General features: G+C 43.5%; 5 protein-coding genes and 1 pseudogene across 23 annotated transcripts; 2 read left to right on the top strand and 4 right to left on the bottom strand.

The window, feature by feature from the left end:
* Positions 1 to 56,994: 56,994 nt before the first annotated feature.
* On the bottom strand, positions 56,995 to 58,385 carry LOC101275105 (ras GTPase-activating protein-binding protein 1-like; annotated as a pseudogene).
* A 6,528-nt stretch (positions 58,386 to 64,913) lies between these two features.
* Positions 64,914 to 107,158, top strand: OPTN (optineurin). 11 transcript variants are annotated; one of them, XM_049705602.1, is made up of 17 exons: positions 64,914 to 65,112; positions 65,415 to 65,608; positions 69,710 to 69,838; positions 70,689 to 70,732; positions 71,934 to 72,110; positions 72,718 to 72,920; positions 77,374 to 77,535; positions 79,802 to 79,875; positions 82,030 to 82,164; positions 90,530 to 90,632; positions 92,157 to 92,272; positions 93,641 to 93,790; positions 94,166 to 94,259; positions 95,611 to 95,769; positions 100,554 to 100,684; positions 102,206 to 102,288; positions 106,593 to 107,158. In XM_049705602.1, exons 5-17 carry the CDS (start codon positions 71,945 to 71,947, stop codon positions 106,718 to 106,720), a joined length of 1,704 nt encoding a protein of 567 aa, XP_049561559.1. In that variant the 5' UTR covers positions 64,914 to 65,112; positions 65,415 to 65,608; positions 69,710 to 69,838; positions 70,689 to 70,732; positions 71,934 to 71,944; the 3' UTR covers positions 106,721 to 107,158. The 11 variants fall into 11 exon arrangements, with proteins under 11 accessions (XP_049561559.1, XP_049561557.1, XP_049561556.1 ...); XM_049705600.1 differs by having other exon boundaries at positions 65,352 to 65,608; XM_049705599.1 differs by lacking the exon at positions 65,415 to 65,608.
* An 11,447-nt stretch (positions 107,159 to 118,605) lies between these two features.
* On the top strand, positions 118,606 to 237,071 carry MCM10 (minichromosome maintenance 10 replication initiation factor). Of its 3 annotated transcripts, none has more exons than XM_049705594.1 (21): positions 118,606 to 118,657; positions 120,557 to 120,644; positions 125,554 to 125,895; positions 126,701 to 126,805; positions 126,950 to 127,087; positions 128,723 to 128,894; positions 130,910 to 131,075; positions 132,764 to 132,931; positions 134,168 to 134,284; positions 136,929 to 137,128; positions 138,562 to 138,662; positions 139,632 to 139,742; positions 139,830 to 139,947; positions 141,897 to 142,125; positions 143,269 to 143,410; positions 144,039 to 144,157; positions 145,990 to 146,103; positions 147,997 to 148,142; positions 151,781 to 151,823; positions 151,910 to 152,009; positions 236,780 to 237,071. In XM_049705594.1, the coding sequence occupies exons 2-20, from the start codon at positions 120,638 to 120,640 to the stop codon at positions 151,991 to 151,993; spliced, it is 2,622 nt and encodes an 873-aa protein (XP_049561551.1). In that variant the 5' UTR covers positions 118,606 to 118,657; positions 120,557 to 120,637; the 3' UTR covers positions 151,994 to 152,009; positions 236,780 to 237,071. The 3 variants fall into 3 exon arrangements, with proteins under 3 accessions (XP_049561551.1, XP_049561550.1, XP_033259301.1); XM_049705593.1 differs by lacking the exon at positions 236,780 to 237,071 and adding an exon at positions 158,020 to 159,390; XM_033403410.2 differs by lacking the exon at positions 236,780 to 237,071 and having other exon boundaries at positions 151,910 to 152,575.
* On the bottom strand, positions 162,560 to 174,752 carry UCMA (upper zone of growth plate and cartilage matrix associated). Its single transcript, XM_004278577.3, has 5 exons — positions 173,763 to 174,752; positions 173,382 to 173,447; positions 173,202 to 173,297; positions 169,774 to 169,872; positions 162,560 to 164,604 (listed from the first exon to the last, which is right to left on the bottom strand). Exons 1-5 carry the CDS (start codon positions 173,818 to 173,820, stop codon positions 164,507 to 164,509), a joined length of 417 nt encoding a protein of 138 aa, XP_004278625.1. The 5' UTR covers positions 173,821 to 174,752; the 3' UTR covers positions 162,560 to 164,506.
* Positions 194,282 to 211,683, bottom strand: PHYH (phytanoyl-CoA 2-hydroxylase). 2 transcript variants are annotated; one of them, XM_049705615.1, is made up of 10 exons: positions 211,525 to 211,683; positions 208,026 to 208,084; positions 206,929 to 207,039; positions 206,122 to 206,290; positions 202,783 to 202,864; positions 201,206 to 201,387; positions 198,481 to 198,630; positions 196,462 to 196,593; positions 195,142 to 195,210; positions 194,282 to 194,598 (listed from the first exon to the last, which is right to left on the bottom strand). In XM_049705615.1, the coding sequence occupies exons 1-9, from the start codon at positions 211,597 to 211,599 to the stop codon at positions 195,169 to 195,171; spliced, it is 1,002 nt and encodes a 333-aa protein (XP_049561572.1). In that variant the 5' UTR covers positions 211,600 to 211,683; the 3' UTR covers positions 194,282 to 194,598; positions 195,142 to 195,168. The 2 variants fall into 2 exon arrangements, with proteins under 2 accessions (XP_049561572.1, XP_004278626.1); XM_004278578.4 differs by lacking the exon at positions 195,142 to 195,210 and having other exon boundaries at positions 211,525 to 211,682.
* On the bottom strand, positions 223,939 to 253,907 carry SEPHS1 (selenophosphate synthetase 1). 6 transcript variants are annotated; one of them, XM_004278579.3, is made up of 9 exons: positions 253,639 to 253,907; positions 250,578 to 250,847; positions 245,979 to 246,082; positions 243,848 to 243,955; positions 242,828 to 242,982; positions 239,354 to 239,444; positions 237,338 to 237,437; positions 227,409 to 227,621; positions 223,939 to 225,830 (listed from the first exon to the last, which is right to left on the bottom strand). In XM_004278579.3, exons 2-9 carry the CDS (start codon positions 250,768 to 250,770, stop codon positions 225,616 to 225,618), a joined length of 1,179 nt encoding a protein of 392 aa, XP_004278627.1. In that variant the 5' UTR covers positions 250,771 to 250,847; positions 253,639 to 253,907; the 3' UTR covers positions 223,939 to 225,615. The 6 variants fall into 6 exon arrangements, with proteins under 6 accessions (XP_004278627.1, XP_049561571.1, XP_049561570.1 ...); XM_049705614.1 differs by lacking the exon at positions 253,639 to 253,907 and adding an exon at positions 252,805 to 253,321 and having other exon boundaries at positions 242,828 to 242,949; XM_049705613.1 differs by lacking the exon at positions 253,639 to 253,907 and adding an exon at positions 252,805 to 253,317.
* Positions 253,908 to 258,073: the final 4,166 nt, after the last annotated feature.

Raw genomic sequence — 258,073 nt, 5'->3', positions numbered from 1 at the left:
TCCCCCACTTCTTCATTTCATTACTAGAACCCCTCAAGTTTTAGCCCCCCAGGTAAAGACTACAATTCCCAGCCTTCCTTGCAACTAGGTGTGACCACATGACTAAGTTCTGTCCAATCGGATGAGCACAAGTGATGTATGCAGTTATGGTTGGGCACTTACATGGGAGCTATATGCCCATCACTCATTTTTCCCCCCTTCTCATTGGCTGAGGGTGGTGGTGTTGAGCTCTTCCTGGCCATGCAGGTAGACAGGGCACTAATGGGATGGTGAAGCAACAGAGTAAGCTTAGTGCTCTGATAAAAGAGACCCCAGAGAGCTCTCTTGCCCCTTGTGCCATGTGAAGACATAGTGAGAAAACATCTGTCTATGAAGTGGGCCCTCACCAGACACTGAACCTGCCAGCACCTTCATCTTGGACTTCCCAGTCTCCAGAACTGTGAGAAATAAATGTCTGTTGTTTAAGCCACCAGGTCCATGAGAGTTTGCTATGGCAGTTTCAAGTGGACTAAGACATATGTCTTTTTATTATATAATAATATTTTGCTTCCTTCTTTCCCTTTACCATTAGCCTTCAGTGGGACCTAGCAGATGCCTAGAAGGGCATTCAAGACTTGCCATCTTCCAGTGCACTGTGCTGGGTTACAGGAAGTTTCCAGCACCCAAGAGAAGGCAATACACTGGCTACAAAGAGTGGGCCCAGGACATTTACAAGTATCTGAGGCTGGAGGGGATAGTACAGGACCCCATATACAACCCGTGCAAAATTTCCCCTCTTCTTCCTGCCTCTTTAAGCCTCAGAGAAATGGAAAGAATCTCTACACTCCGTCTTTAAATTATAGCTCAGAATGAAGAGGAATAAAGTGATTCCAGAGAGGTTTAAAGGATGTCAACCAAATTCATGAGACGATCACAGTAAACATAAAGTCTATACTAAGGCACCCATATTAACCATAAACAAGACTTTTTGTTAATGGCAAAGCAACTATGCTAATAAACTTCAAGGAAGAGATAAAAAAGAAATACAGGGAAGTTTATAGCCTTAGAGGCTTATATTAAAATATCAGTATAAAGAAATTTGAAAATCAACAAAAGACAGTAAAAAAAAAATCGGCAAAGGACTTAAGTATTAATACTTTACAAAGAAAACATTCAAATGGGCCAAATAACCTAAGGAAAGGTGCTCAAGCTCACTAGTTATCAGGAAACTGCAACCTAAAACTATAATGGTACATAAGTATCACATATGTACAATGATATATAAGTATACGAACACTATTTTGGTAAAAATTTAAAAGTCTGGCAGTTCCAAGGACGGCAATAATATTGAGTAACAGGAAGTCTCAAAGCTGCTGGGGTTCCATGTAAATGGAAATAATTGGAAAATTTGACATTATTGACTACGATTGAACATGGGCATACCCTATGACCTAACAACAACTTCCCTCCTGAGGGATGGTCTAGCCTTCAGAAATGTGAGTACCTATGTACCAGGACACAGGTAAGAATATTCATTGGCAAAAACTGGAAACAAACCAAACGTCCATTTACTGTAGAACGGATAAATGCATTACAGTAGATTCAGGGGCATGCTGGAAGATGTTTAACAACAGTGGGGAAAACCCTGGTTTGTAGCATTTGCCAATTTCTGTGATGTAAATACTCCCATTCATGGCCAATTTCAAGCTCCCAACATGGTATCAACCAGCTTGCAAATGTCCTGAACATTCAACAGTCAGCTCCTCTGAGCCAGTACAAGCCGGTTCCAGCACATCATCCAGTAGATTCAGACTTTGGAACACTAGACAGCCGTAAAAATGAACGAACTCTAGCTCCGTGCACCAACATGGGTAAATCTCACAAATGTAACATTGAGCAAAGTAAACAAAGGACAAAAGAAGATATAGGGTATGATTCCATTTACATAAAGTTCAAAATAGGCCAAAATAAGTCAGAATGATTAGGGGTGTATACCTAGGTGGTAAAAGTATAAAGAATATCATGGAAGAGATCACCATAAAAGGGAGGGTACGGTTAACTCTCACGGGGAAGAAGAGGTTATAAATGGGAAAGGGCATGTGGTAGACGTCTGGGGCACTGACAATGTTCTATTTCCTGACCTTGGTGGAGTTATATGGGTATTCTCTCTAAAAGAATTTGTTAAATTATATGTACAGGTTGTGTGCATCTTTCCATATAGGTTAAGATCACTGCTGTGCTAGAGTCTGCTGGTCCTGCCTCCTCACACCAACTTGTGCTATTTTATCCCAACTTCCTATTCAGTGATGCGTGTTGACAGCTAGAAATCGGCCATGGTGGGACTACTTACACCACTGTAATTGGCAAACAACATATCGGGGCTTTTTTAAAAATAGTGCACCACTGGTTAAACATAGTAATAAATTTTTTTAAATATCTCAAAATTGGTTTATTTAGGCAGATATTTTTCCAAGGCCTGACACTCTCAACAATCTCAAGGCAAAATTACATTAAAAAAGTAAACCTAAACATGACAAGATCCCTGCAATGAAAAAAGGCTTGAGAGTTAAAGAGAATGAATTGAGAGAACTATAATGTGTTCGGGACTCTTAATTATTTGATGTGTAATAAAAATCATCACACTGATGGTAAAATTAAGGACACTATCTAAGGACCCACCATCTTTCCTCACAGAAAATGTTGATGAATACTTCGCAAGATGGTGAAGATATAGTGGATTGGGAACTTTTTCAGTGTACCATTCAACCCCACTGTCTCAGTAAATTTATACCAAAAGTGGCCCCAAGTGTTATACTATACCAAGTCTTTGACACTATTCTGGGCAGCTCTCCTTAGTAATTACCAATCATGACTTGTATAGCAGTGAGAAAACACTGTTATTTTCTACATATTTATGTGAGTCTATGTTCTTAAATTTTTATAACCCTAATATATGATATCACTTATGTTCATTTCAGCTTTCCTGATAGTTAATGGTTTAAAATCTTATTTTATATTAAAATAAGCCCAGATCTATTATGATGTAGAATAAGAAAAACTTCAGTGGTTTTCAAGGTAAATCATAGGTCTGTGGGGAAATTTGGGGCTTGTGCATGACTTCTTTAGACAATGACTTCAAATCCCTTGGGAGGGTGGAGCACAGAAGCCCTATAGCTGTATTTCGGTGGAAAAGTTTCCACCATTAGGGAAGTAATCTAGTGGTTAAAAAAATTAATTATAAAGTATTATTATCATTTCAGTTCAAGTATGAATCTGAAAATAATGGATTTGGTTAGATGTTAATATCCTCATGTATAGGACTTCCCTGGTGGTGCAGTAGTTAAGAATCTGCCTGCCAATGCAGGAGACACGGGTTCAAGCCCTGGTCCGGGAAGATCCCACATGCCACGGAGCAACTAAGCCCATGTGCCACAACTACTGAGCCTGCGCTCTAGAGCCCGCGAGCCACAGCTACTGAGCCTGCGCTCTAGAGCCCGCGAGCCACAGCTACTGAGCCTGCGCTCTAGAGCCCGCGAGCCACAGCTACTGAGCCTGCGCTCTAGAGCCCGCGAGCCACAGCTACTGAGCCTGCGCTCTAGAGCCCGCGAGCCACAGCTACTGAGCCTGTGCTCTAGAGCCCGCAAGCCACAACTACTGAAGCCCGTGCGCCACAACTACTGAAGTCCGCGTGCCTAGAGCCCATGCTCCACAACAAGAGAAGCCACCAACATGAGAAGCCCGCACACCACAATGAAGAGTAGCCCCCGCTCGCCGCAACTAGAGAAACCCTGCGTGCGGCAACCAAGACCCAACGCGGCCAAAAATAAATAAATTTATTTAAAAAAATACTCATGTATAAACCTGCAATGTGGAAACTTATGTTGACTGGAAAATACTGCTTTTATTTGGGGGAAGGGGTGTCAGGAGCAGGGGTGGGAGAGGCCCCTGACTTCTTGAGTGATTCTGATTCATTTGTTGTCATTTAAAACCTAAGTGTTGGGACCAGATAACCATTGAGTTTAGTTATGTTCCCACTGGTTCTAGAGAGGCGTGGTTTACCTTGAGCTGAGTGGGACAGAGATGGAGGAGACCTGGGTGTGGGAAAGCTCTTCTGTGGTTGCCGATAGCTGGGACACTGGAATGAGTTCAGACTCGCCAGGTGGAATCTACATCACAGGCGAGTCAGAGTCCTGGGTTTTAGGTGTCTCTCATCCACAAGCTGTTACTCACCACTTTCCTTTGCTATTCTGCCAGCCTGGCAACCCCACACTGAGCCCCTCCCACTGCTATTGTTCGACTTCATGCTTCCCAGCTCCCAGTTCTTTTTGACATTATTGCGCAGGATTTGATTCTTATTCATTATAACTTGAAGTAAAGCAAACAGAGCATTCCTTCCTCCCCATATTTAATATCCATGTTGCCAATAGTAGTTCCATCCCCAGACATCACGGGGATCACTGTCACAACACGTTTTTCAGGAGCCAGAGGAAAAAGAACTTTAAGTCCCACCCTCAAGCTCTGTCAGAACTAAACCTAAGTCATCGGAAGAAGGGAAACCACCTCCCCCAATTAATGAACCTCTTTTTCTAGAAATCTCCTTTTGTGCTTGCATGAAAGTACTTCTAAATATAAGACTAGAATTGGTTAGCGACATGCAACTTTATTTGGCTGACGTTTCTACTAAATTATTTCCAACATAATCGTGGCATACCACGTAGTGTGAAGATGTGTTGAAATCGAACCACAGGCATTGCTGCTCCAGACTTAGTTTTGATATTCTAAGCCATAGGAGAGAATTGTTTCAGAACTATTTTCTGTTGAAGGTGGTTTGTGGGAAGAAGAGAGCAGCTTATCAGAATTATTGGTGGAGCTCTTCAAAAACCAAAAACACATTCCTGTCCAACCCAACATCCCCACCTTCTCCATCACGATTTCCTAAAGCATGAGATAGGCCATTTCGTTTGAACACATTGATTCTGATAGACACTCCCTGATGGAGAGGTGTGTTAAATAGAAATGTTGGTTTATGAGAACTGGGGACAGGAGGATAACAGAGCCTTCTTCCCCACCTTTCTAGTAATTTAATACATCCAACAAAGCCCCACGCTGGGCCCAAGGAAAGAAGAGAAGGAAGAATCTCTGCCTTTAAGAAGCCTATGCTCTAGCGGGACAGCCGAGAACTCAAACATGAGCCCCACGAACAGAAAGGTCATGACATAAAGCAGAATGGGGCAACTCCTGCAGCCCTCCCCCTCCCTCTGGAGTGTAAACAGCCAGCCACCCACCCGGCCAGAGAATTTTCAGGTGCCACCTTGGTGAGGTGACCAGGGCACAGTGCAGTCAGAATGTTGTGGATGAGCCATTCAGACATCAGAAGTGGGGGTCTTCAACCATAGCAGATTGAGAGGTTTCCCCCTTTCTGTATAGCCAGAGGGGTACACAGAGCTGGAGGAAGGATGCCCCCAGCAAGGCAGTACTGGCCCTCTAGCCCCACCCCACATGACACACTAAAGACCTTGGTCTCTTCTTCATGCACGAGCTCCCGCTGGACGGCAGAGAGGTAAGGTGTGTGTGCTCTCCTGCTAGAACAGCTGAGCAGCTGTGAAGTTCATTTAGAGACCCGCAGGGGGTCGCCCACTCTTTCTGACCTCACAGCCATCCTAGCTAATTCAGATCCTCCCTTCCTTAGGCAGTGCATGCTCACGTTTGGGATGATCAAGGAGTGCATTCCGGGCTTCCCTGGTGGCGCAGTGGTTGAGAGTCCGCCTGCAGGGGACGCGGGTTCGTGCCCCGGTCTGGGAAGATCCCACATGCCGCGGAGCGGCTGGGCCCGTGAGCCATGGTCGCTGAGCCTGCGCATCCGGAGCCTGTGCTCCGCAACGGCAGAGGCCACAACCGTGAGAAGCCCGTGTACCGCAAAGAAAAAAAAAAAAAAAAAAAAGAAGTGCATTCCCTCTTTGCATGTAGTAGACATACGCGTGCTCAGAATCCTTTCGCTTGGAAAACCGCCCATATTCCCATCTATTGTAATGCTGATCAGTCCATGTGATTTAGGGGAGGGGGGTGGGGCAGGGAGTAACCACCCCTCCAGCCATAGGGACCGGCATGGGATAAACACACGAGCAAACCCACTACTCAACTTCCTTGGCCACAGTGGTTCAGGGGTAGATGTGTGGCCTCAAGCCAGAAAAATCAGCCTTGCCTGTTTCTGCAGCACTCAGGAGAGACTTTCTCTTCCCCTGGGATCACAAGCTGTTAGGACTAGGCAAGGCCAGAGCCCCCAAAGGCCTTCTTTCCCTCTATTTAGAAAGACCTGGATGGAGAAAAGAGGAGCTAAGAAATATGGAGACAGCTCCCTGGACACATCTAAATACAGCCCCAATAAGCAGGCTTTTCAGTTACAGAAACCCATTAATTAATTTATTTTTTTTTGCTTGAATTAGTTTCAGTTGGGTTTTTGTCATCTGTAACAGAAGAATTCTGAGTACTTTATCTATTACAATCTCCCAATTTTTCAGACAAAAATACAGGATTCCAAGTTGAATTTGAATAATTTCTTAGTATAAGTATATCCCAAATATTACATAGGCTATGCTTATACTAAATAAATTCACTGGTTTCTGAAATTCAAGTTTAACTGGGCATTCTGTATCTTATCTGATATATAACATGTATCAAAAGTGTTTTCAAATCCTTTACTCAAAAGATAAGATATTGGTCACCTGGTGGATTTAGCCTTAAAGAACATTTAGCCTTAAAGATAGGAGGGTTTCCAGAGAAGCATCCTAATCCAATCTTTCTTCTCCAAGTCATCTCTTCTTTGTACGAACCAGATGAGGGCAGTAAGGAGTTCCAGCGTCAGGCTATTTAATCCTCATCAGATCTAGAAATGCTTCAGCTGGGCCACTGAATCCCCGCCTTTTCCCAACACTAGAATCGTCAGAGGGAGCTTTAAACATTCCCACTGCAGAGGTCACACCCCAGACCAATTACATCAGAACCAGCGAGACTCATATGGGTGATTTCAATGTGCAGCCACATCCTACAACCACTGAGCCAGGTCCTTAAGCAATTCAGCCAAGACATGGAAACAACCTAAATGTCCATCAACAGGGGAATGGATAACGAAGTTGTGGTATATATATATATATATACACATACAATGGAATATTACTCAGCCATAAAAAAGAATGAAATACTGCCATTTGCAGCAACATGGATGCAACTAGAGATTTTCATACTAAGTGAAGAAAGTCAGAAAGAGAAAGACAAATACCATATGATATCAGTTATATGTGAAATCTAAAATATGACGCAAATGAACTTTTCTATGAAACAGAAACAGACTCACAGACATAGAGAACAGACTGGTGGTTGCCAAGGGGGAGAGGGGGTGGGGAACGGATGGATTGGGAGTTTGGGTTTAGCAGATGCAAACTGGTATATATAGAATGGATAAACAACAAGGTCCTACTATAGAGCACAGGGAACTATATTCAGTAACCTGTAATAAACCATAATGGAAAAGAATATGAAAAAATGTGTATATATATATATATGTATAACAGAATCACTTTGCTGTACAGTAGAAATTAACACATTGTAAATCAACCATACTTCAATAAAATAAATTTTTTTAAAAAAAGAAATTCAGCCAAACTGTAAGAGTTCAAACAAGACGTGAGAAAGGTCATCCCGAAGGGTCCCCACCCCCCTCCCCAGACCCCAGCGACCAGGAGTGAGCAAATCACCCCAGGTGAGAATTAGCCAACCGGGGCAGCCTGAAGTCTTGGACACCATGGGGGGGGCCCTACCACAGGGTCTTCATTCCAGGCTGGCCCATGCCTGGCCATGTGGCCAGCCAGTGTTTGGGCCACAGGAAAGCAGACAAGGAGGTCCAAGTCTGCTCACAATCGGCTCCCAAATAAACTAAGCATCTGACGCAGAATGTGAGTTTCCAGCCTGCACACAGCTCAGCGTCTGTTCCCCAAGAGGGAGGGAGGGAGGGAGGGGCCGGGCAAGGCAGGGTGGGGGAAGGAACCCTAGATGAGTTTCTGTCATAACCAACAGCAGTCTCTTTCCTGCCCCCGTCGTGTGCAGACAACCCACCCGTCACGTCCAGATGGGCCAAAGCGTGTCCCCGCACCTCCAGGTCTTAATCCATGACTTTCTCTCCCTGTACCTCATTCTCAGAGGAGCAGAGCCACATACCGGCAACGTCCCCCCCCCCCACCAAAGTGAGGCATCCGCTACAACTGATGGACCTACACTGACACGCCATCATCCTCCAAAGTCCGCAGTCTACATTAGGGGTCACTCTTGGTGTTTGAACACATATAATGACGTGTATCTACCATTATAGTATCATGCGGAGTATTTCCACTGCCCTGAAAATCCTCTGTGCCCCAGCTGTTCCTCCTTTCCACCTGGCCAAGCCCTGGCCACCACTGCCTAAGCGTGTCTACTGTTGATTAGGTCCTCAGAGCCCCTGGCGTTCTCCTAGGCATCCTGAAGGCGTCACATACACACAGTTGGCCAACTGAAAGGAAACATCTGGAACTGTCTGATTAAATTGACTCGGAACACTGTCCCTTCCAGCTGTTATGAATACTGCTAGAGGGCCAGGCTTGGTTAAAACTGAATACTGGGTGAACATCCATCCTAGTGGTGGGAGGACACTAAGCTGACCCTAAGACGACACAGAGATGACACCAGGCAAGGTCCAGGGCAGGTTGGTGACTCGTGTCCCCATTGGCTCCAGGTAGGTTCTGGCCATTTCCCAGAAGCCATCGCGGCCCTGACATGCTAGGCTGGGTTGCTCAGCTCTGAACCAATACCTTTTCCAGTTTAAAAGTCCCTCTGCCTGGGCACAGAGGGAAGACGAACAAAGGGGTTAAAAGGACATAGAGGAGGGTTTTGACCTCTACTCCAACTGGGCTTCAAGGCAATGCGGCAAAGCCCTACTTTCTCAAACCCTCCCCTTCTGATGGCCCCCGCGAGCAAGTTAGACAGTGGTGCTGGTGACAGCACACCTGGTGAGGGCTCTCAAGGCTCCACCTGCCTGTCCTCTGTAAGCAGGAAAGCAGAGCTAGCGTCCGGGTAGTTTCTAAGAGGGCCCTGAATCTAGCAGGCTAATGAATGGCCAGAGGGAGAGCAGAGCGTAGACAAAGGGAAAACGAAGCAGCACAGCTGAGACAGCCAGCACCCAAACAAGCAGGCTGCAGGTGGGAGAAACCAAGGGGAGCTGCGTGGCGGGACCACGTGCATTCGCCCGCGACATGTAATTGGCAGAGAGGCTGACCTGCCAGTTCCATTTACTAACCCAGTAATTTGGAGATTCATAAATTCGTGCAACAAATAGTGCTGACTGGTGTTCTGGGGGTGAGAAGGTGAGCAAAATATTCCTGGCATTTGCCCTCAGTCTTTCAGATCCACCCTCCACTACCGCCATTTGTAACGAATAACCAGGGGTCGGTAAGGGAAAGCAAGAGGTTCCTGCAGCTCTTCCTGAGTGGGGAAATCAGCCACGTAGCCTCCCAAAACGATTCACTGGCAAGTCTGCTCAAAGTGTGACTCTGCGGGCAGATGCCTTTAAGAGTATCACAAGCTAATTCACAGTCGCTTTAAGAAACGTTTCAAAAACTGCCTCATTTCCTCTGGGAAAAACAGGGTTGCACACGTTTACCTGGGGGGTTGGGGCACCTTGCTCTGCTTCAACCAAGTCTAACAGCTTTTCTCGCTACTGAGAAAATCTTTTTCCTTTACGTCTTCTCCAGTGAAAGACAACAGCAGTTTCTAGCCACTTCACGGGAGCGCGGGGGCCAGAGTATCGCCTTGAAATCCCAGCGGGCAGCTTCCTTCAGATAAAGGAGAGGAAGAACCACAGGGGTCCCGACCGGAAGAAATGGCTGCCCCTGGGGCTCCTGGTCTTACCTTTGAGGTGTGGGTGCTGGAACCAGTCCTGCCCAGCACGTGAGAGCTGGCTTATTCCCACTGGAGTTGCCTCTCTGCCGGCTCAGGTCACAGGGGGACTTTCCACAAAGAGCTACCCTGGGAGAGCTTTGTGCTAACAGCCCAAGCAGAGATGCAGCCCCACTTCATCTGCCCTCAGAGCTATTTTCAGCTGCTCAGCTGCTGCCTCTTCCCCTAAAGAGCGTCTTGTCTCCCACTGGAGTGCCCACCCCTCAGAAAGGATGGGAAGTGGATTTAAAGAAGTTTAACGGGAAGGTGCCATCTGATTGGCTGGAGGTGATACTGAAGGGTAGTTGGCTGGGCTACCTTAGTAACTACCTTAGTTAGTTACTACCTTTAGCTTCTCTGCTTTAGGTAGAGCTCACCAGTGCCAGCCTCTATTGGAGTCCACACCTGTTGGACTGCTGCCAGCTAGTTGTGACAGGCTCGGGAAAGACTGGACTCCCCTGTCGAAGACACACCGATGGGAGGGTCTCGTTACTCAAGGTGTGGTCTTGAACCTGCAACACCTGCGTCTCTTGGGAGCTTGTTAGAAATTTAGAATCTCAGGCCTCATCCCAGGCCTGTTGAATCTTAATCTGCGGTTTAACAAGATGCCCAGGTGTTTCTCATGACCGTTTCATTTTTGAGAACCACTGCCCGAGGGGACGTCCTAGCATCTCAGTTAGACCACAGATGGTCCCCTTTCAGTGCAAGCGTTGTAGCTGTACTCCTCTCCGTTTTCTCACTTCATTGTACTTTTTGGCGAGGTCACAAGTGTCACTCACCACACCGACTGGCACTAGGAAAGGACTTATAATTTCACAATGCCTGCTTTACCACAAGGTCCTTTGGTTAGTATAGGGAATGTCACATGTAATAGGCTTGGGTTTTTAAGACAGTCACTAAGAGGTCTGGATATTTATTCCCAAGTGCTTTCCCTCCCTCTAGGGGAGTGTTTTCGTGGGGGCTTGGCTGTGGTCGAGGACTGCAGTTGCAATGTTGCCTAATTCCTTGCCTGTGGACTGATGAGATACGTCTCCTACGTGTATTCACTATTGCTCAATAGACGTAGATGCCACTCGGAGTAATTAAATACAAATCAGTTTTTACAGCTTTGGTGAGGTACACCTGGTTTACAAAGAACTGCACATACTTAATGTGTACAGTTTGATGAGTTTGGACATATGCAAACACCCATGATACCATAACCACAAGCAAGGTAATAAAAATATCCAATACCTCTCAGAGTCTCCTTGTGTCCTTTCGGTTTTGTTTGTTTGGGTTTTGGTAGGAACACTTAACATGAGATCTACCCTCTTAACAAACTGTGTCCTGCACAAGATTGTGTTGTTAACTATAGCCATGATATTGTACATCAGATCTCTAGATTCATCCAGCATAACTGAAACTTTATACCCACTGAATAACAGCTCTCCATTTCCTGACTCCCAAGCCCCTGGCAGCCACTGCTGTATTCTCTGCTTCTATGAGTTTGACTATTCCCCATATAAGTGGAATCATACAGTATTTGTCTTTCTGTGACTGGCTAATTTCACTTAATGTCCTTCTGGTTCAGCCATGTTGTCACCAATGGCAGGATCTCCTTCCTTTTCAAGGCTGAATAATATTCCGTTGAATGTAAACACCACATTTTCTTTACAAATTCATTTTTTAAAAAGCTATTTGCACTGTGTCTTCTTTTCTTAGTGCATTCTACTTGCTAGTATGCTGAGTGCCACAAACAGGGGCCACATCCTCTAAGAGTTTGGGGGCCATTACTCTAGTGGTCTGAAGCCCCAAGCTCCCTGGATTGTCTTAATCAAGAGAAAGACATTAATACATATTTCCATTCAGCTGTGAGTTTTCAAAAAATGTCAGTGTTTAGTAAGAGTTAAATACAAACATTGACCTACTGTTTTACAAGAAATATAGGGTCTTTGGGAAATTGTTTGTACCTGGATTGTAGTTCTATATTTGTGTAGCGTGATTTAGTGGGGTACAGGGTCTTTGGCAGGAAGGGTAGAAGAAGGAGATTAGAAGGAAGGGACGTCCTGTAACGACACCACCTTCAGTCTTGTACGTTTCCAATTTGGATTCGGTCAAGTCCCCAATTACAAGCCCTCCAACAATGGATTTCTTCCATTTCGATCTACATATTTTTGCATGGCAACGTTTTCAGCTACAACAGTGCTTAGAGACCAAGAATTTAGACAAACTAGACTTGGAATCGGACTTGCAAATCACTGTATTACAAAAATAAACAACCTACGAAATCACATTAATGTAACAAAGATAAACAATTTGTTCTGCTGCCAAGAGTTTCTTTGTTTTGATCTTGTCCTTTTAATGTTCTTCCTTTGTGTACGCTTTATATGTTCATTTGTAGGCATAATACTACATGCCTGTAATTTCCAAATACATAAATATTCACATATCAGGAATGCTTGCATGTTCAAAAACACTATGTCAGAAGGGTGCACCATCAAAACTGTTTGGAGATCACTGAACTAGACGAATGATCTCTTGCTGCCTTTTGTCAACAAACGGATCAGAAAAGTGCTTTTATTGCCATTATTTAAAGCCAGCGTCATGCTACGCCCTTCTCTAGGCCTGAATCACCCTTGTTAACATTCATATTTGAACTTGTTCATTTAACACCAGACTTGGAAAGAACTGACGGGAAGTGTGGGTTTCATAACCACTATAACAATTCTAACTCATGTTCTCCCTTGCCTCTGGGCCGGGATCCAGAGCTGGCAAAGCCCGAAATTCACAGGTTCAACTGAGACGCTTTCCCATGTTTCTCAGGAAGAAAACAGGGTACACGGGACATGGCAACAGTCTTTTCCAGGCAAAGAGCAAAACCCAAAGCGAGGCACTGGCACCCAGCGCAACTGTAACACGGGGATTCGGCGATGTCTGGGTGTCCGAGGGTTCTAGAGCTGGAAGCTACCTTGGGGATCCATCATGGCATAAATGAAGATACAGAAGACAAAGATTAGAATGATTCACCCAAGATTATCCAGCTCGTTAGTGGCACATCCGGGACCATGATCAAGTCTTTGGATTCCACTTGGGCTCTGGGACTCTCCAATATCCCCTCAGGGCTGATCTGGGGGGATGGGGGGAAACACCATGAGGAACACGCAGAGTTGTTGGCCTCTGATGAGACACGGCCAGGGGATGTCTGGTGTTCAGTGATCCCAGCCAGTGTTTTACCAGCACTTTCCTAGGCACACGTCACAGTGTGCCTACGCGGGGTCCATCATGAGAGGGCCTCCCACTGGGAAAGGTCACTCTGCACAGCCCTGACCCTGGAGAGGAGAAAGCTTACCTGCTGCTTCTTCAGCAGATGATGAAGAAACGGATGATGGACTCACAGCCCCCACTCTTCTGACCATGCCTCCAGCTCCAGCACACACGGAGGGGCTGAGGAGAGATGAAGGGGGGCGTGGAACCTCGACGAGGGCCAGAGGTGTGTCGTGCGGTGTGTCGCTCACGGCTGTATCCTCAGTGCTAGGACATGCCTGGCACACAGGAGGTGCTCAGGAAATTGTTGGTGAGTGAGAAAACCCTCACCTGAGAGGGTAGAACAGGACAAGGGAGAGGACCGAGTTTTCAGCCCAGATCATGCTGGGCTTGTGGGTGGCCACAGAGGTGAGAGCTGGGAGTCCAGCCTGGAGAGTAGGTCAGGAAGGACCCAAGAGACATCCCCGTCGGCCTCCTTCTCTTATGCCTTCACCTGCTCGTGGGCTCTATTATATTTCCTGCTGGCCCAGGAGGCCTCCGTGAAAACACATCTTTCTTCCAAAGCTGTGAAATGAGCCCACTTATTACCCTGCACTCGGCCGGGTTTCCGCTGCCCCTTCCTCATTTGCTCAGCTGTGAGGGTGAGTTGCCCTGGGCTCTGAGGAGGGCAGGTCTGCATCCCAGACCCGCTCAGACCCAACTCTGCCCCTTACACAACTCAATTCCTCCCTCTGAGTCTCCGTTTCCTCGTGTACGAGGCAGACATCAGGACCATTCCCACTCACCTCACAGGCTGTTGTGAGGACTGAATGGTAATTCAGTGAATGGTGAATAGTGAATGGTAATTCACCATCAAGTGCTTCAGGCACTGTGAACCCCTCTGCACATGAGCGTTGGCCTTAGAGAGAAGGGGCCACATCAACTGGGTCCACTGGTATATTTTGCCCCTGAGGGTGTTCCCCCTCATCTTCAGGTAGAGGGGAGCCACTTGACCTGGTCCAGAGGAAGAGCCCTTTCCAGCCAGTGTCTGTGCCTGGGTTTAACCTCAGTCATGAGGACCAGCTGTGGGCATGGCTTCATTTTCCACCTCCATGTGGAGCATCGGAACTCGTGAGTTCTTTAAGAAGGACCACGTTGACACCCTTTGGTAGACGGGGTGCACCCGTGGATTTGAGGCATTTCACCAAAGCTTGTTTCCCCCCGCCCCCCGAGGAGTTAAAAGCTTCTCAAGACACGTAGGAAATGTTGTGTCTTGAAGCTTGCAGCTTCTCCAGGGCAGTTTGCTAATGCTTTGGTGTTTTGTGCTACATTCTTACAGCAAATAAAAGATTTTAAAGACATGAGTTGAGTGCGTATCGTTTTGAGAACACCTTGGGTCTTTCCAGAATCCAGCAGCTCTGTTCCCATGCTGCCTCTCCCTCAGCACGTGGACTTGGACCACAAATCACGGTCCAGCTTCACCCCCTCTGTCCGGTCGGCAAGGGTGGCTGAGCGGTCGTGAGAGCGCCAACAGAGGGACAACGCTGTGGGGTGCCGCCTACGGTCCCTACTTCCTGGTAGTCAAGCCCTTGGGTAATCCTCGCCTCTAATGAATGGAATATGGAAGAAGCAGCGGGGTACCATCTCCAAGATTAGGTTATAAAAAGACTGTGGTTTCCATTCTGGTACTTTCATGTTCTCTAACTGCCTGTCTGTCTGTCTGTCTCTCCCTCTAGCATCACTCGCGTCGTCAGCAGGCCTAGAAGAGGCCCACGTGGTACAGCCAGGAACGAAGCCCTCAGTCCACGAGGGCACCTTCTCACCAGTGATCCTGGTGAGGTTGGCCTGGGCATTAGTATTTCCGAAATGTTCTCAAGGTGATTTGAATGTGCAGGGAGGCGTGAGAACCAGCGGAAGAGGCTGCTTGAGTCCCTGTCCAGGGATCCATGGCAGCAGTGTCACCTGGGAGCTTGTTAGAAACACAGCAGCTCTGACCCCACCACGGACCTGCTGACTCAGAATCTGCATTTTAGCAAGATCCCCGGGAGAAGGAGTGAGAAGCCTTGGGATGCAGCTATTGGAGCAGCGGCAGCCTGGGGACTGTTTGCAGGGAGCACAGCTGAGGGGCGGGCTCCCCTTTAGGTCAGTCTGACTCACCTGAGCCAGAGGTGATGCAAAGTCCTCCCCACTTGCGGTGCCCTTGAGACTTTCCTTCACTATAGGGATTACCGTCCAGAAACAAGATGATTCGTTTGAAAGATTTACCCCTGAGTAAGCTTTCTCTCCTCCCCCAGGGGTGCCCTGTGACAAGCACCTTGGGCTAGGTGGGCACAAACGTCAACTGTTTACCCTGTCTGTGCTGGGGAACAGCCAGCCCTCATTAGAAGGTTGGTTGGCGTGACTACAGTCAGGTTGGCTGGCAGCTCGTCATCCCGTGTGAGCTTTCCTCCATGAGCTGATATAAACAGCCTGACTCAGCAAGCCCCACAGAGATGAAACCTGATGTCCTCAAGAAAAATACAATGTTGAAGCTAAAGAAATGTTATAGGGAGGGGAAGAGGTGGACAGAGAGGTAGGCAAGAGGAAAAGCATTCATAAGTTGACCAGGAACTGCATTTTCCTGGGTACTAAGTTTTCTGGACAGAGTCCAGGATTCATTAGGAAGATGAGCTCATTACAAACACAGTTCTTCCCGGGGAGGCTGGAAGAGAGCCAGAGATCTGAGAAAGTGTCTTGAAAATAAATCAGCAGCTTTGAAGGCGATCTGGAGGAGAATAGAAGATGAGAGGGAAGTCTGCATGTCAGGGATGAAACTCCGTGTGTACGAACAGAACTTTCCAGAGATATTAATCAGAGGAAGAGAAGAGACTAACTTAAAACAAAACAAAAACCCGGCAGTGTTACGATTATTGTCTGTATCTCTGACTCTAGATCACATCCAGCTTCTGTGACATTTCTCCTGAGGCGTGGAACAATGAAATCGCAGAAAACACATGGGCTGGTAACGCAGTAATGCCTGTGTTCTCTCTGCCGTTCCTCATTTATTGAATTTTGTGTAAAACACAGCTGCATCCCGGTCGATAGTAAAATATAACTACATCCCAGTGGCTAGGACAAACCGATACATAACCACGAGCAACATAACAACCATCTCCTGGCCGGCCAGGATGAAGTGACATACAATCCTCTCTCTACCTGTTAGAATGCAGCCGCATAAAGGAACCTCCCCGCCCCCCGGATGGAGCAACACACAGCCCTCTCCTGGCTCGTTTGATTTTATATTTTTAACATCTTTATTGGAGTACAATTGCTTTACAATTGTGTGTCAGTTTCTGCTTTATAACAAAGTGAATCAGTTAAACATATACATATGTTCCCATATCTCTTCCCTCTTCCCTCATGCGTCCCCCATGCCACTCTCTCACTTTGTCACAGCTTACCCTTCCCCCTCCCCATATCCTCAAGTCCATTCTCTAGTAGGTCTGTGTCTTTATTCCTGTCTTGCCCCGAGGTTCTTCATGACCTTTTTTTTTTCTTTCTTAGATTCCATACATATGTGTTAGCATACCGTATTTGTTTTTCTCTTTCTGACTTACTTCACTCTGTATGACAGTCTCTAGGCCCATCCACCTCACTACAAATAACTCAGTTTCATTCCTTTTTATGGCTGAGTAATATTCCATTGTATGTATATTTGCCACATCTTCTTTATCCATTCATCTGTTGATGGATACTTAGGTTGCTTCCATGTCCTGGCTATTGTAAATAGAGCTGCAACGAACATTGTGGTACATGACTCTTTTTGAATTATGGTTTTCTCAGGGTATATGCCCAGTAGTGGGATTGCTGGGTCATATGGTAGTTTTATTTTTAGTTTCTCAGAGAATCTCCATACTGTTCTCCACAGTGGCTGTATCAATTTACATTCCCACCAACAGTGCAAGAGTGTTCCCTTTTCTCCACACCCTCTCCAACACTTATTGTTCGTAAGTATTTTGCCGGCCAGTTTTTTATTGGATTAATATTTTTATTTATTTCATAACTGCTTAGGATTTATTTATTTAACATCTTTATTGGAGTATAATTACTTTACAATGTGTGTTAGTTTCTGCTTTATAACAAAGTGAATCAGTTATACGTATACATATGTTCCCATATCTCTTCCCTCTTGTGTCTCCCTCCCTCCCACCCTCTCTATCCCACCCCTCTAGGTGGTCACAAAGCACAGAGCTGATCTCCCTGTGCTATGCGGCCGCTTCCCACTAGCTATCGATTTTACATTTGGTAGTGTATATATGTCCATGCCACTCTCTCACTTTGTCACAGCTTACCCTTCCCCCTCCCCATATCCCCAAGTCCATTCTCTAGTAGGTCTGTGTCTTTATTCCTGTCTTACCCCTAAGTTCTTCATGACCATTTTTTTTCTTAGATTCCATATATATGTGTTAGCATACGGTATTTGTTTTTCTCTTTCTGACTTACTTCACTCTGTATGACAGACTCTAGGTCCATCCACCTCACTACAAATATCTCAATTTCTTTCTTTTTATGTCTGAGTAATATTCCATTGTATATATGTGCCACATCTTCTTTATCTATTCATCTGACGATGGACACTTAGGTTGCTTCCATGTCCTGGCTATTGTAAATAGAGCTGCAATGAACATTTTGGTGCATGACTCTTTTTTAATTATGGTTTTCTCAGGGTATATGCCCAGTAGTGGGATTGCTGGGTCGTATGGTAGTTCTATTTTGAGTTTTTTAAGGAACCTCCATACTGTTCTCCATAGTGGCTGTATCAATTTACATTCCCACCAACAGTGCAAGAGGGTTACCTTTTCTCCACACCCTCTCCAGAATTTATTGTTTGTAGATGTTTTGATGATGGCCATTCTGACCGGTGTGAGGTGATACCTCAATGTAGTTTTGATTTGCATTTCTCTAATGATTAGTGATGTTGAGCATTCTTTCATGTGTGTGTTGACAATCTGTATATCTTCTTTGGAGAAATGTCTATTTAGGTATTCTGCTCATTTTTGGATTGGGTTGTTTGTTTTTTTGTCATTGAGCTGCATGAGCTGCTTGTAAATCTTGGAGATTAATCCTTTGTCAGTTGCTTCATTTGCAAATATTTTCTCCCATTCTGAGGGTTGTCTTTTGGTCTTGTTTATGGTTTCCATTAAAAGGATCATAAACCATGATCAAGTGGGGTTTATTCCAGGAATGCAGGTATTCTTCAATATACACAAATCAATCAACGTGATACACCATATTAACAAATTGAAGGAGAAAAACCATACGATCATCTCAATAGATGCAGAGAAAGCTTTCAACAAAATTCAACACCCATTTATGATAAAAACCCTCTAGAAAGTAGGCATAGAGGGAACTTTCCTCAACACAATAAAGGCCATATATGACAAACCCACAGCCAACATCGTCCTCAATGGTGAAAAACTGAAAACATTTCCACTAAGATCAGGAACAAGACAAGGTTGCCCACTCTCATCACTATTATTCAACATAGTTTTGGAAGTTTTAGCCACAGCAATCAGAGAAGAAAAAGAAATAAAAGGAATCCAAATCAGAAAAGAAGAAGTAAAGCTGTCACTGTTTGCAGATAACATGATACTCTACATAGAGAATCCTAAAGATGCTACCAGAAAACTACTAGAGATAATCAATGAATTTGGTAAAGTAGCAGGGTACAAAATTAATGCACAGAAATCTCTGGCATTCCTATACACTAAGGATGAAAAATCTGAAAGTGAAATCAAGAAAACACTCCCATTTACCATTGCAACAAAAAGAATAAAATATCTAGGAATAAACCTACCTAAGGAGACAAAAGACCTGTATGCAGAAAATTATAAGACACAGATGAAAGAAATTAAAGATGATACAAATAGATGGAGAGATATACCATGTTCTTGGATTGGAAGAATCAATATTGTGAAAATGACTCTACTACCCAAAGCAATCTACAGATTCAATGCAATCCCTATCAAACTACCTCTGGCATTTTTCACAGAACTAGAACAAAAAATTTCACAATTTGTACAGAAACACAAAAGACCCTGAATAGCCAAAGCAATCTTGAGAATGAAAAATAGAGCTGGAGGAATCACCCTCCCTGACTTCAGACTATACTACAAAGCTACAGTAATCAAGACAGTATGGTACTGGCACAAAAACAGAAATATAGATCAATGGAACAGGATAGAAAGCCCAGAGATAAACCCACACACATATGGTCACCTTATCTTTGATAAAGGAGGCAAAAATATACAGTGGAGAAAAGACAGCCTCTTCAATAAGTGGTGCTGGGAAAACTGGACAGGTACATGTAAAAGTATGATTAGAACACTCCCTAACACCATACACAAAAATAAGCTCAAAATGGATTAAAGACCTAAATGTAAGGCCAGACACTATCAAACTCTTGGAGGAAAACATAGGCAGAACATTCTATGACATAAATCACAGCAAGATCCTTTTTGACCCACCTCCTAGAGAAATGGAAATAAAAACAAAAATAAACAAATGGGACCTAATGAAACTTAAAAGCTTTTGCCAGCCAGTTTTGATGGAGTGACGTACAGCCCTCTCCCAGCACAATCTAAAGGAGCAACACACAGCTCTCTCTGGGCCAGCCAGAATGGAGTGACACACCGCCCTCTGTAGGCGGACTTTGATGGAGCAATACACAGCTCTACATGAATTTTAAACTTCAGGTAAACCATACCAAATTTGCAAATAGAAACCTCTTTTTCAAAGAGCTTTAATTGGAAAAGTTCTAAGAAACCAGGCTCTCTCTAAACTAGACAAAAAGCAAAAACTTTAAATATGTTCTTTATCCCATAACTAATTCCCATATTTTTATATAAAACATTAAATTTTCCCCTTGTTAAATTGTTTTGACAAAAAATTCCAAATATACCCCAAAATAGTGTATAACAACCCCCCAGGTACCAATTACCCAGCTTCAATAACCATTCAACATTTTGCCATGTTTGTTTCATCAGTTGTCCTTTTTTTTAAGCTAGGATATATTAAAGCAAATCCAAGTTCTCAAGTCATTTTGCCACTAAATACTTCATTAGGCATCTAAAGAGAAGAAAATATAATATTATATCACAAAACCATAATTCCATTAACATAATGCCCAACAAAGTTATGAAACCCAACTTCATAAAAGTTCCTCAAATACCTGAAACAGTTTTTCTTACCATAGGTTTATTTGAAACAGTGTATAACGTTATGATGTAACTTAGGTCCCTTTCATATTTCTTTCACACAAGAGCATTCCCCTCTCTCTTCCATTTTTTCTTCGCATGCCATTAGCTAATTGAAAAAAAAACTGGTCCGGAGTCCTGAAGAGCTTGCCACACTCTGAATTTGGTTGCAAAGTCATTTTTTAAAGTGTGAACTCCCGGGCCAGCCAGGATTTCCAGATGAGCATCCTTTGATATTGTGGACATTCTATATTGCCTCATTTGGTGAAACTGGCGGACGCATAACCTGTGTCCATACTACCCTACTCCTCCCCTGGATCCAGGTGGAGGAATGTAACAAACCACTTAGAACCCCAAGAAACAGCTTTTCTCCAGGGAAGGTCCCTAATGGATTTCCAAGGAGAGCTGGAAAGGAGAGTAGCGTTCCCACAATCCAGTTAGGAGAAGGAGTAGCCTGGGGCCATGTGGAAGTTCTGCTGGGAAAGAACAAAAGTTGATTGTTTAAGGGGAAAAAACACAATACTATGTGTGTTCCAGAAGAGGAAGCTCCTATGACAGACAAGGTTACAGGACTTGCTGAGGCTCAGCAGTAGAGGCTCCACGTCTTTTGCTGGAAGGCATGTAGCAAGAAGCAGCCTGGGGTGCTCACACGTATTTGCTCCTTTCTTTGTACTTACAGACACAGAGCCTGTATCTGCAGATTAGAAACAAGAATACGGATGATGTTCCCGGCAGCTCAGAGCACTTGGCAGCCAGCCTCTTGCTCAGGATGCTAGAGCTCCTTCAGGAAGGGGTTTATGGGCTGCTCAGGGGGCTGCTTCTATACGCCTGCCCAGCAGCACTGGTGGCTTGTTTTGACCACATCTTGCATACCTGCTTCAGGGTGATTCCTTCTGAGTGCCCACTCAACCTGGGCTACTTTGAGGGTCCAGTTTCCTCACCATAATCCAGGGAAACCAGGTCAGGAACCCCTGGAGTAATGAGAAATGAAACTCCAAGATACACCTTTTGACAAACTAAGAGAGCAGCTCAAATGCAAATATGCACGTGCTTCAGTTTGGATGAACACACCACGGCTGACTGTCAGCTTCGTGCCAGCCTTCGTGCTCAGCACTGGGGCATATAGAGAATATTCCAGACTATCCCAGACTGGAATATTCCAGCTCCTCCCAGAGCTATCAGTCTGAGCACAGTTGTATTCTACCCACCCCGATCTGTCTTTTTTTAAAATGTACTTCCAGAATGGATTCCAATTTAAATTTTTTATTCTGTAATTTATACTCCTGTTGCTACTGCCTTACACTATAAATAGATAATAAATAATCTGGGGCACTTACTTAGTACCTTTTGCGTAGGACTTTAAAGCACTTCACACACACTGGCCATGAATAGTAAATTAATTCCTACTTTACAGATGGATAGTAGCAGAGGATGTTTAAAGTCAAGAGATATCAGAATAAACTTCTGACGTCATATAATTTGCATTATGTTCCACATCCCTGGAGCCCTGTGTCCTCCCTGTACGCAACATTGGCAGCTGAAAATAATACGACCCTCTCCTCCTCTCCCACCTCCGCCCAGTATTTGGAAACGTGGGAGAGGTGATTTTAGTTGTCATAATAATGGTGGCAGATGCATTATTGCTATGTAGAGGCCAAAGGCCTGCACGCTGTTTCTCCTGCACAGCCAAGTTTCACAGAAAAAGATTTTCCTGCCCCAAATGTCAGTAGCCCCCTGGGTGGTCATTTACACTGGTAAGTGATCACTAACACCCTTCAGTTGGACAGTCTATGCACGTCGGTCTGATGATCCAGTCACAGAGGGATGAAGCGCTATACTCAGGTGGTCCAGCCCCTGCTGAGTGAGCAAAACCAGAGGGGAACAGAGAACTGGCATTGGGGGCTATCAAGTTTTTCTGGTTACCCAGATTTTTCTTGGGAAAGTCCCCACTGGTTCACCCAGATTTGATTCTAAGTTCCACGCAAGAACTCAGTCGTGGTAACCCTCTCAACTTGTATTAAAAATATTGAAGCCAGCGGGTCCTGGCTGCCAGTGGAGCCTGACTATCCAGCAAGTTGAGCTGTGCTCAGAATTAAACAGCTGGAATCAACCAACGAGGACAGGCAGAATAAGTTCCCGGGTGCTGAACTCCTGGCCATCTGCACACCTGAACTTCCAGGTGGTCTTGGAAGGTGACCTTGTCCTGTTTACAATGCTGCAGTCCTTTTCTTTAGTAAATTATTTCCTGTGTACGCTAAGTGGACTAAAAGGATTACTGTGTATCTTACCTACAAAATGACTTAAGTCCTAGAGAACCAATCACTTTTAGAAATCCCAATTAACTTTATAATGTTCTTAAGGACTCAGCCTCAACTGAAATACCTCACACTGAAGAATAAAAAAATCAAGCCCGAAAGACAGAATAATTTTTTTCTAAACTGTATGTCTAGCAGTCTGAATACACTTAAAAAAAAAGAAAAAGAAAAAAGGTATCCTCAAAAGTTTAAAAAAAAAATAACCACAAAAGCATAAACTTAACCACAACTTAACCACAAATACCTATAAATTGGGGCCTTTTGAGGTAAGTTGAAACAGATATAGTATTTCTCTTGGTTTCTAAAAGTCGTTGTCTTTAATTAAAAATAAAAACTAAAGCTAGATGACTGGTATTTTGACATCCAACCAAGTCTTATTTCTGGTACAGCTACATAGACTAAAACACCAGTCACGGCAAATCTTGCACATTTTTACGTGAATGTTTGTTTATACTCAGCTTGTCTTGGCTCCACACCATAATATCTCGTTCCGAGTTAAGTAATCTTGTTCCATGGTAAATATGCATATGTGTTGATTTTCCCTTGCTGTCTGTAAGTCCTGTCCGACTGTCCAGCAGAAAATCTCGATGAAGTGTGATGGCCCCAGACAATGGCCATCAGACAAGGACAATGTACTAACACCCATCACCATTTCCAGGAGTTGTACTCATTAAGGTCGCTAAGTGAGCCAGACTCAAGATCCCAACTTGTTTGCTTTGACCTTGGACTTGGAACAGTGAGATTTTGTGGATAAAGAAAAGAGTCTAAAGACAGATGGCCTGGATCCAAATATTAACTCCACCATTTCTTGCTGTGTCATCACAGGCAAATCACTTAAATCCGCTGAGCCCCAATTTCTCCTATGTATGTATCTATCTATCCATCTGTCTATCCACCCATCCATCTTCTTTCTATCTTCTATCTATCACAGCAGGCTGTGGTAAAGAGTAAATGAGGAAATACAAGGAGGGAGGCACTTTGAAAACTGTAAACCTACGAATTAACGCTAATTGTGGAGACAGCGGTGTATGGACTAGGGCTTGGGGATTGGGACCAACATTGGGCTTTCTACCATTTGAAGGTTTCTGGGATTTGGGGCAAGAACAAGGCAGGGAGCGTGGGGCAGGGGATCACGACTCCCAGGATAGGTGCATGAGGTGGTCCTAGGGCCAAGTCAACGTGATTGCTTATTAAGTCTGAAAGAAATGAGTGCCACACCTGGGAGGAGGAGGTTAGTGGTAACGTGGAATATTAAGTTGGGAGCTGAGGGCACCAAGCACCTGATAGACCTGGATGCTACAGTAGAGGGATGGCAGAGGGCGGAAGGGTGAAGTGAGCCTGATTCAGAGCAAATGTGGCCCATCTCCGGACCCCTACCTTTTCATTCTCTTATGTGCTGTTGGATGCAGAGACCTTCAACTTCCTGCTTGGTTACCCCTTAAAATGATTTTTTAAAACTACATGTCTTTTCACCCCTGTTTAAGTTAACATCTTAAGCATTTCTTCATCAGTTTAAATAGTTACAAAGGATATAACTTCTGGTGAATTGGAAATACTGAACAATTAAAAATAAAACTCTACGATTGGGATTGATATATACACACTACTATGTATAAAATAGATAACTAAGAAGGACCTACTGTATAGCACAGGGAACTCTACACAGTACTCAGTGATGACCTAAATGGGAAAAGAATCTAAAAAAGAGTGGATATATGTATATATATAACTGATTCACTTTGCTGTATACCTGAAACTAACACAACATTGTGAATCAACTATACTCCAGGGACTTCCCTGGTGGCGCAGTGGTTAAGAATCTGCCTGCCAATACAGGGGACACGGGTTCAATCCCTGGTCCGAGAAGATCCCACATGCCACGGAGCAACTAGCCCATGGACCACAACTACTGAGCCTACACTCTAGAGCCCACGAGCCACAACTACTGAGCCTGCGCACCACAACTACTGAAGCCCCTGCGCCCTAGAGCCTGTGCACCACGACTACTGAGTCCACACGCCACAACTACTGAAGCCCGTGCACTCTAGGGCCTGCACACCTAGAGCCCATGCTCCACAACAAGAGAAGCCACCGCAATGGGAAGCCCGAGCACTGCAACGAAGAGTAGCCCCCGCTCACCGCAACCAGAGAAGAGCCCGCGCACAGCAACGAAGACCCCACGCAGCCAAAAATATAAATAAATAAATAAATAATGTTTTTTTAAAAACTTACTCCAATAAAAATTATTTTTAAAAACCTCTAATATGACTTTTTTCAGTATTTCCAATACAATCTAATACCATAGCAATTTATGTACCGCAATTCATTTTAATATATACCAACAAGCTCATCTTTAATAGGTCAAAATTATTTCATTTACTCCTGAAAGTTGTATTTCCACTCCACTTTCTTCACATGATTTTATGTTAATGTGATACATTTTATGCCTAAAATTCTTTTATTGATCACCCATAATAATTATCTGCAGTAAATATATATATAAAACTTGAAATTAGTCTTGCACATTTCAATTAATTTGAAATTAATTTTTAAGTCCTGTAGCTAAATAGCTCTAGATATCAAAGAAATAATTCTGGGACTAAATTATCATTATAGACACTATTAATATATGATTTATCAAAATATACTTTTTATAAATAATTATTAAACATAAAAAGAACAATTTTATCAGAAAAACTACTTTTCATCAGACTCCTTACCAAAATAGATAGGGTTCCTCATCATTATTTCCATTTTATAATTATTGTTACAGTTATTGTTAGCACCATGAAACCTTTTTCATGAAAATAGATGGGAATGAAAGGAATTTTATCATAGCAATGTCAGTTACCAAGCTCCTTCTGATAGGGTGATCTATCATGAAAATTATTTTAAATGATCTAATCTCTGACAGCTCAGTTAGGTCTTCCCACAATTTTCATGAGCGCAAAGAATTAGAAATCATCTGAGTTGCCAAAAGATTTATTACTAAGTCAACAGAGTCATACACTTCCTCAAAAAACAGCATTTTGTCTGGCACCCCAGAGATTTGTGGGCCCCTCATCATAGTAAGAAGAGGGGGAGAGAGAGGCATGTCTCACCTTTATGAAGTGGCCCTTGTAGAAGGGGAGACCCTCTGCCACTGGAATGGCTCACAGCCGTTCGGTCTCTGCAGAGCAATTTTAGGAAAGTGTGCACATGCAGGTTGTGGATCTAGAGCGTGTTTTAATCCATGTACAGATGTACCCTGAGCAAGTCTTCACATACTCCCAAGGATGTTGGTGTCCAAACGTGAAGGCCACCCCCTTGGACTGTCCCCACTGACTTGGGAGCAGAGTCTCAGTGGAGCTGAGACAGCTGAGGCTTCCCTGACTTCTCCAAATGGCCTTCTCCAAATTGGGTTTGGTGGGACATTAGTGCCCTTTGAAAATGTTAGAGATTCCCAGTGAAGAGGAACTCCCAGGTCAAAAACATTTGGGAAAAATTCCCTTTTACTTTCCCCTCTTAGAGATTTGTGATAAAACCTGACTATTAAAGGTTAAAGAAAACTGTTTAACTTTGTTTAGTGCAGAATTTCCCAAACGAACTTGACCCCCCGCCCCAATCTTTTCCCCCAAAGAACACATAGCTGTATATAAAGAAACATTAAGTCATCCGCTCTGGTCCCAAGAGCTCCAAGCTGAGTCTCCTGTGTCTTTTCTATGTGGCCTGACCTATTCAGGACAGCTATGGATCTCTCGAAACTCTCCAGAGTGAGATTGGTTGACCTGAGATTGGTTTGTTTCCGTGGGCCATTACCTGCTAGGGAAATGTTACCTTCTGCCCCAGCTTTCCTACTGGTGTTATCCATTTTTAGATGGAGGTTTCAGTACAACAGGAAGCCTTCTGTGCTATTAGATGCAGAGTAAAATTAAAATCCAAACATATATGAGTGGTGTGTGCATGTGTGTGTGAGAGAGAGATTGTATCTCATTATGTGACTGTTTTTCATTACATCCAGAGCCACGTGGATTTTAATCATTTGGTTTGAATTGTCCATCTTCTCATTGCAAAACACAAAGTGTAGGCTCTACTATCATGATGAAGATAAGAATACACAGTTCAAGTATCATGGTTGGGAAGAGAAGCCCCCAAAGTTGTTTATAGCATGGGAAAGAAGGTTGGGTCACCTGACTTGGGTCGCATTTGGCAACGTCTTAGGTATTTGATCTAAGACACCACCACCGAAGATACACAAGAACAAGCCCCTGCTACCCTTTCTCTTTACTCACCAGGAAGAGTACAGGACTTCAAGTTAGAAATTAGTCAATATTCTATGCACAAGTCCTGAACATTTTGTTTAGCGTGAAGATCCAATTAGACCCTCCATTCTTGACTGCAGCTCAAAATTCAAACAAATCAGTTACTACCTGCTGGAAAAGAAGGTTGGAGAGTGAGCCTGTAGAGCACCTCTGTTCTTGGGACACAGGAATCATGAAGCCTGTCTGCCTGTACCTTCACTCTGCACACCTACTCAGAACAAGAGATCTGCTTAGAGCCAATGGCCAGCTACATGGATTACTGGTTCGGCCTCAGCGCAGACTAGCTTTGCTCTTTGGAAACGTCTGCTCTCACCTGTGAAGCTGGAAAATGACAAATGCACTTTTATAAACCTCTGCAAACCAAGAAGAACAAAACTCAAAACAGATGGAGGAAACGAGATAAGCAATCAAAGCCAGCTTTTGGTCTTAAAACCATTTGAGATTTCTTGGAAATCAAACCCCCAAAAACTTCCTTTTATGGAAACACAAAGGCAGCAGAAATCAAATGGTTTGCCTACAGTTGAAGGGGAGGGTGTATCTGAAATGTGGTGGAAATAAGAGCTCTCAGCCCTTCAGGTCACAGGTTCTGGGGTTAAAGTTCAGAGAAAACCACCCATGAGGTACCGGGGAATAAACAACACACAGCAAGACCATCGGCTGGACACTCATTGGAGGGAAAAAAGAGTTCAAAGCCCAAAGAGTTCAATCACCAATCGTCCCACAGATGGGGGTGGGGTTGGAGATAATGTGCACGCAGGTGGGGCTGTTACCACTTCCTTGGCAAGGAAGGGACTCCGCCCTGTTTTTGTGGGCTTGATGCATTATATTCTGATTAAACGTATCCCAGGTGTGGAGAACAGCTGTAGTGGATGTTCACCGTGCCTCTGCCTATTTCCCAAGAAAAAGAAACAAGTTTTGTTTTGTTTTGTTTTCTCTCTCTATGGGCTCTTCCAGGTAGCAGCTAAGCCTGGGAAGAAGCATAGAACAAACATTTACTCACAAGCACTTTCTGATCCAACCCCCAGAGCTGTGTAAATCTGTCATTTTGATTCCACAGGACAGGCAACGGCCAACCTGAAAGGTGGTGAAATTGGCCCAGGTTCTAACCTGGGTGCACGTGGGGTGGAGAGAGACACATTTAAATACTTAAATAAACCATATCTGTAGGACAGCAGAACCCATGGGTCATTTCTGGGCCCTGGGCTTTGAGAAAAGTGACAATAGTACTATGTGGATAAGACAAATCTCTAGATGTTGGAATTCCTTTGAATTATTATTCTGACTCTGCCCCCAAATGAACCTCAGGTATCTCCAACCAATTTATTTTATCTATCTTTCTGTGCAATGTCTACAAAAATAATCAATAAACAATCAATAAGAAGAAGAGACAAGAGTTTTATTTGCTCCAAACTAAGGACTAGCCCAGAAGCCCGCTTCCCAGGTTACTGAGAAACTGCTCCACAGAAGCAGGGTTTTCCACACAATTTTATATCTTGTCAGAACAAAGAACATTAAGCAAGTCAGGGTTACACTTCTTCAAGGAACACTAGGTTTCCACCAGTTAATTTTGTTCAGTGAAGGTAGGCTAACCACTGCCATGAACCCCGCAGTCTCAGAGGCTTAACACCTGAGAGCTTAGTTCTTACTCATGGAGCAGCCCAATGTGGGCCCAAGTCAGAGGGGTACTTTGCTCCATGCAGTCATTCAGGGACCCAAGATGGAGGCGACCCCACCACCTTCAACCCATGATTTCCGAGGTCATTCTGGGCACTGAAATCCAGCGAGTGGAGGGGAAAGGCATGTGAGATTTTTATAGGCCAGGCATATAACCTGGGAAGCCTGGGAAGAGGAGGGCGACCATGCCTATAAAATTAAGCAGTGTTACCAAAGGTAAAATAGACAGCTAGTGGGAAGCAGCCGCACAGCACAGGGAGATCAGCTCGGTGCTTTGTGACCACCTAGAGGCGTGGGATAGGGAGGGTGGGAGGGAGACACAAGAGGGAGGAGATATGGGTATATATGTATATGTATAACTGATTCACTTTGTTATAAAGCAGAAACTAACACACCATTGTAAAGCAATTATACTCCAAAAAAAATGTTAAAAAAAATTAAGCAGTGTTTAGCAAAAAATTTGAGCACATCTTCCCTCAACTTTGCCTGAGTATAAAAAACATCTTTCCAGGCTTGTGTACAATGCTATCTGCTGCTCAGAATAAAAAACAGGAAGGGAGACAGCACTGGGCTTGGGGATCCCAGTAACCAGGCAGAAGAGTCAGAATTTAGTACACACTCTGGAATTGTAATTGGTTTGGTAACATAGGAGATTAGAGGAAATTCGTGCAGTGGACATTTTCACTTAATAGACACTAACTAAAAATTGTGAGGATGTGGAAGAGGAGTTGTTGGCTTGGCTTTGGCTTAGTTTATTTTTCTGTGAAATTAAACTAGCAGGTCAACACAGGAATGAGAATCAAGAGGAGTATATGAACATGCTTCTGCAGGAAGGCAGCTGAGTCCAATGAAGTGCTTGATTGGAGTTAAAAGACCAGCTTTGAGTCCCGGCTCTGCCTTTACCCGGGCTGGTTTCCTCGGTTTTAAAATGAGGGAAAAAGAAGACTTTTCTAGATCTTTTCCAGCTGGGAGTTCTAATCCAGTCATTGGGTCATATATGACCCATTTTTAAAGATGGCGGTTGAAGCCATGTGAATACATTGGATCCCTCAAGGAGAGTGGCTTTTGGTTTTGTTTTTTTTAATCCAGATCCATATGTTTTAATTTCTAGGTCAGAAGCATTATTCCCTGCATTTAAGGAAACATAAATATGTACGTATTTTTTAAATAAGTAAGTAGGACTCACCAACTGACTGGAAGTTGGTGATGGGATAGGAGAGTTTGTAGCCTGGTGCACCTGAGTTGCTGATGAAATCTTGCAACTGATTGATAACAATAGTAGTTAATCAACTTAGGAGCATCAGCTGTGAGTCAGGCAATTCTAATTGTCTTACATATGTTATTTCACATTTCACAACAACTCCTGTGAGGAGTACAATTTTGGGCCTGTTTTACAGAAGAGGAAACTGAGACACAGAAAATACTTGTGGAAGAAAAAATGAGAAATGGGGAGGAAGCGAGAGTGTGACAGACTCTCCACTAAACCTGGGTGCTCTGCTCTCCTCCCATGCATCTAGGTGGCCCAACGGAGTGGGACAGCAGTGATGTGACACTAAAATTCAGACGTGTCTTTACCATACTCCCTTCTGCTCCCTCCTCCTCACACAAAGGCAACCTCGGAAGCCACATATTGAAGATGGCAGAGATTCCTTGAGTCTGGATCCCTGAATGACCTTGTGGAGTGGACCTCCTGTGCCCCATTTCACCCTCCACCTCCTGACCCGGAACTCCTACCTTGGACTGTTACACAGATGAGAAATACATTTTTATTGGTTAAGCCACTAAGAATTCGGAGTATCTTTGTTACAGCAATAATATAGAGTGGATATCTTGCTATATCTAATTAAAACTGAGTGGGAAGTAAAGACAATAGATTAAATATTGGGCAGGATGAGATTGAAATCTTGTGGGACAACTGAATGAAAATGTCTAATAGGAAGACAGTTTGTAGAGACACAGGGAGTCATCATTACATATGCAAATTCACCTGTGCATGCTCAGTCTTCAATAAATAAATAATGGAGAGTGGGGAAGAATTATTTAAATTGTTTTCTTTTTGCCATTTTACACCATGGCTCCAAGCTCTAAGCAGACCATGAAATGGGAGGTATGAACCTGTTCTTCCTCCAAATGGACTCATTTCCCTTGTAGGTCCTCACAATATGAACATCTCACCACTCTGAGTATAATTCCAGTCTTCAAAGAAGCATTGTCCTTCATAACAACTCCAAATTTGAGCCAACTATTTCATCTCTTTTTCAATTAAAAAAAAATGAGTAAGTCTCATGTTGACAAATGCTATTCTTACCTCTGACCCTGATCTTAGAAGTCAACCCAATTCAACATGTGACTCTACTGTGTAAGTTTGGGAATTACTGTCTTCAAGATGGCAGTTGAATTCATGGGAGAGGATTGGCTTTCTTGGGGGAAATGTGTAGAGGAAGATGAAGAAAGAACCAAAGATGGAAACCCAGAGAACTCCAACCTATAGGAGATGGGTGGAGAGAAGGTCCTAAAGGCTAATGACAGAATAGGGAAGTGGGGAGGAATACCAGGAGTATTTAGTGCCCTCAAAGCCAAAGGAGAAGAGAATGCCAAAGAGTGAGTAACTGATTATTTCGAAACTTAAAAAAAAATAGCTGAGAAAGGGGTCATTGGATTTGACAATAAAAATATCATTCATGAATGCAAATCAAAACTACAATGAGGTACCACCTCACACCCATCAGACTGTCCATCATTAAAAAGTCTGCGGGCTTCCCTGGTGGCACAGTGGTTGAGAGTCCGCCTGTCGATGCAGGGGACACGGGTTCGTGCCCTGGTCCGGGAGGATCCCACATGCCGTGGAGTGGTTGGGCCCATGAGCCATGGCCGCTGAGCCTGCGCGTCCGGAGCCTGTGCTCCGCAACGGGAGAGGCCGCAGCAGTGAGAGGCCCGCGTCTCACAAAAAAAAAAAAAAAAAAAAAATGTGTTTCTCCTGAACAACTGGCCTGTTTTTGATCTTGTAACTGATCAGGTTTCCCTTTTTACAATGGTTACTAGAAAGCTCAGAGACAAATACCATGAATGCATTTTATACTAGCTCTTCTCCAGTTCTCTTTTATGCCCCTACTCTTGTTCCTCTCCTATTTAAGGTCTGTGTCATATGATTTTATGTTGAGTATTCTTATAAACAGTCTTAAATGTTTTCTCTTACAAGGAAGGATATAAATAATGTTTTCGGGGGTGTTGAATAATTTTTAGCCCCATATTATAGTTGATTTTCAAATACATATTAAGGCCTCTCCAATCTGCCTATATATATCCCAAGAAACTTGCTCGTGTGTACTCTCCTCAACACCAGAGCTCATGACAACAGCTAACACTGAGTAAGCACTTACTATGTGGGCTGTTCTAAGCGCGTTCCATGTATGGCTTCATTTAACCATCACAAGACCCTCTTTGTGTCTACTTTATAGATTAGGAAACCGAGGCACATAAAGGTTAAGTAACCTCACCAAAGCCACATGGATAGTAAGTGATGGATCTAAGATTAAAAACCCAACTGTCTGGCTCCAGAAGGGTCCCCTTTCCCACCAAGTGTGGTGGTGGTATAGTAATACCCCTTCTCTACATGGTCAGTGAAAACTCCTGGACAAAATTGGCTTAAATATATTGTTTTTGATGCTTTGTGGATGTTGGGGAGAAGATCTGGGGAAGGAAAACAAAGTAGCTAGATTAAAATGTCTTTCCTGTAATGAGATAGGCAAAAGATAGCTAAAAATAATATGTCTAAGCACAAGTCTTAAGGAATGCAGATCTCTTTATTAAATAAGAAGTCTTTTTCTTTTGCGGTACGCGGGCCTCTCACCGTTGCGGCCCCTCCCGTTGAGGAGCACAGGCTCCGGACGCACAGGCTCAGCGGCCATGGCTCACGGGCCCAGCCGCTCCGCGGCATGTGGGATCCTCCCAGACCGGGGCACGTACCCACATCCAGTGCATCGGCAGGCAGACTCTCAACCACTGCGCCACCAGGGAAGCCCAAGAAGTCATTTTTAATTGGATTAATCTTCCTTCCTTGGTTTCTAACAGTCTGATCCTCTTCTCACGGTGCTAATTGTCTATGCCCTTCATGTGTCTTATGACCATAATTTTAACTTTTAAATCAGCTTGATGAAATAGATATGGATCTAAGAGAAAAGCAGGATATATATGCTAAACATGTCATGTCAAGAATTGCTACTATTTATCAATTTATTGAAGTAAAAAATGGTCCACTTGGCACGAGAATACTGAAAACACAAGGAGAGGATGTTTCTGAGTCAGGAACTTTTGGTTTCTCATCCTTTATGGCTCCTCTGAAGGTAGTTAACAAGATTATCTATTTAAGCCCTGGCCATGCTTTGCCACTCTGCTATCTTTAGTGTAGGCTTATGATAATAATAATGTCCTTGCTTAACAAGTATGATAGGAAGCTAATGTTGTTCCTTCATCTCAAATATCCTGCTCACTCCCCATCATTCAGGACCCAGGCCATGTCCCACCCGCTCCACGGAGTTGCTCTCCTTTCCCGACCACACTAGCTCACATTGGCACAACTTCTAAATTCCTGCAACACTCTTTTTGGTACCATGTCTGTAAATTTAATATGTACCACTTTATATTGTCATTCATATATATGTTATATTTATATAAATATACATTTCTATGGATAAAATGATAAATGATTAAAATGTATATTTATATACATATATTTATGTAAATATATTTGTATTTATATAAATACATACAAATTTATTTATCTCTATAGCTATAGCTATATGTGTAATGGCTGATAGACTTATAGCTATAGCTATATACCTATCTATAGCTATAGCTATAGCTATAAGCCTATCAGTCATTAAGTATAAATTCCTTCTAGGCAGGAACTGAGTCTCTTTATATTTACTATGTCCCACATCATCAAGTACAATGCAAGGGCACCAGAAACGTTTGTTGAATTAATGAGCTCAGGAGAGAGGGACGGAATGAATGAATGAATGAAAGGGAAGTGAATTTGAAGCCCTCCCTGAATGCCCAATCCTACCCTTTCTTAGGGCAATATTTCTCTGAGACAGGTCTTTGGATCTTCTGCATCTGAATCACCTGAAATGATTGTTTAAAATGCAAATTCCTAGGCTCCAAACCCAACCTCTTTGATCAGAGTCTGGAGCTGGGCCTGGGAATTTGCATCTTAACAAGCACCCCAGGTGATTCATCAACACACAAATTTGAGAACCACTGGCTTATCAGAGTAGGTATAGAAGATATTTTTTGAATGATTAATTGGATTAATCTGGATTCAACACCTCTCCCCTTCCATAGATTTTCTAATTAAGCTCAAACTTGTAACAACCTGGGTGTCATGCTCTTTTTGTAAGAAATCAACTGTTCTGGAAGAAAGGGGCTTTTAGTTTTTAGGCAAGTTTAGTTTTTGATAAGATCACTGGAATTGAGGTAAATTGCAAACTTCATAATATTTGTATACTGTGATGCTTTAAAGACACTTCTGCCCACGACATCACTTCACTCAGGAGTTTTATAAGTTGCAGGATTCCTGAGAGAGGCAGTATTCTCCTGAGGCAAAAGATGATAGTCTTGGTCTTGTCTTCAGTGGTTGCCCATGGACGCTCCTTGGAACATCCCACGACTGCTCTTCTTTGGTCTTCCTTTTAGAAATGTCTCCTGACAGGTGACTAGGACACAGACAGGGAACCATTTTCCAAATTAGGTGTGGGTGGTCCTGCTCTGGAAGCAGCTTCTAAACTGAGCGATAAGTCCTTCAATGCAGCAGGAATAAACCCCCTTTCACAGACTTCATCTTATCTGAGGCAGACTTTCTCTTTCAATGGGGGAGATCTTTTAAAAAAACAAAGAAGGGGGTCACTGATGTAAAACCAGGGCCTCAGACGTGAACCCGGGGTGCAGACGCCTGTCAAGCTCAGGCAGAGTCCCTGGAGCACTGGGCAGCGTGGGCAGTGCAGACGACCTGGCTCTGATCCAGAGGACACCAGGCTGCCCCATGCACCTCAGGCCACTGCACTGCCCCTCCGGCAGCCCCAGGTCCCCATTACCATGCACAAGCCAGGTAGTTCCGGGATTTGGATGTCCTTGTCTTTGGGGGACCATTATTTCACCTGCCACGTGCTTGTGGGATCTTGGTTCCCAGGCGAGAGATTGGGCCCATGCTCTGGTGGTGGGAGCTCTGAGTCCAAACTGCTGGACTAACAGAGAACCTCAGACCCCAGGGAATATCAATCAGAGTAATGTCTCCCAGAGATCCTCAACTCAGCACCAAGACCTGGCTCTATCCAACTGCTTGCAAACTCCAGTGCTGGACGTCTCAGACCAAACAACCAGTAAGACAGGAATACAGCACCACCCATCAAAAAAAAAAAAAAGAAAGAAAAAAGAAACAACAAAAAAATATGTTGCAGATGAAGGAGCAAGATAAAAACCTACAAGACCAAATAAATGAAGACAAAATAGGCAACCTACCTGAAAAAGAATTCAGAGTAATGATAGTAAAGATGATCAAAAATCTCGGAAACAGAATGGAGAAAATACAATAAACATTTAACAAAGATCTAGAAGAACTAAAGAGCAAACAAACAGTGATGCACAACACAATTACTGAAATTAAAAATACTCTAGAAGGACCAATAACAGAATAACTGAGGCAGAAAAACGGATAAGTGAGCTGGAAGGTAAAATGGTGGAAATAACTGCCGGGGAGCAGAATAAAGAAAAAAGAATGAAAAGAATTGAGGACAGTCTCACAGACCTCTGGGACAACATTAAACATTAAACAAACATTTGAATTATAGGGGTCCCAGAAGATGAAGAGAAAAGAAAGGTTCTGAGAAAATATTTGAAGAGGTAAGAGTTGAAAACTTCCCTAACATGGGAAAGGAAATAATCAGTCAAGTCCAGGAAGCACAGAGAGTCCCATACAGGATACACCTAAAGAGAAACACACCAAGACACATATTAATCAAACTATCAAAAATTAAATACAAAGAAAAAATATTAAAAGCAGCAAGGGAAAAGCAGCAAATAACACACAGGGGAATCCCATAAGGTTAACAGCTGATTTTTCAACAGAAACTTGGCAAGCCAGATGGGAGTGGCATACATATTGAAAGTGATGAAAGGAAAAAACCTACAACCAAGATTACTCTACCCAACAAGGTTCTCATTCAAACTTGATGGGAAAATTAAAACCTTTACAGATAAGCAAAAGTTAAGAGAATTCGGCACCACCAAACTAGCTTTACAACAAATGCTAAAGGAACTTCTCTAGGCAGGAAACACGAGAGAAGGAAAAGACCTACAAAAACAAACCCAAAACAATGAAGAAAATGGTAATAGGAACATACATATCAATAATTACCTTAAATGTAAATGGATTAAATGCTCCAACCAAAAGACATAGACAGACAGAATGGATACAAAAACAAGACCCATATGTATGCTGTCTACAAGAAGTCCACTTCAGACCTAGGGACACATACAGACAGAAAGTGAGGGGATGGAAAAAGATATTCCATGCAAATGGAAATCAAAAGAAAGCTGTCTCATATCAGACAAAATAAACTTTAAAATAAAGACTATTACAAGAGACAAAGAAGGACACTACATAATGATCAAGGAGAAGATATAACAATTGTAAATATTTATGCACCCAACATAGGAGCACCTCAATACATAAGGCAAATGCTAACAGCCAAAAAAGGGGAAATTGATAGTAACACAGTAATAATAGGGGACATTAACACCCCACTATCACCAATGGACAGATCATCCAAAATGAAAATAAATAAAGAAACACTAGCTTTAAATGACACATTAAACAAGATGGACTTAATATCTATAGGACATTCCATCCAAAAACAACAGAATACACTTTCTTCTCAAGTGCTCATGGAACATTCTCCAGGACAGACCATATCTTGGGTCACAAATCAAGCCTTGGTAAATTTAAGAAAATTGAAATCATATCAAGTATCTTTTCTGACCACAATGCTATGAGACTAGATATCAATTACAGGAAAAAAAAACTGTAAAAAATACAAACACATGGAGGCTAAACAATACACTACTAAATAACCAAGAGATCACTGAAGAAATCAAAGAGGAAATCAAAAAATATAAAGAAAAAATGACAATGAAAACAAGACGACCCAAAACCTATGGGATGCAGCACAAGCTGTTCTAAGCAGGAAGTTTATAGCAATACAATCTTACCTCAAGAAACAAGAAAAATCTCAGATAAACAACCTAACCTTACACCTAAAGCAATTAGAGAAAGAAGAACAAAAAAACCCCAAAGTTAGCAGAAGGAAAGAAATCATAAAGATCAGATCAGAAATAAAAGAAAAAGAAATGAAGCAAACAATAGCAAAGATCAATAAAACTAAAAGCTGGTTCTGTGAGAAGATAAACAAAATTGATAAACCATTAGCCAGACTCATCAAGAAAAAAAGGGAGAAGACTCAAATCAACAGAATTAGAAATGAAAAAGGAGAAGTAGCAACTGACACTGCAGAAATATAAAGGATCATGAGAGATTACTACAAGCAACTATATGCCAATATTATGGACAACCTAGAAGAAATGGACAAATTCTTAGAAAAGCACAACCTTCTGAGACTGAACCAGGAAGAAATAGAAAATATAAACAGACCAATCACAAGCACTGAAATTGAAACTGTGATTAAAAACCTTCCAACAAACAAAAGCCCAGGACCAGATGGCTCCACAGGTGAATTCTATCAATCATTTAGAGAAGAGCTAACACCTATCCTTCTCAAACTCTTCCAAAATATAGCAGAGGGAGGAACACTCCCAAACTCATTCTATGAGGCCACCACCACCCTGAAACCAAAACCAGACAAAGATGTCACAAAAAAAGAAAACTACAGGCCAATATCTCTGATGAATATAGATGCAAAAATTCTCAACAAAATACTAACAAACAGAATCCAACAGCACATTAAGAGGATCATACAGGGCTTACCTGGTGGCACAGTGGTTGAGAGTCTGCCTGCCGATGCAGGGGACACGGGTTAGTGCCCCGGTCTGGGAAGATCCCACATGCCGCGGAGCGGCTGGGCCCATGAGTCATGGCCGCTGAGCCTGCGCATACGGAGCCTGTGCTCCGCATGAGGAGAGGCCACAACAGTGAGAGACCTGCATACTGAAAAAAAAAAAGGATCATACAACATGATCAGGTGGGGTTTATCCCAGGAATGCAAGGATTCTTCAGTATATGCAAATCAATCAATGTGATACACCATATTAACAAATTGAAGGAGAAAAACCATATGAAAATCTCAATACATGCAGAAAAAGCTTTTGACAAAATTCAACACCCATTTATGATAAAAATTCTCCAGAGAGTAGGCATAGAGGGAACCTACCTCAACATAATAAAGGCCATATATGACAAACCCACAGCCAACATCGTTCTCGATGGTGAAAAACTGAAGCCATTTCCACTAAGATCAGGAACAAGACAAGGTTGCCCACTCTCACCACTATTATTCAACATAGTTTTGGAAGTTTTAGCCACAGCAATCAGAGAAGAAAAAGAAATAAAAGGAATCCAAATCGGAAAAGAAGAATTAAAACCGTCACTGTTTGCAGATGACATGATACTATACACAGAGAATCCTAAAGATGCTACCAGAAAACTACTAGAGCTAATCAATGAAGTTGGTAGAGTAGCAGGATACAAAATTAATGCACAGAAATCTCTTGCATCCTATACACTAATGATGAAAAATCTGAAGGAGAAATTAAGGAAACACTCCCATTTACCATTGCAACAAAAAGAGTAAAATACCTAGGAATAAACTACCTAAGGAGATAAAAGACCTGTATGCAGAAAACTTAAGACACTGATGAAAGAAATTAAAGATGATACAAACAGATGGAGAGATATACCCTGTTCTTGGATTGGAAGAATCAACATTGTGAAAATGACTATACTACCCAAAGCAATCTACAGATTCAATGCAATCCTTATCAAACTACCAATGGCATTTTTCACAGAACTAGAACAAAAAATTTCACAATTTGTATGGAAATGCAAAAGACCCCGAATAGCCAAAGCAACCTTGAGAAAGAAAAACAGAACTGGAGGGATCAGGCTCCCAGACTTCAGATTATACTACAAAGCTACAGTAATCAAGACAGTATGGTACTGGCACAAAAGAGAAATATAGATCAATGGAACAGGATAGAAAGCCCAGAGATAAACCCACGCACCTATGGTCACCTTATTTTTGATAAAGGAGGCAAGAATATACAATGGAGAAATGACAGCCTCTTCAATAAGTGGTGCTGGAAAAACTGGACAGCTACATGTAAAAGAATGAAATTAGAACACTCCCTAACACCATACACAAAAATAAACTCAAAATGGGGCTTCCCTTGTTGCACAGTGGTTGAGAATCTGCCTGCCAATGCAGGGGACACGGGTTCGAGCCCTGGTCTGGGAGGATCCCACGTGCCGTGGAGCAACTAGGCCCATGCGCCATGGCTGCTGAGCCTGCGTGTCTGGAGCCTGTGCTCCGCAGCAAGAGAAGTCTGTGGCAGTGAGGGGCCCACACACCGCGATGAAGGGTGGCCCCTGCTCGCCACAACGAAAGACAGCCTTCACACAGAAATGAAGACCCAACACAGCCAAAAATAAATAAATAATTGCAAAATGGATTAAAGACCTCAATGTAAGGCCAGACACTATCAAACTCTTAGAGGAAAACATAGGCAGAACACTCTATGACATAAATCACAGCAAGATCCTTTTTGACCCATCTCCTAGAGAAATGGAAATAAAAACAAAAATAAACAAATGGGACCTAACGAAACTTAAAAGCTTTTGCACAGCAAAAGAAACCATAAACAAGACGAAAAGAGAACCCTCAGAATGGGAGAAAATATTTGCAAATGAAGCAACTGACAAAGGGTTAATCTCCAAAATTGACAAGCAGCTCATGCAACTCAATATCAAAAAACAAACAACCCAATCTAAAAATGGGCAGAAGACTTAAATAGATATTTCTCCAAAGAAGATATACAGATTGCCAACAAACACATGAAAGAATGCTCAACATCATTAATCATTAGAGAAATGCAATTCAAAACTACAATGAGATATCATCTCACACCAGTCAGAGAGGGTGTGGAGAAAAGGGAACCCTCTTGCACTGTTGGTGGGGATGTAAATTGATACAGCCACTATGGAGGTTCCTTAAAAATAGAACTACCATGCAACCCAGCAATCCCACTACTGGGCATATACCCTGAGAAAACCATAAGTCAAAAAGAGTCATGACCACAATGTTCATTGCAGCACTATTTACAATAGCCAGAACATGGAAGCAACCTAAGTGTCCATGGACAGATGAATGGATAAAGAAGATGTGGCACATATATACAATGGAATATTACTCAGCCATAAAAAGAAACGAAATTGAGTTATTTGTAGTGAGGTGGATGGACCTAGAGTCTGTCATACAGAGTGAAGTAAGTCAGAAAGAGAAAAACAAATACTGTATGCTAACACATATATACGGAACCAAAAAAAAATGGTTATTATGAACCTAAAGGCAGGGCAGGAATAAAGATGCAGATGTAGAGAATGGACTTGAGGACACAGGGAGGGGGAAGGGTAAGCTGTGACAAAGTGAGAGAGTGGCATGGACATATATACACTACCAAATGTAAAATAGATAGCTAGTGGGAAGCAGCCGCATAGCACAGGGAGATCAGCTCGGTGCTTTGTGACCACCTAGAAGGGTGGGATAGGGAGGGTGGGAGGGAGACGCAGGAGGGAGGGGATATGGGGATATACGTATGCATATAGCTGATTCACTTTGTTATACAGTAGAAACTAACACACCACTGTAAAGAAATTATACTCCAATAAAGATGTTAAAAAAAGTAGATATATATATATGTTTTTAAAAAACAAAGAAAAAAACAAAAGAAGAAGTGAACCCAATAGGTCTACTATTTCAACTCAATGCTGCGTTTTTCTTTTCTCCTTTTCCTTGGTAGGGAATTTCCTCTTTCAGTACCTGAAGCTTTGACTTCACCTTCTGTAATGGGTGTTGTTTGTCGTATGGAATGTTCCTAGTCTTTGTGAGACGAAGTCAGAATCCCTTGAAATGAAGAATTAGAATTCCACTGAATTGGTTCCAGATGATTTGGTGTCTTTTTTTCTAATCCTCCGCTTACATGATATTCATTTGAAATTCAAGTCGCCTAATACTAGGGCTCAGGAAATAGAGGAATAGGAGCCTTTCTTCTGGAGTTCCCATAACAATACTTTTAACCAAGTTCCCTGGTCTTATGCTCCCTTGAGCTCACTCTTCTCTCTCTCTCTTTCATCTTCTCCAACTTTGTAATTCTCTTTATAGGTTTTTCTACAGTATTTTATCTTTACCTTTTTTTGAAGTATGTTTCATCACCTCCATCCTTTACTGTTTAATCTTTCTCAAAAGCATAAGTTCACACACACACACACACACACACACACACACATGCACACACACACAAGTTCCCCACACCAGCTCTGTGTTTAGGTTCTGTTTTACCGGGCTGTCTCTGTGTTTGACTTAGGTTTTCATTATTCCACGGTATTACCACATGCCAGGAGAGACAACCATTTTCCTGTCCACTCCCCATTTTGATCCACGTCACACTAAAATGCAGCAAAAGAAAGGGTCGCCGGCAGACAATATGAGTGCTTTAAGATGCTGGCCTTACATGAATACATTTCATGTTTTCCAAAGACGAGGCCGGTGCATCCGAGCTACAACCAGTCATTTGGCGCCATCTTCTGGACGCAACGAGTCACAGGCTGGGAATATTCGATCTGACTTAATTCAGTATCAGGTGCCCACAGCGCACCTGGAACTGTCCTGAGCAAATTATTTCCTGCTGGAACGAAGCTTTATATCCCTTTAGAACAAATCTCTCCAACTCCTAGTAAATATCTCAGAAGCTAAGGTGTCTTTCCTGCTACTTCCTTCCCATTTCCTTTGCAGTTTCATAAACTGCTTTTGTTTTATTTTGCCCAGTGTGTCATGAGAATTAAGGGGCTCATTGACAACCAGCAACAAACTACTAGAGAGAAGAAACCACATTTTGACGGTCGTTGCATCTCTAGCATCCAGCACAGAGACTAGAGCTCCGGAATTTGTTCTGATTTGGGGTTTGTAGCTTTTTGGGGGGGGGGGGCGGTTGTAGCTTTTTGAATGACATAATAAGCAATTAATATCTGAGGTGGGGGAATATGACACACAAATGTTTTTATTTTAAGGAGAGAGACTTTTCTAGACTTCCCAGCCTAGGTGGGTTATGATTTTAAAGCTCCTAACTAGGAACCCTCTCCCCTCCTTTGAAGTATTGCCTCTGTTAAGAATAAGGGGGGAAACACTAAAAAGAAAAACTAATGGAAATGGAGCAGGACCCTGTGAGGACCTCCCCATGTCCCTCTTGTTTGTAGAAGAGCTTTAGCCTCCTAGGCCTTCCCCAAGTTCCAAAGAGTAAACTTAATCAGAGAAGTGAGAAAATGCAGAAACAAAGGAAAACAGTCAAGCAAGACAAAATAATGAGAGTTTAGCCATAAAACAAAGTCAAGGACTTTTAGTTCCTCCTCAAGGGCTATAGATGATATCCTGAGCCACATCCTTGAGCTGTTTTGCAGATACTGAAACCCTCACCAGGTGGAGGAAGTTAACTGCATGCTGACCACAAGCCCATAGACCCCAGACCAGTTGGAACCAGAAGGCTGATGATGTTGCCTCCCAAAACACCCCACTGTTACCTCACCACCAACCAATCACACAAGCTGATCAGGTATCTTACATCCTCACCCCTAATGTTGCCTTTTAAAGCCCTTCCCTGAAAGCCATTGGAGAGTTTGGGTCTATCGAGCCTGAGCCGTCTGTTCTCCTTGCTTGGCCCCATGTTGGGCACCTTGGAATAAACACCACACTTTCCTTCACCACAACCTGGTGTCAGTAGATGGGCTTTGCTGCATACTGGGCAAGTGGACCCAAGTTTGGTTTGGTAACAAAATCAATACAAACTCCTGCAGGGGGCAGGAAGGAATATATAGGTTGCATTATAGGGTCTTCATAAAACCTAGCCTAGAATTGGAGAAATATTAGACTATTTCAATATTCTTCTTAAAATTGATAATTAAAATATCTGCCCAGTGTGATGGTTAATTTATGTGTCAACTTGGCTAGATTATGATCCCAGCTGTTTGGTCAAACACCAGTTTAGATGTTTCCGTGAAGGTATATTTTAGATGTGATTAATATTTAAATCAGTAACTGTGAATAAAGCTGATTACCCTCCATAACATCGACGGGCCTCATCCCATCAGTTGAAGGCCTTAAGAGCAAAGACTGAGGTCCCCAAAATGGAAGGAATTCTTTTCAAGACGGAAGCATAGAAACCCTACCTGAGTTTCCAGACTATTGTCCTGTGGAATTCAGACTCAAGACTGCATCAACTCTTCCCTGAATTTCCAGCCTATGGGCCCATCCTGCAGATTTCAGAACTCTCAGATAGCTAGATAGATAGATAGAGAGGTAGATAGATAGATAGATGATAGATAGATAGGTAGATAGATAGATAGGTAGATAGATAGAGATAGATAGGTAGATAGATAGATAGATAGATAGATGATAGACAGATAGATAGATAGATAATCTCTTATTGTTTTTATTTCCCCTAGGGAGAACCCTGACTAATACACTAATATAGAACTGCACTTTAATGTATGTATGTTTTACACAGCAGGATCTCAAACTTTGATATGCACCAGGATACACACCATTAGAATCATTGTCTCTGGGAGGCACCAGCCAGGGCATCTATATATATAATAAGTTGTACAGTTGGTACACTAGGACAGTTTAGAACTAGATTTGATAAAGAGCCTCGATGCACATTAAGACTTATTATGTATAGCTCAGAAAGGGAAAAGGGAACCCATATTTATTAACCACCTGCTATGTGCCAGGTACCGGGCTAGGCTCTTCCAAGTATATTATCTCATATCTCACCCAATTCTCTCAGTGCTGGTCACCTCAGCAAGGTTAGTAACCTCCTCAGGACCTACCCATTCATTTGTTCATCAGATGTTTGCTGAGCAGCTGTGATGGGTCAGGCACTCTGCATGGCCCTGGGTATACAAAGGTGAATGAGAGACATGGTCCCCTCATTGAGAGAAAATTCTAGGAAGAAATACCAATAATAGTCAAGTGAACTAGAAATGAATAATTCTGCAAGGCATGTGAAAAGTACCTTGAAGGAAGTGGGTAGGATGGAGTGACAGAGAATAGCTATGGGATGGACCCACTGTCAGTTAAGTTAGACAGTGAAGGTGAAATGAAGAAAGCCAATGAAAAACAAGGATGTGTGATGGGGGTGGGGGAAGGAATCCCAGGCATCACTGGGCAGGGACACATCAGGACTGCTTTGTGCACTTCCACTGAGGCTGCCTGTACAGCATCCTGGAGAAGACATCCCAAGGAGGTAGATGGAAATACCAGTATGAAACTCAAAGAAGGGGTCTGACGTGGAGACATAAAGTTGGGAGTCATTAGTGGGTAGGTGGGATTTATAGATGGGATAGATGGGAATGAGATGTACAGTGTGGGGAATGTAGTCAATAATTATGTAATATCTTTGTATGGTGGCAGATCGTAACTAGACTTAGCATGCTGACCATTTTCAGGTGTATAAGAAGATCCAATCACTATGTTGTATGACCGGAACTAAAAACCAAACAACAACAAAAACTACCAATACAATTTCTACTAGCACCTGGAGCAGATGCTGTGCAGGTTTCCGTAGAAGTAGCCCCTAGGAAACAATTTTGTTTCTTGAGACCAAAAATGTCTTATTACTCAGAGAGCTAGGTCTTTCTTTTGACTTTACTTTATTGAGTTCTGTTTTGAACATATGTACGTGTGCATGAGAAAGAGGTGAATGGATGGATGATGGATGGATGGATGGATGGATGGATGGATATAAAGTGTATATATGGATGGATTTTGCCCTTATGTGATCATTACAATGAAAGTAACTGAGGGCTTCCCTGGTGGTGCAGTGGTTGAGGATCTGCCTGTCAGTGAAGGGAACGCGGGTTCGGGCCCTGGTCTGGGAAGATCCCACTTGCCGCGGAGCAACTAGGCCCGTGAGCCACAACTACTGAGCCTGCGCGTCTGGAGCCTGTGCCCCGCAACAAGAGAGGCCGCCATAGTGAGAGGCCCGCGCACCGCGATGAAGAGTGGCCCCCGTTCGCCGCAACTGGAGAAAGTCCTCACACAGCAACGAAGACCCAACACAGCAAAAATAAATTAATTAATTTTTTAAAAAAAGAAAGTAACTGAGCAGATTTTATTAGAAGAATAAAATGAGCTCCTAGAAAAAAATAAATAAAGACATGGGAGTGACGGAATCACCTCGAGAGACTCGTAGACAGAAGGTAGAGCCCAGGACCAAGACGTAAGGACTCCAGCCATTGGAGGCCAACAGGGGGAGCACCTGCAAGGGAAGGTGAGTGGGTGGGTGACGGGGGGCTGGTGGAGGGGCAGGAGCCCAGCCAGCACGTGGCGGGGCTAGAGTTCAAATCTGCTGTCTGCATCCGTCGCCCTTGCTCTGCTCACTGCTTTCGCCTGGTGCATTTGGAGAGCTAACAGCCTCACGCTGGATTCGTATCACACTCTAGCAATCCCGTTGGAATGTATTAGCACACCGATTCTTATGGTTGTAGAAGGAGAACAAGGCAGGTGCTACCTGTCTGGCAGATGACGACGCTGATGCTCAGAGAAGTGAAGAAACTGTTGGATGGTGAATCACGAGTCCAGGCTGCTGCCTGGGTATCTTTCCTGCTTAGTCCTAACCCTCAAAGCTGCCTAACCCTTAAAGACCATTTTTATGGCTTCTTTATCATCATCAAATCTTGTCTTTAGTAAAAAGCACCTGTTGCACGGGATAGTGTGCAAAAAGAATTATTCAATTCGTGCAAATTCCTGATGAAGAGCTTCGGTGACAAATGGAGGGAGAGGCAGAGTACGGGTGTCAGAGATCTGGTCTGAGAGGAACTGGGAAAGAAATTAGTTACACGGTTTTCCCCAAACAAACTCATGCTTTTTAAATTTTTTTTTGACCTAAAATCTGCCAATCAGAGCTCCCTAAACTTTTTCTCAATCTTGGCTTCCAATGCACCATTTTAGCGACTTTAGAGGACGAAGGGGGCAGCTGCCGAAAAACCTGCGGAAGAGTTTTCAGCCTCAAGAACGGAGGAAAACTGACGGCAGGGACCGACCTGAAACTTAGTCAAAAGGACACTGCAATCAAAACCACCTTGTAGTTTTAGAGGGCTGTACCCTCCAAAAACAAGGATAGATGACAGTCATGGTGGGGAATGGGTGGGAGGGGGCGGACAAAGTCTATTTTTTAAATTTTATTGAAGTATAGTTGATTTACAATGTTGTGTTCATTTCTGCTGTATAGCAAAGTGACTCAGTTATACATATATATATATTCTTTTTCATATTCTTTTCCATTATGGTTTAGCACAGGATACTGACTATAGTTCTCTGTGCTATACAGTAGGGCCTTGTTGTCTATCCATTCTCTATGTAATAGTTTGCATCTGCTAATCCCAAACTCCCAATCCATCCTTCCACCACACCCCCTCCCCCTTGGCAACCACAAGTCTGTTCTCTATGCCTGTGAGTCTGTTTCTGTTTCGTAGGTAAGTTCATTTGTGTCATATTTTAGATTCCACATATAAGTCATATCATATGGTATTTGTTGGAGAAAGTCTACTTTAGACTGTATGGAAGATGCTACCCTGAGGCAGCCACGTGTGGGAGACAGAGAGAGGGAGAGAGTCCCAAGGCACCCCAGCTGTTTGAGTCTTCCCAGACCTGGGGGTGCAGAAGTCTTTGAGAGGAACCCAGCTTCAGTTACCATCTGACCACACCTGCCGAAAACTCAGGCAAGAACTGACTAGCAGAGCCCCAATAAACCTAGATTCGTGAGCAGATATGAATTGTTATTGTTTTAAGCCACAACTGGGGACGGGGGCTGCTACACAGCAATAAATAAATAGACAGCTGTTAAACCACCACCCTGTCCCCAACACACACACACTCACAACTCTGGTAATCACACTTTGGTAACTGAGAAGCATTTGTTGATTAATTTCAATGACAAAAACCACTGTTCCAGGTTCTGCAGATGTAAAGCTGGGGATAAAAAACAAAACAAAACAAAACATGCTCTTTCCCTCAAGAAGCTTGCAGACTTGTAAGAAAAGAAAAAGATCAAAAACAAGCAAACAAAGCAAAAACCCATAAATACTAGATTATAAGTGCAGTGATAAAAGCCCACTGAGGTTATTAGTATAGACACACAGAGATGGGGCAGCTAACTCAATCTAAAGAATGGTTGGAGGCGATAAGAAGAAAAGGATGGGCGCCAGGAGAAGAGGCAGAGGCACAGAGATGGGCAGACAGCATGAGAAAGGCACTGAGGGACGAGGCGCACACGGTGGGGACAGAGACAACCCCGTAGGATGGCTGGAAATGACACTGGAGAGGTGGACAGGGCTGTGTCACCAAGAGCTTAGTAAGCCGCTAAGAGGCGTGGACTGGATCACCCAGGAAGCCATCGATGTCATCTGGGCAGAGAAGTGACGTGATCGGATCTGCGTTTGGAACAGACCTCTTTATTTTTATTTTTTTAACTTTATTGAAGTATAGGGTTTTTTTTTACAATGTTGTGTCAATTTCTGCTGTACAGCAAAGCGATTCAGTTACACATATATATATTCTTCTTCATATTATTTTCCATGATGGTTTAGCACAATATTGACTATAGATATTGACTATAGTTCCCTGTGCCGTACAGCAGGACCTTGTTGTTTAGCCATCCCATATATACTAGTTTGCATCTGCTCATTCCAAACTCCCACTCCTTCCCTCCCCCACCTGCCTCCCCCTTGGCAACCACAAGTTAGAACAGACCTCTTTAGTGGCTGGCTACAGAATGGCTTAAGGGAAGGGAGGGTGGAGCGAGAGGGATGGGCTGAGAAAGCATCTGTGAGGCGGGGCCAGCGCGTGCCGGAGCTGCCTGGTACCATCTTGTAAAAGCCAATTACGTTTTTAGGAATTGGGGCGAGACTGTTAAACCTTTAATAGCTTGAAATCAACCATGGTAGGAGAATTTACGCCACCGAAGTCAACAAATGCTGCAGATCAAGGCTTTCCAGCCAGGGCCAGTTGTTAACCGCTTACCAGCACACCACTGATGGAAGCAGAGATGCTGGAAGCAGGAAAGTTTAAGTAGAAGGGGCAGGTCTCGATGATTACCTCGATATGGAGGGAAGGGTCAGAGTGCCTCCAAACATCTAACATCTGCAACTGGGTGAAGGTGGATGATATGCGTTGACATGCAGGACGAAGAGGAAAAATCCACTTGTCCAAGACAGTGAATTCAGGGGTTATAACATGTTGATTCTGAGTTGCTTTAAAGGACTGCCAGCGAGCAGCTGATGACCCAGGCCTGAAGCCTGGGGAGGGTGTGAGCAGGACGCTGAGAGCAAGTAAGATGGTCCAGGGTCAGGAAGGAGAGCATGACAGCGTGCTGAGGAGAAATGTCGGGAACACAAAGACTTCAGCGGAGACAGAGGCCAGAAGGAGCGCTCAGAGCAGCCTGAGAAGCACATAAAGCCAAGCGCGTGATCACAGGTGTCAGACGCAGCCGGGGGGTCCATACGATAACTGGAAGTATTTACAAGTGATACACCCCACTTCACCGCCTTGGGGTGCAAAAATGGCATTTCTTTAGTGTTCAAACCACAGTGACAGTGAGTACCCAGCTCTCTAATTGCTGGCAGCCCATCCTAACGTGCTTAGGGCTCCTGTGTCATGTGAGTCTGAGGGCCCCAGTGTGAATACACTGTGCAGATGTCTGTCCCAGGAAATGTCATCTTACAGAGAAGGGGCAGGAAGGTGGTGAGTCCTCCATGTGTCTCTGCTGAAAGCCCCCAGTTCTGTGCCGGGAGACACTCGAAAGCAAGCATTGCTGAGGCTGCAGCCCCACCATATGGGATGCAGGAGGCAAGGATGCCTGTGTCCTTGGTGATTCCATGAGCCACGGTGCTACACGCCAAAGCAGGCCACAGCTCCAAGGTGCCACTCTGCACCCGCACACACACACACACACAGACACACAGGCACAGACACAAAGACACACACAGACACACAACACAGACATGCACACACAGACACACACAGACATGCAGAGACACACACACAGACACACACAGACACACACAGACATGCACACAGGCACAGACACAGACACACACAGACGTGCACACAGGCACAGACACACAGAGACACACACAGACATGCACACACACACAGACATGCACACACACAGAGACAGGCACAGACACACACACACAGACACACACAGACAGGCACAGACACACACACAGACACACACAGACGTACACACAGGCACAGACACACACAGACATGCACACACACACAGACATGCGCACACACACAGACATGCACACAGGCACATACATACACACACACACACAGACACACAGAGACATGCACACACACAGAGACATGCACAGACATGCACACACAGACATGCACAAACACACATAAATATACACACAAACACACACAGGCACACACACAGATATGCATACGCACAGACACACAGGCACTCACAAATATATACAGACATGCACACACATGCAGACACATACATACACACAGACACATACAGACATATACATACAGATACACACAAACACACATACAGACACACAGACATGCATGTACGCAGACAAGCAGACACACACACACACACACACACACACACACACACACACACACAGCCATTCCCTCAAGGACCCCCACAGTGCTGAGTCGTCTGGAACGAGAGCAGTCACAGCATCAGTTACCTGCTCTGCGTGGAAAGCTCTCCCGCCCTGGGATCCCCAGGATCCCCTCCCAGCAGCTGACCTTAGTCCAGGTCTACCTGCTTCATTAGTGGTGCTAATACATTGCAAGGAGACTCATCTTCCCCTTTACGGGTGTTTCCTCCAGGGAGGGGAGGCAGGGCTCACTGGGGCTACCCTCCTACCTCTCTCTGCCCCTTCACTTACATTTGGGGGGACTTATGTGACTGGTACATTTGGGAAGGATCAACTGGGCACATGTATTCCCCCCTCACTTTCCTATTGGGAATGACCTGTCCCAAAGAGCATGAGGTCCTCTTGGCCAGGGCCCTGCCTGAGTGGACAGTCGGTAAAATACTCGAGCTGGACTTTAGCTCCCCAGTGGGTAAGCCACACCCCTCCAGGCAAGCCTTCATCAATCTTAAAGGAAAATGATCATCTTCCATCTGCCTTTCTCTTTTGTCTTTTTTCTCAATTTGTTCAGAAGCCATGCAGAAAAGGAAGAGGGCTATTTTCTGAGCCCCCTCTAAGACCCTGACAGAACGACAAAGAGAAAGTTTGAAGTGTCAGTTTCCTCCACCGCCACAGAGCTCTCTGACCGCCAGGCAAAGTGCCATGACCATGTCACAACCACAAGACATGGATCAAAGCAGAGGCCTGCCTCGAGCCAGCGTCCCAGCCCTCGCCAAGGAAAACTCCATGAAGGTGTGCTTGTGCACACCCACCCCAAAACACTACAGTGAGGGGCCCCGAAGTGGCTCTTCCCAGAACAAAGAAGGTCTGCTCCAAGATGACTTGGGGCCCCCATGCTACAAAGAGAAATGGCTAGCAACTTTGACTTGTCAGCATCTTGTGCTAAAAACAATTCTACACCATGTGACACATCCACTGAATTTAGCAACGGGAGGTCTTTAGTGATCTTGGACAGAGCAAAGCGTTCTCAGCCAAAAGCATTCAGGAAGCGCCGACCTCCGTGTGAATCACGCAGATTCTAAAGGCCTCGGAAAGCAGAGATTCTCCTAAATGTTGCTGCATGGAGACTTTTTGACCCACAACCCCCATTTTCAGTCTAAAAATCTATGGACAGTCCGTAAAATATTGGAAATTCAAGGAGTCAAATATCACCTAAGACATCTGGGGGCAAAGGAAATGAACTAGAACAGATGATTGTAAAGAGAACAGAAGAACGAAGGAAAGGTTTATGTATCTAGTGATGGAGTTATTTTTAGAATGGTAGGGACTTCCTTATGTTTCTAAGTCAAAGGAAGGTGGCCCAAGAAACGGAAAGTAACCAACAGGAGAAGCGGAGAGTAATTTTTGGAGCAAATCCCTCAAGGAGTTTATAATCAAGTAGCTTTTACTTGGTAAATACATCCTATATCAATGATAAATGAAAGAAAGTGAAACCCAAAACTTGTAAGCTTTTTTTTTCTTTTTCTTTTTTGATTTGAAGTATAGTTGATGTACAACATTATATGTTCTAGGTATACGACAGTGATTCACAGTTTTTAAAGGTTACACTCCATTTATAGTTATTATAAATGGTGGCCATACTCCCCGTGTTGTACAATATATACTTGTAGTTTATTTATTTTATACATAGTAGTTTGTACAACTTAGTCCCCACCCCTATCTTGCCCCTCCCCCTTTTCCCTCTCCCACTAGTAACCACTAGTTCGTTCTCTATGTCTGTGAATCTGTTTCTTTTTTGTTATATTCACTAGTCTGTTGTATTTTTTAGATTCCACATATAAGTGATATCATACACTATCTATCTTTCTCTGTCTGACTTTAAGCAAAACTTGTAAGTTTTAAATATAGCATAGATGGGTAATCATGCTTTTAAGATATTTCCAAAGAAGTTGGCATAACAATTCCAAGTCACTCTTATTGTCAATATTAAAACTTACCCAAAAAAAGGGGGTGGGGACTTCCCTGGCGGTCCAGTGGTTAGGACTCCATGCTTCCACAGCAGGGGACCTGTGTTCGATCCTTGGTTGGAGAACTCAGACTCTACAAGCCACACAGCACGGCCCAAAAAACCCCAATAAACAAAAGCAAACAAACAAAACTTACAGCATTTGTTCTTAATATTTGGGGAATTATGGATAAAACTCTGAATCTCTACAAAAGGCTCTACAACGAGCACATGGAGGTTCACCACTAGCTCTCAGGTTTCTCTCTAGAGCTGTGGTCCAAGATATCAGAAGCTGCAGCTTCCACCCAGAGGTCAGTAAAATGCAGAAAACCACTGCCGATGGTCACAGATGCCCACAGTCCTGGGCTGAGAATGGTCCAAGGAACGCGAGAGGGGCTGCAAATCCATCTGCTGAAGCCCTTGCTGCAGCCATGGCACAGATGCCCCTTCTCAGCCCTGTCCTGGGGCCTCAGAAATCTAGTCCCCAGGCTGCTTGCCTCTGTGACATCAGGGAGTAGGGGCTGTGCTGACAGTCTCTGACACTGCCTCTTTGGTCCTCTGCCTTCTCCATGCCCACCCCTGCTCCTCTACCCATCAGGAATCAACAACAGGGCAACCAGCAACAGAAGACCAGATGGAAAGCCTGAGAACCAGCACAAGACGAGTCAAGACCCTGGAAGTGGGGTGGGTGAGAGAAAGGCACAGAAGGTTCATGTGCAGTGGGAGGGGAAAACAGGAGGTCCAAAGGCGAGAACCTTTCCTCCTTCTTATAAGATAGTGGCCATGTTGGAGACAGAAGTATGGTTTGGTGCCAGTGGAGAATCTGGAGCAGGGAACTAGTCCTGTACAGCAGAGGATCTGTGGCTGCAAGTCCCTTATGAATGAACTCTGTGATGGGCTGGGATGTACAGCTGGGACCTGAAGATAAGACTTATATGTTTTCCAGACTTTCTAGGTGTGCTCCCATTAAGACCATTTGGGCAAGGTCTGGACTGCTCCCTCCCTTTCGTGATAGCATTGTAGGCTGAGGAGCTGTGTAAAATGATAAGATTCAGGACTCTGCTGGTCGATAAAGGGCCTTTGTGTGAACTAGAATAAGGAGTTGTGTCCCTGGAAAGATCCAGCCCCACACCAAAGCATGTGGCTTAATGAGTGTACTGCCAGCTGCACCTCAGCCCGTATTCATCCCCATTGTGCAGTGAGTAGCCTGCACAACCGTACATAGCCTCAATCAAATCCTAGCAAGATGAAACCATAGTAAATTCATGTTAGCAAATATATATACAGGAAGTCTGGGCAGTCTTATTCACCATTTAGTCATCTTAATTGGCTTTTTTTTAATTGGTTCTTAGTTATCATAAAAAGACTCAACAGTTTAGAAATAGTTCTGCGGAGGATAGAAAGGATCTACATGCATCTCCAAAGACAGAAAGATTCCAATTCCATAGGAGAGAGACAAATCTTAGAATAAATGGAGGAGAGATATGAATTGACTAAACCAGTGTTTACAAACAAGAAAGAGACAACATAAGATGACATCCCCTAAAAGCCAGCAATGTCCGTATCAACTATAATTAGCACAAGCCTCCAGGTAGAATGAATAACATTGAGAAATAGATTGTTGATCTTGAAAGATCTCAGAAAGGAATCAGGGATGAAAACTAAGCTGCAGATCTCCCAGAGATGACATATTACCAATAATCGGGGACTTCTCTGGTGGTCCAGTGGGTAAGACTCTGCGCTCCCAATGCAGGGGTCCGGGTTCGATCCCTGGTCGGGGAACTAGATCCCACATGCATGCCACAACTAAGAGTCCGCATGCTGCAACTAAAGATCCCACATGCCGCAACAAAGATCCCGTGTGCTGCAACTAAGACCAGGCACAGCCAAAATAAATAAATATTTTTAAAAATAATAATGATAATAATCGAAGCCACCGAGTGAATGATTCAGACAGGCTGCCTGTCACCTGCTTGCCCTCATCTCCAAAAAATTAGGCAAAAGAAGGAAATGATGTATTAAACAGCATCAGGGAGACAAGATGGGAAGGAGGGAAGAAATGTTTTAGCAACTGTAAAAATTGTAGAATTAGGTTTAGAACAAATTTGCCCCTCAAATTCTCCAGGGTCTGGTTCAGGTCCAAGAAATACATAGCTGACCATATAAAACTCTGTCTTGCAGCTTACATACAATGGCCAACTCTTTGGAAAGTCATTTTTCACATAATGAGTATATTATTTAACACTTGGTTATGGACATAGTCACATAAAGAACACAAGTAAACAACTTTGTGTTATTGTTTTGTTCTTTTGAAGTCGATGGGAACTGATTGACTGGAGTCTTCAAATCTCAAATCTACTCTTCTGCTCCTGCCTTTATGATGGCTCTGTGGCCTTTGAAAATTTCAATGGCTCCTTCTTCCCTACACTTTTCCTCCCCCGACTTCTGGGACATGGCCCAGTTTCCCTTTTTCCCCTCTGTCCGCTCCCTTTGCCTCCTCTTCAACTTTCTATTTCCTTGGAGCACCTCTTAAATGGAGAACTTTCTAGAATTCAACCTTTGCAGATGAGATCTCTGAGGATGACTCCTAAGGCCATATTTCCAAGCCTAATCTCTCTCCTGAGGTTCAGACCCATTTTCCCAAATGGTTGTGGACATCACACACCTGTCCCACATGTACTTCATTCAACTGTCCAACAGGTACTTCAAATTCCTCAGACAGGACGAATGATCTTCCCACCAGCACTGCTGCCCATCCTGTGTCTCTCATCTCAGCTAATGGTCCTACCATCTGTCCAGTCACCCAGGCAGAAATTCTTAATACTCTTCAATAACTTCTTTTTCTCACCTGTCATATCTAGTCATCCTGAAATTCTGTCCACTCCACCTGTATAAAACCTCCCAAATGTATCTCTTTTTTTTCTGACAGAGTCCAATATATGGCTTCTTTTGAAGCTGAGATGGAGGTTCCCTATATGTCTGATTTCAAGATTACTGGGAAGGGCCCAACCCTAAAAAAAATTCCTCCCTGAAATGGTGGATCCCTGAAATTCCTCTAACAGACAAGGTTTTTATTACAGAATTAGAAATCATCTTAAATGCAAAAGGCTCTGGAAAGGTGACATCTTATATTGAAAACACACGAAAGTGTCACTGCTGTATCATACAGCCTTCCAGTGGGAAAGTTGATGCGACACACAGAGAGTAAGGGTGTAAATTGGAGGGTGAGGGATAAGAGCAGGGAAGAAAATGTGCAGGGGGCAGAGAGCAGTCACTGGGGTGACATTTCATGAACATACAGACAAAGAAACTACACTTGAGCCAACCAAGCCAGAATCAACTAAAATATACTTTTGCACTGAAAGGTAAATTTAAAAACTCACAAGGATGGGAGCCAAGGTAGATAGGAAATTGTTTTATAAAAAGATTCACAGACACTCTTCTCCTGTTTCTACAATAAACAGAATGGAGCAGTTTCCCATTATTGGGTCTTGTTACAATAAGACCCAATGAATGTGAAAGTTCTAAATTTATGTGAGATCTCTGAAATTACTGCAGTGGGAAATACTGCCGAAGCACTTCTAAGTTCACAAATAGATCTTCCTCTTGGAGTTTTCACAGCCAGCTCTTCGAAACTTGGCCACCTTTGCTGTAATATTCCATGAAAATCCAGTCGTCAAGAAATGTATTTTGGCTGGGACTTTTCCCAGCTCCCTGGGGTCGGATCAAATTAATTTAGGTGAGAATTTCTTTATGTGAATTCCACACTGGAATAACTACTATATATTCCATTCCTAACTCATTTTCCTTCCTTAGTTCCCAGTGGAACCAGAAAGAGAAATTAATGAGGTCAGGAATAACAATGGGGTAACAGGCTGTAAATTGTTTTTTCTAGGTTTCTCTTTTATTATTTTTCTTTAAACAATTGCCAAGACTGGAATCAAAGATAAAGAGAAGGCACAACAGTTTTGCTCTGGTTTTGTGTCATTCAGATTTTAAAATTTTTTTTGTTTTTTTTTCTTTTTTACAAATACAAATTAAACATGAAAAAACTCTACTTCAGAAAGAATCTAACAGGGCTTCCCTGGTGGCGCAGTGGTTGAGAGTCCGTCTGCTGATGCAGGGGACACGGGTTCGTGCCCCAGTCCAGGAGGATTCCACATGACACGGAGCGGCTGGGCCCGTGAGCCATGGCCGCTGAGCCTGTGCATCTGGAGCCTGTGCTCCGCAACGGGATAGGCCACAACAGTGAGAGGCCCGCGTACCGCAAAAAAAAAAAAAAAAAAAAAAAAGAATCTAACAGTTCAGGAAAAGCTTATCAGTTACATTCTAGACATGTAAAACCTATCTCACAACTTAAATTTCAGTGGTACAAACAGTAGGTTTTGGAACTGTTTTGTGATCACGTATCCAAAGAAAAGCTCCACTAACACTCCTTTTATTCAGTTTTTAAACATACCAGAGAGAATCTAAACTGTCAATTTTTCCAACAGCTAATTTTCCACACCAGAAGGTAGTCATGACTCTCAAAGAAGAGACAATTTGGGGTTTTCCTGCCTTCAAAATATTTATCAAATCCTGTTAATTCTCACAGCCTTTTGAAACATGTAGAAAATAAGTAAGAAATATTCCAGCCTTCCCTGGTGGTGCAGCGGTTAAGAATCCACCTGCCGATGCAGGGGACACGGGTTCGAGCCCTGGTCCGGGAAGATCCCACATGCTGCAGAGCAGCTAGGTCTGGGGGCTACAACTACCGAGCCTGCACTCTAGGGCCCGCAAGCCACAGCTACTGAGCCCATGCACCACAACTAGTGAAGCCTGCACGCCTACAGCCCATGCTCCACAACAAGAGAAGCCACCGCAATGAGAAGCCCGTCAACACAACTAGAGAAAGCCCACACGCAGCAATGAAGACCCAATACAGCCAAAAATAAATAAATTAAATAAATAAAATTTTAAAAAAAGAAATATTCCAATGAATGAAACATACCAAATGTCAGTAATAAGCAAGACACATTCCTTTGGGGAAACTGTTAAAAAAAAAAATCCAGTCTGTATATGCAAATAAAGCAAGGAAATGCAGTCTTTATTTTTTCCTTCTTCTTTAAAAATCCATTTCTCCTAAAATATCATTTCACAAAATTGGAAGTGAAGGACTAAAATGGGGTGAGGCGGGAGGAAGGAGCACACACCGTTAACACAAAAAGTAAAATTGTACAAACTTAAGCAGTTTATGATAGACTAGGATCAGATTCCAAGATACCAAAAGTTGGCTGAAGAAATTCACCATTCTGTGGGAGCTAGGGTTTGTACTGCTGCCTGAAGATCTGTGAAGAGCAATTCACTGCCTCGGAGCACTGCCCCTTCCCACTCCAAATCCTGGGTTTTGCACCATTCCTCCGTGGGGGGCCGCCTCTCATCCCACCACCCAACCCGCCTTGAGGGCCTCCAGGTCCCTGCAGGCGGTTATCTCGGCGGTCCCCTTCCCGGGCAGCTCCAGTCTTCTTTTCTTCCACATTCAGGCAGACCTCACCTCTGAACATGATGGGCCTGTTGCAAAGCACCTTCTGAACAGGCTCAGAATCATCAAACAAAACGAACCCAAAATTGGGTAATTTCCCACCACTGTTAATATGCAGCTCCACCACATTCCCATAATTTTGAAAAAAATCTTTAAGTTCTACTCTACCTCATGAGGCAGGTTGCCAATAAAGAGCTGGTGGCCGTCAGGGTGTCTCACGATTCTTCGGGGTTCAACATCACCTGCTCACCAGCCTCACGGACTGCTCTAGGTTCCCTCTGGGGAGGAACATTTATTCGCTGTTCTCGCACCCTTTGATCCCTCTGAGGCCTCTGCGGTGGAATCTGAGATTCAGGCTTAGACTCTGGACGAGGCTGTGAAGCTGGTAGTTTAACAACATGAGGTGGTATCCCAGTAACTGGAACAGCTCCACTGGGTGGAAGGTTCTTGCTGGTCACAGATGCCCAAGAAAAGGTTCTCAAGTCCTCCTGCACTGTCTGGGCTATGTCTGCAGGCGCTGCAGAAGAACTCTTCTGAGCAGCCTTAGGAGTAGTTTCTTCCAATACACTCAGGCATTTCCTCTTGGACCACAGACGCAGGTTCTTGCTCCGGTTCTGGTTCAGGATCAGGCTCTGGTTCAGCAACAGGTTCTTCTAAATGTCCTTCTAAGTCATTGCTGACAGTTGGATCATAGAAAGTTCCAGAATCATCAGGTACCACCTCAGTGGTCTGCTGTCTTTCTTCAGGTTCCTCTGCTTCTTCTTCAGATCCTTCCTGAGGCTCAGTGACCAAGCCACCAAAGACCTCATCTTGGTATCTGAAGATATCATTGTGAACATAAAAATTATTTGCAGCAGAGCCCTCAGGAGCAAGGACAAAGGTCTCATGAATGTCCTCAAAGCCTGGTTGTTATTAGAGAGCAAGCCCATCACCTGGACCACCACACCGTCATTCAGAGTGGCATGAGTGTCGACATGACGGATCTTAGTGCGGCAATTCGTGAAGTTTTGTGACATCACTTTCCTATGGATTTCTTTCTGTCCATAGACCACATCTGCTGGCTTTCCATTTGAATCCAATCCCCCATGGACATAAGAAGAGTTCTTTCCATAAAATTTGTGTAGCATGTCTGCGGCCTGGTTCAGCAGTGTGTAATACTGTCTCACAAATTCTCACCTGACCAGCAGGGGACTAGGCTTCTCCATAACCATAGCTTTGGTCAATTCAACCTGCATGGCTGAGCGGGAGAGGAACGAGCTCTGCTCCACACATGGAAAAAAGCAAAAAACCCCTCACTCAACTGCATCAGCAGCAGTTGCAAAACTTAAAGCTATATCAGCTGGAGAATTGAACCATGGACCTTAGAAAAGAAAGAGGTATGCTCCTGGCGTCCAGTTGTGAAGATTGGAGGGGACCAGCCCCAGAGAAACCTGTATTACTGCTCATCAGGGCATTATGTCTATAAATCTAATAACTGTCTATTGGTCTGTGACAAGAGAAATGGGAACTCTGTCCACAAAATCAGAAAAGGGGTAACGTAGTCTGGTGAGAGGAACACTGAGGTTTTGTGGGACAAAAGATCATGGGCAATCCAGCTAAGGTTTTGTATCCAGTTTTATAATAGTCTATTTGAAAGCCATATATGAATACATTTTCTCATGAAAACAGGGGACTTGTAACTTTTCAAATTGCAAAATCACTTCTGATAATATAACTAGCCACGCCTTAAGTCAGGGTCTATAGAAGTACTATGGTTAATTTTATGTGTCAACTTGAATGGGCCATGGGGGACCCAGACATTTGGAAAAACATTATTCTGGGTATTTCCATAAAGGAGTTTTTAGATCAGTTTAAAATTTAATTTGATAAGGCTGAATAAAGCAGATTGTTCTCCCTAATGTGGGTGGGCCTCATCCAATCAGTTGAAGGCCTGAATAGAACTGGAGGCTGACTCTCCCCCAAATAAGAGGAAATTCTTCCTGTTTGGCTGCCTTGAGCTGGGACATCAGATTTTTCCTGCCTTCAGGTTCAAACTGAAACATTGACTTCATGGGTCTCAAGCCTGCCAGCTTTTGGCCTGGGACCACAGCTTCAGCTCTCCATCACACCCAATCCTGTCTCTCAAGCTGGCCAGTGGCAGCCTCCATGATTATATGAGCCAATTTTTCATAATAAATAAATCATTCTCTCTCTTCCTCTCTCTCTCTCTCAATATATATATATGTATTTCAAACTGCAAAATCAAAATAAAATTATATATAATACATAATTATATCATATAAATATAATCTATAATATAAATATATAATATAATTATATATTAATACAGCATAATATATAATATCGATATACAAAGCATATAAAGTATAATATAATTATATAGTATAAATATAATATGATATATAACATATATAATAATATACAAAAATATATAAGATATATAAAATATATAGTCTGACATCCAGGCCTGTGCCGCCCCATTCCCCCATGCCCTTCTGAGAAGTGAGACATCTCATTTTGGAAGAATAAGGGAGATGAGAAAAGGAGAAATCATGTCCTTCAACACTGACAGATGAATTATTTAATCAGAAGCAAGAAACTGTGTAGAAAGTGAGACACCGAGGCAATTTCTCACTCCTCAGGCACACAAAGAAGAGGATGGCAATGCTTTTCAGACCATGACGAAGAATTGTGGTGTCTCATTGTGATTATTTTCCCAAATCAATGGACGCTGGCTAATTAATACTTCAACAGAAAATTTTGCTCCAGGAACTGTTAACACTTTTAAAGTAAAACGAAGAAACAAGAATTTTTTTTAACATCTTTATTGGAGTATAATTGCTTTACAATGGTGTGTTAGTTTTTGCTGTATAACAAAGTGAGTCAGCTATACACATACATATATCCCCATATCTCCTCCCTCTTGCATCTCCCTCCCACCCTCCTTATCCCACCCCTCTAGGTGATCACAAAGCACCGAGCTGATCTCCCTATGCTATGCGGCTGCTTCCCACCAGCTATCTATTTTACATTTGCTAGTATATATAAGTCCATGCCACTCTCTCACTTCGTCCCAGCTCACCTTTCCCCGTCCCCGTGTCCTCAAGTCCATTCTCTATGTCTGTGTCTTTATTCCTGTCCTGCCCCTAGGTTCTTTAAAAGCATTTTTTTTTTTTAGATTCCATATATATGTGTTAGCATATGGTATTTGTTTTTCTCTTTCTGACTTACTTCACTCTGTATGACAGAGTCTAGGTCCATCCACCTCACTACAAATAACTCAATTTCGTTTCTTTTTATGGCTGAGTAATAGTCCATTGTATATACGTGCCACATCAAGAAACAAGAATTCAGTGTTCCTCCATGCTCTACTTTGACTTGATGGAAAAGGTGGCAGGGAGTATGACAGCGTCTGTGTTCACACAATGGGAAGAAGCAGGAAGTAGCAGTATTATTGTGGTCTTCTTATTCAATGTTCACAGAGGACTGAAGATCACCTAAAAGATAAACACCCAGCTTCTCCCCAATGAGTTTACTGTTTCAAGGTCTAGAGCTGGGGGGCAAAGGAGAGGAAGGAAGTAGAGACCGCATACACACGCACACACAAACACACACACACTTGCTCTGGCTTTTCTCAAAGCGGAGGCATTGTTCCTGGGACTCCAGATACTTGTCTGAGGCTGCTGCTAAATGGGCGACAGATTAGCCCCTAATGCCAGAGCCTGGCTCTGACGGAAGCCTCACTCCTCATCCAGGGAGTTGCTGCAACACCAGGTATCAGTAAGAGGGAAGCGACCTATGAGAGGCATTTACACGCACTCGCCTGAGTCCCTGTTTCCAGTTCTTCGGGGTGTATACCTAGGAGTAGAATTGCTGGGTTATATGGTAATTCTGTTGAACGTTTTTTGAGGAAGCCATCCTCAGAATATTTGGAGCCAGTCGTGAACTGAATCTAACTAAAGCTCAAATGAAGCCCAGACCCAGCTCAGCTACAGAGTAGATGACTGACACAGCCACTTCACCACTGACCCAACAGAATAAGGGGCATATGCTTTACTGGATAGCACGATGATTTACTTCTGGTATTATTTTTGGTGGTATTTTGTGTTGTTGTTATTTTGTTTTTTTTTTTGGGGGTGGGGGCGGGCTGCGCCACGCAGCCTGTGGGATCTTAGTTCCCTGACCAGGGATCGAACCCATGCCCTCAGCAGTGAAAGCGTGGAGTCCTAACCACTGGACCGCCAGGGAATTCCCTCGGTGTTGTTTTTGCAGCTGTACTGAGATATGATTTACATACCTTAAAATTCACCCATTGTAAGTGTACAATTCAATAATCTTTATGCTGAGAGAGTTGTGCAATCCTCACTACAAACCAGTTTTAGAATATTTTCCTCAATCCCCCAAAATTCCCGCGAGCTTGTTTGCAGTCCAAGCCACTCCCAGCCCCAGGCAACCACAAGTGTGCTTTCCGTCTATGCTTTCCTTTTCTAGGCATTTCATATATATGGAGTCATAGTATAGGTAGATCACAGTTTAGGTAGTCTTTGGATCTGGTATCCCAAGTGTGTATCTTTTTCTACCAGCAGCTCAGATATGCATAAATATGTTACATATCTTTACTTTCTGTGCACCCAGCCCTTGCCCTGTAGCAGTGTAGGGAAATCCACTCTTGAGCATCACTGAGGCCTTGAGTAGAGGCTCTCCTTCCCTGGGGTCATGGAAAAATCCAGGAGGGCTTTTGGCATCCACTGGAGTTAGGGCCATTTATTCCTCAGCCTGTTAAGTTGATCAGTCCATTGATGCTGGTATCCTCACCATCTACCATAAAGCTTCTTCTAAGGAGAGGGCAGGTTGCTCTGTTATTTCCAGTGACAAGCCAGCATTCCAGAATCTGCAGAAGCTGTGAGAACAAGTCCCCAAGGTACAATAGATGTCTCACATAGCTGTGTCACTCCGAGAGCTGGCCATGTGTCCTTGTGCTGCAGGGGCTGAGGCTTGAGTCCTTGATGCTCAGGAGACCGCCAACCTCCACCCCCTTCCCACTCGCCCAAATGCTGTGAAAGCCCCCCACCCCACCTGGGTTCTCAGCTCTCTCCCTCCAGGACACCTGGGCTAGATGATGATTGGGCTTTCTCAAGAGACAAGAAGAAAGGTTGGTCTTCCAAGAATCTTGCAAATACCCTTGTGATAGGAAACACAAAGGGATTAGCTGTATTCTCCAAACAAAGCGGGTGGGTAGGGAGGGGCACAGAAAGCATGACACAAATGAGTATCTCACTAAATAGCCTACCACGCTGCTTTGCATTAACCTACCGCAAAACCACATCAGTGGACAGCAGAGAGCATGTCGTAATTTCAGTTTCCTTCGCTGCACTTAGATTCTATCTACTCATGGAAGTGTGAGAGAGGAAGGAGGCACCCCGCTGGACTATTCAGGCTAAGAAACAGAGTTGGTTCTTTTTATTATTATTATTTTATTTTTTTATTTATTTTGGGCTGCGTTGGGTCTTCGTTGTGGTGCGCAGGCTTCTCCCCGTGGTGGCTTCTCTTGTTGCGGAGCACAGGCTGGCCTGTGGGCTTCAGTAGTTGTGGCTCGCGGGCTCTAGAGCACGGGCTCAGTAGTCGTGGTGCACTGGCTTATGGGATCTTCCTGGACCAGGGCTTGAACCTGTGTCCCCTGCATTGGCAGGAGGACTCTTAACCACTGTGCCACCAGGGAAGTCCCCAGAGTTGGTTCTAACACTAGCAGTAAGAAGAGCAACTAACATTGTGCATCAGGCATTGTTTTGAGTGTTTTACATGTATTATCCCTTAATCATCACAGTGACCTTAGGCAGTAAGCTCTGTATTTCCAAATCCTTTATTTAAAGCCTTTGGCGTGAACTCTATTTCAGAACTCAGAATTTTTTGGATTTCTGGAAGGTAATAAGGTGCGTGTAATTTACATAATATAACTCCCCAAGAGGGTCTGAAACAGATCTCATACAATCTAATTAAGGTGGCTTCAGTGAAACAAACAATCATATTAAGTGATGTAAATAAAGAATGTAAATAACTTTGCATCGGTTTGGGTCTGGTTCTGCCACCAAATGAACTGAGAAAGGCTTTGGATTCTCAGACCTTTGGAATTTTGGACCTGTATTAGAGGCCCCATTGTACAGATAAGAGAATGAGGCTCATCGAGATTAGGTAACTCGTCCAAGGTCACACAGCTAAGAAGTGGTGGGAGTGCTCAACGTTTCAGGAGCAAGTGGGTCTGGAGAAAACGACCCTGACCACTTTCTCTACCAGAAGCTCACCCACCCTCAACCTTCTCACTCTACAGCTGGTGGCAGCCTTGTGTATGACGCCTCCCCCCACCCCTAACTCTCCCACCCCATCCCATCCCATCCCTGCTCCGAGCTTCTCTAATACTCATTTAAGCTCTCCTTTAACATGGTTTAAAATACCGGAAGTGAGCGCGTAGAGTTGACTCGCCCCAGGCACCCCTAACAAGCCCAGGAGGGGCCCTCCAGAACTGGGTCTGGGGCAGGTACTGACTTGCTAGCCCTCTTTGCCTTGAGCAGGGGGTGAGTCTCTGGGTGGTGTTAAGAGTCGGCCAGGAAGAGCTGGCCTGGAGCAGGCGGTCTAAATAGAGGAGTTGAATCCTTCAGGATACCAGGAGAGGGCGCGTCCCCCCTTTCCTATTTCGATTAGGGTTTTTTTTTTCCGTTTCCGTCTAACCAGCAAGCAGTTTGGGTGAGCTGCAACGTGCTTGGTATCCCGCTGATTTGAGCAGCGTCAGCCTCTTCATTCGTAAATCGAGTTTCTTCCCACGTGCGACGCGTCCTTCTTACTCTTCAGCACAAACCTGCTCCCAGACTCTCTCTCCCTCACCTCCTGGGACGCCGCCCAAATTTGTTTTCTCTTACACGAGTGGCCTGTTACCCGGAGAACCGGCCGCACCGGCTTCGCCGAGACCTGGACCTCGCGATCAGACGCCTTGTGTGTCCTGTGTCTGCGTCCTTGCTTATCCCTCTTCGCGGTGCTTAGGATGCAAACTAGGGCGGCTCTCCCTCCTTCCTCGTCTTGTTTCCTCACTTTTCACTCTGTCTAGTCTGGAGGCAACCACCCTCCTCCGGTCCAGTAGATCAATACTTCTGCCTTCCAGGTACAGTCCAGGTCGATGTAGTAATCCCACCTGCCTGGAGCACCTGAAACCTCCGAGTGTCAACGGCTGGCCTGTTCCCCGGGAACAAGAGCCCCAGAAGCATCCGGCAGGCTTTGTGTTTTTAATTAAAGGTCCATTTCAAGGGCAAAATCGGGTGGAAAGCCGTGCGTGCTCAATTAACTCTATCTAAATGTAAGGCCTTTAACAGAGGTTGAGGCCTCGTCCCAAGGATGCCTGGGACCGTCGCCCTCTTTCGGTGGGGCGCAGCGGCCCCCGTGGCTCTGGACTTCTACAGGCACCCCCTGCGGCGAAGACCGACACCTCACACTCCATTTAATTAACAGTGTTTTAATTAACGCCGTCCGTCAGGGCAGTCATACTGGCTTAATGCGCAACCCGCAATAATCCGCGTCCGGGTCTGGACCCTGGGAGAACTGCGGGGCTAGCAGGCAGGCTGTGGGCTGCCCCACGAGACAGGCAGGGAAGAGAGTTGGGGCGGGGCCTGCGGGGGGAGCGGCCTGCCGAGGGGCGGGCGTTGGGGTGGGGCCTGCGGCGGGCGGGGCCCGGGAAATTCCCGGGCGGAGGTGAGGAGGCTGGCGCCACTGTCAGCTGAGCAGCGCTGGGTGGGGTCGCGAGGCCGCGCGTCCGCCAGAGGCTCCCCAGTCCCGCCGCCGCCGCCCCCGGCCGGTCCCCTGGTCGGCGTCTGCATCCGGGTCCAGAGCCCTCTCCCAGTGGTAACGATGCCGAGGAGGCAGTGACCCCGAGGGAGGCCAGAACCCGGGCGGCGGGTGAGCCGGGGCAGGGGACGGGTAGGGGCTCCCTCTCCGCCCTGGAAGCGGTTCCCGTAGCCGCCTTCCCTGCGACCCGGAGCCAGTAGGGACGTGGGTGGAGAGGGTGGGGCGTCCCCTCGGGTGGGACGGCTGAGCTCGCTGGGAGGGTTTCCGGGCCCTGGCGATCCTGACCTGGTGCGGAAGGGCAGCGGGGGCGTCCAGCCCAAAACGCCCCTTCCCCCTTTTTTACCCTCCAGGCTGGCCGCAGGTGCCTTCCCTGTAGGTCATGAAGGTGGTCTGAGGCTGACATCCTTCCGCAGGTTGGGAATGATTGTACAGCCAGTTCCTCATTATAAGGGAAGGGGTTAAGGACACACCTTTGGAAGACGTGCAAACTACTCTAGCTTTACGAGATGGCCCAGGACACTGAAGAACCGGTGACCGCTCTCTAAGGTGGCGGTATTACTGAACAGCTGAAAAGAATCTTCATAAACGGTTGTGTCTAGGAGGGCATGTATGTATGTATGTGTTTGTGTGTGTTTATAGATACATAGAGAATATGAATATGTGATGAGGCCGAGAACCCCAAAGGGATTGTTTCTATCGTGTAAGCTGCAAGCAATGAGCATCGCTAAGAGAAAATGTAACCCAGGTTCCGTCTAGCCTCCTTCCTCCACCAGGAAGACTGCTGTATGGAAATTATATGCCACAGCACTGCTTAAGGATGAAACGGAAAACCAAAACTTAAAACATCAAAAGCCTGGGATCTGGTTAAGCAAACGCACTGTTAACAGAAGAACCCCTCACCCTTGCTCTTTGCCGGAAGGAGAGAAGAGCTAGGGGGCCCTGGCCACCCCGCCCAGGATATGCCCAGTTTGGAGTGGGCTGGGGAGGTCCAGTAGCAGAGGCCAGTCCAGGGACTGCCCCGTAATGCCCTGGGCAAGACAAGTCGAAATGTAGCCTGTAGAGAGGACAGTAATTAGAGTCTTCCGGGTGATTGGCCAGTTCTTCTACTGGGCCAATTTTAGTTTTTCATTATAAAAGTAGTATTTTTTTTTTTTTTTTGGTAACTGACCTCAAGTTGCATATTAATGTTATGGGTTCCAACTAAACTCTCCGAAAAAACAAAAACAAACATTCTTGAAAGGAATTGGTCACTGTTTTACCCTCCCATGGAATCCCCACCCTTAGGTAGGGGCACATGGGTATTCTCTTCTCCAAGCCTCACTTTTTCTGAATTTTATAGAGACTTGGACTGTGTGATATGTTCTTTGGAATCTATGGAATAGTAAATCCAAAGGAAAAGGAAGAAATTAAACTCTGTGTTTTGAAAATAAAATCTGTTTCACTGAGAAAGAAAAAAATTATATTGAAAGTTCTTGTTTTCACTTTGACCTATTATGTGGGTTGAGTAATAGAATATGTGTTATGAAATGACATCCAGATACCTTTGTAGTGATATTTTAAAAGTGGTACTAATTTTCAAAATAAGTTGAGTTCAAGAATCCGGAAATGAGTGCCACTGAACTGTAGAAAAACTCATAATACTAGTATGTCGGGTTTGTGTTTTACAAGTGTATGACTTTACCTCTTACACTATAGCTTCATTTCATTTCAGCAGACATTTCCTGAGAGCCTGCTCTCAGTGTGCCAGTCTGCAGGAAGAATAAAATAGAGACCTTGACTTAGGATTGATGGGAACATTGACTGGCATGGTGTGATCATAGTACTTTACATAAAAGGACCAAGGGGGTGGAACACACAAAGCGCTGTTGGGTGCTCAGAGGAAAGAACAGGTCATTTTACATGGGACATCTGTTCGAGCTGGCATTGAACTGTCCAGTGGGAGTTTGCCAGGGTAAAAGCAGATCCAGGCATCTCGGGGAAGGGTAGAAAAGCAAAAGAAGGCCAAGAACTGTGAGCTCTTTAATGTGCCTCCAGCATGAGTGGCATTGGTGACAGGAGATGATACAGCTGGGTAAGTGGGGGCCAGTCTCTGAAAGGCCATGTTTGTCTTGCTCGGGAGCTGGAGCTCTGTCTGTGTGGGAGGGGTTTAAGCAGGGGGATGCCCTGGTATTAGGAAAGAAACCATGGAGGTAGTGGGGCTGCAATGGAAGGAGATGAGTCCAGCCATGGAGGAAGCTATGCAAATTCATTCAGCAAGTATTTGTTGAACCCCCATATATGTCGGGTAATGTTCTAGGTGCTAGGGACACGGCAGTGGACAAAACAGACGAAAGTCCCGTACTCTGTGGGCCAGACAAGACAAGAAGGGCCTGACCTAAACTGGTGGGGATTGAGAGGAGGTGGGAGTGACAGGACTCGGTGACCCATTAGACTTGGGGGAAGAGCAAATAGGAAGAATCAAGCATAACTCTCAGGTTCCTGCCTTGGGTGATGAGGCCGTCTATTTCCGTTTTCTGTATGTTTGCACTTACGAAAGTCAGAGTACCATTTCTGGCATAAAAGCTAAGTCTTCTTTGACCCCCTTAATAGGATATGTACTTTGAGTTCTTTTTCCGGGATGGTGATGAGTTTAGTTGATGCAATCTTGGAATGTTACTCAATCCCCTTGAAAACCCAAACCAGGATTTGCCAATAGCCAGCAATTGTCTCTGATCAGGAAATAGGTTTTCACTGTTTAAAACTAATGTATCCATGTGGGGATTGAACCTGTGAATACTTAATCAGCAGGTTCGGAGAATCAGCCACACCAGGGTAAGGACCTGGGTTTATTCTGTATTATTCTTGATGGTCCAACGACCAATGGAGAGAAGTCAGTGTAAGGCAGATTTCTGTTGGATACAAAACAGCTTTCTGGCAGTCAGAGCCATCCTGGAATAGAATGGGCAGTTGCCTGCTAAGGTCATGTGCTCATTTTTTCTGTCATTGAAGTCATTCGAGCCTGGTCTATATGACCATCTGCCATGGAAACCGGACAGGACATTCCTGCATTGAATAAGTTCGGCTGGGTCATTTTTAAGGCCAACTCAGAAACAAGATTTAAGCTCCTGCCTACGAAGTCAAGTCACTGCTGTAATTACTTGACCTCTGGAATTAAGAACAATAATTATAATCAGGAATTTGAATAGCAGATCCAGGAATAAAATCTGGGAGATTTTGCTTTTGATCTTCCACCTTCCAGGTGGTTCCTATTTTTCCTCATTGGTGAAATCTTGACAAATCCTGTGCTAAATTAATTCACCCTTCTGTAGTTAAAAATAAAACACCTTTGTTTAGAAATGATGCATTTCTGATCATTGGTTGGATTTTTATGAGAAATTCTGTTATTAGACAGAATCTTGGAGTAAATGGCTTAGTTCCTTAGTTCATAACCTTTGAGGATGTGTGCAAGGATTTATAATACATCCCTGCATTTTCTCAATTGAAAATATTTCAAGGTGATGCTAAACATTTAGAGAATTCAGCTTTCTCTAACTGGCATTCTACCAGTAGACATCTCATATACGCACTGTACTGTGATAGGTTGTAATGACGCCCCCCAAATGTTCTAAAATCATAAAATGCACTTTGAGTCACCAAAAATCAATTAAATTGCTTTTAGTAAAATTTTGTTTATAAGTATTTATGTGCTTATGTTTGGCATTTATGTTAACTTCTTATATACTATGACATTTGAATTACCAAATAGTTTTCCTAACAATGCTGCGTAGCAAAGAGCTCACTATAATCGGGACGGGCGTATGTATTAGTGAGAGAGGGCAGCATGGCTATGAGGGTGCTGGAGTGTACGTGCTGGACAGTGCGGGTTGGACTGTGATCTTGCTAGAAGCTTAATACTTTTCATAGGGCTTTTGAGCTGAAAGCAGCTGTAGTGATCATCATTTGCTAGGCAAGTCAGTAAATCATCACAGAGGTCAGATGAGTTCTCAAGGTCACGTGTCTGGTTAGTGGCACCCGGTTTATTTTTCTACTGTCTCCCTCAGCATAACCCTGTTTTTTTTTTTTTCCTCTCATGTCCTTATAAAATCTGGGCAACCAGAAAAAGTTGATAAGTAGAATCGGTTTTAACTGTTACAGTTGTGCCTCAAGTCTTGGTGGAGATATAACGGAAAGTCAAGGAGGAAAAATATCAGAAGGAACAGTCTCTCTTTTCTCCCCCTTCCCTCCCCTCCCCCTTCCCCTACTCTTCCCTCCCTCTGCCTTAGATACTTTAAAAACAAATCTGTTAAATGTCTCCAAAGTATAGTCTAATCCTTGAATACCTGAGGAAATTTAATATTGACAAGTGAATGACACACGTTACAAGGATTTTATCTTTGTCGATTACTTAGAATTTTAGTATTCTTTGCAAAATAGATAGGAGCACTGTTATTTAGTAAAAACCCATTTTTATGAAATTTTAGCGCCAACATAGTACTATGCAAAAATGAGTTTTATGGAAAGTCAGAAACTGGCTTTATCCAAATTATTTTATGCAAAATAATCCAAATTATTTTATTGGGGAAAACATTTTGTCTATTTTGAACAGCAGTCTATTCTGGTCACCTAATGCTAAGAGATAGCACACTTTAGCAGTGTACCTCTTTCTAAATGAATCAGGATATGATTTCAAAAGGCTCAAAATGCTTTATCCATGTTTTTCACTTCATAGAATTGCCATCCTCATTAAAGAATTCCATGAGGATGCCTTTCCTGTGCCAGCTGCTCTAGAGGAATCACACAGGCCACAGTGCTGGGGGCCGGCTGTCCCCTCAGCAGCACTGTCTCTGATTTCCTACAGGTCCTTTATTTAATTTATTTTTTAACACCTTTATTGGAGTATAATTGCTTTACAGTGGTGTGTTAGTTTCTGCTGTATAACAAAGTGAATCAGCTATACGTATACATATATCCCCATATCTCCTCCCTCTTGCATCTCCCACCCTCCCAATCCCACCCTTCTAGGTGGTCACAAAGCACTGAGCTGATCTCCCTGTGCTATGCGGCTGCTTCCCACTAGCTATTTTACATTTGCTAGTATTTGTAAGTCCATGCCGCTCTCTCACTTCATCCCAGCTCAGCTTACAGGTCCTTTAGACCAAAAGCAGGTCACCAGGCTCTCAGTTCCAGGAGACCTCCAGAGAGCCTAGGGATTGCCTCCTGCCAGTGGGAAAGAAGCACCGCTCTGCACCCCAAGGGTTTGGTGCATTAATATACGGGCATTAATACATGGTGTTTCCCAGCTTCTGCCCTAACATGCGCAGGGACTTAACAACAAAAACCATAACTGAAGCTTCCCTTGCAGCCTCTTAGAGAGATAGTCATTCGTACTCTGCCTTCCTGTCGGCAGTGGCAGGTTCTATCGGCACACGTGGGAACTTCTTACAGGGACGAGGTTCTTTGGACGCAGTGAAAATTTGTTAGTAACTTGTTTGTAAGCAGTTCATTGACTGTTATTGCTAAGAAGTAAGAAGAAAAAATCCTTCCGGCAGCCTTGGTTATTTCTTTAAGATTTCTGGCAGTGTGCGATGGATGGGTGAAGTGGAATCTGAACTCTGGGTGAGGTGAATGGGCCCGCCTTCCATGTTTATCTATAGAGCACACCCAAAGGTTATACAGCAATAGATCAGAGAGCACTTCTCTCTCCTCAGCTTCCAGTGACTGAGGCCGTAACTCTGCAATTCCTCATGAAAAGGTATATCGTCATCTCTGTGAAATGTGTAAAGGAAAATGTTTGCCCACAGCATTTGATTTCTGTGTTTGCCCAGGTGGTAGGCCATACAGAAGTACAGTTGGGATACACCCATCTATCTTATTTATGGTCACACTGACCCCTCGACAAATAAAGTGGTATGCTTAAAATATTCTCAGAATATGCAACAACTAAGCAAGATTTTCTTAGTCTTTTAGAACGCTTTGCAAAAGTATCGACTATGGAAGCCTAAGTATTCAATGCTGCCTTCACTGTATGACAGGGCTGGGTTTTGGAATCATCCTTAATGCTCGGTTGTGCCCTTCATTGAGTGACCTTGGATGAGCTATAAAACCTCTGTGAACTCAGCTCTGTCACCAGGAAAATGGCTGTCTAGTTGAGTTTTAGTGAGGATTAGAAACTGACAGTCTGGTGCAGTGATCAAGAGCATAGTAAGCATTCGAAATATGTTAGTTCTCCCTTTCCTCTCAGCCAAATATACAAGAAATAAAGAGATTTTGTAACAATTAATTATTGAGATATAATTCACATACCATACAATTTCACCCAAAATAGGAAGATTTGAGCTTAAAGATTTTTCTGGGGAAAAATCCATTTAATAATACTTTGCCAACATCTACAAATGTATACATGGAAAGCCTCTTGAACTCCCCACGTTAGGATCCTGATCGTCATGGTATCATGTCCGTCTCTCCCTCCTCTATCCCCCATCTCCTCACTGTACCCCTTTATACACACTTACACACAGACATACACATACAAACTAAAGCTAGGATGTACCTTTTTTGTTTAAAAAGGAAGAATCAAGATTGTTCAAAATATAATGGGAGAGGGCTTCCCCGGTGGCGCAGTGGTTGAGAGTCCGCCTGCCGATGCAGGGGACGCGGGTTCGTGCCCCGGTCCGGGAGGATCCCACGTGCCGCGGAGCGGCTGCGCCTGTGAGCCATGGCCGCTGAGCCTGCGCGTCCGGAGCCTGTGCTCCACAACGGGAGAGGCCACAACAGTGAGAGGCCCGCGTACCGCAAAAAAAAAAAAAATATATATATATATATATATATATATATAATGGGAGAGAAAGCACCTTGTAGAATACTTATTAGCACTTGCACATGGGCTTGTGGGACTCGTGAGGACGCCATGCAGAGGGGAACAGTTATATTTTTGGTTTGTGACTTTTCCATAGGAACTGCTGCCATGTCCCACCAACCAGTTAGCTGCCTGACTGAAAAGGGGGACAGCCCCAACGAAACCACAGGAAATGGACCCCCCAGTCTGGCTCACCCGAACCTGGACACGTTCACCCCGCATGAGCTGCTGCAGCAGATGAGAGAGCTTCTAATTGAGAACCATCAGCTGAAAGGTGAGCAGCACCGGCCCCATGTTTCTTCACTCACGCTGGGCCTTCGGGAATGCCATCCTTTGGTAATAGCTTATAGGTGAATCCCTTTCTCTGCTCCTGGTTCCTTGGGGGAAGAAAGAGCATAGAATTAGCTCTGAGTAAGGCTAAAGCTGTTTCCATTGTTTACTTTTGGATACAGGTAAAAATAAAGAGTATGCATCTCTGGGAAATGGTATAATGACATTTAGCCCATTTAAAAGGAAAAAGAAAACAAGGCTGCTATTATTACAGAGTTAGTCCTAAATATTACCTTAAAAGAAAGCATTCTAATATCTCCAGCCATGGTTTTTGGGAGAACCAGTGTTCGAATCCAGGAGTGATGGACCTCAGTCTATGTAGTTATTAATAGACATTTTGTTATAATAAGTCAATAAAATCAATTTTATTTTCTTGAGACTCTTCAGGACTAGAGACGACATTAGACTCTGCTAGTCCTGTCTGGAAGCGGAAACCACTCACTCATCTTGCTTCGCAGTCTTTCTGGCTGACCCTGGGGCCCAGGCGGGTTCCATTCATGTCCCCAAGTCCAGTCCCCTGGTGTGACACTCTCCCTCTGCACCCCATGCAGAAGCCATGAAGCTGAACAATCAAGCTATGAAAGGGCGATTTGAGGAGCTTTCAGCCTGGACAGAAAAGCAGAAGGAAGAACGCCTTTTTTTTGAGACCCAGAGCAAAGAAGCCAAAGAGCGCCTAACGGCACTGAGTCTTGAAAATGAAAAACTGAAGCAGGACCTCGGAAAACTAAAAGGGAAAACTGAAAGGTCATTCGAGGTGAGCAGACTGACCACTTGTGATTTTATTCTGTTCATATTTGTAGTGCAGTCTTACTTGACCAGACTTCTAGATCAAAGCCTTTCATGGTGCAGGCTAGATGGGTGCTTTGCATTATCTTGAAAGAAGCGTGCTTGATGAGAACATTGGTTACAATTTTAAGGGTCATGTATAATCTCTGGTGAAGGAAAGAAATGGGTAAAGCTTTGACCATATTGATTATAGTCAAAAGAGTGTTACGGTTATAAGTCAGTATTTTGTATTCGTTATAGATGGTACGGAAGGACCTCTGCCTAGAACCATCCAAGTGTTAGTCGTCAGTTTATGTCTTTGATGTAGAATTACACTTTAGAAATCTGTCACTCAGAATTTTCACTCATTGACCTTGTCCTTTCTCTCCGTCTAAAATAGATTCCTCGCTTTATGTTTTACATTTACTTCTGAAAACTGGTTTGACAGATGTCATGTGATATGAGGCTGTAGGGTTGCCACATTTCCACTGACCCAAAGAACCCAAGAAGTGTGCTCACACCTGAGAACGAGTATCAAAGATGTGAGTGAAAAAGAAAATCAGAGCACATTTGTAGCCTCTGCCCATATTCTAAGGCTCACTGGGTATTATTTGTTTAGATGGACATCTGCAGTTCATTTTCTTCCAAACCTAGAACTTAACAGCTTTAGGGAGGATGGAACACTGGGTTAATTCTTGGATATCAGTGATTTTCTTTCCTTTTTTTTTTTTTTCAGTTCATTTACAATATTGTGTTAGTTCAGGTATGCAGCAAAGTGATTCAGTTATATAAATTTTTTTCAGTTTATTTTCCATTATAGGTTATTACAAGATACATAGTATAGTTCCATGTGCTAAACAGTAAATCCTTGTTGCTTATCTATTTTATGTACAGTAGTTTGTATCTGTTCCCTTATTTTTTTTCTTTTCCATCATGGTTTATTACAGGAAGTAGTTTGTATCTGTCAATTCCATACTCCTCATTTATCCCTCCCCTCATCAGTGATTTTTCTTGAGACTTTACCTTGAACTTTGTTGATGTCTAATTTCTTAAATAGGTAAAGAATACAAACAAAGAAATAAAATAAGGAAAAGAGAAATATGGAATAATCTAAAGAATGAAAAGTTGTTTAGAAAAATATCATAGTTTATATCAATGATCTTACTCATCAACTCCTGCTCATGGGACAATGAAAACATTCAGCTTTAATAAATTTGTATTTGCATTGCAAATGTTTCATTGTTGATAAGAGTTATCATGTCTGATGCTTCAGTTTGTCTTACAGTTCAAAGGGCATTAAGTCACTTCTTTGGGCGAAACCTCTCATTGTCTAAATATTTTTGAGGTAGAATACTCTGAAGAAATGATCACTGGGATATATGGGTAGTTTTCTACTTGCTGGAAGAAAATATCTCACTTTGTTTTCCTCCCTTGGCTTTTGGGATGTGGGCTGACAGTTGGCTTCAGCCTGCGGGGGCCCAGCACTTTGAAGCCAAAAAGGAAGCTTCCAGAAGCAGTTTGTCTGCCTGAGATAGTCTGCCTGTAGGTTTTCCAAAAAGGTCCCAGTATTGGAAGAAGTTGAGATCAGAAGCTGGAGCTCTGGACAGCTTCTTTCAGTGCAGACGATCAGCTGAAGCAAACTACAAGCAGGACTCAGAAATGAGTCCTTAGGACAAAGTGACGTTTAGGACTCTTAAAAACCCTTGGTCATCAGCTGTATCCCCCCAAACTGTACCTCCCAGGCCCACCCCTTGCCCCCCCTGCCTCTTCTGTAATGTTTGTCCCCTGGACCACTTGTGTTGTTGTTGTTGTTTTTTGGTTTAAAACAAATTTTTTTTTAATTTATTTAATTTATTTATTTTTGGCTGCACTGGGTCTTCGTTGCTGCGTGCGGGCTTTCTCTAATTGCGGCGAGCAGGGGCAGTGCAATGGGCTTCTCATTGCAGTGGCTTCTCTTGTTGCAGAGCACGGGCTCTAGGCACGCGGGCTCAGTAGTTGTGGCTCGCGGGCTCTGGAGCGCAGGCTCAGTAGTTGTGGCTCGCAGGCTCTAGAGCGCAGGCTCAGTAATTGTGGCACACGGGCTCAGTAGTTGTGACGCACAGGCTTAGTTGCTCCGCGGCATGTCGGATCTTCCCGGACTAGGGCTCAAACTCATGTTCCCTGCATTGGCAGGCGGATCCTTAACCACTGCGCCACCAGGGAAGCCCAGTTGTTTTTAATTTAGGCCCTCATCTTCCTGATTTACTAAAGCGCTCAAGGCCTCAGATTTTCCTCACTCATGCTGGCCCATCTTTGCTGCTGCTTCTGCAGGATACGCCCCTCCTCCCCACTCACCCACCCCCACAAGCCATCAGGGCCTCTCCTGTGGTCTGTGTCACGCAAGGGAAGGGAGCAGGGAATTTCCTTTGGAAATCTGCCTCTGATCTTTAGGGTGAGGCCGAGGCATTACTGGTTCTGTCCAGTTTCACTGAATTATACATCATAATGATCTCTAAAGAGTACTTTTTAACTTTTAACTACAAATGGCCAGGCAAAGGTCATTAGATAGACTCTTGTTTTTGGATTATAAAATGGCATATCATCCTGGGCACATTTCCAGGACAATATAAGCACAGAAAAAGACAGAGAAATTGTTGTGTCACGAAGGCTAATCAGTGCTAAGTGCTCAAAACTGATGAAACACATAACAAATAATGGAGCTGGGCTTGAGAGCCAGAGAATACGCCCTGGAAGTTTAGTCCGGGAAGACGATGCACAGAGGCTTAACAAGTGAAATGAAGAGAAATTTAAGGTGTCACCTCACGAGGTGTTTTATAGCCAAATCAGCGGATCCATAATTTCCCCAGGATAGTTAAGAGATCCGCACAGTTGCAGAAAAGAAAACTAACCTGACATCTGAGATTCTAGAGTCATGGCCTATATCCCTGGTCGTCAGACCCTTGTTTAAAACTCTTATTTCCTTCCTTAAAAGTCCATTCTTCACAGTGTACTCACGGAGGGCAAGAGGGTGGATGTGAAAATCCCTCACAGAGCATAGTCTTGCCCTTCCCCACCTGCTTCCTAGTACCAGGCTAGGCAGTACATTTTCTTTTATGTTCTCGTGCCTTTAAATATACATTTCTTTGGTCTGAGTCATTACCAGGAGAGACTGCACAGGCTTCTAACCTTTCCTTACAGACCTAACCCTTCAGTTTTACAACGCGTTGCTTTTTGTAACGCTTGTGGGAGTTTCCTAGCAAGACGATGGTCCAAATGAAGGCAGAGCATGATTCCACTGGTGTGAGGGGCATTTCCATGCTGCCAATTACTACCAAGCCTTCTCTTCTTAATACTTCATGGACTAGCTGGTTTATGGTCCGTGCACAAGCCTTTCTGATAATTTTTTGGTTTTACTATAAGCCTTTGGGCCTGTTTACCATTCCTTAGGAGATCTGTCATAGGGGGTGTGTGTGTGTGTGTGTGTGTGAATTTTCTGTGTGTTGCAATCCTCTGATAATCTCAAGTGTATGTGTTTCTGGTGGCACCATGTCCATAAGAGCAGTGAGGGAAGAAATCAGAGAAGCTAAGAAGGTCACGACTGGAAGAGACCACAGAGACCACGTGGTACCACGTCTTTCTTTCTGAGCCGAGAAAACTGAAGCCAAGACATTGAGTGAATCTGCTCAAGGTGACACGTGCTCTGATTAGCAGAGTGTGGACTAGAATCTGCTCTCCCTTCTCCCAAGTAAAAACACCACATGTCAACAGGCTCTTTCTCTTATGACTTTGTCATATGTAGTAACTGCAACAGGATGAACACAGCAGGTACTCAGGGAAATATTAATGTTTATTATTAATTTTTATAGAGGCAGAAATTTAATTTTTCCACCCTTGGTACCAGCCTCTGAATTTTCAGTTTTCTTATTTCTCACCAGACTTATTTTTAGCAACCTTAAAACATGAGCATAGAGTACTGTAGCAATCAGACTACATACCTGGGAGAATTGCGTTGTGTTTTGTCATTACTATAACATTATGCCCTTGGTGCTTGGCTTCTGAGTAGACATGACAAGGATGGGGAGAGTAGGGGTGGGTATGCATTTGTAGGGGGGAAAAAAAGGCAAGAGGTTGAGTTGTGGCAGTTCTTTGTGGAACCTGGGACTAGAATTTCCAAGTCTACCATTGCCAAAGTCTGGCTGGTTACTTTCATGGCATCAGATTATTTCAGCATGCTGAGGAAGCCTTTCTTGTCATGAGGTTATTTTAACTTCCACTTATTTGCATATGATAAAATAATGTAAGCCTTTCCATTTTAATTGGCACGTCAAAATAAATTGCCAAGGATAAGCTAGAATATCCTACTGTAAAGCATAGCTGTCTTGCCAGTGGGTATGGAGACACTCGAGTCTGATGGCCAAGTCCCTAGCGTGATTCATTAATTCACTTTGCTCCTCGTCCCCAAGGTCCCCAAGGCAGAAGCAGAACAGGAAGTGGAACAGCTGAAGACCCAGGTGGCACGCCTTCAAGCTGAAAAGGTCGATCTGCTGGGAATCGTGTCTGAATTACAACTCAAGCTGAACTCAGGTGGCCCCTCCGAAGACTCCTTTGTTGAAATCAGGATGGCTGTAAGTGTGTTGGTTTGGGTTTTGTTTTAAGCAAGTTACAGAAACCTCACCTGGACAGCTGCTACAAATACCACCATTTCCTTTCAACATGAGGTAGCCAGATAGTGGGGAAACTTCAGCGTAGTCAACGTAAGTGTATAACATGATGCTTGTGGCTATCATAGCTGAAATGGAAAATACTGATTACCTTTTATGACCAAAGAGATAGTCCTTTTTCTTCCAGTATGTCCTGACAAGAGATAGTCCTTTTTCTTCCAGTATGTCCTGACAAATTTATGTGACTGACCTAAAAAGAAAAAAAAGGCATAAACTTTTTCAGCCCAGGTCTCAAAGCTGTGTTCAGCATTTCACTTAGGTAAGCGGAGTTGTGATCAGATGCGGTAAAATCAAAAGGCTTTAAAACACTTACTAATAACAGAACCCTCTTTTCAAGCAAAGTCTTACGAGGAACGTTGGTATATTAAAACTAAGAAGTGGAGAAAAGAAAGAGCAGAGCGGTTCTGGTTGTACCCTCAGGGAATACCCTGGCTTGTCCCTGCCCTCTAACGGCAGCTGCTAGGGAACCCCCGAGAACAGGGTTTGAAGGTAGGGTGGTCTAACTGGCATTTACGTGCAACCCCAAATGACGCGAGCTGGGCGAGGCAGCATGTGCCGGCCCATCCCTGGTGGGAAGCATGTGTCGGGGTAGCTGGCGTGCAGGCAGTCCTGCTAAAGAGCACAGAAGGTAAGTGAAGCCCAGAGGGACCTCTCCTCTGCTACTAGAAAAAAACTGCATACAGGGTGAGGGAGACAAGCCCAGGAGGAGAAAATCCTCCCTCACACACACAGTCACTCCGGCTTTGTCGGAGTACACGTCTGATACAGGCAGAGAGGTTACCTGTGTCTCTGAAAGAGAAAACTCGACTTTGTAGGTAAGTGGGAGTGGGGCGGGGTGAGGGGCACCTTACGAAAGCTTAATAACTAATGGATGTGTCTGAAATGGTCGAGTGCGACTTTACCTTCTCATTTATTTGCTGTGCACAAGGTGAACAGAGTTGCAAAATGGCTCTTAATAGCCCTACCACCCACGCCCCTCACAAATTTTCGATGAATAGGGGCTGAAGTCAAGCGAAGTAAAATACTAATCAGGAAGTACACTAATGTCAGAGGACTCTTTCTGCAAGTGAGCAAAGATTATGAAAACACAGCGTTGATCAAAGAGCGTTAACCTTCTGCAGATAGCTGATAAAATTCAGGAAGCCCAAGGAGCGTATCAGAAGTTTCCAAATGAGGCTTCTTTCTTTGGGATGAATGGTTAGCATAATATTCTCCCTCACTGATGAGTGACAGTTATTTCTAGTGTCGACATGTTTTTCTTGCCTTGCTTCTGTGAACAGAAAAACACTGCCCAAGATTTAGGAATGGTGTGCACACACAGAATTGTCTAGAACCATCTCTGTATTTTTGGAAGATCTTTCTGCTAGCTCACTGGAATAGAAATGTCTTTCAAGGGACTTCCCTGGTGGTCCAGTGGTTAAGAATCTGCCTTCTGATGCCGGGGATGCCGGTTTGTTTCCTGGTCAGGGACCTAAGATCCCACATGCTGCAGGGCAATGAAGCCCACGTGCCACAACTAGAGAGAAGCCCGTACGCTGCAATGAAAGATCCCGCATGCCTCAACTAAGACCCGACGCAGCCAAATAAATATTAAAAAAAAGAAAAAGAAAAAGAAACGTCTTTCAAATCATTTAAGTGTCTTAGTCTTCCTGTTCCCTAAGTGGCCCGACATGCATACAGATTTCTAATAGGAGCTAACCTATGCTTGTGAGCCTTGCCACAGAAAACAGCCTTCTTTTCAACGTGGCTTCAGCAAGTTCTAACATTTTGCATGTTAAAGGACTGTGTGGGAAAGGTATGTGGAACTGTCACTAGCTCTGTGTGACCTTAATCTGGTCGGGGAGAAGGGAACTGCCAAGGAGAAAGAGAAGAAGATAAGCTTTCCTGTAATGGCGGTCAGGTTGACTGCTGAATGAGAGGAGCCCGACCTTCTCGACCTTCTCGTCTTCGCCTGGATGTTTATAGTCCTGACGGGGAGTGCAGGTTGAGGGAAGGGTAAATTTCCATTACATTTGAGTGACCGAATTTAAACATCTCACATTTCCACGTTCGATAGGTTCCTTGGGTTGTGTGTCATCCAAATTCCTGCTCTTTTGCCTTTTTCTCTTTTGATAAGGAATTTGTCTTGCAGACATACTATGTTAAATCCCTTTCATTTCTGCTTTTACAGGAGGGAGAAGCAGATGTGGCAACGAAAGAAATCAAGCCAAGTCCTGGGCCCACAAGAACTGATTCCATTGACACGTATGTGAAGACAGACTAGGGCTTTCAGACAGACACGCTGGGCAGTCTTGTCACTTTCAGCTCTCCCCTGGGAGGCCAAACATGGTGGGCTGAAAAAGCCACTTATTAATTTATACCGGGACCTTTCAAGAATGTTCCATTTGAATTGCTATTTAATGTTGCAGCCCAAACTGGTGGAGAAGAAAAACTATGTTCGGTGCCTTTGTCGGTGAACTGACCCCTCACCACTCTGTGTAGAGGTGTTTCATCTCCATCAGATGGGCAGTGAAAACAAGCTTCTTCTCCATTAAGAGACCCATGTTTCCTGATTCGTTTACCAGTGCAGTCTGATCCGGACCAGGCTGCCCAGCTGATAAGGGGGAAGTTTCCATTTTGTCTTCCCTGTTCATTCCCGAGTACAAGCCAAGGTGACTAACTCAGGATAATCTTCCATAGCAATGACTGTTGTTGCTCTGAGTGACGGTGGCTGTTTTTTGAAAGTGCCCAGATATCTTACCTGGTGAACTGCAAGTAGACTTGTGACAAGTAGATATTAGGAAGCCGACATCTTAAGAGGTGGAGGGACCTTGAGGAGGAGACGGCAGGGGAACTGGGCACCTGAGTCTCTTGCAAGCATCTCTGACCCAGAATGCGCTGTCAGCTCATCCTCTGTAAGCAGGTTCCTACTGCATGACTCTGCTTAAGAAGAGTTATCTGAAAATTTCCCTAAGGATCTCTTCCCTCATAGGCTTTTAGTATCTTTTTTCTATAACTTGATGAATGTACTTATAAAACATAAAAGTGGGTTATATTTTTTTCAGTTATGCTCCCAAGCCTTTGTATAAGGGAGAAAATCAGGATTAGATAATATTTTTTCATCAAACAGGGCAGTTGGCAGAAATGAAAGTTACTCCCTTTTTTAGTTAGAAATTCCTCAGCTTCCCCCTTTCCCCTATTGCTTTTTTAAAAAAATTTATTTATTTATATTTATTTATCTTTGTCTGCATTGGGTCTTTGTTGCTGCGCGCAGGCTTTCTCTAGTTGCAGCGAGCGGGGGCTACTCTTTGTTGTGGTGCAAGGGCTTCTCTCTAGTTGTGGCGTGTGGGTTTTCTCTTCTCTAGCTGTGGCGTGCAGGCTCTAGGGCGTGTGAGTTCTGTAGTTGTGGCGCAGGTCCAGAGCACTTGGGCTCTGTAGTTTGCGGCAGGCGGGCTCTGGTTGAGGTGCGCCAGCTCAGCAGTTGTGGTGCACAGGCTTAGTTGCCCCGCGCCATGTGGGATCTTAGTTCCCCGACCAGGGATGGAACCCGCGTCCCCTGCATTGTAAGGCTGATTCTTTACCACTGGACCACCAGGGAAGTCCCCACACAGCTATTTTTTAATAACAGCTTCCTTACCCTGTTTGAAAGTATTTTAAGGAGTCAGAGATGGATTTCTAGGTTCAGAGTTTGAGCTTTGGCGACGGGAACTGGGATTGAATCCTGGCTTTTTGTTAGATGTGTGACCTTGAGTAGGTTACTGAAAGAGCAGCTGCCGTTGGCATCAGCATAGCCGTCCAGAATGTTTAGTTGCTGCAGTGCTCGTTGTGGTTTTCTTCATCATTGAACTGCCTCTTGATTTAATCTGAGTTGGAAATCAAGAAAAATATTTGACATGCCAACAGTGCCTACATTTCTCTTCTCTAATTGTTTGAAACCAGAAACAAAAATGATTTTCTTCTCCTGACTAGAGAACGTGGTGGTTTCAGTCGAGTTGGAGAAAGGCCGGTGGTCTGCATGTCACCATGGGCAGCACACATGCTTGTGCCCTTTGTATGACTGTGGTCTTCCTGGAGATTAGTCCTCTAGGAAAGCCGGACACCAAAAACCAGGGCTACCTCTGCCCCACTGTTTCGGTGGGTCCTGTGGTCTGGTGCCATGGACATGGTGACCATTCGGAGGAAGCGAGCACGTGCAGCGTAAATTGAGCCTACCCATCAGTCCCCACTCCTTCCCTGGAAAGCATGGAGGAGTGAGGCACTGGTGGTCACTGGGCCAGCTGTGCTTGGTCTGTAAATGAGAATTAACTAGAGAATATTCTGGAAAGCAGTTCCTTTAAACCGGTTCCAGTAATATTCGTAGACTCTGACATTTTTGTTTTCTCATGAAAACCTTTTAACCTTTATGCTGTCCTGATGTAGGAGCAAATCTGCAGAAGGTGCCAGGAATTATTTGGAATTTGAGGAATTAACTGTGAGCCAGCTCCTGCTTTGTCTAAGGGAAGGAAACCAGAAGGTGGAGAGACTCGAACTTGCCCTCAAGGAAGCCAAAGAAAGGTATGAAATAGGCAATGCAAAATATGCATACATTGTTTTTTTTTTTTTTTTAAGAAGATGTTGGGGGTAGGAGTTTATTAATTAATTTATTTATTTTTGCCATGTTGTGTCTTCGTTTCTGTGCGAGGACTTTCTCTAGTTGTGGCGAGCAGGGGCCACTCTTCATCGCGGTGCTCAGGCCTCTCACTATCGCGGCCTCTCTTGTTGCAGAGCACAGGCTCCAGACACGCAGCCTCAGTAGTTGTGGCTCACGGGCCTAGTTGCTCCGTGGCATGTGGGATCCTCCCAAACCAGGGCTCGAACCCATGTCCCCTGCATTAGCAGGCAGATTCTCAACCACTGCGCCACCAGGGAAGCCCCATACGTTGCTTTTTTAACAGTTTTATTGAGATATAATTAAGATACCATACAATTCATCCATTTGAAGTGTACGTTTCAATTTGGTTTTTTTAGAATATTCACAGAGTTACGTAGCCTTTATCACATTATAATTTTAGAACATTTTTCCTTCCAAATAAGCAACCCAATACCGGTTAGCACTCACTCCCCATTCCTCCTAGTAATTCTACTTTCTGTCTCCATAGACTTACCTTTTCTGGACACTTCATACAAATGGAATCATACAACATGTAGTCTTTTGTGATTGGCTTATTTTATTTAGCATAATGTTTTCAAAGTTTATCCATGATGTAGCATGTGTCAGTTCTTTTCTCCTTTTTGTTGCCAAATAATATTCCGTGACGTAACTAGACAACGTTTTGTTTATCTCTTCATCATTTGATGAACATTGGGGTTGTTCCCACTTTTTTCCCATTATGAATAATATTTGCTCTCAACATTCATGCACAATATTTTGTGTGGACATATCTTTTTAATTCTCTGGGTATATACCTAGGAGTTGAATTGCTGGGTCACATGGTTACCGTTGAATATTTTGAGGAACTACCGAACTGTTTTCCACAGTGGCTGCACCATTTTACATTCTCACCAGCAATGTATGAGGGTTCCACTTATTCCACATCCACATGAACACCACTGTTGTGTATCTTCTTGGTTATGACCATCCTCGTGGATGTGAAGTGGTATCTCATTGTGATTTTGATTCTGTTTCCCCAATGGCTAATAATGTTGGGCATCTTTTCATGTTGGCCATTTGTATATCTTCTTCTTTGCCCATTTAAAAAAATTGGATTGTCTTTTAATTATTGAATGGTAAGAGTTCATTAATATTCTGGATACAAGTCCTTTATGAGGTATATGGTTTGCACATATTTTCTCCCAGTCTGTGACTTATCTTTTCACTTCCTTGTTGCCATCATTTGCCAAAAAAATAAAATTTTTTTATTTTGATCTAGTCCTGTTTATCTGTTTGGTTTTTTGTCCCTTCTGCTTTTGGTGTTGTATCTAAGAAACCATTGCCTAACCCAAGGTTACAAAGATTCACCCCCTGTGTTTTTTCCTAAGAGTTTTATACTTTTAGCTCTTACATTTAAGTCTGTGATCCATATTGAGTACATTTTTGTGCATGGTGTGAGGTAAGGGTCCAACTACATTCTTGCATATGTAGATATATTGCTGTCCCACACCATTTGTTGAAAAGATAATTCTTTTCCTCACTGAATTGTCTTGACACCCCTGGTGTAGATCAGTTGACCATAAATGTAAAGATTAATTCCTAAAGACTCAGTTTTATTCAGTTGATCTATATGTCTATCCTTATGTCAGTACTACACAGTCTTGATTACTTTAGTTCTGTAGTAAATTTTGAAATTGGGAAATGCAAGTCCTCCAATTTTGTTCTTCTTTTAAAAGATTGTTTTGACTATTCTGGGTCCCTTGTTTTTTTTTAATGTAATTCTTAGGATAAGTTTGTTAATTTGGGGGGAAAAGCCAGCTGGGATTTTGTTAGGGATTGCATTGAATCTGGAGATCGATTTGGGAAGCATTGCCATCTTAACAATATTAAGCCTTCTGATCCATAAACATGGGTGTCTTTCCATTTACTTAGGTCATCCTTAATTTCTTTCAATGATGTGTTGTAGTTTTCAGCAAACAGGTCTTGTACTTCTTTTTCAAAATTTATTCCTTTGTATTCTAGTCTTTTTGGTGCTATTATACATGAAATTGTTTTCTTAATTTCATTTTTGGATTATTCATTGCTAGTGTAGAGAAATACAACTGATTTTTTTTTTTTTTTTTTTGCGGTACGCGGGCCTCTCACTGTTGTGGCCTCTCCCGTTGCGGAGCACAGGCTCCGGACGCGCAGGCTCAGCAGCCATGGCTCACAGGCCTAGCCACGCTGCGGCATGTGGGATCTTCCCGGACCGGGGCACGAACCCGTGTCCCTTGCATCGGCAGGCGGACTCTCAACCACTGCACCACCAGGGAAGCCCCTACGACTGATTTTTGTATATTGATCTTGTAGCCTGCAACCTTGTTGAATTCATTTATTAGTGCTAATCATTTTTTTAGTGGATTCCTTAGGATTTTCTGTAAACAAGATCATGTCATTTGCAAAGAAATAGTGCTACTTCTTCCTTACCAACCAGGATTCCTTTTATTTCTTTTTTTTGCATAATTGCCCTGGCTAGACTTCCCGTACAGTGTTAAATAAAAGAGGAGAAAGTAGACATCCTTGTCTTGTTCTTGATCTTAGAAGAGAACGCTTTCAGTTTTTCACCATTAAGCTGGTATTACCTTTGTTTTTCATAGATGCTTTTATCAAGTTGAGAAGCTCCCTTCTATTTCTAGTTGCAATTTTTATCATGAAAGGGTTTTGGATTTTGTTAAATGCTTTTTCTGAGTCTATGAAGATGATTGTATGGGTTTTTTTTTAATATTTACCTTTATTTATTTGGCTGTGCCAGGTCTTCACTGCAGCATGGGGGATCTTTTTAGTTGCGGCATGCGGGCTCTTAGTTGTGGCATGCAGACTCTTAGCTGTGGCATGCATATGGGCTCTAGTTCCCTGACCATGGATCGAACCCGAGCCCCCTGCATTGGATCACAGAGTCTTAACCACTGGCCCACCAGGGAAGTCCCTGTATGGGTTTTTTTTAACCTCTATTAATATAATGTATTACATCGATTGATTTTCCAATGTCAAACTAACTTTTCACCCCTGGATAAATCCCACTTGGTCATGACGTATGATCTTTTTTATATGTTGCTAGTTTGGATTGCTAGTCTTTTGTTAAGGATCTTTGCATCTGTATACCTAAGGGGTACTGGTCTGTAGTTTTCTTTTCTTATGTTGTCTTTGTCTGGCTTTGGTATAAGGGAAATACTGGCCTCATAGAATGTGATATACACACGCACTTTAGGATAAAATTTATTTACCTCATAGAGTTGTGAAGTCAATGAATTTCTACGTGTGACTGAACTTTTTATGAAGGCAAAGTGCGAAATCACATAAGACGGGGGAGATAATGCAACAGTTTTAGGGTTCCATTGATTGCAACATTTAATAATAAATATACTGTAAATAGGATATACTATAATATACATAAATATATTATGTCTGAGACATAATTAATTCTCTCAGACATTATAAATGGCTCATTAATCTTAAAATTATAGCACTATAAGAAGCACTTTCTAACTGAAGCAGTTGAAATTTTTACTATAAGATCTGTTTTTAAAATATGAAGCGTAAGTTATTTATTCAGGATGAGGGTAACCTAGAATATTCAGTGTTTGTCCAATGACTTATTTGATCGTCAGCTCTTTTCAGAGGTGAAAAAGGTATGATAGCTATGAATCGTAGGTTTTTACCCCATATCCTACCGCTGTCCCTTAGAAAAGTTCAGAGGTTAACTTCCAGGAAACTAGTACCATGTATTCTAATGGAGTAAAATATTCATCCTGCCTTTTTGACAAGTCCCAAAATCTAGAAATAATGCACAGAAAAATAATTAAGTAAAAGCATTCTTTTTACACCTTAATTATTCCAGCCAATTTTTAAAGGGAAGATGTTTTGCTTTGAAAAAGACCCTTAATAGTCATAAGTAATCAGTGTGTTTCTGTTTCATTGGCACGTTTACCCTCCTGAGTTCTGCACACCATTCTAAGAAGTCAAGTTTAGCCAGTAATTCATCCTTCCTCAGATAACATGATTAGCTTTAATAATAAAAGTATAAACTTAGGAATTTTCTGATTATACATCCGGATCTTTCATATAATCTAGTATATATTTCCTGCTTTCAAAATAATGATAGCTCTCTGTCTGGAGGTATAGCTTTTCAGATTGCAGCTAGGAAGTCAGGCCTGCCTTTGAGATGGGTGTTTCCCTCTCTCACCCTGAGCTCCCTGTAGAGGATCCCTTTCTCAATAGCATTAAATTTCCATTTTGTGCGTCAGCCTTCTCGCAGTATTTAACACCTGGCAAGTCAGTGATTGGTTGCCAAGAGTAATGTTCCCCATGTGGGTATTAGGATGACCTCCTGGCTAAGGTCGGACTGAAACCAAGAAATAAAATCACTGATTCCTGGACAACCTGGCTTGATTTACTATGTGGGATATGATGGAAAGACGTTCCAAGACCTAACATGTCTTCTTCTCAAATACATAAGTCAGTCTTCAACCATTTTCATGAGAAATAGGGGTAACAGACAGTTTAAAATTTACTCTGAAAAGTTTTAGGGATTTGTGGGGACAGCGGACAACAGACTTGCCTTTCTTCTATTGTTTGCCAGGATTCATATTTCGTGCAATTTGTGTCTTCTAAACAAACTTAAACTGATAGCCAGGAAGGAGAGGGAAAGTATACATGAAGTGTGACCCGGGATAATCAAGAGGTAGTAGGGAAAAGTCAGCCGAGATGAAAATTTGCCCTACAAAATTAAGTTGAAATTCAAATGTAGGTCAGAAGCCTGCGTCATATGTGAGTGGCGTGATAACGGCCCATCCTTCAACCCTGCACCAACCAGCTCTTGGCCCATTGATTTGCTTAGCTAGAAACAGTGCCTGTCCACCAGTTAGGTTGGGCAGTTTGCAACAGATACTAATGCTGTTTGTTTATTTGTTATTATCACTAAGTTTTTAATTTTTTTTTAATGTTTTAATTGTTTTTTTTCGGTACGCGGGCCTCTCACTGTTGTGGCCTCTCCTGCTGTGGAGCAGAGGCTACGGACGCGCAGGCTTAGCAGCCATGGCTCACGGGCCCAGCCGTTCCACGGCATGTGGGATCCTCCCAGACTGGGGCACGAACCCGTGTCCCCTGCATCGGCAGGCGGACTCTCAGCCATTGCACCACCAGGGAAGCCCCTATCACTAAGTTTTTTAAAAATCAGGTTTGAATTCACATAGTTTAAAGAATTGGTTCCACAAGCTTTTTATGGAAAAACAGTAATTCTTTGACCAACCCCCCTCCACCCCCCACCTCCTTTTCCTGCTTCTCAGACAACCACTTGCAACATATTTAGCTGGTTCTTTTGATACATACTCCCATATATCAAGATTAAATTGCTACTTAAATTTTGTTTCCTATTTTAGACATAATCTATTGACCTCCCGCTATGAAGGATGAGGATTTAACTGCCTTTCACCCTCACCATTGTCACTCCACACACTTCTGGACCCTTCTTCCCACCCCACTCCAAAACTGATTATATTGACATTCAGTTAGGTCACTACTCAGTGTTTATTATTATTATGTGTACATACCCACGCACACATACAGTTCTCTGTTGAGCTGTGCTCTATGCTTTGACCACTTTTCCTTTTTTATACTTAAAAAAAATCTCTATGCAGAATTACCTTTATAAAAATTTGCTTAGTTTCACCATACTTTTCTCCAGTGAGGAAATCTCAATTACATTCAAACATGTTAGTAGTCTAATAGTTTTCTCTTGAAGACTTTTCTCCTGGAGTCAGCCTGGTTGTTATCTAGGTCCTGCTGATTTGCAGTCATCTTGGAATCTCCCTTTGTCATTGTCCTGTGGAATTCCTTCATCTCTACTATGTTGGATCACCTGTTTCCTGAATCCAATGCCTTTCTCATTCCCTAAATATCTTTAAATATCTCCACTAACTTACTAAGAAAGAATATATGGGAAGGATATTTTCTGAGAACTGCATATCTGAAAATGTCTGTTTCTACCTTTTTATACTTAATGGATAATTTGGCTAGATATAGAAATCTGTATTGGATATAATTTTCCCTCCAAATTTTGAAAGCATTACTTCATCGTATTCTAGCTTTTGGTGTTAATGTTGAAAAACTCATTGCCATTCTGATTCTTAATCTTTTGGTTTAAAACTTCTTTTGTTTTTCCTCTCCCCCAAAGATTCTTTGCTCTGTCCCAAGTTTTCTGACATTTCACATGTGCTTTGGTGTGACCTTGTTTTCATCCATTTGTTCTGGAGATTCTTGGCCTCTTTCATTCTGCAAACTCATGTCCTTCAGTTCTCAAAAAATGATCTTGAAATAATTCAGGGATAATCTCTTATCCTCAGTTTTCTCTGTTCTCTCATTCTAGCACTACTGTTATTTTTAATTGGACCTCCTGGACCAGTCCTCTGACTTTCTCAACTGGGTGTTCCTCTTTTCCATTTTTCTCTCTCTCCTTATCTCTCTCTTTCTCTCCATCCCCCCTTCACTCTTGCTCTTTCTCTTTTTCTGCTTTCTGATATATTTGATCAACTTTCATCTTCTTTGTGGGGCGGGGGACAGTTCCTTTGAATGTTCCTCTTCCATTTTATTATGGTGGTAATACGTTTCCTTCTGTCCCTAAGGATATTGATGATAGGTTTTTTTGTGTTTTATTTGAAGTTTTTCCCCTTGGCATATTCTAATTTCAGTAAGTTGTTTTATTTTCTGGTTTACTTTGTCTGTTTCATTTTAAGGTTTTCCTGAAATGTCTGGTAATCTTTACTGTTTGATCGGATTTAAGACTGGGGGGTTAGATGCTGATCAGAGTGCTGTGTGGGGCTTCCCTGGTGGTGCAGTGGTTGAGAATCCGCCTGCCAATGCAGGGGACACGGGTTTGAGCCCTGGTCCAGGAAGATCCCACATGCCGCAGAGCAACTAAGCCCATGGGCCACAACTACTGAGTCTGTGCTCTAGAACCTGTGAGCCACGACTGCTGAAGCCCACACACCTAGAGCCGATGCTCTGCAACAAGAGAAGCCACCGCCATGAGAAGCCCGCACACCCAACAAAGAGTAGCCCCCGCTCGCCGCAACTAGAGAAAAACCCGCACGCAGCAACGAAGACCCAACACAGCCTAAAATAAATAAATTTATTTAAAAACAAACAAAGTGCTGTGTGCATGTGTAGGGAGATCTGGCCGGGAGGTTTTCTTGGGGAAGTCTTACGTCAGAAACTTTAAATCTTTTCCTTTTCCTGATCAAATTCTCCAGAGGAGACTTTTCCAGTCTCCTGTCTGAAGGGTACTTTTCTAGTTGCCAGCATTCTGGAGATGAGTAGGAACAGAAGGCTGAGGGTCTTAGTATTCTGTAAGTTCCCCTCTTTTCAGTAGGGAACCCAACCCCTCAACTCTGATTAATGACTCTGAGTCAAGAGACCCTTTATTTTATGACCTTCTAGTCATTCTTAAACAGGTCCCAACTTTATCCCCACGTCCAGAGGTACCTGGTGTCACTGATTCCTGAGCCTTTGGGGGTCCCACAGTATGAAGTGGGTTCCATCTTGGCTCTCCCTACTGTTGGCTCAGATCCAGTCCTCTTGGGCTATCTAGTCAGTTCCCACTCATACCTAATGCTTCCTAAATCTTCTTGCTATTATTTCCTCTCCCTTTCTCTTTGTTCTTGTAGGTATGTGGTTTTAAAAAGTCATTTTAGTGGCATTCAAAGTGGGAGAAAAATTACATGCGTATATTTAAATCTACCGTCTTTAACCACAAGTCTCTTTATTTCATTTGTATCGGGATGGCTTTCATATGATTATGATTCAGTGTAAGAATGTTGCTATATTTGTTTGTTTTCAGGACCTCATAAACTTATATGGGTCCCAAAAAACAAGTCTTTCCCTCTCTGCCGAATCCTTATAAAGGGACACCCACTCTCATGTAGCACGTGTGCATGCACATGTGTACAAACATAAAAACACAAATTTAAAAAATATTTCTGTGCATGACAATGATGTGAAAAGAGGCAGTATTTTTCAGTGTTCAAGATAAATTATACATATCTTATACCTCCATGTGCATTCATCCCTTAAATCAATTCTAGCCAATATCAGATTGAAAGCAAAACCAGAGCTAATATAGAGAATGCGAAGAGATTTTGAAAACATTGATCTTTTATCCAGATTTTGAACGGTGTTCTTTTCAGTGCTTCCACAATTGTTTTTCCTCTGGAAGCCAAAGAGAAAGTAACTTTTCTATATTCTTTAATTTTTCAGAATTTCTGATCTTGAAAAGAAAGCGAAGGATCATTGTGAGATTGAGACCCAGACAGAGGGGCACACAGAACAAGAGAAAGAAGAGGAGAAAGGCACGGAAACTGTGGGTACTAAGAGTCTAAGACTGTTACCACACCCCCGGTGGACAGAGAGTAGTGCAGGCGCTGGAGCCGCATCTTGTGATGTGTTATTGGCTTTAGCAGTAGAGAAATAATTTCCATGTTGAGTATTTTCTATTTCTCTCATATTTCCTTGTCCTGATCTGAATTTCATTCATTGTAAATTGTACTGAGATGTATTCCTGTCCTAGTGATTCTAGGAAATCACGTCTCTCTCTCTTCTTGGCTGATTTTCTCTCCAGAATTCCTAAGTGGACAGGCCCACTAATTGAGAAAGGAATTTTGTCCAATTTATAATAAGATCATTTGAGGATGTGACCCAGAAACGTAAGGGAGCATTGAAAGATCTTGGTTCTATCCCACTACTGGTTTGAACAAAAGAGTATGAACAAAAAAGGCTCATTTTTATATACATGCTCATATACCTTTCTGTTCTGTGGCAACTCAGAGACGTGCCTCGTAGCCTGCAAACAGTCCGAAGCTTGGGGAAAGGTGATGAAGGCAGGAAGTTGTAAGACCCATAGTAGCCCATGAGAAAGGCATTTACATAAAATACTTTAGCTAATTTATTTATTCAGCAAATATATATCAAATGCCTACTGTATGCCATGCTCTGGGCTGAGTCTCCTACTTTCAAGAGAATGGAGAATATTTTAAAAACTGAGATGAAGAGAACACCTGTGAGTAGTAGTACCCTATTGACTACAACTAATCGATAACTAATAATAGAGAAGTACTGAGACTTCCATGGCACCATAAAACTCACTGACAAAAATTCTAGAGCTGCCAGGGAAAAGGCAGTACAGTGAAAATAGTTGAGTAAACTAGAAAAATAAATCAGCCAGGGAATATGGGCATGAGTTGCTAGCTGGATAAATTAGATTGTGCTTTGACATCACTGTGATCTAGGATCCCTTGAACTATGATCAGGATTCTTTTTTTTGTTTTAATTTATTTATTTTTGGCTGCTTTGGGTCTTTGTTACTGCGTGCGGGCTTTCTCCAGTTGCGTCGAGCAGGGGCTACTCTTCATTGCAGTGCTCGGGCTTCTCATTGTGGTGGCTTCTCTTTGTTGTGGAGCATGGGCTCTAGGCACGTGGGCTTCAGTAGTTGTGGCTCACGGCTCTAGAGCACAGGCTCAGTAGTTGTGGTGCACGGGCTTAATTGCTCCATGGCATGTGGGATCTTCCTGGACCAGGGCTCTAACCTGTGTCCCCTGAGTTGGCAGGCAGATTCTTAACCACTGCACCACCAGGGAAGTCCAGGATTCATTTTAATTAAGATAAAGACATTATCACAAGTGCATCCAAACTGATCAGTTAATGATCTATAATGAAACAGAGTTGTACCCAAAGCTTTTTTTTCCATACAAGATATTTGGGGCGTTAATTGCCAAAAGTTTAATCAATTCAGCAGTCTTATTTAGACACCAGTGGTTCACACTGTTTTCTCACAAAGAGGTTCATTTAGCCTCTGACAAATGCGTGTTTGTGATTGCCTGGATGACAGGTTGGAAGTGAAGTGGAAACGTTGAACCTTCAGGTGACAACCCTGTTTAAGGAGCTTCAGGAGGCTCACACGAAACTCAGTGAGGCTGACCTGATGAAGAAGAGACTTCAGGAAAAGTAAGGATGAGAGACGAATTTTATCCTCCTTCGAAAAGTGTACAGTTTTACAAAATATGTTAATATACAAAAATATAGTTTTATTACTGTTTTACTGAGTAAAAGAAAAACAGACCTAATTAAAATATGAATTCAGAAAACCCTAATGTTCAGGTTAATATAGAAACATATTAAGAAGTCCTTGTAGTAATATGGGGGAATGGGCCCAAGGGACTCTGATTCTGCTGTTTGGGGACATTTGTTAGGCGTATATGAAGACCTGGAAAAAGCAGTGAGCCAGACTTGCTGTGACTTACGTGAGCTGACAACATTGATGTGAACAAACATAAAAGCTACAAAGGGCAAGAAGAACTTGAGTGAGATTTACTTAGGAAAAAAAAATTGATTTTCAAGCAGTCATGAAGTCTAATTTATAAACTGGGAGAATTTTGCATTTGCTTGTTTCTCTTGATGTAAGAAGTTATCCCAAATTTAGGAAAGCTAAGATGATGTTGTTCTTTTGGATTAGTTAGCAAACATATTTCCAGCCCAATATACAAGTGTATGTTTCCACGGAGTTCCACTGACCAAGGTTGTACAGTATCAATGGTTATCTAGTACAGCATAGCAGCTGATGCGAAGGACTTTGGAGAAACAGACCTCAGGGTGAAATATGGATCTACGCCTTATTTGTGGTATTACCCTGGACAAGTTATTTATTTAACCTCTCTGAGTCTCAGTTTTATCGTTTGTAAACTGTGTGTCATAATTCTGACTTTGTATTAAGTAAGCTAATGTTTAACATGCTTTGCGTTAATGCCTTGCACGTAGCTATCAATGGTTTGTATTTGCTGTTATATTGAAATTTTCTCTCTGATCTTTAAGAGGACTGAAAGCATTTCCTTCTCGCCTATTGAATCTTTGTCAGAAGTCATATTTTTTATGCTTAACAGAGCCCATAGTTTTAAAAATACTAAAGATATCCATGGATCACTATATGAGAAGCACCTCTAGCCAATTACTAGTCTGGTCTGTATCTAAATCACAGAAATATATTTGCATGACTAGTTGAAACAATTACTCCAGGTAGACAGTAGCTTGTGTGATCTTAGATCTGTACTTGTTTATGCTAGGCATAAGGGTTCAGAAATATGTAAATTCCTTTTACAAAAATCTGTATTTTTTTATATTCAGGCATAACGGTTCAGAAATATTACTTACTTCTAGTAAAGAAGCAGGGAGGATAAAATATTTAATTTTGTACTGTTAAATTTTTGAAAAATGTAATCCTAAAATTCTTTGCATTTGCTACATAATCTGGGGATTCGTTTAAAAGCCACTGAGAAATGAAGTATTGTTTTGTCCTCATGAAATTTTGCTCTTTCTTAGATGTCAGGCCCTTGAAAGGAAAAATTCTCCAACCCCATCAGAGCTGAGTGAAAAGCAAGAGCTTGTTTATAATAACAGAAAGTTAGAGCTCCAAGTAGAAAGCATGCGATCAGAAATCAAAATGGAGCAAGCAAAAACAGAAGATGAAAAGTGAGTATGCTGTGACTGAATGGCTACTTGCTAAAAGAAGATAGAATAGCTCTTTTATGCAGATTGGAATCAGGATTTAAGAATAAATTAAAAATTTTTTCTCTTTTATTTATTTGAAGGCGTACTAGTAGACTTTTCTGAGGAGATAAATGTTAAGTTTTATAATAACAATTATGAAAATTATTTGTAATCTATCTTGATTGGGGAGGGGGGAATTGTTTTCTTTGCAAGTAAGAACATGCTAGTAGGTGGTGGGATGATAAGGGTGGGAGGGAAGATTTTGTCACCTGAGTGTTCAGAAGAGGGTCGGGAGGTAAGACTAAGCTTCTATGATATTCTTCCCAAGATTCCATTTTAAAATTTCTTTCTAAATAGGTCCAAATTAGCCACTCTACAGTTGACACACAACAGGCTTCTTCAAGAATACAATAATGCACTGAAAACAACTGAGGAACTAAAAAGAAGAGAGGTACTCATAGAAAAAAAATTACTTTCATAGCCATTTAACATTTTATGTAAATATCTAAAGTGGTTGTGTTAATCCTTAACTAGGTCTGGTTTCAAGGGTTGTTTTTCCATTTATAATTGATTTCTTGTGTCTAAGTGTTTATAACATTTTATAACTCCTGATATTCCACACATGTATAATGTGCCTTGTGTACAGAGGTGATGTGCATGTCCTATGGTCGGAGTACAGTTTTAGCATTTTTTTAATAAATTTATTTACTTATTTATTATTTATTTTTGGCTGCATTGGGTCTTTGTTGCTGTGCGCGGGCTTTCTCTAGTTGCAGTGAGTGGGGGCTACTCTTCGTTGCTGTGCGTGAGCTTCTCATTGCGGTGGCTTCTCTTGTTGCAGAGCGTGGGCTCTAAGCACGCAGGCTTCAGTAATTGTGGCACACAGGCTCAGTAGTTGTGGCTCACGGGCTCTAGAGCACGAGCTCTAGAGTACAGGCTCAGTAGTTGTGGCGCATGGGCTTACTTGCTCCGTGGCTAAGCTTTTAGCATTTCTAACAGTGGATGGGTTTGTAGGAGAGCTGAGCCTGGGCTCCTACATGAGTAATGACTGTATAGTAAGACTGCTGCCTGGAGCTATCACAGGGCTAGCTTGCCTGCTGTCAGTGAACTTGAGGCCCTGGACTTATCCGGCTGCATCTTAAATTATTGTAATAGTAATAGTAATAATGCCCCCAGAATGGTGTGATAATTTAAACACCATGGATAGAGATGTCAGGTGATAGATGTATTAATTAACCCGATGGTGGGAATCCTTTCACGATGTATATGTATATCAAATCATCACGTTGTACACTTTAAATATTTTACAATTTTATTTGGCAGTTTTACCTCAATAAAACTGGAATAAATAAAGACCACAGGAGCCTTGAATTAGAAGGGGTCTTTGAGTTTATATTCTTAGAAATATATTTTCTGTTTTTCATTTACTTTTACTAGAATATTGTTCCTCCCTAGGACCTAGTAAATTTTTAATTCAAACATTCCACTGATTTCATAAAGTTAAGAGTAATGTGAGTGAAAGAATAGGAGTATCAGCAGCTTACACCCGCCCTGAGATAGGGTTTACTATTATCTCTCTTATTTTAGTGTTTTCTTTTTATAAATCATTATTTTAAATTAGGAAATTATTATCTTCAAGGTGTAAATTAAGTGCATGAAAGTTGCCGAATAAGTTATCACTGCTGACTACCAGAATAGTTTAAAGCCAGTCATTTTTTAAAAAATAAACCTTCATCTAATATTTTACTAAAATAGGTTGAATTATTTCAAAACCATGTCTAGAATAAGTTTGTCTTTTTCAGTCGGAAAAAGTGGATAAGGTGGTGCTGCAGGAACTGAGTGGAAAGCTGGAACTGGCAGAGAAAGCCCTGGCTTCCAAGCAGCTCCAAATGGATGAGATGAAGCAGACCATCGCCAAGCAGGAGAAGGACCTGGAAACCATGGCTGTTCTCAGGGCTCAGGTAGGCTTCGTTCCCAAATGTGAGCCGAGGCAGGCCAACCCCGATTGTATTCTCTAACAGGAAAGTGATAGTGCTTAAAATATCTGTTTTGATTTTATACTATTTCCACCAGTATATTTTTAAAAACCTTTTTACCGAACTATATCACAGGTGGAAAGTGCACCACACTTTTAAGGGTATTACTCACTGAACTTACCCATTCTACAGTTTATAGACAGCTGGATTACTTCCAGTTTGGGGCTTTGTGTTTCATGTTGCTCTGTCATTCTTACGCGTGTCTCTTTGTTCACCTGTGCATTCGTTTCTGTTGGGTACACACCTAGGAGTGGAATTGCTTGTTCATAGAGTATGCATGTTACCCAGCTTTAATAGATAATGCCAAAGAGGTTTCCAAAGTGGACCAGTTTTCACTCCCACCAACAGAGAGTTCCTGTTGCTCTATATCCTTACCCATACTTGTATTAGAATTTTTAACAATTCTAGTGGGTTTATGATGGTGTCTCATTAAATCTGCATTTCCCTGATGGTATGAGAGTGAGTACTTTTTCAGATGTTTACGGCCTTCTAAGCATCCCCTTTTGTGAAGAGCCTGATCAGGTCTTTGCCCAGTTTTCTTCTGGTTTTCTGGCTTTTTCTTCAATTTATAGGAGTTCTTTATATATTCCACATACAAGCCCTTGCCAGTTATACTTTTTGCAGATTTCTTCACTCTATGATTTGCCTTTCCACTCTCATGAAGGTGTCTGTTGAACGAAAATTCTTAATTTTAATGCAATCCAGTTTATGAGTCTTTTTATTTATGATTATAGTACTTTTTGTGTCCTGTTTAAAAACTTTCACTATCTCAGGGCCATGAACATATTCTCCTACGTTGTCTTCTAAAAGTTTTATGGTTTTGCCTTTTACATTAAGATCTAGAAACCATCTGGAATTAGCTTTTCTATATGGAGTGAGGTAAGGGTAAAGATTCATATTTTTTTCTGCATGAATATCCTGTTCATTTGGCACCATTTATTTAAAAGGTCATCTTAAGGACTCTGATGCCCTCTTTGTCACATATTGTGTCCAGGTACCCACGGGTCTATTTCTGGATTCTATACTGTTCCATTGGGCTATTTGTACATCCTTGCTCTGGTACCATACTGTCTTATTATAAAGAATCAAATGCTTTGATATCTGGTAGAAAGTCTTCCTACCTCATTGAGATTCTTCAAGAGGACCTTAGGTTTTCCTTTTCTTATATATTTCAGAATTCGCTTGATATTTTCTACACAGAAAAAAAAACCCTGGGATTTTGATTAGAATTTTATTAAATATATATAAATCAATTTGGAGATGATTGGCAACTTTACATCATTGACTCTTCCAGTCCACAAACATGACATATCTTCTTTAATTATTTTCAGTCATATTTTTAATCTTCTTAGTAAAGATTTTGCTCATCTTTTATTAGATTATTCCTAGATATTTTCTATTTTTTTGATATTTTCTATTTTTATGATAGTTTTATAAATAGCATTTTTTAAAACTTCATTTTCTAACGGTTGCTGCTACATAGAAATACAATTGATTCCTAATATTGACTTTCCATGCAGTAAACTTAACTCAACTCACATTTTAATTCTAATAATATTTCTAAATATTCCTTTGGACTTGGTACACTAAGATCAGTTAAATAATGACAGGTTTTTTTTTTTTTCCTTTCCAGTTCAGTATATTTTTTTTCTTTCTTTTTCTTGCCTTATTGCACTGGCTGGGACCCCAGTGCAATGCTGTGTAACAGTGGAGAGAGCAGGCAGCCTTGCCTTGCTCTCAGTCTCAGTGGCAGTGTTTCCAACATTTCACTGTTGAGTGTGTGGTGTTTGGTATAGGCTTTTCATGGGTATCACTTACTAGATTAAGAAAATTCCCTTCTCTTCCTTGTTTGCCAAAAATGTTTATTTTGAGTGGATGTTGAATTTTATTTAGGAAATGTTTTTCTTCGTATAATGATATAATTAGATAATTATATGCCTTTTTCCTTTCATTTGTTAATGTGGTAAATCACACTGATTTTTAAAATATTAAACTTTGCCTTTCTTGAATTATCCTCTGTATATATTGTTGGATTTGGTTTGCTTATATTTTGCTTAGGATTTTTGTATCTATATTCTTGAGTAAGATTGGCCTAGAATTTTCTTTCTGCTCATGTCCTTGTTGGGTTTGGATTTCAGGGTTTTACTGGCCTCCTAAAAACAAGTTGGGGCACATTTCTTCTCTCACTGTTCTCTGGAAGAATTTGTGTACAATTGGCTGGTTGTGACTGTTTGGGCCCACTTTTCATACTGGTGGGTGGAGTCCTTAGAGAAGAGTTTTATTAGTGAACATGCATCCTGCCTGAGATGTAAAATCACCAAAAAAGTGGGGGGAAACCTTTTTTTGTTTGTTTCTATTTTGTTTGCTTAATTAAAAGTGGGATCATGCCATACATTTTGCACTACTTTTTCATTCATGATATATCTTGGATATCTCTCCATGTTATTACTCACAGCCATATGTAGTTTTTTTTAACAGTTGTATGGTGTCCAAAGTGTACATTGCCATGACAGGTTTAACCAGTCCTCTATTAATGGACCTGTAGGTTGTACCAATATTTTTGCTATTATCAACAATGCTGAACTGAACATTCTTGTATCTGTGTCTTTGTGCACTTGTGGAACCTCTAGTAAGATACAGAAATGGAATGGTTGGGTCATTGGATATGCCTGTTTTTAAGTTAAATAAGTATTACCAAGTTGTCTTCCAAAAATGCATAATGAAAATTATTCTCTTACCAGAAGTAGATGAGAGCTCCTATTTCCCCACATCCTTGCATCACTCTTTTAAATGTTTGCCAATCTGAAGAAGATAAACAGATTATTTGTAGTGTAACAATGCCAGAAGTTTATTATTTCCTATATACATACTCAGTACCAGCTGCCCAGAGTGGCTGGCCCAGTGAAATATGGAAGTGGTTGACTGAACTTATGGTTTTAGTTTTATTTCGACAGGAATAGAATTTCAACCTGAGCTCTTTAAGGCATTTCCTTTGTTTGTGCATGATACTGTAGTCATGTACTTTTGCCATGTTCTGTACAGAGACATTTGTTTTGATGGATACTCTTGTTCATTCATTCAACAACTCTTTTTTGAGCACTTTATGTCAGACACTGTTCTCACTGCCGGGGATATAGGAATGCACAAAACAAAGGCCCAGTTCTTACTGGCTCAAAGCTCATAACTGATGGAGGTGAGACTCTAACTCAGATTTAGGTCTGACTCAAAAAAAAGCCCATAATCTATCAATGATAACCATAAAATGTTGGATTACTCACAAATGGCAGAAGTCCCTTAAAATGATCTATTTCATACTTTTTTGGTAACTACAGTGTGATTAGAATATTTAAATTTTTATTAATTTTACTTTTTAAAGTAATGGATAAAAATTTGTATCCGAAAAAATAAATAAATAAATTTGTATCCGAGAACCACTAAATTTGAAATGAAAAACCCAATTTTAAATATAGGAAGTTAAAAACTGGTATTGAAATAATACTCAATTCACTATTAAGGCATTCATTTTCACTTTATAATTTTTGTAACAGTGAAGAAACTACATATTATGGCATATTTACTTTTTTATAGGTAACAAATTATTCTCCAAACGTAGCAGCTAAAACAACAAGCATTTGTTATCTCACACAGTTGCTATGGATCAGGAATCCAAGAGCAGCTTAGCAGGGTGATTCTGACTCAGGGTCTCTCATGAGGCTGCACTCAGGATGGACTGAAAGATCTATTTCCAAGATGGCTCATTTTCATGGCTATGGGCGGGAGGCCTCAGTTCCTGACCATGTGTGCCTCTCCATAGGGCTGCTTGAATACCCTCATGACATGGCAACTAGCTTCCCCCAGAGCAAGTGATCCATGAGAGAACAAGGCAGAAGCCATGGTGTCCTTTATGACCTAGTTTCAGAAGCCACACACCATTACTTCTGTAATATCCTAGTGGTTACACAGGTTGGCCCATTCATTGTGGGAGGGGACCACATGAGGGTATGATTACCAAGAGGTAAGGATCACTGGCGCCATCTTGGAGGCTGGCTACCACTGTGGAAAGCAGTATGGTAAATGGAAGCGTCCATGGTACATGGGCTTCAATCTGGGTTCAAATGCTGGTTTGAGCACTTAACTAATTTCCCCAAGATTAAGAGCTATTAAATTTATAAATGTAAGATGAGCATAGCAATTCTGCCTTCCCAGGATTTTGGATAAGGAGGAAATAAAATGGTCAATAAGGGCACCAAACATAGGACCCTGCAGATGTTTGGAATTCAATAAATAGCATCTATTTATTGTTGTTATTTTAAATTTAGCTTAAGGCCAGCCTTCATAAATATACCTGCCAGGGTAAATAAACCATTTACCATATTAAGCTAGTGCTGAATATTATTTTTAAAAAAGAGACCAGAGAATTTTACTGAACTAATGGTACACACAGTATTTAAACTACCTATATCTATGTAATTGCTGGGCTCTGATAGTTTAAAGCGCGCGCACACACACACACGTAACTTGTGTCTTCTATTTGAAGGTAGTTGGAAAGTCATGGTGATTACACTGGTTTCTAGCAGGGACAAGTACCTGTTATTTGCAAGACAATGTCACAGGATGCAGCACTACCTCTTCACCTTATCAGCAGGTGAGCTGTAGAGAATCCACATTTGTCTGGGGGGTAACTTCTGTCTCTTTTTTTCCTCTAACAGATGGAGGTTTATTGTTCTGACTTTCATGCAGAAAGAGCAGCAAGAGAGAAGATTCATGAAGAAAAGGAGCAAATGGCATTGCAGCTGGCAATTCTGCTGAAAGAGAATAATGCTTTTGAAGATGAAGGCAGGTGAATGAGGGGAAGACTTAGAGCACATATCACCCGGTCTGTGGGAGAGGTGACCCACAGTGTTTCCTAATTTGAGCTATAAGAATCGCTCTGGGGCTTCCCTGGTGGCGCAGTGGTTGAGAGTCCACCTGCCGACGCAGGGGACACGCGTTCGTGCCCCGGTCTGGGAAGATCCCACATGCCGTGGAGCGGCTGGCCCCGTGAGCCATGGCCACGGAGTGGCTGGGCCTGCGCGTCAGGAGCCTGTGCTCCACAATGGGAGATGCCACAACAGTGAGAGAGAGGCCCGCGTACCGCAAAAAAAAAAAAAAAAAAAGACTCGCTCTGAGCACACTTTGCCTGACGGTGTCCCTAACACTTAGTTTGCCCTGCAAGGCCTGGCAGCATCTTGTGGGAACCTGATCGAGTTCTTTTAGATAAATTGTAAAAACGTGACATTATGTGTTCCGAAGTCATATCCTGCCATTGTCATGGATGAAATATTCCTAACACTTAAAATAATTCTGTAATGTTTTCAAAGAAAATACTGCTAAAATTACTTCTATCTTTAAAATTTTCATTTTGATAAAAAACTGAAATATTGAGGAATAGAAAATAGAAAAATACAGAGAATAAAATAATACACACCAATATGTATCCATCCAGAATCGACAGTTACTAATATTTGTTTTATTTTCTTCAAGTATATATATATATATATATATATATTTTTCCCTTTGCCGTACGCGGGCCTCTCACTGCCGTGACCTCTCCTGTTGCGGAGCACAGGCTCCGGACGCACAGGCTCAGTGGCCATGGCTCACGGGCCCAGCCGCTCCGCGGCACATGGGATCTTCCTGGACCGGGGCACAAACCCGTGTCCCCTGCATCGGCAGGCGGACTCTCAACCACTGTGCCACCAGGGAAGCCCCAAGTATATTTTTATTAAAAGAAAAAGGAGTTGTAGATGAAGTTGCAGTCTTCTCCCCACACCCCCTGCCATTATAGTCCTCTCTCCCTTCCCCACACTGCCTGCAACAGCATCCCCAGCTGTTTTGTACTTTTGCATATATACACATCTATATAATATCTTAAAACAAGGTAATATTAATTTCTTAAAACAAGGTGCCTAGGTTATAAAATGGTCACTATAGGTATTATTCTGCAACTTGCTTTACATAACTAATTTTGAACTCTGTGTGTGTGTGTATATATATATATATATATATATATATATATGTAGATTTACTTCACTGTTTAATTGCTCTGTTGTGTCTTGTTTTAGAAATATGCCACTTTTTTCTAATCTTTTCCCCTGTCAATTGACATTTTGTTTGTTTCCTGATTTTTAAAAATCTTATTTACTTTTACTACATTGTGTCCTAGTGCCAGTAATATTTAAAGCTCAAATTACTCTTAAGTTCTGGTTTCTATGAACCTTGGCTTTGTAGTTTAGGTCTTTTTTTCTCGTACTTCTGTTGAATGCCTGCTCAACGTTGTCGTATTTCAGGGTTTCACATGTAGTGCTGCTTTTCATCCCAGCAGGCAGTCCCTGATGGAAATGCAGAGCCGTCATGGGGCGAGAGCAAGTGACGCTGACCAGCAGGTTTATCTCGTTCAAAGAGGTGAGTCACGTGTGATTCTAGGTTGTCAGGGCTCCCGGGGTTAGCTATCCTATGAAGAAGATGCTTGAAGAAAAATTCCACTATACATCTATACAATGGATTCCAAATCAAGCTACCAAAAATGTAGCACCTATCAGTCTTATTTCCACAGTACCTCAAACTCCATCTACTCTCTACTGAATCCAGACCAGACTCTTCACACTAGCAGTTAAGGCCTGGCATAGCCAAACTTTTGAGCCTTCTCTCACTCTGTTCCCCTATAGATATTAGCCAATGGAATCACTTCCTGTTCCTTGAACTTATCCTAAGCTTATATAGCCACATATACTTGCTTATGCGGTATCCTTCACGTAGATGCCCTTCCCTCATTCATATCTCTCTTCCTACAGTCTCTTTCCAGTGAACTCTTACCCCATTATTTATGTGTTCTAAATATGCATTTAAGTACTCTAATAAATAAGCTCCCTTGGAGCTTATATGCTCACCTGCTTCCTGTTTTGTACATAGTAAGGTTACCATTTATTGAGAGTTTACTATGCATGGATGCTGTGCTGATCCCTTCATACATATTATTTCACGTGATCCTCAAAAATTCCACGAGGTATATAGTATCACCATCTTCCAGAAGACAAGGTTAAATAACCCAGGATCACGAGGATTTTTAGGGACAGAACTGGACATGGGACCCAAGGTTATCTGACTGTTCACCACTACATGGTACTGCATGTAATAGACTGGCACTAATTATGTACTGCATCCAGATTTTAATTCCCTGAGTGAAATTGATCATGACACTTATTCAAAGTATGGTGCTTTGTTTATTACGTGGTTTTAATACTCTAGTAATAATGTTCTGTCACTTACAGTAAATTACATCACTGAAAGGGAAGTAATTTCCTTGAGTCTAGATATGAAAAAACATAAAATTCACAGGATCAAAGACTGACATAGCTAGATGAAAAGTTAATAGCAATGCCACTAAGAAGAATCAGGGTGTTAGATGTTATCCAAAAAAAAAAAGAGAGAGCGAGAGAGAGATGTTATCCACATTTCACATAACTGGTTCTTTAACTTTTTTTAAATGCTGGCTGAGTCTAAGTCCCTTCCACATACCAACAGACTATTGAAATGGAACTATCACAGTGTTATCAACAGCAAGGAAGCAATATTAGTATGTATAGTTAACTATTAAATCCTAGGGAAATTTCTGAGTATCCCTTTTACCTCCTAACTCCACCGATGCCCCTGCCAGAGTTCTTTTACAGGAAAAATTAGGTTAAAGTAAATATTAGAGGTAGTAATTCAGGTTAAAAATACACATAGAAAAAAAATTCCAAAAAAAATAATACACATGGTATTCATGGGGCATATGCAGAAGCAGCACAGGGACTGACATAAATATTAGCCTCAGGCATTTTTTAGCATCAGCAGGTAAAGCTGTGTTCTCTGAAGGCTGCATCTACCCACGTGAGCACCACCAGGCCTTTTCTCTAACGTGAATTTAAATATCCTATAGCAACATCCATATACCCCATACCCAGAAGTGCCTCCAAGATTGTTTTGGTTCAAAAAATGGACAATCTCTTGCACCTGGATTTCTTAGGGGAAGATATAAGGCAAATATCTATTTACACTTAAAAAAAAAAAAAAAAAAACTGGTCAAACACTCTTTGACTTATAATCTAAAAATTGCCACAGAGGGGCTTCCTTGGTGGCGCAGTGGTTGAGAGTCTGCCTGCCGATGCAGGGGACACGGGTTCGTGCCCCAGTCTGGGAAGATCCCACATGCCGCGGAGTGGCTGGGCCCGTGAGCCATGGCCGCGGGGCCTGTGCTCCGCAACGGGAGAGGCAACAGCAGTGAGAGGCCTGCGTACCACAAAAAAAACAAACAAAAAAATTGCCACAGAGTGCAAATGTATTCTTAATTATCCTAATAAGCTTTTTTGTCTTATAAAAAACAATATTCCAAACAGATTGTCTTAAGATTTTTTGTTTGTTTCCTAACAAAGCTGCCTTAAACAATAGCTCCCCTCAGTATATTTCATCATGGTTGTCCTCTGCCGTCTGCAGCCGTCTAAGTGTCTACTCTGGTCTGGGCGCTTGACTGAACACGAGGGAACAAAGGGGCATAAGGCATGGTCAGATCCGTGAAGGCCTATGGTTTAGTTGGAGAGACAGGATGTGCACATAAAAAGATGAATTCATAATACAAGATAACAAGTAAGGAATAGAAATAACAGTGCTGGAGATAAGAGGAAAGGATAACCCCTAAGGGCCAGGGGGGTTGAGAAAGGCCTTGGAAAGATGTGACTTTAAGCTTGACCTGGAAGCCAGGATTTAGATAACTTCTGTATGAGAATAAAAGGGCAAAGGCAGAAATGAGTGTGATGTGTTAATAATGAAAACTGACTAAGCTTATTTTATAGTGAAGAGCCAGGAGGCAGAGGGAACCCATTAGCTGACTGATAAAACAGCCCCAGTCTGCATCTTGAAACCTAGACCAGGACAAAAATAAAGGCACAGACAGATGCAATAAAGTTTAAAGGGATGAATTAACAGTCCCTGATAAGTGGCAGATTGTCATCTAGAGCAGGGTTTGGTAAACTGCAGCCCACAAATCTGGCCTGTCACATGTTTGCATAAGTAAAGTTTTATTGCAGCATAGTCATGCCCTCTTATTGACATATTGTCTGGCTACTTTCATGCTACAGTGGCAGACTTGAGTAGTTATGACCAAAATTTATGACCTGTAAAGCCTAAAATATTTACTGTCTGGCCCTTTACAGAAAGTTACTGACCCCTGATCTAAAACAATGAGACTGTTAGAAAGCTCCCTGCTTCAGAAATCATGCTTTGCGATCAGTATTTCTATTCAAGGGTGCTTCTAAAGTTTGCTTAACACAAACTATCCGTAACAGTCTCCCATGTTAGTGTATTCAAATAATATGCTCAGAAGCAAAAAACCATACTAAAAGTTACCTCAGGCTTCCCTGGTGGCGTAGTGGTTAAGGGGACATGGGTTCAAGCCCTGGTCCAGGAAGATCCCACATGCCGCGGAGCAACTAAGCCCGTGCACCACAACTACTGAGCCTGCACTCTAGGGCCCGTGAGTCACAACTCCTGAGCCCACGTGCCACAACTACTGAAGCCCGCGCGCCTAGAGCTCGTGCTCCGCAACAAGAGAAGCCACCGCAATGAGAAGCCCGCGCACCGCAACAAAGAGCAGCCCCCGCTCGCCACAACTAGAGAAAGCCCACGCGCAGCTACGAAGACCCAACATAGCCAAAAATAAATTAATTAATCAAAAAAAAAAGTTACCTCCACTATCATCTGCAAAAACAAACATTTTGGGGGCTGAATAAAAATCTAGAGACCTGGGTGGAGACGCTGAAAAACTAAAATGCTTTGCATCGGTGCAGAAAGATCAGATCAATGAGGTGCTCTGGGAACTAGAAACCATTTCCTGTACTGAGCACGGTCTGCACACAGGGGACCTGCTGAGAGCCATGACTTCTTCAGAGCATTCTTTGATTTAAGACTTGAACCTCAGTCCAACTCCAGAATTGGGGGAAACAATAGGACTGATTCTTCAATTCCTTCTCCTCACTTCCTTTATCTGGATAACTCTTGTTCATTCCTAAGACTCCTCTCAAGTGGAGCTGGTCTCATCAGGGGGCCTGTCTGCACCGAGCAGTCTGAGCCAGGCGCCCTTTTCTGCCCTCCCCAACAAAACCACCTTGTGTCTGACACAGTCTCAGTGCTTCCCTCACGTCGTGCCACTGTGTCTTTTTCTTGCCTGATGTCCCCACCATGTCTGTATCCCTCTCTCCCATCTCCCAAGTGCTCAAAAGCATCTACTGAATGGCCGTAATTGTTGTCTCTGCTTCTGAGAAGGTCCCTGCTGTGCCAGGGTCCCTCTCCATGCTCTGCGCACTGTCCAAATTCTCTCCTTCTCCTTAGCTTACATCCTCATCTATCCTTTTCTTCTCTCAAATATTCTAGTTTTTACTAGAATGTGTATCATCCTGTACCTAAAACCAAAACCACATATTTTCACATACCTAGAACCTGGAACAGAGCCTAAATCCTAACATGATAGGGAAGCAGGTATTACTTTTGGAGATTTTTTTCTGTGTGTGTCGATTACTTCAGTTAAAGACCAAAATAAAACCTGTATTCATTTCCCACGAGGTATTGATTACCAAGTTTAACTGATGTTAAAATTAAAATTTACCATCTGTTTTTAAAAACTGCTTGCAACATGGAAGGAATGGATTAACATTTCATTTAATGCTTATTCCCAGGAGCTGAGGATAGAAACTGGATGCAGCAGGAACAACAGAATATTCCAATTCATTCTTGCCCCAAATGTGGAGAAGTTCTGCCCGACATAGATACACTACTGATTCATGTTACAGACTGCATCATTTAAGTGTTGACCTTTCACCTCCCCCAAACTGTTGGTAAATGTCAGATTTTTTCCTCCAAGAGTTGTACTTTTGTGTCATTTGTTTCACTTAAATGTTTTGGCTCATTATTTTAGGAGAAAGAAAACCATTATGTTCTAAAAAGGACAATTTTTGGTGCATTCCCACAAACTCGCAAAATAGAATCCTTAACGTACCACTCTTCTGATAAGAGGTTTGTTTTTTTTTTAATATTGTTGATGTGAGCACTGAACTGTCCATGCGGGTTATGAGTGTGTGACATCGTGGATAGAGTAAATGTGGTAATAAGATGGAAGAAGCCTCACTGATTAAGAACTTTCTAAGGAGGCAGGAAAAATGAAGTGGTCACAGATTTAATCAAGAAAAGTGTCTTTGAAGTATTTTTAAATAAATTACATTGTTATTTTTCTTTATTCATTTAAGATAGATCTATCTGGGGTTGTGTATGTGTGTATATCTTACAGTTTTATTTCAGCCACAGCACCAAAATTATGATGTGGCTCTTTTCAGATGCGCCCTGTGACCTTTTACTTGATCCTCAGGACAAGTGAAAACTGACCTACATGAAGCGGATATATTAGGTTCACTGGATGTCACGTAATCATCCACAGTGTAAAGTTTTCTTTTTCTTTTGTTGTGCTGCAGGTATATGTTTATCAACTATACAGTAAATAGTGTATTAATTTCTAAAAAGAATAGCTATCTATTAATTTTCTTCCTGGATCAGGCTCTATATTCATAATCACAAAAATAGTTATTGCAAAAAAAAAGTTACTGCAAAATAAAATTTTGCTTATGAATCTTTCACATTGTTCATATATGACTAGCTAATTTCATAGGATGTGTTTTCTGTATTCAGCTTCATATAAGCTTAATACTTATTCAGAACCATTTTGTTAATTCCGTGAATATGAGCAAATCCCTTTACTAGATACCAGTAAGTGGTGTTTGAATTAGAAACTGTTCTTTCTAAGGAGGTGAAAAGATAGGGATTTGCCATATTTTGTAAACCTACAGTTTACCAGCCATAAAAGTTAGCAATGTCCTTATGTATCTATATCCTAAAATATTTAAGAGAAAAATTTTAAATCTCCTCTGTTTGACTTTGTCATAAGAATCTCTCCTACACAAACTTGACTTGTGTGTGCCTATGTGTGTAGGTATATATATATTTTAAAACAGGAATCAAAACAGTTAATTACAGCTTCATGCCAGGAGAACACACTGCACAAATTCAACAGTAATTTAGATCCCCCCCTCACCCCAGGGGGTTTGTTAAAGACATTTCTAAAATAACTATGAAATTTTTACTTTTAATTTCTTGTTTATAGTTTCTAGTTTAAATTCTTTGCCCTTACTATCTTATATTGGAGAAGATAGATTTCTACAGTATCCTAAATAAAAAAGCAAACCAAATGGTTCTACACTTATGATATTGGGAATATCCTTTTACTTTGTTCAAGTAAAAATATTAACCTGATCCCAATGTGAAATAACAGTGTGAATGTGCTGATTAAGCCTGTTATCAAATTGTTTCCTTGCTAATTAGATGGATTATAAATGAAGGCAAGTTCATATGGTCAATTTAAATTGAGGCTATTGTTTTGGGGGAATCAAACAGTTTGGTAAACAACTTGTAAAGTCTGTGCATGTCTTATCCAGTTAATTTAGTCTTCAAGGCCTTGTTCCATGTTACCAGTTAACTACACCTCATCAGAATTTAGGCCCCTCTTCTAGGGCCAGCCATGCTGTATTCTTGTGTGGCTAATGGGAACAACAGAAAGATGGCAAATGTGAAGAAATATGAGGGAGCAAAAGAAACTTTTACAGCTAATAATTTTACACAATTAAGTCTTTAAATATTATGTTAAAAATAATTTTGGTCTGGCGTGTAAGGAGCTTGGACGTCATCACTCCTATCCTTATAATAAGAAAAACGCCGAACAAACTTAAAATCGTCAACTCTTCTAAATCTTTCAGAGAACTGAGGTCACAGGGTAAACCTCTGCCCCCAAACTGGAGAGGCAAACAGGGAGATACAGAGAGTCGCTGATGACTAGACCACAGTCTCAGGAGCAGAAACCACAGTAGGAGCCAGTACCTGAGTAGGAAAATGTAAACTGTAATTGAAGAATTGCTAAAGTCTCAGTGTGGATGAGCTTGAGAGTTAAAAACTCCAGGGGGAGCCCAGTCTTAGGGGGAACCCTGCACTTTCATGAGTTTTACCTCCACAAATCCTACCAGATTCCCACAGTAAAGATTAGAAAAAACTCCCCCATAATTCCAGCAGGGCTGGGGGGCAGGTGGGAGTAGACATTTTGAAATACACCAGAGCATTCTGTTCTTCTTAAGAAAGCTGCCCTCAGGGAAACTTTTTTACCAGAGCCTTACTTGCTGGGATATTATCAGAGCCTGACCAACCTGGGAGAACAGATACACCCAACTTATGCCCCCTTATTCTTAGCACCTAAGGAGGAGGGAAAAAACCTGTAAAGGTCACAGCCCAGAGGCACAAACTCACGAAAAGACTAACCATAGACCTATAGAATGCTTCCCCTCCCCGTTACCCCTCACCACCACATCAACAGGGCTTCTGTATAATAACAAGGGATTACAATGGAAACCACTGCACATCTTAGACTTTCTCTAAGAAGAAGTCTATAGGGAAACCCAAAGACAACAGTGGAGACAAAAACAAGGACACCAGAGGAAATTTCAGCATATGACACAGCTGCAGCAAACACTAATAGTCCAACTCCTAACCAGATAAACAAAAACCCCACACCAAAGGCCTATTTACCACAGTTCCTTTTACCTAGTACATCATGTTCAGTTTTCAACAAAAAATTATAAGGCATACTAAAAGACCAAAAAACAGTTTTTAAAGATAAAGAAAGCATCATAACCAGACTCAGACATAATGGATAGATATAAAACGGAATTTGAAACAACTGTGATTAACATCCTAAGAGCTCTAATGGAAAAAGTGACAATATGCAGGAACAGAGGGGTAATGTAAGCAGAGAGATGGAAACTCTAAGAAAAACTCAAAAGGGGATACTACAAATCAAAAAGCCTGTAACAGAAATAAAGAATGCCTATGATGAGATCATGAGTAGACTGACCATGGCTGAGAAAAGAATCAGTGAGCTTGAAGAAATGGCATGAGAAACTTCCAAAACTGAAAAGCAATTTTAAAAAAAGAATGAAGAAGAACAGAATATTCAAGAACTGTGAGGCAGTTACAGAAAGTGTACAATGAGAATACCAGAAGGAGAGAAGGGGACAGAGGAATGTTTGAAGTAATAATGGCTGAGAATTTTCAAAAATTAATGACAGGTACAAACCACAGATCTGGGAAACTCAGAGAACACCACACAGGATAAATGCCAAAAAAGTCTTCACCTAAGTGTATCATGGGCAAAAAGCAGAAAATCAAAAACAAAAAAAAATTTTTTGAAAGAAGCCGAAAGGGAAAAATAACTTACCTGTAGAAGAGCAAGGATAAGAAATATATCAGACCTCTCTTCAGAAACCATGCAAGCAAGAAGACAGTTGAGAGAGAAGAACCACCAGCCTATAATTCTGTGTCCATGGAAATTATTCTTCAAAAGTGAAGGAGCAGTAGACTATCTTAGACAAACAAAAGTTGATGGAATTTGTTGCCAGTAGACCTGCCTTGCCAGAAATGTAAGCTCCTCAGAGAAGGTCAAAAACTCAGATCTATAAAAAGAAAAGAAAAGCGTTAGAGAAAGGATACATGAAGATAAAGTCTTTTATTTTTCTTATTCTTCATGAACAGATAATAGGTTTTCTCGTTTTTTGTTTTTTGGTGTTTTTTTTGGCTGTGCTGCATGGCTTGTGGGATCTTAGTTCCCCGACCAGGGATCGAACCCAGGCCCTGGCAGTGAAAGCATGGAGTCCTAACCACTGGACTGCCAGGGAATTCCCAAATAGAATACAGTTTGTTCAAAGTAACAATAGCCACATGTATTTGGTGATTATAGCTAATGGATAAATGAAATACATGACAACAATGTTATAAGGGATGGGAGCGAAGAATTGGGGATACTCTGTTACAAGGTATTTTCCCTACCCATGAAGTGATATAGTATTCTTAGAAAGTGAACTTGGATTAGTAGTCGATGTATATTGCAAACTCTAGGGCAACACCACCCCACGCCCCAAAAAAAAGTTTTAGAAAGTATAATTGATACGCTAAGAGAAGTGAGAAAATGGAATAACATAAAATGTTCCATTAAAACCAGAAAAGTCAGAAATAGAACGAAAGACAATAGAAGAAACAAAGAACAAGGGTAGTGAACAGAAAACAGTAACAAATATGGTAGATGTTAATCCAGTTATATCAGTAATCACTTTAAACATCATTGGTCTCAATATACCAATTAAAAGACAGAAACTTTGAGAATGGATAAAAAAGCAAGACTCATCTATATGCTCTCTACCCACTTTAAATATAAAGACACATATAGATAAAATGTAAAGAGATGGAGAAAGATACAGCATGCCAACACTAATCAAAAGAAAGAGTAGCTATGTTAATTTCAGACAAGATTTCAAAGCAAGGAAAATTATCAGGGATAAAGGGGCATTACAAAGTGATATAGGGATCAATTCTCCAAGAAGACATAAAAATCCCTACTGTATATGTACCTAAAAACACAGCATCAAAATACATAAGGCAAAAACTACAGGGAAAAATATACCAATCCACTAGTATAGCTGGAGACTTGAAAATCCCTCTATCAGTGATTAACAGACCCAATAGGCAAAAAAATCATTAAGAACATAGTTGAACTGAACGGCATCAATCAACTAGATCTGACATTTATAGAATACTTCATAGTGTACATATGACAGGATACACATTCTTCTCAGGCTCTTAGAGGACATTTACCATGACAGACCACATTCTGAGCCATTAAACACAGAAATTTAAATTTAATTTAAGAAATTTAAAACAGCAGAAATCATACACAGTATGTTCCCATACCACAGTGGAACTAAACTAGAAATCAATAACACAAAGATACCTGGAAACCCTCAAAACACTTGGAGATTAAATACACTTTGTAAATTATACATGGATTAAATAAGTCTCAAGAGAAATTTAAATATATTTTAAACTAAATGAAATAAAATATAACATCAAAATTTGGGGATGAAATGAAAGCAGGAAATGTGTAGCATTGACTGCATATATAGAAAAGAAGATCTAAAATCAATAGTTAACGCTTCTTTAAAAAAAAAAAACAACTAGAAAACGAATGGCAAGTTAAACGCAAAATAAACAGAAGAAAATAATACAACTGAGGCCAGAAATCGATGAAATTTAAACCAGGAACTCAATAGAGAAAATCAATGAAACCGAAAGCTGGTTCTTTGAAACAATTGATAAAATTGATAAACCTCTACCCATGTTAACTAAGAAAAGAGAAGACACAGATTACCAATATCAGTGTGCCATGAATAATTGGAACTTGAAATTAAAAAAACACGATAACATCTATATTAACACCCCAAAATGAAATGCTTAGTTATAAATCCAATAAAATATGTATAAGATCTGATGAAAGAAATAAAAGAAATAAATGGAGAGATATTCCATGTTTATGTATAGGGAAACTCCATATTGTTAAGATATCAGTTCTTCCTAACCTGATCTACAGATTCAATGCAATTACAATCAAAATCCCAAGTTATTTTGTGGCTATCAACAAACTGATTCTAAAGTTTATATGGAGAAGCAAAAGACCTAGAATAGCCAACACGCTATTGAATGAAAAGAACAAAGTTGGAAGGTGGACACTACCCAACTTCATGACTTACTATAAAACTACAGTAATCAAGACAGTGTGGTACTGGTGAAAGAATAGACAAACACATGAATGGAACAGAACAGAGAGCCCAGAAATAGACCCAGAGAGTCTTTGACAAAGGGGCAAAAGCAATTCAGTGGAGAAAGGATAGTATTTTCAACAAATGGTGCCGGCAAAACTGAACATCCACATTCAAAAAGAAAAATAATAATAATAATCTAATTGCAGACCTTATTACACCTTTCACAAAAACTAACTCAAGCCACAGACTGGGAATAAATCTTTACAAAACACAGATCTGAGAAAGAACTGGTATCAAAATATCCAAAGAACTCTTAAAATGCAACAATAAGAAAACAACCCAATTTTTTAAAGGTCAAAAGATAATGGATACCTCACCAAAGATGTAGGCAAATAAACATATGAAAAGATGCTAAACCGCGTATGTCTTTAGGGGATTGCAAATTTCAACGATACCATCTCACACTTATTAGAATGGCTACAATTCAAAACAATAACACCACCAAATGCTCGGGGAGGATATGGAACAACAGGAATTCTCATTCACTGCTGATGGAAATGCAGAACGGTACTTTGGAAGACAGATTGGCTATTTGTTGCAAAACTAAGCACACAATCCTTGGAATTTACCCAAATGTATTGAAAACTTACATCCATACAAAACCTGCACATGAATGTTCATAATAGCTTTACTCATAACTGCCAAAACTTGGAAGCAACCAAGATGTCCTTCAACAGATAAATGGATAATCAAACTGTGGTGTACATCCATGTGATGGAATATTATTCAGTGCTAAAAAGAAATAAGCTATCAAACCACACAAAAAAAACATGCAGAGACCTTAAATGCATATTGCTAAGTGAAAGAAACCAATCCGAAAAGACTACACACTGTATGACTTGAACTGTATAATGCTCTGGAAAAAGCAAAACTACGGAGACAGTAAAGAAGGTCAGTGGTTGCCAGAGGTTTAGTGGAGGGATGAGGGGTTAAGAGCACAGAAGATTTTTAGGGCAGTGAAACTATTCTGCATAATACTGTAATGGTGGATACCTCTGTCAAAACCTATTGAATGTGTAACAAAGAGTGAACCCTAATGTAAACTATAGACTTTAGTTAATAATGTATCAATATTGGCTCATCAATTGTAACAGAAAGTCCCATACTAATGCAAGATGTTAATAATAAAATTGTGTGTGTGCCAAAGAAAACATACAGATGGCCAAGGGGCACATGAAAAGATGCTCAACATCACTAACTATTAGAGAAATGCAAATCAAAACTACAATGAGGTATCACCCCACACCAGTCAGAATGGCCATTATCAAAAAATCTAGAAACAAAAATGCTGGAAAGTGTGTGGTGAAAAAGGGAACCCTCCTACACTGTTGGTGGGAATGTAAATTGGTACAGCCACTATGGAGAACAGTATGAAGGTTCCTTAAAAAACTAAAAACAGAACTACCATATGACCCAGCAATCCCACTACTGGGCATATACCCTGAGAAAACCATAATTCAGAAAGAGACATGTGCGACTTCCCTGGTGGTGCAGTGGTTAAGAATCTGCCTGCCAATGCAGGGGACATGGGATTTAGCCCTGGTCTGGGAAGATCCCACATGCCGCAGAGCAACTAAGCCCATGCACCGCAACTACTGAGCCTGCGCTCTAGAGCCCGCAAGCCACAACTACTGAAGCCTGCGCTCCTAGAGCCTGTGCTCTGCAACAAGAGAAGCCCCCGCTTGCTGAAACTAGAGAAAGCCCACACACGGCAACGAAGACCCAACGGAGCCAAAAAATAAATAAATTTTTAAAAAGAGGATGTACCACAATGTCCACTGCAGCACTATTTACAATAGCCAGGACATGGAACCAACCTAAATGTCCATCGACAGGTGAATGGATAAAGAAGATGTGGTGTATATATACAATGGAATATTACTCAGCCATAAAAAGAAACGAAACTGAGTTATCTGTAGTGAGGTGGATGGACCTAGAGTCTGTCATACAGAGTGAAGTTAAGTCAGAAAGAGAAAAACAAATATCATATGCTAACACATATGTATGGAATCTCAAAAAAAAAAAAAGGTACTGATGAACTTAGGGGCAGGACAGGAATAAAGACGCAGATGTAGAGAATGAACTTGAGGACACGGGGAGGGGGAAGCTGGGACGAAGTGAGAGAGTGGCATGGACATATATACACTACAGAATGTAAAACAGATAGCTAGTGGGAAGCAGCTGCATAGCACAGGGAGATCAGCTTGGTGCTTTGTGTCCACCTAGAGGGGTGGGATAGGGAGGGAGGGAGGAGATATGGGGATATATGTATGCATATGGCTGATTCACTTTGTTGTACAACAGAAACTAACACAGTACTGTGAAGCAATTATACTCCAATAAAGATCTACTAAAAAAAATTGTGTGTGTGGAAGGGGCTATATGGGAACTCTGTTCTTTCCACACAATTTTTCTGTAATCCTAAAACTGCTCTAAAAAAATAAAGTCTATTATTTTCTTTAAAAATGAAAAAAAAACCCTTTTAACTATATATAAGATTATTTAATATGAACACATATAAAATTGTTCACATTAAATCATAAAATCAAGATTATGGTGAAAATTGACCAACAATTTCATTTGACCCATAATGAAAGGGCTAAGTTGGAATTGCTTTTAATGAAATATCAGATTTATTATGCAATCATTAATTCAATGGAAGAAGGCTGATAGAACAGCTAGTTGCAGCTCTGAAGTGTAATAGGAATCAAGTATATGGACCAATATTCAAATGTTTTAGTGAAAGGACAGGTACCAAAACTGCTTTGCTATGAAAGCAAAAAGTAGAAATAATTTTACCATCTTCTTTGGTATCCTTTGACTTACAGAGTTCGTCATTTTAAAAACTATTGAAATAACATTATGTTCTCTTTGTGAAGATATTGGTCATCACTGAGTATTGCAAGTGTTCTTTTTTTCTAGGTAAGTAATTGCAAAGATAAGTATAATACAAAAAAATATTGGCTTAGGAACTCTCAGTAAGCTGATAGGTTTATGTAGCAATTTTGTCCTTTAGAATTTATTCTGCATGCATAGAGTATGTATTGTAGTTATTAACTCAGCAAAACCAAGGAAGAAATGTGTTGAGCATTCTCATGAATTAATTAAAACCAGCAAGGCTAGAGTTTTTTTTATTGGCTTCTCTTTGCAAAGCATCAGTTGAGATGGAGGAACATACCCTGTTGCTTGAAGTAACCTCTAGATTGTTTGAAAAGCAATAGACATTTATTTGGGCAACAAAGACAATATTCTGTTAGGAAAATTAAGGAGGCTGGGTTTTCCTTTCTCAGGAGGGCCATTCATCTTCAAGTAGAGAACTGCCTCTGAGGAAGGATGACAGTTTTCTCAGTAAAGCGTTTTTGTTCAGTTAGTTGGGCAAATTCAAGTTTGGGATAAGACTCTAGAGAATTCTGTGCCATAAAGCATGAGATGTGAAGGCAGATGTAAACAGATGTCTACAGGGAGGTGGTGTGGGTGCTTTGGAAACCGGCTGTTAATTCCAACAGAAGATCTGATTTTCTGATTTTTTTTTTTTTTTTTTTTTTTGCGGTACGGGGGCCTCTCACTGTTGTGGCCTCTCCCGTTGCGGAGCACAGGCTCCGGACGCGCAGGCTCAGCGGCCATGGCTCACGGGCCCAGCCGCTCCGCGGCATGTGGGATCTTCCCCGACCGGGGCACGAGCCCGTGTCCCCTGTATCGGCAGGCGGACTCTCAACCACTGCGCCACCAGGGAAGCCCTGATTTTCTGATTTTGAATAGCATTGTTTCCTGCTGGGCCAAAAGGTGGAAGCATCGATTTAATCGTCTGGTGCATTAACCCTGGAAACATACTCAAAGATATTCTGCTTCTACAATCTCTACTTTAGAGAACTCAACTGCACTCACTAAGCCTACACCTGCAGCCCTGATATGTCCCCTTGGCTTGGGTCACATATCTAAAGATAGCGCTGAAATCTCCCCACCATCGCCTCAGGCTGAACTCACATCTCTACCCTGTCCAAAGCAAGCTCCTCCTCTGTAAGTCAGCCGTCTCTCAGCTGTTGCCAACCTGGCCATCGTCCTCTCCTTTTCTTGCCAAAGGTAACTTTCCTCTGGTCAGTTACCAAAGCAGATAAGTTTCCCTCGTAAAGTGCTTCCAATTCGTCCCTTCCCTTCAGCTCTCAGTCTGGGACTATCACGATCTATCAAGCTTCTTTGTCTTCAATTTCTGGTGTATCCAGTTCCTGAGCACCTATCTTTTGAATTTTTTTTCCTTTTTGGCCTCACTGTGCGGCTTGCAGGATCTTAGTTCCCTGACCAGGGATTGAACCTGGGGCCACGGCAGAGAAAGCACCAAGTCCTAACCACTGGGCCGCCAGGGAATTCTCCCGAGCACCTATCTTTGTTAGCTTAATCGTCCTAAGCATTGCCTTATAAAGTAGTAAGAATAAAAGTTATTACACTTTTAATGCTTACATGTGCTGGGCACACTCTGCATATTTTCAAGTTTTTCTCATGAATCCTCACAATACCCTGTGAAATAACTATGACTGTCCTTGTTTTGAACATAAGTAAGTTGAGGCTCAGAGAGGTTAAGTAACTTAGCCGAGGTTGCACAGTTAGCATGTGGCAATTAAAAATCATGCAGTCTTAACTGCATAGTCTGGGCACTTAGCCACACCTTTCTCTATCCATCTACCTTCCTCCCCCACCTGCTCAAACGGGGTCCCTTTACCGCTTACAGAATATTCATCATCTGCCACCCTATTTGTTTTACCTACATTTTAAAATGTTTCCACCTCATCTTTCCACCTATCTTTTACCTCCTCATCAGCAAGACTGGTGCTCCCTGGTAGTCACCTTATGTTGTCTTTTATGCATAGATCACATCTCCCAAACTAGACTAAATGCCTACAATATGTACATTGTTTTTGTCCAAACATGTACACCTGAGGCACTAAGATTATGGCTGATAACCAGTGTGTGAAAAGGTACTGGAAATTCTCATTTGATCCTTCCTGAAACCCTCTAGTTATCACTATTATCAGCACTTTACGGTTGAAGAAATTGACCCCCCCGCCCTGCCCCCGCCAAAGCTAAGTGCCTTGTTCAGGAGCAAATACTCTATTCGACTTTTTCTCTCTGTAAACATTTATTGTGTGCCAGGCACCAACAGCAAGAGAAAAGACAGAGGAAGAGCTAGGAAGATGAAAAAGACACGGTCCCCTGGTCTCCCGATGCTGACATTTTGGTGGGAAGAAGCAGAAAACAGTTATTCCCAACTCTGACGCAATTAAAGTCCACGGACCACGAACTCCTCCGCAAACAGTGGTTTCTACTGGGTCTAAGAATCTCATCTAGTCTTTCCTTCTCATTTTACAGACGGTGACGACGGTCAGAGAGAGGTAAAAGTGGACCAGATTGTTGGTTTGTTTTTCAGTCCCATTATCTCAACTGAAAACGAGGTTGTAAAATAACCAACCGAGCGAAATTATCAACAAGCCTGTTCAGACCTCTATACAGTCAACCCAGCCACAGGCAATCTGTGAGGGCAGGGGGAAGGTCTGCAGTGGGTTCCGCGGTTTGAGCCTCAGTGTGCAGGCTTCTCTGCGTCAAGCGTAAGAGAAAACGAGGCTCAGAACTGGATGACACGGTCAGTGCCGGAAAGTGTCAGGAACTAACTTCTGACCTCCTATGAACATACCGTACAGGGACAGTTCTACTTCCCGGCGCCTGTGGGGACGCTAGAACACTTACTGGAGGAAGCCAGGGCTGCACCGACCGGAAGTTCCCTTGCCCCCAACAAAGAGGGCGCCGGTCACGTGAGCCAATCAGATTGCTCTACGCAAGGGTCACCTTCTTCCCGCCCCCCCGCGGTCGTTTCCGCCAAGACCTCTGAAGTAGCCAATCAGTGCAGCCCCGAGCCGGCGTGCGTCTGACGTCAGAGGCGTGGGGGCGGAGTCGAGTTGGAATTTTGGCGGTCTGGCTGTAGAAAGGGAAGGAGTTCGGAGCCGGTTAAGGAGCGGGCCTGCGACTGTTGAGGGGCAGGGTGAGGGACTGCCCGCGCGCGTCTGTGGGAGAGTTTAGCGAGCTCCGAGGGCGGGAGGCGCGGAGTCCGGGGGCGCTCAGGTGGGCGAGACTGGAATTGGGCGAGCGCGGGGGCGACCTGGGCCGAGCGCGGGGCCGGGCGCGGGGGTGGGCGCTGAGTGCTGAGCGGCGGAGGTTCCGGGGCTGGGGGATTGCGGGCAGTTACGAAATGCACCGAGAGGTGCCAGGTGTTCGGCCGTCCAGGCTATTTAAGGGTCCAGTTTCTTCTTTTTAAAGGTAACCTTTTAAGACGCTTGCTAAACGGGTGCCGTCTGTACTGTGTCTTATTCATTCATTCATTTGTTCAAATTGATGATTTGCTAATAGTTACTGAATGCGTCACCCATCACTTCAGCCTTCGTGAAGTTTACACTTTAAAGTGGCTAACAGGTAACAGACAGGTACACCATAGTGGAATGTGCAATAAAGTCGTGAAAAGGAGGAGGTGAGAGGGTTCCAGGGGCCTGGTCAGATAGGGTGGTCTGGAAAGGCTTAGAAAAATGGAGAGTTAAGCAGAGACTGAGGGATGAGAAGGAACTAGGGGAGAGCTTTTCAAAGAACCTGAGGCCCCAAAGCACTTGAGTGTTCAAGAAGTTGAAAGCAGGCTAGTCTGGCTGGAGCATCCTCCGCGGGGGGGAGGGGGGGCGGAGTGGTTTTAGAAGAAACTGAGGAAGTGAAAGTAGGCGGGAGAGAGAGTAGCCATTGCCTCGCAGGAACTTTTGTAAATTTTGTTCTAAGGGCAATGGAAAAACCATTAAAGAAATTTTATCAAGGGAATGCTGCCATCTGACTTAACGTTCCTAAAAGACTACTAAGGAAAGAAAAGATTACTGTAGCTTTTGTACAGAGGATAAATTACAGAGACAGGGAGACCAATACAGGAAGCTAACACACGGTAGTCCAGGCAAAAGATTGATGGTGGCTTGGACTAGGCTTTTTGGCAGTGAAATTGGAGAGAAGTAAAAGATTTGAGCAATATACTGGAGATAGAACCCCTAGCACTTGTCGGATGGTCCTATGTGAGGGTGAGGAAGGGTGCGTGGGTTTGTTCGGGGGAAAACAGGGTTGGTTATACAAATAAACAAGAACAGTTTGCTCCTACCTAGCCTTCAGGAAGCTTACAATCCCGCAGATTCCCCAGTAGACAACACAGTGCAGGGTCCATAGAACCTGCATGATGGGTCCATAGAAATGTTTGTTGAATAAATGAAAAGAAAGCACCATAATTAATACTTGACATCGGACTTACCAAGGTCATATATATTATAGGGCCCATGTAAGTTAAGCAGTAGCCTAGAAAAATTTATATTTTCTTCTTGCAGTTCTAAAAACCATTTTAAATGAAAAAAGGAAACTGCACAGAATTATATGACTTTATCCTAATTAACTATGCCAACTATTCCTCTGAGCTTTGCTAACTAGTACTGAATCGAAATCTTGATGTGACTAAGGCTGCAACTAAGTAGAACCACACAGTAGGCTCTTATGGACAATGTAGACCTCAGATGTGTTACAAGAAATAAAACATAATAGCCCTACTATTTAGACCAGCCTTCATAATACCTGTTCACAATTTGTCTCATCTGTGTAACCTAATATCAAACAAACTATACCTCAACCGAGTTTCTGTAACCATAGATTGGAGACAAGAAAAGGAACTGCTTCCATACTAGGAGGCAGATGGTGTTGGTGGTGGGGTGAGAAATAGCCAGAGTCTGGATGAATTCTGAGCTCGAGCCCCCACAATATGTAGGCTTCTGGGTTTGCTGGATACGCGTGCAATGTGAGAGAGAAGACTCAAGGGTGTCTTTTCTTATGTTCATTTCACACAGCCAAGGTCCTGCATCTCCTGCCGTCTCCTGGGCACCTGATCCTGCTGCACAGCTCTCCATCTCCACTGTTCTCTTGACAGCATGGATGGTGAGTCCTAGCCGTTTTCTCAGTTCCTCTTTGTTTCATGGAAAATCACTCTTGTGTTCATGGGCTTGTTGTTACTTATTCCACTTATAAAATAGTGAAAATCGCTGCCCTCCCCTCAAGCACTGTCTGAGTGTTTCGAAAGAAATCTCACTTCAGTCAGTGAATGTTATTTGTTTTAATCAGCACTGATTGTCTTTCATAATAACGGTAGTTGACATGTACTTACAATATGCCAAGCACTGCTCGGAGATCTTACGTATACAGTTGGCCTTCCATATCTGCGGATTCAACCAACTGCACATAGAAAACATTCGAGAAAAAAAATCCAGAAAGTACCAAAAAACAAAACTTGAATTTGCTGAGAGCCGGCAAGTATTTACATAGCATTTTCATTGTATTAGGTATTATAAATCACCTAGAGGTGATTTAAAGTGTACGGGAGGATGTGCATAACTTATATGCAACTACTACGCTGTTTTATATAAGGGATTTGAGCATCTATGGATTTTGGTATCCATGCGGGATCCTGGAACACATGCCCTGTGGATACCAGAGATGACTGTATTAACTGATTTTACCCTCACAGCAACTATTTTATAGACCGGAAGACAGATGTCTGAGTGACTTGTCACAAGTGAAACTGTCAGAGGCAGGGATTTGAACCCAGGCAGCCCACGTCGGAGTTCACATTTGATATTGAAATCTGTTGAAATGGTTTCAGTCTAGCTCTCACTTAAATTCTTATAGTGCTTTTAAATTTTGTTCATCTTGCAGGGATGTGTGCAAAATATTTACCTAGCAAAGTGATGTTGCTCTAATTAGCAGAGCTTAGCCTGAGAGCAGCACAAAAATGATTGTGCTGGCTGTGAAGAGACCCTAACAAGTAAAATGCATTATTTTTCTGGTTGTGTAATTTTGTTTATTATTTTTCAAAATTTTTATTGGGGTATAGTTGATGTACAGTGTTGTGTTAGTTTCAGGTGTACTCTGGCTGGTAATTTTAAAGCCCAACTTTGTTACACTTTGACTTTTAAAAAAATTAAAACCAAATGTTGAAATTCATCGCACTGTGATAATATGTGAGATTGATTGTACCATTGGTATAATGATAGTTTCCTATTTCTTAAAATCACCAAATTACCTACAGAGCCATTGATGTAATACAAAGTGTAACTTTTTGCTGTGAGGTGGTCATGAGAAGAAGTGGTGAATGGGTCCATGTTCTCTCAGAAATCACTGTATCTAAAAAAAGTCTCATTTGGCTGGCATGGCTTTACAATTTGGTCCAGTACAGACGAAATCAAAAAGTTTCCTGGTGCTAGGTGCTGTTGAACAACATCCATGTTTACTTGCTAGTAGAGAGAGCAAGATAATAAAAAAACAAGTAGGGAAATATCAGGTAGTTGGTAAGATGGGAGGCGCTGGAACGAGCTTGGATGCTGAGAGGAATGCGCCAGGAGACAGGGAAGAACCGGTGATGTGGGAGAGAGCTGGTGATTGTCACCCGAAGTCCTGGAGAAGCTGAAAGTGGGAACCAGTGTCTAAATGGAGAAATGGGCCAGAAATAGGACTCGACACTTCATCTGTCATCGCTGGAGGAAAAGCAGAGAATACAGGTTCAGGTTTGGTAGTGAAAGATGATGAAGTCTGATTGCTTCTATGTTTTTTCCTATAAAATACGAAACAACATCAGTCAGCCAAGATTAAAGTGGGAGGAGAGGGCATCAGAGGTTTAAGGAGAGACGTGTGAAGGAGTTAGAGAACAGGAAAGCAAGTGTATCGGGGAAGTGTGAGGATTTTTAAGCAGTATTGACTGCCCGTTTGTTATTGGCGGGTGTATATTTAAAGTTAAACCAGTCATGGTGGTGGGTCTTTGTTCAGGAAAGTTCACCAGGTGGAGTGCAGGCAGGGAGGTGGTGGCCTCTCGGATTTCATCAGGGTTAAGAACCATGAGGGCAAGAGAGACAAGCAGGGGAGTTAAGAAGCTTTAGAAGGCAGTGATTATAATGATAGAACATGGATCCAAAGTGAGGAGATGGGGTATGAGGGTGGTAAAAACACTGTAGGAGGGTCGATGGATTTGGACATCTTTTTTTTTTTTTTTTAACGTTTATTGGAGAATAGTTGATTTATAATGTTGTTTAGTTTCAGGTGTACTGCAAAGTGAATCAGTTAAACATATATCCACTCTTTTTATTTTTTTTTCTTAAGATTCTTTTCCCATATAGGCCATTACAGAATATTGAGTAGAGTTCCCTGTACTATACAGCAAGTTCTTATTAGTTATCTATTTTATATATAGCAATGTGTATATGTCAGTCCCAATCTCCCAATTTATCCCTCCACCCACCCCCATTATCCCTGGCAACCATAAGATGAGGGGAGGACAGGACCATTGAAGGTGAGGTCAGGAAACAGAGACGAAGGCATTGGCTGGATCATCCTTGTGCAGGTTGTAGTGACTGAGAATGGTGACAGCAGTAGAGATGGAGGGGAAGAGGGAGGCATCCAAAGGGAAATCAGTCGGTGACAGCAACCAGGAGGGGATCTTGATGAAAAAAATCTTCTGTCATGAACTGTGGCTTGAAGAAAGTTAAGAGGGGGCTTCCCTGGTGGCGCAGTGGTTGAGAGTCCGCCTGCCGATGCAGGGGACACGGGTTCGTGCCCCGGTCCGGGAAGATCCCACATGCCGCAGAGCGGCTGCGCCTGTGAGCCATGGCCGCTGAGCCTGCGCGTCCAGAGCCTGTGCTCCGCAACGGGAGAGGCCGCAACAGTGAGAGGCCCGCGTACTGCAAAAAAAAAAAAAAAAAAAAAAAAAGTTAAGAGGTTCCAGAGTGAACAGGGATAAGCAAAGAAGACATCAGAACCCTGGAGTTGATCTCCAGATATCTATTGCATGCTTAGTGCGTGCTGGACACCGTTCCAGCATTTGCAGTGTGGATGATTAAAGAACTTCCACTCAAGAGGGTCACAGGGCAGCCAGATTTTTGTTGTAAGAGCAACTGAAGATATAGGAAATGGGCTGGTAGTAGATTCTGTTGGGTCCAGAGAGCAGATCCCAGGAGTTTGGGAGCAAGGATGGTGGAAGATGGAGTCAGTATAACATGGAGAAGACAGAGGATTTGGGGTGGTGACCGACGTAAACTGGGATGGAAGGCATCACGAGATCAGCCCTGGTCCTCATGAAAAGATGGGTTCAAGGCCCAGAGTGTGGAGCCACTAGGCAACCTTTTTCACCTGTGGCTCCCAGTGGTGTGGGCCCAGGCCTCTTCCAGGGTGTGCTCTTTACAGCAGCTTGGAACGGGAGAGAGAGGAGGGCCTCTTGGCTCCGTTTGGGGGTGTGGTGATCTCAGCTGGCGCCTAGGGAGTCTCATGGGCTCTTCTCTCTTGCTGCACCCTGCTGTCTTGGAGTCTTTGTTGACTAAGCAATTCAGACTGATCGTTAGGCAACCCCTGACTTCAAGCTTTAGACTCTTTCACCAGATTCTAGGCCTTGAGTTTGGCTATTGGCTCATTTCCTTCTGGTAAGGGAGCATAGAGCAGTGGAAAGGACATTGGTTTACTGATCTAGAGATCTCCATCCTAACCCAGGCTCCTGTGCTGACCTGTTTCACCATGTGATCCTGAACAGACCCTTAACCTTTCTAGGTTTCAGCCCCTGTCTTTCGAGCGAGGGGGTGCATCACATATTCTTAATGATTTTGCTTTAAATGCCTTTGATTTTATAAAGGAATCATGCCCAAATAGGGGAAAAAATGAGCAAACAAAATAAACAGATAAATCAAGAAAGAAGAAATCCAACTGGCCAGTAAACATAAGCAGTTCTCTACCTCACCAGTAATCCTGGAAATGCCAATCAAAGCAGCAAGCTACCTTTTAAAATCATTCATCAGATTAGCAGAACATCTTAGATGATGTACCAGATGTTGGTGAGGTAGTAGGGAGAAACTCTCACAAATGTACAGGAAGGTAGATACATGCTTGCAGCCTAGTTTGTAGTGGGAAAAAATTAGAACTAGCCCGTTTATTGGAAAATGGCCTTTATTGGAAAATGGGTGAGTAAAACGTGATACAGTCTTACCGTGGAATACTATACAGCAGTTGAAAGAAATAAACTACAACTATATTTTGATTTGGATGAATCTTACATGCAATGTTGAATGAAACCAGGATAGGAGTAACACGTACAGTATGAAATAATCTATATAAATATTTTTAAAGCAACCGAATACTATGTTAATGAATACTTATATATTTATGTTAAAAGTATGAAGAATGGCCTCGAGTGATATAGCAAAATTATGACAGTGATTGCAATGGGGCCTGGAGCCAGCCAGTGGTAAGGAGTTGGGACAAGATTTGACGTGATAAACCTTTTAAACTTTTTTTTTCCCCAACCATTTAATGTACAAGCTAAAAGCAAACATGATAAAATGTTAGTGATGGCTAATTCTGGGTGACAGGATATGAATACATTTAATATAATGCTTTGTAACTTTCTATAGTTTTTAAAAATTGCTCAGACGATTAAAAAGTGAGGGAATATGTCCATCTAGAACCTAAATGTATACTTAGCATGTTTTTCAGTTATTCCCTTGTGGGTTGAATTTCGTTTGCAGGAAGTGTCTGATTAGCTGAAGTAGCACAGGTAAACAGGTCTAGCCCAGTGGCTGCCCCACGGTGGTCACTAAGCAGATACTGGCTCCTGCTTTCTTAGCCCAGTGCCCTCCAAGAAGCACTTGGGGAGAGGAAAGGTAGAAACAAGAACAATACTTACACCAGGCAAAATGGTGAATCTGCCGAGTCATTTTAACTGCCTTATGAATGTTGAATGTTTTAACTCTGTTTGTCAACGGCTGTTTTTCACAGGTAGGCTTTCTTTCTTTGCTTTTTCTTCTTTTTCCCATAGTGGAGGAGGATGATTTGTCTCTGCTGACCGCACTGCTGGAGGAGAATGAGTCGGCCTTGGACTGTAATTCAGAAGAGAGTCAGCCCTTGACCCAGCAAGATGGTGAACCTGATGCATTCGATGAGCTCTTTGATGCTGACGGTGATGGTGAATCTTACACAGAGGAGGCTGATGAGGGTGAAGTGGAAAAGGCTGAAGACCAAAAGGAGAATTTGGATGCTCTCTTTGGAGACATGGATGACTTAGCAGATGAGGAAGAAGCTCCTACATCGCGATCAACGCACAGCAGGGTCCTCCCTGGTCCTGCCCCCAGTCAAGGGAAAACGAATCAGGAACTGCAAGGTGCCCTACCACTTGCTTTCTCTAATTCCTTTACAGTAGCCCTGATGCAGACCGCCCGTCTTACAGCTTTCCTCAAAGTAGCTGCCGAGTCAGGGGTAGAGATGAAGGACTTTGCCAAGGACATTGGACGAGTTAGTGGAGCGAGCATTTAAAGCCAGCATCGGAGGGTACAGAGGCCCCCCTTATATCAGGGTCAGCCAGGTGTGACTGATCCTTCGCAGAATGGCTCTAACATTTCTCACGCTCGTTACAGAAAAATAATACTTCAGGATTTAGCAAAGGGGGCCAGGGACAAGACTACAAAGCAGCTACACGTTCTACTTCAGCAGAAGACCATTTCTGAACACTCACATTGAGGACTGCCATTTCCTTATTCCTGGCGTCTTTCTTATATATTTTTAAATTACAGTAAAATTCTGCTCTAATCAATGGGCTATTTCTTCTAATACAGGAGCCAGCATTTATTATATTAATTATGGTACTTGATTTACGAAATAAATATAATCATTTCTTGACTTAAGAAACTGTCAACCATGGACATGTATCTGTGATTATCTGTCAGTAGTACAAATTCATAACCAGCTTTGGTATTAGAGATTTGATTACTGGAAATAATCATGTTTCTTTCTCTGAGGGGACCCCTTCGAAGTGCAAAAGTTAATTGTGAGTTTTCGGTATGTGATTCTATTGTGGGTCTCAAGGTTGTGGAGGTGATGGGTGGACATCAAAAATCATTTCAGCACTTTCATCATGTATACTATTTCCTCTGGTCTGGTTCTTAAATCAATATATTTTTCTTCCCTAGATGAATTAAGGAAGTTGCAAGAGCAAATGAAGTCCTTACAAGAACAGCTGAAACTAACTACAATTAAACAGCCTGCAAGTCCAGCCCGTCTGCATAAAACCCCAGGTAATCAGACTAATTCTAAGGATAGTATGCATTTCTCTTACGAAGAAATTATAACATTACTTCTGCATCCAACTCCTGGTAAAACGGTTTTTGAGCCCCTTTCTAAATTTTCTTTACTAATTTCTTTTACTTTTAATCGAGTAGATAAGTCTCCACGTCCCCCTCTTAAGGAGAAGAAAGTTCAGAGAATTCAGGAGTCGTCGCGCTTTTCTGCAGAGCTTGACGTCCCTACTCTACCAAAACCCAAGCGGGTGGCTCGGACACCCAAAGTTTCACCTGCAGGTGTAGTACTTGAGGCCTCCCTGGTTTCTCACTGCTTGGGTTCTGTTTGCAATATATTTTGGCAACGTCATGTGTGTGTGTATGTGTGTGTGTGTTTTGGTGTATCTTACCTGCCCATTGAGAAAAGTAAGCTTCCTGGGAATGGAAACCATATGCTATACTTCCTAATCTTTCTCTACATCTCAAAGTGCTTAGAAAATCCTTAGGTAGAGAATAGATATTTAACTAAATGCTTAGTGGATTCAATATTTTTTTAGCTCTTATAGTCCTATAGTTGACTTGAATTATAGTCAAGTATAACCACTGGGTTGAGTTCTTATGCTAGCAATCTAGAGATTTAATCTTCAGACTGTGAGACTGATCCCCTTATAAAATGATCAAGTTTTATTTGAAGCCAGGTTGTTTTAAACCAGAAGGTCCATTCTTTAGAAAAGGCTTCTTTGCCAGGAGTATAGAATGGTACTCAAAATCCTATTTCAGCACGTACATATATACACACAAAATAAAATGAAAAGGCTTTATAAGCTCTATGTATTGGTTTTGTCGTACTGCCTTTTTGCCCAAAGTGATTCTTTGGAAGATCTAAGACAAAATGGTCTGGAGATAACATAGTTTAGAGTAAGCAACATTTTATTGATCACATGTTCAGAGAGGCCCTTTTCATTACAATATGATACATATGGCTCAATAGGACGGAATAGCTGTGGGCTCCTAGTGTTGTATTTATTTGACAACAAATTATATATTCCATGTATCCACTTATTAATAGTGTTTATCCCCTTAGGACCTTTGGTATATTACTAAGCTGTTTTATTAGGCAATGTCCAAAGTTAGGTTTTGAAGGGATGGGTCAAGGGCATGGTTTCTGGAGATTCTAAAGTTCTAGGGTTGTCCTGGCCCCTGGCTTGCGAGAAGTGATCCAAAGTCGCTTTGAAGGTAAACAACAATCTTACTTAAGAGAGAGAGACATTGTATTAAGGAGAGTACCCAAGCTTTCTGACCCTCAGGAGCATTATCAAATGCTTCTAAAATATGAAAAGTAACCATGTCAGAATACCCTGGGCCCCCTAATTACGCCCCCCCCAAGTAAAATGGGATTGAAATGAAATGAAACAAGAGATAAGAAAACAAAGGGGAGCTCACTTTGGATGTTTTTCAGGTAGAATTTGACCCTGTGCATACATCTCCACTAATTACTGATTTCTGTAGGAGGTCTCTACCTCCCTTATGGAATCTTCTGCAGTGCTCTGTATATGGTGAATACTCAGTAAATGGCTTTGCCCAGAGGAACAGTGTTTTAGAGCAGCACTGCTGCAGCAGCCACTGGCTACATGTGGCTAAGTAGATTAAATTAGGCATCATTTCCTTAGCTACACCAGTCAGTTTCAAGTGGGCAGTGTCCACCTGTGGCTGGTGGCCGCCACACTGGACAGCGGCGCTATAAAACATTTTCATACGCGGCAAGCTCTTTGGACCACACTGCAGATCTGGGGGTAGTACAGAAATGGTCCTGTGGGCTTGCTTTGTTCTCTCAAGATTTGGTTATTGCATATGTTGATTAAAAAAAGAAACAATTCCATTTAATGTTTAGTTATCAGTGTGGTTTTCTTTTTAATTTTTATGTTCATTTTTTAGAGCCCCAAAGCTCATCTTTCAAGATGACAAGTGCACCTTCCCAACCACTCCGAACAACTCCTGGGAACAAGCCTGGTGGGATGACGAGGGATCAGAGTGCAGGGACCCCCAGGAGCTCTGGGGAAACAACTCAGACAGTCTCCGTGGAAGCCTTCTCCGGCCTGAGGCTCAGGTCAGTAACTGTAACGGGCCTCTCACTGTGCTCATAGGCCCCACTAGATGCCTCTTCCTCCTTCCTAGGGACCTGGCGTTCCAGAAATAGTGTGTTTGTACCGCAGATCCGCATAAGACCTACAGCTCTTGAACTTGACCATACTAGGCCATCAGCACTGGGTTTGAACCATATATTTACATATGAATGAGGAAAACTTTCTCTTGCTTGTGTAAAGAATAAAAGACATATGTTCATAAAAAGAGGTCAGTAAATAATAAGTACTGTATTTAATCAGAAACTGATGGAAACAGTGATAGAGACTATTTTTAAACACCTAAAGGTATATACAGTTTAACCAGGATAGTAGTATCTTCTTACAGTTGATGTTAAGAGAAATAGCTGTGCTCTTTTTCTTCCTGATAACTTTTAAGGCCAATTTATATTCTGTGTATCTTTTCCATGGAGAAATTAAGATATTCAGTTAAAATAGGAATAAATCCCAGGATCAGTTCAGGGAAAAGCCTGGACTTTTAAATCTTCTGTGCTCTGCATCACTACTGCCTTGCATCTCCATTATTACTGCTCTTGAAGCCCAGGGCAGAGCAGTAACCCTTAACTCTGAAACCCGATTGCCTTTAGTACTGTCTAGCTGAGTAGCCAGGTGCAACCCCTCTAGAAGACCTGAGCTGTCAATCTAAAATAAAACTGCTAAGCTCTTAAATAGTTTATTATTTAAGCAGGGGGAGAACAAGTGACTGCTAACATGCAGTAGAAGTTTATTGTAAAGACTCCGTACTCTCCAAAATTGGGGGGAAGATCAGTATCTTAATTACATTTGAGACAGTGTCGGAGGGACAGAATACAGTAAAAGCTCATTGAGGGGGCTCAGGGTTCTTTTTCAAGGTAAACGTGGCCCTCCTGAGATGATACTGCCTTTCCCAGTTGAAACTCCCTACAGATAATGAAAGACGTTGCTGATGTGAGCGTGCTAAACGTTTGAACTGTATGGAAGTAGAGGAAGTTGAAACACTCAGCCAAAGCTTCTGAGGGGCCTACAAATTTAGCGGATTGCAGAATTGTTTGAGTCTCTATAATTGTTCTACCTGAACCACAGAACCTAGAAATACTCGGAAGGATCACTGCCTGATAGTAACCTATTAACTTACAGAAATAAGGCAAAGAAAGGATTTCTTCACCTATGTCAGTGTTTCCCTCCTGAATATTCTTCATTGTTCAGAGGTAGCTCTTGGACTTTCTATTCTAGAAGCCTCCTGAAAGAGTCAGAAAGCATGTTTTTTCCTGTTTTCTCTTGTCCTTGAATATGTAATATGATCAAACATGGAACAGATGTTAATATTCTACTAGAGAAAAACAATTTGCAAATTCATGAGTTTTTAGCCACTCATTAGGAAAAAGAATATATTAATTGAAGCTAGGTTCAAAGCTTTTATTTATTATGTGAAAAGGTTGGCTTAAAGAAAACTAATTAGAAATAGTAGAACTTCTGAAATTCTTACAGAATTGATGGAATTGAAATATCTTATTTACTTAAGCAATTCATGATTTTGTATTAAAGCCAAGAGATTATTTTTAAAAGGATATTATAACTTTATATTAGAATTCATAAGAACTTAAAGAATTTGTGATCTTTATTTTCTACAGAGGTCCCAGTTCTAGATCCAAGGAAAAGCAAACCTAGCTTTTAAAATTATCTCTCTCTCTTTTTTTTTTTTTTTTTTGGCCGCACTGTGCGCCATGTGGGATCTTAGTTCCCTGACCAGAGATCAAACCCGTACCCCCTGCAGTGGAAGCACAGAGTCTTAACCACTGGACCGCCAGGGAAGTCCCAAAATTATCTCATTTTTATCTGCTGTAAAAATATGTGCCTTGTCCATTACTACATAACTACACCTCCCTGAAAACAGGTGCTTTAGAGATTTCTGCCAATTACATCTGTGCTAACCAATTTGCTACAGTGCCAGATAATCTCTTCTTAGAATAATAATCTACCAATCGCTGGTTTCTTGACCCAGGAAGCCTCGAGTATCCTCCACAGAAATGAACAAGAAAATGACTGGCCGAAGACTGATCAGACTATCTCAGCTCAAGGAAAAGATGGCAAGTGAGAAGCTGGAAGAAATAGACTGGGTGACATTTGGGGTCATATTGAAGAAAATCACTCCACAGAGTTCTAACAGCGTAAGCCATTTTATTGATTTCTCAGCTGTTTCATCACAGATTGACAGTGGGGACTCATCTCAAATGAAATACCCACCAGTATTTCATTTTGAAGTCATTGCTAATAAGTTCCCAAGTTGCCACACCATCGTTGGCTTGGTACCCGAGGGGGAGATGTGTAAGGAGGGCCCTACTTAAAGAACATCTGGCTGTACAGGCTTCTCGGGCTTTTTACTGTCCATGTCATTCTTTCTTATGTCACTTGTCATTGTTTGTTGATGCGTGTAGATGCCCCTATGACACTGCAGTCCCTTTTGTGCAAGGGAAGCAGGTCCTCAGAGAGGCTGAGTTCACAGATCCTTTGGAAGCTTTACTGGGTGTAAGATGTCAATTGCCACAGTCCTGAAATTGCTGACTTGTGCCAGTACAGTATGGTATATTTAATTTGATGGATATTGCAAAAGATGTAGCAAGTTTTAAAATAACAGTTGACTGAGGCATAACAGGAAAATTATTTTATGGCCTGACACGTCAGAAAATCTGGATGCTAAGCCTCGTTCTCCACTTAGCAGGAGTTGTGGCCTTAGGGTGGCCCTGAATCTTTCTTTGAGGACCTCCGTTTCCTTACCTGTAAAATGAAGGAACTGGCTTTTGATTCAAAGGCTCTCTCTAAAATACTGCAAATAATCTTGCTCAAAACTAATTCATTCTCCAGTTTAGATCTTGGCCAACCTTAGATTTTTTTATGAGCTCTGACACGAGGGCTTGAGTTTCAGATTCTGAATCCTGCTCTAGCCCTGTTCTATCTCGCTGAATGTGAACAAGTCTGGTTTTCATTTGGTTAAGTTCCTAATTGCATCACTACTGGCTATAATGACATGGAAATAATAGGTGTGAAATTTATCTGAACTCCTCTGTACAAATCCTTGGGAGAATAATTAGAATACTTGAGTCTAGGCGATAGCTCACCATAACCTGTAACCATGCCCACTCTGGGCTGCCTCTGAAATAGCTTGATTCAATGTTGTGTGAATTATTTTGTTTAAAAAAAAAATCTGTAAACATGGAAGATGTTCATATTATAAATGGGCAGCATTTTGAGTTGCACTTCTTGATATGTCATAGTATTTCCAAAATTTTACAGTTAAATACAACTAGTTTTCTTTAAATGATGCTTTTTTCTTCTAAGCAGAGATTTAGAAACATTAAGCTGAAACCTCCTTATTAATATTAATAACATAATCAGTGATAAATAATATTTACAAAATTTATATTAGTAAGTTCTTTTTTTATTGAAGTATAGTTGATTTACAATGTTGTGTTAGTTTTTGGTATACAGCAAAGTGATCCAGTTATACATATATATATTCTTTTCCATTATGGTTTATTACAGGATATTGAATATAGTTCCCTGTGCTATACAGTAGTGGTCCTTGTTGTTTAAATATTTTATATATCATAGTTTGTATCTGCTAGTAACAAGTTTGCTATTGGCTTGCCTTTCTTCACCTTCATTTCTAAAATGAGAAGAGTCATACCAAAACCTAGAGAAAGGATTAATTTATAATTAACAGACATTCTGATGATTACATATTCAGGGTGGGTTATACTTAGATATTTTTCCACAGTAGAACACTCGAACAGTAAATGGAGACATTGTAACCCATTGTTCAAAATTTATTAAAAATAAGAATAAATGTTTGCTCCAGGGGAAAACATTTAGCATCTGGCGACTGAATGATCTTCGTGACCTGACGCGGTACGTGTCACTGTTCCTCTTTGGAGAGGTTCACAAAGAACTGTGGAAGACTGAACAGGGTACTGTCGTAGGGCTGCTCAACGCGAACCCCATGAAGCCCAAGGATGGTTCAGAGGAGGTAAGACTCTGTTTCCATCATTTTTTTTTTTTTTTTTGGTCTTTATAACTTAGCTGAGTTCTATCAAAAACATTTATATTGGTCTACCTCCAGGTAATAAGTCAAGCTTTTATATTCTTTTGTCTCCATTAAACTGTTTTTTTGTTTATTCATCTACCCCTCACCCACCAATATTCTGAATTTCAGACTACTCTAGAGTATTTCATAACAACTTCTTTCATTATATCTTTTCAAGTTCGTTCCAAGGTTCCTGTAATTCTTTCAACTCTTGGGCTCAGGTTCCCTTAGATCTCCCATGAATTTCCATGATGGCATTGAGAAGCCAAGGGTTTATAGTTGAGGGAACTGTGTTCCATTTGTTAGTACAATCATAGCTGCAGCTTGTGAATTTTCATTTTTAAAGTGAATTTTCATCTTCTCAAGCATCATTAGAGTTTGGATACTACCTACTGATTCTCTAGTAAATTGCAAACTTAGATACAGTATGAATAGCAACAGTTTCTCCACTCAAGCCAGCAAGAAGCTACTGCTTCTGTTGTAGGCAGATTATTATATCACAAGGAGTGAGAGACTAAGTTATTTCATTCCTTGCTTTCACAGAGAAGGGCAGCAAGTCTTCATTTATTGGTTAAGAAGGTGTTTGGCTACAAATAACAGAAGAACTTCGCTACAGTTTCTTTTTCATAGTAAACCCTGGGGTTTGTTTTTCTTATATAATAAAAAATCCAGACATAGGCAGTGTGGTGATGCCAGGGCTGGTGTCCATGAGTCTCTCAGCCTTTTCCTCTTAGTCACAAGATGGCCGTGAAGCTCTAGCCATCATATTTCCATTCAAGGCAGGAAGTGAGCCAGGCTCCTTGCTCTGCTTTTAAAGGAAAGCAGAAGCTTTCCCAGCTACCTTCCCTGCTGACTCCTGCTGAGTGGAGTCACATGACCACCACTAGCTAGAAAGAATGCTGGGAAAACTGGGAACTGGATCCATCATCTAAGGCTGAGCGTTTGGATTCTGATAGCAAAGACATGGGAGAAAACAGATAGTGGGTGGAGAACTAAATGTGTCTTCTACACCTCCCATTTCTACAGCTGTCTTATGGAACACTGGCTTCAAATTCCAGTGCACTGATAAAAAGGATAAAAAGCTTCTTAACTCGCGCCAACTGTTGTTATATCCATTCTTGCTGTTGAAAGGCCGTACCTTTGTCTGCTTTTAACTCCAACTCCCCGTTTTTTCTACAGGTGTGCTTATCTATTGATCATCCTCAAAAGGTCTTAATTATGGGGGAAGCTCTTGACCTGGGAACCTGTAAAGCAAAGAAGAAGAATGGAGAACCGTGTACACAGACTGTGAATTTGGTAGGTTTCAGCTTTGTTGGGGTGGTTTTTGCTAAAGACAGAAACTAATAGGAATAAATTATAGGTACTTTACCTGTAATGACCTGTTTGGAACTGAGTTTCCTACATAACAGGAAGCATCAAAGTGAGAAAATTGAATGTGTGGTTAATAATGGCCAGTTTACAAAGCTGAGGGTGGGGGAAAGATTTAACCTCTTAGGAAAGTGATCTTTTATTGCTAGCTGACTAGGAGGTATAAGAAAGATAGAATTTTAATTTGCCCTCAATTCTTTCTAGTGGTGGAGTTTAAACACTAATGATGAAATATACCGAAACCTTATTTTAGTCAATACTTTATTATACCTTTTCTTAGAGCTTTCTTTTTAAAAAAATAAATAAAAGCTTTATTGAGATAGAATTCACATACCAGACAATTCACAATTCTAAAGTGCACAATTTAGTAGCTTTTAATATATTCAGAGGGTTGTGCAACCATCACCACTATGTAATTTCAGAACATTTTCAGGACCCTTCCAAGAAACCCATATCCATTAGCAGTCATTCCCCACTCTTCTCTCTCCCCAAGCCCTGGCAACCACTAATCTACTTTCTGTCTTATAGATTTGCCTATTCTGGACATTTCATACAATGGAATTGTATAATATGTGCCTTTTGTGCCTGGCTTCTTTCACTTAGCATAATGCTTCTAAGATTCATCTGTGCTATATCCATGCTACAAAGCCATTTATTAGCGCTTCATTCCTTTTTATGGTTGAATAATATTTCATTGATGACCACACTCTTTTCATCCATTCATTGGTTGACGGACGTTTGGGTTGTTTCGCATTTGACTGTTACGGGCAATGCTGCTGTGAACATTCACGTACAGGTTTTTGTGTGGATGTCCATTTTCAGTTCCCTCGGGTATATATAAGCCTAGGATGGAATTGCTGGGTCTTATGGTAACTCTATGCTTAGGCTTTTGAGGAACCACCAAACTGGTTTGCAAAGTGACTTTTACATTCTCCCCAGCAGTATTGTAAGTGTTCTAGTTCCTCCACGTCCCGGCCAGCACTTGTTATTGTCTGTCTTTGATTGCAGCCATCCCAGTGGATACTATCCATCTAAGTGGTACTTCTTAGAGCTCTTTGAAAGGATTAAATGACAGATTTTGGTTTCATCTCTTTTTGTTTCCCTCATTCTTGTCTAACAGATGAACTAGTGAGCAGGACATAGGAAGGAGGGAGATGGTTGGAAAAAGAGGTCTCAGGGGGAGTACTTGACAAATCACTTAAAACGCCACTGCCACCATCTCTGAGATTCACCCAATAGGATAATACTTCGGAGTTTCTCTTTGTTTCTTTCACTGAAAGGGTAGCATTCGTCCAAGAGTCAACCAGAGAAACAGAAAACCTCACTAGAAACTGATTTTGTTTTATTTTTAACTTTTATTGAGGTAAAATTCACATTATGTATAATTGACGATTTAAAAATGTACACGTCAGTAATATTTAGTGTATTCGCTTTGTTGTGCAACCACCAGCTTCTTCTAACTTCCAAACCTTTTCTTCACCCCATAAAAACACACCCTACCTATTAAGTAATCACTTGCCTGGTGACCTGTAATCTGCTTTCTGTCTCTAGATACATGCCATAAAAGGAATCATACAACATGGGACCTTTGTGTCTGACTTCTTTCGCTTAGCATAACCTTTTATTTTATTTCCTTTTTTTTAAATAAATTTATTTATTTTATTTTTGGCTGCGTTGGGTCTTTGTTGCTGCGCGTGGGCTTTCTCTAGTTGCAGCGAGCAGGGGCTACTCTTCGTTGTGGTGCACAGGCTTCTCATTGCGGTGGCTTCTATTGTTGTGGAGCACGGGCTCTAGGTGCGTGGCTTCAGTAGTTGCAGCACGCGGGCTCAGTATTTGTGGCTCTTGGGCTCTAGAGCGCAGGCTCAGTAGTTGAGGCACACAGGCTTAGTTGCTCCGCGGCATGTGGGATCTTCCCGGACCAGGGCTCGAATCCATGTCCCCTGCACTGGCAGACGGATTCTTAACCACTGCGCCACCAGGGAAGTCCCTAGCATAACCTTTTCAAGGTTCATCCTAGAAGCTGATTTTACTTCCATTGTAGAAAGAGGGCAAAGGCGGTGAATGATGCCACTTTTTCACCCAAGTAGTGTGTTCAGAGTTTAGGGGAAGAACGTCTCCCACCAACCCTGCTTTTTGTTTTTAATTTTTATTGGCGTAGAGTTGATTTACAGTGTTGTGTTGGTTTCGGGTGTACAGCAAAGTGAATCAGTTATACATATATCAATACATATATCCACTGTTTTTAGATTCTTTTCCCGTATAGGCCCTTACAGAGTATTAGGTAGAGTTCCCTGTGCTCTACAGCAGGTTCTTATAGTTATGTATTTTATATGTAGTAGTGTGTATATGTCAATCCCAATCTCCCAATTCATCCCCGCCCCCCCATCCTTACCTAGGAAAAGAACTTCAAGTTGCTGCTTAGCTATGCATCAAGAATGGTCTCAGAGGTCAGCAGGGAGGCTTCTTCTCGCAGAACAGCTCTCTGTGAGACTGGGAGAAAGGATCTGCGTCTCTTAACGTTGTCCCCGGCCTGTCTCCCTAACGCTGATGCAGCCGCTCTTCCTTTTTACAGAATGACTGTGAATACTGTCAGTATCACATCCAGGCCCAGTACAAGAGGCTCAGCGCCAGGCGAGCAGACCTGCAGTCCACCTTCTCCGGCGGCCGAATTCCAAAGAAGTTTGCCCGCAAAGGCATCAGCCTGAAAGAAAGGCTGTGTCAGGATGGTTTTTACTACGGAGGAGTTTCTTCAGCCTCGTATGCAGCCTCAGTGTGAGACTTTCTCAGGGCTTCTTTGGGGTCAGCGGTCTTGCTTGTCTTCTTTTAAGAGTAAAAAGAGTGGTTGTACGTTTCTATCCCGGTCCTGGAAGACTTGTACAGGTTTTATCTCTCATAGCGTGCTGCCTGGAACAAGACGGCTGAGGGCCTCTTTCGTTCCTGGGAAGAGAGGAAAACACTCAGAAGGCGGGGAAACTAAGTCAGGTCATGGTGGTCTTTAACAGGGAACCCACACTTCCTCTTTGGCTTCTAATGTGAATAGTGCTGCTTTGTCAGGGCTGATGGGCCGTTAAAAGTGTTAATCATAGTGTTGACATACTTGAAATCATTTCCCTGTCGACTATTAGTGTGAGGTTGCCGACCTCGTGGAACCCACATTTAATTTAGTGAATGAATATGCAGAGAAGCCTCACGGGGGAGGGGGCGCTGCTGAGGCTGGCGTGCGTGGCCTCCCCTCTGGGGATCTCATTCTGTCCCTGGAGTCCCTGAGTAGATGATGGATGGCCTCGTCCCCGTTCTCTAGAAAGTACGTCTGAGGATGCGGCAGGTGGGGACCTGGCTCAAGGGAGCTACACTTGGTCCAAGAACAAAACAGATTTTGTCCTCGATCCAACAGAAATTGGGCTAGAGGACTCTCACTTCCTGTATATTTTGTGATATCAAGCACATTTTTAAGATTTAAAATAATTTCTGTATTTTACCAAATTGCAAAAAGCAATACACATATGTTATTTTAAAAAAATGTATGTACAGTTTAGCCAAAAGAAGACAGTAAAAACCATCTATAATCCCACCACCTAGATAACTGTTAGTTTTGGTATATATGGTTCTAGGGGTCCTTTTTTCTCAAATGTATAACGTTTTAATAGTATAAAATGAGATCATAATATACCTATACTTTGCCAACGTTCTTTTTTCCCACATAAAATAATGAATTTTACTTTGTGGAACATTCACTTATGGCATTATTTTTAGTGGCTACATGGTGTTCTTTTACATGGCTCTGTGATAATTTAAATAAGTCTTCATGGATAAACATTTATAGCATTTCCAAATTTTAACAATACAAACAAAGCTTCCGTTAATATCCTAAATTTTTGCATAGGTCTTAGGTAAATCCTAGACTACTTGGTAAGTCCTAGTCTACTTGATCAAAGTGTTGGCATATTTTTTATTTCTCTTGCCAACTTGCTCTTCCGGAACGGCCTTCAATCAAATTTGTAGGTCGCCTGTTGTTTTATATCTGTGACATAATGCACACACCAGTTACGCTGTAGGGCCATGGTATTAAGAAAGTCTACTTACATGGTGATTTGAGAAACGTTGACAGTTTGTAATAAATGACTACTTCTGCGCCTTCTTTACCTCACAGAGTGTTGAAGTTCAGTGATTTTCCTTTTTTGAGGGGGTGACTCTTGTCATTTCAGTGCAGCTGCTGTCGCACCTAAAAAGAAGATTCAAACCACTCTGACTAATCTGGTGGTTAAGGGCACAGACTTGATCCTTCAGGAAACTCAACAAAAACTCGGTAACTTTGTTTCTAGACACTATTTTTCTTTCTCAGGTTTAAACATGTAGCCTTCAGGATTGAAACTGGTTAGATCCTAACACTAAGTTATACTTGGTGAGTGATGTGGCCTCAGCAGAACGAACCAAGCTTGGTTGGCAGCATCTTAAGAAAAAACAGCATATTAATCTTAGCTTTTTAAAATGTCTTGATGGGGACTTCCCTGGTGGTGCAGTGGTTAAGAATCTGCCTGCCAATGCAGGGGACACAGGTTTGTTCCCTGGTCCAGGAAGACCCCATGTGCCGCGGAGCAACTAAGCCCGTGTGCCCCAACTACTGAGCCTGCGCTCTAGAGCCCGTGCACCACAACTACTGAAGCCCGCACACCTAGAGCCCGTGCTCCACAACAAGAGAAGCCACCGCAATGAGAAGCCTGCACACCGCAACGAAGATTAGCCCCCGCTCACTGCAACTAGAGAAAGCCAGTGTGCAACGAAGACCCAATGCAGCCAAAAAAATAAATAATAAAATAAAATAAAATGTCTTGATGTATCTGAGTCTAACTCTTAGTGTCCAGCACTAGAATCAGTAGTATCAGGTTCCTAGTCAAACTCGTCGGTTATCTTTCATTAAAACAGGTCTAGGTTGGAGAATGCCACCTCCACCCTGTCCTTGGGGCTCTGTTCATAACAGTGGTCCAGGTCTAGCATGGATCCTTATGTATAGTGCATATTCCAGGAATAGTGTATGAAATGACCCTGCAGGTATTAGTATTCTAATCATTTTTCAAAAATAAGATACATTTGTCTTACCCTTGCAGTCCTACTGGTCTGAGGTTAGAGGTAAAAGATTCTCTTTTCTCTTGATATTCCATCTACTTCATTTACAAATAACTAAAGTTATGAAAGCAGAGTTTAAAAAGGGATAAGTCACACGACATAAAATACTCTGAATTTTGAATCCTCTAATGCTGATATTTGTATATTCCAGGAGTACGCCAGAAGAGCTTGTCTTGCTCTGAGGAATTCAGGGAACTGATGGACTTGCCTACATCTGGAGCCAGAAACTTGAAACATCATTTAGCCAAAGTCAAGTCATCAGGTAGAGTCAGCCTGTACCTGCTCTAGTGTCTGCGCGTGGGTCCCCACAGCCTCTCAGAACCCCCTCAGCCTGTGCCTTGTGTTTCAGGGATCATGGGGAGCCCGAAACCTGCTTTCCAGTCTATCTCGGCATCAGCCTTCTTGAAGCAACAGAAGCAGCATATGTTAGAGTTGCGGAAAAAGAAATCAGAAGAAATACAGAAACGGTAGGAGTCACAGATTTAATGTTCCCTGTTTAGGTAGCTCATCTCAGGAATTCTGAGGATGTCTTAATAGATTTCAAAAGTGTGACTTTGGATTTGGGGTGGTTGGCTACCTTTTTAACTTTGGAAGTTTTTAAAAAATTAATTTTAACATAACCTTTAAAATTATAAAGCATTTAAAGTTATGTATTTCTGACTTATGCTAGTAAATCCTGAGACCTGGTGGTACAGGCTGCAGTAATTAATATCACTGTGGAAACGAGAAAGGAGTAACATATAAAGACAGTTTTGTGAAAAGGGAAAGTAGGTGTTGAGCTCTTTGGTGCCCATTTCTCAGTTTTGCCACAGTTAGGTTTTTAATTACAGGCTGGGCCAATGCGTAGATTCTGCATTTGTTCAGGTCAGTGATAAAAATGAGGCACTGAGAATGGAGAGTCATTTCAGAGGCAAAATCAAGTGGAAATGGGTGTGGAAGGTAAACAAATCAAAGACTCTTGAACTCAAGTTATGCGATGGTAGCAAGAGCTACTGCTTACAGTCACCCAGCATGCGCTGAGCCACCCCGCTTTACACTGTACACAGATCCCATCGGTCCTTACCATAATCTGCGAGGTGTTGTTAGCCTTGTTTTATGGCTAATGTAACTGAAGACCAGAGAGTTAGTAAGTGGTGGAGCCAAGTTTGAACTCACACCTACCTGTTCTACTCCAGTGTTGAACCATTATGCGGTCCCAGATCTAGGCTCCTGTAGGGTACCTAGTTCCATGGAAAAGGACACCTATTACGAGTCAGGAGGAAATGCTTTGGAAAAATAAGAGAATGGATTTGGCCTCAGGCAGGTTAGTTTGAGGTGCTGGTGGGATATCTATAGAGGTATTCATCAGGGGCCTACAGGTGACGTAAATGTATATATATGGACATAAAAATGTATATGGAGTTGTGAACCTTGTAGGGAGTAGAAAGCACCCGTCAGTTTAAAGGCATTAGTCTGAAGTTTTTCAGAATTTTGCTGGGCAAACAAAACATACCTTTGGGCAGGATCTGCTAGGCAATTTGCAAACTCAGCCTAGAGCCTACAGGAATGGGGATGTGGTAGGGGAGAGAAGACTGGCCCAGGATTACCTGGTACTACTAGTCCCGGGCCTCTCACTTATGAGCAGTTGGCTCTTGGGCCTCAATTTCTTTATCCCTACAATGAGAGGTTTGGCCTAGATGATTTCTGACCTTTGTTGTTTGTTTTTGTTTGTTTGTTTGTTTGTTTGTTTTTTGTTGCGGTACGTGGGCCTCTCACTGTTGTGGCATCCCCCATTGCGGAGCACAGGCTCCAGACGCACAGGCTCAGCGGCCATGGCTCACGGGCCCAGCCGCTCCGCGGCATGCGGGATCTTCCCGGACCGGGGCACGAACCTGTGTCCCCTGCATCAGCAGGCGGACTCTCAATCACTGCGCCACCAGGGAAGCCCCCCTTTGTTGTTTTTAAATAGTCCTTAAAGCCATATATAAAATAATCACTGTGTGAATTATAGCACCTTTCTGTTAGGACTTCCAAATGTAACAAATGTGTTATCTCTTCCCAGTAGAGGAAATAAAGTAGAGAGATTCGGTGAGTTCCTGAAGGATCTCAGCTAACCAGAGGGCTAGGAATACAGTCCACAGCTTGCCTTCAGGGCTGAAGGTGCTCCATAGTGTGCACCCACTGGGAAGCGAGTTGATAAGAATAGTAATCAGTTCTAAACTGGTGAAACAGTTAGCACTTATTCAATGAAAAACCAGTTAGCTTAAGAGTTAGTGAGGCTAGTATTGTTTCTACTGTGCACTAATCTGAATTAATAACCAAGAAGGGAAAATTATTTTACTGACGACTGCTTATCAGCTGGTGGCCTGCCTGCGGTCTCCCAGTCTGCATGTTTTGTGCTCGTGTGCATAGTTTGTGACTGCCTATTTCTTTAAAGATTTCTCCAAAGTGCGAGTGAAGTTGAGAGCCCAGCTGTGCCATCCTCTTCTCGGCAGCCCCCTTCTTGGTCTCCACCAGCGGGGGCTGAGTTCCCCAAGCTGAAAGGAACCCCAGCCATACAGATGCCAAAGCTTGGAAGAGACATCTCAGAAGGAGATGATGTCCTATTTTTTGATGAGTCACCACCACCAAGACCAAAACTGAATAAGTTAGCAGAAGCCAAAAAGGTAACTGGCATCTCTTTTCTTCACCACTTGAATTTGTATTCTGTGACACACAGCTGGTATTTCAAGCTTTATATACCTGTGACCAGGAAAGACAGTCCCCTCATACCTATTTATTGATCATGATAACTAGTCAAAGGAATTTTAAATGATAATGGGTATCAACATAATGCCATTAATTTAATCCAAGAGAACTAGCTACTGTCTCCATACTAGTTCTTGTTGGGCTGCAGGAGATAACCTAGAAGAAGATACTGTTTTACAGCTGGAGACCCTAGTATTAGGGGGAAACATTCTTGGAATTGTTGAGGCAATTGAATTGTCAAATAGTGGTTTAAAGAATCCTTCTTTAAAAGAAATCTTACACAGAAGCCCAGTCTGTAGACAGATAAAAGCTAAGCTGCTCTGATTGAATTGGGAATTGGGGGTGATCAGAACCCCACCACCTCAGCAAGCTCTGTCTCTCCTCTTCCTGAGTCACCCTGAGCCCCCAAATTGAGCCTGTCTTCTCTTTATTCTAGTTAGCAGCTAGAACCACATGAAGGGCAAAGGCTAGCTGCAAGCCAAAGCCATACCTACAGTAATAGTAATAGCAATTATGCACGTATGTTACTGTGCGTCTGTGATATGTGCATACATGCTATTTACTATGTACAAGTACATGCTTGGCTTGCATTGTCTCATTTTATCCTTAAAACCACAACCCTAAAAGGTAGGTTAGTGCTGTCATCCCCATTTCGTAAATGTAGAAACTGAAGCTGAACAATTAAGTCAGGTTATAAACTAATAAGTTGCAGGGCTGGAATCTTTTCCTAATCTGTCTATTCTGAAACAAACTTCCAAAATGTTTATGTGGTTCCTCTGTGGGTCTAAAAGCCTACACACTAGCTGAAGGACTAGCTGAAGTTTAACTATTGATATTTAAATAAGCTGAGATTTGTTTTACTAACTTAGAGACCTGTCTTCCATTCTTTGATATTTTAATAATTGTGTTAATGATGCTAAGTAAAATGAAGATATATTTTGCTAATGTATGTTTGAGAACAGCCAGAATTCCCTGGCTAATCACTGGAAAGGGATACAGAGCTACAGATGCCTATCTCATCTTTTAGATTTTTATCTCCCTCTCTTTCCTTTTTTTTTTAGTTGGCTGCTATAACCAAATTAAGGGTAAAAGGCCAGATTCTTACAAAAACAGACCCAAACAGCATTAAGAAGCTAAAGGAACCCCAGGATGTCCTGGAAGTGAAGGAACGTGTAGAAAAGAACAACACATTTTCTCCTCAAGGTACTGCGAATGGGAAACTTAGTAGTAGGAAAGAGACACTGCTTATAAAGGAAATGGTCCAAAACATAACCAGCCTCCCTGACATCAAAAGACATTATTTTATTTCCATTTACCTCTATGGAGAGTACCTAAGTAGAATTTCTGCAGTTGGAACTGATTGTTTTTTATAGTCACATTAAATTAAAATGAAATTATGCACAATTTGAAAACTTGAGATTACTCATTGAATCTTTGCACATACATATCAGTAGAAAGATTTGTTTTGAAAGAATTAGAATTCCTTTGTTTTAAATTGCCCTATTTTTATTTTTAAAACTCTGAAGCTGGCAGTGTCCTTTTTAACATGAGTTTGTAAATAGGAATTTTGTTACAGTTGTTGTTACCTGTTTTCATAATTGGCTCTTATTTTAAGGTGAAAACGATTCTAATTTAGTGGTCAAGTCTGCCATCCCCTCCCGCATATTCTAGTTTGTACTTCTCAACTCAGTTCTCTAAGAGCCATCCTGTGCTCATACCAAGTGGGGGTAAATGCAGTTTGAAGGGTCTTGTAGGGGGAGACGCAGCTGAGTTGGCGAGGCCCGCTGGCCCTCTGAGGTTCCTGTGTTCACTCTTTTTCTTTCTGCTCTAGCTGAGGATGAATTGGAGCCTGCCAGGAAAAAAAGGAGAGAACAGCTTGCCTACCTGGAATCTGAGGATTTTCAGAAAATTCTAAAAGCAAAATCGAGGCACACGGGGATCCTAAAAGAGGTAAAAAAGAGCCCAGAAGGTCAAAGGTGACAGAGATGTCCTCAGACTCGGGCTAGTATTGTTAAGAATCTCTTCCTGTTTCCTTAGCCAAGATGTTAGTTGTATGTCAGTTTGTTTGATTTTGTTTTGAAGAACAGGAATATTGCTAATAGATTTTAGCTTTGCCTTTGTTGCATTGAAGAATATCATTCAACATTATTTAAATTGACTTCAGTATTATAAAATGTTTCAGTCAATATTTTATAACTTTGAAGTATATTCTATAAAAATGTCAAATTAATGTGTTGTACACCTAAAACTAATATAAAATAGTTAAGTCAACTATACTTCAATTTTAAATGATTCATTAACTCTTTAAAACGTTTACCTGTAGTTATGGCTGTGAAGTTATGTTTTAGTGGCTCTCCACTATCTACTATTTTCTGCCTTGCAGTATGGGAAGGGATTTTTCCATTCATACATTTTTATATGGACCCTGCAAATGCTCTAAATCAGTAGTTCTCAACTCAACACTCACAATGCCCCTTTTTAATAACAAGTGTTTTGTATTGTTCTCTTATTCTGAAATTAAATTGTGGATAATGTAAATTACCTAGCTAGTAATTTCAAAAATACCAATATAATATCCTAGCTGTAATATAAAGAGGAAAAAAGGAAAATGTTTATAATAAAAATATGTATTTCATTATGTAAAATACATGGGCACAACTACCCTTGAAGAAGTAATAAAATAGAGGCTTGGATTTGTAAGTATATATAAGTGGATTTATCAGGCAGCTAGCAATGAATACTCAGTAGATGTGTTTTCTTAGAAACTTGAATACCGTGGGCCTATTTCTTTGACAATGTGGTTTATTTTTTTAAACTTTTGAAGACATCAAAGCACAGTTGTCTCTCCACATCCACAGGACTTTTGGAACAGTCAGTGTATGTGAAAACCATGCACAAGTATTGTGTTGTATATAATGCTTTTAGGTTTGAGGGTTATAATCGGGTTTTTCATCCACATGGATGCCCTGTAGAACATTGAGAACAATCCTTTGATGTGTAAGGGACTGTTCCATGCATTGCAGAAGGTGTAGTGTCCGTGGTCCCCGCCAGTAGCAAAGGTGATGGTTACTGGGATAACAAAAAAAGTACTCCCACAAATTTTCAAAATGTCCCCCACTTAGTGCCAATATGCCAAATGATCTGCCTTTCTTTTGATTAACAAAGGGCTAACGAGACAATGATATAACTTTCTACTGGACTTGAAACTCAGTCAGGAGAGGTGCTCAAGCAGACCCCAAAAGACTGTAGAGCTGAGTTCCTTCGTTCTTGTGGCCACCAAAGACCTTGCGCCTTTTGCCTGGTGCAGCTGCACTGACTCGAGCTGTGACCACATCCTGCCCTGAATATCTCTCTGCCCTCACACCTCCTACCTGTGTTCCAGAGAAGCAGGGATTGTTCCTGCCAAGTGCTTGGTCTGGAGAATAGTATCGAATAGAATGAGTGTCATCACTGGGGAAGCATCCAGCACCTCTCCCATAGCTGAATCTATATTGGAACAGTGGAAATAGTTCCCTTCTGGTGCGCACTTGATCTGATGATGCTGTTAATCACATCAGTAGTTTAAATTTGTATTTAGTGTCTCACACATCACCAAATGCTTTCATACCCTCTTTTTGCCCATTAAGAGCTTGTTTCTACTTACCGTCTGGGGTTGCGGTTCATTGATCCGTGTCCTCATACAGTTAGCTTGTCTGTTCAGTTCAGATTTGATTATTATTAAGCAGCTGCCTGAGTCTATATCAGATTTGGTACAAGGTCTTCTGGATGTCTTGTCATTCCAGGCCGAGGCTGAGCTGCAGGAACACTATTTTGAGCCCCTGGTGAAAAAAGAACAAATAGAAGAAAAGATGAGAAACACCCGGGAATTGAAATGTCGAGTCGTGACGTGCAGGACGGTGAGTGCGGGAGACAGTTCTCCCCACGACCTGTCTGGGATTGCTGTGACTCAGCAGGATGTGGAGAGTCTGGGGGGTGGGCCCACATCTTATGACCAGAGTCCTGCCCGGGCCATTTAATTAGGCTGCAAACCAGATGGCGTCCGATAGCCCAGCACCGGGCTTCCCGTGACCCATCCACTGAGCTCTGATGGTAGAGCCTTTGTATTGAGATGTTCCTCATTTGGCCACAGCTCCTGGTTCTGTGGAAGAGCCTCTTCCCGTCTGACCACTGGACTGAGTATTCTTCTCTCTCCTCCTCAAGTTTTAGCACGCCCTCAGTCCATAGTTCCTAAGACCCTGGGGCCTTGGTTGAACAACTTGATTTGGCATCAGATGTCATGATCAACTACTGTTCTTCCCTTCTGCTGAGGTCCTAACCTACTAGATTGAATCTCAGGGCAGAGTGTGAATTGTATTATTGTCTCTGTTTGCGGAATTTTTACCCTGAGTCTATTAGAAAATTCAAAATCCTCTACTCCTCAACATTAATCAAAAATGGCCAACAAAAAAAAGTTATTGCTGAATACTACTTCCATTACCATTTCTTTGAAATAAGTCTGCATGGCTAATCCGCTTCGTGAACACGTGTAAGAGGAGAAAGAGGTTTAGCTTACCCAGTGCAATTTTCTCTATCTTTATTCTTTTTAAAACCTTAGATTCTCCTTTACATTTAGGGGATGGGCCAGAAGGTGGAGCTTCCTTGAGAAAGTTCAGACTGTGGAGAATCAGTAAAGCTTTTACTTCGTAGGACAGCTTTTCCTCTGACAGCGTGGCTGTATTAGGACAAAGCTGGTGTATTCATTTCCTGTTGCTGCTGTAACAAATGACCACCAACTGGGTGGCTTAGAACAACACAAATTTATTATCTCACAGTTTTGCAGGTCAGAAGTGGGTCTCGCTGGGGTAAAATCCAGGTGTCAGTAGGGTGCGTTCCTTTCTGGAGGCTCTAGGGGACAGTCCGTGCCCTTGCCTTTCCCGGCTTCTAGAGCTCAGCTGCATCCCTTGGATCGTGGCTCCTTCCTCCATCATTGAAACCAGCAATGGGAGGTGGGGTCCTCTCGTCAGAAATCAACTGATTAGCAACTGTAATTGCATCTGTAACCTGAATTCCCCTTTGCCATGTGACATAACATGCTTGTAAGTTCCAGGGAATAGGGTATGCACATCTTGGGGGGATTATTTTGCCTGCCCCAATTGGCATATCACTCTCCTCTGCCCTCTTTGAGGCTGCCAAGGCCAAAAGTTATTTATCTAGACTCAGTGTGATTACCCGAAATTACATTGCACACTGTCTGGCTCTGTTTCAACCTTCACCCATCATTTCTTGTTCTTTTCAGTCCTTTGAAGGATCAAAATTAAAAGTAAATTAATATCTGTCTTGGTTTTGCTGTGTATGAAATAGGAGTAGTAATAAGTTTATAATCCTTTCCAGTGGCCTTGTAAGAGAAAATGAAAGAGCAGCTCATCATCCTTCCTGAATAGGCCCCATGGGTGTAATCTTTTGTCTTACAATCAGGGACTACAGTGAATACAGGGCAGACCAATCAAAGCTACTTAGAGATTTCCAATCCTTTTCTTCCTTCGCCCTAGCTATTGTCTTGATGTCACAGAAGATTATTGTGTATTTTACACCTGACATTGGGGCAAACATGAGAAGAAGTGGTATCAGTAGTGGGAAAGTCAAGAAATCACATGATCACTGCAGCCAGAAGATAGTAGCTCCACCGGCACCTGCCTGGTGGCGACGAAAGAACAGAAGTTCTCAGGACAGGCTGCCCTTGTGGCGGCTGGCTCATTTCTCCTTCGGAGCTCTTGACCTGACATGTGCCTTCTTTCTGCTGTTCTGTGCAGTGCGCTTACACCCACTTCAAGCCTCTGGAGACCTGCGTCAGCGAGCAGCACAACTACCACTGGCACGACAGTGTGAAGAGGTTTTTCAAGTGTCCCTGTGGAAACAGAACTGTCTCCCTCGGCAGGCTCCCCCAAAAGCACTGCAGGTTTGAGAATTGCTGGGGTTCTTGGTCTCATCCAGGCTTCCTGAACCTTTTTCCAATTCCCATGTGTTGCTGTTCCCTTGGAATTGTGGACAGTCCTTGACTCCGGGAGGGTCACCCTTGCTCTGTGCCACCTTACGGCTCCTGGGTATCCCCAAATGCTCCTGGAGGGAAGGGACCCTGCCCCTTTCACAGCTGTATCCCCAATACTAAATATAGGGCCCAGTGCATAGTAGGTTATCAGAAATGTTTGTTGAATAAATAGAGCCTGCGTATGGTGGGTTGGTGAAATATGTGTGTTTGTGGGGGGCTTGGATAGGGAATTTTTTTTCTCTGCTGTAAAGAGTTATTTGTTTCAATTTTTATAATATGTGAGTATGTGTGTTTTAAGGGACTTTTGCTTTTACTTTGGGGGGGAATTTTGGATACAGAGGCAGAGCTGCTGTGTTTGACTACTCAGGGGGCATGCTTCATGTAGAACAGCCTGAGGAATACCTGTGCAGTTCGGGGTGCAGTTTGTAGAACATTGTACTTGGTGCGTTCAGTGCTCTCCTAATTTATGTATTTCTCTGTCCCCTTCACTCACTATGAGTGTTGTTAGATATCTTTTCTTATTTTCCTTTGATTTATCAATGTGGTACATTACATTGTTAAGTTTTTCTGAAGTTGAACTTTCCTTTTTTATTCCTTGGATAAGCACGACTTATCTTGATGACTTTTTTATTTCAGCACACTGTTATAATCAATTAGCTAATATTTCATATGTGACTTTTATATCTATTCATAAGTGAATTAGACCTTTTTTTTCCTTTTCTTATATAGACCTATCTCATTTTCAAACCAAGATTATGTGAGCCTTATAAAACGAATTGGGCAGCTTCCTGAAATAACCTATCAACTAGCAATTATTTCTTGAAAGTTTAGTAAATCTCAGCTATAAAATTATTTAGGCCCTGTTCTTGGAAGAAAGGGGTGGCTTTGATTACCATTTCAATTTCATGGTCTCTTTTCTACCAATTTCAGCTTTTTATATTTTTCTAGGAATCCATTTCATTTAGATTTTCAAACTTATTAATATTTAGTTGTCCCTAATGTACTTTTTTCAGTCTGTTACTTGCTATATTTTATTAATAGGTATTTACTATATTTTGTTCTGTTGTTTTTGTTCTTCTGTTTTTCAGAGTCAACCTTGATAGAAGTCTCTGCATTCTGTTAACCTTTTCAGAACACCATCTTGTAGTTTTCTAAACATTTATTGATTTTCTTTCTGTTTTCCTGATTTCCACCCTTATCTTTATGTACTTATTGTTTCTTTGGGTTTGCTTTGTACCGTTTTGTGTACATTCTTCAGTTAAAAGCTTAAACTCAACTTATTAGTATGTAACCTTTCTTGTTGCCTCATAAATCAATTTTTTTTAAATGAATTGAAGGTTTGTGGCAACCCTGAGTTGAGCAAGTCTATTGGCACCATTTTTCCAACAGCGTTTTATTTATTTATTTATTTATTTATTTATGGCCACGTTGGGTCTTTGTTGCTGCACGTGGGCTTTCTCTAGTTGCAGCGAGTGGGGACTACTCTTCGTTGAGGTGCGCGGGCTTCTCACTGCCGTGGCTTCTCTTGTTGTGGAGCATGGGCTCAAGGTGCGCGGGCTTCAGTAGTTGTGGCTCGCAGGTTCTAGAGCGCAGGCTCAGTACTTGTGACACACGGGCTTAGTTGCTCCGCAGCATGTGGGATCTTCCCAGACCAGGGCTCGAACCCGTGTCCTCTGCATTGGCAGGTGGATTCTTAACCACTGTGCCACCAGGGAAGTCCCCTCATAAATCAGTTTAAAGCTCCTATTTCCCTCTAAGTAGTTCTGCTTTAGCAGTCACCTGCAAAGTTTGATACTTAGTTAAAATTATTTCTTAATGTCTTGGATGATTTCCTTTTTGAACCAAGAGTTAGTAATATATATGGGATTGATTTTATCTTTTTTGTTATTAATTTCTAACTTTATTGTGTTATTCTTGAAGGACATAATTTGTATGATGTTGATTCTTTGGAATTTGAGGCAATCTCACTATCACCTCTTCACCAGGATATTCTCACTACCTTTTTGTTTGCTCATTTCGTTTTGGTTGTTGTTTATTTCCTGGACCCCTAACTCCACTCATTTCCAGTTTCTCCAAAGCTGATTTGGGATGAGGGTGGGGGCTAGTTCATCACCTTGTCAGGAGTTGGTTTATGCATCTTTTTACAATCTAGGTTAGCATTGTTCTAAGTAGCTATTTGTATATTGATATCTGACTTCTCTCCAAAATATTGTAACAGCAAGAGCTTGTGTAAAACATTTGATTACCAGAGAAATGTGTTCATTGAGGATAAGCAGTAAGTACAACTCAAATGGAAGAACACAATGCCTTTCAGCCTCCAGGTGGCACTGTTATTTTTGTTAACATCTGCTTTCTCTGGTCTCTTGTCAATTCTTGATCTCGAGCAGAAATGGGCAAACTGTTTCTGTGAAAGGCAGATAGTAAATATCTTACGCAGGCACTGTGGTTTGTTTCACCGCTCTTGTGGCAGCCATAGGTGATGCTCAAACAAGGAGGCTTGGCTGTGTTCAGCAAAACCTCACGAAAACTGTGGCAGGCTGGATTTGGCCCTTGTGTTGTAATTGCCAACCCCTGACAGTAAGCTGTGCGTAATATCATCACTGATCTGGTCGTAGGCCACGAAAGTCTTTCAGTAGACATTCAGTTGGTCTCTAGCTGGGGAAGGTGGTGGAGAGGCTCGGGGCTAAGTCCTCGGGCAGCTGATGCTCAGGGCGGGAGTGGAGTCTAAGCCAGATGGGGAGGAAGGATGAGGCTGGTGGGGTGACCCCTACAGCCCGGACCCTCTCAGATCCAAAGCTGCTGGGAGACATAGTCCCACGGCTTCACTATATTTCTTTTCTGTTTCTCTCTCTCTTCTCCAGAGTAAACTTCATAGACAATGAGCTTTCCCCATAGCATCCCAGTGCCTCCTCGGGGCTGGATTCACTTACCATGTTAAAAAGTGAGAATGAGAGTCTGCAGACCCTTTGAGTGAAGAGAGTGAAAAATCTCTGGGTTATGAAAAGATTTCCTTCCTGTTGTGTTGGTTTCACACCAAATTTAACATTGACCTTTGAGTGGAAAATCAAGATAGCACTGTCTTCCCTGTTCTTACTACTGAAAAGGGGGGAGGGGGGGAGGATTGTTCAAACCAGCAGGAAAAGTAATCCTTTCTTATCACAGCCTTTTAGTTCCAGAACAGGAGAAAAAGGGGCAAGCCATAGGCTGCACGTAGCTGTAGGCTGGCTTCCTCGATCCAAGGGTCTTCCCAGTGACCAGCACTGGAAACCAAGCTTGCACTCACCACCTATAGCATGTGTAGCCCTGTTATACTACCATTTGAAATTCCTTCTCTGAAGTATCTAGCTTACTGCAGAGTTGAAGACTGTTTCTCAAATCACTAGAGTATTTTCAGTAGCAATAGAGCATAGCCTGGAATATGAATGTCACCTTGATCAGCTTCTGCTTAAATAGGGGAGATCTTCCCCCAAGTGCAGGGAGTGCTATTATCTTCATGTCTATGGGCCCATAACCTCACTGCTGAGTCAATCCCATCTTTTCTGTTTCAGTAATTGTGGCCTCTTCAAGTGGGAACGGGACGGAATGTTAAAGGTATGTCATCTACAAGGTGATGGGTTTTAGTGACCCATGCAAATAATATTGACCCATTTCTTATTAAACTATTTTTATTTTTCTAGGAAAAGACAGGTCCAAAGATAGGAGGAGAAACCCTGTTACCAAGAGGAGAAGAACACGCCAAATTCCTGAATAGCCTTAAATAGCCCCGACTTCAAACAGGTACCCACAGCCTACATTGCTTCTTGTGGTTCTGGAAAAGCAAGAGTATTGGCTCTGAATTGCCCCTGTTCCTGACTGACACAGTCAGAACGAATACTTGCTAAGCCTACAGCTTTGCCTCCTTCCTCGGTTGTGTTGGTTTAACATCAAATTTAACGTTGACCTTTAAGTGGAAATTCAAGGTATCATTGTCTTCCCTGTTCTCAGTACTGATGGCAGAATTCACAGTTTTTATGCCCCTAACTGGAAGGTAGATAGAGAGTTGTGTTTCTCTTTCTTGGGTTGTAGAGAATGCAGTGTTGCTTCTTGATCACAATAAGGTTCTGGTATTTATGTGGACACCCAGAGACAAAAGAATGAATTTAGCTCAGGTAACCTGCCTAACTTCTGGGCTTCAGTTTCCTCACATGTAAACTGAGGAAGGTTGGACTAAATGATCTTGAAATGTGTCTTTGAGCACTCAAAGTCTAAAAATAATACAATGTTTTGCCATCTAGAAAATTATGACCGTCGCCCTTGATAGAGTCTTGCTGTATTGATATTAAAAGCTGGGTTCCTTCTGTTGATTCAACTGTTACCTCTCTTTTGTTCTTGGAAATCAAGTCACTGACCCACTTGGCATTTCAATTCATATCTATATGGTCTCTGTGCTGTTAGAATATTGTGGAGCTCTGTAATGGAAATGCCTAAAATCTCATCATTTTAAAATGTGGCTTTATTTAAATATGGCTTAAAGAAAGTGAAACCTCTAACCAAAACAAACATAAAATTTGAGAAGCCATGAAGCCCAATTGGAGAACAGAAACATCCCACAAGGAGAATCCTCTGGAGTTTGGGATTTGCAGATGTGCTTTATCATACACGTTAAGAATTATAGGTTGGGGATCGCTGCATGTTGCAGGGTGAGGGGCAGCCTGGGACTCGTGGTTACGCCCGAGTCTCAGCCCTTCCGCTCGCTAGTTCTGTGTCCTCAGCCGAGGTGCCCGTCCTCACTTTCCCCGTCTGCAAAACGAAGGCGATGATGTCTTGGTGGCGCGGACTCATGTGAGATAGCGCGTATGCGCAAGGGGTCAGTAGGTGCGGCTTTTGTTACGCTTCCCAGGTAAAAGCACAGAGACCCGAGAAAGCAGGCCCTGAGAGGAGAGTTTGGTTGCGGGTCGGGAGGCGGTGTCGCAGGTGAGGCTGGAGGAGGAGGCGGTGGCAGACCTTGAACTTTGCAGTGCCTCCTTGGCTGTGGTGAGGACATGGGTCTTGGTCCTGTGTGTGCTGGGACCCACGAGACGGTTTTCAGCAGGGGGCTCTCTCATACCACTCAGCTGCTGCGTGGAGAATGAGGCGGGGGCAGGGGTGCTAAAGGCAGAACGATGCTGGCAGATCGCAGCACCTGAGGGAAAGGAACAGCAGCCTGAACGGAAGGGTGATGATGGAGGTGGACAGTGGTGGATGGCCTTAAAGGAACAGACAGATTGTGCCGGAGAGGGAGTCCAGGGTAGCGTTCCGGGTTAGGTAACTAACTGCATGGATGTTGAGGGGAAACTCTGAAGAGGTGGGAGACAGACAGCCCAGACGTTCAGCTGCACCAGGCTTCCCACCCAAGGGAGATCAAGGCCGTGGCAGGAAGCAACTCTGGGGCAGCTTGGCCCACAGGCAAGACCCATACTGTCTGAGGTTCCCCCAGAGGTTGCTAAGGGCACATGGGAATGTGGACTGTAGCCACCATTTGGTACAAACATTAGGTGCTCAATATGCTTCTGAAGAAATAGCAATTTTATGAGGACGAAGGGCCAGAAGAATGCGGTCAGCATTCCAGATAAGGCACGATGGGGTTTCACTGGGTCAGCTCCGTCTTGTCCTTCAGCCAACTCAGAGGCACCCATAATGTCTTGGGTCTTTGCCCTGAACCAGCCCAGGCTTTGGAGTCACCGTCAGGAATCAGGGTGTATGACTCTGTTAGAGTGACCGGCAGAAGAATAGATGGGGAGGTGAATGTTACTCATGGAAGATCCTTTCCAGATCATTCCTCAAACACAGCTCAGTATTTATGGGTGAAATGATAAAAATGTCGAGGATTGGCTTTCAAAGCAAAGTAAAGGGATGGAAGGCAGCAACGGGGCTTTCGGTGAACCACAAGTGGCTGAGTTACCAACTGTTAAAGCCGGGTCATGGGGACATGGAGACTACTGCTCATCTCTGTATTGTCACTTATGTTGTAAGATGTCATGATGAAAAGGAAAAAAACAAGATAAGCAGCTTGAGCATGCTTTCTCTGTGACGCCTGCCCAGTGTCCCCGGGAGCAGTCAGCGCTCCTTCCTCCAGGTTGTTGCTGTATTTTGAATGTTGCTCTGGCAGGGAACTTATTGTAATGGGTTTGTTTATCCATGTCACCTGCTAGCTTGTATATTTTAGTGTGGTTCAATTTCCAGGTGCCAAACATAGTGCTGACCTACTGGTGCTCAGTGAATGTTGGGTGGGTGGAGGGATTTTACAAATCCTGTGAATACAAGGAACTTAATGTTTTCTGAATTGTTCAAACAAACAAACAAAAAAATAGAAGTATAGGTCAAACCTCACGCAGGTTACCACCAGAAAATTCCATTTAGGAGAGTCCTCTGCCTGGGCGACCTGATTTTCCAAATACCGTTTGACCCAAGTGAATGCCACTTAAAGATTGGGTCAATTGGTAGGATTATTATATTGGGATTTAAACTCTAGCTAGGAATAATTTAGGTTTCCCCCAAGATGGTATTATAGTAGGGACATAAGGTGGTTGTGAGAGATGGTTGATTTAGGTTTCCGAGAGCCAGAAATAAATTTCACATGCCTTAGATTTCATCGAAGTCTGCTCTCTGTGCATAGAAGGTGCTGTGTCTGATGCTTGCGTTCCCCCTAAGGTCACATCCTTATAGCTATATCTTTAGGAGTATTTCACTTTCCAGGAGGTGTGTGTGTGGTTTTTTTCTTTAATTTTTAACAGAGAAAATGTTTAAGTTTCAAAAAGAACCAAAAGCACTTGAAATTCTGATATTTCTGATGGCTCATCTTGAGTAGATGTGTTTGTCCCATAAACCTAAAAGAGAGCTATGGATCTGAAGTAGGTCACTACTGAGCAGCTGCCTGGACACAATGCCAGGTTGCTCTTTGAGGAGCCCCTTCCTATGTAAGCAACTTGTTCTCGTTTGAACCAAGGGTGTTGTCAGAGTCCGGATTCACTTGTATATTGTGTATAAGTCATGTAGTAACTTTCTTATAAAGGTTAATGGGTGAGCTGAACCTAGATGCCCTCTGTTTTTAAATTTGATTTTTACATTTTAAATAATTAAAAATATAATTGAGTTACTTCTCAGTTACTCTAGGTGTTGGGGGGCTTCCACTGGGTTGCCTTGTGTGTGTGTGTGTGTGTGTGTGTGAGAGAGAGAGAGAGAGAGAGAGAGAGAATATTAAGGGATGGGTGGGCTGGAGGGGGCACGCACTTGTTTGCATTGAAAACGTGATTCATTGTGAGGCAAGTCTTTAATCCTGCCACCTTCTTTATCAATGTGTATTAAATGCTTTCATAAAAATCCAAAATGTGTGTTTTTTTCTTATGCTGTCTTTGACAACGTAGAGATTACTGTATAATCACGGGCCATCAGAAGAGAGTAAGCACACGGTGGTCTAAGTTAGTACACAAAAACTGGCCATGTCCTTCGTGGTTGATCACAATGTTCTGATCTTTACAATAGATTTTTTTTTTTCTATGCCTTTTTCCTTTATTTTCTTTTTTGGTTTTATTTATTTATTTATTTATTTGGCCGTGCCACAGGGCTTGCAGGATCTCAGTTCCCCGACCAGCGATTGAAACTGGGCCACGGCACTGAAAGCCCAGAATCCTAACCAGTAGGCCACCAGGGAACTCCCTATGCTTTTTTCTGTTTAGAGGAATTAAGTGGCTTTTTAAAGAAAATCATCTTTTTCTTGAGTTTTGTTAAACCATACTTTCCCTTTCCAAACAACAAAAGGAAAACTGAACTAATGTAGATAACAGTGATCCAGAATAGCAAATAAGAAGCTTCTGAATGATTGGTGTGGAATTGTCCCCAAAGGGAACTTAAAACATTTAAAGTTTCCACTTTTAAAATTTTTCCAGTTTTCAACTTCTAAAAACGTTTCAAGTTGATATATAGCTAAGTTGACAGGCAGTGATTGAACGATTGGGTTCTTGTGTAAAAGTTGATGATAGAAGTAAAGCTTGATGTTTATAAGAGATTAAATGTGTCTGACAACATTAATTTTTTAAAATCAGGAGAGTAAGTCTGTTTGCCTAAGTTGTCACTGCTAGCAGCCCATCAGAGCCTCTGCTCTTACAGGTAAACAGACATCTCAGGTGCCACGAGGAGAGATTTGCAAACAGCACCACTCAAAAGAAGGATGACTGACCCCCAAAATGAGATTCTGTATTTGCCAATATTGAAGAAAGAAACGATGATATATCTAAAGAAAATAACAGAGAGGCACAAAAGGTGGAAGAAATCAGTTGGCATAAGTCGGCAGCAGTTTGTGAAAAAGCTGTGGAATTTTAGAAAATTAAAGAAAGACAGTATAGCCACACAGCTGAACTCTCCAGATCAAAATGGGGGAGAGGCCTGCCATGTCCTGCACAGTCAGACCATGTATCCAGTAAGACTGACCTGCATTTTGGAGAAAAGCAGGACATCAGTAATCACGGTGGTGAAAACTCAAAGCCATTTCACCAAAGAAAGGAAGAAAGAACTAGAAATACATAGAGAGTGGATTTTTGTTATTCACAGTAATTATGTTTCATAAAGTCACCAGCTGAACTAGCAGATACCCAATCACTGCTCCTAGAGGAAATACAGGCTTAGGTTCCCTTGAGCCTCTGGTCACGTCTTCTTCACCGGATCAATACATAACCTTGTATTATGTGTGTTTCTGTTTAAAAACACCTTATTTAATATGTATCGTCGATTCATTAACATGGAACTCACAGCCGACAGCAGTGTATCTCCTAATGGAACAAAGCTGATCTCATCACACGCTTTTTCTCCAGAGGGTGCATCCCAGCCTTCTTGCCCTCAGGAACACTTAAGCACTATGCCTGTGGGCCATTTTCAGCAGCAAAAGTACACCAAAGAAGCACAAAAATGTGATGAACGTGGCATGAAAACGACATCTTTTTACAGCATCAGAGCTGAAACCAGCAAAAGTTGTTGTTCTACCTCAGCTGAGAACAACTTAGATTTCTTGTTGGTCTGCACATGTGCATGTCCGTAAGTGACCACAAAAACACCACATTTATTGCTTTTATAAATTTTAGCAATTAGGTGAATTTGGAAAAACATGGCATCCACAAATAATGAGGAGCAACTGTATAATATTTCCCAAAACAGGGCCAGATCGGGAGTGTCCCCATTTTGCAGATTAGAAAATTCAGTGATTTGAAACTATGGGAAGAAACCAGGATTGCAATCAAGTCTGTGGTAATGTTGCTTGAGCAGAGACTTCTCTATTGGTATTTTTTTAAGTCAACTTTATTAAGGGCTAAATTTCACACAGCAAAAGGCACGCATCTTAAGTGTACAGTTTGGTAAATTTTGATGAATTTATACATCCACATGACCACCACCACAAGCAAGATAGAGAACATTCCCACCACCCCAAAAAGTTGCCTCTGCCACTTCCCAGTCAGGCCACATGCCCTGGTCCCATCCGTCACTGATCCGTTTACAATCTGCTTAGATCTGTCTTTCCTAGAGTTTCATATAAATGGAATCATACAGAATGTACTCTTATACTTCACTCTGCATATTTTGAAATAAATCCATGTTATTGCCTGTGTCCATAGTTCATTTTTTATTGTTGAGTATTTCAACCGTATGGATATGTCACTGTTTATTCGCCTGTAGTTGGACATTTGGGTTGGCTTGTTTCCAGTTTGGGGCTGTTACGAATAAAGCCATTAGCAATATTCAGGTATAAGTCTTTCTATGGATATGTTTTTGTTTCTCTTAGGTAAATATCTAGGAGTGGGATTCCTGTAAGTATGTTTAGCTTTATAAGAAACTGCTGGGGCTTCCCTGGTGGTGCAGTGGTTGAGAGTCCGCCTGTCGATGCAGGGGACACGAGTTCGTGCCCCGGTCTGGGAAGATCCCACATGCCGTGGAGCGGCTGGGCCCGTGAGCCATGGCCGCTGAGCCTGCACGTCCAGAGCCTGTGCTCCATGGCGGGAGAGGCCACAACAGTGAGAGGCCCGCGTACTGCAAAACAAACAAACAAACAAAACTGCTGAACTGTTTTCCGAAGTGGCCTTTTACATGCCCACTGATGATGCACCAGAGTTCCATTTGCTCCACACCCTCAACAGTACTCGGTGTTGTCAGTCTTCTCAGTTTTAGCCATTCCTGATGGGTGTGTGGTGGTATCTCATTGTGGTTTTAATTTGCATTTCCCTCATGACATCTTTTCCTGTGCAATTGGCCGTTGGTATATCTCTTTTGGTGACATATCTGTTTACTTATTTACTGGGTTGAGTTGTAAGAATTCTTTCTATGTTCTGGATACAAGTGCTTTTTGTGGATATATATATGGTGAATATTTTCTCCCAATTTGTGGCTTGCCTTTTCATTTTTTTAAGTGTCTTTCAAAGAGCATTTTTGTCATTTTGGTGGAGCCCATTTTATCACTTTATGGTTCATGTGTTTTGTATTCTAGCTAAGAAATCTTTACCTGCCTTAAGATCACAAAGATTTTCTTCTAGAATTTTTTAATATGGTTTTAGCTTTTACTATTAGGTCTATGATCCATTTCAGGTTAATTTCTGTATAAGCTGTGAGGTAAGGGTTGTGGGTCCTTGTTTTCCAAATGGACATTTAGTTGTTACGGCACCACTCAGTGAAAAGATTATAATTTCCTCATTGGATTATTTTCACTCCTTTGTCAAAAATCAGTTGACCATACATTTTGGGGGTCTACTTCTGGACTTAGTGCTGTTAAATTAATCTGGATGTCATTCCTTATGCCAGTACCATTGTCTTAATTACCGAAGCTATATAGTAAGTCTTGGAATCAGGTAGTGTTAGTTCTCCAGCTTTGTTCTTTTTAAAATTTGTTTTGGCAATTCTAGGTCCTTTGCGTTTCAGTGTAAATTTCTGAATCAGCTTATCAATTTCTACCCCAGAAACCCTGCTGAAATTTTTATTAGGATTGTGTTTAGTCTTTAATATTAAGATTTTGTATCTATGAATATGCCTCTCCATTTATTTGGGTCTTCTTTAATTTTCTCAGCAATGTTTAGTGGTTTCAGTGTACAGATTGTATATATATTTTGTCTTTATTTTTAAATAGTTTTGATGGTGTCATAAACGGTATTTTTTTCCATTTTAATTTCCAATTATTATTCTGCATACATGCTAGTATACAGAAATACAATGCATATTTGTCTATTGGCCTTGTGTTCTGGGACCATGCCAAACTTACCTACTAGTATAGCAGCTTTTTTATACATTCCTTAGGATTTTCATATGGGATCTTGTTGCCTGAGAAGTTTTAACATTTCATTTCCTGTATGACTTTTTTTTCTTGTTCCCAGTCTGAGGAGGAAAGCATTTTCCTTCACCATTAAGTGTCAAGGAAGTATTTTGAGTAAGGTTGGATGAGATCTCTAAATAATGGTGTGGTTTTTCTGTTTGTCTTCTCTTATATTCCCTGGAGTGATGTTATCAATTGACCGTTAGTGGGCTCAACCTTGAGAGGAGGAAGTGGATTCAAGTCCTGAGCTAAGTACCTTTTCAGGTGGTGATGCTGACTTTATTACATAATTATTAATCTTGCCCAAACAAAAGTAGTGTCCAGTTGTGTGTCATTCGTGCACTTTGAGTTAAAGGTTCAAGAAAAGCTGTCTTCAGTGACTTACTAAAGGAATGTACTATTCTCTCTTTTTCAGCAGTGATTTCAAGGGACCAATCTAACGGTATATTTGGGTTTTTTATCATCTAAATCCGCTTACAAAATAGAAAATATCTTGCACCTTGTTACTACAATTCTGTGCTGGGTACATGATAAACAAACCAAACATGAGCTAATAAAATCATACTCGAAGGCTCCCGGGCCTCACTGCCTCATATTAATGACGTTGTCATTTTATTTAGAAAGTTTTTAATTTGGGAGCCTACACACTAAATGGTTCAGGCTCACTAGTGTGTTATTTGAAACTCATTATTACAGGGTCTAAATTAATGAGAAATTATCTAGAAAAATATTTTTCACTTTTCGCTTTATTAAATCAGTGTTCTTTTCAGTCATGTCTCCTCAAATATCGCCGTTCCCATAGGAAGCTTTTTCTTTAAAAGGCTTTATGAAAACTGCTTAGCTATAAATTACTATACAGATTTTCAGTGGTAGAAAATTAGTTTAATATGTAAAGTAGGCATCACTGGTCAAAAATGAATTTTAAAGTTTAAAAATAAAAGTGGAAAAGAAGTATAGCTGGATACTTAGATGTGCACAGGTCACTTGAAGGATGCTCAAGACTTGGGGATGATGGTTTTCTTTGGGAGACAGGGAAAGGATATTGAATTCTTTTTTGTCCTGTGAAAAATTTAAATCATGTGTATACATTACCTATGCACAATATTTTTAATTAAAAAAATCAAAATAACGTGGAAAGTGGACAAAACTTTTTTTACAGTGGTAGTACACTGTAAGATCACAGAGTATACCAGTTAAAATTGTGAACTAGAATATCCATACTTAACCAATTTGCTTTTGGACAAATCCCTTAAGAACTTTTAAATTATGAAAAACTTTCCAAAGTATTAGAACGTAATAGTTGAAAAGGAATTAGAAATGAATTTTCCCAACTAAATATTTTTAAAAAGCATATGACACTTTTTTAAAAAAAATTTAAAATCATTTTGGGTCTTAGGAAAATTACCACCTCCTTCCAGAAATCTAAGTAAACAAAGGCACATGATAATAAGTTACAAAATCTCCCCTGGAGCACACACACTCTCAAAAAAATAAAAGAAGAAGGAGAAGATGAAGAAGAAAATAAAATGACAACATACAGAATTAGCGGAAAAAAATAATGAGTTTTCACCAATTCATCGTTTGACAAAATTTGTTTTCAACCACTTACCTGGAACCCCTAAAGGACTTGGGGATGGTAAGGAAAGAACAGAGAAGAGTTAGAAGAATGTCCCAAAGGCCACCCTTTTGACAAAGCCTATCTCTGAAAATATAGATCCTCCGTTACTAATTCCTATGAAATTCAGCTACCCCGATTCCGGTCATGTTTCCTTTGGCATCCTTCTCCCTACCCAGGAAATGGCTGCAATTGGTTCTGAGAGAAGGAATTCTAAAACCCTGAGGTATAATGGGGCCCTTGTTAAGGATGGGGTAGAGCAAGGTAATAGAATTCTTCCTTCTGCCAGAATTCTTTATCTAGAGCTGACATGCCAAGCCTGGCTCTTGAACAAACAAGGAAAGGCTGCTTTTCTTTTTTTTTTTTTTGCGGTACGCGGGCCTCTCAGTGCTGTGGCCTGTCCCGTTGCGGAGCACAGGCTCCGGACGCGCAGGCTCAGCGGCCATGGCTCACGGGCCCAGCCGCTCCGCGGCATGCGGGACCCTCCCAGACCGGGGCACGAACCCACGTCCCCTGCATTGGCAGGCGGACTCTCAACCACTGCGCCACCAGGGAAGTCCGCTGCTTTTCTTTTAAACCGGCCACTCACCAAGACCATTCTTGGTATTTGACATCTATATGGGCCCGGCGTTCCCTCCTGTGTAAACAGCAGGCTTTTTGAGCCAGGTGGCTGCAGAGTATGGCCTTGAGTCAGACTCCATCGGCTGCCGTGCACCTGGTTCCTGGCCCTCCGGTCAGAAGGCGTTGGGTGTGTGATTGTCACCATATGAGCCAGACTGTGGCTCCTTTGTTTCCTGGCTGAGGTGAGAGAGCAGTGCTTTGCCTTTTCTCTGTTGTACATCTGGGTATGTGAAAACACACGCACACCCTCGTCAGTTGGGGTTACCAACCTAAAGGGTCAGGGGCTGGATCTTCTGGCTTGGCATCTGGCTCCTGGTCAACCAAGAGGGCATTTCATGCGGGTAGAGCACAGGCCCACTTGGATCGCTGGCCCAGCAGCTGGCAGCCCTGAGCTCAGGACCTGAGCTAGCAGTCAGCAGAACTTGCACCTGCCCCATGACAACCCTGTCTCTCGCTTCCCTGAGTAACTGAGCTGAGCAGAGGCACTGTGGTTCCTACATGCCTGTAGCAAGAATTTCTCATCTGTGTGTGTGGCCGGGTACCATGAAGGGCCCCGCCCCTGAGAGCACAGACCCTGGACCAGGGGGTCTGTCTGGCCCGTTTGCTAAGGCTCCCTGTCCTGCTCTTTTCAAGGGTGCAGTAGGAAGCAGGTGGGATGCGTGTGTGAGGCTCCTGCCCTGTAGTTCAGAGAGGACCATCTCTGACCTATGTTCCCCTCAAGCTGACTGATTTCTCCAGTGTAGACCAGAGATCGCAGAGATGGAGGACAAATAGCAGAGCTCCCTTTTGGTCTGTTCAGCTTTACGCTCCGAAACTTGGGAATACTCACTCCTCCCAAATAATTTCAGTCTCATCAGGTAATAAGAAAAAACAGTAATGAAATATTGAGGCACCTGCAGAGTTTTTATTTCATGCCGGTTTCTTCCACTGCTATCACCTTCTAAGTTGAAGCTCCTGTTACTTGTAGTGGGAGCCGTGGGGGGCAGCGGGCTTCCTGAAGAGCCTGTCTGTTGAAGACAGGCCCAAAGGTGGGGGGTGGCCAGTGGGAAAACGTAGATCGTGTAGGTGGGGTGTTCGCTGACAACCTGGTTTCAGATAAAGCGCTGGCTCTACATGAGGCGGCTTGGAATGTGCATAATTGCTTGATCACTAAATGTTTTTAAAGATTTTATCCCAGGCTTTTAAAAATTCCTTTGCCTTCATTGCACAGTGTCCAGATCTGGTTCATTGTTCCACCTCTGGTGGGGGATTTTACTACAGTTGAGCAGCTTTTCCTCGAAACAAAGTTGCCCTTTACTGTTCTGGAAACCCAGCCTCCAAAGCAGGCTGGACCAGCCAGCCTGGGACCCAAGTTAAGGCGGCGGAGGCACAAGGCCCAGGAGCGGGGCGGGGAGGTGGCCAGGAGTGGGTGCTCATTCTTCACCCACATTCCGCTTTGTCTTCGAGAGCTGACCCCACAGGGGTGCCCACTTAGGCTGTTCTTGAGTTTTCTGCATTCTTAGTGTGGAATTCCTGAAGGCAGTTGGGAGCAAGGCTGGAAGCAGCCTCGTGCAGAGCCTGGGGCAGGAAGGCAGAGCCCTTGGGACAGAAGAAAGGGCAGTGCTATGGGCGGAATTGTTTCCCCAAAAAGATATGTGGAAGTCTAACCCCTGAGACCTGTGAGTGTTGACCTTATTTAGAAATAGGGTCTTTGCAGATATAATCAAGTTAGTGAGGCTGGTAGGGTGGGCCCTTAACTCAATGACTGTTGTCCTTATAAGAAGAGACACAGAAACACAGAGGGGAGAGTGTGTGGAGACATGGGGAGAAAAGGCCGAGTGACAGTGACGACAGAGACTGGAGTGACGCTGCCACAAGCCAGGGAACAACTGAGCCGCCGGAAGCTGGAAGAGGCAAGGGAGGACCCTCACCCGGAGCCTTAGGAGGGCGTGTGGCCCTGCCCACACCTTGACTTCAGACTTCTAACCTCCAGAGCTGTGAGAGGATAAATGTTCATTGTTTTAAGCCTCCCAGTTCTGGCACTTGGCTGTGCAGCTCTAGCAAATTAATACTATGAGGAAAAAGGAGGTGATACTAAAACTAAACCTTATCTGCTGTCTAGTGGTTACAGCCGGCCTTGCTCGTACACTGGCCTCTGAGTGATGCCATTAAGAAACCACCGTTGAACCTTAAGACTTTTTTCAGAGACATGAGAAGCACCTGGGCTTTGGAGAATGGTTTTTCCCAAACAGTTGCATTAGCAGGTCCCTTCCAGTCACGTGACTGCTGAGACAGGCTGCGGAAATAGTGAGCAGTGCTCCTGAGTCCAAGCTTCCCGACACCCAAGTCGGGAGAGGCCCAGTGTCACCTGGGAGGGACAAGCTGGTGCGGCTCAGCGTGAGATTCAAGAGGATGGTACAGAGTGTTGACTCAGCGTTTTTATTCATAAACTATAAGCAGACACGTGGTCTTTTCTCTCTACTGTGATTCTTTCATTGTTCTATGGGCCAGGAGTCTCACTGTGGGAACCGTGGCAAAGCAGTGGGAAACCACCATAGGGGTGATGCCCCACAGGCCTTGGCTCACCTCAGAAATTCACCTGCCCAGAAGCGCAAGCCAGGGCGTTTCCATCCACGAGAACAGAAGGCCCCAGGCTGAGGCCCTGGGAAGGGGCCTGTTTGTATGCAAAAGAGGTGCCTGAATGCCGAGGGTGGGCGCGTTTGTCAGGTGCCGTCTTCTGGGTGCATCGGGCTGAGGTCAGATATGGTGGCCGTTGTAGAGATAGGGTGGGTACAGGCCGTCACTGTGCCACTGGCGCCACTGCTCGATGGCCTCCCGGCTTCTCTCTTCCTGTTCTGGGGACGAGAGATGAAGTCGTCGTGTGAGGATGGAGGGCTCTGATCTGGGGGCAGCCACCGAGTCCGCCCAAAGCCCCCCCCCGCCCGCCTGTGACACGTAACATGAACCACTGTGCCTGCGTGCATGGATGACAGACAGAATCCCAGCTGGAAGGGCCTGAGAGGATGCCGAATCTAAAGGCCTCGTTTTAATGCAGATCGGGCCCAGATAGGTGAGCGCCACAGAGCTGATTGCCAAGAGAGCGGAGACCGGGGCCCTGCCTTCAGTTCAGTGTTCCTTCCCTGTACAGCCAGCGAAGGGCGAAGAGCCGCGTGCAGAAACTGGCCCAGAGACACACCAACTAAGACAGAATCCAAAATCACAGCAGCAGAAAAACAGACTGCAAACCATACTGTTGAAAAACTCATGGAAATGATTGTCAGTTCCGAGTGATGGGATTATGAGTAAGGTGTTCCTTCTTACTGTTTCTTAGCTTTAAAAATAAAGTTATGTTTTTAAAGCTAACTGGGGAAGGGGGTGGGTGAAGCAAGTGCAGGAAGATCTTGATAATCCCTGCTTCTGGGTGATGGTTACATGAGAGTTTGTTATACTATATACTTTTCCATGTGTTTGAAATGTTTCATAGTAAAGGCTAAAAAGAGCAGAAGGGAGTTTTTAATGAGTAAGAAAGTCCTGATTTTTCTGTCTTTGATAAGACATGTTTCTGAATAACGCCTTTGTGAAGCTATAGAATTAGGCTCCTGTTGCCAGTTCAAGACTGCCTGTCACTCACTGTTAGGTACACTCACTGTCGCGTTAAAGCGCGAGCAGATATCCCAAGGCTATCGGTGTTTAAAAAGCACCCTCAGAAAGTTAAACAGAATTACCATTAACCCAACCGTTCTTAAAACAAGAATAGATGAATCGATAAAATGTGAGATGATAGATAGATAGATAGACAGACAGACAGGAATATATAGATATGTCTGTATGTATTATTCAGCCATAAAAAGGAATGAAATTCTGATATGTGCTATAACATGAATGAGCCTTGAAACATGCCAAGTGAAATACACCAGACACAAAAGGACAAATATTATGTGATTTCTCTTCTGTGAAATATGTGGTATAGGCAAATTCGTACGGACAGAGAATATATTAGAGGTTTCCAGGGCTGTGGGGAGAGGGGAGTTAATGCATAATGGATACAAAGTTAGTTTGAGGTGATTAAAGGGGTTTGGAAATAAATAATGGTGATGGTTGTGGATGTACTAAATGCCACTAAATTGTACACTTAAAAATAGGTAAGGTGGCAAATTTTGTGTTCTAGATATTTTACCACAATTTTTTTTTGAGTATTTGGAGAAAACGTTGAGAGGATAGAACGTTAATAGAAGGTAATAGCAAGGATTCAAAACTCAAAATGTCTTCCTTGCCTATTTTCTCAAATGTGGGCCTGTGGGCCAAAAAGCCTGTGACCCTGCCTTGGTGCTAGTGACACGCATCCTCTGTGGCATTGGGCAAACAGGACAGCCTGGTGGCTTCAGGATGTGGAGGAAGTGGGTGTCCCCGTGGTCCTTAGCACCTGTGAGAGCCAGGTGCCCGCAACAGGAAGGGCCCTTGTGACCACGGGGTGTGCAGGAGCCATGTCTGCTGGGTATGTTTCCTTCTATGTGAGCTTGGGGTCGGCGCTACCCTGGGTGCTGAGAATCCTCTTAGGGACTTGGTTCCTCAGAGGAAACCTGGAGCTCAGAGTCAGCCCAGGCTGTTAGCCTTGGGCCATTCAGACCTTTCTCAGGCCACGTAGAGCAGCTACCCTTGGCCAATCTTGAGAGCATGATTCTGACATAAAAGTTGATTTTTTCTTCCCAGATCATGCTGAACTCTTCTTAGACCATTTCATTTAGACAAAGGGAAGGTCTCGCTGGTAAAGACCCAAGGCCTGGACACTGTAGCCTTCGTGTAGGGACCACTTGTGGCCAGGCGTCGTGCAGCCTTCCTGGGATAGCCTGACCCAGGCTTCCGGCTTTGAAGGTGGAAGCAGACCTGGGCTGCTACCACGTAGGCCTTAGAAGTGGGAGTTCAACACTGTTTATCCTGAGCTTTTGGAGGCAGAACTCAGCTATTTTTGCCTTGAAGTTGGTGGTTTTGAGTAGAGTTACAAGCTGGCGCCGTGACAGAGCCGAGTGAGACTCTAACCACCCCCCTCCCACTTCCCCAGACAAGGGCCAGTATCCTGGGTGGGTTGGTAGAGGGGCCTTTGACTAAGGTGGGGTTTTCAGGCCCTCAGCAAGGTCACTGGTGTCCAGAAATCTCCCTTCAGACCACCTGCCTAAAATTCCTCCACTGGAAACCCAAGTCCTTCCCGTCCCCCGTGGCATCTCTCAGCATTCGCTTTTATGCAGCAAGTACCTCGGGGAGAGAGCATCATCCGCTGCTCTCCAGTATTCTGAGAATAGGTGACGTTGTCAATCAAGAGAGCTAACCGAACCCGGGGTCCTGACCGACAGGGAACGTGGGCGCCTCAGAGAAGGGCTCTGAGCGCTGCTCACGGTGGAGGTTTCCGGCAACCTGGCCTCTGTGCATGGTCTGTTCCGGGGCAGAGGCAAGGGAAGGGGGGAAGCTGAAGCGAGTTTCACCTTTGTCAGCATTTACCCTCGGCCAGGCTGGTCCCCCTGCACCTCTTTGCCTCTCCTTCTTTCATCAAGCTCGTGAGGGGGGGCGACCCCTGCTGAGCTGCTCTGCGTTACCGCCTCCCTCCCTCCATCCTCATGGGCCAGTCCTTGGATTGAAGAACCTGTCCAAGACCTCTACGCATTTGGTCTTCCTTCGGTACAAAAACATGGGCTTTGCTGGCAAACTCGCCTTCATTTAAATCCTTCACTACCTATGTCACCTTGGTTATTCATGTATCCTTTCTAAGCCTGAGTTTTTAAAACTGTAAAGTGGCAATTGTAAGACCTGAGATGCTGGTCGTAAGCATTACGTGGTTCAGTACAGTGTCTGGCAGGGCAAGTGCTCAACCAGTGACAACGGCTGCTGTCACTACAGTCCCCGAAGGCCTGTGCCCTGCCCTGCAGCCTCTTCCTCTATGGGCAAGGCCTGAGGCCCCCGACCTTAGTCTCCTCTGGCTTTGGTGGAGGACCTGGCATCCCTCAGGTGCCTAACTCCTCATCCTAATCCATCGTGGGAGGGAAAACAGGGAATGGTTTTCATCCAGATGCTAGGGATTTGGACCTGAAACATTTCAAAATGCACAAAATAAAATGATGCTATTAATACTGTGAGTTAGGGGCTTCCCTGGTGGCACAGTGGTTGAGAGTCCGCCTGCCGATACAGGGGACGCGTGTTCGTGCCCCGGTCTGGGAAGATCCCACATGCCGCGGAGCGGCTGGGCCCATGAGCCATGGCCGCTGAGCCTGCACCTCCGGAGCCTGTGCTCCGCAACGGGAGAGGCCACAACAGTGAGAGGCCCGCGTACTGCAAAAAAAAAAAAAAAAAAAAAGCATAGCACGGAAACTTACTCTTGGAGGATAGGGTCTTATTGACAACAAATGCAAGGAAGTCTTTAAAAACTAACGTCGGGCATCCCTGGTGGCGCAGTGGTTGAGAGTCCACCTGGCGATGCAGGGGACGCGGGTTCGTGCCCCGGTCCGAGAAGATCCCACATGCCGCGGAGTGGCTGGGCCCGTGAGCCATGGCCGCTGAGCCTGTGCGTCCGGAGCCTGTGCTCCGCAACAGGAGAGGCCACAACAGTGAGAGGCCCGCGTACCGCAAAAAAAAAAAAAAAAAAAAAATACTGTGAGTTAAAAAAAAAAACACTGAAGGAATTTTAGAGGCCACATCCTCATTTTTTAAATGCTTCTCCCCAAGCCGTCCACCAAGGTAAACAAATCTTTAACAGGAGTATTTGCCTCTGAATTACTACAGTCTGAGCTTTCCCCAGGATGTTTGATTTGCTGGGATCCTGCCCAACACCTGTCTGCAGGGCTCAGCCAGGTGCCACCCGCAAGGCCATGGGCATGGCCTGCAGCCCCCTGATACCTGGTGATGGTGTCCTTTCCACTAAGAGGTGCCCTAAGGGCGTATTACCTCCCAAATCCACCAGAGCAGGCAAGCGAGGGGTTGACAACTTGGGAACTGAAATTGCAGACTTTCTCTAACAAAGGTCACCTTAACTGGGGTCTGATGTCCAAGCTCACCTGCATCCAGGAACTTACTTGGAAGCATTTAAATCTTGAAGTTTTGGAAGAGACCGAAAAAGGAATAAAAACACACATTGGCCTGCCTGGTCTGATCCCTATTACCCTGTTCTATGGATTTTTTGCTATAGGTGACCCTTGAGGGCACTTAATAGATACCAAGTCGAATCCCATCCCCCATGGGAGGCTGGGATTCAAAGGCAGAGCCTCCCTCCCCCTCCACCCTCCCCCACACCCAGAGGCCTGGTTGAAACCAGCATTCCTGGGAGGAGGCTGGAGCCCTGTCTCCCAAGGCCAGAGGGTGGGGATGAGGTGTGCTGACTGTCTGGTGAGAGACACAGAGGCAAAGGTCAAGGCTTTGCAAACGAGACGCTCGGGACCCCCTGGGTGAGGGAACACGCAAACCCCATAAAAACTTGCTTGAGGGGAGCCGCCCCGTGGGCTGTAGATGTTGACGCTGGAGGTGGGGAGGGTACAGAGCTCCCGTGACCAGAGCCATCTGAGTTCACTTGTCCCGGTTTGCTTCCACTGGTCACCCGATGCTGATGATAATAACTAGGTAAATGAAGGCCTAGGTTTTCCGGGATGGGCAGTTCCTAGAGCCATGACATTGATGGAAATCCAAGGCCCTTGAAAGTGAGTTTGAAATCCTCCCAACTCAGCTCTAACGGGAACTAAGCCAGGAGTGCAGCTGCTAAGACAGAACACACACAAGTAGGAGGAGAAAATACGATCAACCAAAAACTCCCCCAGCCCCGCAGTCTCCAAGCCAGTGGTGTTCTGTCCTCTTCCATTTCTTCTCAAGTTCTGTAGCCACTTTTGTGACTTTCTCCCTGTTTTCCGAGACTCCCATAGATATGAATTGAAAGTAGACCTCCTCTTACCTCCCTCCTCTAGTTAAAATTTAGGGATAAGTACAGGCAAATCACATGGTTCTCCTGCAGAGGTCCACTTCCCCAAAGTCACTGGCTGATGAGCTCTTACCATCGTTTTGCTCCTCCACGAAGTTCTCAAACTGGTTCCTTTGTTCCTCGTAATGTTCTTTCCGTAGCTCATCCGCCTGCAGCTTCTGCCTGTTCTCCGCTGGGGGAGGGGAAGAGGCGAGAGTTGCCCCCAAGAATAGGGGCAGCCACACGCATTTAGGGAGACACTAATCATTCTGCCTGAGAAACTTAATCAGGTGCAAAAGGGGCTGTTTGTGAGGGGCTAAGAGTGGGGCTTCACTGAAATGGTTTACTCCTGACACAGACTTTAAAACCTGAGGGACCTGGGGGAGTGTCCCATCCAACTGCCTCGTTTCGGGAGTGAGAGGACAGACCCCCAAAAGGTGAAGCCATCTAGCTCCAGGTGCAAAATGAATGGTGTATCCAAGCATGCTGGTCCTCTTAGAAGCTAGGAATTTGATGATAGAAATGAATTCTGTGAGGGAATAATCCAACTTAATTGCACGTTAATTAACCTGCAAGTCCATTCAGCATCTTTGCGCTCCTATCATGGCCAGAATATATACTAAGCACTGGGATTAAAAAGTCAAGTAAGAAAGATTCTGTCCCTCTGCCTAAGGGGCCTGTGATCCACTTAAGGAGAAAGATATGAAAATAAATTACACCCAGCATTATGGCTGCTGTGATAGAAATTGCCACGGGGTATAAGGATGGCTGTGGTCCAGGGAATCTAAGGTGATCCTGATATTCATGCCCTTAGGTGATTCTCTCCCCTTGTGTGGACTGGCCTAGTGGCTCACTTCTAATGGGCAAAATATGACAGAAGTGACGGGATATGACTTCTGAGATTAGGTTACAAACAAGACTGGCTTCCGTCTTGGGTTCGTCGGTCTATCTGTCTATCTCTCACTTTTGCTCTTGCTCGGAGGGAAGCCAGCTGCCATGTTGTAAGCTGTCCTGTGGAGAGGCCCACTCATGGCAGGAACTGGTGTCCTTGACCAGTAGTCCGCAGGACTTGAGGTTTGCCAACAGCCATGTGCGTGAGCTTGAAAGCGAATCTTCTCTCAATCAGGCCTTGAAATGAATGTAGCCCCAGCCAATACCTTGACTACAGCCCATAGAGACCCTGAGCCTGAGGCCACCAGCTAAGCTGGACCTAGACCCCAGAAACTGGGACAATAAATGTCTGTTGTTTTAAGCTGCTCAATTTGGGGCTCATTTGTTACACAGCAGTAGATAACTAGTACAGGATATGGGGTGATCAGGTAAACTCCCTGATGATGAAAATACCAACCTCAGGTATCCCTTAGTTTGTGAGGCAATGCATTCCAGTAAAGTTGGCTGTAAACTTTTTCATGAGGAGTCCCAGTTTCACATTATAAAGCTGAAGGTACGCCTCTGGTTGGAGAAATACCCCCAGTGATAACTGAAAACTGCCACTGAGAACACGTAAACACTCCTTGGCTTTGAACATGAAGCTTACCAGAGGGAACCTTACCTGAGCCGCCAGGTCACAGCTCACCAGCAGGTGCAGCTGTCCCTCATCTGCTCTAATGTAGCCCCCTCAAAAAACCTCTCTAGATTTTAGATTTTCCAACATCAAATAAGTTTCTAGCTTCATCCATTTCTGCCCTCACACCTTTACATCTTTAGTCTGGCAGAAGCTTAGAGATAGGAATTGCCTGTTTTCTGGTTCCAGATTCAAGTTTATCAAAGTGTTGCCTGCCTTTACTGAACCTCAGACATAATTGGGCATTGTTCGACCCATCACCGGAGTTGACCAGGTAACAATAGATTAACTCAGGTGCATCCTAGGTGTTCACCGGGCTGTCCTGGGTTCCCACGACTGAAACCCCGAGCTTCCAACCTGGGTGACAGACCTCTGGCTTAATCATACATCTCATTGTTGTGAATCCACTTAGAGAATGGAAACTATTTGCCTCTTAAATTCCTGCACGTTCCCCGCTGGGAGTCTGCCAAAAGTTGGCTTCTCTCATTTCCGTCAAGAACTGCCCAAACTCCATCAGTCTTTTCAGTGTTTCTTGACATTTGCTAACCTTTAAATCCCAAATTGTGTGAGGCCTGGAGATTTTCCCAGTGTGGTTGTACTTCTCCACTTAAAAAAAAAAAAGGGAATTTCATCTCCAAGCATTTTCATCTCACTTCTTGCCCATCATTTGAAAACAGTCCTGTTATTTTCACTGAGCAAGTTACCTTGCTGAGTGTGCCGAGAGGCACAAAGAGTTTATTCAGACAGACACATAAGTAACGAATCTAGCCTTGGACTCAGAGTCTGTCAGAGCTGAGTCCTTGGAAGAATCTAGTTCAAGGACAGAGAACTCAAATCCCTTCAAGGGTCGGCAGGTCATGGAAATGAGGGTCTCTGCCAAGCAGGGGATACCAGGGCCTACTTCAGGCTGAGAAGGAGACATACTTCTGAGCTCAAAAGCCTCCCAAATGCATTGGAAGTGAAGACTTTTAAAAACACTGCTGGCAGATGTAGAGAATGGACTTGAGGACACGGGGAGGGGGAATGGGAAGGTGGGACGAAGTGAGAGAGTGGCATGGACATATATACACTACCAAATGTAAAATAGATAGCGGGTGGGAAGCAGCCGCATAGCACAGGGAGATCAGCTCGGTGCTTTGTGACCACCTAGAGGGGTGGGATAGGGAGGGTGGGAGGGAGACACAAGAGGGAGGAGATGTGGGGATATATGTATATGTAGCTGATTCACTTTGTTATACAGCAGAAACTAACACACCATGGTAAAGCAATTATACTCCAATAAAGATGGTTAAAAAAAGTAACTAGAAAAAAAAAAAAACACTGCTGGCTGAACACCACTCTTTCAGGGGCTTGTAAATAAGGAAACGGGCCCAGGGAGAATAAGTGGTCAAGGCCACTTAGCAGCAAAGCTGTCACCAAGCCCACATTTCCAGTTCCCGGTCCCATGTGCCCTCCTCCCTGCTCACAGTGCCTGTAGGGTGCACCATGAATACCCGGAAAGCACACACTGAGCTATTGTGTCCCCTCTCCACTGAACATAGATTTTCCCCTTAACATTTTTTTTTTTTGGCCTTGCTACACGGCATGCAGGGTCTTAGTCCCCCGACCAGGGATGGAACCCGTGCCCCCTGCAGTGGAAGCAGGGAGTCCTAACCGCTGGACCGCCAGGGAAGTGCCGCCCGTCCCCGACCTTAACATTTTTAACTTTCAGAAACTGAGATGCAATTCAACACTTAAGTGCGTTCAGTGCGGCCCTATCCTCTTTGTTTCTTACCCCTGCAGCATAGCCAATCAAAGAGTGACCTACAATCGAGGGAATGTGATGTAACTTCTAATTCAGAGCTGCAGTCACTGAGACCCGAGGGCCTAGGTTGAGCCCTTGGTCCCTGGCCCAGCTGACTGTGGGAGAGAGAAGGAACACGAGGCAAGAGCAGAAGGCAGGCCACCGGCATCCTTACCATTGACCTCTTCTCGGGATTTGGAGGACCGCTTGCCTCGCTTCTTGAGGAAATTCAAGGCATCTGATTCCTGCATGAAGATCTTCCCTTGCACGCCTGAAACCCGAGAGAAGCCGGTCACAACCGGCACATGCTCACCAGGGCTACCTCGGGAGCCCCCTGGGTGGCCCCGGCACTCACCTTCCTGCACCTCATGTCCTGCCAACCGCCTGGAGCCCACCGCCACAGCAGTCCCCTCCCGCAGGGCTGTGGGACGAGAGCACAGCGTGAGGGCTGCCGCACCCCGACAGGAGCCCTCACCCTGAGCCAGGCCGGGACAGTCCTTCCCAGGGCTGTGACTTGCCCTGGAGACTGGATGCCTCAGATACCAGCCACACAGCCAACTTCCCCAAGAAACCACCAGGTGTGCTGGTTTCTCTGTACTGTGTTGTATTATACACACAGACACACACAAACACACACACCCAGGTACAGACTTCTTAACAGAAGGTACACCCTCTACCTGGCCACCTGAGCAGCCTCACCTAACACCAAGGCCATCCTGGGGCCTCGCATACTCACTGGACAGGAGCACAACGGCCGAGAGACAGCAGATCAGGAACAGCTGTCTCCAGGCCATCTTTGCAAAGGCCGAGGCTCTGTCTGGGAACTGCAGACACAGGGTTCTACAGATCCTGAGGCTGCCAGGTCCTCACTACTGAGTCAGGCAGATCAGGAAGGAGAGAGAGAGGCAGGAGGCTGGGATGCCACTGAGGGGGGTGGGGGGTGGGGAGTGGGAGGGGTCCCGGCCACGACTTCCATTGGCCGCGCCTTCCAGAGCACCGGAGATGTTTTTGGCACCTTGCAAACCACACAGAAGCAGAGTCTGTCATCGGAGCCTCAGCCAGGACAGTTCTGAAGTGGCCTTTCCAAGATCCGCACCCAAGGAGTTGCCTCAGAGTCAGGATTCCAAAGACCAAGGGCAAATTTCAGAGAGCCCCTGGCATCTGCTTCAGGGGAGGGGGACTCTAGTCCTGGAAGCTGAAGCATGCGGGGGGTGGGGGGGGCTTAATGGGGGACTTTGACTCAGCTGTCAGGCCAGGAGGGACCGTAAGGCTGGAAGAGCCCCCCTTAGTGTGACTCTGGCATGGACACGTGGGCCATTCTGACAGTAGCCCCCGACTTGACATGTCCCCAGCTGATGCTCACTGTCAAGCAAAGCAAAGACCCCTTGGCCTGGGGCCCTCGAGCCCTTTCAAGACATCGAGAAAGAGAGGCAGTCAGCCTTCCACGGGAGAGAGGCGGAGCACAGAGTGTAAAGAGCCCCTCCTCTGGGCACGCTTCTCACGGCACACCCCGTGTAGGGGAGGAAATGCATTCCCAGAAATGGAAATGCTGATGGAATCCGAGCCCTACGGGGCCATCAGAGCCCAGTCCCTTAGGAGCTTTGTTCTTAACACTGTCATGTAGTTTGAACCGTCCAAAGAGTTGCCTTTGGGCATTGTTTAGAATCGTCCTAATAGTGACCATCCCTAGACCCACCCACATGAAGCTCCCCTTTCATCAGACACGTAGTAACATTCCACATGTACTTGGACCATTGGCAGGAAAAGAATGTTAATATCGGAAAAATAAGCAAGGCACAGCCAACAAAATAAATGGGTTGTTTTCCAGTGGAGGGAAGTGCGACTGACACCTCTGCCAGCTCTCAGTGGCTGTGAGCACACAGAGGGCTCCCCTTCAACACTGGCTGACCTCACTTAACCAGGTGCGGGTGGGTTCTGCATGATCAACCCAGGAGGGGCAATACCCATGAGGACACATCAGCAAGGATTCATCTGTCAGGTTGACTAGCTGTCACTTGAAAGAGGGAAGGGCCAGGAGACAGAGCGATGTTGATGGGACTTGTGGGTGAGAAAGTGGGTGTGTGAAATACCTGTGACATCCTTGATACATTAATTCTTCTTGCTGCCTTTTTTAGTTCCATTCATTTCAACCATGAATATTTATCGAACACCTACTCTAAGCCAGGCATCTGTGCTAGTCACACGCTCACCAGCTTTTAGTAAATCTGCCCAACATTTCCGAAGTACCTTCCACCTCAGGTCGGACACTGTGCATCCACTGTCCTCGCAGAAAGGCTTAGGGAAGAATCTCAAGCCCTAGGAAGTTCTCTCAGACCCAGCCCCGAAGAAAAGGGCAGGAGATCCAGAATTCACTGAATGGAGGATGGAGGCTTGCAATGGGATGTAAGCTTTGTTCTGGAAAAACAAGCTTACATTTCTTACATCGGCTACACTGATGTGCTCCAAGGAATGGTCTGGCCACGGCTGGTCTCTAAGTATGATCTCTCAGTTCTTCCAGAGCTTTCCCTCCCTCTAGACCCTTTGGTGTCTACACTTCCCACCCTCTTTCATTTTGCATCTTCAGCTCGCCCACCTCTGGGGCTGCTCACTGCACCTGGCTGTGCTGCAGAGGTGGCCTCCTCGTGACGTCATACCCCAGAGTATAACAAGCCACCCACCTCAAGGCAAAAGCATGATTCTAATGCAACTATAATTTTATGAATATACTAAAACCCATTGAATTGTACACTTTACGTGGGTGAATTGCATGGTATGTGATCAACATCTCAAAAAAGCTATTACAAAAACACGTGTATAGGGTACTTCCCTGGTGGTGCAGTGGTTGAGACTATGCTCCCAATGCAGGGGGCCCGGGTTCGATCCCTGGTCAGGGAACTAGATCCTACACGCATGCCACTACTAAGGAGCCCGCCTGCCGTAACTAAGACCCAGTGCAACCAAATAAATATTAAACAACAACAACAAAAACGTGTATATACACATATATTACAGAGTATGGAAACAGCTTCAGGATACTCATCTGTAGGGGTCATGGGGGTTGGGGGAAGGTCAGGAAGACTTTAAAGAAGCACTGATGGCTGAGATGAAGCCTGAAAGATGAGGGTTTCCAGAGCCCAGTTAGACGGAAGGCATTGTCAAAGGGCCCAGAGAAATGAAGCCCTTTTGAGAAATTGCAGGCAATGAGCAATAGCAGAGCACGGGAGCACACGGAGGGGCTGGAGGTAGCCAGGGCCTAGGTCACGGTGTAAGGGGTCTGGCCTCCATCCTTGTGAGACTAGTATGGCAGCTGTAAGCACATATCCCAGGGCCAGTCCCCCAGTTCAGCCCCAGCTCTGGACTGAACCAGCTGCATGGCCTTGGGCAAGTCATTTTACCTCTCTGTGCCCAATTCCCTCCTCTGTCACACAGATTGATATGAGGATTGGAGACAATGCATCCACGGTTCTTACAGCAGTGCCTGGCATGCACAGACCATTGTATATGTGTTTGCTCTCATGACACAATAATGAACCATTGAATGATTTTGAGCAGGGAAGTGACATGAGGGTTTTTTTTAGGAACACCACACCCGTGATGTGGAGGGTGAGAGGGATTAGACTAAAGTGGAGACGAGAGAAGGCTGTTGCCTTCGTCCAGGTGAAGCTCAGGAATGGAGAGGACAGATATTTAAAAAGATTGAAGGAATAGAATCAGTGAGACTTGATGACTTACTAGCTCAAGGGAGTGAGGGATTGGGAGGTGTGCATTTCAGGTGGCTCCTGAGTTTTTAGTTTGGATAACTGGGTGGATGGACGGTAAGATCATTCTGTGAGGTGGAGAAAAGAGAGGAAGTTCAAGGGGTGTGTCATTGGACAAATCAAGTCCAGTGATCTGTGGATTCAAACCAGGTCTTCTGATGTCAAATCCAGTGTTCTTCCCATCTTCCCACAACCGTAATTTTGTGAATATACTATCCCATCCCCACGGTCAATTTTAGAACACTTTCATCACCCCCAAAAAGAAATTCCATACGCATTAGCAGTCACTCCTCATTTTCCCCAACCCTCACAGCCCTGGGCCACCACTACCCTGCTGTCTGTCTCTGTGGGTTTGCCGCCTCTGAATATTTCACCTAAATGGAATCATACCCTGTGCGGCTTTTGTGACTGACTTCTTTCATGTCAGTACAGTGCTCAGGGGTCATCCGTGTTGGAGCAGGCATGCAGACTTCATTCCGTCTTATTGCTAAATAATGCCGTGTTGTACAGATATACCATATTTTATTTATCCATTCATTGGTTGATGGACATTTGGGTTGTTTCTACCTTTTGGCTATTATAAATAATGGTGCTATGAACATTCTTGTGCATGTTTTTGTGTGGGCATAGGTTTTCATTTCTGTTGGGTGGATACCTAGGTGTAGAATTGTTGGAACATGTGGTAACTCCATGTGTAACTTCTGAGGAACTCTCACATTATAACTAAGATGTTCATTTACTTGTCTGTCTCCTTCAATGCTGTGAGGTCTCTTTGAGGAGGAGTTTCCACCTTGTTCATACCTGAGATGGTCTCTGGCACCGAACTGATGCATAAATGTTTCAATAAACATTAATCAAGGAAAATACTCTGGGGTGAGGGCATTAAAGGGAAACATTTATGAGCTCACTTCAATGGGCTATTCATAAGAAGGTACCTCCCCAGGGACCTGAAATTTCCAAGTTTATGTATCACTGGGTTCAGGGTCCTTCTCAAGCAGCAGACATGAATTCTGTGGTTCATTTGTGGGTTGTCTTAGAGGGCAACCAAGATGGCCTTCATGTTCCCCTCAGTTTGACTGAACTTTAGACAGGTTTCTTTCTGACTGTAAGCCCCTGACCTCCCTTTTGTAAGAACATTTAATTTAGAAAACGTGCGCTTGTAAATGCTTACCCTGCACCTTTGAAATGTATGCAAATCTTCTAACCTCTTGCCAGACATTCAAGCCAGGAAGTGCCTTTCTCAAGGACCTGGGAATCATGTTTTTGAAATGAAAACACCAAAGGAGATAGCACTTCTATCTCACACCAGAGGAGATAGCATTTTTGCCCTCTGTGGGAGGGTAGGCACCTGACTTTGATGGGCACTTTATTCCAATTGTGACGGCCAATTAGCAAACACAGGTGGCCTGTGATTCCCCCTACCCTAGCTCTTAAAACCTCTCCACGTCTACCATACCATCCAGCAATTCCACTCCTGGTTATTTATCCAAAGAAAACAAAAACACTAATTCAAAAAGATACATGCTTAAAAAAAAAAAAGATACATGCACCCCAATGTTCATAGCAGCATGATTTACAATAGCCAAGATATGGAAACAACCTAAATGCCCATCAACAGATGAATGGGTAAACAAGATGGGGTATAGGTACACAATGGGGTATTACTTAGCCATAAAAAAGAACGAAATGTTGCCATCGGTAGCAACATAGGTGGACCTGGAGGGTATTCTGCTTAGTGAAATAAGTCAGGCAGAGAAAGACAAACACTGTATGTTTTCACTAATATGTAGAATCTGAAAAGTAAAACAAATGAACAAATATAACAAAACAGAAACAGACTTACAGATACGGAGAACAAACTAGTGGTTTCCAGAGGGGAGGGTATAGGGGGAGGAACAAGATAGGGGAAGGAAATTAAGAGGCACAAACTACTAGGTATAAGACTGTAATGTACAGTGCAGGGAATATAGTCGATATTTTATAATAACTTTGTATGGAGTATATTCTATAAAAGTATCAAATTACTATGTGGTACACCTGAAACTAATATAATATTCTAAGTCAACTATACTTCAATTGGAAAAGAAAATCTCCAGCCCTTTGTTTCAGTAGAGTTGAGATCAGTCTCTCTCCTCTATTGCAATAGTCTTTTTATGTTTTATTTTTTAATTTATTTGGCTGTGTCGGGTCTTAGTTGCGGCACGCGGGATCTTCATCGCGGCATGCGGGATCTTTCGTTGCAGCGTGCAAGCTCTTCATTGCGGCACGCGGACTTCTCTCTAGTTGTGGCATGGGGACGGGGCGCTCCTGAGCATGTGGGCTCAGTAGCTGTGGCATGCAGGCTTAGTTGTCCCTCAGCATGTGGGATCTTAGTTCCCCGACCAGGGATCGAACCTGCGTCACCTGCATTGGAAGGCAGATTCTTAACCACTGGACCACCAGGGAAGTCCCTACTGCAATAGTCTTGAATAAATTCTCCCTTGCTTTTTCTGGTGCAGTTTTAACTTTGACAAGGGCACTGACTCAGCATCTCATTTGATTCACCAGGGAAAGCGGGCATAACTCATGTAAGTGGAAATGATCCTTAGGGAGTGGGTCCGTGCAGGTGAGGTCACCAGATGCCATGGCCCAACTGTAAGTGTTATCCTGAACTAAATATAGAAAAACCCGTTGTCTATAGCTAATACTAAGAATATATTATGTTCTTTTATTTCACTTCATTTTCAATGGACTAATTCTACCCCTGAGCACCTCCCCGTGTGGTAGAGGTGAGTTAAGGATTGTACCAAAAAGGGGACTCATGACCCTTGGAAGCAGGAGGTCCTCAGAGCTCGGCCCCCTCAGGAGCCCTCACAGAGCACGTAGATGGACACCTTTCCTGCCGCCTCCTCAGTGAGAAGGAAACACCCTATAGATGTGAATGTGAAGGCTTATTTGTTGGGCAAGAGAGTGATAGTTTGCAAAATATAAAGTTTCAACTCATTTGAAGTGCCTCTGGATCTGACTGTGTTGACACAGGTGGGTGTGGAAAGTGAGGGCTTCGTGAGTCAGGACAACATTTCTAAAACCTTCCTGGTTTCTTATTTTCCTGTGAAAGACATTCACTTCTCTAAGCACCTAGCCAGCGTGTCATAGAGCTTCTTTATAGCTCTTTCCCTCATGTACCATGGAAATATTATCAGTCCCTATGAAAATGGTGTCTAGAAGTCTCCTCCTGAAATTAAGTCTGGCAGGAGATGTCTCCATTCAGTGCAATCGGCATCACTACGCTAATGTTCTGTTCTCAGTGTGACCAACGACTTCCTTGAGTTTATAGAGAAAATTATAACCCTTTCTCTGTGTCTTGCTTTCCCCACATGCCATGCAAGGAAGCCAAGAAGCATTTGCCTTCCACCATCACCACTAGGCTGTATGACACATTAGTGGAGAAAGCTCTGAAAAGGGCATGGGGTCTTCTACAGCTGCATGGAGGACTGCTGTGAATATCTGAGTTGATATTCAGCAGGCAAGCACTGTTATGGCTAAAACAAGTTACTGAAATATCAAAATACTTCCTTATCAATTGTTCAGTATCCACTTTCCTGAGCCGTCTCTCACCCACTGTTGCCCCGGGTACCCCAGGCTACCTCACAGGACTCCTACTTTCCATAGTCCATTATCCAAGGGGACGATGCTTGGCCCAGCGGGGAACCCTGCTCTGCTCCCACAGCTGGCCTTGATTCTGATTGGTCAATGTCTGTCCTGTGTCAGCTAAACATATTAATATCCCTCTGAATTCAGAGATTTCTAATTACTCACGAGTCATCTAAAATTACATTATATTTTTTCCCACCTCTCCTCTTTGCCACCTTTTGTGTTTCTCACACCGAAGTACTATCCCTAACCCTCACCAAAAATCCCACACCTATTACAAAGACTCATGTGCACCGAGGTTTAAAGTATCTATAATTACAAAAGTGAAAAGTGGAAACAGTCTAAATAAAACAGCAGGGCACACATGATGGTGTATGTGTGAGAGAAGAGTGTGTACCTATTGGAAATGTTATGAAAGATGGAGAACATGATGGTGTAATAGTTGCTGATGAGAAGCCCCAACAGTGTAGGTAGCCAGAAAGGTGTTCCACCGTGACAGGTTCTCCTGGTTTGCTGAGGAATCCCTTTAGAGTAGGGGTGAGTAAAGTAAGTTAGTGATGTAAGGGAAAGGTGAGTTGGGCCCATTTTTCTGGAAGGAGATCAATCACCTGGAATGGGTAGATCTTCACTGTTGTGAAAATTAGTCACTTTGGCAGGTCTTATGGGACGGGGAGGGGTTGGAGGGGTAGAGGAGGAAGAAGAGGGGCTGGAGGGATGTTTCAGGTCAGTGAAGGGGGGTCTTGGGCAGGTCCTCACCCAGCATCCCTTGGGCTTCTTGTCAGTGGAGACAGCAAGAGCTGATCATTAAGACTGCTGAGACTTGTCATAGCTTGGGCTTAAGACCCTAGACTGAGAGTCACCTGGGGCTCATCTCCCCGCAAAGAAACAAAGTGAAGGACGTTTGTTCTGCTACCCGTGGCAGCAACTAGAGCAGAGCACGTAGCTTCCACCTCTGGAGCGCCCTGTGCCGCCACGGTCACCTGTGCCCTAACCGTACGAGCCTGAGCCTTGTGACCCAGACTCACTGGCTCCCACCTTCCTCAACAGCCTCTTGCCTTTGACCCATGAGACTGAACCATTGCCCACTTTCCAAGCTGCCCCAGGCTTTGGGAGTAGCATCTTGGTGCCTGGGTTACTGGTACACCACACCCCTAGCCTTCACTGCTCAGAAGTTGACCCGTCAGGGATTTAAAAAGCCTCCCAGTCAGAGTGGCTTGAAGCCCCTGTCCTGAAGGTGACACTTGAAGGTGGGAAGCCCACCCCCAAGGGTTTACTGCTCTACGTGGTGACAACAGCTTAGCAATTACAACCACTTCAGGAACTGAAGACTTGACCCAGCCTGCTGACGGACCCAACTCACCGAGGCCAGGTTCCAGTGCAAACCCTAATCTCACTAGGCCATGGTCCCAAGATTAACCTCCCAAAGATGCAAGCAAGGCAGACTGTACGGCTGCCTACAGGACCCGTGATGTACGATGGGAAAGAGCCTGGACTTCTGTCAGATGGAGAGACTTGAACGCTCTCACTCTTGGGATGGATGGATATACATTAGCTTTACTCTAGAGGGTTTAGAGATGTGGTTCGCAGACTTGACTATGAATTCAGATCTCCCTGGTGCTTTAAAAATACCAACACTGGGGACTCCCCTGGCGGTCCAGTGGTTAAGACTTCACAATTCCACTGCAGGGGGCACTGGTCCGATCCCTGGTTGGGGAACTAAGATCCCGAATGCCGCGTGGTGTGGCCAAAATAGATAAATAAAATAAATTATTTTAAATAATACCAACATTGGGCCTCAACCTCTAAGAGTCTTTGTGTGTGTAATTTGAAAAATTCGTGTCTTTCACAAATGAACGTATCTATGAAACAGAAACAGAATCAGGGACCTAGAGAATAGACTGGTGATTGCCAAGGGGGAGGGGGCCTTGGAGAGGGATGGATTGGGAGTCTGGGATTAGCAGATGCAGACTGCTTTATGTAGAATGGATAAACAACAAGGTCCTACTGTATAGCCCAGGGAACTATATTCAATATCCTGTGATGAACCATAATGGAAAAGAAGGTGAAAAAGAATATATATATGTATAACTGCATCACTTTTCTGTAAAGCAGTAATTAACACAACGTTATAATTCAACTATACTTCAATTAAAAAATTTGTTTTTTAATTTTGCAAGGACAGAGGTATTATCAATAACCTAGGTCTGCAGTGGCACCTAGAAAGTTGTGCATTTTTCTCAACAAAGGCGCGCTATCTCTCTGGAGATGAAATACAGAGCTGCTTTCTGGTTTCAGGATGGGCTCTCTGGGGGAACAGAAAGGCAAGGCCCATGGAAGAGCATACAGACAAGGTCTATGGGACAAGAAGTGTGGGCCAAGCTGACTGGGGTCCCTGGCCATCCAGGAATCCTGTGAATATAAGGCTTATATCCTGGGTTCTCCACAGTCTGGACAGCTCGGCACGACATAAGGCAGGCCCAGGGAGGAGAGAAACTAAGTCACATCAAGAAGCTTGGGCCAGGGCTGAGCCGTGTTAAAGGAAAACAGGCACACAGTCCCCCCCAACTTGTCTTGCCCAACTTGTGGGGACAGCTTTGCAGGCAAGACTCGGGTGCGAGGGGACTCTGTTAGGCTAAGTCCTACACGACAGGCCTGGGGAACCAAAAGGACTGGTAAATAGCAGGCAAGACCCCTGACCCTCTTCCTCCCACCAGATGCCAAAATGCATCTCACCGGAGGGAGAGGGCATCATCCTGTCACTCCCAGTAACAGCCCAGCACTGGGGAATATTTTAGGGTGTAGGTTCCCCAAAGTTTGGACACCCTCTAGTACAAGATACTCCAAGATGAAAGGCTTCCAGGGTCAGATAAATTTGGGGAGTACTATATAGACTCTGTTCTCCTCCTTTGCGCCAGATTCACAATGCACAGGAGCATATGAAAGGCTCTGACAAGGCCTGCAGCTGGAAAATGTTTTTATTTAGCATTCCCCGAATTTAATTGACCATGCCATCTTTATCCCCCGGGATAAGGGAAAGAGTCAGCAGTTAAATTGCTCCGTTGCTGCCCCACATCATCCTCCGACGGCAGAAGTTCCCCAGGCCCTCTCTGTAGATGTCCCTGTGACCAAGCTGCAGGCTGTTTTGTTGTGAAGCTGTGGCTGGTTCAGTGTCACACCAGCCATCTGGCCACTGCTCCCTCTCCTTCCCAGCCTCCCCTCCTCTCCCTCACTCTCGTCTCCTGGGGTTTCACTCCCCAACAGAGTCAGTGCAGAAGTTTTTGCATCCAGTTCTGAGACTTAAGGAATCAGAGCTCACATAGACACTTCCTCTACATTCTACCAAGGAAAATAAACCACAACCATGATTTTCTTTGTAATTATAAGTAAACACCATCAGCAGGTATTCTGAGTGTGGTGTGATAGAAAGCGTCTGATCTAGGAATTAGAACTCCGGGATTTTCCAGTCTCATCTCTTGCACAAACCAGCTAAATTACTCTTCAGAGAATGGATTACCAAAAATGGGGCAACACATGTTTGTCCTCATATCTCACATTTGTGAGGATTAATAAGCATTATAGGGACTTCCCTGGTGGTGCAGTGGATAAGAATCCACCTGCCAGTGCAGGGGACACGGGTTCGATCCCTGGTCTGAGAAGATCCCACATGCCACAGAGCAACTAAGCCACAACTACTGAAGCCCGCACGCCTAGAGCCCATGCTTCGCAACAAGAGAATCCACCGCAAAGAGAAGCCCGTGCACCACAACGAAGAGTAGCCCCCGCTCGCCACAACTAGAGAAAGCCCACACGCAGCAATGAAGACCCAACACAGCCAAAAATAAATAAAATTAAATATTAAAAAAAAAGCATTATAACTAACACTTGTTGAATGCCTACTACACTGTATGATCTCTTTTGATATTCCACCAACAAGCTGGATATTTTTACTTTCAAAGACAGGCCTTATTAATTCCATTTTTCAAATGAGCATTCTGAGACCCAGAGAGGTTAAGTAACTTACCCAAGGTCACACAGCTATTTAATATCAGAGCCAGGAATTAAATGCAAGTTTGTCTGACCTCCAAGCTCATCTTTCCACCGTACCGTCCTGCTTGTCCAGTGAGGAAATGCATATGAAAATATGTTAAACTCCACAAAACATAGATAGTAAAATGTACTCTGTCAGAGACTTCCCTGGTGGTCCAGCAGTTGGGACTCCATGCTCCCAATGCGGGGGCGCCCAGGTTTGATCCCTGGTCAGGGAGCTGGATCCCGCATGCCACAACTGGGGATCCCGCACGCCGTGGCTGAAGATCCTGCACACCGCAGCAAAGACCTGGCACAGCCAAATAAACAAATAAATACTAAAAGAGAAATGGTAGCATCAAAAAGTTTTTAAAAAATGTATTCTGGGAGTTGAAGACACTGCTGACCACATTTATCCTAATAAAGTCTATGTTCTTTGAGGCCTTTTGTTCTGGAAATGAGACACAAAATCAGTGACTTAGACAAAAGTTAGGTCTTTTATGTATATCCTTTTGGCCCCTAACTCCTTCTTTCCACTAGAGATACCTCCACACATTGCCACAATTTTTAAAAATTGTCTCAGACCGGTAACAAATATTGGCCGTCTCTAAGCCGGTGTCCTCTCTCTCCCCGCCTCGGTGGCAGCCAGCAGGTGGCATGTGGCTCACATTCTGTCCCCAGAGCTTGTCCCCAGGTCTTGGCTCCAGAGCAGGGGCCCCAGGGTCAGGGGTGGGGGTGGGAGGGTCACAGCTCTTGCTGCGGCCACTGGCCCAGCCCATCTTTCGTGTGTGCTCTTGTCCACTGCATGCCGGGCCTCCTGGCTGCCTGCATGTTTCTGAGCCCTAGAGAGCCTGCCAGCACGGCGCATGACTGTTGCCTATGGTCATGATCTGTGTCTGTTGTTTGTAACCAAGAGTTTTGATGGACATTGATGTATATAATTAAGTGGATTCTGTGACTCTATCAGCATCTCCTCTGCACCTCAGAGGAGCTCCTTTCTGGGCTACAGACTACACCACAGGTCTCGGGGGTGTCCCTAACTTAATTGAGATCAACAATGGGCCGCATCAAGGAAGAAAATAAGGATGTTAACTAAATTTATGGTAGTCACTTTGCAGTATATATGTAAATCATCATTATGTGGTGCACCTAAAACTAATACAATGGTATATGTCAATTATATTTCAATTTTATAAAATAAGAATACATTTTTTTTTTTTTTTTTTTGCAGTACATGGGCCTCTCACTGTTGTGGCCTCTCCCATTGCAGAGCATAGGCTCAGCGAGCCCGCTCCGCGGCATGTGGGCTCTTCCCTGACCGGGGCACGAACCCATGTCCCCTGCATCGGCAGGCGGACTCTCAACCACTGCACCACCAGGGAAGCCCAAGAATACATCTTTTAAAAAGAAAAGCAGAAAAGGGAACAGCCATCCATCACACGTGAAAGCAAGCCACACTCTGCCCTGGGCAGGGCTAGGCTCACGGCACCTTCTCTGTCCTAAAGAAGCACTGTGCGGGGTCTTCCTGGTGGCACAGTGGTTAAGAATCTGCCTGTCAATGCACGGGACAAGGGTTCGAGCCCTGGTCTGGGAAGATCTCATGTGCCACAGAGCAACTAAGGCCCGTGCGCCACAACTACTGAGCCTGCGCTCTAGAGCCTGCGAGCCACAGCTACTGAAGCTCATGTGCCTAGAGCCTGTGCTCCGCAACAAGAGAAGCCACCGCAGTGAGAAGCCCGTGCACCCCAACGAAGAATAACCCCGCTCGCTGCACCTAGAGAAAGTCCGCGTGAAGCAACGAAGACCCAACACAGCCGAAAATAAATAAATTTATTTTTAAAAAAAGAAGCACCGTGGGTGCACCCCAAGCACAGCTGCCACTAGGCCAGATGCTTCTTGCCCAGGTGCAAAGGACTTGTTTGCTCTGCTGACTCCGGGCATTCATCCAGAGCACGGGGGCAAACAGGAGCTGGGGTCAAATCTCACAGGCCACCTGTTTTTGTAAATAGAGCTTCGTGGGGTCACGGCTACTGTGGTCCCCAGCTGCCTCCCGGAATTGTTGCAATAGACACAGTATGACCAGTGAAGCGAAAAATAAATATTTTTGACTCTTTGACCCTTGACAGAGAAAGATCACTGACTCCCGACCTAGGGCAGAAATCCGGAGAAGGGCAGAGAGAGTTTTGCTTGCACCCCTTAGTGACCAGTCTCTGAGTCACTCTCAGTTTCTTCCTGTTCATTTTTTTTACTTTAAAATTTTGCTTTAGTTTCTGAATGGGGAGTGCATTCACCTGGTTCAATCAAAGTCAAATAAAAGAGAAAAGTCCTGGGCTTCCGTGGTGGCGCGGTGGTTGAGAGTCCGCCTGCCAATGCAGGGGACATGGGTTCGTGCCCCGCCCACATGCCGCAGAGCGGCTGGGCCCGGGAGCCATGGCTGCTGAGCCTGCACGTCCGGAGCCTGTGCTCCGCAACGGGGAGAAGCCACAACAGAGAGAGGCCCGCGTACCGCAAAAATAAATAAATAGATAAATAAATAAGAGAAAAGTCCTGGGCCTTCCTCTCCCCACCCAACTCTGTTCCAAGAAATGACAGTTCTCAGGAGAATTGTGTGTATAGCGGCTTTCTTTTTTGAGGTGACAGAAATGTTCTAAAATTGACTGTGGTGATGGTTGCACGTATCTGTGAATCTACTGAAAGCCACTGAATTGTGTATTTTAAATGGGTGAGCCCTCTGATATGCAAAATAATCAAAAAAATCAACAGTGCAGAATATGGGTGCGTGTTAATTAAATTTAATCTGCACCCTCGGATTAGTCAGCATTGAAGCATCCCCACCAGGAACTCATGTTCAAGTACTTTAACTATCATTATCTAAATCTGCACCAGAGGGTTTGTCATTCCCATAAGGGAAGCTAGAAACAGTGCTCCATCCTTAATAGAGTGTCGCTTGTGGCTAGAAAGAGTGTGTGGCCACAGCTCTCCTCGCATGTACAACACAGAAGCAAGCGGCCACCAGACCCCAATGGTGTGGCATTCTAGGTCCAGGGACCCTCATTCACAAGGACCCTGTGGCCAGATCAAATGACAAGGCTCACCTGCTCTCAGATCACTGTTTCCTACCCCAGGATGGCAAAGGAGAGAGATCTGAGATGAACAGACCAGGTTAGATGACTGACTCCTCTGTCCCTTTGCCAACAGCTGTTGGAATCGGTAGCAGAATCTATCCTGAGACTTGCTTTTATTGTCCACTTGACAGTTGTTGGAAGCAGGTGACATCAAAATGTTGAATAACTAGTGAGGCTTGGCATGTTCACGGTCCTGGGGCAGGTCCCCTCTGGCCGCTGGATTTGGGAAGTTGTGGGGAGGAGTCCCAGGAAAGAGGTGGGAGCAACTGGGATGGAGAGGCGGCACTTGGCCTGGGGGGCGGTGATGGAAATGCTCGGGACAACGGCTCGCTACCCACTGTTATGACGGTTTTTCCATATTTCAGCAGCAGATATAACTGCTCTGGTACACATGGGCTCAGTGCCAGTTCTGGTGAAAGGCCAGTTTTGGCCTATGTCACCTTGCATCACTGTTACACACCCCCCGTGACCCTCTTCCCTTTTGCTTTTCTATCCCCATTTGTTGTCTGTCCTTTGTTCCCAAGGCTGTCCCATTTCTCTTATCAAAAAGGAGGAAATGTCCCACTAAGATGTTAGGATTTAATGCCAGACTTCCTGAGGCACTTGAGTTTTAAAAGAGAATGTCTAGGGACTTACCTGGTGATGCAGTGGTTAAGAATCTGCCTGCCAATGCGGGGGACATGGGTTCGAGCCCTGGTCCGGGAAGATCCCACATGCCACGGAGCAGCTAAGCCCGTGAGCCACAACTACTGAGCCTGTGCTCTAGAGCCTGTGAGCCACAACTACTGAGCCTGTGCTCTAGAGCCTGTGAGCCACAACTACTGAAGCCCATGCGCCTAGAGCCCGTGCTCCGCAACAAGAGAAGCCACCGCAATGAGAAGCTCACGCACCGCAATGAAGAGTAGCCCCCGCTCACCGCAACTAGAGAAAGCCCGCGTGCAGCAACGAAGACCCAGCACAGCCAAAAATAATTAATTAATTAGAAAATAAAGTCAATTCCCATTTCTTTTAAAAAAGAGAGCGTCTAGAAAGAGGCTCTGTCCTCAAACTCATGGCTAGGGTGGAATTTGTGACATGGGTGGAAGATGATTTGAAGTGGGAACCTTCTCAGCCCTCTTGCAAACACATGACAAAGGGGGTCAGCCTATGTGGGACCTGCCTTGTTCAGGATAATGGCATTAGAACTAAAACCCAAGAGTGGCTTTTGTTTATTTGGAATAATTTTGTCCCTGTGAACTTCCAAAGGTATCCTTCTGAAGAAGATAGAATTGATAGTTCAAAGACGATGTCTTAGCCAAAGACTAAAGTATCGTGAGATGGAGAAGTTTCCAGGTTGGAACAGTGAGGGAATTTACATAATGATAGAGATGTACACCACCTCCCTCCACCTACTCTATTTCAGTAAGGTAGTCAACTTTCAACTGTCCTTACAAGTCTGAGCTAAGAATTTTACTTTGGTCAAAAATATCTAACCCAGCACCACCTCATACCCATTAGGATGGCTACTGTAAAAATACCAAAAATGATAAGAGTTGGAGAGGATGTGCAGAAATTGGAACCCTTGTGATTTTTCGATGGGAATGTAAAATGGTGCAGCTGCTGTGGAAAACAATGTGGTGGGTCCTCAAAAAATTAAAAATAGAACTACCATATGATCCTGAAATTCGGCAAAAGAATTGAAAACAGGGTCTCAAAGGGTTATTTGTATACCACGTTCATAGCAACTTTATTCACAATCGATACAAATTGGAAGCAACCCAAGTGTCTGCAGATGGATGAATGGATAAGCAAAATGTGGTCTATCCATTCAGTAGAATACTCTTCAGCCTTAAAAAGAAGGAAGTTCTGACACTTGCTACAACATACATGAACCTTGAGGACAGTATGCTAAGTGGAATAAGCCAGTTGCAAAAAGACATACTGTATCCACTTATGTGAGGAACCTAGAATAGTCAAATTCATAGAGATAGATAAAAGGTAGACTAGTGGTACTATGGGTTGGAGGGAGGGGTAAATGAGGAGTAGGGGGTTAGTTTTGCAAGATGAAGAGGGTTCTGGAGATAGATGGCAGTGATGGTTGCACAACAATGTGAATGTACTTAACACCACTCAAATGTACACTTAGAAATGGTTAAGGTGGTAAATTTTATGTGCATTTTACTACAGTTAAAGATTTTTAAAGCATATCCACCTAAAAAATAGATATCAAACTCAACACAATCAAACCTATTGTGGAGCTTCTGATGAGTAACCAGACTTCTCAGTCACAGTCACCTCCTTTCCCAGCGTCCCTGTCCCCCAACATATGTGAAAGAGGTACTGGTGAAGAGGTGAAGAGTGCAGTGGAGCGAGAGGTGGCTGGAACACTCAGGGGAAAACACGTCAGGAACCGGAAATCGGGGCCAAGGCTGCACAGGCCAAGTGTGTTTAAGAGGGACATGCTCTCTCTCTTTTTTGATGTACAATGTTGTGTTAGTTTCTGCCATACAGCAAAGTGAGTCAGTTGTACATATATATATATATATATATCTGCTCTTTTTAAGATTCTTTTCCCATATAGATCATCACAGAGTATTGAGAAGAGTTCCCTGTGCTATCCAGTAGGTCCTTGTTAGTTATCTGTTGTATATATAGCAGTGTGTATGTGTCAATCCCAATCTCCCAGTTCATCCCTCCCACCCACTACCCTGCCTTTCCCCCCGGTAACCATAAGTTTGTTTTCTACATCAGTGACTCTGTTTCTGTTTTGTAAATAAGTTCATTTGTATTATTTTTTTAGATTCCATATATAAGTGGTATCTGATATTAGTCTTTCTCTGTCTTACTTACTTCACTTAGTATGATAATCTCTAGGTCCATCCATGTTGCTGCAAATGGCATTATGTCATTCTTTTTAATGGCTGGGTCATATTCCATTGTATATAAGTACCACATCTTTATCCATTCATCTGTCGATGGACATTTAGGTTGTTTCCATGTCTTGGCTCTTGTAAATTATGCTGCTATGAACATTGGGGTTCATGTATCTTTTCGAATTAGTTTTCTCCGGATATATGCCCAGGAGTGGGATTGCTGGATCATATGGTAGTTCTATTTTTAGTTTTTTAAGGAACTTCCATACTGTTCTCCATAATGGTTGTACCAATTTACATTCCCACCAACAGTGTAGGAGGGTAGAGGGACATACTCTCTTACGAAAGAGAAACAGTTACAAAAATGAGGGACTTCCCTGGTGGTCCAATGGTTAAGACTCTGCACTTCCACTGCAGGAGGCAGGGGTTCAGTCCCTGGTCAGGGAACTCAGATCCCACATGCTGTGCAGCACAGCCAAAAAAAATGAGAAGTTTGGTGCTTACATTGAATAAGCAATAAATAGCAAGGGTCTCATATGTGAGGGCACTGTGAGCGTTAACAGAGGTGCCCAAAGGAATAGGCAGGACCTTCAAGGGTCTTCACTATCTCTATTCAGGAAGGCAGGGTATTTACAAATGGGAAAACCATACTTTCAGGAAATGTATTAAGTGCCAGGTGGTGGTATGTACTATACATACAGGATGGTTACAAGAGTTGAGTTGAAGGAGAGATTAATTCAGGTTGTGTTGGGTTAGTAAGAAAAGATTTTGACAGGTAAATTTGAGATGGTTTGAACCGTTGAGCTGTATTACTAGAATTAGCTTTGGGAAATGTTATGTTTTGTTGATGCAATCATAAGATTTTCAAACTCATTTAACCTGTGGTTTAAAAGGGGCAAGCTCAGGGGCTTCCCTGGTGGCACAGTAGTTGAGAGTCTGCCTGCCAATGCAGGGGACGTGGGTTCGTGCCCCAGTCCGGTCCGGGAAGATCCCACGTGCCGCGGAGCGGCTGGGCCCGTGAGCCATGGCCGCTGAGCCTGCGCGTCCGGAGCCTGTGCTCCGCAACGGGAGAGGCCACAACAGTGAGAGGCCCGCGTACCGTAAAAAAAAAAAAAAAAAAAAAAAGAGGCGAGCTCCAAGTAGATACCAGGAGCAAAGGTTTCTGGTTTTCCTATGATTAGTCCCAAATATAGAAAAAGAGGAGCCTTTCTATTTGTTTTGTTCTGTGCTTTGAGTACCTCATATACTCTTTTTAGATGGGTCTCTGGTGAAATAAACATAAGCCCAGGATAAATCCCCTTCACCCACTGTGAAGCCAGGCTCTTGTTATCTTCCAGGCTTTTCCTTATTCTGCCAAGATCTAGTGATATTCCTATCCCAGCCCATCAGTTTCCAGCGGACATCGGCTCCCACCTTTCCAGGGGTCCCATAAGCAAAATAAGCAGTCAAGTTCATCCTGCTACTGTCTTCGTTCCATACTTGGGCCTGTTACACGGAGTGAGTGTGAAAGCGTGGGTAATCGTTAGTCAAATCCATTTCACCTGCCTCCACTAACCAAGGTCGTTTTAATTGTTGCTATACGATGTTTGCCTGAGTTCTTGTCCCAGAACTTGGAGTCAGCTGTGTCTGCTTGGAGGTGAACTGGTTGAGACCGGATAGGACCACCCACCCTCCAACTGGGCATGCGCGAGTCTCCGTTAAGTGACCTTTTGACATCAGGGGGCTGAAGACACCACCCTGGGTCTGTGCAGAGCGCCTGCCTTTTTGAACGTGCAGAGACCTGAGGCTTAGCCACACCTGCGCAGAATAACAGTGATGACCTGACTGCACCTTTCCCCAACCACCTTTCCCACGCTCCCCATGCCTCAGTCCGCCCTGCTGCCTTATCCCATAAATAGCCCAAGCCCCTTGCCTTCCAGGAGGCAGATCTGAGGCTTTGTTCTTCCGTCTCCTCTCTGCTGCAAACCTCGGGTCTCAGCATTTCGGCTTGAAAAACTTTTCTAGAAACTGGTGCAAAACGAACCTGGTTCAGTAACAGATGCTTGGATATTTGTTAGATAACTAGTAGGCAAAAGGGACACGGCTAAGATGGGAAATGTTTCCCAATTGACTAGTTGGAGTTCACTCAAAAATGCACAGGGGGGCTTCCCTGGTGGCGCAGTGGTTAAGAATCCTCCTGCCAATGCAGGGGACACGGGTTTGAGCCCTGGTCCGGGAAGATCCCACATGCCACGGGGCAACTAAGACCGTGCGCCACAACTACTGAGCCTGTGCTCTAGAGCCTGTGAGCCACAACTACTGAGACCACGTGCCACAACTACTGAAGCCCGTGAGCCTAGAGTCCGTGCTCGGCAACAAAGAGTAGCCCCCGCTCACGGCAACTAGAGAAAGCCCGCGCGCAGCTACGAAGACCCAACGCAGCCATAAATAAGCACAAGGGAAGTGACAAATTCTGCTGTCTGGTTTTCCTGCTGAAGTCTACTTTTTCACATTTATTTTAAATTCAAAATTAGTTGGGGGCTTCCCTGATGGTGCAGTGGTTGAGAATCTGCCTGCCAATGCAGGTGACACGGGTTCGAGCCCTGGTATGGGAAGATCCCACATGCCGCGGAGCAGCTAGGCCCGTGAGCCACAACTACTGAGCCTGCGTGTCTGGAGCCTGTGCTCCACAACAAGAGAGGCCGCGATAGTGAGAGGCCCGCACACCGCGATGAAGAGTGGCCCCCACTTGCCACAACTAGAGAAAGCCCTCGCACAGAAACGAAGACCCAACACAGCAAAAATAAATAAATTTTAAAAAGAAAAAAACCTTTAAAAAAAATTAGTTGGAAAAGTTTATTGCAGAACAGTGCCCCATACATGCTGTTTACACTGGCTTTCCCTATGTACATTTTATTTCCAATTATTCCATAATCCTTAGACGCTGTCAGGGATTCTCATGTCTTCCCCAGTATCTAGCGAGACCTGAGCTTAAACTGAGTGTTCTTACAGAGAAACTGACAAAAACGGTGAAGCTAGATTTAGGAAAACATGTGCATAGCAGAATGACAAAAACGGGGACTCTTTCTTTCTTATTAAAGCTTTAACTAGAATTTTTAAGAATAAGGACTGTGGCTCCTTGCTGCCCTCAGCTGGTGTAGAAATACAGTGCTCTATTAAATTCCCCCAGTCCACACCACTCGAAATCCAAATCAAAAGTATCTAACCATATGGTATTTATTTTTCTCTTTCTGACTTACTTCACTCTGTATGACAGACTCTAGGTCCATCCACCTCACTACAAATATCTCAATTTCGTTTCTTTTTATGGCTGAGTAATATTCCATTGTATATATGTGCCACATCTTCTTTATCCATTCATCCGATGATGGACACTTAGGTTGCTTCCATGTCCTGGCTATTGTTATAAAGCAGAAACTAACACACCATTGTAAAGCAATGATACTCCAATAAAGATGTTAAAAAAAAAAAAGTATCTAACCATTTTCCAAGACCTTTGAAAGAGGTTAGATTTCATTCGTAAATGCTGCCCTGCCCAATATGAATTGGCAGAGAAAGTCACCCTGGTCTTCTCTCTTTAGAGAAAAAGGCTTGGAAAGATCCAGTCTTTAAGGAGGTTGGTTGGGCTGCAGAGGCCATGGAAGGAAATCCTGTGTCAGAACATGAGTCTCCACCCACATTTTTACTCCCTGATGCCCTTCTTAGGCCCTCCACTAACTGTGCCTCTAATATTCATTGTTCCAGATTTGAAAAGAAATCTCTCACAACACGAAATTGGGAGGTGGTGGGCTTTGCGTTTCAGAACATTAATCCCTGCTTGGGTAAAGAGCTAATTGAATGAAGGAAACTGATCGAACAGACTTCAATTATGCATCACCTTTATTAGTTGCAACCCCAAGTTTTCCTTAAAACAGTAATATTTCACTTTTACTGATTTTATGTCCATTAAAGCCACGCCACCGTGCTGCAGAATTACCTGTATGCAATTAAGTACCGGATCTGTGCACTTCGATTTTGTTAACAAGTGGATAGAAAAGATTACATCATCTCATTGAGAAAAGGTTTTCCTCTGAGACCTTGTTCCATCCTGGTTTTCTTGAAAAGAGTTCGAGCAAAGGGCTATTTCAAAGGTTGATTCTTTCTCCTTTCACGACGCGTGCTCGAAATCTCCAAACATCCTGGAAATAATACCAAACACAGTGAGTTTATGGGACACTTTGATTTACCTATTCACCATAAGACAAAGTAGATTACTAGCATCTACAAGTGGTTAAATACAAGAAAGAAAAAAAACCCATCCACAGTGGTCATAACAGTAAATAAAGCACATTCTGAGAGTCCAGTTAATGTACCTGCCAACATCTAAAATCATGTTTTGTAGCCAAGACAGTGAGTCCCCACTCGTGTCAGTCTTGTTTTACTTGGCGCTCGTGCTGATTACAGGTGTTGGAACTGGCGGTTAAGTCTGGTCACAATACAAACAGTTTAGTACCCAAGCTCCTGCTTTCCTTGGTTATGTCTGCCTGCCCCATTCTGAGCCATGTACCCCTGATTAGATCATTATCATGAAAATGATGTCCTGGGCTACTGGTTTGGGTTTTTTCTTCTTTGTTCCTAATAAAACAACTCAGACTTTCTTGTTTATTTTTGAGCAAACAGCAAGGTATCCTGGGAAGAACGATTTTGGAACTGGACCTGACTCTGAAATCTCCGTCACTTACGTAATTGAGGGCAATCTCTTGAACTCTTCATTTTCTCATTAAGAACTTGGAGCTATAATGACTGCTCCACTGGGTTTTGGTGAAGAAGAGAAGAAAAGGGATATGAACGTGCTTTTGTACCTGACAAAGAACTCTATAGCAGAAGTTAGTATTGTTCTTTTAAGTAAAGCCAACGAACTATAGCTGAGAGAGTAACGAAAAATAAATACAGGAACTGATTCATTTAGTACAACTGTGACAGACCTCAGACGTATATACATTTTTTTCCTGCCTTGAAATTCAGGGTGTTGGATGGAAGCTCCAGTTGGCAAAATATGTTGCCTTTGTAGGACATTTAAGTACTGGACAAAGGGAGAAGGACAAGACTTCCAGGATGTGCCAGTGTGAGACCAGAGCATTTTCAGATATGGGATACATTCACAGATTCCAAAGAGAAAAGGGGTTAAGGGTGGAGGAAGATTTGTGCTCTGGGAAGTTGTTTCAGAAGGTGGTACCCTGCCTTTGGTGAGCAAGGCTCTCCAGAGTACTAGAAGGCCCTGAGTTATCGTTACACTCAGCCTATTTGGGGGTCATGTCGCCCCCAGAATAGATGCATTTAGTTATCTAATGCACATTTAACAAGTAGGGTCAGGTTCTTGGTTCAGATGCTAAAATGTACACAATCTACGATGCAAATAAGTTTATTTGCCTTGACTGATAACTTGTTGTCGATCAGCAGCAGCATGGAATGTTCACCAGTTAAAAACAATCTGCAGACGAGGTGTATTAATTAGGGAAGCATATGGAACACCGTCTTACGCCCGCTATGACAGGCATCCGTGATCTCTCATCTCTGCTACGTGCAGGCTCTCGTCAAACTCCAGATGCAAACTGACCCAAACAAACACTTGCTTGAGAATTGCTTTCTGGGAGTCTTACTGGAATTCCAAATGCATGTACTTTCTTTACAAACAAAGGAGGCCTATGACTGACAGCCCAAACCTTTAAACCGTGTGCGTTCAGAAGGTAGCCTTGTCCTCCATTTGCTCTCCCCTGAATTTGTTATCTACTTCCTCTCCTACCTGTCCGTTCTGCAACACGACGGCCTGCGTACCACAGGACAGCCCGGAGACTTACAGAATTCAGGTCTCCCACGCTGGGAAAGCAAGTAGTACAAACAAACTCCACTGTCATTCTTAGGTCTCAGCAATGTTTCCAAAACGAGCTCTAAACCCAAGCATTTTATACTTTCAAATTAAATCAGGTATGAGAATTATTAAGCATCTGAAGAAAAGAAAAAACCAAGATCTTTACCTTGTCATTTCATACAAACGTACATACCTTCAGGCTGACGTCTTTCACTCCATGGATTTTACTGGCTATCTCTAAAATTTCCTCTCCAATGTTTTCTTGACTGGTACCCTTCACATCGATGTAGTGGCAGTTGGCATCCGCAAAATGGCAGGAAATTGCCTGTGCAAAGTGAATCGATTCATGTTACAAAAACAAGAACGAACAAACAAAGAACGCCCCGTTAACACCAGCAACCTAGCAAGGAGGCTTCTTTTAGAAAGTCAGTTCTGTCACTGAGCGTTCGATTTCTAGACTGAACGCTGTTCCCATGTGTCCTGAATCAGTCTCTCGATGGCTCAGCTGCTTTTTTTTCCACCCAGCTAAAGGCTAATTGAGAATTTACATGACGTTTTTCACTAGCTGTGTTATTTATTTTCCAAAGGTATATACGGGGCAGGGAACAGAATTAAGTAAGTAAGAAGTCTTTAACTTTTTAGCATTTGATTTTTCTAATGAGTGGATACTGCCAAGTCCTACAGAGGAATGTATTGCAGGGTTTCTCATCACCTCAGTTACAGAAGTTACTCAGTTAAGTTTGTAATGAGTTGGTATTTCAATGGCCACAGATGATGGGGTGAAAAAACTGAAAAGACCTTGCAAAGGAAATAATAGGCAGACACCCCTCTTGAATCAGAAGGATGTTTAAAGTTTGATCGCGTTCACATACAATACCCTCGTTTCCTTTTGAAGGTAGGATGGAAGTTCCTTGGTTCTCCCCATTCTTGAAGGAGTTATAAACAGATCTAACTTGCAAGGCGGTAGTTAAAACTCACCTTCCTTGTCACAGGTTAGTTGTTTTAGGGTGACTGCACCCATCAGAAGAGCTTCCTACTTTGCCCCAAATATCAAATTTCGAGGCAGTTGAGTCACAAACTTTATTTCCCATGGAAGCCCTAGTGCCATACCAAGCCATACTGGAGCCTGAGGCAACAGGGAAAAAATGTACAGTCCTACCTGTACCCTTTTATGTATTTTTTAATGGTTAATACTTCCCCAAACATTAAAGCAGTTAAAAAATATTGAAAAATTATAAAGTCGGTATATTAAAACACATTATTTCCAGCGTAGTGCCTGTACCCCTTTGTACAGTTCTGAGGGTCATGGTAGTGGAGGGTCTGACCTCGTCTTTAAAATTTTGGCGTTGTGCTCACCATGGATTTTTTGGCATTAATTTTGATTTTTTAAACTACTACATTAAAATATTATGTAACTGGACTGTGGAGTGTTTTGGGTACCCCTGAGGGGAGTGCCTTCTTCCCTCATGCCCATCCCTCACCAGGCTCATGGAGCCTGCTGGATATTTGAATGAATGGAAGATGAAATCTGACAACTAACCCCCAGCCTCAGGGAGACACAAGGGCTTGTTGTAACAGACTGGAAAACTTCACTCGGCCCCAAAGAAGCCCCTAATATTTAGTATAAACAGCCATGTCATCATAGGGAAATGGGAGCCCATAGTATCGTCAGATCTGCGGAATCTTAGAGAGGCAAGAAATCTGGGAATTTATGAGAAATTATGTCAATTTTTAATGTAAGCACTGAAATCATGAAATTGAAAGCACTGAGGCTAAGGGGTGAAAAACATGGCCATATCTGATTTCCGGGTGGCCAATTCAGACCTTCCTTTGCGATCAATAGTATTTTCCCCAGTAGCAATAATATTACAAACGTTCCTCTTATATGAGCTGTACACATCCCAGATGTTCTTATTTGGTATGTCTGCCTTTGTTTTTGCCTCTGAAACCATAGGCTAGCAGCTTCCAAGTAAGTAAGCTCTCACTCTGAAGCAATTCCATGAATGTTCAGTAGGCTGGGATCCTGAGGTCACCTGGCTCCTTGCTGCTGTGAGCAAGAAAGCGTGACGGAGGCAAATATATTTCCTGCTAAATAAACCAGACTAAAGGGCAGTTTAGTTAAAAGTCACAAATCCTTTAACTTTGAATATATCATGGCACTTTTGTTCCTAACCCGTTCATCTTCAGAAAGAGCTGTGATGTGAATGCATACCTTCCGGAATCTTTGACTTTTGTTCCGACCAGATCCATGGATGAGCAAAGGATGAAAGAAAACGGTGTCTCCTTTCTCCATCAGGAGGTGCACCCGGTCATTATTTTTGTCATAGTCCTGGATCCCGTGGAACATGATGTTAACCCCTCCCTAAAACACGAGAGAAGCCAAGTCCAGATGTGAGGAAGCCACTAATTAAAACCCTATCAATGACTCATCAGGAAAAAACAAAGCTTCTCTAAGTTCTTCCAAGAGAAACAGATAAATAAATTAGATTTAAAAAACCCAAAAAACCTTACATATACCAAAGCTTCTCAGATGACTGGTTTTAAGAAAGCCACATGTTGATGCTAAAATTTTGGACTTTTTAGACCGGATGAAAAATTTGGAATTTCCACCTACCCTTCATTACTGAATTATAAATGAAGATCTAGATCAGCTTTGCATTTTGTGGAATGCAGGAGACCAGCTTTCCAGGTTAACCCATAATCATTCTTTCCCACCTGGAACTTGGCATAAATCATTCTTCTATTACTCAGGAGCATCTCTGAGAAGCTAACTATTCTCCCAAACTAGGGGAGAGAAAATACTCAGTTTTTCTGGGCTGAAAAAACCACTCATGTCACGTGCAGAGTAAAGAAAGAATAGTAAATTATAACATTATGGGGACTTCCCTGGTGGCGCAGTGGTTAATAATCCGCCTGCCAATGCAGGGGACGCAGGTTCCATCCCTGGTCCGGGAAGATCCCACATGCCACAGAGCATCTAAGCCCGTGCGCCACAACTGCTGAGCCTGTGCTCTAGAGCCCGCGCGCCACAACTCCTGAAGCCCGTGAGCCTACAGCCCGTGCTCCGCAACAAGAAAAGCCACCGCAATGACAAGCCCGCGCACCGCAACGAAGAGTAGGCCCCGTTCGCCGCAACTAGAGAAAGCCCACGCGCAGTAACGAAGACCCAGTGCAGCCAAAAATAAATAAATAAAATAAAGAATAATTTAAAAAAATAATAAAATAAATAAAACATTATGTTTGTTTATAACTATTTTCAAAGTTAGTCACTGTATTAGGTAATGGTTATGTCTTTATGGAAGAAGCTAAAACGAGAAGTGACAAAGTTTGCAAACCTTTATGGGTCTTTGGAGGGTAGCATCCCATTTCCCTTCCTAAGACTATCCCAAATACAAATTCCTTTTGGGGAATGACTACTTTCGTACTGCACTGTATTGGGACTTTGACCGAGTGAGCTTCTCTCCGTGCACAGGGTTGATATGTAACCAAGATAAGCTAATCTGACCTCCCACCGAGGCCACTTTGAATCTGAGCAGACGATCGAAGAGACCGGATGTAGTCAGGGTCCACTGCCCATGCCAGGTACCCCACCCAACTGTTCCCGCCGAGCAAGGACTTCCGCTTTCCTTCCCCATCCCCCAAACCCCAGAGCTGGCCAGCCTTCCCACCGATTCTGCCTGCCCCTGCAGCCCTCCAAAATATTCCCTTCGGCTGAAGTCGGTGAAAACCCACTTCTGTTGCTTGCACCAACCTTTCCTAAACCTCAACTTAATCGACGAATTTCAGATTTTATATCAGAATCTAGACTCAAATATTTTCACTTAGCACTAATCCTCAGTGCAAGAATTCTAACTAGGGGCTTCCCTGTGGCTTAGTGGTTAGGAATCCGCCTGCCAATGCAGGGGACACAGGTGTCGATCCCTGGTCCGGGAAGATCCCACATGCGGAGCAACTAAGCCCATGCGCCACAACTACTGAGCCTACGCTCTAGAGCCTGCGTGCCACAACTACTGAAGCCCACGCACCTAGAGCCCGCGCTCCTCAACAAGAGAAGACACTGCAGTGAGAAGCCCGCACACCGCAGCGAAGAGTAGCTCCCACTCGCCACAACTAGAGAAAGCCCGTGTGCAGCAACAAAGACCCAGTGCAGCCAAAAATAAAATTAATATTTTTAAAAAAGAAGAATTCTCACTAGTTGGCACAGAAGTCCTGAGAGCCATATTCTTTACATCCCACAGAACCGTGTCCATTCTGTCTGCCTTAACAACAGGTGCTCTTCCCACCTTGATCATCATTATGGGATTTTTGAGACATTGCCTTATACCTAAAATGCTAAGAGTCTCCTCTCTGGTTTCTCTGCCTCTGGACTCTTATACCTGCAGTACATTCTGTGCCAGACCACAAGGTTATCGCCTTGAAGAACCAATTGGACCTCATCATTCATGGGCCCCAAAGCATTAAACAGTCCTCCAGCATCATCAGCTGAATCGATAAACCATGAACAGCCTCACAACAGGATACTACTCAGTCCTCCCCAGAGCCTCTCTCTGCCGGTCTGTTCAGCTGGAAGGAGATGATCCCACTTCTTTACTGCGAGACCCACCAATCAGGGTGTAAGACTCATGTGGCACTTGGCACACACATCTGGTGTTGCCGCTTTGTGTCTTACCTCTGCACTTAGGCTTCATAATCTCAGATCTTTTATAGCATCACCAAAGTTCCCCACTTTGGTTGGCTTTCAAGCACTTGTTGAAAGAACAAAGACAATCATTTTATCTGACATCCTTGAATTTTCCCTGATCCTTATTCTAAATCCTAGAACAATGTTTTGCTAAGAAAGGAAATGTCATCTTATTGGCAAAGCTCCTTCTGTATACTGATGTGAAATCAAAACAACAGAAGATTCTGATCAAGACTCAGCCTCCAGGCAGACTTACCTCCCACTGGGGATAATCGTGTGTCTTCAAGGGGCCTCTGTGTGTCCCTGGGAGCACAACCAGACAGCCGTTGTCCCGGTCGATGTGCTCCATGGCTGTCCAGGCACAAACGATGCTGTTGCTGGGCCTGAAGGGGAAATAGTGCAGATCCTGGTGCAAGGGGTGACGGGATGTCTTCTTGCCTAAAACAGAACCTGCTGTTAAAATAAGTAAACTCAAGTCTCAGAATTCTTCTCCTCTGCCTGAAAAACCAGAACAATGACCTATCCCTGCAAAAGCAAACAGATGAAACAATGCTAAAGAAAACCAGCCTCAACAGATAAGCACCAAATTGGAACACTGAATCAGCACAGTGACTGTCTTTTTTTTTTTTGGCCATGACGCGAAGCATGAGGGATCTTAGTTCCCCAACCAGGGATTGAACCCATGCCCCTTGCAGTGGAAGCATGGAATCCTAAGTGCTGGACCACCAGAGAATTCCCATCAGCACAGTAACTCTGGATCCTGTCATTCTTTCTGGGCTTCTGGTAGCCAAGGACTACTTTACACTATTTTCTAGCATGCTGTACATATGTCATCATCTCTGTTGTGCTTTATTCCTTCCTAACTCTGGTTTGGGCACAGAGCTTAGTATTCCCAAAAGAAGGCTGATTAATTAAAGAGAGTGGTCAAATCTGAGGTCCTCTGATAGCCTTCAAAGTGCCTGGTACAAAAAAATATATCGTTAATTAACTAACTAACTAACTAAAAGGCCTCTCAGAGGTTTCCCCACCAAACTAGAAGCATTTGGTGTACAATCAATGTGGATTATCAGAGATACTAGGCCCATGTTTACATTTTTCCCTAGTTTTGCCCTCTGAACGTGGTTCCCCCAGGCCACCGGATCTCTCCAGGCAAGACACCCAAGGAGGGAAAGACGTGATGTTAAACTACAGACCTGTCACATAAACCTCTCCCAGCCATCAGGAGGAAGACAAAGTAGAAAAGGATCCAGAATCTCTAATGGCCGATTTACTACTGCTGGTACAGCTGAATTTCTCAGTGTGGCCCAAGAGCCATCTGCATTAGCATCTCTGGGTATGGTTAATAAAAGTGCAGATTCCTGGGTTCTGTTTTCTGAATCAGTCTCTCTAGGAGGGAGGTCTTAGAAGCTACATTTTAGCAAGCACAGGAAATTTGAAGAATAATTGTGGTATATGATTTATAAGAATAGTTTTAACTTTGGTAGTAATAGTAATGGCTTTAGATCAGGAAGGCAAAGTCCACACTCTCATGCATGGGTGAGACTGCTAACAAGATTTAGAGATGTTGAATAACAGCCTCTGGGGTGTAGGGACAGTCGTGTTTACTGAACTGCATCTTTCAGAAGCCAGTTGTGTAAAAACCCAGCGATAACCCTATACTTCAATGTTTTTATGATGTAAGCTATCTTAAGACTTAAATAAAAGTACATATATTCATTTATGCGAAGTTTAGCAGTTGTACACATTGCTATTAGTTAGGACATCAACCTTATGTACTTAAACACTTTTTTTGTTGTTGTTGTTGCTTCTACTTTACAAATAAGAGCTCTTTACCAGAATCTGGAGGTTTGTTTATCAGCATCGTATGCATGGCCATAATATTGGGTCCGGTGAAGCACTCCACATATTTCAGAATCTAAGGGAGAGGGGGAAGAAAGTTCATGGAAAATCAGATACACAGGCAGGTGGCACAAAGTACATCTGTCTATACAAGAACTCAGATGGCAACTGTTTAAAACAATCAATTGATGTTTCACAACCTTGCAAACAAACCATGGAAAACTCAGCAACTGGAAATCATTGGAAATTTACAACACTCTGAACTAAACAGGCTTTTTGGAGCCAGCTGGAAACTTGCATACTTCTTCTACAAGAGAGACGTGAGTTTCTGTGAGACACCAACTGCAAAGGGCAGGAATGCCCTTCTTTCCACCAAAGCTGTTGGCAGTTGCCCAGTGAGAAGGCAGCTTCCTTTTCCTTCACGGAGACTCTTCGTAAGAAGGGACCACGAAAGGCCCCGACAGGTTTGCCGCTGTCATGAGTAACCCCGAGGGCAGGAGAACAGGGGCCTGGAGACCACTTCACAATCAGCATGGCCATTAATTCAACAACTCCCTCCTAAGGTCTCTGAACCAGGCAGAGTGACAGCAAATAGGGACACAACAGTGAACAAGATAAGCGGGTCCCTGCCCCAAAGGAGTTTATATGCTGGTGGGAAAAAAAGTGTTAAACACATAATGACGTGGGCCGATGTGGTTGAGACCCACGCTCCGAGGAATAAGCTGCAATGGGAGCAAGTGACAGGGAGGACCACCTCCTGCATCAGACCCACTAGAAAGGGGTAAAAAGCAGAAAGGACTCAACACTGCATGCCTCCTACCTGCCAGGGGCTTTCTATGTATTGACACATCAGCTCGGTTAAGCGTCACAATAGTCCCTGCAAATTAATGCCCCCATTCATTAATAATACTTTGAAATGAATGCCCCACACGGATAAGATGCCTAAGTTTGCAGAGCCAGTTAAATGAAAAAGATGGTATTCAAACTCCCTTTCTGTCTGCCTCCAAAAAACGAAGCCCAGTCTACGGCTTTCTCTCTATTTGATCTCTTGTGTATAAGGGAAATCGGCAGTTTGAGTATGAAACACTTGAAATGTTACGAAAATCTCAGGAGTCAGGCCTCATGCTTGTTTTTTTAATAAGAAGTTTGTTTTTGTCTTTTTTTTTTTTTTTTTGGTATTCACTTAGGCTGCGATTTTCTAAACCTTCGTCATTGAAGAGCCATCCTCACCGTTTCTGTCCTGCTTTGCAGAATTTCCCAATATATTTAGCCAATATTCTCCCTAAATTAAATTAACTCACTTCTTTTACTTAGTTTTTTTTCTTTTTTAAAATATTTATTTATTTATTTTTTGGCTGCGTTGGGTCTTCGTTGCTGTGCGCAGGCTTCCTCTAGTTGCGGCGAGCGAGGGCTCCTCTTTGTTGCGGTGAGCGGGCTTCCCATTGCGGGGACCTCTCTTGTTGCGGAGCACGGGCTCTCGGCATGCGGGCTTCAGTAGTTGTGGCACACAGGCTCAGTAGTTGTGGCACACGGGCTTAGTTGCTCTGCGGCATATGGGATCTTCCCAGACCAGGGCTCAAACCCGTGTCCCCTGCATTGGCAGGTGGATTCTTAACCACTGCGCCACAAGGGAAGTCCCTCTTTTACTTAGTTTTATCCTGATTAATAATATTCCTGAAATCATGGATTTGAGGTGCTGGTTCATTTTTCCAATACATATTAAAATAAATACCCAGCTATTAAAAGAATGCCTACCTCCCTAAAATCATTGCATGAACCACCAGATACGTGGTTCACATGTTACAGAGGTAGGAAATCTGAAAGTCCCGATAGAGCTTAATCTACTACATGTTGCCTGTGATTTCCAGCTTTTTATCCTCGATCCACCCACACAACTTCCATTTCTATAACAGGACTTGAGGTTGGGAAGCATGCATGGCTCAGAGGGGCCACTTCTCCTCCCACCCCCAACCCAAGGGGCCCGACATCCCAGGTGGCTCAGCTGTACAGTCTTTCTTCACGAATCAGATTTATTAACAGCACTTGAGATTATAGTTTCTAATGAGTACTTTGTGCCAAGTGTCCTTTCAAACCATTCTAAACAAATGGTCATAAACTGTAGTACATTTATGCAATGGAATACTATGCAATAGTTTACAAAGTATAACGCAGATCCATAGATACTAATATGGAAAGATGTGTCAGATCTACTGCAAGTGGAAGAACAAAGTGACAACCAGTGCGTTCCCTGTCACACAAAAGGTGGGGTTACACAGATATGCTTGATTATACCTGAAATAATTCTAGATGAATACATAAAAAAACTGAACAGTGAGTGGTGCTGGGGGTGGGAGAATTCACTTTTCATTTCATGTCCTTCCATACTATTTGGATATTTTTATAAATATGAACTACTCTTAAAGAATAATTTTTTAAAAACTAGTTTACATTTATTTGTTTGCTTTTTCTTTTTTTTTTTTGGCTGCGTTGGGTCTTGGTTGCTGGGCACAGGCTTTCTCTAGTTGCGGTGAGCAGGGGCTACTCTTAGTTGCAATGCATGGGCTTCTCATTGTGGTGCCTTCTCTTGTTGCAGAGCACAGGCTCTAGGCGCGTGGGCTTCAGTAGTTGTGGCTTGGGCTTCAGCAGTTGTGGCTCTCAGGCTCTAGAGCTCAGGCTCAGTAGTTGTGGCGCACGGGCTTAGTTGCTCCGCGGCATGTGGGATCTTCCCGGACCAGGGCTCAAACCCATGTCCCCTGCATTGGCAGGTGGATTCTTAACCACTGCGCCACCAGGGAGGCCCTAGTTTACATTTAAAAACAAACTCACACCTCTACTGACCAGATCATAAAACAAAATGAAAAAATAAGTGGATATTACGGTAAGTAGCCTCAGCATTGTCACCCCTGTGGAAGTGCCTGTATGAAGTGTGAGAAAGGCTCTCTTGCTCTCTCTTACCACAGAATTCCTGCTCTCCTTCACCAGAAATAATTAGCAAAAGCAGGATTTCTCAGTCTTGGCACTACTGACGTTTTGGGCTGGATAATTCTTTGTTTGCGGGAAGGGGCTCTTCTGTGCATGATAGCATCCCTGGGCCCAAGTAGCAGCATCCCTGACCTCCACCCATTAGAAGCCAACAGGATACCATTCCTCCTGCCTGACAAGCAAACATGTCTCCAGACATTGCCAAATGTCCATCTCTGATTGAGAACCACCACTCTAGGACCCCAGTAGAAAAGGGCTAGATGAAGTAAAAAATAATAATAATATTTCAGAGGCAGGCATGCAGATGGGCAATTAGCTTAAAGAGAAAGAGAACACAAGAAGGCCTTGAACCTCAGGGAGGGTGCAGTATCTGAAGAGTTCCTTATCTTCTTGGAAATCTTGGACCTTGGTGATCACTTTCTCACTTGGCACATACTCTGATTTTGCAATGGTCACATCTCTCATCACCATCAATCCCAGTGGTTTCACCTCCATTCTGCAGATTCTTTCAAACTCATCCCTAGAAAATTCAATTGGTAAATGATGTCATTACCGCAGGCTCCAAGCACCTCCCTGGCCTTGTTCTGTGGAAAGACTCGAAGGTTTGGGGGTGGTTTTTCTGCACCAAGTTGGCCTCTAGCCCCAGGTTGAATAGTTCTGATGGGAGGAAGGAGAAAATGGCCAGCTCAGAAGTGCCTGCCTCCTAACTGTGAGGCTGAAACTTGCTCCCAGAGTTCAAATATTCCTTAGCTTGGCAGACCAGTGGGGAAATATTTGTGAGTTGGTTTCATCTGAATGAAAGAGCAAACACCTCCCTAGCACTACAATAAGCCAGGCCCTGTTTAAAGTATTCTCTCTCTATTTTACCTATTTAGTCCTAAAAACAACTCTAGGACATAAGTACTGTTATTTCCCCTGTTTTGCAGATATGGAAACAGGCATGGAAGGGTTAAGGAATTGCCTCATACACACAATGTTAAGCGACGGGGCTAAGATTAAAGCCAGCCACCCTGGCTCGAGCCCAGGTTCTAACAAACCACTTCCTAACAAACCCAATCCCTGAAAAATATCTGTACAGACACAAGCTAATCTTACTCATATTCCCACTATACACATATAATACATATTTCTGTTATATAACAAATAGTGTTACTGTACCTAAAATATTGAATATCAGCATCAGACACCAAATTTTTAATGACAAGAAATCCATTTTCTTCATAAAATTTTCTCTGTTCTAGGCTTAGAATATTATTATCCCGAGTATACCTAAAGGAGAAAAAAATCTCAAGTAAGTCCAATTTAAAAATCACAACCTAACAATATGTATCAAGAACCTGAGAAATGTATGTACTCTTCCACTAAGCATTTTTATTTCTAAGACTTTAAGGAAATAGTCTGAAAAAAATGTTAAAGCTTTAGATCCAAAGCATTAATTACTGTCACCAAGAAATGGAGGAGTAATTAACTAATCATATTATATCCATTCAATGGGACGTGACTCAAGCATTAAAAATAAAGAGCATATAATAGCATGGACAATGCCTATTAAATTAAAATATGACAACGATGTAAAACCAAGGCACGACTTCTTTAAAAAAAAGACTATAAGGAAGTACAAAAAAAATTTTTACTAGTGATTGCCTTTATGTAATGGCATTACGGATGATGTTTTTTAATTCCTTCTATTTCTCTGATTTTAAAATTTATTCTGTAATGAATATGGTTTTTCAGATGGGAAACTAATATATTTTATGTTTTAAATTGTCTAGTTCGTGCATTCACAGAAGAAATCAAAGTAACAAAAATCTGAATAAGTGTACAGCGCGCACACACAAACTCAGATCACCCTGTCCATTACTCTGGTTTGGAACTGTGACCCTATGAGAATATTCCACGGAGATCAATGTTTTCCACTTCAAAGGTGATTTTAAGACAAACCAAAGATGCTAGCTAATACATCAGACTAACCAAACGACAGGCTAATTTAAATGAGATATATGATGCCTGAATTTTACAAAATAAGATTATGCACTTTCTCACATTTTTCCCCCTTTCTGAATTTTAAAATACATATAGAAAAAGTCAGGGTCTTCAAAATTTTCCATGATCGTTAGAACAAATCCTGGAAATGGAGGATTTGTATAATGCATTCTCATCGGGCAACATGTATTTTAAATCCTAGTTACCACTAGAAAAAAAAAAAAACCTTTATATACATTGTATGGTTAAAAATTAAAATTAGATCTACTCACTGGAATTGTTGAGGATGGAAGCCGGCAGGAGAAACAGTCCCTGAAGTGTGGTGCGCTATCTAGGATGTGAATTAAGGCAAATGAAGTAAAGTTTAGGTGTCAACCTTTTCTAGAAACGGTCTGCCCTGGATTGGTTTTCACAAGGGAAGACGGGCTCTAAGTAGTCACCAAGCAAACTGATGACACACGTAAGCTCTGATGCGCTGCTGCTTACCTCATTTCATTTCACAATAGCCTGAGGAGGTGGCTGCAAGCCAGAAGCTTTACTATTCCTGTTGCATAGAGAAGGAACCCTAGGCTAGGAGAGCTCAGTAACTAGTCCAAGGTCACCGAGCAGAAAACAGCTGAGCCAAGGCTTCCACACGGTTTTCAGAGTTTCCATCCGTTTCATTCCCCCGGCTATTTCTCCCACCAAACTACTGAACAAATAAAAATGGAAAGGCTCTATTCTAGAAATAAGGAGAAACCTGTGCTATTCAAAAGAGGAACTTAACTTAGTAGGAGTCTAGTCCAAAATATTAGCAATATTGGCTGGTCATTAGAAAAAAAAAGTCTACCTTTATAGAAAATGTTTGCCAACCCTGGCTCAAGACTAGGAGCTGTTGGGACTTCACTGGTGGTGCAGTGGTTAAGAATCCACCTGCCAATGCAGGGGACATGGGTTCGATCCCTGGTCCGGGAAGATCCCGCATGCCGCGGAGCAACTAAGCCCGTGCGCCACAACTACTGAGCCTGCGCTCTAGGGCCCACGAGCCACAACTACTGAGCCCCCGTGCCACAACTACTGAAGCCCGTGTGTCTAGAGCCCATGCTCCGCAACAAGATAAGCCACTGCCTTGAGAAGCCTGCGCACCATAATGAAAGAGTAGACCCCGCTCGCCGCAGCTAGAGAAAGACCACGCACAGCAACGAAGACCCAAAGCAGCCCAAAATAAATAAATTATAAAAGAAACAAAACTGAGTTATTTGTAGTGAGGTGGATGGCCCTAGAGTCTGTCATACAGAATGAAGTAAGTCAGAGAGAGAGAAACAGATATCATATGCTAACACATATATATGGAATCTAAAAAAGAAAATGGTTCTGATGAACCTAGGGGCAGGACAGGAATAAAGATGCAGATGTAGAGAATGGACCTGAGGACACGGGTAGGGGCAAGTGTAAGCTGGGATAAAGTGAGAGAGTAGCATGGACATATATACACTACCAAATGTAAAATAGCTAGTGGGAAGCAGCCGCATAGTACAGGGAGATCAGCTCGGTGCTTTGTGACCACCTAGAGGGCTGGGATAGGGAGGGTGGGAGGGAGACACGACAGGGAGGAGAAATGGGGATATATGTATATGTATAGCTGATTCACTTCGTTATACAGCAGACACTAACACACCACTGTAGAACAATTATACTCCAGTAAAGATGTTAAAAAAAAAGACAGCCCAAAGAACAGGAAAAAATGTTTGCAATCATATATCTGATAGGGGACATGTATCTAGAATATAATAAAGAACTATTACAACTCAATAATAAAAAGATAAATAGCCCAATTAAAATTTGACAAAGGAGGGACTTCCCTGGAGGTCCAGTGGTCAAGACTCCATGCTCCCAATGCAGAGGGCACAGATTCGATCCCTGGTTGGGAACTAAGATCCCGCATGCTGCACAGCACAGCCAAAAAAAAAAAAAAAAAAGAAACACTAGTTGCCTTAGATTTAAGATTTGCAGCAATACAGCCTTTCACAGGCCTCTGAATTACCTATGGTGTCTCAAAAGAAAAAAAAGTCTATAAAATAAACAATGACTCCAAGAAAAATATGATCCACGTAGCAGAGTATCATTTTAAATATCTTACAGAACTAGAAATTCCTTTTTTTTCTATCCAGTAATCACAGATGACTGACTTAGCATCTTGGTTTTTTTCTTCTCATTTTTTTCATTGTTTCTTTAGCTTAAAGAGTTACTTTCAGAATGTCACTTCTCTTAAACATGTTATCCTTTTTGAATGATGTCTTTATATAACTGGGGACAATATAATAGTCAAGGAGATGGGAATTCCCTGGAGGTCCAACAGTGGAGGGCCCAGGTTCAATTACTGGTCGGGGAACTAAGATCCCACAAACCACGCGGTGAGGCCAAAAAGAAAACGTCAAGGAGGGGCTTCCCTGGTGGCGCAGTGGTTGAGAGTCTGCCTGCCAACGCTAGGGGATACGGGTTCGTGCCCCGGTCCGGGAAGATCCCACATGCCGCGGAGCGGCTGGGCCCGTGAGCCACGGCCGCTGAGCCTGCGCGTCCAGAGCCTGTGCTCCGCAACGGGAGAGGCCACGGCAGTGAGAGGCCCGCATACCGCAAAAAAAATAATAGTAAATAAAATAAAATGTATCAGAAACAAGTGCAAACAGATCGCTGGGCCCCATGCCCAGGTATTTTGATACCACAGGTCTGAGATGAGCCTGAGTATCTGCGTTTTTAACAATTGCCCAGGTGACGCTGATACTGCTGGTCCGGGGACTGCACTTTGACAACCACTGCTTCCCTTAAATGACCTTGGTCAGGAGTTTTCATCTCCCCTAGCCTCGACTGTTTTCTCAACTGTAAAATGAGATTACAGAGTCACCTGGGTTCCCTTCATCAGTTTGTGGATGAAATTTTAAATTTACAACGGTTCCGATTCATCAAGGCTTGGAATTCAGCAGAGAGAGCAATAGTGAAAGTAAAAGAAACAGCCAGTAAGATCGTTTTAGGAAAGATTTCAGGATCCTAAATATAGCAGAACAGGCCACAAGGGAAAAAAATCCCAGGCCCAGTTTTCTGCGGAGCTTCCAAAGGTTCGCGCTGAACGAGAACACTTAAACTGAGCAGGCAAAAACAATTCTATAAAGCTACTTGACTTCTATGTCACAGTGACATCTCTCTGGATCCAACGCCCGTAGCGCACACATGCTCTCGGGGATTAACTTCTCAAGGCCTGACCAGGAGGGGACACAGGGCACCCAGCCCTTCTCCAGGAGACAGTGTTAGCTCCACGGGGCTCCCCTGGAGAAGCAAGAGCTGCTCCGCCCTGAGAGGACTCCGTGGCTCCTCCAGGTAGCTCGGCGCCCCCGTTTACGGTCTCGGTCTCTGGGCAGCCGCGGCCATCAGGCGCGGCCAAGTGCAGAAAGCGACAAGGTAGCAGAAAGCAGGCCCGCTCGGTAACGACTTCCCCCCCGCCCCCCCGCCCCCAAAGCCGGGGAACAGAGGCCCTGAGGGCCCGGACGGCTGCAGCGACGCCACTCCAGTCGCTGGGGCCAGCAGTCCCGGGCCTACCGGGCGGGCCGGTCCCCTCTGGGGCATTGGGGACCACCGGCTCCTGGGGTCGCACCTATCCTCGCCCCCAGGGCCCGGAAGAGACGTGACCATTCACGGGGACAGGCGGCGCGGAGCAAGGAAGAGCCGGCGCGGCGGCTGTGTGATGCGCCCTGATAGCCACCACCCTTCCAGCTCGAGACCCCCGCACCCAAAGGATACGACGGCCCCGGCCGAGCGGCCGCCGAGGTGTCGCAGCAAGACGCGCAGGCGGGCGGAGGCGCGATCCTCGTCCATGGCATCGGGCGGGGGGACAGCCGGTGGCCCGGCCTGGGCCGCACTTAACTCCGCGGGCGACCCCGCCTCCCCGCGGCGGGCGGGGCTTGGCACGGACGCAGCTCAACCGGGCCGCGGGGCTCGGGGAAGCGCCGCCTCCGGGGAGCGGCCTAGGGCGCTACGCGCAGCTTCACATGGCGACCACAGCGTGGGGTCGCTGCCTGCGCACCTTGCTTCTAGCGGATGGCAGAGGTCATCTTTGTCGCACAGAGCAGGAAGCTAGTCCCCAAGGGCTCGGTCACTAGGGTAAGATCAACCAGGAGGAAATCCAGCCAGAACATAACATGCTTAATGGCATAGTTTCCACTTATTTTATGCTGTATGACTGATCCTTCCACTAAACTGCTGAAGGAATAAAAATTCAAATGTTCAGCCCTAGAAGCAACATGTGCTTTCCAGAAGAGACCTTTAATTTAGTGGGAATCCAGTCCGAAATATTAGAAACAGTTTGGTCATTTTTAAAAAGTGTAATAAATGATTGTATGAAATGTCTAAACCACGGTCTAGTATAACATTTTTTATTTTTTTGGCGGGCCACGCAGCATGCGGGATATTAATTCCCCGACCGGGGATGGAACCCCTGCCCCCTGCAATGGAAGCGCGGTGGGTCCTAACCACTGGACTGCCAAGGAATTCCCTAATTTTAAATTTAGTGAAGAACCAGAATTTTTTTTTTTTCCCCAATGGGATGAGTTTGGGGATGAGTGTGTGAAACCATCACCACCATCAAGGACATAAACATCCATCGCCTCTCAGTTTCCTCCCACACTGTTTATTTCATTTGTGTGTGTGTGTGTGCATGTGCGTGTGTGTGGTAAGAGCACAACACAAGATCTACACTTCTAGCAAATGTTAAGTATAGGATGAAGCATTTTTAGCTACAGGCACTATGCTGTATTGCAGATCTCCAGAACTGTTTTCTCTTGCATAACTGAAACTTTGTACCCACCTGTCCATGTCTTCCTCCCATATGCCCTGGTAACCATCATTCTCCTCTGTGCTTCTATGAGGTTGACTCCTTTAGATTCTACATAGTATATCATGTAGTATTTGTCCTCCTGTGATTACCTTATTTCACTTAGCATTATGCTCTCAAGGTTTATCCATGTTGTCACAAATGGCAGGATTTTCTTCTTTATTAAGGCTGAATAACATTCCACTGTATGTATATACCCCGTTATCTTTACCCATTCATCCATTGATGGACACTTAGGTTGTTTCCATTATCTTGGCTATTGTAATAATGCTGCAGTGAACATGGGGGTGTATGTATCTCTTTGAGATCCTGATTTCAGTTCATTCGGATAAATACCTAGAACTGGGATTGCCCGATCATATGGTAGTTCTATTTTTAATTTTTTTGAGGTACCTTTATAGTGTTTTTCATAGCGGCTGTAAGAGCTAGAAATTCTTTCCATAAGATCTCTTTTCCATCTAATATCTACAGATGGCTGGCTAAGAATGTCCTTGGGGTTTTTTCCTCTCATTTTTAAATTGTTTCTTTATCTTAAAGAGTTACTTTCAGAACGTCTCACCTCGTAAACATGTTTTGATTTCTTGATGATGCCTTGATACAATGTGGTGAAACTGCCTTGGTCAAGGAGAGAAGCAGGACTCAGAATTACTGTAAGCTGCTGCCTGTTTTCTCCAAGGCAGAAAGGAGAAAGGACTGTCTTTGGGCTTCCACCTCTGGATTCTTCATTCTCTTTCCATGATTCCTCCTTACCCACACTCCCAGATTCTTTTACTTAACAGGAGGACCCTGGGCCTTCCCTTATTAGCTCTTAACCTCATTCCCCTCAAACTTCTCATCCCGTGGCTGGAACCTGACCCTGAACTTGTCGACTGGATCTTTAAGGGTTTCCAGGAGATATACTTGTGTTTATCATAGTTTGAAACGAAGTATCTGGCCTTTGATAGGTACACGAAAGAAAATCTGCATCTTTCTGAAACTTTCTGAGAAAAACCCCGACGGAACGGGAATGGTCAAATAGGTATCTCCTTACTGCCCTCGCGTGGTGAAAAGTGGAGACTGCTGGGAGGAGGCAAAAAAAGTAAATATGTCAATTCAGTCTACCTCTACCTGAATTTTTTTTTTTAATTGAACTGTAGTTGATTTACAATATTGTGTTAGTTTCAGGTGTGCAGCAAAGTGATTCAGTTATACATGCATATATATGTATATATAGTCTTTTTCAGATTCTTTTCCATTATAAGTTATTACAAGATTTTGAGTATAGTTCCTTCTGCTATACAGTAGGTCCTTGTTGTCTATTTTAAATATAGTAGTGTCTGTCTGTTAATCCCATACTCATAATTTATCCCCTCTCCCCCTTTAGCAACCATAAGGTTGTTTTCTGTGTCTGTGACTCTTTCTGTTTTGTAGATAAGTTCATTTGTATCATATTTTAGATTCCACATGTGATATCATATATTTGTTTTTCTCCGTCTGATTTAGTATGATAATCTCTGGGTCCATCCATGTTGCTGCAAATGGCATTATTTCCTTCTTTTTTATGGCTGAGTAATAGTCCATTGTATATATATACCACAGCTTCTTTATCCATTTATCTGTTGATGGACATTTAGGTTGCTTTCATGTCTTGGCTATTGTAAATAGTGCTGCTATGAACATTGGGGTACAAGTATCTTTTCGAATTATGGTTTCCTCCGGATATATGCCCAGGAGTGGGATTGCTGGGTCATATGGCAACTCTATTTTTAGTTTGTTAAGGAACCTCCATACTGTTTTCCCTAGAGGCTGCACCAATTTACATTCCCACCAACAGTGCAGGAGGGTTCCCTTTTCTCCACAACCTCTCCAGCATTTATTATTTGTAGACTTTTTGACGATGGCTGTTCTGAGTAGTGTGAGGTGATTGTAGTTTTGATTTGCATTTCTCTCATAATTAGTGATGACGAGCATCTTTTCATGTGCATGTTGGCCATCTGTATGTCTTCTTTGGGGAAATGTCTATTTAGATCTTCTGCCCGAATTATTTAAAGATTAAGACATTTATCCTTACAGGACTTGAGAGAAGCCTTGGCTTTCCTGACCAATGAGAAATCGGAATGAAATGAAGTTATCTACACCTGTATTTTTAATGTTACCCTAAAATATCCTCATTTTACAAGTGTGTGAAAATCCCTGCCCTCTCTACCACCAGCCATTTACACAATGGTTGTGTGTAAGTTTATGACTGTTAGAAGAGATGAGGAAATCCCTGAGTACTTCCAGTTGTTATCTGCCTTTTTAAAATCAGAGGCAATGCTGGGTTTAAATTTTCCATCTAAGATTCCATTGGGAATTAAAACAATAAATTGTCCTTTAGGTAAAGAGGCAAATGTTACTAGTTTCTTGTTTTGCTTTGTTTTATCTTTAACGTTACTAGTTTTTTAAAATAGCAATTTGGGGGGTTCCCTGGTGATCTAGTGGTTAGGACTCCGTGCTTTCTCTGTCGTGGCCCACATTCAGTCCCTGGTCGGGGAACTGAGATCCCACAAGCTGTGCAGCAAGGCCGGAAAAAAAAAAAAAAAAAAAAAGGTAATTTGGATCATTTGGAAATTCCGTACGTAAGCATCTTTAGTAATTGTGTTATTAAAATAAAAACAGTTTACAACCATTGAAACAAAACATTAATGGAATGTGAACATTATCACAGGAGTGACGATTTCTTCTTCAGCATTTGATATTTATTCATTTCTTATTAAATAAAATATTTATTTTCCCCCCTTCAAGCAATGTACTTGGTTTACCCAAATATTGAAAGTAATCTTGAAGACAAATGTTGAAACATAACAGTTTTCAAAATCATCTAAGGAATAGTTTTTCCCAATGTGTAAGATGTTTAAGGAAATGATTTTTTAGATAATAGCCATATATTTGAGCAGCTAAGAGAAATTAGGGGAATTCCCTGGTGGCGCAGTGGTTAAGAATCCGCCTGCCAATGCAGGGGACACGGGTTCGAGCCCTGGCCTAGGAAGATTGCACATGCTGCGGAGCAACTAAGCCCGTGTGCTACAACTACTGAAGGCTGCACGCCTAGAGCCCGTGCTCCGCAACAAGAAAAGCCACGGCAATGAGAAGCCCACGCAAGGGAGAGCAGCCCCCACTCGCCACAACTAGAGAAAGCCTGCGCACAGCAACAAAGACCCAACACAGCCAAAAATAAATAAATAAAATGAATAAATTTATAAAAAAAAAATTAGGACCTAGGAAAACCTTGGATTAAATTGTTCAAGTGTTGTGCACACTAAGAAAATTTCATTATATGAATGAGAAAATGTAATCAATTCCAGATTGAAAAATGCCATTTCCTTTTGAGAAAAACAGATATGACTATAGGCCACGTTATTTGGTAGCGAGTTGTTTTTTTTAATTTTATTTTATTGGAGTATAGTTGATTTGCAATGTTATGTTAGTTTCAGGTGTACAACAAAGTGATTCAGTTATATATATACATATATTCATTCTTTTTCAGATTCTTTTCTCATATAGGTTATCACAGAATAATGAGTAGAGTTCCTTGTGCTATACAGTAGGCCCTTGTTGGTTATCTATCTTATATACAGTAGTGTATATATGTTAATCCCAAGTTCCTGATTTATCCCTCCCCCTTGGTAACCAGAAGCTTGTTTTCGATATCTGTAAGTCTGTTTCTGTTTTGAAAATAAGTTCATTTGTATCATTTTTTAAAATTAGATTCCCCATGTGAGTGATATCATATGATATTTGTCTTTCTCTGTCTTACTTCCCTTAGTATGATGATCTCTAATTCTCCATCCGTGCTGCTGCAAATGGCATTATTTAGTTCTTTTTTAGGGCTGAGTAAGTGAGCTTTAAAGTGCACTTAAGGAGTTCCCTGGTGGCCTAGGATTCCGGCCTTTCACTGCTGCGGCCGGGGTTCAATCCCTGGTCGGGGAATCCGCAAGCCAAAAAAAACACACCAGAAGCCAGCACACTTGCCATCTACCTGCAGCTCTGCTGTTGAAAGACCGTTCAGTGCTCCCAGCAAAAGCCAGCCCTCCCCTTGTGCATCCCTTGTCTTGATGTTTCTCCTCCTCTCCTTCTCCATCTTGTTGGGTCCTTCCCCCATCAGCATACAACATCCTCTTTTCCCCCCTATTTTATAAAAGCTCCCGTTGGCCTCACCTCTCCTTCCAGCTGTCACTCACACTTCTCTATCTTTTTGCAGCAAAGCTTGAGAAAATTGTATAAATTCACTGTCTTCAATTTTTCTCATCTCATTTTCTTTGGAAGCCAGTCAATCTTTCAGCCTCATCATTTCACTGAAACTGCTCTTGTCAGGTTCACCAGTAATCGCGAGCTCGTTGAGCATCCAATGGTCAATTCTCATTTCGAAACTTACTGGACGCCTGAGCAGCTTGGGACCCAGTGAAACACTGAAGGGGCCACTTCCTGCTCTTTCTCAGCCTCCTGTGCTGGTTCTTCCTCATTCCCTGGGCTCCCCATTCAGTCCTTTTGTTGCAGGAAGGGGGACCCCTTCCAGGGCCCGAGAGTGGGCTTTTGTCTAACACTCGGAAATGAACTGCCCGAGGAGACACACGTGCTGACAAAGCAAGAGACCTTGCTGGGAAGGGGCGCCCGGGCGGAGAGCAGGAGGGTGAGGGAACCCAGGAGCACTGCTCTGCCACGTGGCTCGCAGTCTCGGATTTTATGGTGATGGGGTTAGTTTCCCAGTTGTCTCTGGCCAATCATCTTGCTTAACCCGTCGTCTGCCTCAGGGCCCTTCTGGTGGCTTGCGCAGCTCTTAGCCAAGATTCTAGCGCGAGGGTTTGTGGGAGGTTAGCGGGACATATTGTCTCCCCCCTCCTCCTTTTTCCCCACCCGAATGCTTCTGGGTTAGTTTTATAAGACATACTATGGGCTGGGGTCTCCTCCCTCCTTGTGGCGCCTCTCGAATGCTTCTGGGTTAGTTTTACAAGACATAGTATGGGCTGGGGTCTCCTCCCGCCTTGTGGCCCCTCCCGAATGCTTCTGGGTTAGTTTTACAAGACATACTATGGGCCGGGGTCTCCTCCCTCCTTGTGGCCCCTCCCGAATGCTTCTGGGTTAGTTTTACAAGACATACTATGGGCTGGGGCCTCCTCCCTCCTTGTGGCCCCTCCCGAATGCTTCTGGGTTAGTTTTACAAGACATACTATGGGCTGGGGTCTCCTCCCTCCTTGTGGCGCCTCTCGAATGCTTCTGGGTTAGTTTTACAAGACATACTATGGGCTGGGGCCTCCTCCCTCCTTGTGGCCCCTCCCGAATGCTTCTGGGTTAGTTTTACAAGACATACTATGGGCTGGGGTCTCCTCCCTCCTTGTGGCCCCTTCCGAATTCTCCCGGTTAGTTTTCAGCGGCAGCACCATGTTCTTTATCGGGACCTCGTGATGTGAGACAGCTCAGGCCAGCGGTTATCATCATGCCTGGCCCAGGCGGGTGGTTTCGGTCAATGGTTGCTTAACACTCTGACATCTGTCTTCTATAAACTCTAGTTCCCTCGGTAATCTCCGGCCTCATGATGTTAAGTTCCTTCTGTAAACTGGTGATCCCTAAATTTATATCTCTGGCCTGGACTCTCCAATAAATTCCAAACCCTGTGTATCCAACTGCCTACTTCACGTCGTCACTAGAGTTTCGAACAGACATCTCAGAACAGAATTTCTGACCTTCCCTCACAGCGGAGGCCCCTCCAGAAGATCTGTCCATGTCCTAACCCCTGGAAAGGGTCATTGTGACCTTGTTTGGAAAAAGGGTCTTTGCAGATGTCGACTGAAACGAAAATACATAGGAGAATTATGTTTTATTCGGCGGACTTGCTGGCCATAAGCCCAGGAGAGAGAGAGCCTCTCAGAGAGGTCTGAGCGACTGTAAAGGAGGAGGGGCCAGGATATAGAGAAGTTTTTGCCAAAGGAAAACCAAAACCAAACCAAAACCAAACCCAGGTAGTTGGAACGTCAAAAGACTACCATTAGTTACAGAAAAACGAGCTGGCCCAAGTTCATGAATTTAGCACTTTTCTTTTGTATGGGAAGATGCAAGAGTCTGGGCTCCTTGAAATCATTCCTCTGATGTGCACCCTAACTATCTAGGGCTGGTATCCCGTGTTTTCTCCACCCTGAGTCCCCTCAGGGCACACAGTCTGGGGCGGCTGCAGTGACTGCTGGAGGATGGCCACAACATCCTTTGTTTCCTGATACGGAAGGTGACATTTTTTTGTCCACACAGATGTGATTAAGGATGTAGCCGTGAGCTTATCCTGGGTGAGCCCTAAACCCAAGGAAGAATCTCTCCAGGTGACTTTGACATATCACTACCCTCACTCCCATCCCAATGAGAACCACTGATTTCTGGCGTTTTTGTGGTGAAGGTAGGGTAGGGAGGAAGGAAACAAGAAAAAAAAAATCACACACGCACACACACACAGCACTCATTTCCATTCCTTTAGCTCTGACTTATAATTTCTGCATCTGTCCCATAAAGATCATGGTCTTCTCTTATGAAAATAATTTAAGTAAAACAGCATAAAGATATTTCTAAGGGCACAAATATAATTAAGCTGTGTGTTGAAGTCATAATACAAACCTCCTATAAATCATTTCCAGACAAAGAGATGCAAGTTTATTTTCTCCAAGCCCATTTCTGGTGTCAGCCATAATTAAAACAAGTCTGAAGAGTTGAGAAAACGTGTGGTGCAGAGAGGTTTTTAATCTTTCAGGAGGAACTAGAAACTAAAGGCTATATATGTACAAATTCAGCAGAAAAGGAAAGGATAAAATTATCCCTTTATGGAACTGTTAGGATTGAAAAATGTCAAGAGGACTAGGGTAAATTGTCCAACATGAAATGAAGATAAATCAACCAACACAACTTCACACACTTCTTGGGTACCGAATTTGTGCAGGGCTGTCTGCAAAGTACAGGGGGAAATAGAGAGGGATGCGGGTCAGCATTCACGTTAGCAGAGGGTTCACAGTCTAGTTAAAGAGGAAGACAGTAAGTACCTGGCAAGGGCTTCAGGACAAGGCATTTCTCCACGGGGAGTACATGCAGCCAGAGGGGACAGGGGACAGGGAGAGAAGTTGGTACCAGAGACCCTGGGAGCTGGTGGGTCAGAGGGAAACACTATAAACCAGGGGAGGGAAAGATTCTTAGAAGATGTGTCAAGTCCAGAATTTCTCTGCTGTTTTACAATTCAAGTATTTGGGGATTGGCTGTTTCTCTGAAATACCACTTATAACCTGCTGGTTTATCCTTGCACGTCAGAAAAGCAGACTATGCCACAGGGTACCTGTAGGCCCAGGCTTGCCAGGTGCCCAGGGCTCAGCAGTGAGTGATGAAGAAATCTTCCTCCCAGCCGGCCCTACTTGGCAGGGCCGCGTAAGCAATGCTTGTTAATTGATTTTCAGTGAGTGCCCTACGTACGAACCTTCAAGTGTCGAACTTTCCCAGATGAGAACGTGCGTTTTCGTGTCCAATCACGTGAGTTAGTTCACGTGTCCGGCATACACTGTCATGTGAGCGCATCCTCTACAAGTGGTTGCGCTTTTGTGTACTTTACAGTACTGCATAGAGTACAGTAGTACAGTATCTTTATTTCAAGCTAGATCTGCGAGAGGACAACCTCATTGAACTCCTTGCTGTGCAACACGAGCTTACTAATGAAGATCTGATGGAATCTGCCTCCAGAGAAAGGACGAAGAGAGACGAGAGGAAGAAGTAAACTGAAAAACTGAAGAGATTCACGACGCAGGAGACGGCAAGGGGATTTTCTGTATTTGAGGAGGCACTGTGAGTTTCTGAGGCACGGGACCTGAACGTAGACTGGTAGACGAAGGTTGCAGCAGCCATTCAGAATGCAATCCAGTGCTACCGTGTCATCTCTGATGAGAAAAAAAGAGCTACTACCCAGACATCCCTGGATCGTTTTTCAAGAGGGTAGGTAGACTTGAATTCAGCAAGGAACCAGAACCTGTGCCATCCACGTCAGGCGTGCGTGAAGTTGCAGCTGGCCCTCTGTCTCCTATCGCTGACGATCCTTCAGCTCTACCATCGCCCACCTCCTCTCCCTCCTCCAGTCAGTAACTCTTCTTGCCAGTTCACTCGATGCCAGCCCCTGGATGCCAGCTGTTGTACTGTACTACTGGGCTTTTCAAGGTACTGTACTGTAAGATTAAAAATATTTTCTTTATTTTTTATTTTTTTTTTTGCGGTACGCGGGCCTATCACTGTTGTGGCCTCTCCCGTTGCGGAGCACAGTCTCCGGACGCGCAGGCTCAGCAGCCATGGCCCACGGGCCCAGCCGCTCCGCGGCATGTGGGATCCTCCCGGACCGGGGCACGAACCCGTGTCCCCTGCATCGGCAGACGGACTCTCAACCACTGCGCCACCTGGGAAGCCTGTTTGTTTTTTTATGTATTATTTGTATGAGACTATTCTAAACCTATTACAGTACAGTACTATATTGCTGATTGTGTTAGTTGGGTACCAAGGCTAACTTTGTCGGACTTATGAACAAATTGGACTTACGAATGTGCTCCTGGAACGGAACTTAAGTACTGTGTTTGAGCCAACACTTGTCGCCTCGAACAGGAGTGAACATTTAGGTTTTCAGCATTTCAAGGATTAGTGTTCAACAAAACTGAAGGTGAGTGAACTGGAGACAATTAGAAACATCTTCAGTATTTCTGTTTCAATGCCTGAGTATCCTACAGCCATACAAGTGGATACTACATGAGGGTTGAAGTGATCGGGGATAGTTCTGGCATTAAACATGATAAGAAATTAGGTCCAGGGTATATTAAGTGAAAAGAAACATGTTGCACAACAATATATCTACTATATGCCAATTTTTAAAAATCTCCATTACCCGTTTGGCATTTCTCTTAGTTTTGTTCACCTCCATTATTTCAGACTCTGGAAATTCTCTTTCATTCTTCCCTTAAAATATAAAAACTGCCATGAAAACACTATGGCCAGAGGCAAGGCAGTCTGCCCAGCCGAGGACAGTGGTGTGACGTCCTTCATCTGCCACTTAGTGTCACCATGTCTGCAGTCTACCTATGTGAGTGGCTTGGTCACCACCAAGCCAGACTATGTATATATGTATGAATGTGTGCCTGCTTGTGCTATACATGGAGAGAAAGCGAGTGTGGTAAAATGTCAACAACTTCACATTTCTAGGAGAGTCCATTCTATTTCTTCAACTATTCCATGTTTAATTTTTTTCAAAATAAAAAGCTGGGGAAAAGAAATAAATGTTCCCTGGACTTGAAGCACCACCCCAAAACTTCTTAACGTAGGTAGACTTACTAGACCGATTTCCCTGGCATAAGGTGGCCATGGCCACTTACTTTTATAACTTATTATTTTTAATTTTTTTACTTTTTTTTTTTTTTTTTTGGCCGTGCTGCATGGCTTGAGAGATCTTAGTTCCCTGACCAGGGATCAAGCCCGTGTCCCCTGCAGTGGAAGCGTGGAGTCTTAGCCACTGGACCGTCAGAGAAGCCCCCCGGCAATTCTTGAACGTGTCTAGACACCTGTGAACTCCCCATCTTACTGATGGTTTCACTGGATGAAGGCCAGACAGTCCACCGACTCCCAGTCTTTCAAGACACGGAGACTAAACCAGAGGCAAAATGACATTCTGATGCTCCACTTTTAAGACTAGGGCTTTGTGGGTTTTCCTGGTGGGCCCTGGCATGTTTAATAATTGTGTGGTTCACTGTGGATCTTTAATGAGAAAAGGTACAAATTACCGTTCAAAGTAAATTATATTGTCTACACAGCCATTCCCTAAGAGGGAAAGGGTGAGTTGGTGTGGAAATGAGCAGCTCAGGGAGATATACACACACACACACACACACGTGCGCACACGACAGTTAAGTTTCTGAAGCATCAATATCTATGCTTGCTTTATTCTAAAAATTAAGAATAGTCTAGTATAGCTATTCTGCTCTTTCTTTACAGAATAACACTGTAAAATTTAGAATTCAGATTAACTCTTTCAAGGGTAATGCTAAATTCAGGCTGGAAACTGCTGGCTTATACATCTACAATCAGAATGATTTTGAAACACTCGCATTTATAAGGCATGCAGAATTTGGAAACTACAATATACGAAGGCATGCAGAATTTGGAAACTACATAAGGCATGCAGAATTTGGAAACTACAATATACGAAGGCATGCAGAATTTGGAAACTACATAAGGCATGCAGAATTTGGAAACTACAATATACTAAGGCATGCAGAATTTGGAAACTACATCATAAGGCATGTAGAATTTGGAAACTACAATATACTAAGTTATTTAAAAATACTGAGCCCCAAAGTACATATTGCTTAACACAGTTATTTGTTTCTTTTCCTGGACTGAATCACAATAAATCCTTCAACACAGCCTGTGCAATTAACAGACCCAGCTTTGATACTCACTGGCAAATGACTCATCTCCTGAAAGAATTACTGAGCTCCCCAGGGTCCAGGCTCTGTAGGCTGTCCTCACCAATGCCGTGCATTCTAACAAACTGTATCTTTGGATGCCAAAACATCCTAGGGTTGAAAGGCAGTAAATCTCTATACCAAGATGAACATGCCTCAGTGTGGAGTTTTAAAGTGCTACCAGAAAGTCAAATAATTGCCTATTTATTAACTGTTCACCGAATTTTAAAATAGTCTCCATAGATTTTGCCAAGAACTCAAATATTCAGTGACAATCACTTGATTCTTCAAAGAACGTGCAAGATAACTTGGGTTTTTCTTTGTTTTGTTGGACCCAGATGTCAATAAACAGACTGGTCAAGACTTGAAAATTCCCGGAAAAGCTTGTGGTAAAAAGCAAGGTCTCTCCCTCCCTCGGCGCCTCTGCAACGAGTGTGCCTAGCCACACAGGGCGCTCACTTAAGCAGGCTTCCCTAGTCCCCCCCCCCCCCCCCCCCCGCCCAAATTCTGATGCTGTTGGCCTGCGGTGGGCCCAACAGTTTGACTGGGACAAGCATCCCCAGGTGATTCTGATGCAGGTGTGACGTGGACTCGCTCTCTAAGAAACACCCCTTTAAAGCCCCGTTCTTCCAACTCGATTACACGGACTTCTAAGTACCCAGCATTTTCTTTATAAACATGAATCTTCACGAAGATGATTTCCTCAAGTGCATCATTCAACTGGCTCACTTCCTCTCAGCAGACCTGCCACCAAGGAAACCATCAGCATTCAAGACATGATCAACATTGAGAGGAGTTCAGATTTAGCCGTCACGCCTGTATTTAAAGAAAGAAAAAAAGCTCAACAGTATGTTTCTCTTACTCAGGTTTCCAACACATTTTATTTTGCAGACCACCTGCTTGTAGCTTTTGAGGAGCAACATGGGTTTCAATTCCTATAAAACGTCCAATTAATTTCAGTTCTGCGGCAGCCCCTTGGTCCCGCGCACCGAACTTATGGCTTGAGTTCCAGTAACACGTGCGAAGAGGCTGCGCTTTGGCCCCTGAAGAAGGACGCGTCCAGGGTGGAGCCTCTTCCAGGGCTTCGCCTCCCAGGTGGTGGTTTCCTTTGGCAAGAAGTCTGGCTGTTCTCTCGGCTTTGGCGCCTGCAGGCAGGAAGTGCTCAGAAGCTTCCAGCGCAGACGCGTGAGGCATCAGTGCACTTGTGCTTGAGGACAGGAGCCCCCTCCTACTCATTCCGTAGGGGAAAGTATACGGAAGCCTCTGTTTTTAAGTTAACACCGATAAACACCTTTTTAGATTGCCTATTTGTTCTAGAACTACAAAATTTACCTCAAGAAAATATAGGTCCCGTGAAAGACTTAAAAGTTTTATAAAACTAAAATCTAGTTTTCCCCCAATAAACTGTATTTTAGCCAAAACCCTCCCGATGCTTCTAAAATAATACTAAAAGGGGCATCTGATTATACAAGAGCAATAACAAAAATTAAATATTTATTTGAATAACAAGTGGGAAGTCCGAGCTGCACAGCTGGCGATACGCGTTTCCACACAGATCACAGGAAGCGTGCACGGAAAAGTACTGGCGCAAAGGACAAAATAATGCCAAGGATCAGGCTAAATAGCTGCTGATTTTAAGAAATCAAAAGGCCTGAAATCACCATACAAAATATAAAATGTATTAAACACTACTATCCACAGAACAGTCTTTATTTTTGATTATATTTAAAAATTATTTGTGTAGCTAATTATATGTTGACTTGTAAATGAGTATTATACACGAACCCCCTTTCGGAGGGCAATTCCTTGCTGCGCTATCGAACATCTAATTACATTGCAGAAAGTGTCCTTTTTTGCTATCGATAAAGAAAACAGTTAATATTACTGTAAGTATTAGGAAGGCTACAAATAAAAGAAGTAACATTTCTTTTTTGTCTTCAAAGTGCTTCCCATGCAGAGTTAAGCACTTGCCTGGTTTAACTGAATGCACTCTTGGGTCAAAGAGATGCTATGGAATTAGAAGACTCAAAGGACTCATGCAACCCTCTCGCTACTGGAATACCATTTTGTCACTCACTCACCAATTCTGTCTTTCCAGAATACCATTCCAGACACTTCAAAAAGGGTCAGACCGATAATGATAAATATACACAAAATGAAAAGACACAAACTGCTATTTGACACTACAATGGGTAATGTCTGTGCTACGTGAAAGCACCTTTAAAAAGAGCCTACTCGGCGAGAGATAAGTGTCTAAAGATTCAAAATGAATCAACAGTATTGGATAACAATATAATTCTCAACTCAGAAGCTGCCTCAAGATTAGGTGCATCTTCAGTTAATGTAACGGGAAAAAAAGGCAATGGATTTTATTTGATTAATTGCATCCACTCACAAATCGACCTAAGGTCACCAGATGTGTAGACACAATGAGATTTTTTTCATTGTTGTTTATAGTCTTTAATTGAAACGATGATAAAGGAAATAGAGCTATTTAAAAACAAAACCACACAGCTGCCTCGGCCTAGATTAAGAGGTGGCACCAGGTGTGGGGTTCACATTCTGGGTGGCCACCTGTGGCGCGACCTCGATGATCCGGGGTTTGTCGATGATCCTGGCCGTGCGGTTACCCTTCTCCACGATCCCAATAATCCACGCTTGGTGGCCTTCCCCGTATTTGGGGGACTTTATCTCTGCGCAGAACCGAGCTGCCTGCTCACGCGGTAAACAGATTAGAAGGCCTCCTGGCAAAGGGGAAAAGAAGAAATAAGGATGACCGTTAACTGTGATGCTATGTCTGCAGTTTCCCTGCCACCATCTCTCTAGAAAATGTCCGCACTGAGCTACATTCTACGAAGAAGCCGGCTGCACTGCCTTCACCTCTTCCACACTGCGGAGTCATTACGCAGCTCCTTGGTCAGCTCCTACTGTATTTCAGAACACACACAACAGAACTTAAATCATGAAAACGCCCCACCTGAGAATCGTCTGACGCTGTGGAGGCAGCAGTGAGGTGTCTGAGGCTCAGTAATATACGTGGAGGCTATCTTTTCCAGGCTGCGCTGGAAGGATTATTTAAAAACAAAAGAGAACTCCTTTTCTATTTGATTCTCTACATGGAGTCCTCATTTTACAAAAAAAAGGCTTTTGGTATATATATACTTTTTAAATTTAAAAATTAAGGTCAGGAAGAAAGTGTGCGTGCCCCAAAGTATCTGGGTTCTGTCACTGGTTCTGTCATTATCTTCAAAATGGAAAAAATATAAGATATACGAAAAGAAATCTTCATTGGTACCTGAGTAGCTAGGCTAGAATATTTCATACATTTGTAAGTAGAAGAAACACAAATCAGGCAAAAGTATATACTACACTTTTACAAAAAAGGAGAAACTTCTCATATTTGAATAGAGACAGGTTGCATTAGTTGGGAATATTCGTTAGTTTATTCCAACTGATTCCATGCCCTCCAGGCGGCAGGAGCTGTTCTACTAGCAGTTCAGTTGCCCTCCTGGAGCTTACTTCTAGGAAATGGATTTCGTATCTATTTCGAGGCCAGGAAGTGGCAGGATCCTCTCCACTGCCATGAGAGGCCCACCAGAGACCCCAGGCCCCACTAAAGGGCTGGTGCGTGGGTGGGGCTTTGTGGTCTTGGCCTCTGGGGGTCAGAATTTCTCACGACCAGGCCCACCCCAGACTGACTTAATTAGGTTTCCTAGGGGTCCAGTCTAGGCATGGGTATTTTTCTTAATGCCCAGGTGATTCAACTGTTTTACCAGGGTAGGGAAACTACTGAGTTATAGAAAAAATAAAGTAAGAAGTAAAAGAAACTAGGGGGAGAAAAGAGGGTTGGGGTGGGGTGGGGGACTGAAAAGATGAAACAGAGATCCAGGTAAAAAGAAGAGAGAAAAAAACGGGACCAAAAAAAGGTACTTTGGAGACATAGTATACTATTTCACCTCAAAACAGCAATTTTAGACTTATTTTTGCAAGGAAAAAATACAGCCTCTTCAATGTAACCTATGGATACATGGGTTATTTAAAATGCTGAGTTGTCAATGGAAACTGAATGACCTATTTTCCCCATATCCGCCCTCCTTCCCTCCCATTCCATCACCAAACACACAAACACTGGACTGAAAATGACACTGCGCATCACAGGCAGGACGGCAGGAGACGCTGCAGGGGGCTGAGAACCCTTGCAGCCAAAACCTCATGTGGGGTTGGGGGGTGGGTGTCCGGCTCCTGGACCTGGCTTCCTCCTCCTCGGGGACATCCCACTGACCTCCCTGCTAAACCCTCAACCCGGCCTGCGGCCCTGGTACCTGATGTCTCTGGGCAGGTCCCGTGCATGAGGCCAAACATGTTCCCGCAGGCCTTGCTCACGGCTGCCATCTTGGCCAGGACTGGGAGGTTGTGAATCACAAAGGACACCTCATTCCTCTGCTGCTTGGCCAGGTTCTGTGCGTGGCCCAGGATCCCGAAGCCCGTGATGTCGGTGGCCGCGTGGGCGTTGAACGTGTGCATGAGTCCCGCCGCTGCCAGAGGACAGAGGAGCCTTTATCATCTGGTGTCGTGAATGGAGACCCCGAGAAAACACCCTTCCTCAACTCAAAATCTTACATATGCTTTGATCTCAAAACTCCTAATTGGTTGGCAACACCATACGATGGAAGTGAAATCAACAAAACCTGGAGTGAAATTCTGAAAGTTGGTTTCCTAGTTCAGTTTGAACCGCTCAGAACAGCAGCTTCAACCAACAGTAAATTCCCAGTTAACTAAAATATCTGTAGAGAGGAAATGCTATCTCAACAAAAGGTAAACCTGTCTAAACTCTCCTAAAATCAAAGAACAAGATCTTTTAAGACTGTCTGACCTAAATTCAAGGTACTTTCCTGATGTCTAAAAGGTTAATCTCTTTTATTTTTTAATTAAAAACAATAAAACACTTTATCTTTTGGAGTAGTCTTAGAGTTAGAGAAGATTGAGCAGAAGTGCAGGAAGTTGCCGTACGGTGCCCCCCAACCCCATTTCTCCTGCATTGACACCCAGCATCAGTGTGGTGCTGTGATGAATCGGTATTGATACGTCATTACTAACTCCAGTTCAGTTTACACTGGGGTTCACTTGATGTTGTACAGTCTACGGGTGTCGGCAAATGTATGATCACGTGTATCCATCATTAGAGTATCATACAGAGTACTTTCACTTCCCTAGAAATTCCGTGTTCCACCTTTTCACCCATTCCTCCAACCCCTGGAAACCACGGATCTTTTTACTGTCTCCGTAGTTTTGCCTTTTCCAGAACGTCAGAGTTGGAATCACTATATTTGGTCTTTTCGGATTGATTTCTTTCACTTTAGTAACATGTACTTTAGGTTTCTCCGTATCTTCTCATGGCTTGATAGCTCACTTCTTTTTAGCACTGAACACCACCACCGTCTGGATGGACCAGTTTATTTATCTGTTCACCACCTACTGAAGGACTTGTTGGTTGCTTCCAAGTTTTGGCAATTATAAATAAAACTGCAACAGACATCCATGCGCAGGTTTTTGGGTGGACAGAAGTGTTCAATTCATTTGGGTAAACACCAAGGAGCACAACTGCTGGATCTAAACTAGTAGATTTAGTTTTGTAAGAAACTGCCAACCTCTCTTCCAAGGTGGCTGTACCATTCTGCATCCCCGCCAGCAATCAATGAGTTGTTATTGTTCCACATACTCACCAGCATTTGGTGTTCTGGATTTTAGCCATTCTAGTAGACGTGGGGTAGTACCTTGTTTTAATTTGTAATTCCCTAGTGACGTATGATGTGGAGCATCTTTTCATATGATTATTTGCCATCTGTGTACCTTCTCTGGTGAGGTGTCTGTTCAGATCTTTGGCCCGTTTTTTGATTGGATTTTCTTATTGTTGGGTCTTGAGAGTTCGTTGTACATTCTGGATTATCAGTCCTTCATCAGACGTGTTTTGTGAAGATTTAGATTTTCTCCTAGTCTGTGGCTTGTCTTTTCATCCTCTCTCTCTTTCACCGAGAAGTTTTTTTATATTAATGAAGTCCAACTTGTCAATTTTTTCTTTTATGGATAGTGCTTCTGGTGTTATCTCAGTAGTCATCACCAAATTCAAGGTCACCTAAATTTTCTTCTAAGTTATCTTCTAGGAGTTTAACAGTCTTGCATTTTACATTTAGGTCTACAATCCATTTTCAGTTAATTTTTATGAAGGGTTTAAGACCTGTGTCTAGATTCGTTTTTTGCCTGTGGATGTGTAGTTTTTCCAGCACCATCTGTTGAAAAGATTATCCTTTCTCCATTAAATTACCTTTGCTCCTTTGTCAAAGAGCAGTTCAACTATACTTATGCGGGCCTACTTCTGGGCTCTCTATCCTGTCCCATTGATCTATCTGTCTCTTTTTTCACTAATGCCATACTGTCTTGATGTCTGCAGCTTTATATGAAGTCTTGAAGTTGGGAAGTGTCAGTCCTCCAACCTGCTCTTCTTCAACACGGTGTTGGCTGTTCTGGGTCCGCTGCTTCTCCATATAAACTTCAGAATGAGTTTGCTGATACTCACAAAATAACTTGCTAGAATTGTAGTTGGGATTGCATTACTCCTGTATTTCATTTTAGGGGGGAAAGTAACGGAAAGGCTAATTTTGGAATGAAATATGCCCTGCGTTTACAGAAGTACTCTGGGGTGAATGCCTTTTTGGGGTCCATTTCCTCTCTTTAGACCAAGATCTCTTTTACTTGGGTGCAATCTCAACGACACATGCAGAGAGGAGAATCGACCCTTCTAGTCCATGCTGCTAGATAAGCAACTAGGACGGCCCATCCTATTAACACACCCGCACCTGGTGCAGTGGGGCAGCCAATGACATTTAACAAAGCCAAGACCTGCACTTCAGCTCTTCCCAAGCTTTGAGGACCATAGTAGATAAGAGGACCCACTGAAACGTACAGTCAATAAGAGGGATTCAATTTTTGAGGTACTGATTACCACTTCTTCCCTGTATGGGGAATTACTGTTGCTAATTTTTACTACGGAAATTTCAACGAAACACAAAGTAGAGAGAGTAGCAGCCCACAACGAACTCCCACGTACCCAACAATGCCCAGCTTCAACCATCACCACCTTTCTTCTGGGGCCTCATCTACTCCTGCCCACTTGCTGGGGGATGTGGAGGGTCCGGGGCGTGGGCAACTTTAAAGCCAACCCCAATCATATCACTTCGCCTATAAATACAATATTTCCGTGTGTGCCTCTAAAAGATAAAAAAACTTTTAACAGCCACAGTATCATTATCACACCAACAAAATTAATACTGCATTTGATTGTTCTCCTTAAACTTCTTACCAGTTTCCCCTCCTTTCCCCCCCACGTCATTTACTTGTGGAAACTGAGCCATTGTTTTCTGTAGCATCTCCTGCATTATAGATGTGGTGATCTCCCCCGATGCTGACATGTTCTACCATCTTCCTGACTTCCTGTACTGGTGTTCAGGACCAAGGCTCCAAGAGACTCAGGTTCATTTTTTGCTGGCAAGAATACTTCACGGGGGTGGGGAATATCTCAACGAGAACCTTTCACCAAAAGGTTTTAGCAGCCACTGATGTTTGCTGTTGAGGTTCATTAAATCAAGGGATCAGCAAAAATGGCAACTTTGTTAATTCCATCGTTTTTCCTGTGTTTATTAGATGTGACCTCTATAAAGAATTTTTTAGAAAATATGGTTTCCCTGAAATACACTCCATATGAAACAGGTAAAATAAGGGGTTGATTCCTTTTATTTCAGAACAAGTTGGTGCCCTAGCAACTTCCAAAGGTGACCAGAAAAGTTTTAATTATCATTTGTTTAGATACTTGATACGGTCACTCTTGTCTTTGATACTCAAACCGCACCCCCCTCTCCACTGTGACGGGTGGGAGCCCCTTGAAGCTGTCGGGAAGTGACACGACCCCACTAGTCGCTGACAGTGCCACCACTTTCAGGCACAGGAAGTCCAGGCTTAGCTTCTGTACTTCCTGTCCCCAAAGTGGAATCTGCCATTTCCCCAGGGAGTCCTGACACTGTTTAGTGGAGAACATTAACTTTCCGAACAGAATCTGGGCACTAGGACTTCAGGCCTGCAGGTTATCACCACTTCTAGGCCTTTTCAGTAGGCACAGAAATGAACATTTTTATAGAAAAAAAAAAATCCTGAGTTCACACTGATAATTCCGAATTAAAGATTACAGATTTCACTTAGCTTCTTTGATCTTACTACTTCTCTCTTATTCTTAAAATCTTTGTTCCTAACTACATTAACTTATTTGCTTTATCTTACTATGCCAACATTCTCACAAACACAAACCCACTGATGACAATGAAATATTTTTGTGGATTTTTGTTCTGAGGATGTGCCCTGAAACTACCAGGCTCAAAGTGATTTGAAATAATTCTTCATGTGATTTTGCCACTAACTTAGAAATATGTTGAACGACCTTAAAAAAATTTGGTTCGTTGGCAGTCTGTATATCTTCTTTGGAGAAATGTCTATTTAGGTCTTCTGCCCATTTTTGGATTGGGTTGTTTGTTATTATTGAGCTGCATGAGCTGCTTATAAATTTTGGAGATTAATCCTTTGTCAGTTGCTTCATTTGCAAATATTTTCTCCCATTCTGAGGGTTATCTTTTGGTCTTGTTTATGGTTTCCTTTGCTGTGCAAAAGCTTTGGAGTTTCATTAGGTCCCATTTGTTTATTTTTGTTTTTATTTCCATTTCTCTAGGAGGTGGGTCAAAGAACCCTGAGAAAACCATAATTCACAAAGAGTCATGTACCAAAATGTTCACTGCAGTTCTATTTACAATAGCCCGGAGATGGAAACAACCTAAGTGTCCATCTGATAAAGAAGATGTGGCACATATATACAATGGAATATTACTCAGCCATAAAAAGAAACGAAACTGAGCTATTTGTAATGAGGTGGATGGACCTAGAGTCTGTCATACAGAGTGAAGTAAGTCAGAAAGACAAAGACAAATACCGTATGCTAACACATATATATGGAATTTAAGGGAAAAAAAAATGTCATGAAGAACCTAAGACAGGAATAAAGACACAGACCTACTAGAGAATGGACTTGGGGATATGGGGAGGGGGAAAGGTAAGCTGTGACAAAGTGAGAGAGTGGCACGGACATATATACACTACCAACCGTAAAATAGATAGCTAGTGGGAAGCAGCCACATAGCACAGGGAGATCAGCTCGGTGCTTTGTGACCACCTAGAGGGGTGGGATAGGGAGGGTGAGATGGAAGGAGACGCAAGAGGGAAGATATATGGGAACATATGTATATGTATAACTGATTCACTTTGTTATAAAGCAGAAACTAACACACCATTGTAAAGCAATTATACTCCAGTAAAGATGTAAGAAAAAAAAATTTGGTTCGGATTTGTAAAATATGCTGTTTTAACTTTTAAGTATAGAAAACTATACAAAACATGTATTTCCAAGTCAAACTTACAAAACAAAGCATGTTCAGAGAGGGTCTGTTTCCTCCCTATTCCCTCTTATATGTAACCATTTTTATTAATGATTTATTTTTTCCATTGTTTCTTTTTGAAAGTATAAAATACATATTAATTCATTTATGAACATACAAATTCATTCATTTATGAACATAATTCATATTCATTTATGAACATGCTTTTTTCATCTGGCCATATCCTAGAGATAGCTCCCTAGTAATAAAGCTTTCTTGTTCCTTTTTATGGCTGTATAGTATTCCTCTGTGCACAGAGATGAGATAATCCAATCAGTCACCTAGTGATGGACATTTGGACTGTTTCCTTCTTTTGCAGTTATAAACAGTGCTTCAATGAATAGCCTTGTACACATGTCATTTCATACTTTGGCCACTGTAGCTCTGGGACAGACGCACAGAAGTGGGACTTCTGGGTCAAAATAAACATACACAGGATTTTGCTAGATATGACCAAACACTCCTGCATAGTGTTCTGCCATACTGTATCCCTACCAATAATGTCTACAACTTAAGGATGGGGAAGCTTAAATGCTCAAATTATAAACAAACTAATAACCCACATGGGTAAAAATAAATCCATTACAAATTACTTTCTTATTGTTAAACTACTTAATTTGAAGGACCAAAGAAAGGAAAAAGACTCCTTAGACTTTTTTTTTTTTTTTTTTTTGGCGCGGTACGCGGCCTCTCACTGTTGTGGCCTCTCCCGTTGCGGAGCACAGGCTCCGGACGCGCAGGCTCAGCAGCCATGGCTCACGGGCCCAGCCGCTCCGCGGCATGTGGGATCTTCCCGGACCGGGGCACGAACCCGTGTCCCCTGCATCAGCAGGCAGACTCTCAACCACTGCGCCACCAGGGAAGCCCTCCTTAGACATTTTGAACGGCACAGGAAGAGAAGTACGAATGAAAAGCCTTGGTTGTAAGTGATGAGAACATCTGAGAACACAGAATTAAATAATTACAATTCAACTTAATGTTGAATATTGCCAAAGAAATACTCCTGGAATGCAGGAAAAAAAAATTATAAAAAAATTTGATCTCAAAATAAATTGTTCAAAAGTAGGCAAAAAGTAATTTAGTTATGGCATATCACTCTGGTAGAACATCTGGCCATTAAACATTATGTGTACTAGGATTATATAATATGGAAAAAAGAATTTAGTGATATTAAATGAATAAAAGCAAATTCCAAATATAAGTAAAATGTACGCTAACCATTAGTTTACAACGTCAACAATAAGACAACAGTAAACCACCAACCAACCAAAGGAAAAAATCCTGGGAAAATACATAAAAATATTAACAGAAGCTGTTTTTGGCTGGTGGGATTATGAACAATGTTTTTTCTCTCCTTTTTTTCATTTTCTGAAAGCTTTTCTATAGTTAACATGATTTTTTAACAGTAGAAAAACTATAGAAAATAAACAGGAAGAGAAAACATATTAAAGAATCTTTAAAATGTAGCATACTCTCAAAAAGTGTGGTTTACCACCACTCTGGGAATCATTTAGGACCTTCTAGAAAAGCTGAGGCAGTACTGCCCTCTTTCCTACACACGTGCACCAGAAGTTCTCAGCAGCAGTCAGTCATGGAGTGGAAGATTATACAGTGGTGAAAACAATGAAATCCAGCTACACACACCAGGGATTGACACTCAGGAACACTGAACAGTGTACAAAACAGCAAAAAGGAAATAAAATGACACAGGGATGATTTAGTAAAGCAAAAAATGCAAAACTAACTTATTGCTCAAGGGACAAGGCTATGTGGCAAAAACAGTTTAAAACACATGAGAATAAACATTAGATTCAGAACAGCGTTGCCCCTTTCCCCGAGCTGGGTGTGGGAGGGGCCCCTTGGGGCTTGTAAGGCCAGGTTCTCTTTCTCACATGAGATGGTAGACACATGGGTACTGTGCTGCTGTTCCTTAAGCCCTGCACATATTTTATAAAATAACTTTTGTATCAACTTAGTATCTAATAAAAATTTTTAATAAAGAAGGTGGGAAAGGCAGATGTTGGAAAAAAATCTCTTTTCACATTTAATTTTTTTATTTTTTTAAATTAATTAATTAACTTATTTATTTTTGGTCGCGTTGGGTCTTTGTTGCGGTGCAAGGGCTTCTCATTGCAGTGGCTTCTCTTGTTGTGGAGCACGGGCTGTAGGTGTGCAGGCTTCAGTAGTTGTGGCTTGTGGGCTCTAGAGTTCAGGCTCAGTAGTTGTGGCGCACGGGCTTAGTTGCTCTGTGGCATGTGGGACCTTCCCGGACCAGGGCTCAAACCCATGTCCCCTGCACTGGCAGGTGGGTTCTTAACCACTGCAACACCGGGGAAGCCCTCTTTTCACACTCTAAAGTGACTTTAAAATCAGAGTTTCGGAGAAGATCTTTTGAGATCCCCTGTTCAACAGTCAAATTTCTTCTTCTTTTTAAATAATTGAAGACTTCATGGCTTAAGTATTACATATATTGGGTTCAGAGTCATTTGGGGTAAGTTGTAGAATGGGAGGGATGAGATTTCTGACTGCTGGCTCAGCGAACCCTGAGTAACTAAATAAACAGGGACTTTTTTTAGGATAAGATTTTTGAACTTCATCTAGAACTTCGTCTTCAAGTATCTTCAAAGTTCCAAAATAGGATTCCACACAACCCAAACCCAGGTCCTTAAATACAACATGCAATTAATGATGAGGAAGAAAACTGATATTTCCAGAATAAAACTGTACCAATTTCTATCACAGGCTTATGTAGATAGAACAAGTGGGAGAAACAGTGGCCTTTATAAAGTTGGACAGATTTGGGTTTGAGAATAGACCTGCGTGTATTCCTTACATGTATTTTTTTTCAGACAAAGGAGGAAAAACAGGATCCAATTCACAGGATTGTTCAAAAGATGTCCATGAAGTACCAAAAAGAAGGGCTAGCACAGAGTTCACTCATTCCATCCAGATTTAATGACCCCTGTGGTGTGTCCTTCACTCTTCTAAGTGCTGTGGACACTGCAGTGAACAAAAGAGAGCTCCCTGCCCTCCTGGAGCTCACATTCTAAATGCTGGTTTGCTTCCAAATCCTCTGTACAGAGCGACCCACACAGATGCTTTTCCAGAAAGGGTTCCTCTGGCTGGTCAGAGGTTAGGACTTCAAAGACACCCAACAAGGGCTTCCTTCTTTTTTTTTTTTTGCGGTACGCGGGCCTCTCACTGCTGTGGCCTCTCCCGTTGCGGAGCACAGGCTCCGGACGCGCAGGCTCAGCGGCCATGGCTCACGGGCCCAGCTGCTCCGCGGCATGTGGGATCTTCCCGGACCGGGGCACGAACCCGTGTCCCCTGCATCGGCAGGCGGACTCCCAACCACTGCGCCACCAGGGAAGCCCGGGCTTCCTTCTTAATTATAAAATATACCTGGTGCTTTCTATACAGGTATGAACGCTAATAAAAATCAACTGTAAGATGCTTAAACTGCATCAAGTGAGTCCCTTGGCAGCCTTGCTGCTTCCCAGAAGATGACTTCTGGCTCTTTCCTGTTTTACTTTAAACTACTTTTAAGATTCTTAGCATAGTACAAAGTACTGGTTCAATTACTGTGCACAAAGGCTGTGGAGAGGGCCTTGATTTCTTACTAAATCATTAAGAAAAGGATAGAATATAACACTTAAAGGCATTATAAGCAGTAGTTTCAAAGCATTAAAAGCGTATCTGGCTTCAAATCCTAGGTCCCCATCGATTAGCTGTGACCTTGAGCAAGTTACTTAACCTCCCTGTGAAATGAGAATAATAGTAGCTACCTTGATAAGGTTGTCAGAAGAATTAAATGAGAAAATATGTCAGGTTCCTGGTACATAATAACTACCAAATCAATGGTAACCACTATTATTATTATTACTTTCTAATCAGTATTAAGAAGCTAGAACTAGAAATGAAATGTCAAAAAATTATGGCATGAGTGTCATTACTCATTTATATACACAAATCTGGGAATTAAAAATATGACAAGGTTAACACTTTAAATTAATAAGTCAGTCAAGTATTTCTGAAAACATGCTATATAAATTTCTCTTCTGTTTTTATTGGGGTGCAGAGGAATTCAATGCTGCCCATAATCACAGGAATGTAGAATTTGAAGCAACAGAGAGAAAATGTGACCTTAGCTCTCCATTTCACAGATTCATAAAGTGAACTGATGACTTCATCCACAGTTCTCTGCTTCTCCCCGGTGCCTGGCACTGCCCCCACGGTGAGCGATTCTAAGCCAGAGGGGACACAGATGCTGGCACAGGCGCAGTGCCCTGGAGAACTCCAGACGCACACCTCAGAGAGGAGTGGCGGGGGACAAACGCTCACGGCCTCACCACCTGACCTAGCGCAACGTTCAGGCCAGTGGCCAGCCGTTTACTTCCTCTAAGGTGAGTCACATTTACCCCACGCTTCTGTCAAGAACACACGACATAGCTGGAGTCCCACCGGTGCTCCAGGCACCTACAGAGGGGGCTCTGCAGTCACTGGCCCAACCTGGCCCATGGCCAGCTCCTCCAGCTAAGAATGTATTCTGGTTTTTGTTTTCTGTTTTTTTTTTTTTTAAAGAAACGTGTTAAAAGAGTCATGGGGGGAAAAGAAAATCAATGCAGCTGAGACTGTCTGTGGCCCACAAAGCCCTAAGTGTCTCCCGTCCCAGCCCTGCTCAGAAAGCTGGCCAACCCCTGCGTGGCGAGCCCTGGCCGCACCTGTCCTGTTGAGCCTGGCCATGTTCATCATCGCCTCCTGGTACGCCAGCTCCACATCCTCCTGGGTGACCACCAGCTTGATTTTATTCCATTTCTCAGGCTAATGATAGGAACACAGGTGAGGGAGCAAAGAGAGAAAAGCGTGATCAGTCTTTGCTTCTAACCACTGAAAGAGTATTTTTTCCTTAGCCATCTTCTGGGGTGTTCTGCTTCCCTAATTCTGCACACAATATTAAGGTTTCTAACTCTTCCCCCCGTGACTACTGCTTTAAGTGGCCGTTAGATATATCATCTGGCACCTTCTCTGTCCTCAGCCGCACCTCTGTAGTCAAACACTGCAGCGTACTGGAAACTTGAAACCAGCAAGACAGTTCTGAATGTCCTTGGGTTCTCTTCTCCATCTCCCCTAGTAAGCGGATGGCTTTCATTTTCCCTGAATTCTGGGATCAAGTCTTCTTGAGGGACAAATGAATGGGAAACAACTTGAACTGTATCAGCTATGAGGACGGCATGGGTGACCACAAAGCACATCCTCTGAAAGACTGCCGTCTTCCCCCTTCCTCCTCAGTCTGAGTTTTAAAGGATCTGGCATCGCGATGCTGAGTTCATGACACACAGTCATCACGGTCCATTTTAATAGCCAGCATTCGTGCGTTTGTTCCTTTCTTGGTAATACCCAACATCTACTGCCCAACAAGTAACTTAAGTCTATGTCTGCGTCCTTCCCTTATCCCCCTGCCCCCATCCCTCCCCCAGAGGTAACAATGATTCTGAATTTTACACTTGTCATTTCCCTGCGTTTCAAAAAATAGTATCCTCGTACGTATAGATGCCCAAACAATACTCTTGGGTTGCTTCCGACCTTTATGAAAGGGTATTGTGCTGTTACTTTGCCTTTGAAACTTGCTTTTTTCAATTCTGAGCATCTTTAAGAAACTGGTTAAAAAAAAGCAAAGGCAGTGTCAAGCTGGGGGTGGGACAAACAGAAGGATCCCAGAGCCCCTCCTCCTGGACCCCCTCTGCCTCACCTGGGCAGTCGTATTGGAAAGCACCTCTGGATTACTGGCCTATAAAAGCCCTATGGTCTGACTCATAGGTGATCACACCTGATGGGAAATCTCCCCATCCTCACTGGATGAGAAGGGAAAAATAACTAAAGAATGCGGCCTCCTTAAGAGATTTTCTCTGCTCTGTTTGTCAATCTAAGATATACCTGGTTGACGAATAACATAAAATTGTTCATTTTCAATTGTTTCTCAGGACTGATGGTTTCAGATGACAGTTGTAGAAATTAAAAGCATTGAGATATGTGAGAATATACCACAATCACATTAATTTTTGAGTTGTTATGGCAATGAAAAGTCTTAAATGAAGAACAACTGATCATAGCTCACTTGAAAAGTGACTCAGGATAAATATCTTCATATTCTAGATGCTTTCTCCACGACATAATTATTTATCAAAATGTTCTGAGTTACTAATTAGCTTAAAAAGACAAAACAAGCAACCAGAAATGACCAAAAAACTCATGACTGTCAATAAGCCTGGCCTTAAACCTCAAATATCAAATCTTGCACATATTCTCCTCTGTATTATTATTATTTTGGCTCCGTTGCACGGCTCACGGGATCTTAGTTCCCAACCAGGGATTGAACCTGGGCCCTCGGCAGTGAAAGTGCGGAGTCCTAACCACTGGACCGCCAGGGAACTGCCTCCTCTGTATTATTTTTTAGTGATGTTTAAGTATGGAAGACATACCCATCTCAGCACCAAATGAACAGATAAACTGCACCACTCACTGTCCCCCAAATTCTCCTTATGGATTATCTCTGAACCCCGAGCAGGGGATTACCTACTTCAAGCATTCAATACATGAAAACTGGATCTAATCAAAGAATAGGGACAATTCCCAGGATTTCTGAAGGCCTAGATGGACAGCACACTCCCTGGTACTAAAACTAGAAGAGCTTATTTTAGAAACCACACTGCTGACACCGGAAGGTGAAGGTCACTCACAATGTCCAGCCACTGGTGCACGGCCACAGCCACCTGCGTCCCCAAGGGCTTGGTCAACACGAGCACATCGCCTGGCACTGCGTTATCTGGCCTGAAGAAGAGAGCACAGGCAGGTCCTTGTCAAATCAACCGAGGAGATAAGTTCATCATTGTCGGTTAAACAGGAGAAAGAAAAGGCCGGTAAAACCACTTGTGTGTTTGCAAACACTCACTTATATTTAAGCCAACTAATGCCATGTATTAGAGCTCTGCCGTTTACTACTAGGATGACTGACGAACAAAACATTAAATGAAAAGTGAGGAGGCCGCGGACTTCGACAACACTTAGGCCAGTGACTTATCAGTTTCCCAAAAAAGCAAATCGCTTAGTCTTCAAAGGCCTCATCAGGCCCTGATTCAGCCATGCTCTTGTGTACTTTTCTTTTTCTTTTTTCTTTTTTTTGCGGTACGCGGGCCTCTCACTGTTGTGGCCTCTCCCGTTGCGGAGCACAGGCTCCAGACGCGCAGGCTCAGCGGCCATGGCTCACGGGCCCAGCCGCTCCACGGCATGTGGGATCTTCCCGGACCGGGGCACGAACCCGCGTCCCCTGCATCGGCAGGCGGACTCTCAACCACTGCGCCACCAAGGAAGCCCTCTTGTGTACTTTTCAACACAGACCCACCAGGGTTCTGAGGCAACAAGACTTCTGGAACAAAAACGGTTGTTTTTTTTCTTTCTTTTCTTCCTTCCTTCCTTTCTCTCTCTCTCTCTCTCTCCTCTCTTTCTTTCCCTCTCTCTCTCTTTTTTTTACAGTCACTTATATGATAGAGATGCAGGTGGGATTTCTCAGGATGTGGGATTTGGCTAGAATCCGTGGGTCTAATGTTTTGGTGATTTCAGCATCAATGTTCCAAACTCAGAGTTATGACCAATAAGTTTCCTACCTGGTACACAGGGTCCCTGGTTGGTCCCTGTCTTAAAGACAGAAGGCAAATACTAAAAAAACGCAGCCCTAAAAGCAGAAAGACTGTCCCCCCTCAGACAAAACTCCCATCTCACTTGTATCCTCACGACCAGGACATGGGTCTAGCATTCATGTCTTTCTTGTCCAAGTTCAAGGAGCTGTCCACACAGCCATCCCGTCCCCTGACAGTGAACAACTCAAATACTCATACAAGTCGATTAAAAAGCCAGGGGCACAGACTTAAAAATCAACAACTAGCTCCTCGACTCATCCTGTAATATCTATATCCATTGTTAGCTTTGAAAAATATTAATTCTGGGAGAATTAATTACCAGAAACTCATTTTCCAAAAACGGGACCTTAAGACATAAATGCCTTTCAATTCTGACTCAACTGCACCTGAGAGCTGATGTGCTCTTGTGTGTCACTGGTTATGTGCAAGCTACAAATCTGTATCAGCAAGTGAAGTATGATAAAATTGCTGGGTTATTTTTAAGTTTGTGGGCAGTCTTTTACAAAATATAATCACCTGCACAGGTGCATTCTTATTTTACAAAGTAAGCATACATGTTGTTGACAAAAAATTCATTGAAGCCTGTTTTATTGTTTTTTCCTCTCTCGTTTTTTGGCTACAGCTGGGTTCCTTTTCTATGGGAAAGCTGGAATGGGGGAGACAGGTGCAAGTTCTCTTGTCCCATCTAAGTGGAAAGTTTGAGAACTACCAACATAAAACATAGGAAAATAAAACCTGGATGTAGGTAAAAGGCAAGACCCTTAACACGGACGCACCCATCAGTCAAAAAATGGACCAAAGACATGAATACATGAAAATTACACTCACCCTTACTCTCAGGAGTAAGGCAAAGACCAAGGAGGCTGTCACCAGGCTGTGCTAGTTAGGATGGGGGAACCCAGCACTCTCACCCATTGCTGGTGGAGCCTCTATGAAGGGCAAACTGAAGACATCGATCAGAATTATGGTGCACAGGCAATGGACCCAGCAATGCCATTCTGAAAAATTTCTTACCGAGAGTCACACATGCAAGATGATCTATGCATTGGAGTACTATGTGTAATGTCAACATAACTGAAGATAATCTGAATGTCAAGAGTTACTTGGTTAAAAATACCCAAGACTGGTCAAAGTGTTTGCCACTAATGACTGAGGGCAGGTGAGGGATTCTGCACCACAGGGCCTTTCACACCCCTGGAGTTCTGAACACAGTGCCTGCTCACAAAATCAGATAAAACAAACGGAGCTTTTGCTTCCTCTAAGAATAGGACAAGGTGGCTTTTCTGAATAAGACATCAAACACGAAAAGGGCCAACTTCTGTTAAGAGAGAAACTTCTCCAAGGATCTAGAAATGGCCAGAGGGCACAAGAAAAGATGCTCACAGAACTGGCCACCGGGGAAATGCCAATCAAAACCCAGTGAGATGTCGCCTCATACCCACTTAGACAGCTATTACCAAAAAGACAGTAAAACAAGTCCTGGTGAGAGGATGTGGAGACATCAGGGTCCCATCCATGGCTGTGGGCAGGTAAAACGGTGCAGCTGCCTTAGTCTGTTCCTCAAGTTAAATAGTTACCACATGACTCAGTAATTCTTAGGTATCTACCCCAGGGAATTGGGATGTATATCCACACAAAAAAACTTGCACACGAATGTTTACAGCAGCATCACGCACCACAGGTGGAAATAACTCAAAGGTCCATGACCTATGACTGGATGAATAAACTGTGGTCTGTCCATACAATGGAATGTTATTCACCCATAAAAAGGAATGAAGTAGTGACACACATGCAACATGGATGAACCCTAAAAACGTGCTAAGTGAAAGAAGCCAGCCATAAAACATCACATGTTGCATGATTCCATTTATGACATGTCTACGACAGGCAAATCCATGAGACAGAAAGTAGATCTGCGGCTTCCAGGGGAGGGGGGAGGAGGGAGTTGGGAGTGGCTGCTGTGGATACAAGGTTTCTTTCTTGGGGAGACGGAAATGTTCTGGAATTGGATAGTGGTGATGGTTGCGCAACTTCGTGAATACGAAAAACCAATGAATTGCGTACCTGAAAAAGCTAAATTTCATGTTATGTGAAATTTTGTTATATGAATTATACTTCAGTAAAAAAATCTAAAACTTTTTTATAAACAGGGATGAGGTACTGGTACATGCTGCACAATGGATACACCTTAAAAAGATTATGCAAATATTCTGTGAAGTGGAAGAAGCCAGGATGGAGATGGGGGCTGGCGGTGGGGTGTGACAGCCGAGGGGGTGGATAGAGTTTCTCGCTGGGGCAATAACAGTGTCGTGAAGTCGACTCTAGTGAGGGTTGCAAAACCCTGTGACTATACCAAAGACGACTGAATTTATAAACACTTTAAATAAGTGAACTGTATGGTATGTGAATTAGTATCTCAATAAATATATTTTTAAAGAAAAGAGAGAAAGAGAGAGAGAGAGAGAGAAAGAGAGAGAGAGAACCTGGCCAGGGGACATGAAACCAAAATCAACTTACATGATAAATTCGTTGGGCTGGCAGACAGTTGTAGCCACACCTCCTAGAACAATCCAGGGATTTAGCACTGTTTGGCCGCCGGTTACAGATGTTCCGGCCTCCTCTGCTGCATCTTTAAAACCCTGTATAATTAGGGGCATCACTTTATCCCTTTCCTACGGTTTAAAAGGACACAAATTAAAAGTCACGTCATTCAGTTCAAAACCCAGAGAAGAGAGTCTACCCCTGTAGTTATAAAAAGATCATAAAGCCCTTACAGGAAGCCCTGAGAGTTTACAGAAGGGGCAGGGAACCGTTCACATGGTATAGCCCTTTTATCAAAAGTCGGAAGAGGCTCTAGGTCACAAAGCGAATGTAGCCCAGACGACAGAGGAGCAAACACCGGAACAGGCTGGGTGCACAGGGCTGCCCTGTACCTGAGCCAGCTCTCTGGACGGTCCTTAACCATCCCGTGACCAGCTAACGCGTGCCCACGCGCCCGCTCCGGGTGTCTGTGTACAAGCAGTGGCCCGAGAGCACGCTGTGAGGGCAGAGAAGGGCCTGTTGAATGCTCAGTTCTATGCGCAGGGCAAACTTCTGGCGGGGACGAAACCAATTACCTGTCAAAAATAATCTAAACAGGAGTTCACCTCTGGGCCAAGGAGGGGGTCAGGCAGCGAGGCCACAGATGCTAGCGAGTGAGCACAGGGCACCCCAGCCCCACCGCCGTCCACGTCACCAGCCAACCGTGACCGAAGAGGTGGGTGCCCGGCCTGGAGGTGCTGTTACTGCGGCCTAAACGTCACCACAACACACGCACGCACGCTGGCTTCAGTTTGCCCAGGAGAGAGAAGCGGAAGCAGCGGGTGGGGATGGAGACACGAAGAGGCCAGCCTATTCTAATTCGCTGCTAACTGCCAAAAAGCAGAGGGCAGGTGGGACATGGACAGCCTGACTTCACGGCGGGGAAGGAGGGCCAACCAGACAAGTGACAGGACCACAACCAGGGCCGAGGATGCAGCCGGACCGGCTCCTGCTTACCCTGTCGGTCATCTTATTGCTGATTCCAAGGAGCATCAGCATGTTGTCGCATTCTGTGACCCCCATGGCGTAGAGGTCGCTGAGGACGTTGGCACAGGCTATCCTGCCCTGGAAGAGAGGGGAGACGTGAGCAGGCGCCACAGCGGGCTTGCCGGGACGTGGTCCCCGGCTCTGTGCTTCACGGACTCACCGCCTTTCCTCCATCACAGAACCACTCTCGGGCATTCCCGTTACCACCTCTCCTTTCTCGTGCAGCACCCATCGTCTCCAGGTTCTTTCCCGTTCTAAACTTTAGGGAGAGGTCTGCAATTTATTTGGGTGCGGAATGGAGCGGGGAGATGTCGGGGAAAAGCTTGGAGTGCTTGGTTTCAGAGGAGCCGGAGTGGAAGTGCTGGGAAACGACTGTGCTAGAGAAGACGTGGAGCCGCCGCTTCTGCCGAGCAGATCCTTACAAATGCCCCCTTTGCTGGTTATAGAGAAGATGGGTTCTATACACCTAGACGGAGAAATCTGGGAGCTTCTCGTACGAGATAAACAGGAAAATCGTCTCGGTTGAGAAACAAAAAGACAGAAGAAATAAACGACACCTAGGCCTGAAATCAGATTGTTTTCTAAAGACAAAGGGAAGCATTTCCCAGTAAACTATAAGGTTTTATTGAGGAACTCTGAAACAGTACTCAACAGAAACGTGGTAATAAAGATTTTCTACTGCCAACAGACATTTAAAAAAATTTTTAAAGTCGCCCTTCTCTAGACAGTAAAGGAGAAAACGACCAATTTTTCTTTCTGACGTAAGGGTAATCAAACCACAAGTTACTATCACTTCCAGCGGCCGTTTCATTGCCCGTTTATGCTGTCTCACGACCGCCTGGCAGGTCGGCAGGGAGCCTGATCACCTCCTGTGACTCACTCGAGGTAACGGGCGCGGCGCCGTCAGCAGCTGGGAGGCGCCAACCACAGGCTCGGGCTGCAGCGACCTGCTGCCCCTTCTGCGTGGGCGCTCGGGTCCTTCTACGAGATGCTGGCACAGGATGAACTCCGGTTCTAGCCCCCTGGGCCCCCGGACAGGTGGGACACCGGGGGAGTGGCGTGCGCGGCTCTCAGGACCGCTGCGCCAGAGAAGAGGCGAGAAACAGGTTTCTGGGAGCATGCGTGCTTGTCCCCACCTTCAGACCTCCCGGCCTCAGTCCCTACGTGGGGCTCAATCCCAGTGCCCTGGCACAAGGAAGGGCCTCCGGCACTTTCTAATGATAGGATGTTGCCAATCTCTTCATCGGCTCCTCCCAGCTGCCAGGGTGGAGGGTCCAGCTGGGAAGAAGGAGGGGCTGCTGGCAGCAACCCTGCAATGAGCAGGACGGGGTGTCGGGGCAGAGCGTGATCAGCAGGCGGATGCACACGCCACACAGTGGAATAAGACACGGGGAGAGGGGGTTCCCTGGTGGCACAGTGGTTGGGAGTCCGCCTGCCGATGCAGGGGACACGGGTTCGTGCCCCGGTCTAGGAAGATCCCACATGCTGCGGAGCGGCTGGGCCCGTGAGCCATGGCCGCTGGGCCTGCGCGTCCGGAGCCTGTGCTCCACAACGGGAGAGGCCACAGCAGTGAGAGGCCTGCGTACCGCAAAAAAAAAAAAGACACGGGGAGGGGGAATGACCAGATTCAGGATCAACGGTCAGGTTTAATGGTGATGGGATGCTAAGCTCTTTCTTTCTGGACAGAGACATCTAGGATCAGTCCTATTACAGAGGATGGTGAAACACAGGAGTGTGGCGTTTACAAATGTCCCAGAAAGAAAAGTGCAAGGAAATAAAGAAGAAAACTACAAACATATCAGTCAACAGACACGCTTAACAGACCACAGGTGTTCTGGTACAGACACACAGGCAGGTACGAAAGCAGCAGGGGACGCCCCCCATCCACCTTAACTGCCTACCTCATGCACGGTGCCAAGTGTGAGCAAGGGATCGACCAGATCACATCTACAACCACGGGAGTCAGGGCAGGGGTAGGATGAGAGCAATTTGTGTATAACGAAAACAAAAAAACCCACACAAGAATAACAAAACCCCAGCCACCACCCAAAACCAAAAGAGTAAGCAGTTCCAGATGTAAAAACACGTCGGTTAAACTTACCATCATGTAAGGGTCATCGACGATGGGATAAATGTAATCTGTGGTTTGAACCAAGGAAAGACCGCCGTGCCTCAAAGGAATGACACAGGTATCCATCCCGATGCCTGCAAAGATGGGGGTCATCATCATCCAAAAGTCAACAGGAAGAGCCATGTCATTTTGTACCTGCAGTGTTCTGAATAGGAGGGGTTTTGCATAAGACACTTACGGAACACTGCTCACCGCCAACAAAGCAATGTGTTTCCTATCAAGAAGCATAACTGCAATAAACGTGAAACAAAACCAGCTTAAGATAGAAAATGAGAACACAATTTGTTAGTCATAAGACTCAACTTCAACATGGTACAATTTTTAGACTTTAACGATGCCTTGAACAGAAAGTTTCCTTTGTGTTACTGTATCACGTGACTGGCACCATACAGAATTTCTGTAAAGATGAGAACAGCACAAATGGAACTTGGGTTGTCTTCTCCATAGTTACTTAGGAGTATATCTTTGGGCATGATTCTGTTTTTCCAACAGAAAATCTGTAAAATATTTTACACATATAAAATGCTATTATAGGGCTTCCCTGGTGGTGCAGTGGTTAAGAATCCACCTACCAATGCAGGGGACATGGGTTCGAGCCCTGATCCGGGAAGATCCCACATGCCGCAGAACAACTAAGTCTGTGCACAACAACTACTGAGCCTGCAACAACCCGTGAGCCACAACTACCGAGCCCACATGCCACAACTACTGAAGCCTGCACGCCTAGAGCCCGTGCTCCGCAACAAGAGAAGCCACTGCAATGAGAAGCCCACGCACCTCAACGAGGAGTAGCCCCCACTCGCCGCAACTAGAGAAAGCCTGTGCGCAGCAACAAAGACCCAACGCAGCCAAAAATAAATAAATAAAATTTTTAAAAAATGCTATTATACTACATTTTAGTCAAAAATGACAAAAATAAGAAAGGAAGGAAGGGAGAAAGAAAAAGAGAGAAACGAAGGAAGGAAGGAAAGAAGAAAGAAAGAAAAGGACAATGCTAGAACAAGTATTCATTGATTCCAATCAAGCATGTACATAAACACTGTGGCTCCCAAGAAACTTTAAAATTCCATGCATTCCACTCATGAGAAACTTATGTCACCTCTACTAACTTAATGAGCAGGGAAAGAAAAATCTGCTTAACAAGCCTATGGGATATATTTCAACTTATTAAAAATTGTTTCTAAACATTTAGAAAGATAACACAGACAACTGATGGGCTAATTAGAAACAGTTCCCTTTTCCTGAAATCAGTTTAGAAACAGTCAAGACTAGCTACTGCAGGCTACATTTTTTTAAAAAAATCACCTGTAATGCAAACACTTCAAATTCAGACTGGCCTCTCACCAGGTAAGCCTAATGGAGTGCTTTCCTACACTCACCTCTCTCAAGAGGATGCCCTCTGGCCCTCAGGAAGTATTTCAACCTGGCAGCCCAATGGCCAAAAGCAAAGGACAAATCCCATGAAGTACGAAAGGAAGCAGGTAGATGTTTACCGTCTCGATTCAGAATTTCAAACGGAATAAGTCACACCCGAGTCACACAGAGAGGACCACGTGTGGCTTTCTTTCACAACTACCCCAGCACCGTGTCAAGTCCTGATCCATTCTTACTAACACTAAAATAAAATCAAGTTTAGTGAAAGATCACTCTGTGTAGGCAGGCTGATTTTTTATTACTACACTAGATGGCAAAGCAGAAACTCCTGGTGGACGATCCAGTTAGGGAATGGAGGACTTTGATTCAGAATGGCAAGCCTCACAAATTTGTAACAATGGAACGCTCATTACCAGTGATCAGAAAGCGTGTGATGATTCATCTCAGTGACGCATGTATGCAGAAGCGCCCTCTAGCGGGGCTCTCTAGCACTCAAGAGCCACAATTAAACTCATACCGACTGCTCCCCCAAACTGATCATTCCAACAACTGGGTGTTCCAAGTCTATTACCATTCACTTTGGAAAAGAGGGAAGAAATACTGTTTTTCTTTTAGATTTTCATATAAACTATAGGACTATTGAAAGAGAGACTAAAAAGAGTTGCTGAAAGTTAGCTTTAAATGTTTTGTAACGTGGGAATCTTAAACTGGAATTCAATCCTTTTGGTTTGTAAAGCAGTTAATTTCTCTTGATACCCAGCATCAGAGCGTGTGAACCATGACTCCCCAGCACGCTCCTGGGGCTGACAAGAAGCTTCCATCACCTACAAGTCCTCTCTCTCCACCAGGACACCACTCCGTGTTAGAAGGAGGGTCAAGGGCTGTCCACGTGGGAACCACCAGCCACATGCGGTTACCGAGCATGTGAGATGGGGCAATTCCGAAGTGACATGCGCTGCAAGTGCACACACTCGATTTTTAAACACTTAGTACCGAGAAAAACCAACGTCTTGTTAGCAATGTTTTATATTAATTATGTATTGAAATTATAGTTTTTATATACTGGATTAAATAAAATATATTAGAATTCAATTCCCCTGATTCTATTTTTTTTTTTTAATGGAACTATCTGTACTAGAAAATTTTAAATGACACAGGTGGCTCACCTCATCTTTCTTTGGGACAGCACTGGTCTGTAGTGACTGGTCTACAAATCACCTACCAAATTTCAAGAAAGGAAGAGAGAGAGGGTGAGAATGGGACAGGCCATGGGCCTTGCAAACGAGGGTATCAAGTTGAGAGAGAGAGGGACAGTACAGGCAGAGGGCAGGTAAATGCCAGAGTAGAGGGAGCCTCAAATACCAGACCGAGCAGGGTGTATGTAACCATCAGTGGGTGGTGACGGGGAATTCTAGGTTTCAGCGAGACTGAAACTATCCATCAAAAAAAAAAACAACCCAAATCATCACTCTACCCCCACGGCCAGCAGCCATCAACACATGGCAGCTCTTAGGCATCAGGCAACAGGGGTACCAAGTACTAAGACACACTTAACTTAACATTTCTTTAGTTAGAAGACATTTAATAAAAGTGTATATTTAACAATTGTTACGGTTCATCCTTAGAATCCAGGAAATATGACATTCTTTTAGAAAAAACATTTTAAATACAGGTCAACAGACTTGTGTGTATACGTTATATAAACATTATACATACATACACAAGTATGATGTACATGGGTACAGGTGCACAGGGTGCATATACATACACACACGGATAATTTCTGGTACTCACAACAGCTGCAAACAGTGAGTATTATCACCCCATTTTACAGATGGGAAAACTGAGGTTCAGGAGGGTTACGAACTTGCACAGAGTAACATTTATTTCTCTTTCTCCTGCCTGGACCCTTGCTGTCGACATCTGTCCCCTTTTGCCACTGCTGAGTTACAGCTGACGCGGCTCCTCTCCCCATGAACACGTATGGACTTAAAAACCAGATGATAAGCAGTATGGTGGGCGGAGGAATTGGAAGATGTGGATGCCAGTTCCTGACCCCCACCAAGTGACAGGGAACAGGTTACCCGGCCTTCCTGAGCTCCATGGAGTGCTCAGGAAGTCAACGGGGGCGGTTACAGAGGGGAATGATGACTGTATCCATGAGGTTTTGACTGCATTTGTCTCTGCCCATTCGGCCCCGACAAAGTTATCTAAGGGCTTTCTCAGTATATTCTCATTTCTTGACAAGCAAGCTGACATCCACTCCACCTCATTCCTGTGGTAGTTCTCCACGCTGAGACATCAGCTAGATGAGGATGATTTTCTAACTGAGCTCCTGCAAGCCCTACAGGCCCCAAGAGTGCAGGGTGTGAATTCTCCTCTCCCACCCAAAGCAACTCTGCGTTTCTCTGCTTTATACATCAGGAAAGAAAGGAGTACCCTAGGTTCAAAACCAATGTTGTAAGACAGAACATGACCATAAAAGAAATGCAGTTAAAACCTGTAAGAAAGCTGATCAACTCATACACCGTAACTACAAAACACCCACAAACTCCTAGAATACATGTCAAACACCCAAAAGGCAAAGTGATCACAGTCTTGCATCATGTACTTAACAAAGCACACAAGAGAAGCTGACAAACAGCATCCCAGTAGCCTAGAATTTCTGAGCTCTGTGTTCGAGAAAAGGCAAACCACTAATGGCAGCAGGAACTGGGTCAAGGAAACACGGCTCTCAAGTCCAGATGCCGTCCTGGGGTCCAGACCCCGTCTAGTGTTCTCACCTGCTGTGTCTCCCTCCTCCCCATGGGAGCTTTTCAAACAATGCCTGCTGCACAGGAACCCCGAGTTCCCCCCAACCCAGGCACTGCTCTCTAAAGGTGTCCTGCACGACACCTTTCCTACTCTGATTTAATAAAAAATGCTCTTACTGTAATACAAGTGTCTCAATCGCATAGTAACAGTTTCAAAATGGTTAGAGCATATTTCTTCATGTTTTTCAAGTCGTTCCTCCAAATAAGTTACAATAAGGTAACAGTTACCATTGCTTTGCTCTTTGAATCCTTCTTGCAGAAACTTAAAAAAAAAAAAAAAAAGGCAACATGGGAGGAGAAATCTAGTTTTTTGACTCACTGACTACATTGCAGCCAAGATGCTCTACTCAGGGAAATATGAAAGAAACAGCAGTTCACATACCAAGCCTTGGCATAACTGCTCCAAGAAACTGCTCATCTTCTTGGAAGTGGTTCTCCTGTAAGGATTCCAGCAATTTCTGCAGGACATCTTGGGGCACTTTGCAGCCGGTGCCCTTCAGTTCAGTGAATCTGGTTAACCGGAAGCTCTTGTCCAATTCATAACTTTCCGGGTTAAAGGACTCCCGCGCAGACATGGTTCTCGGGCGCACACACCTCACCGCTGGGTTCCTCCCCTCCCTCTCCTACACGGCTGGTTTCTTTACAGATCCACCTGGGTAGCACCAAAACACAAAGACACCATTAAAGAGTTCTTACCAGTACCCGCCAAGAATCTAGTGAGTGAATACATGACAGTGAAAAGTAAACATGAAAAGGGCTGCAATCACCAAGACCACAGGGAAACAGCCATCTGGGACCACAATAGTTTGTCACAGTGATGCATAAGCTAGAAGAAGTCATTTTAAAAGGTGACTGTACCATTAGAGACATATTCTATGGAAGGAGATCTGATGTCTGTGTTGTTATAATGGTGGCTCTGAGGGGCTGCAAGGAAGACGGAACTATGGGCCAGCTGACTTACAGGACACAGTGCCATCTTGAGTAAAAAGTTCCAAACGTTCTTCTAGCCGGCAGCATTACAGGAAAATTAGTCACTTCACCTATCAACCAGGAAGTACTATGGTTTAGATATTAAATGCCCTGGCTAAAATGATTTTTCAGGAAGACCTTTTACCATCTTTTGCTATCTCACAAAGAAAGATAATATGCCTAACAGATACTTTTGGTGAAAAGGACATCGGTGGATATGCATTTGATGAAATTCTTTACGACGCTAAGTTCAGTTTTAGAAAAACAGGTTTTCACTCTGAGCCAGAAGTACACGACATGATCCAAAACTAACAGGAAGCCTCTCTAAAGAACACAACTTGAGAACTGGAATGGCTGTTTAACACAGCAAAGCTCATTTTCTACAAGAGAGCAGTGGAAAGTTTTCTGATGTTTTAATTCAGTGCTATTTCCTAGAAAGCAAACACTCCGCCCAACAAACTAGTACACACACACATCATTGATAAAATATGCTACTGCTCGTTACTGTTTCACTGCAGACCTAAAGTGATAAACTGTACTAAATCACTAGCATTTATGGTACTTGGTATCACTGGAAGTTTCTGGAACAAACTTTTCTAAGCTTGAAGCCTTTGGGGCTAAACGAAAACCTTCCACGTGCTCCCGGGGTTTACAAAACTTCCAGACTGATACTTTACTGGGCATAGAATTAGACACCCCAAGTTTTAGGGTCAGTTTCCCCTATAAAATTTATCATTAAGAACATAATTCCCATTTAGAGAGTTTTCGATCCCCTGCGAAGCCCATCACTCATTTAAAATAAATCTCCTAGAGCCTGAGTTTGGGCAGTAATCCAAACTGTCTTTACAAAGCCATGTTTGGGGTGAGCAATGATTTCCGTTTGAAACCTACAACCGTAAAGGAGTAAACCTTCCAACATTCCAAGAAAACCACCTGTCCGAAAGGAGGGCGCCAGGAGAGCTAAGTTATGGAGCTGGGAATTTTGAAGCCATTTTAGAGTTAGGAAAAGTCCAATAGCAGTTTGACTTGGGTTTGGAACAAAAACAACAGTCCTTTCCTCACCAAATGCCTCGCACTTAACACCGCCTCACTCCTACCGGGGGAAAAAAAAAATCCAACTCACGAGGCATCCAGTTATTTTCCTACCTCCAATCCCTATCCAAAAAAAAAAAAAAAAGGCGGGGAGGGGCACTTGGAATTCAGGGGGCTAACTTCCTTTTAAATCTTCCTAGGTTTTTAAGGGCAAAGAGTTTAAAACACCTTAAGCCCAAAAGGCACTCAGGAGTTTTAAAATTCCAAATGGAACGAGGGACGTAAATCACACACATCGCATCCGAATCCTAAAAAAACATAAATTCTTACATTTTTTGGACGGGATGAGAAAATGGGGGGGGTGGAGGGGGACGTGAGGAAAGGCGTAATTAATGGTGGGGGGCTGGCATAACACGCAGACGACTTCAACCCCGAAGCCGCCTGTTTACACCTTTAAACAATGACATGAATATTTAAAAACAACGGTTAACCCTTTCCTTCTCGGCCACGTTTTGATTTTTTCAAACGAGGGCGCCAAGCTGGCCGCAGAGCCGAGGGAGCACGGTAAGTGGGGGTGGGAAAGGGGGCAGCCCCGGCCCGGTACCTACCTCCCCCCAGGTTCCCAAGCCTAGGAAATAAAAAACAGAGGGGACGCGGCGACGTGGGCGCAGGGGCGGCGCACCCCTCGGGAAGCACACGTCGGGGCGGCAGCCGGTGCGCGCAGGGCAGCGCTCGGGGACACCTTAAATCCCCGGCTGCCGCCTTTAAAGGCCACCCGGGCCCAGGCTCTTTGTGCGGCGCGGCCCGGTGGAGGCGGAGCGGGGCGGCCAGCGGGGCCATGCCGGCCCGCCCGCTCTCTGTCCCGGCGGCAGCGGCGGGAACCGCGCGGCCCAGGCCGCGGGGCGGGAGTGAGGCGCGCACGGCCCACCGGCCGCGGCGGGTCCCCCGGCTCGCGGGCCGGCCGCGCCGGGCCGGCCGGGGTCAGGCTGCGCCCGCGAGGCCGGAGGGAGGGCGCGCGCGGACGGGGGGGCGGGGAGGGCCCGGAGGCGCCGCGCGCCGCGCCCCGGGCACCGGGCTAGGCTCTCCCGCCGCGCGCGCGGGCCGCCGCCGCCGCCGCACAAAAATGTCGGCGGGCGAAAAAATTAACCCCTGCGTCGCCGCCCTCCCCCTCCACTCCTCCCCCGCCCTCTTCTCCCTCCCTCCTTCCTCGGCCCCGCGCGGCTGCGGCGGCGGCGGCGCGGGCGGTGCTTCTTTTTTAAAGCGGCCCCACCAAGCTCTGGCTCGGCCCCTCTCCAGGCTGCGCTGCAGAGCGCCGACCGTGCACGGCTCCCGGCGCGCCCAGGCGGCCCGCGAGGGGATCCGCACGGCCGCCCTGGGCCTGCGGACGAATATTCCCCTTTAAGCCTGGTGTCTCGCCCCCCCTCCCCGAGCCAGGCGCTTACCGGTTCGCTTTGCGCCCTCCGCCTCCTCCCGCGAACGGGACTCCGCCGCTCCCACAATGCACCGGGCGCCGCCGGGCTCCCTTAAGCGTCGCCTGAATAAAAAGGCCGCTCCCGGCGGCGGCGCGGAGGGCGGGAGGGCCCCGGGCCGCGCCTGGGCGCCGCGGGGGCTCGGCCTGGCTCGGCCTGGCTCGGCGGGCCCCTGCCGGGAACGGGGCCGCCGTGCGCCGCGCGCGAGGGTCCTTTAAGGGCCGGCTCCCTCCCTTTAAGAGGCGGCGGGCCGCGGCCAGAGCGGCTCGGTAGCTGCGTGCGGCCCGGCAAGGGGGCGGAGGCGATGTGCAGGCCCGAGCGCGGCAATGATTGGTCTCGGGGGAGGGGTGGGGGGTTGCAAGCCAGAGGAGAGGTGGCATCCGTTGCATGATGCAAAAAGGATTGATTTCAAAAGTTGCGAGTTGCATTGGCAGCAGCCTTTGGCGCCCGGGCCACCTCCTTTTCCTTGATCCGCTGGAAGGGCCGGGAATGTCCCAAAACCTGGCCGGGCTCAACCGCGCTGCATTCTGCGGGACGCTGTACCTGCTCCCCCAAGCGCCCCAAGCGCTGCCGTTGTTCCTACTGGCAGACAATGAGCGTGGAAACAATTTGAAAATCGAATCGGAGCAGAGGAAAGGTCCCCTCTGCTGCGATGAAGGACTTCGAAACACAGACGGCGCGTTTCGTTAATAACGAGTCTCCCTCTATTGTTCAGCGTGGCTCGGGAGTTAATATGAGCCTTAGTGAAGGTGCACACGTCCTGCAAAGTTTCTTGAACGTTTCATGTGCTTGGTAGGAAGTCAAAGCTTAAGGTTCCTCAGTTACATTGTTTTCTCTCCACGGGTTCAAGTAAACATGGCAGTCTAATACTGTTTGTGTTTGAATGGACACCCATAGGAGCGATTCAGCTTCTGAGATTACTTTTTTCAGGTTTTCAACTTTCTAAGGCACTGCTGAATAAAATAAAGCAAAATGCTTTCCTATGGCGTCTTTTAGGGCTCCCCTTAAAACCGAGAAGTGAGGGAGGGGATGCCGATCAAAGTTTTCTAGGGTGGTTCAACGTTTTCCAAATGTATTTTGGGGCAGGAGCGTTTTTTAACCGAAAGGTGCTGTAGGTTCTGTTGTCAGGTTTGTAGGCTACGCAGATGCCCTTTTCATTCTTAAAATTTCTGCTTGGCAGTTCCCCAGGGTTTTGATCTAGGTGAGGATGCAATCGTGATGCAGTCTAGAATGCAGTCCATGCTGATGCAGGCTCCTCTCTGTCTTTTCTCTGCAGCCCTACAGGAAGTTAGGAAAGAGCATAGTAGCCTAGATTCTTTGATGTGTTGGACTTTTGTCAGAGTGGCATAACCCACTGGTTGACAAACCTAGATTTGCCTCCGAATCGCCTGGGGAAACGCAGGTACAGGCAATCCCCAGGCAACACTCCAGACCTTCGGGATCAGGGAAGGAGGATACAGATATCTTAACTCCCCTCATCTCCTCCCTTTTAAAATCGATTTTGTGAGTTGTTTGGGGCATTTTGGTATGTTGTGTGTATTTTTTAGCAAACAAATGTCACAACTAGAAAAAAAGATTTTGGGGATTGAGGGAAGGTGACAACAGAGGTGAGTAGGGCCCTCTGTGAGGATGCATGTTTCATGCCGAGGAGTTTGCTGTTTATGCCGTAGTCAGCAGAGTTTGTCAGATTTGGGTTTTACAAGTTTAGCTTGTAAAAGAAGGCTGTACCGCATTTGGGAGGATGCCCTCTCCCAGAAGGGAGAGTGGGGCCACATCTCTAATGAGGGAATTGTACTAGTCAAGTATGGGGTCAAGGGTATCCGAACTGAAGTTGCAGGAATACAGACAAAGGAAGGAATTTCAGGTGATTTCGCGTATGGTTGGCGGAAGAGGCGTAAGATGGCACCCAGATTTCTAGTTTGGGGGGAACCGGGTGAGTAGTGAGGCTACTAGTTGAAAGAGGAACTTATTAGCAAGCAAACAGGTTTGGGGGTTAGTTCAGCTTTGGAAATGTTAAATTTAAGGCACCCGCCAGATACTCTAGGCAGAAGGCAATTGGTAAAACTAGGTCTGGCCCTTGGAGTAGGGGTGGACTCTGAGTCTGAGATGCAAATGTGGGCACCATCAGCATATAAATGGAGTTTGAAGCCCCGGAAAGGGGTGAAATTAACCAGGAGTGAGAGCAGAGGAAGAAAAAGAAAGAGACCTTGGACAGAGCCCTGCGGAGTTTCAAAACTGAATGTCTGGGCCAGCAAGAGGCTGATCCCTGCTTTGTGTGGGAGGCGAGCGTCCTCAGAACCCACTCCTTCCTCCCCCAGGCCCTGGGGTTGGAGCTCTCCGGCAGCTCCAGGACAGCTTCAGTCAGATTCTCCCGAGCGGAGCTTGTAGACTCTGGTCTAAGCCACGATGCCTTGAGTAGCCTGGAGCCAGGCTACAGTGCTGGGGACAGATACTCCACCAGAGCTCTCATCCTTCCCTTCCTTTGCCCTAAACACAAGCCTCTCTCTGTGCTTCCCCCCATCAGCTTTTTTTCTTTCTGTGAGTCTTCCCCAGGCGGCTCATCAGAGCCCCATCCTGTTGTGAACCATCTCCCCTGAGTTCTCAGGTCCTACTGGCTGCAACTGAAAGATGGTTCTCCTGGGTTGCATTACCTGGTGGAGGCTTGTTAAAAATATGCATTTGCCAGCCCCACTCCAAAGATTATATTGATCAGGTGTCATGGGTGGGATTGTGACAAAGATGATGTGCTTGGCCAAACTTCAGTCTGGCTCCTGAATCTTCTCCTAGACCCATCTGTGCCCTTCCTTGTAAAATCCAGTTTTAGCAAATCTGATCACCCTCAGTATCTGATCAGGGTCCTCAGCCTCCACCATCCCCCAGGTAAACATCTGATCACCCTGGCCTGCCTGCAGCAAGTGCTTCTAGAGCCGTGCTGTCCAATAAATACGGTAACACTCCGAGGTGCGTTTTGAGTGCCTGGAATGTCCCAGCTGAGATGTGCTCTCTGTAAAAAATGCACTGGATTTTGAATACTTAAAATGAAAAAAGAATGTAAAATATCTTTGTGATTTTTCTATTGATTCATCTTGCAATAGAATATTTTGGATATGTTGCGTTACATAAAATATATCATTTAATCTCTTTACTTTTTTTTTTAATGTGGCCACCTGACCATTTAAAATGACATAGGTTGCTCACAGCCTATTTCTACTGGACAGCTCGGCTCTCTATGATGCCCCAGTCCCCAGAGCCACAGACACAGGCATTCAAGTACTTACATGAGTGTTCCACAGACGCTTCAAATCGAGCATGTTCCAGACCAAAGCAATTCTTTTCCTTCCAACCCTGCCCCCCCCTCGCCCGCCCATCAGCTCCCCCTCTATTTGCCATCTTGGTGGATGGACCGGTATCTGCTGCACTGCACATGCTAGAACCCTGGTAGTCATCCCCAGCTCCTCCCTTTCCATTTCCAGTCTTCACTGTTACCTGTCAGTTCTACCGCCTTGATATTGTTCACATCCAAACCCTCCACTCCCCTCCCACAGTCCCTGTCTCTGTTCATGTCTCATCTCTCCCCTCAACTATTGTGGAAGTCTCCTAATTTACGGGCTTTCTGCTGTGATTTTCACCGGTCTCTGTTCAGTCCAAAGTGATTAATGCTGCGGGAATGATATTGATCCAAGGCAACCCTGATCATGTTCTTTCTTTCCCTGCTCAAAACCTTTAGGCGGTTTCAATGCCTCTGGCTCCATTTCTCAAAGTATGGTACTCACTCATGGGTGTACGTGATTTTAGGGTGTACAGGGAAGAACATTTTATAGTTACATACACATTTTAACACACACTGGAAAGATATAACTAACATATAAAACCTGTGATTCTGTGGGCATTATTATTTAGGACAAAAAGTGAGTAAACTTAAAGTTGTTTTTTTTTAGAATATTTGCTTTATTTAATTAATTAATTTATTTTTAAGGATAATTCCCAAGGTTTATTTATTTATTTGGGCTGCACCCGGTCTTAGTTGCGGCACGCAGGATCTTTTTTAAGTTGAGGCATGTGGACTCTTATTACTTGCGGCATGCATGCGGGATCTAGTTCCCCAAGCAGGGATCCAACTGGGCCCCCTGCATTGGGAGCATGGAGTCTTTCCCACTGGACCACCAGGGAAGTCCCTAAAGAACGTTTTAAAGAAAAAATAGCACGGTCTAAAGTAATGGCATTGGCCAAGTAAATGCATTTCAGATACATTTCAGACTCAATTTGGTTTAAAAAAAAAAACAAAAAACTTCACGATCCAGCTTCTACTTTTCCTCTCTCATATGATCTCTAGAAGGTACCCTCTTCCTGTACTTCAGCCATGCAACCATGCTGGATGCTTACAGATCTCCAGGCTCACGTTCTCTTT

Source organism: Orcinus orca, chromosome 2, assembly GCF_937001465.1.
Source record: "Orcinus orca chromosome 2, mOrcOrc1.1, whole genome shotgun sequence".
NCBI classification, from domain to species: Eukaryota; Metazoa; Chordata; class Mammalia; order Artiodactyla; family Delphinidae; genus Orcinus; species Orcinus orca.
Note: the sequence above shows the minus strand (reverse complement) of the source record. Positions and strands in the feature narration are given on the sequence as shown.

Excerpts from the sequence above, each read along its gene's own strand:
- MCM10 (XM_049705594.1), top strand. Across the intron at positions 138,663-139,631 it reads GGAAACTCAACAAAAACTCG|GAGTACGCCAGAAGAGCTTG; the intron begins GTAACTTTGTTT and ends TGTATATTCCAG. Across the intron at positions 144,158-145,989 it reads ACACGGGGATCCTAAAAGAG|GCCGAGGCTGAGCTGCAGGA; the intron begins GTAAAAAAGAGC and ends TTGTCATTCCAG.
- PHYH (XM_004278578.4), bottom strand. The coding sequence starts at position 211,599 with ATGGACGAGGATCGCGCCTCCGCCCGCCTGCGCGTCTTGCTGCGACAC. Across the intron at positions 198,631-201,205 it reads ACGATTATCCCCAGTGGGAG|GGAGGGGTTAACATCATGTT; the intron begins GTAAGTCTGCCT and ends CTCGTGTTTTAG. Across the intron at positions 196,594-198,480 it reads AAAGTCAAAGATTCCGGAAG|GCAATTTCCTGCCATTTTGC; the intron begins GTATGCATTCAC and ends CACTTTGCACAG.
- UCMA (XM_004278577.3), bottom strand. The coding sequence starts at position 173,820 with ATGGCCTGGAGACAGCTGTTCCTGATCTGCTGTCTCTCGGCCGTTGTG. Across the intron at positions 169,873-173,201 it reads ATCCCGAGAAGAGGTCAATG|CGGAGAACAGGCAGAAGCTG; the intron begins GTAAGGATGCCG and ends CCCCTCCCCCAG. Across the intron at positions 164,605-169,773 it reads CGTGGAGGAGCAAAACGATG|AACAGGAAGAGAGAAGCCGG; the intron begins GTAAGAGCTCAT and ends TCTCGTCCCCAG.
- SEPHS1 (XM_004278579.3), bottom strand. The coding sequence starts at position 250,770 with ATGTCTGCGCGGGAGTCCTTTAACCCGGAAAGTTATGAATTGGACAAG. Across the intron at positions 246,083-250,577 it reads AGCAGTTATGCCAAGGCTTG|GCATCGGGATGGATACCTGT; the intron begins GTATGTGAACTG and ends CCATCTTTGCAG. Across the intron at positions 227,622-237,337 it reads GGCCAGGCTCAACAGGACAG|CGGCGGGACTCATGCACACG; the intron begins GTGCGGCCAGGG and ends GTCCTCTGGCAG.
- OPTN (XM_049705605.1), top strand. The coding sequence starts at position 71,945 with ATGTCCCACCAACCAGTTAGCTGCCTGACTGAAAAGGGGGACAGCCCC. Across the intron at positions 82,165-90,529 it reads CTCAAGGAAGCCAAAGAAAG|AATTTCTGATCTTGAAAAGA; the intron begins GTATGAAATAGG and ends TTAATTTTTCAG. Across the intron at positions 95,770-100,553 it reads TGGCTGTTCTCAGGGCTCAG|ATGGAGGTTTATTGTTCTGA; the intron begins GTAGGCTTCGTT and ends TTCCTCTAACAG.